The sequence below is a fragment of the Mastigoproctus giganteus genome, chromosome 4 (assembly GCF_048544385.1).
Source record: "Mastigoproctus giganteus isolate SK-2022 chromosome 4, ASM4854438v1, whole genome shotgun sequence".
Taxonomy (NCBI): domain Eukaryota; kingdom Metazoa; phylum Arthropoda; class Arachnida; order Uropygi; family Thelyphonidae; genus Mastigoproctus; species Mastigoproctus giganteus.
The window spans coordinates 244,288,954-244,492,337 of NC_143578.1; the positions used below are offsets into that span (position 1 = coordinate 244,288,954).

Genomic DNA, 203,384 nt, shown 5'->3' on the forward strand with positions numbered 1-203,384 from the left:
TGCCTCGTTCAGTATGAAAACTGCACAGGCTGTTCGACAGTAATCTGAAGCCAGAATGGGGAAAAAGTGTGATCTGTTAGACATTGAAAAAGGTGTTATCATAGGTGCACGTGTGGCTGACGTCACAATTTCAGAAACGAAGGACGTAACTGGTTTCTCAAAAGTATTTATCTCAAAGGTTTTTAATGGCTTGAAAGCAAGCGGTGCTTTCATATCTCAAAAGTGTAAATGTGGCAGAAAAACAATATTTCAAGAGCAAAGCCATCGCATTGTACGAAGGAGTATTCCGAGAAATAGGACATCCAGTGTTCAACAAATAACATTGGAATTCAACTAAGCCCACTGCTCTATTTCAACCTGTATCATGGGCAGGGAATTGAAGAAATTGGGTATTGGTAGCCGCTGCCTATTGGGAAGCCACTTGTTTCGGAAAAAGACAGAAAAATCGGCTTGCATTGGTGCCGAGAACGCCGTGATTAGCCAGTGGAACAATCGAAGAAAGTAATATGGTCAGATGATTCACGATGTTTAGCACTGATAATAAGCAGACAGTGTGGTGAGAACCTCACGAAGTGATGGACCCTTATGATATTAGGGTCCCCTCTAAACGACTACATCTACCCATTTATTTATTTTGTCTGTAAATTGCGTGTGTTCTCTGGTCGATTTGGCTGTTTTGCTGAACGAAAAAAAACCCCATTTCTGGGAGAAAAAAACTTTGCTCTCTACGCCTGAGATTGACTAATTCAGCCACAGAGTGAAAAAAACCCACTAAAGTTCCTCGCGTCATCGACGGGATTCGAACCCGGGCCTTTTCCACCCGGTGTGGGGAGGACGGTACCGATACCACTGTGCTACAAGCGCAGACACAGGTGGTATAGGGCCTTCGTGGGTAGCACCGTTGGTAGAATCGCCGTCCTCCCCACATCGGGTGGAAAAGACCTGAGTTCGAGTCCCTCCGATGATGGGAGGAATTTTTATGGGCCTTTTTCACAATGTGGCTGAGTTAATCGGTGTTAGGCGAGGGCAGCATGGTTTTTTTTCTCTCGGAAACTCGGGTTTTTCATTCAGCAAATGACCACAGAACACACGCAATTTACAAACAGTATATACGGAGCGATATGGCCTTAGTGGCTGATGCTCCTAAAACCCTACTACAACCACACCATCATGATGGTGTGTGGTTTCCTTTTGTAAAATAAAGAGATAATAATATGGGGAATGTTTTGTTGTAATAGATTGGGTCCTATACAGGTGGAAGGTCGAATGTCACCCGGGAACTATCTGAATTTTGTATAAGGTCTACTGCATCCTGAAATGTTGCACTATTACCCCGAAGGTAATGGCCACTTTATGGATGACAGTGCATTGTGCCGGAATCGTGCAAGAATTTCTGAACGATGCTGACAGGAGCAAATTGGCTACATAGCAAGATGGGTTTACTGGCTATTATTATTCAATATCAATAGTCTTTTTTTGTAATATTTTTTCAATATAATTATAAACAATATTTTCAGTCACTGTACGCTATTCTCCAACTGTGTTTTGGAACACAAAAAAATTTTTTTTTTTATTATCCTATGACTGCCATGGACTTTTTGAAATCAGTAATGCTCTGGGTGATACTTTTCGTAAGATTTTTCGTCTAGATGTCTGCTTGTACTAGATGTCTTTCTCTGATTTTTTCAGTTGTTCCAAAACATCCCAAAGGTGGGCAGATGGATATAGATCTGGCTGAAAATTGCATGTTCAGCACATCTCGTGGCATTGTAGTGACCATATGGCCTTTTCACTGCCATAATTGCTCAGTCATTCTTAGGAAGAGTCATATAAATGCCTATGTAATTACGATAAAACGTTTCTTTGTGAAGCATATATAAAAAGTTATTTTAAATAATGTATATATTGTCATTTAGAAGTCATGTTAAACGACGTGGAGATCAATTTGTGTGACATAATTGACTGCAATGTCTTCGAAGATTTTCTTTCGATCTGTGTCATGATTTTTTGATACTCTTTAGATTAGGTGTAACCAACTGTTGGTGTTGTAATGTTTTAGGAGCACCAGCGACCAAGACCATATTGTCTGTAAATTGTGTGTTCTGTGGTCAATTTTCTGTTTGCTGAAAGAAAAACTAGAATTTTATCCGGAAGAAAAACCCAATCTACTTTCGCTTGAGACTAACTAACTCAGGTACTTTGTGAAAAAGGCCCATAAAAATTCCTCGCGTTAGTGATGGGATTTAAACCAGATCTTTTCTGCTCGGCGTGCGGAAGATTTTTATTATATCAACTGTGCTACCCCGAGGTCGTGTCACTAATGCGTTAAGCGCCAAAGCAACTAAACTATGAAGTGTTAGTATATTTTGCGTCTGAAGTGTTAGTATCATTGCGTGTATTCTTTGGTCGGTTTGTTGTTTGTTGGAGGAAAAACCCAAGTTTCTGGAGAAAAAAGTATGTTACTCTTGCCTGAGACCGGCGAACTCAGTCACGTTGTGAAAAAAGCCCGTTAAAGTTCCTCGCTTCATTGCCAGGATTCGAACTTAGTTCTTTTCCACCCGGTGAAGGGAGGACGGTGATGATAGTCACCTACTACTGTGAGGGTGAAACTTTTTAGAACAGATGGAGTCTTTGTGTTTACGAAGTGCATGTTTATTTTCGGAGAGTCAGTGGGTATCCTGAAGACGCGAATGCCCACTTGAATTGGCAGTCTGGTTGAGATCTTCAGTTTCTTCAGATTTCACTCTTTGATTTTTCTGATTGTTGAACACTACTATTTCACGATAACAGTTCATGCAGTTCTAAGTTGCTACTCTAGTTTGCATTGCTGTGCACATTATAGAAGTAGAGATAACATCTAAACTGGTTTCCGAGAAGCTGCTCCGTGTATTTGTCTTCATAAAAGGGGGGGGGGGGTGGCAGACGTTTTCGAGTGCTGCTTCAAGTGGTCCTATTAATTAAGCCGACATTTGAGTGCTGGAATGACACCTGGTGTTGCTCTCATGGTGTTAGTGGCTTGTTTGACTCCGTTATAAATGGAAGTATGAAAAAAAGTTGATAGTTGGAATGCGGGCCATTCACTTCGATTTCTAATTGTTGCTCAGCCCATTTCAATCATTGGGATCTTCCAAACGCCATTCTCTATAATTTGTAGGGCTGTAGTCTTTTCATTCGAATCATACTTAAAAAAGGTTGATAAGAGCGCGAATCATCATTTCCTTTCTAAATTACTCTTAACTAGAATTTTGTTCCAATTGAAAAACTTAATTCATTGAGTTAAAGTTCAACATTTGAGTCCAGTTCACCCAAACTGGATGCCAAATTCACCCAATTCACCCAAACTCGCTCTTACCAAAAAGAGTGGCGATAAAAATCCACGGAGGCCCAGCGTTTGGTAAATCTGAGCAGCTCGCAATAAATTAATCGCTCTTAATTAATTGCAAGTAATATAGATATTAATGTTTGTGTGAATAGTGCTGTCACTAACGTCCATGCTATGAATGAATTCTTTTTCACAGAAAGTAAAGTATTTACACTCCATGATCACTGAATTTATGTCCACCCCCATCCATAATGTGCTGTGCCGCATAGCACGCAGTATAAAAAGCCCAACAGCTTCGTACGCTAGAGCAGTGGTAATTTGCGTTTGGTCATCAAGTCAAAGTGATAAAGTAGCTGTTATGGGATGTAGTAATATCACTGGGTTTCAGAAAAGCATGATTGTGGGAGCTCGTGCGTTGGGTGCTTCCATGTCGGAAACGGCTTGCCTTGTCGGTTGCTCATGGCCCACTGTGGTTAAGGTATACAAAAATAGTGTTGAATGGTCAAACTACCTCTCGCCGACAGAACTCAAGGTGGATGTTCATAGTGAAGCGAAGGGTGCAGCGATTTGTAACGGCTCAACGGCAGGTCACTTTGCGCCAGTTGACATCGTAATATAATATGGTGAATGCACAAACAATATCCCAAATGACGATGCGCCGCACATACAGGCGTATCGAAAGGGTTCCACAGCGGACCCTAAAACCATGCTGCCCTTGCCTGAGACCAAGTAACTCAGCCACGTTGTGGAAAAGGCCCATAAAAACAGGACTCTAACTCGGGTATTTTCCACCTGGTGTGGGAAGCAAGACACCCTGTCCTCACTGCTGATCATCGTCGACGGCGAATGCTGTGGTGACAACATGTTGGCTAGATGCTGGATGGATGAGTCTAAATATCTGGTGTAACACGTCGACGACTCCTTCGTGTGTGGCACAAGCAACACGAGTCCATGGACCATAGTGCATCGTGTCCACTATCCAGGCAGGTGGCGTATGGACCAAACTTTCACTGCTGAGGCATACCGGTAGCTCGTAGGAGACCATGTCCTTCCTGCCATGTTGCATTTTTTCTCAGACAGAAACGGTATCTTCCAAGATGATAAAGCACCGTCTCATCTGGCCCTCACTGTGCACAATTTGTTCGAGGGGCGCAGCGAAGATATCACCCATCTTGATTGGCTTTCAAATTCTTCTGGCCTCGATCCAATTGAACACCTGTGGGATAGTTTTGGAACGGGAAGTGAGGCATATGGACACACAACCGTCATCTGTTCCAACACTGAGGAAAGCCTTGCAGACAGTGGCCTGGCTGCAGATCCCTACGGACGTTGTTATAGAGTTTTAGGAGCATTAGCGACTAGGACCATGTTGCTCCGTGTGTATTATCTGTAAATTGTGTGTTGTGGTCGATTTTCTGTTTGATGCACGAAAAAGCCGAAGTTTCTGGGAGAAAACCATTCTGCCCTCGCCTGAGACCAACTCAGCCACGTTGTGGAAAAGGCCCATAAAAACAGGACTCGAACTCGGGTATTTTCCACCTGGTGTGGGAAGGAAGACGATCCTACCAACTGTGCTAGCCACGAGCACCCCTACGGACGTCTTCAGACATCTAGTGGGTCAATACCTAGGCAAATAATAGCGACTGTTGTCCGTGCGAACGGTGTTCCAACACGGTATTAGGTAAGTGATCATTATTCAGTGATCACTGAGTGTATGTTGGAATTATATTGGAATTATATACTGTCTTTTGCTTATGTGTCCTCGCGAGTAGCACAGTTGGTAGAATCGCCGTCTTCCCCACACTGTGTGGAAAAGACCTGAGTTTGAGTCCGGTCGATGATGAGAGGAATTTTTACGGGCCTTTTTCACAACGTGGCTGAGTTAGTCTGTCTCAGGCGAGGGCAGCATGGTTTTTTCTCCCAGAAATTCCGGTTTTTCGTCATGCAAACAGAAAATCGACCACGGAACATAATTTACAGACAGTATACGGAGCAAAATGATCCTAGTCGCTGATGCTCCTAAAACTCTACAACAACTAAAATTTCATGTATATTTACATAAGAGAGAGAATGTGTATCAGATTCAGTCTTGCAATTTTAATGATGAGAACTAATTACTCCTTGACATTGAATGGTGTTCAGAAAAACAACCTTAAGGAGACAGAGCTGTCTGTCTCTTAAGAGAGTGATTAATCAACCTCTTAGGACAACGACTTGCACTGGGTTAATGTTCTAGTCGGTATGGCTAAACGTCTGGGAATTGTGGGTAACAATATACAATGTTTTCCATACGTATTTTAACTTACGTACTATAGTTATCAAAATGAAAATTGCTTTTGATGATTATATTCCCCCAATGTAATAATTGGCCTGCTATAACTTTATCCCAAACATTTGGGAGTCGGATACCATCTGCAGTATGGTTTGGCGATGGAGTGATCTACTCGCAACTGTACAATGTTTTGTGTTGTTCCAACTATTTCGATATTGCTGTCTTTAATTTACCTGTGATCCCAACATAATCAAAAAGTCAAGTTAGGCCCTGGCTGTTAGCTAGTACAATGGTCACCGTATGATAAGTTATTGGTTCTAAACGTATGGAGACGGGAGGAATTTTTCACCTCATGACTGAGTTCGTCGTCCTTGGGTGAAGATTGTATTCTTTTGGACCAAAAATATTCCTACATTCGTGGAGCTAAAAGTGTCGGAACAAAGCTCCATGAAAAATCTTGGATTCGTAGAGCTAAAAGGTCTGACTGGGATTTTTCATCCAACAAAGTAAACTGATGAACATACGCAATAACTTTTCAATATGCTAGTTCCTCTGACTTTAAAATTCAAAAATGGCTTTAAAATTCAGACATTATTTCTGTAATTCAGAGGGGGGGGGGGAAAGATACGAACGTTGTCTCAGCACGATTGGTGTAGAGATAAGTATTGATGCATTCTGCACAAATGACGTTTCCAAGAAAAGGTTGAAAGATGACATCAAGGTATCCATATAGAATACTTCTATTAAGCAATCGAAATCACACGCCCACCTGGGACTAATCTGGACTGAAAATCTCACCTTTCAAAATCATTTTGGTCCTCCAAAGCCTTTGCTACATTGTAGAATATTAGACAAGCGCTGATGAATGTAACAAACACGAAACTGGTGGCCAGTTTGTACAAAGATGCCTTATCCCGTTTTTTGGTTGTGCATCGTCATATGGTCGTTCACTCCCCAGCTGCACATTAGAAAAAAACCCTCCATACAGTATTAGATCTGGGATTAATAGAATCATTAACAGTCCCTCTAACACCTGGAAATCAGCTTTATTAACTAAAGTAACTATAATCAGAGGTAAAGGGAAGGGTTTTTGCTTTCGTAAAGGCGACTACGATGATCTGAGACAGTATTTAAATTCTATGCAGTGGGACCAACTGATGATGTTATCAACAGCAAATTCAAAATGAGAAGCATTCAAAGAATTAATCTTGGAAGCTACTAGGCTTTACATACCAACTGGGAAGTATTGTTCAAAGTTTAGGCCTAAATGGATGGCAGATGAACTAATGAGACATATGGCAGAGAAGAAAAATGCATGGGATACATATAAATTAATGGGTGACATGGAAGCTTATGATAGATATAAGCTGGTCTGTAACCAAGTCACAAAGGAGATTAAGCAGTCAAAGGCAGATTATGAGAAATCCTTGGCAAAGGATGCAAAGAAAAACAACAAAGTTCTTTACCTATGTAAACTCTAGAAGGAAAGGGATGAATCAGATTGGTCCACTGGATATCGATGGTTCAACTGTTGATGATCCTGCTCAGGTGGCTAACAAACTAAATGAGTATTTTGTATCTACATTCACCCATGAGGAGTTATTCAGGGAGGGGAATGCCAGAGGTGAGTTAAACTCTGGCAGTGAGCTAGATGATTTTGTAATAACTGAGAGGAAAGTGGAGGAGAAATTGTTGAAGATAAACATAAAAAAGGGACTCGGGGTGGATGGTATCTATCCAGTTATATTAAAGGAGGCAGCAAAGGAAGTAAGCAAACCCTTAGCCACAATTATGAGAGCTTCTTTGCACTCAGGGGAGGTACCCATGGACTGGAGATGTACAAATGTGACCCCAATTCACAAAGGAGGATCAAAGGCTGACACAAGTAATTATAGACCTGTGAGTTAACTTCTGTTCCAGAAAAATTAATGGAGGCACTGGTTAAAGAAGCACTGCAGGATCATCTAGACAAGACTTCAGTTATAGCTCGGACACAGCATGGTTTTGTTAAGGGAAAGTCTTGCCTGACCAATTTGATTGGATACTATGATGTGGTCACAAAGGAACTGGATGCAGGGAATAACTTTGATATCATATATTTGGATTTTAGAAAGGCTTTTGATACTGTTACATATGGAAGACTTCTGAACAAATTGGAGCAGTGTGGCATTTGAGGCAAATTGCTGCTATGGATAAAGGGATGGTTGAGGGGGAGAAGACAGAGTGGTAATCAATGGACACTGCTCATCGTGGACTGATGTTATTAGTGGAGTCCCTCAGGGCTCAGTGTTGGGTCCATTATTGTTTTCTGTATTTATAAATGATATTGATGATGGTATATCGGGCTTAATGTCCAAGTTTGCAGACGATACAAAGGTTGGCAGGGTTGTCAAGGACACTACTGACACTATGCTGCTGCAACAGGATCTGGAAAGGTTGAGCAGATGGGCTGAGAGGTGGCAAATGAAGTTTAACATTGATAAATGTAAAGTACTATATATGGGAAGCAGTAACCCCAGAGTGACGTATCAACTCTGTGGTATTACACTGACAGTGGTAGAGAACGAAAAGGACCTGGGGGTAATTGTGCAGGCAGATATGAAGTTTTCTGAGCAGTGCAGACGGTCTGCAAGAGCTCATAGGGTTTTGTCAATGATATATAGGAATTTTTCTACAGGGATAAGGAGGTGATTATTCCCTTGTATAAGGCAATGGTCAGGCCACACCTTGAGTACTGTATACAGGTCTGGAGGGTTCATTTTAAGAAGGATGTAGAACTGTTGGAACGAGTACAGAGAAGGGCAACAAGATTAGTGAATGGAACAAAGGGTTGCTCTTACGAAGAAAGGCTGTAATTTTGCAAATTACAGTGTCTTGAGCCTAGGCACCAGCGAGGTGATCTGATAGAGGTGTACAAAGCCTTGAATGGTTTGAGCATGCTCAATGCTGATGGGATTCTTCCTCTTGCTCAGAATAATTATTTGAGAGGGTATAAATTCAGATTGAGGAAAGACATGTAGGATAGATGTGCGGAAGTTTGCCTATAGCTAACTGGTAGTTGGTTGGTGAAACAGACTTCCATCCTTTGTTGTGGAAGTTGATAGCCTAAATAAACTTGAGGCTGAGCTGGACAGGTATTTGGAACGAATGGAGGGTGAAATGAGAGCGGTTTTTTTTGGCTGATGCTGCGTAAGCTTGCTTTCTTGCGTCATACGCGTCTTCTAACGCCAATACTAATTTTCATTAGCATTAATGAAGGCCACAAAAATCCTTTCCTTCTTGGGCGGATTCAGATCTAGGGCGGATCAAATTCTTGGGCGGATTCAGATCTAGCCCCTTTCCAACCAGTGTGCTACCCGCGAGAGTAGTTTAACGTGTTTAAACGACAAATCGACCTTTAAAACGCACAGAATTTCAGGTATAACGCAGTATATATCGTTCCTCGAATTGACTGGTTAAAAATTAATCTATCAGTCAACCCACTGAAGTGGCCCTGCTGCTTCGTAACCTTACTGGATTTATTAGTTTCGAAGATAATTGCCATAGAGTTTATGGCAACTGATAGCCTAGCGTTTATCACCTGAGCCGTCGATTGATAGCTATGAATGGACGGCTAAGTTGATAATCAGAAAGGATTAGCAGGTATGCTGCCCTTCTCACTATCTTCCATCCGTGACTTCATTAGCAGCTGTGGCTTTGATTCATTCTTGAGGTAGTCTTATGTCTCCATTAGCGAGGGCCGGCGCACGTTTAAATCATAGAAACTCCTCGAAGCCAAAGATTTAAAAGTTTTGTGGATTCTGTTTCCTTACAAACTTGGCGTTGTTTCATCTTACGGCCATTCGCTGAGGGAGCTCAAGGTGTGCTGTATTCCTGTTTGCCATCTATAATTCACTGCAAGTACAATCGATAGGTAGCTGACTCGTGCTCCGATGATGGTCCGGGTATTGATCAGCTGGGAAAGTACACTCGAAGTTAGTCTGTGCTATATTAACCATCAGCATTGCTCTGTCGCCCACCTATTTTATGGCTGGATAACGACCCTTTTCGTTCGCCTTGCTTTATGCAATCGCTGGCATACCGTCAGATTTATGCGGATTGTTTCGCAATAGGTACACACTGTCCGGGGTTTACAATACACGCGAGTAGGGTTCTGATAAATGTAGGTAACGTTTCAACACAAGTCTCATCGGATTCGAAATTTTATTAAATATGAAGGGTCCAAACAATCTTCAATATGGCCTTTCGCATCGATTTTTACTCAGTTTTCGAAGCAACTCTTTGAAAAATGCTGATGTTATCACTGTAGCCAGGTAGATGGCACAAAATTTACAAAATTATTTCTATTGTATAAATATTTCAAATATTTGAAATGTAAATATGAATAAACGTCATGGAAAGTTATACATAATAAACATTGCTACAATGTAATGTAGTATATTGTGTACCGTAGTACAGGGTGTCTATAAATTATTCACCTGATTATGAAACTCGATTAAAACTTTATTGTAATGGGTATTGTAAAACAGTTTGCTGGACTTAAAAACCAACTCAAAGAATTTATCACACAACTGCAATTCAGAAAGGCAGCGACTTCCATCTCTTGAGAAATGGAAGTCACTGTTTGTTCAATCCGATCTTTTAACTCTGTGACGTTGTTAACTTTTGCATACATCTTGTATTTACGTAGCCCCATACAAAGAAATTCATAAGTGTGATATCTGGAGAATGAGGAGGCCATGGAACTGGACTATCCCAGCAGATCCATCGGTTAGGAAATTATTTATTCAGGAAATTGCGCAGATGCAAGCTGTGGTTGTGCCCCATCTTGCCAAATGTGATTCAACACATTTGGCTGAATATTTGCATCTGCGGTGCAGCATGCAATTCGAGCGTAATAAGCTACGTAATTTGCGGAGTTCAGTGTTTTCGTGGAAGAAAACTGGCCCAATCATCCGTTGAAGGACAGTGCTCACCACGCGTTTACCTTGGGACTATCACACTCGTTTTCAAGAACTGATTTGGACTTTCGGATCTCCATTTGCGATGATTGTGTCTGCTAACTTTACCAGACAGGTGAAATGTCGCTTCATCACTCAAAACGACATTTTTCAGAAAGTTCTCATCTTCGTCTATACGGTTGAGAATGTGAACGGCGAATTTCTCTTGTGGTTTGTCGTGAGGCTTAATTTCCTGAACGATTTGCAATTTGTAAGCAAAAATTTTTCAATCTTTTTGGAATCACGCTGTGAAACGCTTGCGATATTTGCAGCAGAAGACTTGATAGATTTTGTAGGACTTCGGGTAAACACTTCCCGAATTTCTGAGACTCTGCAGATACACTAAGCTTACCTGCTCCTTTCTGGTGCAGCACACTGCCGGTTTCTTGACATTGTTTCATCCATTGATGATTTTGTAGGTGGATCTTTCTGGAATTCCAGTTGAAAACGTCTCTTTACAGGGATCAAGGCTTCCAACCGCACGAGAAAAAACTCGGTTTCTTTGATAACTTCAGAAAACCATTTTAAGGTACAATAAAATTTTAATCAAGCTTCATAGTCAGGTGAAGATTCATATTTCATATATGCCATATATTGTAGTATTCGTATATCGGTCGCGGGTTCGAATCCCGCCTCGGGCTTGGATCACAGTACTGCAAAAACCTTGGGAGGTGCATTATGGCCACAGAAGCTGATGCGCCAACAACTAAATAAAAACAAACAACCAAACATTCGTATATCACTTGAACTTGACAAATAGAAGTTCAAGTGACTTCGAAGCATAGGAATTCTGAATTTATTTATATAATTAAAAATTAGTTTTGATTTGTATGCTAAATGTCATTAAACTTCAAGACATGAAATAATTTAAAGGACAATTTCCAAGGAGCTAATCAGTCATTTTAAAGGTGTTCTCAATTTTTTTTGAATTAAAGTTGCCAAATAAGTCTAAATCTATTAGCAGAAGCACTCAAAAAAAAATTAACTATCTCGATAATAAAGAAACAACATATCCTAATGCTCTAAATTTTTTTTTTTCATTATATATCCTTTGAGTTGAATGCATGTTTTCCTTTTGAGGGTGAAGATGAAATACCCGGGAAAAAAAAAAAAAAAATGAAGTCTTTGTTGTGGTCTCTGAGTCATTTACTAATAAGCCATTTACAACTTCCTTCAGATCACTTTAAAGCAGATGCCGATGCAGTGTTTCTTCAGATTTCTAAATGATCGCTTTGGGTCAGGTTTGGACTGTAGGGAAATGGTTTAACGCGTGGCAAAAACTCTCAGTGCAGCAGTTGCGTTATGGTACTTGTATACGGGTTCATTTTCATGAAGAAGCCGGACTCGTTAGTTCCCCCTCTTCTCTTTTCCTTTATGGCTCCTCCTAAAATATCGAGAACATCAGCGAAGGCATCTCTAGTGATTGTTTTCTTATGTGGCGCGTAGTCTATCAAAAGAATTCGCTCCTTATTCTAAAAAATGGTGGCTACGGTTCTTCCGGTGAAGGGGTCAGTCGTAATTTTTTTGGGCAGGGATGACTGCTGGTGTTTCCATTGTATAGACTTCTGTTTTGTTTCTGGATTCTAGTGATGAATCCCCGTTTCATCATTAGTTATATTCTTAAAAGAATCCTTGTGGATCTGGCAAAGTTTCCTCACAAATCTGAGCTTCAGGGGCGTAGCTACCGTACAGCAAAAGTAGGCAAAGACTAGAGGCCCTAGTGAATTAGGGGCCCCACTTCACCAGGGCCCATAAACAGATGCAAGTAGTGGCTACGTTAGGACCTATAGATAGACGCAACATGTAATGAAAATATTTTTCTCACTGAGCTTTTCAACAATGTGATACATCTAGAACAAGGAAGGAATTCTTATATCTTATTGCCAAAACAACAAACCCAGGAGGCGGCAGTCTTTATTTTGCTTTTACAAATGCAACTTTGTATAGTGATCAGACACCCGTTCGGTTACTGTATGTGTATGCGTCATATCGTATGGTGTTCGGGATTCCCCAACTTGACAGGGGGGATAATCCCCACGTATACGAACATTTAGCCATATACGATGGTCAAAAGTTGTTAGTTGATTAATTTCGATTCAAGTTTGTTCAAGTCATTATCAAAACAGCAGTTGACATGCAAAAATGTATTTGTTTATTATTGCTATTGGTATTTAAAATATAAAGTTTAAATTAATAAAATTTTTAGTAAAAAAATGGATGAAAAGAAAAAGGGAAAGAGTGGAGCCCAAAAAAGAACAATGAAGAAAGCAAAAGAACAAGCAGTCAGTAAATTATCTAAATTAGATCTTTTCTTTACAAAACACAGTACCGAATTATGTCCAGAAGAAGGTAAAAGAAAAGATCAGCATTGAATCGGAAATTGTAGAAAAAAATGCTGCTGGTTGATGTAAATATATCTGCGGATCATTTAAATCAAGCAGGGTCATCAAACGAAAACAATCAAGAATCACAGAAATTAGTGTTGAACGCACTGCACTGTTTATTCCCTCAAGCGACTTGGAGAATACGTGGACATCATTTCCGATGAAACAAAAAGAAACATGAGTTTGTCACCTCAGAGACCTAAAGGACCATTTCCAAGGGATCCTGAACAACAAAATAGAAGTTTTAGTGACACTTACTACTATTCTACTTCAGCGTATGGTCCAGTTCCTCGTTTGTGGCTGTGCTACTCACGAATTTTAGATGCTGCATATTGCCAACCATTCCGGTTGTTTTCAAATATTAAAAGTCAGTGGCGTTCCGGACTACGAGATTGGAAAAATCTATCTTTTCGGATAAAAACTCGGTGTTTCTCAACGTCATATCGAAGCATGCGCTATACATGAAATGTGGCAAAAGAACGCAACGACTGATAAAGACCTTGAGGAACAAGTAAAATACAGATCCTCATTTTGGAAAACGGAACTAGACTTTTTGTCGCTTGCGTTCCGTTGCGCGACACAAAACGCATGCATAAAAGAAGGCTAAGTGTTATTGTACGACACGTTCACATAATTTGTGACGAAAATGAAAAATCCAAAGATTTTGAAATTCGTGACACGTTTTTAGTATTCTATGATATGAATGATCATTCGGCAGAAATAATGACGGATAATATAATGAAAATATTACACAAACTAAATATTCCCATTGAAAAATGTTATGGTCAGGGATAATGCCATGAGTGGGGTATATAATGGTGTACAGTCACGCATTAAAAGAATCCAATCAAATGCAGAGTACATTCACTGTGCAAGTCACAATTTAAATTTAGTTATTAATGATAGCGTAAATTGTTGTAATAAAGTTTCATCATTTTTCGACATTCTTCAAAATTTGTATAATTTTTTTAGAAATAGTACAAAAAGATGGGATCTTCTTTCTAAATTTACTGGGGGTCTGAAGTTACATTAAAAAAAAACTCGACTCTATTCGTAAATCCCCAAATTTGAAGACAAACGACAACGTAGAACCAAATTATAATACAAATTAAAAATCGTTTCAAAAGTATGAAGTTAGTAAAAAATTATTTTGCAATACTACAACCGAAAAAAATAGTTAGTAAAATGCTGATATATTAAGTGAGTGCGAAAATCTCATAAAAAAAAGTATTCATCTGTACTATCTCTCCCCAACTGCTGATTCAATATTGTAATTTAATCACACTCATTAAACAAGATTTACCAGCAGACATGTCTATCAGATAATTTTTGTATTTGTTAATTTGAAAATATAGTGCCCTAGAAAGTGGCTTTTCAGAAATTTTTACTATATTTATGTTATTTTTTACCCTGCCCGTGTCAGCTGCCTCTGAAGAAAGATAATTTGTAAATTACGAATAATAAAAAAAAAATTAAAAGAAATGCTATGCAATCTTGCAACGTTGGCTATTGAGCATAAATATGCCAGTAAAATGGATTTAAAAGATATTATTAATGATTTCGCAAATGCGCGAAAAGTAGGGATTCACATCTGGTGAGTATGGGCTTGGCACACCCAGGGTCCTGAGCTGGATATCACCATTCTTCTCTTTCTTGGCGATTCCCTTCTACTTTTGACTCTCTCTCTCTCTCTCTCTCTCTCTCAGGGTAACTCGGGAATTTTTTTTTGGCTGGTGCAGCATAACCCTCAGGCTTCCTTGCACAATATAGCTAATAATAAGTAACATTTTAACTTTTTTCGTAAATTTATTAGTTATAGTATAATTTTTTATGTTTGTCAAAATTGTATTTAATAAGTAGTATCATATTGTAATACAGTATTAATTTTTATGTTTTTTATGTTTGTCAAAATTGTATTTAATAAGTAGTATCATATTGTAATATTAATTTTTATGTTTTTGATGTTTGTAAAATTATAAAGAAATCGTAAATAAAATATTTATGTTATTAAAATGATTCAACATTTTATTTTATATTATACCTAAATAAAATTTATTTCAATAAAAATAAGGGGCCCAAAATGATTTCTTGCCTAAGGGCCCAAAAACGTTGCTGCGCCGCCGCTGAGCTCTGCACTTTTTCGGAAGAGGCGAGATCATTCGCAACCAACGAGAGCTGACCTTTGACATTGCCAAGTATTAATGGAAGATAGTCGGTATTGACCCGCTGAAATTACATTTTGTGGCAATCATTGACACTTTTATATGTGGCCTACATAACTATGTCTTCAATTTTTTTTGAGCGTTTCTTGAATTGTCATTTTCATTAGTCTGCCCGAGTAGGGGTATCATCTTCTATGGATTCTTTACCCCATTTAAATTGCTTAACCTAGTTGTTCTTGTTGTTGTAATAAGGTTTTAGGATCCTCAGCGACTTAGGCCATATTGCCTCGTATATACTGTCTGTAAATTGAGTGTGCTCTGTGGTCGATTTTCTGTTTGCTGCGCGAAAAACCCAGGTTTCCAGGAGAAAAAACATGCTACCCTCGCCTGAGACAGACTAACTCAGCCACGTTGTGAAATGGGCCCATAAAAATTCCTCATATCATCGACAGGACTTGAATTCTGGTCTTTTACACCCGGTGTTGGGAGGAAGGTGATTCTACCAACTGTGCTACCCAAGAGAGCTGCTTAAACTAAAAATTTATCAAGAGGGGGCACATCACTATATACAGCTTTCGTGCTCTCATGAATAAAATTTGATCCATTCTCTTCTTTTGGCAAAAGTTTGATGGCCTGATGCTACCATTTCCTGACTCGTTTTCCTTTGTGCTTCGCTGTATTGGGCTGGACCTGTGCAAATACAGATAATTACGAGAGTATGGCAAATATTACCTTTTTTTTAAAATACAAAATGTGGCAATAAAAATCCCGGACAGAGTCTGTACAATACACACTGATCATGTGTTTCGACAAACAGGGTGTGATGAGAGAGAGAGAGAATAAAGAAAAACGGAACCCCGAACTGAACATCACCTCTTTAGATGCCTTCTCTGACTCTTTTTCAGAAACTTTTAGAACGGTATAATTAGTGGATTCAGTGATTATTTTGAATAAAAATAAAACCATTTTTGAGCTCCTTCACTTTGTGTTCTTTTTATTACACCAGTCTGGGAACTTTATTGCCACATCGTATATCAAATATGTTTATAGATAGATAACGTATTGAACGTAGTCGTATTTAATTACCTCGTGACCTGATTTAAAAATTTTGTAATAAAAAAAAATCATTTCCAATTTAGCTAGACTTATTATGCGAAACTAGTGATTTATAGTAAACGATATGAAAGGACTGTTAAAAAATTAAACTTCCCTGAAGCATCACTGACCAGTACGACGCCTTGCGCACAGTTTTGATAAAATGCCTTATTACTTTTGCTGTGAACTCAGAGCCTGGCATCATTAGAGTATAGGAAAAATTTGGTCAGACCAAAAAAAAAAAAAAAACCAAACTTATTTTTAGGCCACCCGAATAATTAAATTCTTCTGCCGTGCTGTGTGTCATATGTCTGTTAATTGCGTGTGTTCTATGGTTGATTTGTCTGTTTTTTGCTGGACGAAAAACTCCAGATTCTGGGGGAATAACCTTGCTATCTACGCCTGAGACTGACTAACTCAGGTACGGAGTGAAAAAAGCCCATTAAAAGTTCCTCGCGTCATCGACGGGATTCTAACCCAGAGCCTTTTCCACCGGGTGTGGGGAGGACGGTGACGATACCACTGTGCTACCGCAGACGGATTGGTCGGACCACATCACAGCTGTTCAGTCACCAATAGTCCAGTTTTTATGCTTTTTAGTGTATATTGGCAGTGTTTTTTTATGCGCAACTTTTAACGCTGGTCTTTTTCTGGAGATCCTTTTTCGTATATCCATGATATACTTTTTTTTTCCTTTTTTTTTTTTTTTTTGTTTTTTCAGGAATTTAGGCGCATCAGCAACTAAGACCATGTTGCGCTGTATTTTTATCTGCAAATTGCGTGTTCTGTTTGCTGGACGAAAAACTCGAGTTTCTGGAAGTAAAAAATCATACTACCATTGCTTGAGACCGACTAAAACAACCGAGTTGTGAAAAAAAGGCCCGTAAAAATTCCTCACGTTCGTTATCGATGGGATTCGAAATCAGGCCTTTTCGACACGGTGGGGGGGGGGGGTACGGCGATTCTAACAATGTGCTACCCACAAAGCTCCATGTTAATTCTTTTCGCAGTATTCTCTTAGAAATGAGCTGTTGAGGTTCTTGGTGAACTTTTACAACACTTGTTGTCTTTGAAGTCATTTTTTGTTTATTAGAGAAACGTTTACTAGATGTGATATTCTTTGCTGATCACAATTCCTTATCACAGACTTTCGATCACAATTCATCCCGCTGATTATTTTTCCTTTTCGACGCATCCTATTCCTTAAAAACTCATATTTCTAAAATGAGAATTTTTTTGCATCCCTTCATGGTCATCGTGCACCCACAGGGCAATGGACTCTTTCAGCAGGACAATGCGCCTCTCCACAGAGCCATGATGATGCTCTTAGAACATGGCTCTAAGAGCATTCCGCAGATTTTACCACCATGAAATGGCTTCCCCATTCACCAGACATGAACCCTGTGGAGCATCTTTGGGATGCTGTGGAAATGTCCGTTCCAGCTTTGGATCCTCTACCCAGGAATGCGACGGAATTACAGACAGCGGTGCAGCAAGCATGGATGGAAATACCTATGGAACGCTTTCGTGAACTCAGAAGCGGCTCCAGGTCTATCATCGCCGTGTGTGAAATTTTTTGGTGCGCCCTCTCCAACTTGAAATTTGCAGAAAATCAGTGAATTTTCGGGGATTTTTGCGCCTCTTAAATTTTGGCACCTTGTTCGGGGGAACCGCTCTATTGTGCCTTAAGCCGGCCTTGTGTGAACTAGTGGACTCAATGCCTCGCTGTATGACTGCCATTATCCGGGCAAAAGGTGGGCCTATCTATTACTAGGTAGGTATCTCATGATTTCTGTCAACTCTGTATTATATGCCCCAAACACCACATGTGACATTAATTTTTGTCCAGGTCTCTATGTTCATTTGTTTTCAGTAACGGCGGTTATTGTAAACAAAGTTGCCCGATTTTTTTTAGCTATTTTTACCCATTGCTTTTTATGAAGCTTTGATTTTTGACTTTCAAAATTGTACACTGATGTGCAAAACTTAAGGACCAGCCAGGTTTTCACCTGTAGCTTCTAGAGTGGCCTGGATAAGGAACCTCGTGAGGTACAGAAATGATGATGGAAACAACAACAACGGAAACAAAACGGTACAGAGGGACTTTATTCAAAAATGGCAACATAGCACTGGCTGCCATGATACAGATGCATCACTGCCAAAGATGAAACAAAGGGAAGAGGTGGTACTCAGTAGGAGATATAGCCACCCCTAATGTCGATGCAGGCTTTGCACCACCTGTCCATACTTAGAACAATGTTGTTGGTAAGTACTTGAGGTAACATCGTCCACTCCTCTGTCAGCGCCATCTTCAGATGGTGAACATTTTCTGGTGGGAGTGGACGTGCCTCTAGGCATCTCCACAGAACGTTCCATATGTAGTCGATGGGATTTAGATCGGTGGAACGGGCACGATAATCCATACGAACAATGTCCTCACTTTCCGAAAGCATATCGACAGCTACAGTGCGATGAAGTATGGCGTTATCATCCATAAACACGAACTCGGGGCCAATGGTACCTCGGAACAGACGCACATGGGGAAGGATTACCTCAGTACAGTAGCGTGCACCGGTTACATACCGTCTCCCAGTATCTGGAGTTGTGTACGTCCATTCAAGATAACGCCTCCCCAGACGAGAGCACCTCGAACGCCATATCGATCCCTTTCAGTGATGTTTGCGGGGTTGATACTGTGTGCCAACCTCTCACCAGATTTGCTGACGTCCAGAATTGCTGCTGAGACTGAATCTACTCTCATCAGTAAAGAGTACCTTATCCCATTGCGCTGCTGTCCAGTCCTTGTGTTCGATGCACCACTGTAAACGGTGTCTGTAATGGGTAGGTGTTAAAGGGACACAGCGTACTGGCCGTCGGGCAAACAGTCCACCTTTGTGGAGTTGCCTGGCCACTGTAAACCGCGATATCCTCCGTCATGTGCAGCTGGTTTGCAATGGATCCGGCTGTGTGGTGTCGTAGCTCTTTGTGTGTAGGAGTATATAGCGGTCATCATTGGGAGTTGTTTTTCATGGACGACCACCACTGGTTCTTCGAACAGCTGTACCTGTTGTTCTAAAGGCCGACCACGCACGTGAGACAATGCTGTGGGCGATACCGAACTCTGCAGCCACACTGCTCGTACTTCGACCTTCCTCGAGCTTCCCAATTATTCTACCTCATCAAAGTCATCCAGACGTTGTCTAATGGCTATTTCGTTGTCTGTAGCACAGTATGTAGCACAGTAATTTGCACATAACTGCTGCTTTTATCTGTTTATGTGAGTCCTCTCATCACGATTCAAATTTTTGCATGTGCAGCAGCTTTCTGCTGAACGGTCCAGTTATGCAAATCGCCACAGGCTGTTTCGTTTGATTTTGTGGTTGTAACCTTTAGAGGCGCCTCCGTAGCCAGGTGGGAAGGAGCAGCAGTGCGTAGCACACGCTTCTTGATTAGACCGGGGTTCGAGCCCGTCACCACCAAATACGGAGGATGCAGAAAGGTCAGGAAAATGACCACCGCATATTCCCGGAGCAATATGGCCTTAGTTGCTAATGCTCCTAAAAAAAACAAACCAAGCAAGCGACCAAGTAACCTTTAGAAATAGTGTTGGTCCTTAAGTTTTGCACACCAGTGTATATTTGATTATAACGTATTTTATCATCCTTCCTCGTTGATTTTAACACTGAATATTGGTGCTTCCGGCCTCCATAGCCGAGTGGTCAAGAGCGGGAGTGAAATAGCACACGCTCTTTGAGTAGACCGGGGTTCAAGCACCTGATGCCGACCGGGCTAGCCAGGTGGGTAAAGTGCCTGCCTGGCAACCCAAAGGTCGCGGGTTCGAATCCCGTCTCGGGCTTGGATCAAAGTACTGCAAAAACCTTGGGAGGTGCATTATGGCCACAGAAGCCGATGCGCCAACAACTACAAAAAAAAAAAAAAAAAAAAAAAGCACGTGATGCTAAATACGGTCGATCAACCCGCACTGGACCAGCGTGGCAGATTATGTGCATTTTCCCTCAGCATGGATGTTGAGGAGGCTTCCGTCTTGCAGTGGGTTGATTAATGGCTGCAGTTTACCTTTTTTATTGGTGCTTCAGTACTCAAAAGGTGGCGCGAGTGCTTCAAATACAATCTCGGGTTATTTGCATAATTAATCTAAACTGCGACTTATATGAAACGTTTATTGATTGTTGCTACTTGTTTTTATATGTAACAAGCTAATTATAAATTATCTCAGGTTTTTTTCCTTTTTTATGGATCTTGATTTTAACATGTCCTGAGTAAAGATTAATATGCGTTGTGACAGCACAAGCAACGATATTAAAAAAACAGTAATTGCGCACACCTTTCGTCTTAATAAGTGAAAAGTAATGAAGGAAATGGCGTGTAGCGGCACAACTGTTAATCTCAAGTGGAAAACTGCAGTCATTAATTAAGTGAAGATATCGCCCAGAGAAGACCTCTCACTCCCTAGTGTACATTAACCGAAGGCTTTGGTGGAAACCACATTCGGGTGCTTTCTTCGTTTCATCACCGACACTGTTATTTACCATAACAAAGAAATCTGTTAAATGCACCGCAATGGCTTTATCATCCTCCCAGGAAATTCTTACATGTGTAAAGAAATGAAACGCCTGCCCGGGCCATTGTACTTACCTAAGTATACAGGCATTCATTTTATCGGACACGAAAGTATATCATTTAGAGTGCTTGGAAGCTTCCCTAAACTGTGCACGTAATTTGCCCGAGTGATTCGGAACGGATGCGCCAAACGATATTAGGTGGCACGTGTGGATGCCATTATTGTTAGGGGCCTCACCCGCAAATTAATTAAACTTTGAAACATTAAGGTTATGAAGTCTTGGCAGACAATCGTTGTTTTTGTGATATCAGAAGGGAGATATATTTGGATCGCAAAAACTTGCAGCTGTTGTTCGTTTGTTTATTTTTGAAAAAGCAACTACATTATGAAGCATCAGTATTCTGGCGAGGTTCCTTGTTTTGCTGTATGAAAAACCCCGCTTTTTCGGAGGGTGGAACTGCGCACAGAGTAGTAACATATCTTACTTCTCTGTGGAACTTCACAACCCTCGTTAAAGACAGACGGCGGTGTGGGTGGGGGAAAAAAAAGCCACAATTTCCTCATTCTTGACAGAATTCGAACCCAGGCCTTTCGTGGTGCGTGGCATTGGCACAATGTGCGAAATTTAAGGAGGGGGGACGCCTAAAGTCACATGAGAACAGAAAAACAAAACCAGTCTTAATCAACAAGAAACAAGTGAGCAGCTTAGAAAAATAATTTCTTCTTTAGAATTAATTTTTTTCAAAGCAAAGCACATAAGTATTTTTTTCAAAGCGTTATATTTAAACACCACAAGCCAGATTGCTTTGTAGGGGCTTAAATCTCTAGATGCTGCAGTTTGCAGAACTAAAGCTTTTCTTGGTAAGACCAAGAAAAGTTCCCATCAGTTTCATTGCTCTGCTCCTGTTTCAGCAGATTTAGATTCATATTTAGACAGTAACCAGAAAGTCATCTCCATCAGTAATTTATGTGAAGAATTTAAGCCACTTTGAAGGCAGTTATTCCTCCCAAAAATCTTGATTTCATTTGCTCTTATAACTTAATGTCATCATTGGCATATCTTTTCATAGCACTGAGAATGCTCATAATGTTGCCAGTATCAGTGGCCAGCACTGAAGGGAGCTTTTTCAAGGATGAAATTAATCAAAACATACCTCTGTTCTGAATGACACAAGATGGGTTTGAGTTTGTAACATTTCCAATTGAACATGCAGGTGTCAAGGATTTAGACCTAGATGAAATGACCCTAATATTTGTATCTGTTAAGGACTTGGATTCAGAGACTGTAGGGAACCAAGAAAGATGCTAAATACTATAAAAAAAAACACAACCTTTTTATACTTGGATACAGCCCCAAAAGGCAGAAGAATTTACATTCTCGTTTTAATTGTTTCTGGCAGTCTATCTACTAGCACTGATATTATCAATGTGCTTCATGTTTTGAAAAAGCTTATGAATGTGATCTCACAGTGTCCATATTTACATTCGTACTTGTTTCCCCAGGACCACAGCCAACGCTTGTTTTAAAAATAAGGTAAAAGATATTTGGAGGAGAAACTGCAACTTGATTATAAAGGCAAATATGGTTATGTCTCTAAGACTAGAAAAAGAAATGCTAATTACTCCTGAAGATCTGGTGTTGTAAGTTTCTTGCTTTTCTTTAATTCTGTTTTCATTATGAAAGTGCTGGCATTTGTACTTTAGTGGGTGTGTGGGTGCAGCCCCTTTGAATGAGAAGTGTGCATTTGCACTGCTGAGGGAGAGTGTTGCTTTGTATTTTTTTTTTATTTTATGATTTTATTTTATTTCAACTACACCATCTTAGTGTTTGGATAGCAGAATTGCACCTCGACAGGTATAACTCTAATTTTAGTATTAATTTGTTTAATTTTTTTTGTGGTAACTAGTGTTTTTCTAAATTGTCTTGGAGACATAACTGCATTTATCTCTATAATAAAGTTACTTTTGATACAAACATAACCCCCAGGGGCTGACATCTGGTGAGTATGCGCATGGCACACCCAGGGTCCTTAGCTGGATATCATCATTTTTCTCTTCTTGGTGATTCCTTTCTACTTCTGACATTCGCTCTCTCTCTTTTTTTTATCTCTCTCTCTTAGGGTAACTCAGAATTTTTTTTTTTTTTTTTTTTTTTTGGCTGGTGCAGCAAAAGCCTCAAGTCTTCCTTGCACCATATGGCTAATTATAATAATAATAATAACAACACAGTTCATTAATCCATTTTGTTTTCTTTTGTTCCTCTCTCCATTTTCTTTGATTTGTATCTCTTATTCTGCCATTTAAGGTGGTAGATGACTTTCATCAACCGGTGAAATTCCACCACTTTGCTTATTGGAGGCTTGAAGTGGTGAAACCCATGTTTAGTCTCTAGAGCAAAGTTTCCGGCACCCCCCCCCCCCCCCCATACTTCTCCTTCAACCCATGCACGGTACTAAGTACTATAGGTTTTGATACCTTTTGTGTTTGGGATTTTCATTTAGTTTGCATTAATTATTTGATTATAATTAATTTTGTTTGTTATGATTTAATTTAATATTAATTTATTTGCATTTGGTTTAACCCTATCAGTTGGCTGGATTGATGTACCCGTTTACACTTTGTTTGTCATATTTGCTTATTTATCCGACCTCGGGTTATTTGCATATAGAGGGGGGTATAGGCCAAAACATACAGTACTTTATGATTTTGCATTCAGTTTGTTATTTTTACTATTAGTATTGGCAACATAATGTAAGTGCAAGGAAACAAAGCTTATTCAGCACAGGCTGGGGACACACACACACACACACACACACTTCATTTTCCCCTAATAATTTGTACAAATTGCCTTTAATTTTATTGAAACTACCCCACCTCTATAAACACTAGGTAAAAGTTGATTCTGGTGGTAGATTACTCTCATTTGAAAGTAGTAATGCAAATCTCTGCACATCTATTTTTCCAGTTTCTGGAAACTACAATTTACAGAACCTCAGCTCTTCTTGGTAAGAATATACTTAATGCCCCAAATTAATCTTGTTGCTCTTCTCTGCACCCTTTCCAACAAATTTGTGTCATTTCCTGAAATGAGGGTTCCAAACCTGTATGTAATATTCCAGAATTTAGCCATTCCATTACCTTACGGACACAGATAATCACCTCATTGCTCCTGCTGGCAAAATTCCTATATATCATTGATAAATCTTCATGGGCAGCAGTGCAAATAGGCTTTTCACATAGTGTATTTACATTGCTCAGAGAATTTCATGTCAGACTGTACAACTACCCTAGGTCTTTTTTGTTCTTTGAGTTGGTGATAAGGCAGAATCTGGTGAGTGGGCTTGGAAAACTCAGGGTCCTGAGCTGGATGTCATCATTCTTCTCTTTCTTGGTGATTCCTTTCTACTTCTCTCTCTCTCTCAGGGTAACTCGGGGAATATTTTTTGGCTGGTGCACCATATGCCTAATAATAATAATAGTAACTTACCACTAAAATGGTGAATTATTCTGGTTTTACTGCTACCCAGATGCCTTGCAATTATCAATGTTAAACATTAATTGCCTGTTTCTAGCCCATTTGCTTATTCTGTCTAGACCCTCTTGAAATACTGTCATTAACCATCTTTGTATCATCAACAAACATAAGCATCACACTTGAAATATCTACATCATATCATTAATATATATTAAAAACAAGGGATCTAACTAGTGGTGGGATTCAAATATTTTAACAACCGGTTCGCTGCCCTAATCACTGTTCTAAGTATAAAAAACTATATACCGAAAGGTAGTTTATTATTTCATGCAGTTAATACTTAAATAAGAACAATAAAAGAGGTCCACAAAACAAGATTATGTTATAAGAAAGAGTTTTAAAATATTAATGAAAAAATATTAAATAATACCTGACAAAAACAATAAAACTGTTATTTAAGATATTTCCATATTGCTTCTTGATTGGTGTCCTCACTTGCAATTTTCTTTGCTTTTATCCGAGCATCATCGGCTGAATGATTTATCCTTAACCATCTTTTCACTGTAGGAGTAGGATCCCATTCCTTTAGAGGTAGGCCGATTAGACTAATAGTCATTGTGTTTGATATATTAGAAACAGTTAGGTGACTTCTCTTCTCTGAACATTATGTTCATCTTTGAAAAACTCCTTTCTGCTGAACTTAACAGCAATTTTTCTGACAATATTTTTAGCTCTTTGAACACTTTTAGGAATTGCATAATTCTTGGAATTTTTTAAAACTTTTTCCACGAAATCTCGATAATCATTAATATCAATTTGGTAATTAAAAATGTCATTAAATACGAGCAATTGTTCTTCAGCTGCTTTCCATGGAACTAGTACTTCTTCAATATTCCAGTAATCTGGCTCCAAAAAATTGAGAAATTGTAATTTTTCCTATCTTGAAATTGACTACAACTTTCTTTTAAATGTTCACAATCCATTAGTCTTTTTTTTCAAATTCGTTACAATGTTTTCTAAATGTCTTTCTCAAGGAAGCCCGACAAATTGATGATTTTCTACAAATTTTATATTTTTGAAGGTTTCTGAAGTAATTAATTCGTCAACTTTTTTTTTTTTGTATGGATCCTTTTCCTTTCCAAGCATTTGAAATGCTTTAATAGATCTTATCACGAGTTTTTCAACCTTTATTATGTCTATATTTCTTGCTTGCGCTGCATTTGAAACAAGAGAAATTTCGTTTAAAATATCAATCATCAATGCCAAATCAGTTATAAAATATATATTTTCAAGACAGGCAGCCATATCTAAGTACTTTTTATTTGAATAAAAATAGTGATGTAGCACTGGATAAGCGTGCCACACAGCTAGGGTTGACCTTAAACTACAGGCAGCCCATCTTGGTCCCAAAACTCTACCAATCTTTATAATTTCAATTCCAAGTTGTTTGGATATTTTGGAAAGTTCAATTTGGTTCTTATTGGATTGACGAAAAATAGTATATATCTTATCAATAAATATTTTAAAATGATTTACTTGCTTTATTTTCTTTATCAAATCATCTAAAACAAGATGGAGGCAATGATTTAAACAGTGCCATATTATTATGTTTAGAAACTCTTTTGCAATCCTAGTGCTTACTCCAGATTTTCTCCCAAGCATAATGCTGGCACCATTGGAGCAAAATCCTATTAAATTTTTTTCTAGGTAGTTCTTAGTAAGCTCAACATTATTTAAACTTTGCATAACTGAAGAACATATTGTCTCTGCATCTTGTTTTTCCAATTCAACTAGTTCAACAAAAATTGTTGGTGATGTAACTGAATCCTCAACTTTTAAGAAAAGTATAATAACTGGTTTGCAGGATATCATTGAAGCTTCATCAATAATCAAACATTTTCATATTATTTTCAATAATTTTATTAAATATTTCTTTTTTAATTTCCTTTGCAACAAAATCAACTACTTTCACAGCAGTTTTATGAGAATGTAATCCTATTCCCATATCTAATCCATTTTTAATTTGCACTTCTATCTCATCTTCCATGTCTGAAAACGGTTTACATCTTTTTGACAGTCTGTAAACTGTATTAAATACTCTACAAGTAGCACTTAAATATTTTTCATTCATCATATCTATTACTTTTGTTATTGAATCCTGCTCACATTGTTTTAAGTTCTCTTTACAAATGTTATGAGCTTTTGATGGAAAATGTTGGTTCATTTTTTTCCTTAGAGAAGCTTGTTGTACCTCTTTATTTTTCCCCGATGCCTCAATCTGAACACATTTCCATTCTTTTGACACACGAACACTTTTCTCTTTTATAAAGTCATTTTGCACAATACTCGCAACCTAACTTTTTGTTAAAAATTACCAGTCCATCATATTTTTCTTTAAAATTGTTATATTGTTGCACTCTCCAGCATTCAGGAATATTATTTTCAATTTTGGAGTTATCGTTTTTTATTTCAATAATTGACGTGCTGCTTTCTACAAGTTGGAGTGGTTGTGCTTGTGACTGTTTTGTACCATCCAAGGCCAATTCTGATACAACAAATTCTGATTTTGGTTTCTTATTGAAAAAATCTGTCAAACTCTGTTGCCTTTTCATCCTTTTAAGGACTACTGCAAAAAAATTAAATGTTTTATTTTAATATATTATAGAGCAGGAGTGAATATGTGCCTATATATTTGAATATCTTTACTGGTTCTGTCCACATGTGGTCATATCATAAACCTTTATAAACAGAGCACTGTGCTTATACCATTGATAAACATCAGTCAGAACATACATTTTCTTCATTTTATCGATACTAAACAAAATTTCTTGCTGAATTAATAAATGGCATAGACTATGCAGATTAAATATGATAGAATAATGTGTACGACAAACCTGTTTGTCACGGGAAAGTTGTGATAAAAACGTCTTAATTACCACGTGCACATTGGCATAAGGATTCCAACATGGAAGAACATTCTTCCACGGCTTCCGAAATGGGCGATAAGGTAACCCTTGAAATCTGTATTTCTATTGGTTCGTTGTGTTCTAGCTTCCTATTGTTTTTATTGATCGGGGAACACCAACGCACTCATATCTTGTGTGAATTTAGGGCGTAACACAAAGCTGAAACAAATGGCAGTGTGTCACCCCCCTGGTTGTTATATGTTTGTTTACTTAAGTAACAAACGCTAGGGAATAAAAGTATTCATCAAAGGTAGAATGAGTTTTATGAAATGAATAAATAAATATTACAAGCATAGTTCCGTGTAATTTTTTTCACCTGTGGACAGAATGAACGTTACTACGGGCACTTGGAATACGCTGTTGCGCAGATGAACGTTAAAAAAGAGTAAGGAATGTAAATTTGTGATTTCCACATTGGGTGGCTGCCCAGGCGCCCACCTTAGAGAGAACCCTGATCACAAGTGCCATTTTAACAACCAGTTCGCCAAACTCAACAAAAAATTGGGTATCGGTTCTGCTGAACCGGTGCGAACCGGCTGAATCCCACCACTGGATCTAACACCAGCTCCTGTGGAATCATCCCATTCATCACATAATCTATGAACTGCATTGGAACATCGATAACCACTTTGTCTGTGTCATTTAATTATTCCTTTATTCATATTAGTATTAGTAGTAGAAAAAAAGAAAGTAGTAGAAAGCTCCAGGTCGTGATGGTATTTCTCCAATTGTTCTTGAAACCTGTGCTGCTGAACTTACTCCTGTTCTGTGTCACCTTTTTTCACTTTCTTATTCCAAAGGTTTTCCCCTCCTGCTTGGAAATTTGCTCATATCCAGCCCATTCCTAAAAAGGGATAATGAATCCCTCCCATCCAATTATTGTCTCATTGCACTTCTGCTCTTTCTAAAGTAATGGAGAAATCAATTAACTGCCAACTCTTAAACTGTCTAGAAAACCTTCCATCTGATTAATGATCGCCAGTATGGATGTCATCACTGTCTATTCGCTAGTGATATTCTGGTGTATGTTACTCATCTATGGACAAATTCAATGGAAAACTTTGGTGAAACTCAAAGCAGTTGCTCTTGACATTTTAAAGACTTTTGATCATGTTTGGCATAAAGGTCTTCTAAATAAGCTTCCATCTTATGGTTTTCCAACTGTTTTTTGTAATTGGGTATCCAGTTTTCTCTCTGACTGCTCATTGCAAGTGATGGTAGATAGCTCTCAGTCTTCTAACTTCTCCACTAATGCTGGTGTTCTCTAAGGTTCAGTTTTTTCTCACATTCTTTTGTCTTGTATATTAATGAACTTCTTCCACTGACTGGAAATCCTATCCATAGTTTTGCTGATGATAGCACATTGCATTCCACCTGCCAATTTGAGAAAACTTGCCCTGCACAAACAGCTTCAACTTCTTGAATATCTACTACTAATTCCATAAATGCTGATCTCTAGGTAATTCCCCAGTGGGGAAAAGATAACTTAGTTTATTTCAATCCTTCTAAACTCAGTTCTGTCTCGCAAAAAGGATTCCTATGCTTATTTTCAATGACACTCTGAATTCCAGGCAAGATCATATATCTCTACTGGAGATTACCGTGACTTCTGATCTCTCTTGGCATAAACACATTACAAATATTGCTTCCTCTGCATCTAAAAAACTGGGTTTTCTCTTTTTCTCTCTGCATTACTTTTCTTTCAAACAGCTGTTCACTCTGTACAAATCACAAATCTGACTTACCATGGAATATTGTTTCCACATATAGGGCGGTTCCTCCAAAACCTCTCTCAGGCTTCTAGATTCCATTCAAAAGAGGGCAGTTAGATTAATTAATGACTCATTGTTAAGTCTCTGCATAGACTTTCTGTTTCTGCTGCATGCCTTTTGTATAGATACTTCCATGGGTACTGTTCTTCTGAATTGGCTTCTAGAATTCCTGCTCTCTCTTCTAAAGTAGTCAGAACTCATGCCGCAACCAGTCAACATCCTTTTACTGTCCAACTTCAGACTCACAGAACCAACTTTTCTTCTTCCTCATTTATTCATTCAATTTCCATTTTATGGAAAAAACTTCCTTCATGTGTATTTCGTGAAAATTACAATCTACAGAAATTGAAGTCTAATGTCAACAAGTATCTTCTTTCATCATCTCAGCCTTCAGCCCATGTACAGTACTAAGTACTATAGGTTCTAATATCTTTTGTGTTTGAGGTGTTCAAAGTAAAAAGTAAAAGTAAAGTGCAGCCATTATCAACCCACTGCAGGATGGAAGCCTCCTCAACAATTCATGCTGAGGGAAGTAACTTTACCCTAAATGCCACATTGCTCCAATTTATACAAGTCATATGTGGTACAGTATAAAAGGCCTTATTGACATGTAATTATAGTAAATTCTTATTATCAGACACTCTCGGGGATTGAGTTGCGTCGATTTTTAAAATTTTCAAGATTTTGGAGAGATACCTAGTGATGGAGCAGCTTTGGAGAATCACATTTCAATGATTATTAACACTAACAACTGAACATATCTGCATCTGTAAATGTTTATATTGAGTAAAAAATAATACCGGTAGTGTAAACAATAGTCCAGTTTGTTGAATTGTGAACAAAAGATAGTCACAGAAATTGCTGTTAGAATATCAGTGGATGTGCTTCTGAGAAAAAAAGACTTTCACAATGGAGAATAAGGAAAAAGTTAACTATTCTTAAGGAATAGTATTTTCTTTGTGTTTGGATTGTATAGGGACATCCATTGACACTTGACTGGATAGGTCAGTGACAGAAATATGATCCTTTTTGGAGTTTGTGTGTTCCTTGTCTTTTTTAATTTCATTTCTATTATGAAAGTTGCAATCACACTTTGGTAGATGTGAGGGTGAGTTGTTTTGTCTCTTTCTCATTTTATTTCATTAGTGTATCTTGGTACTCAGGTAGCAGAGTTGCACTCTGCTATGCATAACTCTAATTGTAGTATTATTTTTCTGCATCTTTCTAAAATAGTCTAGGAGAAACTTCATTGTCTCCAGTAGTAAAACGTCGTCTGAATAAAGGCACACATGTACTGTTTTTCTTGCTACAGGATGTTGTACATAAGGTGATTCCTTTCGCCTCACAGGTGGTATTTGTGCATATGTCTGTTCCAATATTCCCTGTCAGAGTCTTGGTAATTTGGAATCTCCTCTTTTCGATCTTCTCTGGCTTAAAATCTCTCTACCTCATTGTGTCAAATTCATCTGTTCTTTCTACCATTCACACAACTCCATTAATCGATTGGAGCTCTTTGACTTCCTCTCTTTGCAACTTGACTTTCTCCAGTCCAAGTTTCCTAACAGTGAAGTAATATTCCTTGGTGATTTTAATGTTCATAACTCCACCTGGCTCTCGTTTTCTAGTCACACCGACCCATCTGGTCGAGATGCAGAGGCTTTTGCAATTACTAATGACCTTGCACAGATTGTTCATTTACCTACAAGAATACCGGACAATCCTAACCATACAGCCAACATGCTCGATCTTTTTCTCACAAACAACCCTTCTAAGTACACAGTCGAAGTGAGAGATCCTTTAGGCACCTCAGATCACAACTTGGTGATTGTCTCTTCTCCAATGGAGCCTTTATCTCATGGCTATTCCCAACCTCGTATTGTTTGGCATCATAAGAATGCAAAATGGGATGACCTGCGAGATATCTTTTCTTCTTTTCCTTGGTTTTATTACTGTTTGAAAACTTCTGATGTTAACGTTTGCTTAGATCGTGTCAGTGAAATTATTCTTGTAGGAATGGAATCCTTTATCCCATACTCCACTTTAAAATCCCGTCCTTTATCTAACCCTTGGTTTTCCAATAAATGTGCTAAGGCTGTTCAAGAGAAGAATGTTGCATATTGTAATTGGCTTGTTTCTAATTTTTCAGTTTCATTTTCTGCCTATACCAAAGCTCGCAACAATTGTAAAGCAGTTATTAATTAGTACAAACTAGAGTTTAAACAGGCTAAGAGTAGAAAACTTGCTTCTTGCCAAAGCTATTGGCTGTAACTTTTACCCTTCTCTGCTCCCACCTGTGTCCAAACCAGATGGTTCTGTTGTCACTTCAGCCAAGGATAAAGCTGACCTGCTAGCATCCCATTTTTCTCCCAACTATGTCCAAACCAGATGGTTCTGTTGTCATTTCAGCCAAGGATAAAGCTGACTTGCTAGCATACCATTTTTCTTCCAGCTCACGTATTAATGATCTTGGTAAAACACCTCCTACCATTCCCAACACGCTCCATTCAATGCCTCCTGTGGTCTTCCGTCAAAACGATGTCAGAAGGATTTTGATGAATCTTGATGCTAAGAAAGTTCCAGGTCCCAATGGTATTTTCTCCACTTGTTCTCAAAACTTGTGCTCCTGAACTTACTCCTGTTCTTTGCCACCTTTTTTCACTCTCTTATTCCAAAGGTGTTTTTCCTTCTGCTTGGAAATTTGCTCATATCCAGCCAGTTCCTAAAAAGGGCGACAAATCCCTCCCATCCAATTATCGTCCCATTGCAATTACTTCTACTCTTTCTAAAGTAATGGAGAAATCAATTAACCGCCAACTCTTAAACTACCTAGAAACTTTCCGTCTGATCAATGATTGCCAGTATGGATTCCATCAGTGTTGATCCACTGGTGATATTCTGGCCTGTGTTACCCGTTTATGGACTAATTGAATGGAAAAGTTTGGTGAAACACAAGCAGTTGCTCTTGACATCACAAAGGCTTTCGATCGTGTTTGGAATAAAGGTCTTCTGAACAAGCTTCCATCGTATGGTTTGCCAACTTTTTTTTGTAATTGATAATTTGATAATTTATTTATCTCTATTTTGTGTTACAATTGTTGGGAGATAACAGCAAGAAGGGAGGGAGAACACATAAGCCAGAGGCTTTTTAGGGGGTGTTCCCTTTGAAAAAGATAACAATAAAAACAGATACATCAGGAATCGGACATGTTTCTACATTCCATTACAGAGACTACGTAAACCAACCACACATGTCGCGTGGTTAACAATAGTACTTATAATTACATTGTAAGTACTTTTACAATAACAAGTATGAAAGAAAAAAAATATGAAATAATTGCGTAGAGTGTTACAAGCTTTTTGACAGCTATTCCTTCAACTTGTTTACACAATTTCCAAACTGGTATGCATTGTGGAAAGTTCAGGAGTTGAGTGGAAGGTGATTTAGATCAGACATCCCTGGTGATGTGTTCAGTCAGGAGCTTCTTGAACTTGTTTAGTGAAATGGCATTTTTGATGTTTTCAGGAAGATTATTCCAGGTTTTTGCGCCTCTGTATTTTATATTTTTCTGGCCTATGGCTTTTCTGAAAAGCGGAACCTTCAGGTTCGCTTCATTTCTTAAATTATATCTTATTCCTTCTTCTTCTTCTTCTATTGTTATAAAAAAGGATCTGAAGAGAGGAGGAAAGTTCGGTGTTTTCAAAGCATTGTAGACAAAGACCGCCTCAGCTTTTTGTATCTGTTGGTAGATGCTTAAGAGTTTCGCTTCCTTATATCTCGAAGTCACCGATGCATTCCAGGGAAGGCCCAAAATTGAACGAACACATCGATTGACAATTGAATTGATTCTCGTAAGGTTATATCGACTGGTTGTACCCCATGAGATGATTCCATATGTGAAGTGAGGCTGTATTAAGGAAAGGAATAATAGTCTGAGAAGGGAAGGAGGTACCCAGGCAGAGGCTCAGGCGAGTATTCCTGCTAGTGATGAAGTTTTCTTTCGTAAGGTGATCATTTGTTTATCCCAACTCAGCTTGTCATCTAGCCAGATTCCTAGAAACTTGGTATCATTCACCCTTTCCAGTTGTTTTCTTTTGTATGTTATTTCGAAATCAATATTTAATGGTTTATTTTTCGTCCTAAACACCATATATTTGGATTTTTCTGGGTATTAGCTGATTCTTTTGAAGCCAACTGTGCATTTCAGAGAGCAGGGCAGAGATCTTGCATTGAAGTTGGTTAGGGTCTTTATCAGTGCTTAGAATGGAAATGTCATCGGCATACGCTACTAGGTGGGAAGATGGAAGATGAGAGAGAAATTCATTAATGTAAAGAACAAATAGGATAGGTCTGAGAAGTGAGCCTTGAGGTACTCCCCTGGAGAAATAAGAAATGTCTGAAAAAGACTCTTTTGTTTTAACGACAAATGGCCTATCAGTAAGGTAGTCTTCATGGAGAAGGTTAATTTTTCCTCTCAAGCCAAGATTGTTGAGCTTGTTGAGTAGGATATTATGATTTATGCAGTCAAAAGCTTTTGATAGGTCTAGAAACAGTGCTATTGCATAGTGACCCTTTTCAAGATAGTCCGTGATCCTGGAGCAGAAGTCAACAATTGCCAGGTCAGTGGATCTTTTTGAACGATAAGTGTACGTTGTTGATGGATAAGCTGATTGACTTCCAGGAAGCCCATGAGTCTGCCGTGAAGAATTTTTTCGAATAATTTTGCAAAAACTGAGAGTAGAGCTATTGGACGAAAATTGTTGATAGAGTTACAATTTTTCCCTTTAGGAACAGGAACAATGACTGCTTTTTTTAATTGAGACGGGAATTTACCAGATTGAACGGAAAGATTGTAAATATACTTCAGTGGTGTTAGAATTGAGTTAAGGACCTTTTTCAGCAGAGCAGGAGATATTTCATCAAAGCCAGGGGCTCCCTTTTCTTTTAATTGATGTCCTGCTTCTAACATCTCTTTATCTGAGAGCAGAGCGAGGAAAAAGGAGCTCCTCATTGAGTGCTTGACAGATTCTCTCGTTGCATTATCTCTAGAGTCAACTTTGTCTTTAAAAAGGTTATTCACGCTTGAGATAAAGTGATTACGGAATGCTGCGGCTTTTTCCTGGTCATCTGAAATGAGTACCTCGTTCTCAACTACATCTCCAACGTAGCTCTTTGATTTCGTTTTTCTTCCAGGTAGTAGCTTGTCCAAGACTGTCCACTTTTCCTTGCTTGTAATGATGCCTTTAAGTTGGGAACTATAATATTTCCTTTTCTCCGACCTAATACTGTCGGTGACTTTGTTTCTGTACGTTGTGTATTTGTTTGACATAAATGGGCATAATTTCCATCTTGGCCTAGTGGTCTTTTTATTCCCTGGGATCCTAACCTAACTTTTTTTTTTTTTTTTTTTTTGGCTGATGCTGAATAAGCTTGCTTTCTTGCATCATATGCCTCTACTAATGCTAATACAACAACTTATTCTGACGTAACTTCTGATACTCAGTAGGAGGTGCTCATGGTGTCTGATTTCTCCAATATTTTTTTTGGATGATAATTTGGCAGATTATATGCATTCGTAGTCATTTATGTGTATACACTGGTGTTCAAAGAAACTGCATCACCTCTTAAAATTGTAATTGTCATCCTAATAATGTAAGTATATGGCAATATTTCTTACAGATTGCATCAGATAAGATTGACACGTGTATGTGATGACGTAATGTTGCATCAGCTGTTACTTTCAGCTATATAAGCATGCTCTGCAAGAGTTGCAGTCATTCCTTGCTTGTGTCAGGATGGCGAGTTACGTGCAGTTGACGCCACGAAGAAAGAGTGCTATTGTTGCTTTACGTAAGGAAGGATGTTCTTCCTGTTATATTATTATTATTAGCCATATAGTGCAAGGAAGCACGAGGCTTATGCTGCATCAGCCAAAAATAATTCCCAAGTTACCTTGAGAGAGAGAGAGAGAGAGAGAGAGAGAGAGAGAGAGAGAGAGAGAGAGAGAGAGAAAAGAATCACCAAGAAAGAGAATGATCATATCCAGCTTAGGCACACACCCAGGATGATATATTGGTTGTACCAAGCCCATACTCACCAAAGGTGAGTCATTGTTATTTTTTGGTTATTAGGAGCATTATCAACTAAGGCCATATTGCTCTGGGGATATGCAGTGGTCATTCCTTGACCTTTCCACAACCTCCGTATTTGGTGGTCGCGGGCTTGAGCCCCGGTCTAATCAAGAAGCGTGTGCTATGCACTGCTGCTCCTACCCACGGAGGCGCCCCAAATGTGAGTCTCTGGTGCTTATAGAGTGTCTTGTAATCAGTCGACGCTGTGTAGATTTCTTTCCAAACTCAAGAATACTGGTTCTGCTGATAGGAAAAAAGGAACCAGATGCAAACGAGTCTCTATGCCAAAACAGGACTGCGTTTTGAAGCGCTCATGCCTTAAAAACCATAAAGCTTCTTCGTCTGAGCTGAAAAGAGAATGGGAAGAACATACAGGAGTGGTAGCAAGTGCAGTAACAGTCAGAAGACGCCTCTTCAAAAATGGACTTGTCGTCCTAAGAAGCCCCTCCTCACACAAAAAATGAAAAAGGCTCGATTAATTTGGTGTAAGGAGCATGTTAAATGGAGCCCCGAGCACTGGGAGTTAGTGATTTTCTCAGATGAGAAGAAATTTAACCTGCATGGTTCTAATGGAAGACAAATGATTCACGTAAATGGTGAAGAATACCATCCAGACTGTATGGTGCTACAGTGAAATTCCCTACCAGCCAAATGATATGGGGATGCATTTTGTATTGCAGAGTAAGTCACCTGCAGTTTATAAAAGGTTCCGTAAATGCTAATGAATACCTGGTTATATTGGAAGGCAAATTGCTTCCAACCATTAGAGACCATTGCATCTGCATTTTTCAGGATGACTCTACTCCTTGTCATCGGGCGGGGAAAAAGTGCAAGTAGGCACTTCTGTAGTTACTTTAGCTTCATTTCTGCATTATATGTTGGACAGCAATGTGTTTACATTTGTTACAGGTGAAAAAATGATTGGAAGAAGGGTCCATTACAACTGTTAGCTGGCCAGGAAACAGCCCAGACCTGAATCCTATAGGGAACTGTTGGCATTGTGTGGAATCTACAGTTGCCAGAAAGAAACCAAAGACCCTTTGCGAACGTCATAATTCATGTTTGGAACCACGAACTATCAGTTGATTATCTTCTGAAATTGATCTTGTCAGTGTCTCAACGGTGTGCTGCTGTCATCAGGGCCAGAGGCAGTTGAATTAAATATTAGTTTGCACCTGACGAACTTTTCATTTTGTTTCCATTTAAAATGATAAACTGAAACAAATTGTGGGCTTCTTATAACATTTTAGTCATAATTGTCGTGTTTACCAAAACTGTTATATGTCGTGTTTACCAAAACTGTCAAATGCTCAGTTTGGAATATTTTGAGAGCACCTGTCAAATATTACTTAGCTTTACCTTAACTATTAATAAATATCTTTTGTTTATATTTCTATTTGCGATGCTAGTCACTCTTTCTTGGTGATTTCCTTCTACTTTTCTCTATCTCTCTCAGGGTAACTAGGGAATTTTTTTTTTTGCTGGTGCAGCATAAGCCTCAGGCTTCCTTGCACCATATAGCTAATAATAATAATAATTTAACATACCATCACGAAAAAGGGTTAGAAATGTGAAATTCCTAGGTGATGCACTTTCTTTGAACACCAGTGTATATGCTATATTACTGAAAAAATAAAAAAATAAAAAAAAATAATGCAAATACAAGGAGTCCTGCAGTTATAAACTTAATTTTTTGCTACCTTTTTTTTTTTTTTTTTTTTTGTAAGGTACATTCACACATGCATAATGTGTCTGCTTCACCATGTCAGTGATTTGGCGGTATGGTAAATACTAAAAAAAAAAAGAAAAGTTCTTGGTTCACACTTATGAAAGGAATGCTTTTTTGCAGAGCTCATTTTTTTTATCAATTTACTAAAAATATAAATCATGAATCATTGCTATTTTCTTACTATATTAATTAGAGCAGAAACATGAAATGGATGTTATCTTTAAAATCCAGGAGGAAATAATAATGTAAATGTTGCTTTTGTTTATTTTGTTAACTTGCAGAAGATATGTGAAATATGTGTTGCATTTAAATTTTTATTAAAAATCCAGGAAGGAAATAAGTAAAACATTTCAAAACGTTGAGTGAATATTACGTTGTGAGATATGTGAAGTATTATTTATTTATTTATTATTTTTTGACTAATTAGTAATTAATTGGTAACAAGATATTTACTTTTCACTTCCATTAATCATAAAAAAAAAAGAAAAACATTCAGTTCATTTAAGAAATATAAAATCAAATATGCCTATATGTAATGCACTGCATATGTTATCTGACTTGTTTTAATTGCTTTTATTGAAGAATAAGTGCAATTTTATTAAATTGCACTTATTCTCATTACAGAAAATGCAGTTTTTTTTTTATGCATGATATTTTTAGGTAAACCTGAAGATTGTGCATTTGCTTTGAATTGTGATTTGAATTTGTGTTGAATTCTAGATATTCAGAATGCCTAATGTAATGAGTGGTCAGATCCATCCATGCGACCACAAAATACAGAACCATTCTTGTATTCTATACCTTATAAACTCCTATGTGGCTATCCCAGAGTATAAGTAGAATTTTTTTTTTTTTTTTTTTTTTTGATAATGTATTCTGATTTTCAATACTGAGAATCTTGTCATATTTTAATCATGGTGTTGATGTCAAATAATTTTATAACAACTGTAAAATTTAGTCAAGCCTTACACTGCATTATAATTTCAGCTCTGCATTCCTTGTTGTATTCTGCACAGAACTGAATTTGACATCTTTCTTTTTTCAGAGCAACATGGATCCTAGCCATTATTATGATGATCTTCCTACTGCATCTCATGTTCTGCGTGCTGACTACCACTACTTAATGGCTGAAATGAGTGGGTCCTTTTATTTTTCTGCCTTTCTTGTAAGCAAGATGATTTATCATTTTTAATTAATATGTATGTGATATGATTTTTATTATGTTTCCTTTTTTCAGAAGCCCAAAATTTTGATGTTATCAGATTTGGTACTTACAGGACAGCTTGTAAGCTAAGGTTCATCCAGAAGAAGACTAGCTGTAAGTATCAAGTCTTTAAATTATTCTAAATGTCTTGAGAAAAATTTCTTAACTTTTTCAGAATGTGAAATATTGTTTATAAAATTCTGATATACTGCTTATAATGTCTGTCCATTGTTTCCTGAAATAAAAATTTTGTAAACACTTAAGTTGTTATTAGTGTAGCCATCTGTACATGTTAATGTGGGTCTATACTGGCATGTTGGGTTACCAGATAGGGAATACCACCTTTGCCTTTTGCATCTCCATTGATGATATATCCTCTCAAACTTCAACTCCTCTGTTATTGCTATCTCCATGTAATTCTTGAATTACGTGTAATTTGTAGGATTGAAATGTGTCTTTTTTAACAGTCTAGTTTCAGGCCCATAATTAATTTCTGTTATTTGAGACTTCTCAGACATACCGGGTGGTTATAAAATAAGTTTTCCTATTCAGGAGACCCTAGTGTCAAAATGGTTAGAGATAGCACTGTGAAAATTGGTGGGTATGTCATTTAGGGTATGGGGAAGTGATTTGTAGAAGAAGAAAAAAAGAGTTCAAATTTCCGCAACCAGGGGAGAAATTGCCACTGTAAACATGAGATGGAATACTTGACTAAGGAATAGATTTTAATATCAGAACTTAAATCTACAGATATTGTTCTATGTGCTTTCCTTCACTTGAGATGACATTCTGAAAACGGAGGACTGCGTGCGACACAGTTTCCCGTAGCATCTTATTGGGGATGTTGGCTACATGCTGTTTAATGCTTGCTTTCAAATCAACAAGTGTCTTTATGCCACCACGGTTTGTTTGTTTGCTATTTGGTTTTTAGGAGCATTAGCAACTAAGGCCATATTTCTCCGGAATATGCGGTGGTTATTCCCTGACCTTTCCGCATCCTTGGTATTTGGTGGTGATGGGCTCGAACCCCGGTCTAATCGAGAAGCGTGTGCTACGCACTGCTGCTCCTTCCCACCTGGCTACGGAGGCATCTGCCACAACGGTAAACTCTCCCCATAGCCAGAAATCACAGGGATTGAGACGGGGGCTGGCCAGAACTGCTGAAAGTCTCTAGAAATGATCTGATCATTTCCGTATGTTGAACGGAGCAGTTCTTTCACTTGTTGACCAATGTGGGGAGAGGCACCATCTTGCATGAACACTACAGTCTCCAAGCATTGCCTTTCTTGCAGAGCAGGAATAATGTGATCTCTTAGAAGAGCGCAGTACCATGCACTAGTTACTGAGCCATGAGATGTAGACTCTTCAAAGAAAAATGGTCTGATTATAAACTCTGCTGTGAATCCACACCATACTGTAATGTATGGACTTTGTAATGGTCTTAGATGGACGAGAAGTTCCCCATATTTGCAGTTTTGTGCATTTAGAGCCCCACGAAGAGTGAAATGTGCCTCATCAGACCACAAGATCATTCGACCCCATGTATTGTCAAGTTCCATATGAGCTAGAAATCGTAGAGCAAAGTCTATCCATTGTTGCTGATCACAAGACTTCTTGCACTACATGAATCTTGTATGGGAACCAGCGTAAAATTATTTGAAGCACTTTACATACAACAGACCAAGGAAGGTTCAAATTTCTTGACACACCTCTGGCTGGCACTACCGACTGGTAGTGTTTCACATTCTGACCATTGCAACCGCCACTTCATCCACTACCTCCATTCCAGGATGTGGTCGTCTCCTGCCTGGAATTACACCTAGTAATGCTGCATTAGCGTTACTATTATCCTGGTAGAACAGTTTTACTAAAAGAGCATGTTCCTTTTTTGTAAGAGCCATTATGGTTATTGACGGTGGTGTTGGCCTTTCTGCTTTTATCTAACAGGATGTCATTTGCGTAAGCAGCATGTCTTGAAGTAAATGACAACTTTTACAAATGTGCAGTGCCGTTTCCCCCTGGTGGTGGAAATTTAAACTAATTTTTTTTCTTCTACAAATCGCTTCCCCATACCCTAAAATACCTACCAATTTTAACAGCGGTAACTTGAATCGTTTTGATACTAGGATCTCCCGAATAGGGAACCTTATTTGATAACCACCTGGTACATGTACAAAACAACCCCAGGGGCTCACATCTGGTGAGTATGCGCTTGGCACACCCAGGGTCCTAAGCTGGATATCATCATTCTTTTCTTTCTTGGTGATTCCCTTCTAATTCTGACTCTCTCTCTCAGAGTAATTCAGGTATTTGTTTTTTTTGGCTGGTGCAGCATAAGCCTCAGGCTTATTTGCACCATATAGCTAATAATAATAATAACAACCCACTCACACCTCTAGATAACATCTGATTCATAATACTTCCTTAAAATATGAATTCCCAACTCTTTTGGTTGGTTTGGCTTCTGGGGATAGAGACAGAGGTAAAAATGGAAATTACAAAATGAAATTTTCATTAATAAAATATCTTATTTTTAATTCTCTGTCACTTATACCTGAAATGGAACAAATAGTAGTAGTAGTAGTAGTGGCATGTGATGCAAGAAAGCAAGTGTATGAGCTTATGCAGCATCAGTCAAAAAAAAAAAAAAAAAAATCACACCATTCCCTCCAAATGCCTCTCCAGTTCCTCCTTAAATTTATTCAACCTATCAACCTCCACAACGACAGATGGAAGTTTGTTCCAGCAATTAACCACCCGCTGGCTAAAGGCAAATTTCTGCACATCTATTCTACTTCTGTCCTTTCTTAATTTGAATTATGCCCCCTTAGGTTCATAATCTGAACAAGTGGAAGGATTGCATCAGAATTCAGCCTGCTCAACCCATTCAAGGCCTTATACACCTCAATCAGATTACCGTGCAGGTGCCTAGTCTCCAGCCACTGCAATTTGCAGAACTTAAGCCTCTCTTGGTAAGAGGATCCCATTATTCCCCTCACCAATCTTGTTGCCCTTCTCTGTACACACTCAAGCCAATCTACATCCTTCCTAAAATGAAGCCTCCAGATCTGCACACAGTACTCAAGGCGTGGCCTGACCATTGCCTTATACAGAGGGACAATCACCTCCTTCTCCCTGCTAGCAAAATTCCTATATATCATTGACAAAACCCCATGACCTGCCCTGGCAGCCTGTCTACATTGCTCAGAAAACTTCATATCTGACTGCACAATTACTCCCAGGTCTTTTTCATTTTCTACCACCAAAGTGTAGTACCACACAGTTGGTACTTTTCTGTAGGATTACTTCTACCCATATGCAGTACTTTGCATTTGTCAAGATTAAACTTCAGTTGCCACTTCTTAGCCCATCTGCCCAAATTATCTGGATCCTGTTGCAGTAGCACACTGCCATTACTGTCATTAACAACCCTGCCAACCTTTGTATCATCTGCAAACTTCGACACTAAGCCTGATATACCTTTATCAATAAATATAAATATACAAAACAACAATGGACCCAACACCGAACCCTGTGGGACTCCACTAATAACATTAGTCCACGAAGAGCAGCACCCATTGATTACCACCCTCTGTCTTCTCCCACTTAACCATCCTTTTATCCATTGTAGCAACTTACCCTTAATACCATTCTGCTCCAATTTGTACAATAGTCTTCCATGCGCAACAGTGTCAAAAGCTTTCCTGAAATCCAAGTATATGATATCAAAATTATTTTTTTGCATCCAGTTCCTTTGTAACCACATCATAATATCCTATCAAATTTGTTAGACAAGACTTTCCCTTAACAAACCCATGCTGTGTCTGAATTTTTGCTGCAGTCTTGTCTAGATGATCCTGCAATGCATCTTTAACCAGTGACTGTATTTTTTTACCCGGAACAGAAGTTAACTAACTGGTCTGTAATTACTCGTGTCACCCTTTGATCCCCCTTTGTGAATTGGGGATACATTTTCACATCTCCAGTCCTTGGGAACCTTCTCTGAGTCCAAGGATGCTCTCATAATTATGGCTAAGTGTTTTCTTAGTTGCTTTGCCGCCTCCTTTAATATAACTGGATAGATCCCATCCACCCCAGGTGCTTTTCTTATGTTTAACTTCAACAATTTCTCCTCCACTCTGCTCTCAGTTATTACAAAATCATTAAGTATCCTGCTACAATTTGATAACCTTCTGCCATTTTCAAACCTTAATAATTCCTCATGTGTGAATGTAGATGCAAAATACTCATTCAGTTTGTTTGCTATCTGAGCAGTAGTAGTAGTAGTGGCACGTGATGCGAGAAAGCAAGTGTATGAGCTAATGCAGCATCAGCCAAAAAAAAAAAAAAAAAATCGCACCATTCCCTCCAAATGCCTTTTCAGTTCCTCCTTAAATTTATTCAACCTATCAACTTCCACAACGAAAGATGGAAGTTTGTTCCAGCAATTAACCACCTGCTGGCTAAAGGCAAATTTCCGCACATCTATTCTACATCTGTCTTTTCTTAATTTGAATTTATGCCCCCTTAGGTTCGTAATCTGAATAAGTGGAAGGATCCCAGCAGAATTCAGCGTGCTCAACCCATTCCAGGCCTTAAACACCTCAATCAGATCACCGTGCAGGTGCCTAGTCTCCAGCCACTGCAATTTGCAGCAGTTAAGCCTCTCTTGGTAAGAGGATCCCTTGATTTCCCCTCATCAATCTTGTTGCCCTTCTCTGTACACACTCAAGAAAATCTACATCCTTCCTAAAATGAGGTGTCCAGACCTGTACGCAGTACTCAAGGCGTGGCCTGACCATTACCTTATACAGAGGGACAATCACCTCCTTTTCCCTGCTAGCGAAATTCCTATATATCATTGACAAAACCCCATGACCTGCCCTGGCCGCCTGTCTGCATTGCTCAGAAAACTTCATATCTGACTGCACAATTACTCCCAGGTCTTTTTCATTTTCTACCACCTTAAGTGTAGTACTACACAGTTGGTACGTTTCTCTGGGGTTACTTCTACCCATATGCAGTACTTTGCATTTGTCAAGGTTAAACTTCAGTCCAAGCAGGATCATCAACAGTCGAACCATTGATGTCAAGTGGACCAATCAGATTCATCCCCTTCCTTTTAGAGTTTATATAAGTAAAGAAATCCTTGCTGTTTTTCTTAGCATCTTTTTCCAAGGATTTCTCGTAATCTGCCTTCATCTACCTAACCTCCTTTGTGACCTGATTACAGACTAGCTTATATCTGCCATAGGCTTCTGAGTCGTTTGATAATTTATATGCATCCCATGCATTTTTCTTCTCTGTTATGAGTCTCATTTGAACAATATACACTTGCACAGCAAGTGTATATTGTTCAATACACTTGCACAACATATGTGAGAAACATTTTTACTGAATTGAAGATAATGTTCTTTAATTATGATTTGCTAAACTCAGTTACAAAATAACAAACAAAAATAAATGAGAGAAACTAATAATAATAATCCCATAAGGAGAAAAATTCATAATAATAATAAATATTGTTTTTATCATATTTCTTATAATTTTCAAACTCGCTCATCCCCCAATTGAGGCACAAAAGCACATGAAAAGCTGTGATTTTTTGAGCTGTTTGTGTTTAGCTAAGGAAACCAAAGCTCTCTGTCAATATTAGACATCTCTCACAAGCATCTTGCAGATGCCATGTAAGTATGACAGTTGAATACAATGAATGTATGAGTAAATGCTGTTACTTACCTGATGTCTGTTAAATGGCAAACAAAAATTGATTTCTTATAATTTATGTGTTTAAACAAAAACAGAAAATACTATATAATTATTTAGAGAATATTGGTAGGTATATGGGAGGATATACACTGAAAGGACAGAATTCTTGGGATACCTGGTTCCTGGGCAATGCGGCACTGTAACCCCTCTTGCTATTGGAATAACTGACTGTTTGGCAGGTATATAGGTACACTGCATTCACATAAATGGCAATTCGATGTCATTATGGATAAACGTCGTGAGTTAACTGACTTTGAAAGAGGGATGATAGTGGGTGCCCAATGCATGGGTCACTATCACGGAGGTGGCACAGAAATTGCACTATCCGTGTTTGACAGTATCATGAGTGATCGGGAATACGCCATTTCCGGAATAACATCTCATTATGGACAGTTCTGTGGGCAGAGAAAGGTGGCGGATGAACGTGGCTGTCTGCCTCACATTGTTTCAGCCAAATGGAGACTGACAGTGGCACAAATTGCTGCTGGCCAACTTCAATGAGAGAGGTGCCAGAAATGTCTCTACCAAGAACATCAGGTGATCATTAGCTGCAATAGGTTATGGGAGCTGCTGACCTACCAGAGTCTCAATTCTAATTAGCATTAGTAGAGGCATATGATGCAAGAAAGCAAGCTTATGCAGCATTAGCCAAAAAAAAACTGCTCCCATTTCACCCCTACGTTCGTTTCAAATACACCTGTCCAGCTCAGCCTTAAATTTATTTAGGCTATCAATTTCCACAACAAAGGATGGAAGTCTGTTCCACCAACCAACTACCCGCTGGCTAAAGGCAAACTTCCGCACATCTATCCTACATCTGTCTTTCCTCAAATTAAATTTATGCCCTCTCAGGTGATTATACAGAGCAAGAGGAAGAATCCCATCAGCATTGAGCATGCTCAAACCATTCGAGGCTTTATACACCTCAATCAGATCACCTCGCAGGTGCCTAGTCTCCAGACACTGTAATTTGCAAAACTTAAGCCTTTCTTTGTAAGAGAAACACTTTGTTCCATTCACTAATCTTGTTGCCCTTCTCTGTATTCGTTCCAACAGCTCTACATCCTTCTTAAAATGAGGCCTCCGGACCTGTATACAGTACTCAAGGTGTGGCCTGACCATTGCCTTATAAAAGGGGATATCACCTCCTTATCCCTGCTAGAAAAATTCCTGTATATCATTGACAAGACACCATGAGCTACTCTTTCAGACTATCTGCACTGCTCAGAAAACTTCATATCTGCCTGCACAATTACTCCCAGGTCCTTTTTGTTCTCTACCACTGTCAGTGTAGTACCACAGAGTTGATATGTTACTCTGGGGTTACTGCTTCCCATATGTAGTACTTTACATTTGTCAATATTAAACTTCATTTGCCACCTCTCAACCCATCTGCTCAACTTTTCTAGATCCTGTTGCAGCGGCGTACTGTCATTAGTGTCCTGCCAACCTTTGTATCGTCTGCAAACTTGGCCATTAAGCTTGATATACCATCATCAGTATCATTTATAAATACAGAAAACAACAATGGACCCAACACTGAACCCTGAGGGACTCCACTAATAACATTAGTCCACGATGAGCAGTGTCCATTGATTACCACTCTCTGTCTTCTCCCACTTAACCATCCCTTTATACATAGCAGCAATTTTACTCCAATGCCACACTACTCCAATTTGTTCAGCAGTCTTCCATGTGCAACAGTATCAAAAGCCTTTCTAAGATCCAAATATATGATATCAAAGTTATTTCCTGCATCCAGTTCCTTTGTGATCACATCATAGTATCCAATCAAATCGGTCGGGCAAGACTTTCCCTTAAATTTTTACACTAGTTTTCCTCTAGCTATTAGAAAAGAAAACCTTTCTCTGTGGCAATCCTTTCTAAGAAGCAATCAAAAAGGAATACCAAGAAATATTATACGGAAAAAAATTAACTGGGGAGACATTGCTCTTGAGAATAACAAAAGAGTGAAAATCATGAAATGGATTGATAAAAGACCAGTAATATTGCTAACAACATGGAAAACTCATCATTGTAAAATTATTGAGACAGGAAAGAACAATAGAAAGGGAGAAAAAATCAAGAAACCCGATGTTATTATCAGCTACAATCAAGCAAAGAAGGGAGTGGATATATCTGATCAAATATCATCATATTATAGTAGCCTGCATAAAACTGTAAAATGGTATAAAAAAAGCTGCAATGGAGATCATCTTTGGTACCATGCTAGTCAATGCATGGGTGGTACAGAGTAAATTTGGGACTAATAATCATCTATCCATCCTTCAATTCCGAGAAAGTATAATATACAGTTTATTGAATAGCGAGACTACTATAAAAGTAACAAAGGCACCTGGCAGAATTTATACTTTTTGTAAAATGAGAGGTCAAGCAAGGAAAGTTAGGAAACGTTGCAGGAGTGTTACAAGAAAATTTCTGAAAAGAAAGAAGGAAAGAAAGAAGCAGACCGGAAGGCAAAAAAAGTTAAAACATTTTGTCAAGATTGTGAAAATCAACCCGCTTTGTGTCTAGAATGCTTCAACATAATTCACTTTAAACAAAAATAATTATATTTGAAATAAAAACTGTCAACTATTGGTTCCTTTTTCTATTCCAACTACTATGATTTTATATACCCCACAAAAACCTCAATAAATAAAAAGTATTGATTCTGTACTGATACCTGGTAGATAAATATATATGGAGGACTGGTGAATCCAATAAAATTTAGAGAATATTGGTAGGTATAGCATTAGCATTAGTAGAGGCATTTGATGCAAGAAAGCAAGCTTATGCAGCATCAGCCAAAAAAAAAAAAAAAAAACCCCACTTCCACTTCACCCCTCTGTTCGTTCAAAATACCTGTCCAGCTGAGCCTTAAACTTATTTAGGCTATCAACCTCCACCACAAGGGATGGAAGTCTGTTCCACCAACCAACCACCCGCTGGCTAAAGGCAAATTTCCGCACGTCTATCCTACATCTGTCTTTCCTCAGTTTGAATTTATGCCCTCTCAGGTGATTTTTCTGAGCTAGAGGAAGAATCCCATCAGCATTGAGCATGCTTAAACCATTCAAGGCTTTATACACCTCTATCAGATCACCTCGGATATGGGAGGATATACACTGAAAGGACAGAATTCATGGGATACCTGGTTCCTGGGCAATGCGTTAGTCACTTCCATCTTATTTTTTATAAAACTGAATGTAAGACTCGTAGCACGAGACACCCGTGGGTCGCAACGTCTGATGATAATTGGCTGCAGCGATCCACCAGTGGATCGCTTTGCCTAGTGGACATTAGAGCAGCGATCCAACTTTGGGTCGTCCCAGCATGAATGGGTTAAATAAAATGAGAAATAGAAATAATGAACATATTTATTGCAAAAAATGCACACATACAGTTATATTTAATATTATATAATTAAATTTTTATAGTTTACAAACTTTACATATGCAGATAAAAATAAGAAAATTAGAAAAGATAATTGTTACAAATAAATAGTAATAAGCAAAAAAATTTAATGAGTTGATGAGTTTGCTTATTTTGACGCAATAAATCCAGTCTTGGCTGAATATTGGATAGTGTGGGTCTCGTGGCAATTTCCATGTCATTTCGTCAAGAACAGTATTTCATTTTGATTACAACTAATGTTGAAAATAGTTAACTAAGATAAATCATTAGTTTATCTTAGTTAATTATAATGAATGATTATTGAAATTGTGTTTGTGTAATCATTCTTTCTGATGTTTATTTTTGTAATAAACTAAACAAAAATAGAGTGAAAGGTTGTAGTGTATAATAATTTAATAAATATTTAATTTACTCACATTTATCAATGTTTGCTGCAACCCCCAGAATCTTTTTCCCAACTCCCGGAGAGGTTGCAACTCACAGTTTTAGAACTGCTGATCTAAATGATGATCATTTATCTGACACTTTTTGTTAGTTCTTTAATTATTGTGTAGTAAATAGTAGTTTTTAAAAATTGAAATGTGTAGTGTTTGATACTAAATTATTGTATTTGGTATCACCTAATTGTTTTTTTCATTTTTTATATCAAGTAATAATAATAGTTTATTATTTTTACTTTGCATCAGGTATTATCTATAGATTCCAGCCAAAATTTCAGTTTGTGCCGATGGTTTATGAGTATTAATCTGTACTAAGCATTGACAAAAATTTTTAGTATATAGCTGATTAAAACACTAAGGTTTCTGCCTGTATTGAAGCTGGCAGGGTGTCACCACCCCTGATGATGACGAACATGGTGGTTTGGAATCCAACAAGCTCCCCAATTTCTTTTTCATTTCTGAAAAAAAAAATTGGGTTTTTTTGAATTCTATTTGCAGTATTCCATTGCTTCACCTTTTCCTAATGAATTGTAATACTTATTAAATGCATTTTTAATATTTCTTATGAAAAATTCAGACATTTAAAAATGTTATGTTTTTTACATTTATTTTTAACACAGCAAAATTTACATTAATTGTATTAAAAAAATAATATTATAAAGTATAAAAGTGGAATTGTTAGTCACTTCCATCTTATTTTTTATAAAATTATTAGGTGCAAGAAAATTCAAACAATGGATGTGCCTGTATTATTATTATGTTTTGTCAAATAAATAAATAATTATAACTGAGATAAATCATTTTATGACTGATGTACTATATAATAATGATAATTGAGAAATTAAACCACTTTATGTGATAATTAAGCATAAAACAAAGAGCACATCTGTAGTAGTAGCAGCAAATATTCAATGAGAAATATTTGATTATGCCGAAATTGAAAAATAGCAGCAGTAAGTGGAAGACAAATATAGTAACATTATTGAGCATCTCATCAGTCAGCACATTTTACTTAATAAGCCTGCAAAAATAGCATAAGCATAACACCAATAACTTCCAAAACTACTGAAGTAAAATTTCAGAGTATGCCATACGTTGAAGTGGATGGTGTGCTCTCTGAAATGTTTCTGTGTGCCCTAGTTGTAGTCTGCCATTATGTGAGGGATTGTGAGCTGTCTGTTTTCCCTAGGCATGTTGCCAAGTGGCATTCACCTTGACTGTCAACCAGTGATCTCTCTGGGTAGTTTGTCTTGCTTTAGACCATTTCCACATCACATTCATTACCAGTTGCCCTTGAACAGCTGATAATGCCTGCAGTTGCTGAGAATGCTAGCTTCAGTTCTGGCTTCTGTCTTCCTAGTGCTGCAAATCATTTGTCATTCAAACTCCATCAGGCCCTTCCTTTCTCCAGGCATGGCTTTGTACTGATGTACTGGCAGGCATTACCTGTTCCGTCACTCTGCATGTTGCAGTGACTGGTTGGGTAAGGTTTCCTGTGGAATGTGGGCATGTGTGGACAGACAGGTGTGGTCATAATGTTTTGGCTTGAGTGTATGAAATATGTTACAATCTTTGCATTAATTTTAAAAGCGCTTTATATTTTTCTTGGAAGATAGCATACAATAATTTTTATGTTAAATATTTTATAGTTTTTAATAATAATAATAGCAACAACAATAATGCAATAAAATATAGTACAGTTTTATTCATTAAAGCAAAACAATGATTAAGCACTGTTAAGGAAAATTATGGTATAAAAAATTACAAGATACAATATGTTCAGAGAACAAAATAATACAAACTCCCAAAAGGAAAAAATATACAGATGGTGGGGTGGGGGATACAAATAATTAGTTCCACCATTACGAGGGAAATAACAAAAATAAAATAAAAATAAAAAAGAAATGACAAATAAATACAAATCCATAAATTGATAAATTACATCTTATACCAGTGGTTTCTTGTTTTGAAATCAAATCAAAGTCTAATATATTATTATTATTGTTGCTCTTACATTATTTCTCCCTGATTGGGGGATTCCACTCTGTGACGGGTACTGCTACGAAGTACACAGGGTGGTTGTAATGTCTGGTGTTACTGTTGGTCGAGGAAATCTCTGACTATCCTACAGGTGTTCAGGATTGCAACTTTCTGGAGTTCCTTGTAGGTGTTCTCTGGGAGACCTATTGCTGCTATGTAGAGTCTTTGGTACAATACCGGTGGTTGACATGAAGATCGGGATGGTTGATACTTCTTGCATATGCCACATCTCCTTGACCTCGTCTCAGGTTAATGTACTTCCTAATTTTTTCCTCATGGGTTTTCTGGACATTGCTAGTGTTGGGCACCGCTATGTCAATCAGGTAGGTAGCCTTTTCCATCTTGTCCACAAGGGTTATGTCCGATCTGTTGTGCGGAATGGTCTTATTCATTATTATGGCACGGTCCCAGTACAGCTTGTGGGTTTGGGTCTCTAGTACTGCCTGGGGTTCGTACTTGTAGTATGGTACACTTTCTTTGGCCTCCGTAGCCGAGTGGGCAGGAGCGGGAGTGCAGTAGCACATGCTCTTTGAGTAGATCGGGGTTCAAGCCCCTGACTGTTGAATACGGTCGATCTGCCAACCCGCACTGGACCAGTGTGGCAGATTACGGTCCATTTCCCTCCGCATGAATTATTGAGGAGGCTTCCATCCTGCAGTGGACTGATAATGGCTGCACTTTACTTTTTTTTTTTTTTTTTTTTTTACTTTGGTCAACTGGTATTTCTTTGCTAGCTTCTGATGTATTATCCTGGCTACCTGGTCATGTCTATGAGTGTACTCAGTCTGGGTGATCACCTTACACCCCGCAGTGATGTGTTGGATCGTTTCTGGCACCAGGTGGCATCGTCGACATGTGTCATCTTTCATTCTGGGCTTCTTTGCGATGTATTTTATATAGTTTTTGGTGTCGATTACCTGGTCTTTGATGACCAGCATGAATCCTTCAGTCTCGGAGAAGAGCATCCTGCTCGTGAGCCATGCATTGGAAGCAATGTTATTGATGTGATCTTGGGGGGGGGGGGGTCATTATAGTGTCTGCCATGGAGTGTCTTTGTCCATCTTTCTAACTTCCATCTGGGCGGGAGAGGGGGGGGTTCCTCGCTTAGGTTGAGTGGGGTATACCACATCTATCTTCCTTATGGCGTGGTGCTGTGTTGTTCTCGAAGTAATCCTTCAGGTTAACTATCACTGTTTTCTGTTAAGTTTATCAGGCCCCTTCCTCCCTCTTTCCGAGCTATTGTTAGTCTCTCCACTGCTGATTTCGGGTGGTGTTGGCAGCTCTTGGTCATCATTGCCCTTGTCTTTCGCATGATACCTTCTAGCTTGGTGTTAGTCCAATCTATGACCCCAAAGAAGTATGTTAGTACTGGAGCTGCATAGGTGTTTATGGCTTTAACTGTGTTCCCTCCGTTCAGTTTTGCTTTCAGTAGGCTTCTGAGTCTCTGATGATATTTTTTGGTCAGGCACTTCTTGATTTCCTTGTGCTCTACCTGCTGAGCCTGCATCATACCTAGGTATTTGTAGGTCTCTCCTTCTGTCATAACTTCGATCTCTTTAACAGTCAGCAGCTGGTAGTTTCAGCCAACTAATTTTCCCTGGTGCAGTGTGTGGGTCTTGCATTTTTCTAGACCAAATTCCATCCTAATGTCTTTGCCGAATTTTTCGGTTAGCCGGAGTAGTTGCTGGAGTTGATTCTCGGTTGCTGCGTAGATTTCATCCATGAAATCATCCTTGATGTCATCCATGTACATCAGGTGGGTGAGGGTGTATAGGTTCTTTCTTCCTTCTTTACTTGCTGCCATTAAGCATGGTGGATATTACAGATTGAGTGCTAGACAGAACCACAGTGGGCTCAGAGCATCTCCCTGAAAGATTCCTCTTCTAATGGGGATTGGCCTGGTTGTGATATTCTCGACCTTAATGGTGGGTCTCCATTTCGCCATTGTTGCTCCTAGGAAGTTTGTCACTATCGGATTGACCTTGTAGGTCTTCAGGGTCTCTATTAGCCAGCTATGATGGATGGAGTCGAAGGCCTTACGGTAATCAATGTAGGCCATGTATAGGTTGCAGTGCTTCTTGTAGGTTTCCACCATAACTGCGGCATCTATGGTTAATTGCTCCTTTCATCCTTTGCTCCTCCGCTTGCATGCTTTCTGCTGTTCAGACATTATGTTCTGACTCTCTAAGTGGTCTGATATCTTCTTGGTTATGCAGCTGTTCAGGATCTTGTACATCGTTGGGAGGCAGGTGATTGGCCTGTATTTTGCCGGGTTTCTTGTATCTTCGTCTTTAGGCTTCAGATATGTGATTCCTTCAGCGAGAAACTTTGGGATTGTCTCTGGGTGTGTTATCATTCGAGTGAACTGCTCTGCTAGGTGCTTGTGTGTGCAGGTGAGCTTGTTATACCAGTAGTTGTGGATGTTATCAATTCCTGGGGTTCACCAATTGTGGGTGTTTCTGATTTTACTTCTTCTCGAATCTCCCACTCTCTCATCTATTGTATGTCCTTGGTTTTCTTCTGTTCTACTTCTATCCAGGGTGCTCTGCTGTTATGTCTTATTTCACTGCCCCAGATATTTCCCCAGAACTCCTCGATCATCTTCTTCTCAGGTGGTCTATTTCCTGCTTTCTCATCTTCACTCAGTTTCCTGTAGAAGGCTCTTTGATCCTCATCAAAGATTCGGTTGTTTATTTTCCTCTGGGAGCTCTCTTTGTATCGGTGTGGTCTCTTGCCGAGTGTGAGGTGGTTCTGCTTCAGTGTATCCAAGTATTCTCCTATTCTCTGATTTCTGGTCTTATGTTTGCTGTGGATGCTGTATCTCTTAAGGATGCTCTTCACCATTCCAATATCTCCTGGCACATAATAGCCTTAGATGCGAATGCACCAATAAAATCATAATCTAATCACCTTTCCAATCAATTTCTTACTTCTATTACCCTTGGTACTGGGTCAACTAGCCTATCTTGACTCTTAATTCTTCTATCTTCTGCTGAAGTCCTTTTTCTCAAGCTGGTGGTTCCTTCTGTTTTCAGTTCTTCTGCTGCTGATCTCTCGTTTCTTTTTCATTAATCTTAGTAGCTGCTGTGGCAGCACAGTATATGGCTGTGTGGATAGCTTCCAGCGTTGCACCATTATTGCCAAAGTAATGTGCCTTTATTTGCCGATTGAGGTGGTCTGTTACTCTCCACAGGATTTTATTTGGCATCTGCTTAGGTATCACATGGGCTCTTGTTGGTTCCATTTCTTCGAATTCTGTTAGGGCCTTCCACTCGTCTTCTATTCTGGATATCATGACTTTGTCTCTTTCAACTTCAGCTACTCTGGGTTGTATTTTTTCCATGGTATGCTGTTCCTCCTCTGGTTCCATAATGACCATATTCTTTGTGCTTTGTAGTTGATTGCTGACATCCTGCTTGAATTTTTCCAAGATGGCAGGAGCTATTAGGTTCTTTGTGATGATGGTTCTTCTTTGGTCTGCTAATCGCTGTTCAGTGACCTGTATATCCGGGTATCGTTCCAACCTGTACATTGTCATATCGGTGTCTAGCCTGGTTATTTCATAGTATGCTCGCATGATGTATATATTCATTTCAATGCTCCACTTCATGCGCTGGCATTTTCTTCCTTCCTGTGGTCACTAGCACAGTTGCGCAGGAAGCACTTCCGGTAGGTGGGGCTGGATGGTCTTGCCCTTCTCTTGTGGTATCCTTACAGGGGACAGTGCCACTGTCTTGCTCTGGAGACTGTCCAACTTTTCGACCCAACCCCTCTGCCTAAGGAATGAACGCGAGTGACTTTATCCTGCGCCACACTCGATCCAATATGAATAATATTTCTCTGCGACATCATCAATCTATGGAGGTGGACTTGTTTAGCTTCGGCTTATGTCTAGTGGTTTATTTTATTTTTTTTAGTTCTCGCGAGTGACACCAGGTGGCACCACTATCTCCCTGAGCCGCCACTCTGACATCAGGGAAGGTAAGTCCAATGGGGTGACTTTCGTGATGTTTTTTTTTAATCATTTAATATTATTATTATATCGGTCTCCCACCGTAATAGGGCCGCGTTCACTTCCACCAATGTTGGATTCGAGCCCGGGTCCATCAGGCTGGTAGTCCAGTGTCTTAACCACTGGGCCGTCATGCCCCCTTTATTATTATTATTATTCTCCTCCTCCTCCCTGATTGGGGCTTTGACCTCGTGACGGGTATTGCTACCAAGTAGTACACAGGGTGGTTGTTGTTATGTCTGATGTTACTGTTGGTCGAGGAACTCTCTAACAATCCTACAGGTGTTCAGGATTGCGTCTTTCTGGAATTCCCTGTAGGTGTTGACTGGGAGACCTATTGCTGCTAGGCTGTTATGTAGGGTCTTTGGCACCATACCTGTGGTTGACACGATGATCGGGATGGTTGTTACTTGTTGCATATGCCACATCTCTTTAATCTCCTGTCTTAGGTTCATGTACTTCCTGATTTTTTCCCCATGGGTTTTCTGCAGGTTGCCAGTGTTGGGTACCACTATGTCAATCACATAGGTAGCCTTTTCCTTCTTGTCCACAAGGGTTATGTCCGGTCTGTTGTGCGGGATTATCCTATCCGTTATTAAGGCGAGTTCCGAGTACAGCTTATGGGTTGGGGTCTCTAGTACTGCCTGGGGTTTGTACTTGTAGTACGGTACACTTTCTTTGACCAACTGGTATTTCCTTGCTAGCTTCTTATGTATTATCCCGGCTACCTGGTCGTGTCTATGAGTGTACTCAGTCTGGGAGATCACCTTGCATCCTACGGTGATGTGTTGGATCTTTTCTGAGGCCAGGTGGTATCGATGACATGTGTCATCTAACACTCCGGGCTCCTTGGCAATGTATTTTCTATAGTTCCTGGTGTTGATTACCTGGTCTTGGATGGCGAGCATGAATTCCTCAGTCTCGGAGAAGATCGTCCCGCTCGTGAGCCATGCATTGGAAGCAATATTATCGATGTGATCTTGGGGGTGGTCATTGTAGTGTCTGCCCTGGAGTATCTTCTCTGCCTATCTTTCTAGCTTTGTTTGTACCTCCTGGTTGTGGGGGGGACTCCTCCCTTAAGTTGAGTGGAGTATTCGCTTGTCTATCTTCCTTATGGCCTGGTGGAGTGCTGCTGTGTGTTTCTGGAAGTAATCCTTCAGGTTAACTATCATGGGTTGCTCAGTGAGGTTAACTATCGCTGTCTTCTGTCGCTCAATTAGGTCTATCAGGCCCCTTCCTACTCCTTCCTGGGCAGTTGGCAGTCTCTCCACGGCAGATCTCTGGTGGTCTTGGCAGCTCTTGGTGGGGATTGTCCTTGTCTTTCTCGTGATATCCTCCAGCTCGGTGTTAGTCCAATCTATCACCCCAAAGGAGTATGTTGGCACTGCTACTGCATAGGTGTTTATGGCTTTAACTGTGTTCCCTCCATTCACCTTTGCTTTCAGCAGGCTTCTGAGTCTCTGAACTTATTTTTCGGTTAGGCAGGCCTTAATTTCCTTGTGTTGTAACTGCTGAGCCTGCATCATCCCCAAGTATTTGTAAGCCTCTCCCTATGCCATGGCTTCGATCTCTTTACCACTCTGCAGCTGGTAGTTTCAGTTGACTAATTTTCCCTGACACAATCAGTGGGTCTTGCATTTGTCTGGACCAAATTCCATCCTAATATCATTGCGGAATTCTTCGGTGATCTGGAGTAGTTGCTGAAGGTGCTTCTCGGTTCCCGCGTAGAGCTTGATGTCATCCATATATCAGGCTGCCGTAGCCTATTGGTCAGGTGCATGGGTGTATAAGTACATGTGCCTTTAGTGACCGGGGTTCAAGCCCGTGACTGCTGAATACGGTGCTGTTTCTTGTATTCTGTCTATCTTGTGAACTCCTCTGACTGTTTGGTCGTCCCGGAGTATAAATATTAAATTAAATTTAATTTAATTTAATTAATATACATGAGGTGGGTGAGGGTGTACAGGTTCTTCCTTCCTTCTTTGAGGTTATATCTGTACTTGCTACAGTTGAGCATGGTAGATAGTGGGTTAAGTGCTAGACAGAACCACAACAATCTCAGGGCATCTCCCTGAAAGATTCCTCTCCTGATGTGGATTGGCCTGGTTGTGATGTTTTCGACCTTAATGGTGGTACTCCACTTCGCCATCATTTCTCCTCAGAAGTTTGTCACTATTGGATTGACTTTGTAGATTTTCAGCACCTCTATTAGCCAGCTATGAGGCATGGAGTCGAAGGCCTTGCGGTAATCGTTGTAGGCTGTGCACATGTTGCACCGCTTCTTGTATGCTTGCCCTATAACTGCAGCATCTATGGTTAATTGCTCCTTGCATCCTTTGCTCATCTGCTTGCATATTTTCTGCTGTTCGGCCATTATGTTCTGGCTCTCCAAGTGGTCTGATATCTTCCTGGTTATGCAGCTGGTCAGGATCTTGTACATTGATGGGAGGCAAGTGATTGGCCTCTATTTCGCTGGGTTTTTTGTATCTTCGTTTTTAGGCTTCAGAAATGTGATTCCTTGAGTTAGAAATTTCAGGATTGTCTCTGGGTTCCTTATCATTCTGATGAACTGCTCTGCCAGGAGCTTGTGTGTGCAAGTGAGCTTCTTGTACCAGTAGTTGTGGATGTTATCTATTCCTGGAGTTCACCAGTTGTGAGCGTTCTTGATCGTCTGTTTTACTTCATCCCAAATCTCCCTCTCATTTCTTGTAAGTCCTTGGTTTTCTTGCGTTCTACTTCTATACAGGTGGCTCGGCTGTTATGCGTTACTTCCCTGCTCCATACGTTTCCCCAGAAATCCTCGATTGTCTTCTTCTCAGGTGGTCCGTTCTTTTGTTTCCCGTCTTCTCCGAGATTCCTGTAGAAGCCTCTTTGGTCCTCATCAAAGATTCGGTTGTTTATTTTCCTCTGGTAGCTCTCTTTGTATCTGCATAGTCTCTTGCTGAGTGCAAGGAGATTCTGCTTCAATGTGTCCAAGTAGTCTCCTATTCTCTTATTTTTTTTATCTCATGTTTGCTGTGGACGCAGTCTCTCTTGAGGATGCTATTCACTTTTCCAATTAATTTCTTACTCCTATTGCCCCGTTGGTACTGGGTCAATTGGCCTATCTTGACTCTTAATTCTTCTATCTTCTGCTGAAGTCTTCTTTCCCAAGCTGGTGGTTCCTTCTGTTTTTGGTTCTGCTGCTGCTGGTCTCTCGCTTCTCTTCCATTAATCCTTGTGGCTGCTATCACAGCACAATACACGGCTGTGTGGATGGCCTCCAGTGTTGCACCATTGCTGTTGAGGTAATGTGGTATTAAGTGCCGATTCAGGTGGTCTGTGTCTCTCCACAAGGTTCTATTCGGTCTCCACAAGGTTCTATTTGGTATCACGTGAGTCTTTGTGGGGTCCATTCCTTCGAATTCTTTTAGGGCCTTCTTCCACTTGTCCTCTATTCTGGATATCACAACCTTGTCTGTTTCTACTTCAGCTGCTACGGGTTGTATTTCCTCTTGCTCTTCTTCCTCTGGTTCGGTGGTGGTATGTTCTTCCTCCTCTGGTTCCTTATTCTTTATCCTTTGTAGTTGATCGCTCATGTCCTGCTTGATTTTTTCCAAGATTGCAGGGGCTATTAGGTTCTTCATGACGATGGTCCTTCTCTGATTCGGTATTAGCTGTTCAGTGACCCGAATATCTGGGAATCATTCTAGCCACTTGGTATGTAGTCTCGCCCTGTAAGTTGTCATATCGGTCTCCAGCTTCATTATTTCGTAGTATACTTGAATGATGTACGTATTCATTTCGATGCTTCACTTCATGCATTGGCATTTTCTCCCTTCCTGGGTGGTCACTAGCACAGTTGCGCAGGAAGCACTTCCAGTTGGTGGGGCTGGATGGTCTTGCCCTTTTCTTGTGGTAGCCATACGGGGGACAGCGGCATTCGCTCCACTGTCTTTGTCGGGAGACCATCTGATTTTTCGAACCGACCCATCTACCTAAGGCCTGAACGTGAGTGACTTTATCCTGCGCCACACTCGATGCAGTATGATTAATATTTCTCTGTGACATGATCCATTATTGGAGCTGGACCTGTTTAGCTTCGGCTTATGTCCAGTGGTAGTTCTCGCACGTGACTATGTTCTTTCACGATATTTATTTATTTTATTAATTTGTATTACTATTAATTTATTTATTATTATTATTCTAATTTATTACTATTATTATACCGGCCTCCCATTGTGATGGAGCCGCTTTCACTTCCGCCAAGGTGGTACCCGAACCCGGGTCCATCAGGCTGGTAGTCCAGTGTTGTAACCACTGGGCCATTGTGCCCTATTATTATTAGTAGTAGTAGCAGTAGCAGCAGCTCTGTGGTGGAAGGAAGCCTGAGGCTTATGCTGCACCAGCCCAAAAAACATTCCCGAATTACCCTGAATGATGATATCCAGCTCAGGACCCTGGGTGTGCCAGGCCCATACTTACCAGATGTGAGCCCCTGGGATTATTAATTATATATGAAGAATGTCTATAGTTAAATTATTCAAATATTGTGGATGATTTACTTTATGATTTTTTCTACTCTTAAGTTATAATTGATTGTATTTCCGTTAATCACATGAAAAATCTTTTTGAGGATTTTAGAAATTAAATGTAGGTTTTTGTACTAAGAATGCAGTTTTGTTTCTTAGAAATTTGTTTCTATTTGTTCCCATTAGCCCAGATATCCTTTTCAATTATCAGTTTCAAAATTCATTATAGTAGTTTATCAATTGGAATTAAGCCTTACTTACTTACTCCACATAAGTAAGCACGGTCCTTGTAAAACCTTGGCCTCCTCAATGGTTTTCTTCCAGGTCTCTTTCCCTGGCCATTGTTCTCTATTGTCCCACCCTAAGTTCTCGTAGGTCATTCCCTGTCATCCATCCACCTCCTTCTTGGTCTTCCTCTCAGTCTTCTCCCCCCATCCCGTTGCCCTTCCATTGCTTTACTTGGCCATCTGTTTTCCTCCATTTGTATCACGTGGCTTGCCCATCTAAGTCTTGAGCTCTTTATCACTCCTACTACACCTGGTCGTCGACTTACGACCGGCCGCACTTATGACCACAAAAAAAAATAATAATAATAAATTAATTAATCGATGACGGGAGGCCTGAAGACAGCACCAGGTACATACACCCGGTCACTCTCTGTCACATACACCCAGTCGCTTTCAAGTATCTGTTGCGTGTGGTGTATTAATTAAAATTCTACTGAAATACGCATAAAATGTTTAGTAAAAGGAAAATGACTTCGTCTACATATACGCCAGCTAAAAAGTCAAGGAAAACTATTGATTTAGAGTGTAAAATGAAAATTATCCAGCAGTATGAAGGCGGAAAGAAAGTGAATACGATAGCATGTGACTTGAAGTTATCACATTCCACGGTATTGACGATACTTAAGGACAAAGAAAGAATTCGGGAAGCTGTGAAAGGTTCTGCACTTATTAAGTCTACAATTTTAACCAAACAACGACAGGGACCCATCCATGAAATGGAGAAATTGTTGTTTATGTGGATGGAAGATTTAATACAAAAAAATACACCCATGAGCCTTCACACAGGTAAAATCACGCGCCGGAGACGATTACACAGAAGATTTTCAGGCTAGTACTGGGTGGTTTAAGCATTTTTAAAAAAAGATTTTCTTTGCGTAATGTCTCTATAAATAAACATTTCCTACCTCAACCCAAGAACATGGCCCTGACGATGCACAACCCAGCACAAGCAAAGATTGAAAATTGATTTTGTAAATTTCATTTGTATTAATTTTTACATTAATTTTAGTTTGTATTTTTGTGTTTACAGTACATTATGTACAATATAATTATAGATTGTAGTTTTGTTTTTTTTATAAACAGTATGAATAATAAACCAATTAAAATGTAGAGAACGTTTGAATTTAACCTCAGAGAGAGAGAGAGAGAGAGAGAGAGAGAGAGAGAGAGAGAGAGAGAGAGAGAGAGAGAGAGAGAGCCTAGGCGTAGAAACGAAGGTATATTCAGTATCGCTAAGTAAAAGATAAAAACATTACTGTATTTAAAATGAAAAATAAAAGATTATAAAAATAAATCATAAAGATGATAAAAAGATTAGAAAGGTTAAAAAATACTGTTAATAAATATATGGCCGACATACGACCAGATCGACTTACGACCTGTCAGTCAGAACGGAAGTCGGTCGTAAGTCGACGACCAACTGTATATCCGGTTCTCCATACAGTTCTTTTAGCTCTTGGTTTGTCCTTATTTTCCACCTTCCCTGACTTTTACAGGACCAAAGATTTTCCTTAATATCTTCCTTTCCTACACATTTAAAGATTTTTTTTGTCCTTCTTTTAAAGCAAGTCCTTCTTTTTGTCCTTTGTAAGTTTCATTAGCATAAGTCATGATAGGTTGTACCACTGTTTAGTATAACACTAATTTTGTTCTTCTAGAGAGCAGTTTTGATTGAAAGTGTTTCTGCAGGGAAAATAGCATCTATTACCACCATTAAGAGGAGCTTGAATTTTTGGGGTATTATTACTATCATGTTGAATCATCATAACTTGCAGATATTTGAAGGATTCTGATCTATTGAAACTATGCTTTGCTGTTTGCCAAATCTGTTCAGTACTGTGTCTCTCGCTCCCACTTGTAATCATAAACTTTATTTTATTTTCATTTACCTTCAACCAACCCTTTCTGTTTCTTTCTCCAACTCTTCAAAAGCTGTTCTCAGAATATATGGCTTTCTTGCAGTCATCACTACATCATCTGCATAGGCTAAGTGCTGGTATAGTCTGTTATATATGATCCCATTGGTGGTGGTGGCAGCTGATACTTTCCTCATAACCCTCTCCAATACCAAGTTAAAAAGGACTGGGGACAAAGGGTCCCCTTGTCGCAATTAAGCCTTGATAAATATATATTTATTACATAATTAATTGCAGAGTCAACTTAGACAAAGTAAATTTCAACCTCTGTGGTAGACTTTTGTCTTTGATGTAATAAAAAGAATAATTCTGTTGGATTGGAAAAGTGCCAATGTAGCTCTAATTCATAAAGGCAATTCTGAGGATGCAGTGGGAAATTACTGACCGGTCAGTCTAACTTCAGTAGTAGTAGTAGGAAAAATCATGCAGGCATGATCAAGGGTGGAATTCAAGATCATTTAGATATAAATGGAAATCTGAAAGATACACAGCATGGTTTTGTAAAGGGAAAATCATGTTTAACAAATCTGGTTAACTGTTTTGATGGGGTCACTCATGAGCTGGGTTTAGGGAATAATTTTGACATTTATTTACATTTTAGCAGAGCATTTGACTCAGTCCCACGTGAGCAGTTACTTTATAAGCTGTAATAGGTTGGAATCACAGAGAAAATCCATCCTTAGATAGACAGCAGGATGGCTTCAGGGAAGGAGGCAGAGGGTTGTGATAAATGGTTATTCCTCAGATTGGATTAATGTTACTGCTAGTTTGGGGAGGACAAGGGTGTTTATCTGATAATATTGGTCAAAGTAACGCTTGCACATACCTCAAGAGTTCTTGTTTGTTACTGCAACAGATCATATTAGCAAGATGTTTTGAGGGCAGAAACGTTTCAAATGAGCAGGTAACCAATGACAGGGAATCAAGCTTAAATAACTTCAAGGGGTGTGTCAGGATAGTTAACTATACAAGAATACTGTCTTAATATACAAGAACACTGTCTTAATTGTTTATACAGTAATGTCAAAAGTGTTGTCAGTAAAATGAGTGAATTCGAACTGCTGGTTAGGACAAGTAATGCTGACATAATGGGGCTTATGAAAATGTGGTGCCACCCAGAAATAGGGGATGACGAGTTTCAATGCGGTATGTACAATGTATTTAGGAAGGCTAGGACAGATAGAAGGGGTGGTGAAGTCATGCTTCTTATCAAAAGCAGCCCGAGCACAACGAGAGCTTTCCCAGATTCAGATGTTTAGTATTGTGTGAGATAGTTGGAAGCAAAGGTATAATGAGAGAGGGAGTAATCTACAGGCCAGTGTGAAGATTACGATGAGAGCTGCTACATGCAAATGGAATGGACAAGTAAGCAGTAATGTCTTATTTTGAGTGATTTTAATTTGACTCTAATTGATTGGATCAAATGGGAAGGAAATTTCACATGGGGACAAAAATTTTTAAATTAACTAGGCGATTGTAAATTTGTATCAAAGAAAAATTGTCAGAGAAAGTACTAGGGAAAAGAATATTCTAGACCTCATCATCACCCATGAACCAGATTACATAGGGCTGATAGCACAGGAACCAGCAGCAGGAAGTAGTAGTAGTAGTAGTGGCATGTGATGCAAGAAAGAAAGTGTATGAGCTTATGCAGCATCAGCCAAAAAAAAAAAAAAAAAATCACACCATTCCCTCCAAATGCCTGTCCAGTTCCTCCTTAAATTTATTCAACCTATCAACTTCCACAACGACAGATGGAAGTTTGTTCCAGCAATTAACCACCCGCTGGCTAAAGGCAAATTTCCGCACATCTATTCTACATCTGTCTTTTCTTAATTTGAATTTATGCCCCCTTAGGTTCATAATCTGAACAAGTGGAAGGATCCCATCAGAATCCGACGTGCTCAACCCATTCAAGGCCTTATACACCTCAATCAGATCACTGCGCAGGTGCCTAGTCTCCAGCCACTGCAATTTGCAGAACTTAAGAGGATCCCTTCATTCCCCTTACCAATCTTGTTGCCCTTCTCTGTACACGCGCAAATAAATCTACATCCTTCCTAAAATGAGGCCTCCAGACCTGTACGCAGTACTCAAGGCCACGCCTTGAGTACTGCATACAGAGGGATAATCACCTCCTTTTCCCTGCTAGCAAAATTCCTATATATCATTAACAAAACCCCATGACCTGTCCTGGCAGCCTGTCTGCATTGTTCGGAAAACTTCATATCTGCCTGCACAATTACTCCCAGATCTTTTTCATTTTCTACCACCTTAAGTGTAGTACCACACAGTTGGTATGTTTCTCTGGGGTTACTTCTACCCATATGCAGTACTTTGCATTTGTCAAGGTTAAACTTCAGTTGCCACTTCTTAGCCCATCTGCCCAAATTATCTAGATCCTGTTGCAGTAGCACACTGCCATTACTGTCATTAACAACCCTGCCAACCTTTGTATCATCTGCAAACTTCAACATTAAGCCTGATATACCTTCATCAATATCATTGATAAATATACAAAACAACAGTGGACCCAGCACCGAACCCTGTGGGACTCCACTAATAATATTAGTCCACGAAGAGCAGCACCCATTGATTACCACCCTCTGTCTTTTCCCACTTAACCATCCTTTTATCCATTGTGGCAACTTGCCCTTAATACCATTCTGCCCCAATTTGTACAATAGTCTTTCATGTGTAACAGTGTCAAAATCTTTCCTGAAATCCAAATAGATGATATTAAAATTATTTTTTGCATCCAGTTCCTTTGTAACCACATCATAATATCCTATCAAATTTGTTAGACAAGACTTTCCCTTAACAAACCCATGCTGTGTCTGAATTATTGCTGCAGTCTTGTCTAGATGATCCTGCAATGCATCTTTAACCAGTGACTCCATTATTTTACCCGGAACAGAAGTTAAACTAACTGGTCTGTAATTACTCATGTCACCCTTCGAACCCCCTTTGTGAATTGGAGATACATTTGCACATCTCCAGTCCGTGGGAACCTCCCCTGGGTCCAAGGATGCTCATAATTATGGCTAAGGGTTTGCTTAGTTGCTTTGCCGCCTCCTTTAATATAACTGGATAGATCCCATCCACCCCAGGTGCTTTTCTTATGTTAAACTTCAACAATTTCTCCTCCACTTTGCTCTCAGTTATTACAAAATCATTAAGTATCCTGCTATAATTTGATAACCTTCTGCCATTTTCAAACCTTAATAATTCCTCATGTGGGAATGTAGATGCAAATACTCATTCAGTTTGTTTGCTATCTGAGCAGGATCATCAATAGTCGAACCATCGATGTCAAGTGTACCAATCAGATTCATCCCCTTCCTTTTAGAGTTTATATAAGTAAAGAAATCCTTGCTCGTTTTTCTTAGCATCTTTTGTGAAGGATTTCTCATAATCTGCGTTCGCCTGCCTAACCTCCTTTGTGACCTGATTACAGACTAGCTTATATCTGCCATAGGCTTCTGAGTCGCTTGATAATTTATATGCATCCCATGCAATTTTCTTCCCTGTTACGAGTCTCATTAGTTCATTAGATAACCATTTAGGCCTAAACCTTGAACAATATTTCTTAATAGGTATGAAACTTTTGTAGCATCCACGATTAATTCCTTTTATGTTTCTCACTTAGAATTTACTGTTGGTAACAGAAGTGATCACAGACTTCTACAGTGGACAATGAGGAGATAGATAGCAGTAGTTTTTAAAGGCAAAGGAAGAGATTATAATTTCAGTAAAGGAAATTACGACGGCTTAAGGTGCTACATGGCCTCTGTTAACTGGGTAGATATCTCACAGAGAGCGAATACAATTGAATTATGGCATACCTTTAAAACATTAATCCCAAAGCCATATATATATATATATAGCATTATATATAAAAATATATATATATTAAAATTTTATATATTATATATATATTAAAAAAATATTCCAAGTTGGACGAATAATGAAGTTGCCAGATTACTCAAGGAGAAAAAGACGGCATGGAAAAGTTACAGAGCAATAATAAGTACTGAAGTCTGTAACAGCCACAAATTGATCTGTAATAATGCCACAGAAAAGTGCAGGCAGATATGAAGTTCTCTGAGCAGTGCAGACGAGCTGCAAGAGTAGCTCATGGTGTCTTGTCAATGATATACAGGAATTTTTCTAGCAGGGATAAGGAGGTGATTATTCCCTTGTATAAGGCAATGGTTAGGCCACATCTTGAGTACTGTATACAGGTCTGGAGGCCTCATTTCAAGAAGGATGTAGAGCTGCTGGAACAGGTACAGAGAAGGGCAACAAGATTAGTGAATGGAACAAAGGGTTGCTCTTACGAAGAAAGGCTTAAGTTTTGCAAATTACAGAGTCTGGAGACTAGGCGCCGGCGAGGTGATCTGATAGAGGTGTATAAGGCTTTGAATGGTTTGAGCATGCTCAATGCCAATGGGATTCTTCATCTTGCTCAGAATAATCACCTCAGAGGGCATAAAATCAAATTGAGGAAGGACGGATGTCGGATAGATGTGCGGAAATTTGCCTTTGGCCAGCGGGTGGTTGGTTGGTGGAACCGACTTCCATCACTTGTTGTTGAAGTTGATAGCCTAAACAAATTTAAAGCTCAACTGGACAGGTATTTCGAACGAACGGAGGGGTGAAATGGAAGTGGTGTGTGTGTTTTTTTTTTTTTTTGGCTGATGCTGAATAAGCTTGCTTTCTTGCATCATATGCCTCTGCTAATGCTAATGCTAAAAGGTTAGGCTGGCAAAGGCAGATTATGAGAAATCATTGGCAAAGAGAGCGATGAGTGGGGATAAGGAATTCTTCGCATAGGTAATGGTCTCTTATGTAATGGATGTGGGATAGTATTAGATACCTCAGCTGTGCCGACCGGGCTAGCTGGGTGGGTAAAGTGCCTGCCTGTCAACCCAAATGTCACGGGTTTGAATCCCACCTCAGGCTTGGATATCACGATGGTGCTGCACTATCCGGTTGGATCTCATGGCGATGATACACGAAGAAAGCAGGAAAAAACTGGTTCCTTCGTGTATTGCTCACACCACACAATAAAAAAAAACAAAAAAAACCCAGCTGTTGTTGCAGATGAACTCAAGTTACTTTGCATTGGTATTTACAGAAGAAAAACCCTTTATATCAATGAGAAATTATGGGAGTGAAGTTGAAAAATATTTAATTAATGATATTGAAATTTCACATGATTATTTAATGAAAAAACTTTCAAGCCTACAGGTGAGTAAGGCTCCTAGGGTTGAATGTATATATCCTATATTTTTAAGGGGGCAAGTGAGTGTACTGATCCATAGAAGCTAATTATGAGTGCATCACTGGACTCAGGAGAGATTCCGTTGGATTGGAAAAGTGCCAGTATATCTCCAATACATTAGTTTATTCCAATAAATTATCTACTAAAGTAGATAGCTTTATCAAGCTATCTACTATAGCTTGATAAAGTTCAAAGTGGAATTGGATGGTCACTTTTTTGGCTGTGGGAAATTGAGAGATTGTGCGTGTGTGTGTTTTATTTTTATTAATTTTTTGGAAGACACACGAGAAAGTCTGCTTCCTTTGATCATTCAGCCATATTAGTACTAACATTAGTCAATGTTAAAATCCAAGAAATTTAAAAATATCTGACACACAGGATTGATGTGAGACAAAGGATCTTTTCAACCCTGCTTTTGCAAAATGAATCAAACAAATTCCACAGTGTGGACTATCAGGCAGGGGCCTGATATTGCAGTAGCTCACATTACAGCCCATTTCTGTGTAATTTGTTGTGCCTCTCCACTTATAAATATATTGTGGGCTTCAGTATTAGCAAAGCATTAACAAATTCCCCAGGGGCTCACATCTGGTGAGAATGGGCTTGGCACACCCCAGGGTCCTGAGCTCGATATCATCAATCTTCTCTTTCTTGGTGATTCCCTTCTATTTAGTTACCACCAATTACGGAGGATGCGGAAAGATCAGGGAATGACCACCGCATATCCCGGAGCAATATGGCCTTAGTTGCTAATGCTCCTAAAAACCAAATAACTAACTAACTAACCCTTCTATTTCTTACTCTTGTTCTCTCTCTCTCTGAGGGTAATTCAATTTTTTTTTTTTTTTTTTTTTTTTTGGCTGGTGCAGCAAAAGCCTCAGGCTTCCTTGCACCATGTGGCTAATGATAATAAAATAATAATAATAAGGCATATGATGCCAGAAAGAAAGCTAATACAGCATCAGCCAAAAAAAAAGCGAAACCCTTCTCATTTCACCCATCCACTTGCTCCAAATATTTGTCTAGTTCAGCCTTGAATCTATTTAAGCTATCAACTTCTACAACAACATGAAAGTCTGTTGTGCAAACTTCTGCACATCTATCCTACAACTGTCTTTCCTCAATTTGAACCTATGCCCTCTCATGCAATTATTCTGAGCAAGAGGAAGAACCCCATCAACATTGAGCATGCTCAAACCATTCAAGGCCTCATTAGCATTAGTTGAGGCATACGATGCAAGACAACAAGTTTATACAGCATCAGCCAATTAAAAAAAAAAAAAAAAAAAACACCCCTTCCCATTTCACCCATCCGGTCACTCCAAATGTTTGTCTAGTTCAGCCTTAAATTTAAGCTAACAAGTTTCACAACAGCAGATGGAAGTCTGTTCCAGCAATCAGCTACCCGCTGGCTAAAGGCAAACTTCTGCACATCTATTCTACAAATGTAATTTTTCAATTTGAATCTATTCCCCCCCTCAGGTTCTTAATCTGAGCAAGCAGAAGTATCCCATCAGCATTGAGCCTGCTCAACCCATTCAAGGCCTTATACACCTCGATCAGATCACCTTGCAAGTGCCTAGTCTCCAGGTGCTGCAACTTGTAGAACTTAAGCTTTTCTTTGTAAGCACACCTCTTTGTTCCTCTGACCAATTTTGTTGCCCTTCATTGTACTCATTCTAGCAACTCTATATCCTTCCCAAAATGAGGCCTCCAAACCTGTACAGTACTCAAGGTGTGGCCTGATCATTGCCCTATACAAAGGCATAATCACCTTGTCTCTGCTAGGAAAATTCCTATATATCACGACAAAACTCCATGACCTGCTCATGCAGCCCATCTGCACTGCTCATAGAACTTCATATCTCACTGCACAATTACCCCCAAGTCTTTTTCATTCTCCACCTCCCTGAGTGTAGTACCACACAGTTGGTACGTTTCTCTTGGGTCCCGGCTACCCATGTGCAGTATTTTGCATTTGTGAATGTTAAAATTCAATTGCCACTTCTCAGCCCATCTTCCTAACTTTTCTAGATTCTGTTGCATTAGCATACTGTCTTTACTGTCATTAACAACCGTGCCAACCTTTGTATCATCTGCATACGTGGATGTTAAGCCTGATATACTTTCATCGATATCATTGATAAATACACAAAACAACAATGGGCCCAGCACTGAACCCTGGGGGATTCTGCTAGTAACATTAGTCCGTGTAGAGTAGTGTCCATTTATTACCACTCTCTGCTGTCTCCCACCCAACCATCCTTTTATCCATTTCAGTAATTTGACCTTAATGCTACACCGTTCTAATTTGTATAGCAGTCTTCCATGTGCAACAGTATCAAAAGCTTTCCTGAAATCCAAAAATATGATATCAAAATTATTTTTTGCATCCAGTTCCTTTGTGATCACATCGTAGTATCCAATCCATTTGGTAAGACAAGACTTCCCCTTAAACCCATGCTGTGTCTGAGCTATTACTGCTGTCTTGTATAAGTGATCCTGCATCACATCCTTAACCAGTGACTCCATTAGTTTCCCCGGAACAGAAGTTAAACTAACATCATCATCATCATCATCATCAGCCATTTTCAATCCACTGCAGGATGAAGGCCTCTCCAGCAACTTTCCAGTTCCTTCTGTTTTGAGCACTGGCCATCCATTTACTACTCAAAAACTCATGAATTTCATCTATCCATCTCCGCCTTTGTCTTCCAGGTTTTCTTCTAGCTCCTCTTGGGTACCATTCTGTTATTTTCTTAGTCCATCTGTCATCATGTCTTCGAGCTATATGTCCTGCCCAAGACCATTTTAGTTCTTTAGTTTTGATAAGAATGTCCTTTACTTGAGTTTGCTGCCTAATTCACGTGTTTCTCTTCTTATCTAACAGTCTGATTCCCAATATAATTCGTTCCATTCTTCGCTGTGTAGTTCTTAGCTTCTCTTCCATTCTTTTGGTGAGTGCCCAAGTTTCACTTCCGTAAGTCATGGTGGGGAGTATACATTGATTCATTATTTTACGTTTCAGACAAACTGGGATATTGCTCTTCAGTATGTGACTATATTTCCTGAATGCTATCCATCCAAAATTTATTCTTCTCTTGACTTCCAGCCATTTATCATTATTACAGCTAATAACTTGTCCCAGATAAGTATATGACTCCACCTTTTCAATTACTGCTCCTTCAATCATTATTTCCCTTTCCGTGGCATACTTGTTCATCATTACTTTTGTTTTAGCCATATTCATCTTTAGTCCAAAATCCTTACTAACTGTGCATAACTGATTAAGATTTTCCTCTAATTCTTTGGGATCGTGGCTTATGACCACAATGTCATCTGCAAATCGTAAATGGTTTAGGTACTCTCCGTTCACATTGACTCCTTTCTGCGACCAGTCTAATCTTCTGAAAGCTTCCTCAAGGGCAGCAGTAAACAGCTTCGGAGATATTGTGTCTCCTTGTCGAACTCCTTTCTCGATTTTAAATTTCCTACTGTCTTTGTCTAGTCTAATAAAGGATGTAGCACTCTCATATATTTTCTTCAAAATCATAATATATGGAGTATCTATGCCTTGTCTTTCCAGTGCCCGAAACATTGCCTTATGCTGTATGGAGTCAAATGCCTTTTCATAATCCACAAATGCCAGGCATAATGGCGTTTTATATTCATTTGCTTTCTCCATTAGCTGTGATATTACGTGAAGGTGATCCATAGTTGAGAATCCTGTCCTAAAGCCAGCTTGCTCTTTCGGTTGATTCTCATCAAGTATTCTTTCTAATCTGTTAGTAATGACCCTTGTGAACAACTTGTAGATATGGGATAACAAGCTAATTGGTCTATAATTTCCAATTTCTGATTTATCTCCTTTCTTATGCAGCAAAACTATGATTGCATTATTCCACTGCTTAGGCATCACACCTTTTCTAATGCACTTTGTGAAGAGCCTTGCCAGTTTTTGTGTTATGTCTCTTCCTCCCAATTTTAACAATTCTACAGTAACTTCATCTTCCCCCGGGGCTTTCCGATTCTTCATTTTCTTCAATGCATGTTCTACCTCATCGGGAAGAATATCGGGTATGTCGTATGTGTTGCTACTTTGCAATCCATCTTCCCCACTGCTGGTATCATTCCCTCGCTCCTTGTATAATTCTCTATAGTAGTCTTCTGCTATTTGAATTATGCCTTCTCTGCTGTTTATAAGTACACCATTGCTATTCTTCAGTTTCAGTATCATTTGTCTTCCTGTATTACTGCTCATGGCTGCTGATTTAAATCCTTTGTTTTCCCTTAATGCTTGTTCTACTTTCCTTGTGTTAAATCTTCTTATGTCCTCTCTGAGTCTCTTTCTAATGGCTTTGCATAACTCAGTATACTCAATTTTCTCCCTGTCAGTGTTTTTCTTGCTCTGCATTTGTCGTCTTTGGTTCATCATGACAAGTGTTTCTTGACTAATTTTTTCTTCTTTGGATTTCTGTTTCCCTATAGGTTTCTTGGGCTTTATCACTTTCAGAAAGTTGTAATATTCTTCGTCGATATCTTGGTCCTGAGCAGTCTGCAAAAGCTCAAACTTGTTCTTAAGTTCCAGTACATACTGCTTTTTCTCCTCCTCTGTTATTTCAAAGACTTTTGTATTATTTACTCGAGTCAGTTTTTTCCTTTCCTTTCCTACATCTATATCAAGTGTACATCTTACCATTCTGTGATCACTTCCAACATTTACCTTATTCAGGACGGTAACATCATTCACAATATATCTTCTGTTAGTGAGGATGAAGTCGATTTCATTAGTTGTTAATCCATTTGGACTCTTCCATGTCCACTTTCTGTTCACCCTTTTCTTGAAAAAAGTGTTCATTACTGACATTCCTTGAGATTCTGCAAATTCCACAAGTCTTTCACCTCTTTTATTTCTTTCACCAATTCCAAAATTTCCTATAGTTCCTCTTTCTGCACTGTTTTGCCTTTTTCCAACCTTAGCATTGAAGTCCCCCATAATAATAGTGTAGTGGGTTTTCTGCTCATCTAGAAGACTCTCAATTTCAGTGTACATTTCTTTAACCTCTTCATCATCATGGCTCGATGTTGGTGCATAAATCATTATAATCTTTAGCTTGTACCTCTTAGAAATCTTGAGTATTAGTCTTGACACCCTTGGTGATGTACTTTTGAATTCCAAAATGTTGTTTTTAAAATCTTTATGGACCAGAAACCCAACTCCACCTTCACTCCTTTCACTGTTTCCATTGGTGTACAGCAGATTTCCACTTGATAAACTTATAAGTGATTCATTTCTTCTTCTTGTTTCAGCCAAACCGATGATATTCCAATTCACATTTTCTAATTCCTTTTCCAGCTCTAATATCCTGTCTTCACCGATGAGTGATCGTACGTTATAACAGGCCAAGTTCAATTTCCGTGCATGCCAGCCTGGTCGTACCCAGAGATTCTTAGCACCCTCTGCTTCCACTCTGATCCTCTCGCTGCCGTAAGAGGGAGAGTGAAAGCTGCTGGGGACTGAGGGCCATTTGTATTGTTGTGCTCTCATTGCTGGAGGGTTTGGTCTTTTCCTCTTCATGCTGACCAGGCGTCTTGAAGAGAACCACTCTACACGTTCGTTGCCACCTAAGTGACGTAACAGGGCTTACCATCGAGAAGGTGTGCATGAGTGGATTTTAGGGAGGCAGGCCAACCGGACTTCTCCTAAATCTTCTGTAATAGAGAGATATTGGATCCATCAGTGTTTTAGGCTGAGTGTCTGATAACACACAGGATACCTGTTCCCCTCTAAACTAACAGGTCTGTAATTATTTTTGTCACCCTTTGAACCCCCTTTGTGAATTGAGGATACATTTGCACATCTCCAGTCCATGGGAACCTCCCCTGACTCTAAGGATGCTCTCATAATTATGGCTAATGGTTTACTTACTTCCCTTGTTGCCTCCTTCTTTATAACTGGATAGATTCCATCTGCTCCACTTGCCTTTTTTATGTTTAACTTCAACAATTTCTCCTGCACTTTGGTTTCAGTTATTACAAAATCAGATAGCTCCCTGTTAGAGTTTGATAAACCTCTGGCATTCCCCTTCTTGAATAACTCCTTATGTGTGAATGTAGATGCAAAATACTCATTCAGTTTATCAGCTACCTGAGCAGGATCATCAATAGTCGAGCCATATATGTTAAGTAGACCAATCTGATTCATCCCCTTCTTTCTAGAGTTTACATAAGTAAAGAACTCTTTGCCTTTTTTCTTTGCGTCCTTTGCCAAAGATTTCTTGTAGTCTGCCTTCACCTGCCTAATCTCCTTTGTGACTTGAATATAGACTAGCTTATATCTGTCATAGGCTTATGTGTTACCTGATAATTTATATGCTTTTCATTCATTTTTCTTCTTTGCTATGAGCCTCATTAATTCATCTGGCATCCATTTAGGCCTGAACCTTGAATTGTATTTCTTAGTTGGTATGAAAAGCCTAGTAGCCTACAAGATTAAATCTCTGAAGGCGTCCCAATTAGAATTCACTGTTCGTAACATCATCACTTGATCCTACTGTATAGAATTTAAAAACTGTCTGAGACCACTGTAGTCTCCTTTATGAAAACAAAAACCCTTCCCTTTACCATTGATGTTAGTTACATCTTTAAGTAAATCCCACATCAGTATACTGTGATCACTGTCACCTAGTGGTTCCTTTATCTGCAAATTCTTAATGCATGAATAATCACTGCCAATAATCAGATCAAGGATATTACTCGCTCTGGTTGCCTCTCGAACATGTTGCTGTAGAAAACATTCATCCCATAAACCCACAAAAGTCTTGCTAGTGTGTGAGTGACCAACCCACAAGTTCTAGTCAATATCTGATTTAATTTACTGGTCCATTCTATTTTTCTGATTTACAAGCCATTCTGATTTACTGATCCATTCTGTTTTTCTGCACAACTGTTCATTGTTCTCATCAGAGTCTTTAGGACTATAATACATTTCTACTCATTTTCCTTTTCTCAGTGTTTATGTCACACCAAACAGACCGAACATTGCTTCAACAACACTTCCTTAGATTTTGTGTTTCTTAACTAACAGCATAACCCCTCCTCCCTTCCTATCCTGTGTGTCCTTTCTGTACATATTTTACTCCCCAAATTCCAATTCTGCACTTCTTATATCTGTGTGACACCAAGTCTCTGATATCTCAACAACAATAATAATAATAATATACACCTCAATCAGATCATCTCGCAGGTGCCTATTCTCCAGACACTGCAATTTGCAGAACTTAAGCCTTTCTTGGTAAGGGCAACCCTTTGTTCCACTCACCAATCTTGTTGCCCTTCTCTGTACTCATTCCAGCAGCTCTACATCCTTCTTAAAATGAGGCTTCCAGACCTGTATACAGTACTCAAGGTGTGGCCTGACCATTGTCTTATTCAAGGAGATAATCACTTCCTTATCCATGCTAGAAAAATTGCATTCTTGTATATTGTTGACAAGACACCATGAGCTACTCTTGCAGACTGTCTGCACTGTTCAGAAAACTTCATATCTGACTGCAGAATTACCCCCAAGTCTTTTTTGTTCTCTAACACAGTCAGTGTAGTACCACACAATTGATATGTTTCTCTGGGGTTACTGCTACCCATATGCAGTATTTTGCATTTGTCAATGTTAAACTTCAGTTGCCACCTCTCAGCCCATCTGCTCAACTTTACTTGATCCTGTTGGTGTAGCATACTTTCTTTACTCCCACTAACAACCCTGCCAATTTTCGTATTGTCTGCAAACTTAGACATTAATCCTGATATACCATCATCAATATTATTAATAAATACAAAAAACAACAATGGAGCCAACAGTGAGCCCTGTTGATTACCCCTGTCTGTCTTCTCCCACCAAACCATCCCTTTATTCATAGCAGCAATTTGCCACCAATGCCACACTGCTCCAATTTGTGCAGCAGTCTTCCATGTGCAACAGTATCAAAAGCCTTTCTAAGATCCAAATATATAATATGAAAGTTATTCCCTTCATCCAGTTCTTTTGTGACTGCATCATAGTATCCAATCAAATTGGTCAGGCAAGACTTTCCCTTAACAAAACCATGCTGTGTCTGAGCTATAACTGAAGTCTTGTCTAGATGATCCTGCAGTGCTTCTTTAGCCAGTGCCTCCATTAATTTCCCTGGAATAGAAGTTAAACTAACAGGTCTGTAATTACTTGTGTTGCTCATTGATCCTGGATTGTGAATTAGGGTCACATTTGCACATCTCCAGTACATGGGTACCTCCCCTGGTACAAGGAAGCTCTCATAATTATGGCTAAGGGTTTGCTTACTTTTTCTGCCTCCTTTAATATAACTGGATAGATCCCATCCACCCCAGGTGCTTTTCTTATGTTTATCTTCAACAATTTCTCCTCCACTTTGCTCTCAGTTATTAGAAAATCATCTAGCTCACTGCCAGACTTTAATACACCTCTGGAATTCCCCTCCCTGAATAACTCCTCTTGTGTGAATGTAGATGCAAAATACTCATTTTATTTGTTAGCTACCTGAGCAGGACCATCAACAGTTGAACCATCGATATCAAGTGGACCAATTGGGTTCATTCCCTTCCTTCTAGAGTTTATATAAATAAAGAAGTCTTTGCTGTTTTTCTTTGCATCATTTGCCAAAGATCTCTCGTAATCTGCCTTTGCCTGCCTAACCTCATTTGTGACTTGGTTACAGACTAGCCTATATCTATCATGGGCTTCTGTGTCACCTGTTAATTTATATGTATACCATGGATTTTTCTTCTCTGCCCCATGTCTCATTAGTTCCTCTGACATCCATTTAGGATGTCAGAACCTTAAACAATATTTCTTGTTTTACCTTGAACAATGTTTCTTAGTTTGTATGAAAAGCCTAGTAGCTTCCAAGATTTCCTAGTAGCCTTCCAAAATTCTTTGAATGCTTACCATTTTGAATTTGCTGTTGGTAACACATCAGTTGGTCCCACCATATCGAATTTAAAGATTGTCTTAGTCGATTGTAGTCACCTTTACGAAAGCAAAAACCTTCCCTTTACCCCTGATGGTAGTTTCCTATTTGATTAAATCCCACTTCAGCACCTAGTGATCTTGTGATCATGCCACCTAGGGGTTCCTTTATCTGCAGATTCTTAATGCATGAAGAATCAGATCAAGGGTGATGATCACATTACTGATGATCAGATCAACTCCCCCTAGTTGCCTCCCGAACATACTGCTGTAGAAAACAATCTTCCAATAAATCCACAAGGTGTGTGTGTGTGTGTGTGTGTGTGTGTGTGTGTGTGTGTGTGTGTGTGTGTGTGTGTGTGTGTGTGTGTGTGTGTGTGTGTGTGTGTGTGTGTGAGTGAGTGAGTGAGTGAGTGAGTGAGTGAGTGACCAACCCACAAATTCCAGTCAATATCTAGGAAATTAAAATCTCCCATCATAAGGTAATCCGATTGATTGACTGGCCCACTCTATTTCTCTGTACAGTTGTTTATTATACTCGTCAGAGTCATTAGGCCTATAACACACACCTACCCTCAATTTTTGCCTTCCCAGTGCTTATGTCACACGAAACTGACTTGACATTGCTCTGTCCACCCATGTTTACTGACTGTACTTCCTTGGATTTAATGTGTTTGTTAACTAATAGCATAGCGCCTCCTCCATTCCTACCTGTCTATCCTTCCTGTACATATTGTACTCCCCAAATTCCATTTCTGCATTGCTTATATCTGTATGACACCATGTCTCTGATATCCCAACAATATCTGCCTTTGATGTATTGATAGACACCTCAAATTCATCAAATTTATTTACTATACTCCTAGCATTGGTGTACACACAAGTATACATGCTCCTGTTCCTATTCTTAGGTACCCTAACACAGCCCTTGTATTTATTATTCTGCAGTGACTCCCAGCAGTCTCTGAAATCCACCGCACCTTGTTTTCCAGGCTGCTGCCCATTCTAATAGAAGCAGTGGAAGAATCACTTTCACCTTTGCCAGAGGCTACTGTTAATCTATTAGTCAGTGTATCCCTCCGAAGCTAACAGTTTTCTGTGTATCCCCCGCAAGCTAGCAGTTTTCCGACCCATCTAACACTGCCTCAATAGTATCAGCAAATATTCTTGCACCCTTTCTATTTAAGTGTATCCCATCCCTGTAGAAGCAGTCTCTCCTGTTAACAAGCACAGACAGGCTGAGAAAAATTCTACCCCTTGAGCCTTGCACAATCTTTCCATGGCTGAATTGATTGATAAGGCTCTCATCATATACTCCCTCCTATCATGTCTGGGCAGAATTGCAGACACTTTCAAATTCAACCCTAACTCACGGCTTTTTTTCAACATCATTGGCTTAACAAGGTAGTGGACTACAACATTCACTACATCGAAGTGATGCTCACCAACTTAGTGGCATCCTCCCCTCCACCTCTTCCATGGAAGCAATTCATCATAATCCAAAACTTACAGATATGTACGTAATTAATCACAGAATTAATTTTATTAATTATAATTAATTGCAATATTAATTGCAGAATTAATAAAATTCTGATAATGGGTGCATCCAGTCACCCTATGTCAGAATTTTAGTGAAGTTCTCAGTAATTGCATGGCCAGAATGCACAAACTCATATCCTGCTACAAGCTCCACTCAGCATACTTTGTATCTGTAACCAGCCCAAAATAGATTCTAAAAAGCTGTGTTTGATAAAAAGTACAGGGAAAGGTCTTCAGTGAATTTGTGCTTGTATTAATTAAAAGCTTCTTGGCTAATACCTTCTAAAGGTATTAGCCAAGAACCTTTAACCTCCCACCTAGTGGAGAGCAATCAGAATCGGAAACCAGGCTCTCCAGACAGAAGCTAGGAATCTGGTATTATTTTAAACAGACACGGTGAATTTTATTTGAAGGGATAGATCATTACCCAAGATTGTTTTCCAATGGTTTTTAAACATTTACTAAGACTGTAGATTTAGTAATAATTTTTATTTTCTTTCTTTAATCTTACTGCAATTTTATATTTGTTGTAAAGCTGTACTTTAATATTGTAAGACTATGGTTTTATGACCAAAGAAAATAACACATAATTGTAATACTGTTTAAGATTAATAATAATATTTTTTACATATTCTGAATAGTAAATTTGGTGGATATATGGAACATTATCGAGGCATTTAGGGAAAATGGACTGAATACATTGGAACCTAGAATGGAAGTAAATGTGTCTAGGTTGGAATCCTTGGTATCATCTATTTATTATCAACTTAACAAAAGACTTCCTTCATCTCAACAGATAGATATTGACCATTGTACTGCTCTTCTTGTCAATTGGCTGCTGGCTACCTATGACTTGTAAGTACTGCTGAAGTTCAAAAAAATACATATTTTTGTCTTTGTTTATTTATATTTAGGCTTGATATTTTATACAACTAAAATTATTAATTAATTTTCTATAAAAACTAAATTCCTATATCATTGTTAGACAAAACAATAAAACATGCCTTAAATTCATGCTAAGCAGCTTTCTACAGACCATAATTAAACTTAACACGTCCGAGAACATCTGAGGTTCTAGTGTAATGGTTTAGAAGGACATTGCTCAGTTCATTTTCACCACTTTCTTCACAGATTGCCACTTTATGTCTGTCAGTGTTTTTGGCTTACTGCTAGGACAGCTCATGGGGTAGTACTATCAGTGATATACAATAATTTTGTCAGCAGGGAGGTGATTGTCCCATTGTGCAGGGCAATGTTTGGGCTGCACCTTGAGTTCCATACAGGTCTGGAAACTTCATCTTAGGAAGGATACCAATCTATTTGGAGTGGATGCAGAAAAGAGCAACAAGGATTAGTCAGGGACACAAAAAGTGCTTTTACCAAGGAAGACTTCAGTTCTGTAAATTGCCATACCCAAAAAATAAGCATTTGCAAAGAGACCTCATTAAAGTGTTTAAGGCTTGAAATGGATTGAGGTGAATTCATCTTGACACGTAGCAAATCTTGATCACAGAAAAAGTCACACCACAGTTCCAGAAAAACTCGCTAAAAGTTACTAAAATTGGCACACCAAATTTGAGACATCTTCAGTTCGCACCATTGTGAGCCTTGATGAAGAAAAACATTTTTTTCTTCATTAAGACTCATTAAGCTGGCTGAGTTCTCCACAAACCAGTGTCTCATAGCCTCACAAGGAGAGTAGCTTAAGTGTACAACTAAAAAAAAAAAAAAAAAAATCACTTTTCTTATTCTTCCATAAAACCACACAAAGAACAGGTTTACTACATAGTAAATTGCCAGTTATTCTCCACTTTAGAAGATCCCATGGCATTTTGCTGTTTAGAACTGATCTCAGTCTGGAAGTCTCATCCTGCTTTGACAGAAGGGAGACAGATTCTTTAGGAGATCCATTCTTGAAGGAATTACAGGTAAATTTAATTTACCAAAAATCATTTGAATATCCAAAACTAGAGTTCCTGAATGGCCCAAAGATTCAAAGGTGCTGTAGAATACCAAATACCTATAAGTCAAAAGTGACTTTTGAAAAGACCTTAAGGTCTGTTCCTTAAGACCAAAAGGCCTTAAGGAACATGACTCTCATTAATGCAAAAATGAAATTTAAAATTTAATTTTGAAAAACAATACAAAAGGAGTTTCACAGAAAAACATTGTAAATAGCTGGAATGGAACAGATAAATAAGCCAAACTAAACATCACATACTTTAATTTACTGGAATTAATTCGAAGGCTGAAATAATATAAATAGCATTTAATCATATCTTTAAATGAGATCTTCATGGGTGATATATATTACCTCTTCATATATATATTGTGATTTATAATTAAACCACAATAAATATCAAGAGGTGTTGAAGTATTTAGAAATATTTATCATGGTGTGTAAAGTGTTTGAATAGTTTATTTCTTGAACAATATAAGTACTTCATCAAATCAAGTATAAACTACTATGTACTCGTTCCAGCAGCTCTACATCCTTCCTAAAAACGAAACCTCCAAACAGGGTATGCAGTACTGAAGGTGTGGCTTGACCATTGCCTTATACAATGGGATAATCGCCTCCTTGTCCTTTCTAGCAAAATTCCTGTACATATCTTTGACAAAACATCATGAACTATGATGGCAGCCTGTCTGGATTGCTCAGAGAACTACATATCTGACTGCACAATTGTTTTCATTGGCATTTCTTAACCCATCTGCCTAACGTTTTAGATCCTGTTGCAGCAGCATACTGTCATTCATATCATTAACCACTACACCCATCTGCAAACTTGAACATTAAGCCTGATATGCCTTCATCAATGTCATTAATGAATATAGAAAACAACAAGGACCCAACACCCTGGTGACTCCACAAAGAACAGTGTCCATTGATTACAACTCTGTCTTCTCCCACTCAACCATCCCTTTATGCCTAGCAGCAAGTTGCCCTTAATGCCATACTGCTCCAATTTGCAGCAGTTTATGTTCAACAGTTTCAAAAGCTTTCCTGAAATCCAAGCTGTATGATATCGAAATTATATTTTACATCCAGTTCCTTTGTGGCCATATTGTAGTATCCAGTCAAATTGGTTAGACAAGATTTCCCTTAGCCAAACCCATGCTGTGTATGAAGTATAATTGCAGTCCTGTCAAGATAATCATGCATTACTTCTTTTAGTAGTGATTCCATTATTTTCCCTAGAAAAGAAGTTAAACTAACAGGTCTGTAATTACTGGCACCCTTTGATCTCTCTTTGTGAATTTGGGGTTATATTTTTTCATGGATGCTGTCATAATTATGGCTAAGGGTTTGCTTACTTCCTATGCTGCCTCTGTTAACATAATTGGATAGATCCCATCCATCAGAGGTGCCTTTCTTATGTTTAAGTTCAACAGTTTCTCTTCCATTTTACTCCTAGTTATTATAAAATCATTTTAGCGCTCTGTTAGAGTTTGATAAACTTCTGGAATCCCTTTCCCTAAAGAATTCCTCATATTTGAATGTAAATGCAAAATACTCATTCAGTTTGTCAGCAACCTGAGCAGGATCATCAACTGTTGTATCATTGATATCATGAACCAATTTGATTCATCCCTTTCCTTCTAGTCTTTAAAGAAGTCTTTGCTGTTTTTCTTTTCATCCCTCTCCAAACATTTCTTGTAATCATCCTTCCCTTGCCTAACTTCCTTTGTGACTTGGATTACAGACTAGTTTATACCTACCATATGCTTTTGTGTCACCTGATAATTTATATGCATCTTATGTATTTTTCTTCTCTGACACAAGTCTCATCAGTTCATCTGACATTCACTTAACCTAAATCTTGAAGAGTATTTTTTAGTTGGTATGAAAAGCTTAGCTTCTTTGATTATTTCCCCTGAATTTCAACCATTTAGAATTTACTGATGGTAACATCATCAGTTGGTCCTACTGTATAGAATTTAAAAACTGTGTGAGACTACTGTAGTCAACTTTATGAACAAAACAACCCTTCCCTTTAATCTTGATGGTAGACTAAATATAAAAATAGCAAAATGCTTCAAGTGCAGTACTCGCCTTGAATATAATCTGCAATAGTTTTATGAAAAGACTGATGGCTAAATATAAGGTGGAATGGTTAAGTTAATGCATTAAGGTGGGATGAGATTTAATTTAACAGAATTTTAAAATAAGCGCAAGGAAGCAGAAGTGCACTACTCCATCCCTGGTTGTCATAAAGTAGAAAATAGTTAATCTGGAAAATAAAAAAATTGATATTGCCAATAGTCGTGACGACAGACTTTCGTTAAGTTATAACACCTTCAGTTGGCGGTGTTAAATGAGAAGTAACGCGTGCTGTATTTTAAGGAATTTTCTATACTCTCGTGATGCTCTTTTGGACATGTGGGAATCTCTCTCACATTTGAGATTCCCACGTGTCCCAAAGAGCATCACGAGAGTATAGAAAATTCCTTAAAATACAGCACGCGTTACTTCTCATTTAACACCGCCAACTGAAGGTGTTATAACTTAACGAAAGTCTGTCGTCACGACTATTGGCAATATCAATTTTTTTATTTTCCAGATTAACTATTTTCTACTTTATGACAACCAGGGATGGAGTAGTGCACTTCTGCTTCCTTGCGCTTATTTTAAAATTCTGTTAAATTAAATCTCATCCCACCTTAATGCATTAACTTAACCATTCCACCTTATATTTAGCCATCAGTCTTTTCATAAAACTATTGCAGATTATATTCAAGGTGAGTACCGCACTTTAAGCATTTCGCTATTTTTATATTTAGTCTATTATCACGGTACTATAAGAATTCTATAACTTTATTCTTGATGGTAATTAAATCTTTAAGTAAAAATACCAAATCAATACACTGTGATCACTGCTACCTAGTGGTTCTTTTATTTGCAGATTCTTAATGCATTAATAATCACTGCTAATAATCAGATCAAGAGTATTACTCCCTCTGGTTGCCTCTCGAACATGCTGCTGTAGAAAACAGTCATCCAATAAATCCACAAAGGTCTTGCTAGTCTGAGTGACCAATCTACAAGTTCCAATCAGTATCTGGAAAGTAAAATCCTCCATTATAAGACATTATGATATATTGGCTCACTGTATTTCTCTGTTATTATTCTCGTCAGAGTCATTAGGCCTATAACAAATCTCCTACTTTGATTACTTACTCTTACTTTCCCAGTGTTTATGTAACTCCAAACTGATTCAACATTGCACTTGTCACTCATGTGACCAGTGCAGTGTTGAGTGCAATGTAAGAATTTACTGATAAAGGAACCATTAGGTGGCAGTGATCGCAGTGTACTGATATGGGATTTACTTAAAGATTTAACTACCATCAGGGGAAAGGGAAGGGTTTTTGCTTTCATAAAGGCTACAGTGGTCTCAGATTTTTTAAATTTCATACAGTGGGACCAACTGATGATGTTATCAACAGCAAATTCTAAATGGGAAGCATTTAAGGAATTAATCTTGGAAGCTACTAGGCTTTTCATACCAACTAAGAAATACTGTTTGAGGTTTAGGCCTAAATGGATATCAGATGAATTAATGTGGCTTGTGACAGATAAGAAAAATGCAAGGGATGCATATAAATCATCAGGCGACACAGAAGCGTATGATAGATATAAGCTAGTCTGTAATCAAGCCACAAAGGAGGTTAGGCAAGTGAAGGTAGATTATGAGAAATCTTTGGCAAAGGATGCAAAGAAAAACAGCAAGGACTTCTTTACTTATATAAACTCCTAAAGGAAAGGGACGAATCAGTTTGGTCAGCTTGATATTGATGGTTTGACTGTAAATGATCCTGCTCAGATAGCTGACAAACTGAATGAGTATTTTGCATTTATATTCACACATGAGGAATTCTATAGGGAAGTGGAGGACAGAAGCTTATTATACTCTAACAGGGAGCTAAATGATTTTGTAATAACTAAGAGCAAATTGGAGGAGAAATTGTTGAATTTAAACACAAGAAAAGCACCTGCGGTAAATGTGATCTATCCAGTTATATTTACTGTAGTTATGGTCATCTTCTTCATCTTTTAAAAGGAAGTAGAAATTTTTAACAATTAAATCAAAGATTGAGATTTTAAATAGACTTTTAAATGGAGAAAATGGGTCTTTGTTAGCAAGATTTTACGAAGTTGAAAAGTCAACCACAACAGAAATTAAAAACAACAAGGAAAAAATTTTAAAGTTCACATTGAAACTTGATTCAGATGATGGTGCAAAAAAAAAAAAAAAAAAAAAAAAAAAGAAAAACTATGAGAACAGCTAATAACCCATCCCTCGAATATACTGTTTGTCACTTTTGTAGTTGGGTTCTGTTAGCATAAGTGACTAAGGCCATATTGCTCTGTGTATATTGTCTGTAAATTGTGGGTTCTGTGGTTGATTTTCTGTTTTCTGGATTAAAAACCCGAGAAACACTGACTAACTTGGCCATGTTAGAAAAAGGCCCATAAAAATACCTCCCATCATTCACATGACTTGAACTCAGGTCTTTTACACCCGGGGTGGGGAGATGACGGCGATTCTACCCACGAGGGCTAGGTATGAGCAACAGACTAAATGCTGTGCAACTGAACTACTCTTGCTGAAAAGAGTGAGCGATCTGGCAGCAAAGAAACAAAGTTCAAAAATGGTGCAGAAAAAAATAAATTATTTTTGTTAAAGGCCTACACATATGTGTTATTGTGGCTAAAAGTTCCATTTGTTTTATGCCTATGAATAAATACATGTAAGTACAACTTTGTTTTTATTTCTAAACTCACTAAACCTTTTTTTGTAGTCTTCAGAACGGTATTTTTGGTAAGCTCGAAATTCTGAACAAATCAGAAGTCTGAATTCCCCCCAGTCCCAATTAGTTCAGATTATTGATGCTCTTACTGTACCTAATACTAACAACTCATTAATAAATATGGAAACAGTTTCAGAGTTACAACAATGTTACAATAGTCAAATTAAAGTCACTTCTATTAAAACACTGTGTGCTTGATTACACATCGCCACTAACCACCCTAAAAAACTATGCAAAACTTCAGTAGCTACAGGGGGAGTAAAATATCTCAAAATACCTTATAAATTGTCAAACAGTTTCTTTTTTACATTTGTCATTGACAACAATTGATTGAGGGAAATATAATCTTGTGCAATATTTAAATTAACTTAAGAGCCCATATAATATTTAAATCAATTTAAATAAAATCCAATTAAATTATCACAAATTGTTGTAATTGATAGTTACACATTTATGAAGCAGTTACTAACCTTAACTGTACAGTATGAAATATTCTTATTGTATTTGTTTATTTATTTTTTTAGAGATGATGTGGGAAAGATTAGAGTTTTCTCTGTAAAGATTGCCCTGGCCACCATCTGTTCTGGAAAGCTGACAGATAAACTACGTTGTGAGTTGCTGCAGTTTGTTTAGTTGTAAGAAGTAAATATCTTGTCATGCATTACATTAGTACGTGTAGCAATAATGCATTTTAAGAATCGTACTAATTATTTGATATAGTTCTGGAAAAAATTGATGTTAATTAAATTTTAATAGATTCTTTTATAAGCAAGGAAAATTATAGACACACACATATAGTGTATAGCAGACATGATCAAACCATGCCTCGCTAGACACATGTGGCTGGCTCTTTGGCACTTGAATTGCAGATCCCAGGGAAATATAGACTGAGAAAATTCATTTCTCCAAAGAATACCTTGATTAACAAGAAATTTTGAAGTGCTGTATTGTTGGGATATCAGAGACGTGGTGCCACATTGATTTAAGCAGTGCAGAAATGGAATTTGGAGAGTATAATATGTAAAGAACAGATAGACAGGACAGGAAGGTAGGAGGGGTTATGCTGTTAGTTAAGAAACACATAAAATTTAAGGAAGTGCATCCAATTGACAGTGCTGGACAATTAGCATTAGTAGAGCAGTGATGCAAGAAAGCAAGCTTATGCAGCATCAGCCAAAAAAAAACAAAACAAAACACAATCCTCCCATTTCACTCCTTCATTCATTCCAAATGCCTCTCCAGCTCAGCCCTAAATTTATTTAGGCTATCAACTTCCACAACAAAAGATGGAAGCCTGTTCCACCAATCAACTACCTGCTGGGTAAAGGCAAATTTCCACACATCTGTTCTATAACTGTCTTTCCTCAATGCAGTGTTCAGTCAGCGTGGTGTGAAATAAGCACTGGAAAAGGGAAAACTAGAATAGGTGTGTGCTATAGGTCTAATGAGTATAATGAGCAATTGTGCAGAGAAATAGTGAGCCAGTAAATGAGAATGTCTTATAATGGGGGATTTTAACTTTCCAGATATTGATTGGAACTTGTGGGTTGATCACTCACACACTGGCAAGACTTTTGTGGATTTATTGGATGACTGCTTTCTACAGCAACACGTTCGAGAGGCAACCAGAGGTGATAATACTCTTGATCTGATTATCAACAGTGATTCTTCATGCATTAAGAATTTGCAAATAAAGGAACCACTAGGTGGCATTTATCACAGTGTACTGATGTGGGATTTACTTAAAGTTGTAACTACCATCAGGGGTAAGGGGAAGGGTTTTTGCTCTCGTAAAGGTGACTACAGTGGTCTCAGAGGTTTTCTAAATTCTACTCAGTGGGATTAGCTGACGATGTTACCAATGGTGAATTCTAAATGGGAAGCCTTCAGGGACTTAATTATGGAGGGTACTAGGCTTTTCATACCAACTAAGAAATACTGTTTAAGGTTTAGGCCTAAATGGGTATCAGATGAATTAATGAGGCTCATGGCAGAGAAGAAAAAAACCATGGGATGCATATAAATTATCAGGTGACAGAAGCCTATGGAAGATATAAGCTAGTTTGTAATCAAGTCACAAAGGAGGTTAAGCAGGCAAAGGCAGATTATGAGAAATATTTGGCAAAGGATGCAAAGAAAAACAGCAAAGACTTCTTTACTTACATAAACTCCAAAAGGAAGGGGATGAATCAGATTGGTCCACTTAACATTGATTGTTTGATTTTTAATGATCATTCTCAGGTAGCTGATAAACTGAATGAATATTTTGCATCTACATTCAAAAATGACGAGTTATTCAAGGAAAGGAATTCCAGAGGTTTATCAAAAAACTAACAGGGAACTAAGTGATTTTGTGATAACTGAGAGAAACGTGGAGGAGAAATTGAAATTAAACATAAGGAAGGCACCTGGGGTGGATGGGATCTATCCAGTTATATTAAAGGAGGCAGCAGAGGAAATAAATAAACCGTTAGCCATAATTTTGAAAGCTTCCTTGGACTCAGGGGAGGTTCCCAACGGACTGGAGATGTGCAAATATATCCCCAATTCACAAAGAGGGATCAAAGGGTGACACTGGTAATTACAGACCTGTTAGTCTAACTTCTGTTCCAGGGAAAATAATGGAGTCACTGGTTAAGGAAGTGATGCAGGGTCATCTAGACAAGACTGCAGTTATAATTCAGACACAGCATGGGTTTGTTAATGAGAAGTCTTGTCTGACAAATATGATTGGTCATATATTGGCCATATCCAAAGGAATTGAATTCAAAGAATAATTTTAATATCATATACTTGGAATTTAGGAAAGCTTTTGATACTCTGGCACATAGAAGGCTGCTGTACAAATTGGAGCAGTATGGCATTAAGGGCAAGTTGGAACAATAGATAAAAGGATGGTTGAGTGGGAAAAGACAGTGAGTAGTTGTTAATGGACACTGCTCTTCATGGACTAATGTTATTATTGGAGTGCCCCAGGGACCAGTGTTGGCCCATTGTTGTTTTCGGTATTTATCAGTGATATTATCTGGTCCTTGAGGTTGTCACAGACATTCTCTCAGATATGCCAGACAAGCTGTACTTGCTACCTGGGAGTCTTAAACTCTGATGGAACTGATATTCAGGTGACATTCAAGTAAAGTGGACCCAATTTCAGCGAAGTCCGGACAGTCTCCGACAGCCAAATCCTTTGCTTGCACCTTCATGATGGTGAGACTGTTAGTAATCCATGGTATAACCTCCATGCACAAGCACACTGTGGTTGACCACACACATGCAGCACGCACGCACAAATGAAGAGGCTTTTAGTCCATGTTAATGTTAAAAGTCGACATGGTGAATTCTGACTTCTGAAACTACTAATTGGATTATTGCTAGTAATGTGGAGAAACAGTATTGTGGTAGTATTGAAATAATTTTGTTTCAGTGGTATATATTAGGGTAGGAACAGCGTCTTAATTAACTCTAGCTGGCTTTTCTTTTTTTTCTTCCCCTTCTTTCTTTCATGGAATTGTGGCTAAATATCATGTATTTTATTGCTTAATTCCTTCTGGATTATGAAATGTGCATACCAAAATTTATTTATGTAGCTGCATCATTTTCATGTTGTCAATTTGGTCAGAAACAGAGGAATTATGGCATTCAAACTTAGTTCAAAATGCCCGAAAAGCACACATTTGTGATAATTCTGAAAATTGCTATATTATGCTAATAAACACGTGTAGAAAATCCTGGGATGAACAATTGACGAGTTAAAATCACCATGATAAAATGGCAAGTTTTCATTCTGTCATTGTATTACTTCATATATATAGTAATTAAGAATTTGTTATTAAGTTTTTTTCTACTTTAATGGTCATACACATATCATTATATGTATAATTTTGTTTTAATATTCAAGATCTGTAAGAGAGGAGTGGACTATGAGGGCTATTTGATCTGAGCCTCAATCGGGTTTTTCCTCGCCAACTTAGTGCATTAACACAGAAAAAAGGCTGGATAAGCATTATTGTTAAAAAAAAAAAATTTTTTTTTTAGCCAGGGATCTCAAAAGCATGAAATGACTAGGCACATTTTGGACACTGAAAGTGCCTGATAGTATTGTCTTAATTATGTACATTAAAGTTGCATATATTCCTTAAGTTGCATATACTATTTTTTATTAGTTTATTGATTATTTTTGTAAATTTATTTGTTTTATATAATGTCTTGTAATTTGAATTAGATTTTGTTACTCTTCTGTTAAAAATTTCTAGATTTGTTAGAAATGCTTAAATGATAAGGAAGATAACAAATATTTAGTTTGTTGCTAAAATTTATCTTATGCACTTTTTTATATGTATGTTTTATATCCCTCCAACTCCCACCCCCAAATTTAGGGAGAATTTTCTCTTACTCCTGCTTAGAAAAGATTACAAAAAATTAATTTCTGTGGTGATCAAGATTTCCTGGCAAAAATAATGCACAAACTTTAATTTCATAAATTCTTTGCACATTACCGAAGGTGGTTTTGAAGTCTGTTCTGCAGATGGATTCAAAAGTTGAGATTTTAGAAATATATTAAATCAAATTTGCAAAATATAATCTTCAGTTCATTCACAATGAATTTTCAGAATTCATTTTTTGAATTATTATATGTAAGGAGATTTTTTTTATCATTTATCATTCTATTTTATTCATTTAAAGAACATAAAATATTGTTTAAAATAAAAATTAACATATGAACAGTTAGACATATTAAACAACATGTTCACTGTACCCCTCCACATTTTATCAATAATGTGTCACAGTAAGAGTGTGAAATTACAAAGAAGTTGTGAGGAAATGTGTTCCACTCTTTCCTCTGACGCAGAACAGATTTCATCTTTGATAAAATTGAAGCACAGGAATGGTTTGTGGATGTTTTTGATAACTTGAGAGGTGAAAATCATGTGGGCTTAAAAAGGTGACATTGAAGGCCATGCCAGTCCTTTGCCACACCCTTCAGGGTGGTAGTTAGAAACTGCATGATTGTCAAAAATTTCATGCTGGACTCCAGGACAATTCTCGAAAATATTCACTATTGCTAACTAAATATCCAGACCATTCTTTATGGAGTAATGATGTTGTTGGTAGAAAAAAATTTGAAGCTTGAGCTGTAAAGAAAAGAAATAGTATGATAAATAAAAAATCATCCTGTATATATAGTATACAACACTGTATACTTTGCATTTTTTTTATTTCTTTTTTTTTTAAAATGCTGGCTAGTATTATAAAAAATCTTACATTATAATAATACAAATTGTAATTTATATTTTAGCATTTTCTCACTACATTTGACCTTATTTCCTTGTAGAAACTTTATCCAATTCAATTTTTATTTCAGATATTTTTTCTTTGATATCTGATACTAATGGTCATCTAGTCCATGGCAAATTTGCTGATTTTTTGAAAGAAGTTTTAGCTCTTCCCTGCTCTGTGTATGAATCACCTTCCTTTTATTACACAGACAGCCTTCCAAGAACAATATTTGATGGGGTATGTATATTTTGAACCTGTTTTATTGTTATATTAAAAACTGAAATGTTAGAGGGTTATCGAAAAATTACCATTGACTGTTATGGGTCAGTTTAATTTTTATGTAAAATTGTACAAAGAATTGGAAGAGGTATTGGTCACATGCACATTATTTTTGCCTTATTATCTTTATGCCATTGGCAAAAAAAAAAAAGAGTTTGTGTGTGTGTGTGTGTGTGTGTGTGTATATATATATATATATATAGGTGGAGAGTATAAAGGTAGATAGATAGATAGTGTAAAGTGCTAACATAACTGAAATTGTAATTGCGGAGAACAAAGCAGTGAAAGATGATAATAATAAGTAATTAGGAATACTAATGCCGTGTGTCCTGTGGTTTCAGCGCCTTCATTGGGGACCAGCTGTCTTGGTCAGCTTAATTTTAATGTAAAATTGTATAAAGAATTGGAAGAGGTATTGGTCACATGCACATTATTTTTGCCTTATTGTGTGTATATATATATATATATATATGTGGAGAGTATAAAGGTAGGTAGATAGTGTTAAAGTGCTAACATAACTGAAATTTTAATTGCGGAGAACAAATGTAAAAAAAGCAGTGAAAGATGATAATAATAAGTAATTAGGAATACTAATGCTGTGTGTCCTGTGATTTCAGCGCCTTCATTGGGGGACCAGCTGTCAAAATCAAAGGAAACAATGGTAAGAAGTACAGCCTCCGTTTCTGACACGAAATATACGCAGCACATGGTACACATAGGAGTTCAGTATTGAAGGTCGGGGTTAAATTTTTTTTTTTTTTTTTTAATTTAAGTGGTGTGGCATGTATATTTCATGGCTGACCCGATGGAGGCAGAATGCAAAGATTAATAAGAAGTAGGATACTTACTGAGGTCAAGTAGGTATATATAATTATAGAGAAGGTCTGTACTGCAGCGAAAGGTAAAATTAAGTGGTATGCCATACCGCTTAAATAAAAAAAAATAATAATAATAACAATAACCCTGATGTTCAATACTGAACTCCCACGTGCTGCATATATATTTTATGTCAGAAACAGAGGCTGTACTTTTTGCCATTGTTTCCTTTGGTTTCGGCAGCTGACCCCGATGAAGGCACTGAAATCACACATGACATTAAGTATTTCTATTTACTTATTATTATCTTTCTCTGCTTTGTTCTCCCCAATTACAATTTCAGTTATGTTAGCACTTTAACACTACCTACCTTTATACTTTCTACCTATGTATCCATTAATGTCATTGGGTTCATTCTGCTTAAATTTAGCAGCATCCTAGGTCCATTTAATTAATTAGTTAATTAATTAAATAATAAATATTTTATACCATTAAATTCTTAAAAAAGTTTATATATATATATATATATATATATATATATATATATATACAGGGTGATTTACTACCAGTGCGACAAACTTGCAGGAGGTGTAGGGGGCACAAAGACGAATTGGAATCACATAGCATTGCAGGGTCCGAAATGCCTTCGTCATGCGGTAGAGGACATTGGACGGGAGGTCGCGTGAACAGCGATCCCGCTGGAAGTCAGCATTTGTGAATCTGTTCCCGAGGCAGTAGGATGGACGAGTATTCAAACGTTGAACTGGCCGACATGCACCTCGCGTATGGAACTGCGGACTGTAACAGGCGCGCCGCTCTGCGCTTGTACCAGGAACGTTTCCCGCACAGACGTGCTCCTCATCATACGATTTTCGCACGTGTTCACAGAAGGTTACGTGAGACTGGTTGTTTCACGAGAGGTACCATGAATTGAGAGCGAACGACGAGGACGCCAGACAATGAGGAGAATGTCCAACGTCTTGCAGAAGGCAATCTGAGTAAGAGTACTCGAGCGATAGGCTAACGATTGGGTATTTCCCAATCCACTGTATGGAGGATACCGTCAACAAACCAAATGAGTTCATACCATCTGCAACACATCCAATCATTGGAGCCTGCGGATTATCCACTCCGGAGGACTTTTGCTACTTGGTTTCTTCAACAGAGTGCTGCAGACAGCGCATTTGCTGCGCCTGTATTGTTCACGGATGAGGCAAGTTTCACAAGAGAGGGAATCTTCAATCAACATTATGCCCATTTGTGGGCTTTGGAGAACCCCCCATGGTACGCGAACACATTCTTGGGCCGGCATTGTTGGAGACCACCTCATTGGACCATACCCTCTGCCCCCTCGTCTGGACTGTAGGGCATACTTGATCTTTCTACAGAAAGTCCTGCCCGAACTTATTGAAGAAGCACATGATCCTCAGATGTTGTGCCGCTCAATGTGGTTCCAGCATGATGGGGCTCCCCCACATTACACCAGTGACATCCCCCAACACCTAAACGTTACATTTGGACAGCATTGGATAGGTCGTGGTGGTCCGGTTCACTGGCCTGCTAGATCGCTGGACCTATCATGCCTGGACTTCTTCTGCTGGGGTCAAATGAAGACATTGGTGTACGAGACCCCCGTTGATTCGGTTGAAGACCTCGTCGCTCGCATCTCTGTAGCTACTGGGGAGATTCGAGACACGCCAGGAATCTTCCAGAACGTTAGGGATTCCATGGGGCAGCGCTGTGAAGCCTGTGTGACTGCTTCTGGTCGAACTTTCGAACACCTTCTGTAGCATGGCTTTTTGCCAATGTAAAACTTGTCATCAAAGTGATTTCTGTTACACAAATGAGTTGCTGTTTCTTTTCTTTTTCTTTGTTTACGCGACCTCCTGCATGACGAAGGCATTTCGGATCCTGCAATGCTATGTGATTCTGATTCGTCTTTGTGCCCCCTACACCTCCTGCAAGTTTGTCGCACTGGTAGTGAATCACCCTGTGTATATATATAAATGGGTTTTCAATGTAACTCTTTAAAAGAAAAGTTTAGAGTCACATGGAAAAGAGGTAAACAGTGGATGAAATGGTTTCGGTGAAAGCAAGATTAATAAATTAGGTATTACAGATGCACCTAAAAGTGCAAAGCAGCATTAAAGGATGCACGAGTATATGTAATTTATATTAAATTAAATTAAGTGTAAATGGATGTGAAAGTTACACAAGGTGCCAGTAACTATAAAGGTGAGGAAAGTAGAAAGAGAAGAGTAGTAGGTGAGTGAAAGGTGGAAGAATGTTCATGTCCTAGAGTAATATGATGAATTAAGTAAATTATGGGCTGAATTGCCAAGCCAATATAAAGTGGGAGAACTGTAAAGTAAAATTAGTACAAAAAATATTAATAAAATGCAAATGAAATTAAAATGAAAATGGCTGTCAACTGATATTGGGGGGAAACAATTTTAGTAAAAGGTCTAATATAGGTAATGCAAAAATTGCTTGATCTGATGTCAGAAGAATGGCAAATGTGCAGAATCTGATGTCAGTTGAAGCAAATATTGATACATGATCAGGTAATTTCATCAGGGTGATGAAATTGATGAAATTACCTGATCATGTATCAATATTTGCTTCAGCTGACATCAGATTCTGCAAATTTGCCTTACCTATATTTGACCATTATCCAATATGTCCCCCCCCCCCCACATCTGATGACAGCTGTACCATTTTTTTAATTTTGTTTTGTTTTATTTTATTTTTTTATTATTTATATTATTTATATTACTATTTTTATTTTGATTTATTTGTATTTTACTGTACTAATTAATTTTACTTTACAGTTCACCCATCTTTCATTGGCTATGTAATTCAGCCCATAATTTTCTTAATTCATCATATCTTTTAGGAATTAACATAATCAGAGGCTGTGTAACATATCAACAATATTTCTTTATTGCTTTTTTTTCCCCCCAGTCTTTATTTTTCTTCATAATCTATTAATTTTAATGTTTATATATATATATATATATATATATTATAAGATGCAATTATAAGAGAATATATGGAAATCAAAATATAAATATTAATATAGATAATGAAGAGACAGGCTTGATAGTTTCTTCAAGATTTTTAAAAATTTCTGAGAAATTTTATTCTAGCTTGGATATCACATTTTTTTTACATTTGACACAGTACAAATTATGAATGTGTTCTGTCTCAAAAGCTTGTTATGTCAAATGTTCTGAATTTCCTATGGAAGTATTTTGCATAGAAACAATGTTATAAGTAGTGATTAGTTGTGAAAAATAGCAGAAATCCAACCTTTTGTAAATAAACAAAAAAAAAATATATATATAAAAAAAATAAAATAAATAAAAGCATTTTAGTGATCTAGAAAAGGATCCCAAATCCCAACAAAGGATCCTCCCCCCATCCAATCCAGCTAAGGTGAACCCCTCCTTGCTGTCCTTTTCCCCAACATTACTGTTATGGATAAAGGGATGGTTGAGAGGTAGAATGCAGAGAGACTGGTTATTAATGACAACTGCTCTTTGTGGACTAATATTATTAGTAGAGTGCCTCAGGGTTCGGTGCTGGTCCTTCATTTTCAATACTTATTAATGATATTAAATGAGGCGCATTGAGCTCACTGTCTAAGTTTGCTGATGATACAAAGGTTGGCAGAGTGTTTAATTGCAGGAATTGGTATACCACTGCAAATAGAAATTAGACAGATGGGCTGTGAAGTGTCATTTGAGGTTTAACATTAATAAATGTACTGCATGGTATTGCATATGGGCAGCAGTAATCCAAGAATAGCATGCCAATTTTTCAGTGCCACACACTCAAGGTGGTGAAGAATGAAAGAGACCTAGGGGTAATTATAGCCTGACATTTAAATTCTCTGGGCAATGCAGATCGGCTGCTAGGACATCTCACAGGGTTCAGTTAGGAAAAGATAGAATTTCAAGTTTTTAGCATTGGTAAAGGCACATGATGCAAAAAAGCAAGCTTATATAGCATCAGCCAAAAAAAACAAAAAACCTCATTTCACCCATCCACTCACTCCAAATGTTTGTCAAGTTCTGCCTTGAATCTATTTAAGCTATCAACTTCTACAACAACAGATGGAAGCTTGTTCCAGCAATCAACCATCCGCTGGCTAAAGGCAAATTTCCGCACATCTATCCTACAACTGTCTTTCCTTAATTTGAATTTATGCCCTCTCAGGCAATTATTCTGAGCAAGAGGGAGAATCCCATTAGCATTGAGCATGCTCAAACCATTCACGGCTTTATACACCTCAATCAGATCACCTTGCAGGTACCTAGTCTTCAGACACTGTAATTGGCAAAACTTAAGCCTTTCTTGGTAAGAGCACCCCTTTGTTCCTCTCGCCAATCTTGTAGCCCTTTTCTGTACTCATTCCAGCAGCTCTACATCCTTCCTATAATGTGGTCTCCAGACCTAAAGGTATGGCCTGATCATTGCCTTATACAAGGGAATAATCACCTCATTATCCCTGCTAGATCAGAATCCTGTTCCTTATTAATAATGCTGTTAAACATTTAATACTGCTAAATGTTCACCATTGCTAGTTTTGTTAGAAGCAAAACTTGGAGTAATTAAAATAAAAGAGCTGTTACATGACAACTCCTTTAAAATATCAGCATTAAGAAGAATAATGAGGATAAAACTGATAGAATAATTCTACAGTTGAGTAACTAATACAGAGCCAATAAAAATAACACAACATGGAAAAAAAAAATATGAAACACCATAGTTATTAACCCTACAGGAAAAATCTGTGGCAGAAGAGCTAGATGATTGGTGTAGAAGATTAGATAGGATTAAACTAAGAACAGATCATTCACGGAAGCCAGCAGGTGGTTGATTGCTGGAACAAACTTCCATCTGTCATTGTAGAAATTGATAGTTTAAATAGGTTCAAGACAAAACTAGACAAACATTTGGAATGAGTGGATGGGTGAAATGAGAAGGGGTGTTTTTTTTTTTTTTTTTTGCTGATGCTGTATATAAGCTTGGTTTCTTGCATCATATGCCTTAACTAATGCTAATGCTAAAGTAGAGAAAAAACTTGAGGCGCCCAGCTAGTGAGAAGAATATTATTTGTTTGATTGTTTTAGTTTTCTTGATTGTGTTATTTTCAGATCAAAGAGCTTAAATGATTTTGACAATGGGTCTGTTAAAAAAAAAAAAAAAAAAAAAGTTTCCATTAGTATTTTATTATTTATGCTTTGTATAATTTTTTCTTATATTTTAATAGTAATAATTATTATTTAAATAATAATTAAATTATTATGTTATACAGCATTCAAGGATAACTGTGAATGACTTTCTGGATATTCTCATGTCAGATCCTGGTCCTCAATGTCTAGTATGGTTTCCTCTTCTCCATCGCTTAGCTAACACAGAAAATGGTAAAAAAAAAAAAACTTCTTAACGGAATCTAAACAGTAACTGTAATTTTGTGTGTGTGTGTGTGTGTGTGTGTGTGTGTATGTATAATCACAGTAAAGTTAAATAAATGCAGTATATTTTCATATCTTAGAATACTAACTTAATAAACTGTTATGCAGAGGCTTTAAAAATCCTGTACACTTATCTTTACTGCCTTTTATCTTCGGTATCAGAGTTTTTACTTGTTGTGCAGACTAAAGAATGTGAATTGTTTTGCCTAATAAAACAGAAGATTCTATAGGACTGCTTTCTTTTTCTTTAAACAGGAACTACAATTTAAGTGTTCTCTTCTTTTAGCAGTAAGAAAACTTAAATACCATTATCATCCAAAGATATGGCAAGTTGCCTTGGAGGCAACTGCATATAATGTGGTGACACTAACAAGTAATACAAAAAGTGGTGAGATGAAATAGATTTCATAAGTGAAACGTGGCTTTGGTCAAGTGATGATTACTTACTAATGGACAAGACAGCACGGTGCAGGTGAAAGATGCTGCCCAGATGCTAGCAGTTCAGGTGGGTCACTTTTCTTAATCAAGAAACAATATATGTAAATAAAAAAAGTGGCACACTTGGAGTTTAATCTCAGCTGAATAGTCTAGGCCCTGTGCTGTAGCAAAATAAAAGAACAGTGTTTAAGGAAGCAGTGAAGGTAACAAAGGATAGACAATGTAGAGCATGTTTTGTTGTATTTTTTATTCTTTGAGGATATCTTTGGCTGTAAGTCAAGCTAATGCTATACTTTAAATATGATAGATATCATATCCAACCAAAGTATAGCCTGTGGTTCAAGGGATAAATTGGAACATTTAAGAAAGCACAGAAGATAACAAAGAATAGACTATGTAGAGCATGTTTGCTCTATATTTTTTATTCTTATATGCTTGAAGCTGTCAGACTCTGACAGCTTCAAAATAAATTATATTTACATAAATATGCAATATAATATTAACAACTGATAGAAAATGGTAAATATTTTTACTTCTGATCAACACTCAGATTCACTTTGCAAGTGAAGTCCCCATGGGTTTGCCTGAATCTTTTATCTTTGGGATCTATCTGAATAGTCTTTTATATAAATCTTGGTTTTCACTTAGAATATGCAGATGATCTTAAACTTTTTTCCTTGTTCTCTAATATTAATCAACAGTTAAATTTGCAATTTAATCTTTCATCAATTAAGTGCTGGTCATGTGCAAGTGAATGATCAGAAATTTTCTTCTTTCATTTATGTTGACAACTGAAAACAGTTTATGATTATGACTTTCAGTCCTAACTGTTTGCAAAGAAAAATAAGATTTAAGCATCATTTTTATGACTAGTTGCATACGTTACTTCATATTAACAGCATTGTCTGTGGAGAATATCAGGTATCAGGTTTTTTTTAAAGCACTTTGCTAATTTATGAAAGTTCCTTGGGTCATATGTTCATATATGTTAACTGCTCTTTGTCTTACTAATATATTTATTTTAGAATATTCTGTACCTATTTGGTGTCTCCATATTACTACTATTATAATGACATTCTGGAATTGGTCCAGATTCTGGTGTCTCATGAACCTGGTTTTTCTTGATGGTTTCATTACATTTAATCACTATATAATAAATATGCAATCATTCTGAACATGATTAGACTCAGGAACAGACTGTATTTGCAGTTGTGGTCCTCAATTTTGTCATGTTTGATTATATCTCTTTTCATATTCCTGGCAGGAAGCTTTAAGATGACGAGAGCTTTTCATTTGGTTTATTGATGATCAGTTCAGTGAATTATATTTGCTAATGGCCCAAGTTAAGAATAAATACTCTTCAATTACATCATATGTTTTTAGAAAATCTCCTAATATATTTTTATTGTTAAAGATTTCGAAGTATTCCCTTAGTTTTTAACATTTTTGTTTGCTTTTTTTCCAGTACTGCATCCTGTTCAATGTGATGGTTGCAACAGGGAATCATTTCTAGGTTTTCGTTATAAATGTCAGCGGTGTTATAACTATCAGCTTTGCCAAGACTGTTTCTGGAGAGGTCGGACTTCTGGAAACCACTCTAATCAACATGAAATGAAAGAATATACAAATTATGTACGTATGCCTTTTTACGAACTACAAAAGATATTTGATGGTCAAACTGCAGTATAGTATTAAAATATTTTTGAGACAGTTTGCCTACTGAAATAAAATGTAGGTTTGAGAAGTGGGGCAAACTGGAGAGGTTATCATCTCAGGCAACACTTTTTAGGGCAGCATTAGCTATTTTCATTTTTGATACATATAAAAATGATAAACCTATCATAAATCTGCTAACATAAAAAAATTATATATTTTTCTAAATAATTTGCTGAATATTTGAATAGTTTAAATTAATAAGCAACTTTCTTGCCTACAATATCCATAAGATTTGCTAAGAGCTTTTTGAATTAATTTCAGAGTATTTTTAAACAGCTGGATGTCTGGATTATATAATTTTTATATATCAGATCTCCAGTCTTATAAATTATTTGTGGATAACATTATAATTGTACAAAATATTATTTTAAGATTGTGTGTTTTTTTTATATGTTCACATTCCTTTGATCTAACACTCATTGTTGACATTGCAGGAAAAAAATGGACAGTTTTAATAATTTTATATATTTTAACTCTAATTTATCTAATTGGATAAATTTTAAGCCTTAAATAATTCTTTAGAAAAGAATTATTTTAGGTTTAAAGTTCCAAGGAAAGATTAACAGATTCAAAAATTTTATACAGTGGTGGACAAAAAACTGCATCACCTTAAAAAAAAAGTAACATTTGTAGTGAATTGTACAAGATATTGTTTGAGTACAGTCATTTTGTTTGTTGCAAAGCAAAGGTGTTGAGTCAGATAATGCTTCTATTGCAACAGACAGTAATTGCAAGGTATTGCATCTTCTGTTTCTATAAATACGGCATTGGAAGGGTATACACACTTATTAGTATCCTGTTTTGCGGAGGTGTAAGCATGACTCCATATGTTCAGTTGACACCAAGAAAAAAAGTGTAGCTGTTGCTCTGTCTCAGGAAGGGCTTTCTACGCATTCTATCGCTGATAAAATAAGCTGCCATCAGTCAACAGTATCCCCAGGTACTGAAATTAAAACGTGAAACCGGTGATGTGAAGAGAAGACCTGGATCAGGCCCAAAGAGAGTAACTACGCCTTCCCAAGATTGATATTTGAAATGGCTATGCCTTCGTAATTGCCATGCTAGTGCTCCTGATATAAAACTGGACTTTGAGATGGCCTCTAGTGTTGAAACAAGTGCACAAACTATCCAAAGACAGCTTTTGGAATGTGGTCTGCATATCTATCGGCCCAAGAAGAAGCCTTTGTTGATCCACCAAATGAGGAAGAAGTGACTTGCTTGGGCTAAAACGCACTTTTCATGGACAAAAGAGCAATGAGACACAGTCATCTTTTCTGATGAATTGAAATTCAATCTGCATGGCTCAGATGGTAAGCGATATGTCAGAAGACGAAAATCGGAGGCATACCATCCTAGCTGCATAACACCAACTGTAAAGTTCCCTGCCGATCAGTTGGTCTGGGGATGCATAACAGGCAAAGGGATAGGGCGAATTAAGTTTATTAACAGAATGGTGAATGCAGAAACCTACACTGCTATCTTGGAGGAGTGCTTGAAACCTGTTTATCACCACACAGACGTTCAAAACTGCATTTTTCAACAGGACTTGGCACCTTGCCACACAGCAAAATTGATAAGTTTTATGCTATTTAGATTTAATGATGACTTTGTCTTCTTGTCTCACAAGGCTTTAAACATACTTACACCAATGTTTTCCCCTTGTTTTTCTCCCTTAAAGTGCAGTCATACCTAAGAAATGCTGGCATTACAGTGTTGGACTGGCCCGGCAACAATTCAGATCTGAGCCCTATTGAAAATTACTGGTACATAATGTCATCTAAAATTGCTCAGAAGAAGCCAACAAGTAAGATTCAGCTGCAGGAGAGCATTGTAAGGGTGTGGTACCATGAAATTGTGCAACCATATATCAAGAAGTTGATTAACTCAGTGCCAGATCATTGCAAGACTAATTGTAGTTCTAGAAGGAACAGCAAAATATTGAGGACTTATTTTGCTGATTTACAGTACATAATACTATTATGTTAACTTGTCATTTCAGTTTGTACACATAAATGCAATAAAATGTATGTTTGGCTGTCATGATTGCCATTTGCATGATTTCTCATATTTCTATTAATTATGAATTTTACCCTTTGGGAAGATATTTATTGCAATTAGGTATATCAGGTGGAGTCTTTATTTGATTTCATTCACAGAGATATATATCCCACCTAACAAATGCATTTTGAATATTTCTGCAATCCACAATGCAGCGCAAAACACATTATTTGCAAAATTCACAAGTGATGCAGTTTTTTTTTGTCTGCCATTGCATATCAAACCGTTGAAAAAGCACCATATAAAATTTGTTGCCTTTTCTTTGTGAATTTCTTGTAATTACTTTCATTTGTTGTATTTATTAGTTGATTATTTTTCATTGATTTTAAAGTTTGTTATATGCATGTGTAATCTCTTGTTTAGAAATCACCAAGTAAACAGCTAGGCCACTCACTCAGGAAGTCATTTCGTTGTGTACCTGAAAAGCCATTAAGTCATATTCCTAGGTTTCCTGATGAACCAGAAAAAACACTCAATCTTTCCCACATTGTGTAGGTGTGCTTTTTGTTGTTTGCAATAAATTTTTTAAAATTAATTTTTAATGAAGTTATATTTCTAATTTATTTTATAATTCTATGGTATTTTAGTATAGTAAATCCTTTATTTAATGGATTTTAGAAATAATGGATGGCATACACTGAACTAGGCTTTTATCTGCAACCCAGTGACATAACTGCCTCAGTCAGCTGGTATTTACAGTCAACTAAAGTATTTTAATTAACAATAAAAATAAATTTAATTCATGCCTAATGATGAAGCTGCTTTTGTTTCCATTTATCAATAGAGTATAAGACAATCAGATAGAAAAACTGAAAATGTATGAAGCATTTTTGTTCACTTTTTATGATCATTGAAGTAACTTGTTGAAATGCTGTACCTAAGTCATGTTTACAGTTCCTGCTGTTATGAAGAAACTGAAAAGCTAGTTTATATATCCCTTTACAAGATTCACATTGTAGAGAGTACAAGGTAGCCAGAATTTTCCTCTCCATCACCTTCCATTGGCCAGCTTGTCAGATATCAGTAGGGAATCATCTAACCTTTCAGCAATGGTACTTGAGAGCGCTTTAGAATTTGAATAAGCTTTATTCAGTTTCCACTGCCACTATATGAAATGACAAAATTTCAAGTTCTTCTACTCCACACAACTGGTAAGTGTAGTAAACTACAGTATTACATTTAATGTTTTTATTTCATAGTACAGCACGTTTTTATAATAATATTAAATAAACTTTGGTGACTAGATATATGTACTGTATATATATGTTTTTGAGTTTAATGAATTTAGCCTACATGGATTTATTTGAATGGATTTAGCCTACATGAATATATGGTGACAAGCACTACTGTATAGTAGCACTTGTCACCTGATTAGAAGGGGTTGGTTTGAGTCTTGCTGATATTGTGAGGTTTGGACCAATTCCAGCCTAAGCCCTGTGACTGACATTTTTTTAAAAAATTTTTTCATGCAGTTCATATTTTCTCTTACGGTTCTGTTCTTGTTTACTTATATAGTTAAACACAGATCACTTTGTTAATCAACTAGTTTTACTAGTTGTTAACATATAGCATAACAGCTCTATTATTTTATAATTTTGATTAATTAATGTCTAAAAAAAAAACTATTCCATTTTACATTGAGGCATTTAAGCAGTTAGAGGAGTTTTAGATTAGCAAACTATTGTATTTTATCATAGTGCATAATGTTACAATTTGTAAAATACTGAATTCCCAGATTGGTTTGCCTGTTGGTGGGAAAACTGTGCGAGCAAATAAGCTTGTCACTTGGCAGCTTACTTGCTGTAAGTGACAAGCACCATGGATTTGACCAGTTGAGAGATATGCTGAAAGTATAATTTTTCATCTGTCAAAGGATAGGTGGTAGGCTAATATTTTCATTGGTATTGTTTATTAGATAAAAGATGCTAAATCCAAGCTGTCCATGTACTCATAAAAAGCAAAAAAGTATTCAATGTATTTTTGTTTTCTTATATAGGCCACCTTCACCACTTCCTAGCCATAATGGATTTCTTGAACCTTACGACGTCTATTCTGTTGATAGTTTTGTTGCTAGTAAAAGGTAAATAGGTAAACCTTGATTAACAAACACCAAAAATTATTAGAATTATTTTAATTTTTGATGTGTTCTTAATGCACTATATTAAACTGATTCTGCATGTGGAATGTGCTTGCTTCAACTTGCTAATAATTATTTTATTTTGAAAATTTCTGACTCTTTTCATTCAGTTTCTGCCTTTGAGAATATGTAATCCCTCCAGTGATAGCAGCCAGTCACTGGAGTCAGTGATAGCTGTCAAGACTTGGGCTTATGCTTACATTAAAAAGATGTCATTATTCACAGGATGACCTCTGTGGCTAATACTTTTTTAAGTAAATGGCATTGCCGAAAAGCTAATTTGTTACTTGTTTATTGTCTGAACTGTCCTCAGAGGTGGAAAATAAATGCAGAGATGTGCGATTTTCAAATTATTTCAATGTCTGCATTGAATGTAACCCTATGACCTTTATTATTGAATTATTATACAGGGTCTTTCAATTAACAGGTGCTGGGGTCTCTCTTTCTCTTGTTTATTTTAGGTTTAGGCCATTGTCAGGCTTTTTTTTTGCAGAAAATTTTGAATTTGATGCTTAAGTATTTGTCTAATTTATTTTTCTCAGCATGAAAGTTGTTCTCCATCCTCAGTTTAGTCTAAAAATGTCATAGGTATATATCTGAAACAAACTGATTTTACTTGTTGGGGGGGGGGGGACAGTGGTAGGCTAACAAGATTCGACACATAGTTACTCTCGTAGACAGTTGTTTTGCAGAACTAAATGCACATTCTGAAGAGGGAACATCATATACAACCATTGTTGCATATTTTTTTATTCAATTAAAATTTGTTTGTGTTTGTTTCAGAAGTACTATATTTCAGTCTAAAAATATCACTAGTGATATTTTTAGACTGAAACTGAGGACTAGAAACACTCTCCCATTGATTCAAAAGCAGTTGATTAGGGAAAATTTAAATTTAGAAATTATAAAACCTAAATGTCCAATATAAAACCTATTTAGTCCAATTATAATATCAAATTCAAAAATTTCAGCCCAAACATTATGAATAGCCTTTGACTGTTGCAAAATATGTACAATTACAAGAATTTTGCTATAGCATCCTAAAACAGCATGTTTCTTAATGTTACCCAAACTGATGCTATGATTTGATATGATTGAATGGTTCATCGATAATCAAACTTTGGTGGATACTGTGATGCCAGGAAATTGTTAGGGGAACTTTGGAGTGCTTATGTTTCTCTGTTGTGATCTCCACAATTACAATACATAATTAGATATTAAAAGGAAAAAATATTAAGTATGAATAGTAATAATTTAGAATTTATGAATAAAGTATGATGTAATATGCTATAATTTCAAACTGAGAATGAATATATTCAGTTTTGAAATAATAGCATATCATTGACCTTAATCATGCCTGTAGTGCAAGCAGCAGCCACATGAAATTTTCTTGAGCATAATTAGTTGGACGAGGAGGCATTATATGATTATTCATCTTATAGGGACAAACTGCAGTAAATCACACTACTTGACCACTTGTGAAAAATTAATCTGTTTTATTGAAAATGTTGCAGTCTAATTGACTACGCTGGGTTGAAACACCTAAGCAGTTTGGCATGTTTAAATAGCCAGTTCTCTACAGTTAGGTTTCAAAAATACAGTAAGGGCTAATTCCCAGTATTGATGGATTTATGAGATTCTACTGTGTGTTGTGTGAATATATAAAAATTAAGATAGAAGTAAATAATATGGGCAAACAACTGCAAAATGGAAATAATATAGTATTGTAGTATAGAAATTGTGAAATAATATTATTTAGAAGTAAAAGTGCAAAAGACAAAATATTTTAAAACCTAAAGGGACAAATTTAGAAGCCACTGACATGACTGCTAAAAATCTGAGAGTGAAAGAGTGAAATATCACAAAATGTCATCAATGATACTGTACTTTTAAAATATGGGAATCCAAAGCAGTGGGAACAGAAATTGTAAAAACTAATAGATTATACTGTACAAAAAAAATTAAAAAAAAAATTAATGGTGCCCAACATGATTAAAAGATCAAAAGTAAAGAATTTAGTTAGATGTATAGAGATGTTGGGATGACAAAACATTGAATTAAACCGAGATCTATTAGGTAAAATATTATAATAACAATCCAAAAGTACAAAAATAGAAAGAAGAGAATATACAATGTAAAAAATATTTAAATTAATAATGCTCAGCATGGCTAAAAGACCAAAAGTAAGGAATTTAGTTGGTCACAGAGATATTGGGGCGTTAAAGCATCAAAGTAAGCCATGGTTTAAAAAAAAAAAGTGAAATATCATAATAATCCAACAGTAATTCAAAAAAGAGAAATGTCAGTCATGAATGTAATCTCCTTAAAAAGGAATGCAAGAAACACACTGATAAACAATATTTTGATAGCGAGGCAACTAAGAATCTAAGTAACTTGTCTGAATGGCTGCAACTTTGATACTGCTAAAATACTAAAAAAAAAGGGAAAGATATCAAAACAAAAACCTAACCAAGAACTCACCACAACTGCCAGAGTGCAAACTGTAAGTGCACATAGATTTATATATCTTGTATATGAATACTACTGTGTACTAAGAACTGAAAAGCAATTCTGTAAACGTAAGGGGTATGGCAGTAGCAAAGATATTTCAAAGCAACTTTTCAAATGCTATCATACATACACTGAGTGATCACTGAATTATGACCACCCCTATGGAAAATGAATACGACCTGTTGACCACGTGAGGTATGGGAGTGCGGAGTTGGTTGACCTACGTAGCGTAGATAAGGTGTCACTGGTTCAGTAGGTAGCAAAATTCTGAGCATGATGGGTAAAAGAAAGGATTTATCGGACTTTGATAAAGGACAAATTGTGGGTGCTCGACGAGCTGGTGCCTTGATTTCCCAAACGGCTGAACTGGTGTGGTGTTCGAGAGCTGCCATAGTTAAAGTGTACCAGGACTGACATCAAAATGGTCAAACAACGACCCGATAGCAAAACTGCAAAGGTCAGGAAAAGGTTGATGTTAGAGGTGAGCGACAGGTCCGACAACTCATAAAGGTGAACAGGCACAGCACTGTTGAAGAGTTTACTACCTAATACAACATGGGCCAACCCAGAACAATATCTGGCATGAATGCATTGCACGCTCGCACTGGTATGGGCTATACCGGCAGATGACCCCTACAGCATACTCTCCTAACCGAGGTTCATCGGCGTAAAAGACTTGCTTGGTGCAAAGAGCATGCAACTTGGATGTTAGAAGACTGGAAGAAGGTGTGCTGGTCGGATGAGTCATGTTATTTACTCCACACCATGGATGGTCGTGTACGGATTTGGGCTCTTGATTGATCATGCATGGTATCAAAAGTGCAGATCGGTGGAGGCGGTAGTATAGTGTGGGGCATGTTTCACTGGCAGGAAATTGGACTCCTGGGGCATGTGGAACAACGTTGTTATGGGCCTATATGAGAGTTTGAAGGATAGGGTGGATGCCCTCGAAAGATCTAAATTGAGGGGCCCATCAAGCTCTCAGCTGCCCACATCAACGCCAGAGCTTGCACTTGGTCATCACGCAACACAGCAGCAACCCCCAAAGCAGAATGCGCTGGTCCCACAGGAACTAGTAGTTGTTGGTGACTCTATTGTCAGGGAAATGGGAAATATGCTTTGTAAAAAGGATAGGTGGAACAGGTCCAGGGTATGTCTGCCAGGGGCAAAGGTTGATGACGTTGTAGAGCGGATCTCATCTTTTAAGGGCACAAAAGGTGATATAGTTGTACATGTTGGCACTAATGATATTAGGAGTAGGAGACCGGCAGAATTACTTAACAAGTACAGGTCACTGTTGAACAAAAGCCGAGAATTAGGGTTGAATTTGAAAGTGTCTGCAATTCTGCCCAGACACGATAGAAGGGAGTATATGATGAGAGTCTTGTCAATCAATTCGGCCCTGGAAAGAATGTGCAAGGCTCAAGGGGTAGAATTTTTTTCAGCCTGGACTGTACTTGTTAACAGGAGAGACTGCTTCTATAGGGATGGGATACACTTAAATAGAAAGGGTGAAAGAATATTTGCTGATGCTAGCGAGGCAGTGTTAGGTGGGTTGGAAAACTGATAGCTTGGGGGGATACAAGGACTAATAGTTTAACAGTAGCCGTAGGCAGAGGTGAAGGTGACTCTTGCACAACTTCTATTAGAATAAGTAGCGACCTGGGGTGTTGGGGGTTTCAGGGACGGATGACAGTCATCCTGAAATAGGTGGGTATATGGGATGTGTTAGGATAACTAGGAATAGGAGTAGGAGCATGTATACCAATGCTATAAGTATAGTAAATAAATTTGATGAATTTGAAGTGCTGGTCAAGATATCAAAGGTGGATATTGTTGGGATAGCAGAAACGTGGTGTCACACAGATATAAGGAATGCTGAACTGGAATTTGGGGAGTACAATGTGTACAGAAAGGATAGACAGGATAGAAAGGGAGGAAGTGTTATGCTGTTAATTAAGAAAAACATAAAATCAAAAGAAGTGCATCCAGTTGATATAGATGAACAGTGCACTGTTGAGTCAGTTTGGTCTGACATAAGCACTGCGAAAGCAAAAATAAGAGTAGGAGTGTGTTATAGGCTTAATGACTCGAATGAATACAATGAACAATTGTACAGAGAAATAGAGTGGGCTAGTAAATCAGAATGTCTTATAATGGGGAATTTTAACTTCCCAGATATTGACTGGAACTTGTGGGTTGGTCACTCGCACACTAGTCAGACTTTTGTGGATTTATTGGATGATTGTTTTCTGCAGCAGCATGTTCGAGAGGCAACCAGAGAAAGTAATACTCTTGATCTGGTTATCAGCAGCGATCATTCGTGTATTAAGAATTTGCAGATAAAGGAACCACTAGGTGGCAGTGATCACAGTGTACTGATGTGGGATTTACTTAAAGATTTAATTACCATCAGGGGTAAAGGAAAGGATTTTTGCTTCTGTAAAGGTGAGTACAGTGGTCTCCGACAGTTTTTAAATTCTGTACAGTGGGATCAACTGACGATGTTACCAACAGTAAATTCTAAGTGGGAAGCATTCAAGGAATTAATTGTGGATGCTACTAAAAGTTTCATACCTAATTAAGAAATATTGTTCAGGGTTTAGGCCTAAATGGTTATCTAATGAACTAATGAGACTCGTAACAGAGAAGAAAAGCCGACCGGGCTAGCCGGGTGGGTAAAGTGCCTGCCTGGCAACCCAAAGGTCGCGGGTTCGATTTCCGCCTCGGGCTTGGATCAAAGTAGTGCAAAGACCTGGGGAGGTGCATTATGGCCACAGAAGCCTATGCGCCAACAACTACCAAAAAAAAAAAAAAAAAAAAAACAGAGAAGAAAAATGCATGGGATGCATATAAATTATCAAGCGACTCAGAAGCCTATGGCAGATATAAGCTAGTCTGTAATCAGGTCACAAAGGAGATTAGGCAGGCGAAGGCAGATTACGAGAAATCCTTGGCAAAAGATGCTAAGAAAAACAGCAAGGATCTCTTTACTTATATAAACTCTAAAAGGAAGGGGATGAATATGATTGGTCCACTTGACATCGATGGTTCGACTGTTGATGATCCTGCTCAGATAGCAAACAAACTGAATGAGTATTTTGCATCTACATTCACACGTGAGGAATTATTACAGTTTGAAAATGGAAGAAGGTTATCATGTAGCAGTGTGCTTAATGATTTTGTAATAACTGAGAGCAAAGTGGAGGAGAAATTGTTGAAGTTAAACATAAGGAAGGCACCTGGGGTGGATGGGATCTATCCAGTTATTTTAAAGGAGGCGGCAAAGCAACTAAGCAAACCCTTAGCCATAATTATGAGAGCATCCTTGGACTCAGGGGAGCTTCCCACGGACTGGAGATGTGCAAATGTATCCCCAATTCACAAAGGGGGATCGAAGGGTGACACGAGTAATTACAGACCAGTTAGTTTAACTTCTGTTCCGGGTAAAATAATGGAGTCACTGGTTAAAGATGAATTGCAGGATCATCTAGACAAGACTGCAGCAAAAATTCAGACACAGCATGCGTTTGTTAAGGGGAAGTCTTGTCTGACAAATTTGATAGGATATTATGATGTGGTTACAAAGGAACTGGATGCAAAAAAATAATTTTGATATCATATATTTGGATTTCAGGAAAGCTTTTGATGCTGTTGCGCATGGAAGACTATTGTACAAATTGGAGCAGAATGGTATTAAGGGTAAGTTGCTGCATTCGATAAAAGGATGGTTAAGTGGGAGAAGACAGAGGGTGGTAATCAATGGGTGCTGCTCTTCGTGGACTAATGTTATTAGTGGAGTCTCACAGGGTTCGGTGTTAGCTCCACTGTTTTGTATATTGATCAATGATATTGATGAAGGTATATCAGGCTTAATGTCGAAGTTTGCAGATGATACAAAGGTTGGCAGGGTTGTTAATGACAGTAATGGCAGTGTGCTACTGCAACAGGATCTAGATAATTTGGGCAGATGGGCTAAGAAGTGGCAACTGAAATTTAACCTTGACAAATGCAAAGTACTGCATATGGGTAGAAGTAACCCCAGAGAAACGTACCAACTGTGTGATACTGCACTTAAGGTGGTAGAAAATGAAAAAGACCTGGGAGTAATTGTGCAGTCAGATATGAAGTTTTCTGAGCAATGCAGACATGATGCCAGGGCAGGTCATGGGGTTTTGTCAATGATATATAGGAATTTTGCTAGCAGGGAGAAGGAGGTGATTGTCCCTCTGTATAAGGCAATGGTCAGGCCACACCTTGAGTACTGCGTGCGGGTCTGGAGGCCTCATTTTAGGAAGTGTGTAGATTTATTTGAGCGTGTACAGAGAAGGGCAACAAGATTGGTGAGGGGAATGAAGGGATCCTCTTACCAAGAGAGGCTTAACTTCTGCAAATTGCAGTGGCTGGAGACTAGGCACCTACACGGTGATCTGATTGAGGTATATAAGGCCTTGAATGGGTTGAGCACACTGAATTCTGATGGGATCCTTCCACTTGTTCAGATTACGAACCTAAGGGGGCATAAATTCAAATTAAGAAAAGACAGATGTAGAATAGATGTGCGGAAATTTGCCTTTAGTCAGCGGGTGGTTAATTGCTGGAACAAACTTCCATCTGTCGTTGTGGAAGTTGACAGGTTAAATAAATTTAAGGAGGAACTGGACAGGCATTTGGAGGGAATGGTGTGATATTTTTTATTTATTTATTTTTTTTTTGGCTGATGCTGCATAAGCTCATACACTTGCTTTCTTGCATCACATGCCACTACTACTATTACTATTATTACTATTACGTATCAGTGTTCTCCGCTATCTTCAACTACTTGCTGATCATGTACACTCTGCTATGTTACTTTTTCTTGAATGGTGATGGTGTCTTCCAAGATGACAATGTGCCAAGCCATCGGGCACTTGTTGTGCAGGAATGGTTTGAGGAACACAGTTCTAACTTCCAGCATATCGATTGGCCTCCGAACTCCCCCATTATCAATCCCATAGAGCACTTGTGGGACACTATGGAAAGGTATACCCGGCATCTGGATACCCCAATCACCTCCATACCTGCATTGCTGACCACATTACACACAGCTTGGTTGGCCATACCTCCTGAACGCTTCTGACATCTTGTTGAATCAATGCCACATTGGATAGCTGCTGTGCTGAGGGCAAAAGGAGGACCTACGAAGTATTAGGTAGGTGGTTATAATTCAGTGATCACTCAGTGTATATCTCAAAAAAGAAGGATAATTAAGTTAGACACAGTCAACTTGGCGACAAAAATTATTTTGAAAAGGAAATTATATACATGTTTTCATTTAGGTTATTATAAATTTGTTAAGTCAAATATATTAGCATAATATGTTTTTTATTAAGAACACACACATGTTTATTAGAAGAGAATTTATTGCATAGTTAAGTATACATCTTTGAATTTTTTTAACAATCCTAAAACTTTAATAAGAGCACCGGCCAATCCAGAATCTTTTTTTTTTTTTTTGGAGCATTAGCAACTAAGGCCATATTGCCGCAGGGATATGCGGTGGTTATTCCCTGACCTTTACGCATCCTCCGTATTTGGTGGTCACGGGCTCGAACCCTGGTCTAATCAAGAAACGTGTGCTACGCACTGCCGCTCCTGCCCACCTGGCTACGGAGGCACCTCCAGAATCTTGTGAGACAACAATTATATCTGAATAGTATTCCTGTTATGAGTGCAGTCCAACAAATTTTGAGCATTTTCTTCTAGCAGATTCAGGAAGAGACCAGTCCAACCTGCAGTGCATCCTGGTATTTCGTAGGGAATATCACTCAACATGGAGTGAACTATGAAGGAATTATTTATGGATGGCACTTTTTTGCTTTATCCTCTTTTTTTTTTCTAAAATTTTCATACTAGCTAGAAAAGATGGAGGTGCAGTTTTTCCTATATTGTTTTGTTTTCTGCCAGATAAGAGCTGAAATATATATAAAATTATTTAATATGATATGTAAACTATGGCCTCAACTGAATCCAGAGAGCATAAATGTGGATTACAAACTTGCAGTCCATCAAGATATCTGTGCAGTGTTTCTAAAAGTAAACATTAACAGTTGCTTATTTCACTTAATTAAAAATCTTCAGAAACACTTGCCATCATGCCATCTTTTAGGAAGATACAATACGGATGTTAATTTTGCATTACATTCAAAAATGATCACGTCTATTGCATTTGTTTCCCCTAGAAGGCATTATTCATGCAATTAACAGTGTAGAAAATTATATACCAGAAGAGTTAGAACCAATTTTAGAATGGTTTTACCAATATGTATATAGGACGTCCCAGAAACAATGGTACCAGAGCTGCAACAACATTTCCCTGTAATATTTGGCCCATATACCAACAAACATTAAGCGAAAGTGATAGAATAAACAATTTTTCTGGAGCTTGCCATTGCAAACTACAGTTAGCTTTTTTGTAGTAGTATTGCTCACCCTACTTTGTTGACTTTTATAGATGAATTAAGGAAAATTCAAATAACTTACAATATAGATTTCGAAAGAATTATTGCCGGACATAATTCATGGATATGAACACACTATCAAGAAGCTGACCGCATCACATTTTAAATAAGATCATTTACTGAAATTGGCAAAATATAATAGAATATCTTTGTGGTATATCCTACAACTACAATATGGATTAAAAAAGTAAAGGATCTGAAGTTTTTTAATTTATTTTCCAGGATTATATAAAAAATGAAAGATGTATACTTAACTATGCAATAAATTCTTTTCTAATAAACATGTATGTTCTTAATAAATAACATATTGCACTAATATATTTGACAACAAATTTCCATTAATAAATTTATATAACCCTAAATGAAAATGTATATAATTTTCTTTTCAAAATAATAATGTCGCCGAGTTGTCATGTACCCAATTAAGTGAACAGCATATGTAGATATGTGTTATTTAACATGTAATAACATGGCATCTTGGCTGTTAAGTACAGCAGACTCTTGATTTACCAGGATCGGTTTAACCAGGAAGCAGATTAACTGGGACACTTCAAGACTCCAAATTAAAAACAAAACAAACCAGAAATCATAAAATTCAAGTAATAACAAGAATAGGTATAAAAAGATTACTTGTAAGTCGTAAATAAGCAACAAGAAGTGCTGTTATAAAGTTGTCATTGGGGAGATTATTATCTTGCAGTCCCCACTGTTTTCGCACCTGACGCTAAAAAAAAAAAAACTAATAAAAAAAAACAAACAAAACAAATGTTTAGTTTGTTTTAGTGTGTCGCTTCAGTTGTGTTCTGTTGCTCCGCAAAGAGAATTTTATTTCGTTATTTATGTCAGGGATAATGAAAAAATTTTTTTTTTTTTTGTTTAGAAATTATAAAAAATGATGGGTAAATGTAAATGAGTTGCACTTTCAATTAAGCAAAAACCCTGGAATACCCTAGAACAGTGTTTCTCAAAGGGTGTGCCGCGTCACATTAGTGTGCCGCAAAATTTTCCAAGTGTGCCGCGAAATCTAGAAATTTCTTCTTCTATGACTACGTAGGTGTGCCGCGAAATTTTTCTTCTTTGGAAAATGTGCCACGAGAGTAAAAAGATTGAGAAACACTGCCCTAGAAGTATATCATCATTACTAGAAACATTTTAACTCTGGAAAAACTACCAATGGAGGGACTAGATGCGCCGAAAGTTGGAAATGTGATCACTCGCCCTTGGATGATATGACCGAGAATAAATAGGGAAGAATCAAGTCTCAAGTGCTAATTGACTCAGTTGGACTCTCTGGGGAGATTCTTCTCAGCAAATACTGTTAAGTTATTTAATAATTTAAACATAGATCCAGAGAAACTATGTGCGCACAAAATGTATAGGACAAAAATCTTTCATAATGTGTACCGGCAGGTATAAATATAATAAGAACACTAATTTAATAATTTATATAATAATATTTAGCTTTTATCAATTATTTAGTAATTAATTAAAACTACTTAGTAATTAATTTATTAACCACATGCTCTGTGTGTTTTTCATCTCCAAATTTTGTAAATAAGTTCATGTAAATATGCTTGTAAATACTGAAATAATTAAGTTCATGTAAATATGCTTGTAAATACTGAAATAATTAAGTTCATGTAAATATGCTTGTAAATACTGAAATAATTAAGTTCATGTAAATATGCTTGTAAATACTGAAATAATATAACCACACCCTCTAGCTACATGCTGTTAATGGGTGTCTCAAAAGAGAAATAAACAGATAATAATAAAAAACTTGAAATTATTCAAAAGTTTGAAAACAGTACATCTGTTAAATCTTTAATGAAACATTATAATATTGGTGACCAAACCATATGCAAAATTGTAAATAATAAAGGGAAGCATTGTATTGGATGTGCGAGTAGTGTATGGTAAGTTTTTTTTTTATTTATCGCCATATTTTTTATGTAGGTTGCTGAACATTTTTGGATACAGTAAGACCCCAACTTACATAACTTCGAACTTACTTTAATTTTTTTCACTGAATTTTTTTTCTTTTTCAGGATTGTAAAATTTAAAACAGTAAAATAATAATAATAAGCATTCAATAAAGATGATCATGGCATGCACAAATTACACAAGCGAGATATGGAATAACAAGCTTAAAAAAGGAATGAAGGAATTTTAAGATTTTTTAAATTTATTTAGGTTTTTTTTATATGATTAAAGATTTCAGTGAAAGGGACACACATTTCACCATAATAATATAAAATCCCACCAAATTCCAGTTATTGGTATTATTGCAAATGCAATACGATCAAGTTTACTAGCTGTTTATAATGAATTGCACTAACAGTAAAGCCCAATAACCTGGAAAGTGCAAATTGTTTTTATTGTTTTATTGTAGCGACTTCCAGAAATGTGTTTTAGTAAAAATGTGAGCTCGTGTGGGGTGATAATAGCGAGTTTTTGCCTTAAAGAAAATTTTCTTGACAAAAATTTCATTTTGACTGTTATTATCGTGCCAACTAAGAGAATAAGTGTCAGCGGTACTAGTAAATCTATCAAAAAAAAAGGAAAGCGATTGATTCGGATCAGAAAATTAAAATAAGGATGTTTGAAAATGGTCAAACATTAACAAGTATCATGCAGAAATCAGATTTGTCAGTATGAACAGTGAACACAATGATAAAGGACAAAGACAGAATACGAGAAGCGGTGAATGGATCGGCACCAATGAAGTCAACTGTGATAACCAAGGCTACAAAATACATATCAGTTTTTACTATATAATTTCTTCCTTTTATGTTTTATTTTCTTATGTGCCACTCCAACTACTTCACCGCTGTCCCCAGATAAAGTTTTTAATCGAACTAATTAAAAATATGTAACTATTTTTCTATATAAAAAATATAACTAACTAATTGAAAAATATATAACTATTTTTCTTCATTCTTCTGAAGATATTATGTGGTTTTTGTAATTTTGGCACATCAGGGATATAGCAGCAATATTTTAAGTCATTCCCGAGTTACTTAAAACTTGACTTATGTTGTTGTTGTTGTTTGGTTTTTAGGAGCATTAGCAACTAAGGCCATATTGCTCCGGGAATATGCGGTGGTCATTCCCTGACCTTTCCGCATCCTCCGTATTTGGTGGTGACGGGCTCGAACCCCGGTCTAATCAAGAAGCGTGTGCTACGCACTGCTGCTCCTTCCCACCTGGCTACGGAGGCGCCTTTGACTTATGTAAGAAGTCCTGGAACGTATGTTGGGGACTTACTGTATTTTTGGATTAACTGTATTTTTACTGTATTTTTGGATTTTTTTTTTTTTTTTTTTTTTTTTTTACCATCTATCCTGGAAAATTGAGAGTATTGTATTTATATTTTTCTTTTCAGTTTACCTTCATATGTACTTAGTTATTCTTATTTTGTGAGATGTATATATATTTAATTGATTTATGTTAATATTTAATGTTATTACATTTATATTGTATTGCTTATTTGTTGTAAGTAATATTTTCTCAATTGTGCATGGTATGCAATAAAACAAACAAGGGCTATCTCTGCTGTCTGCATAGTTTTGTTTAGATTACTATGCTTACACTTATTAGGAATGCAGGCATATGCCATTCAAAATGTAGTTAGACCATTTAGTATGGATTCATTATAGTGACAGTAATGTTCATGTGGAATCATCAGCATGAAGATTGAATAGCATCCCTCAGTTTCTAGATAGAGTAAACGGACACTGAGCCCCTGATTTGTATTTTAGCATTTGCCAATCCAATGCCCTATTGGGTTGAGATGAGGTTGTATTGTAGGTGGAGAAAGTGGAAGGGATCACTGTCTGATTTTTGGAATTCTGTGTACTGATTTAGTACACAGAATTCCAAATGACAGCTTATGAGGTTTCATCAATGATATACAGGAATTTTTCCAAGGAAGTGATTATATGGGTTAATCCCATTGTAAGACAATGGTTAGGCCACATATCAAGCACTGCATACAGATCTAGAAGCCTCATTTTAAGAAGGTGTGGATCTCTTGGAAGGAACAGGTGCAGGGAAGATCAACAAGATTAGTCAAGGACACAATGGGATACTCTTACCACAAAAGACTTCAGTTTTGCAAATTGCAGAGCTTGAAAAATAGATGCCTGTGAAGTGATCTGATTGAGATGTCTAAGGCTTTTAAATGAATTGCACAAGCTCAATGTTGATGGAATCCTTCCTCTTGCTCAGAATACACAAATGAGAGAGCATAAATTTAAATTGAGGAAGGTGCCCTGCGGGATAGATGTGTGGAAGTTTGCCTTCAGCTAGCATGTGGGTGATTGTTGGAACAAACTTCCATCTGTTGTTGTGGAAATGGATAGTTTGAATAAATTCAAGAATTAGGCAAATTACGACAGATGAGGTGAGTATTTTTTTATTTTTTGGCAGATGCTATAAAAAGCTTGCTTTCTTGCATCATTTGCTGCTACTAATTGCAACTAATAATAATGTCCCTCTCTAACTCAGTTACAAATGATATGTCAATATTAGTATTGGCAAAATGAAGGAAGCATTATTTTTCTAATTTAGTTTATTTAGTTACCTTATATTTAACTTTCAACTATGAGAGTCATTCTGTGGGCATTTCAATTAGAATTGAAATGCCCACAGAATGACTCTCATAATTGAGAAAGGTATTCCTACTGTTTCAAAGATTATATCGTAGCTGAAGCTGTCACAAATAAATTTTATTTTACTTTATTTTATTTTATTTACTTTATATTTTACTTTATTTTATTTATATATAGTCCATTACAACAGAGTGTCAGGTTTGACTCCTATCCTGGCGAGGATGAGCATAGGCTTATTTCTCGATTCACAGCTCAGCTACTAGATTCTGGACCACCTGTAAGTAGGCGTTTAAGAGAAGTGATTTTATTTTCACATTATTTATTAAATAAAACTTGTATCATTGCAATAACTGTCAAAAAGCCATAACTGGAAATTCATATTCAACTTAAAAATAATTTCTTTAGAATTGTCAGCAAAATAGAAAAAAAAAAAAAAAAACCAGCTAAGGACAAAATAATTATTTTGTTTTATTAAGAGGATAACAAATTACTTTTATGACTGTGTTCACTAAACAAATGGAATTTTGTGATACCTATGATATCTTGCATTCCAATTAAAAGAGAAGTGAATAGTTATCTAACAATCAAATTAATCCTTAGCATATAGATACTATTCAAAGTGATCAAAATATTAGCACTCTGTGATGTAACATGCCTCTATCATTATAATATAGGAGTTGAGGGCAAACTTCCATGTGAAGGTAACATGATATACTAAGAATGCCACAGCATGGACTTGCTATTTGTGAATAAGAAATAATTTATTTAATAGTGCTTGCTGCTTTTTGATACAGGTGAATAATACTAAGCAAATAAACATCAGTAAAAATCTTAAATAAAATATCTATATAATATTGGTGTGTAGATACACCATAGACAACTCTTAAGAAACTACAAAGTAGTTGTTGTAGGCATCATTTGCTCTTTCTCATATTGTGCTCTGCCTTCACGACGAGTTGCCGGCCGGCGCCTCCGTAGCCAGGTGGGAAGGAGCAGCAGTGCGTAGCACATGCTTCTTGATTAGACCGGGGTTCAAGCCTGTCACCACCAAATACGGAGGATGCGGAAAGATCAGGGAATGACCACCGCATATCCCGGAGCAATATGGCCTTAGTTGCTAATGCTCCTAAAATCCAAATAACAAACATAACAAACACGATGAGTTGCCATGATATTGCACTACCTCGAATAGGTAACGCTTCACTAATAGAGAAGGCTATTGTTACTTATTCTCAGTGAGTACCACCACCCAGACATGTTTCAGGGCTATTGGCCTATCATCAGTGGGTGGGCAGGTACCCTGGTATTGCAGACATGACGACCCAGTTGTGAAGATAATCACACAATATGAGAGATGCCAAAAGGTGTATATGACAATATTTAAAATAACTAAATGCATAAGGCATAATACATTAACAGTTTAATATCTATATAATATTGGTGTGTAGATACACCATAGACAACTCTTAAGAAACTGCAAAGTAGTTGTTGTAGGCATCATTTTCTCTTTCTCATATTGTGCTCTGCCTTCACGACGAGTTGCCATGATATTGCACTACCTCGAATAAGTAACATTTCACTAATAGAGTCTGCAATACAAGTCTGCAATACCAGGGTACCTGCCCACCCACTGATGATAGGCCAATAGCCTTGAAACATGTCTGGGTTGTGGTACTCACTGAGAATAAGTAACAATAGCCTTCTCTATTAGTGAAGCGTTACCTATTCGAGGTAGTGCAATATCATGGCAACTCGTCGTAAGGCAGAGCACAATATGAGAAAGAACAAATGATGCCTACAACAACTACTTTGTAGTTTCTTAAGAGTTGTCTATGGTGTATCTACACACCGATATTATATAGATATTAAACTCTTAATGTATTATGCCTTGTGCATTTAGTTATTTTAAATAAAATATAAAAAATAAGTAAGAGAGGGGGGGGGGAGATTATTGTATGTTTCAGTCAAAGTGTTACATCTTTCAACAGCAGATTTTAGGGGATTTTACTCTGGAAAAACTGCACAGGATGTGTAACCTCTACACAGTACCTTCATGACAGCTATAAAGGTAGAGGAAGATAGTGAATGGTCTGAGTCAAATATCTGTGGGAGCTGTACACTCATGATCCAAAACATTATGACCACCCATTTCTCCATGAGTGGATGCATTCCACATCACCTAAGGGTGATGTCACTGACCTATGCAGCATATGTTGTAACAGCATGGGTAGTGCCTGTCAGTTCATCAGAACAAAGCCTGTGCAATGGAGAAAGGGAACCACCTGAGTTTGAATGGGGAATGATTTCTGTTACTACGAAGTCAAAGGACTGCTGTAGTGAAGGTGTGGTGGGAATGGTCTGAAGAGGGACATGGGACACGCAACCACCCAACCTGCCAGGATAGGGAGACCACCACTGGTTAATAGTGGAGGTGAATAGCTGTTGGGGCACATACTGTCTGGGACAACAGATGGTTCATGATCTCTCAATTAATGGCAGACTACAACCAGGGCACACAGAGAAACTTTTATGAGCATGCTGCGATCCAGTAGATGCTCTTCCGTATAGGCCTACGGAGTAGGGAACCTGTTCATCTGCCCTTGCTGTCTGACCATGATGTGGAAAACCACCGGTGGCACCTTTCACAAAACACTATGCTACTATGCTGTCTGACCACCATTGACACCTCCACCTTCAGTGAGAATGGGAGCACCATTCCTGGATATTGGATGACTGGAAAAGAGTTGCCTGGTCTGATGATTCAGTGTTCCAACTCCATGCCAGTGGACAAGTGTGTTTTGATGGTGAGCAAGTGAAAAGCTGCAAACAGGCTACATGGTCAGACAAAACAGGCCAGCAGTGGTGATATTGTGGTTTGGGGGATGTTTTCATGGACATCACTAGGTTCCGTCATCCCCATTGAACACACCATTGCCAGATCCTACCTCGGAATTGTTTTTTACCAAGTTTTGTTCTATATGACTGTGTATATAGATGGCACTGGATTCTTTCAACAAGACAGTTTCCCATGTCACAAGGTCTGCTTTGTGCAGGAATGGTTCGAGGATCATGTCCAAGCATTTTGTGTGCTCCTCTGGCCATTGAATTACCCCAACATTAGTCTCATTGAACAGTTGATGCAGTCACAAAAGAACTGGATGCAGGGAATAACTTTGATATTATATACTTGGATCTTAGAAAGGCTTTTGATACTGTTGCACATGGAAGACTGCTGCACAAATTGGAGCAGTGTGGCATTAGAGGCAAATTGCTGCTATGGATAAAGGGGTGGTTGAGGGGGAGAAGACAGAGAGTGGTAATCAATGGACACTGCTCATCATGGACTAATGTTATTAGTGGAGTCCCTCAGGGTTCAGTGTTGGGTCCATTATTGTTTTCTGTATTTATAAATGATATTGATGATGGTATATCAAGCTTAATGTCCAAGTTTGCAGACGATATGAAGATTGGCAGGGTTGTTGACAGGAAGTTGACAGGTTAAATAAATTTAAGGAGGAACTGGACAGGCATTTGGAGGGAATGGTGTGATTTTTTTTTTTTTTTTTTTTTTGGCTGATGCTGCATAAGCCCATACACTTGCTTTCTTTCATCACATGCCACTACTACTACTATGCTGCTGCAACAGGATCTGGAAAGGTTGAGCAGATGGGCTGAGAAGTGGCAAATGAAGTTTAACATTGACAAATGTAAAGTACTACATATGGGAAACAGCAACCCCAGAGCAACGTATCAACTCTGTTGTACTACACTGACAGTGGTAGAGAATAAAAGGGACCTGGGGGTGGTTGTGCAGGCAGATATGAAGTTCTCTGAGCAGTGCAGACGGGCTCAGAGAACTTCATATCTGCCTGCCTATTGTCAATGATATATAGGAATTTTTCTGGCAGGGATAAGGAGGTGATTATTCCCTTGTATAAGGCAATGGTCAGGCCACACGTAGAGTACTGTATACAGGTCTGGAGGCCTCATTTCAAGAAGGATGTAGAGCTGCTGGAACGAGTACAGAGAAGGGCAACAAGATTAGGGAACGGAATGAAGGGTTGTTCTTACGAAGAAAGGCTTAAGTTTTGCAAATTACAGTGTCTGGAGACTAGGCACCAGCGAGGTGATCTGATAGAGGTGTATAAAGCCTTGAATGGTTTGAGCATGCTCAATGCTGATGGGATCCTTCCTCTTGCTCAGAATAATCACCTGAGAGGGCATAAATTCAAATTGAGGAAAGACAGATGTAGGATAGATGTGCGGAAATTTGCCTTTAGCCAGCGGGTGGGTGGTTGGTGGAACAGACTTCCATCCCTTGTCGTGGAAGTTGATAGCCTAACTAAGTTTAAGGCTCAGCTGGACAGGTATTTCGAATGAACAGAGGGGTGAAGTGGAAGTGGTTTTTTTTTTTTTTTTTTGGCTTATGCTGCTAAGCTTGCTTTCTTGCATCAAATGCCTCTACTAATGCTAATGCTAGTTGTGGAATGGAGTGGAATGCAGCATTCACCAGTCCATGCTTTACTCTGTTGCCAAATTCTGGGACCTTCCTTCTCTTCAGCTGGTCCAGGTACTTGAGGACACCTGCAGTTTTGTGGAATTGATGCTATGTCAGATGCATATGGTTATCACGGCGAAAAATGGTGCCAACATGCTATTTGGTAGATCATGTTTTGGCTATTCTCAACAGTAACTTATGTATATTCTTCCTGTATTTTTACAGACTATGATGCTATCATGGCCTTGAGTGGAAGCTGCTTAAAGCTGATTGGCTCTGGCTTGTCTTTTTTTTTTTTTTTTTTTTTTGAATATGTAGTGTGATCTATGTAGGAAGACTAGGGATTGAATGGATAGTGCTTAGTTTAGTTGGCTGGCTGTAAGCTGTCTCCATGGAAAGGCTGCGTTGAATTCCTTGCCCACTCAAAGCTATTGGTTTGAGTGGACCAGGGTCATGAGTGAAGGTCCTGTAGCGTTCATTATGAGGTGCCTTATTGTTTCTGATATTTTTAATGATTGTGACAAAGTTACAGTCAGTCAGGGGCTTCAAGAGCAAGTATAGGCCCTGGAGTAAACAGCCTTTCAAAGCTAGCTTGCTTTTTTTTGGTTATAGCAAGTTTATGTTAAAGTTTGCTGATGATACAAAGATTGGAAGAGTGATAAAGAATAGTAACCAAGGTGTGCTATTTCAACAAAATAAAAATAAATTATTTAGTTAGTATGAAGAATGGCATTAAAAATACAATATTAATAAATGCAAGGTTTTATATTTCAATGATAGTAATCCCAGATTATCTTATAATTTGGGAGGCAACATATTAAGGTAGTTAGGAATAATTGTACAATTTTATGTGATATTCTTTTAACAGGCTGGCTTCCTGGAAAACACGTGCTGTACAGGAAGTTTGATAGTAGGGATGAGGAGGTAATTGTTCAACTATATAAAGAATTGGTTAGATCACACCTTGTGTACTGTACAGGTTTGGAGACCTCATTTCAAATGTGGATATTTTCTTTTATGTGTCACCTTAATACAAACCTTATTAGTATTAGTAGAGGCAAATGATGCAGGAAAGCAAACTTATACTGCATCAGCCCCCCCCCCCCAAAAATCCTTCCCATTTCACCCATCCATTCGATCCAGTTCTGCGCATCTATCCTACAAATGTCTTTTCTCAATTTGAATTTATATCCCCACAGGCGATTTAATCTGGGCAAGAGGAAGAATCCCATCAGCATTGAGTTGCTCAAACCAATCAAGGCCTTATAAACCTCAATCAGATAAACTCGCAGGTGCCTAGTCTCCAGACACTGTAATTTGGTTAACTTAAGCCTTTCTTTATAAGAGCAACCCTTTGTTCTATTCAACAATCTCGTTGCCCTTCTCTGTACTCATTCTGGCAGCTTTACATCCTTCCTAAAATAAGGCCTCCAGATCTGTATACAGTACTCAAGGTGTGGCCTGACCATTGTCTTATACAAGGGGATAATGACCTCCTTATCCTGGCTAGAAAAATTCCTGCATATCATTGATAAGATACCATGAGCTACTCTTGCAGACCGTCTGCACTGCTCAGAAAACTTCATATCTGACTGCACAATGCACTTATATGCATTACATGCAATAAATTATAGAAGCTATTATATAGAAATGTAATCCAGTACTCCAGAACATTTAAAAATAAAGGAATGAAAGAGAAAATAATGATGAGGAAGCCATGGCCTGTAGGTGTGTGGTCTTCCAGACTTTGGTGTGGCTTGTGAGGCAATTTCACTAATTGAAAATCACAAATATTGAACTTAGAAAAAAATTTCTAAATAATTTAACTAACAAAATTGTTATCAATCTGTGACTCTTGATAAACTGCCTTTCCTTTTGATAAACCATCTTTTGGGGACTTTGGAAGATGATGCAGTTTTATGTAAGGAATGTTTTAATAAAATAAAATAGGGACCAGTTAAATTATTATATTATGGACCAGTTAAATTATTATATTATGGACCAGTTAAATGAATCATATATCCTATATCAGTGGTGTGCAACCATTTTTGGAATGAAGGCCAATTCAAGGGGAAAAATTGTTTGCAGGTTGCATTATAAGGGATATCTAAATTTTTTTTTAAATTTACGATTAATGATCTTGAACTTGAGCATTGCTGTCAAACTAGGCAGGTACCCATATTGAGGCAGTAACTACTGTATTAAAAGGTAAAGTGCAGCCATTATCAACCCACTGCAGGATGGAAGCCTCCTCAACAATTCATGCTGAGGGAAATGGACCATAATCTGCCATGCTGGTCCAGTGCGGGTTGGCAGATCGACCATATTCAGCAGTCAGGGGCTTGAACCCCGGTCTACTCAAAGAGCTGGTGCTACTGCACTCCCGCTCCTGACCACTCAGCTACGGAGGCCTTATTATATATAAAATAAGATTCATGAAAATGTTGAAAGTGCTTACGTTTATGTCACTGTTATGTTTTTATCTTGAAACTAAACTATAACCACAAAAAATTAATACCTGATAGTGTTATTTTTATGATGAAACTTTTGTTTGAAATATACACTGATGAGCCAAAACATTATGACCACCTACCTAATATGACAAGGCATGGATGCTACAATATTTCTAAATATGTCTTGTGGTATCTGGTACCAACGCGTAACCAGCAGATCCTTTAACTCCTGTAAGATCCGTGGTTGAGATGCTGCAGATCAGAGTTGCTGTTCCAACACAAACCACAGATGCTCAATGGGAATTTGAAGGCCAAGACAATATCTGGAAGTCTTCATGTTCCGCGAACCAATCTCGAACAACCTGGACAGTGTTGCATGGTGCATTATCCTGCTGAAAGACTGCACCGCCAGAGGGGACGACTATTGCCATGAAAGGGTGTCAGCAATGATGGTTAGGTAAAATGTAAAGTGTGTTTAGGGTCTAATGGCACCAGGGGTTTCCCCCATCTCCATGTAGTTTACATTGTCATGTGTTACAGTATACTGTAAGGGCCAGAGTTTTAAAAGTGTATGGATATTGTTGGGTGTAGTGTCGTACTGTTGTTCATCTGGCCATTTAGCCGTTGGACCCCATACACATGGATGACCGGATCCAGGGTATCACAGCAGAACATTGCCCAAAGCACGACACCGCCACCAGCTTGTTTTTGTCCTACGGTGCATCCAAGCGCCATCACTTTCCCAGGTAAACAACACACATGTACCCGGCAGTTCACATGGTGCAACAGGAAACATGATTCATCGGACCAGATGACCTTCTTCCAATCATTCAAGATCCAGTTTTGATGCTCGTGTGCCCATTGTAGGCACTGTTGCCAGTGAACCGTGGTTAGCGTGGGCACTCGGAATGGCCTGCGGCTATGCAGCCCCATTTTTAGTAGGGTTTGATGTACTGTGTGTTGTGGCACATTACTCCCGGCACCAGCATTTCAATTACTGGCGAGTTGTGCCACAGTCGTCCTTCTGTTGCCACATACCATCCAGGAGAGCCTTCGCTCACCTCAAGCATGGTTGTCCAACACCTCACTGGCATTTGTGGGTTTTCCCTCCTTGGATCACTTTCGGTAGGTACTAACCATGGCTGACTGTGAGCATCCCACCAGCCGTGCCGTTTTGGATATGTTCTGACCCAGTCGTCTGGCCATTACAATTTGGTCTTTGTCAAACCCGCTTAAGTCTGCTGCCTTTCCCATCTGAAGAACAAGAGTAACACTGATTAATGGAGTTCAGTATTAGGTGTTTTTTATACCATGTCCCAATCCGTGCTTGCAGTGTAGTTCACCTGCAGTTGCTTCGATGTGCATAACAGCTTGCTGTTCATAATGTTTTGGCTCATTGGTGTATTTCCATATTAAAAATATCTGTATACAACATAGGCGCACTATAGTCCCAGAAGCTTATGCGCCATTAAACCTCCATCACACACACACATGGTAATACAACATAAAATTGTTTATTTTTATAGGAATATAATTTATTTGTCAACTTTCAATATTTTTTATTTCTTGTTCCTAAAATTAGATCACAGGCCACATTGTAAAACTAGGTGGGCCTATAATCACCTCAGAGGGCATAAATTCAAATTGAGGAAGGACGGATGTCGGATAGATGTGCGGAAATTTGCCTTTGGCCAGCGGGTGGTTGGTTGGTGGAACCGACTTCCATCACTTGTTGTTGAAGTTGATAGCCTAAACAAATTTAAAGCTCAACTGGACAGGTATTTCGAACGAACGGAGGGGTGAAATGGGAGAGGTTTTTTTTTTTTTGGCTGATGCTGAATAAGCTTGCTTTCTTGCATCATATGCTAATGCTAGTGTGGCTCATTGGCTGTGTTTTGCTCATCACATAATTAAAAAATATAGTATTTTCATAGAACCAACAAAAATTACTAAGCTGTCCTTGTTCTGTTCTATAGAACAACTTTCCCTCACATGTATTTCTAGAAAATTTCAATCTACAGAAATTTTAGTCTAATGTCAACAAGTATCTTCTGTCTTCTCAGCCCTTGATCCATGCATAGTATTAAGTATTATAGGTTGTAATACCTTTCATGTTTGGGTTTTTCATTAAAAAAAAAAACAAAACTATAATTTTAATTATTATGAAAAAGATAAAGGTGCTAGATCCTCATATACATAATGACAAATTATAGTACAAATTTCAATTTCTGCTCTTCTCTTGGATTTAAGAGGATGAATTTGAATAAATTTGCCTTTATGTGCCGCAGCCTTTGAGATATCATTAAGATCTCAATGCAGCATTCTAGCAAAAAAAGATTGCATGCCCTTATTGTAGCCTCCGTAGCCAGGTGGGCAGGAGCAGCAGTGCATAGCACATGCTTCTTGATTAGACCGGGGTTCGAGCCCGTGACCACCAAATATGGAGGATGCGGAAAGTTCAGGGAATGACCACCGCATATTCCCAGAGCAATATGGCCTTAGTTGCTAAGGCTCCTAAAAAAAAACAAATAAATAGCTCTTATTGTAGAAGTATGTATAATCTTTCCTATGCTGTTATGAGGCATTGTAACTACTACTTATAATTGTTAAATTAAAAACTAAATACAGTTTACAATGTATTAAATGCTAGATTAAAGAGAATTACTTTTGCTTCAGCATGTGTTTATATCATAAAAAATGACATTTGATACAGAATGAAACAGTAATAGTGAGATGTAAGTTGTGTTACTGCTGGTTTACTTAAGGTATTTCTATAGTTTACTCTTCTTGAGGTAAAGATCTAGTGGGCAACTGAGCAACAAACTACAGTATACTGAGGAAAGTGGGAATGGAAATTTCAGTTTCAAAACTGCTGCTACTGAGGACATGGCATAATTGAGCACAATAAGACTATAGCTGAGGTATATCTTGGCTACTGTCTTATGCATTTTTTGGCTACAATCTTGTGTTCAATAATATAATGTTTGATGTTTCTAATCATATCTGTAGAAGAAAAATAAAAATATGTAAAAATATTTATAATAAAGTTGGATTATCTTATTCTAAGAAATGTGACAGTAACTTTAACAGAAATACTGCAATAAAAGCTGATTGCAAAAGAAACATGTAATTTGCATGATGTTTAGTGTTTCCTTCTAGATAATTACATAATGGAGGAATGTAATAAAAAAAATTTCCATGTGTTACTCTTTATAACTATACAAATATTCCAGCTTAAAATCAAAGAAGAAAGTAATACAAAGAAATTTCTTTTGCAGATGAGGAGCCCTTCAGAAATTAGTTTATCAACAGATACATACAAGCAAAGAGAATTAATAGCAAAATTAGAGGCAAAAAATAGGTGAGGGAACAGTTTTTTTTCTTTCTCTCTTTGTATTATTTTATTTTTAGTGTTAACTAATTTACTAGAGTTTAGGACTAAGAGTTGTTAATGTTACTTATCTAGGGAATAATGCAGGGGTGGCCAAACACCTGCCACTTGTGGCAAGTGTTTCCTCTCAATTGGAAAAATATATAATGTTAAAAAATTATAGAACTGATTTTAAAAATGAAAATCAACAGTACAGGTTAAATTCCACTTTTATTGTCAGGAATTACGTTTCAATGTGAAGTGAAGAGTTATAGTTCTTATTTAGTGCCTCTTTAAGTGTTAGTTTGTGCAGGTAGGTGGAATACTAATGAGCTCCTCATTTCAATATGGACAGTTTGTCCATTAACCTATTATAAATTTTTTATATAAACAAAATTGTTTTCAGTTTTTTTAATATTTCAAGTGTTTAGCCGTAAAATTCTCTTATATAGCAGAAATTATTCAAATAAGTTGGCAGTAGATACAGGTTATGGGGATATATTTTTTTTGTTAGTTGTTGGTGCATCGGCTTCTGTGGCCATAATGCACCTCCCAAGGTTTTTGCACTACTCTGATCCAAGCCCGAGGCAGGATTCGAACCCGCTATCTTTGGGTTGCCAGGCAGGCACTTTACCCACCCGGCTAGCCCAGTCGGCATATATGGGGGTGTGATTGTTCCTTCCGAGGCCAACAAACTTAATGTTTTTGTATGGGATTTTTTTTAACCTCTTATAGAAAAGTGGTAACTGAATTTTTAAATTGATGTCTACAGTGATCTTTTCCTTTCTTTTTTTTTTTTTTCCCTTTACTTTTTCAAATTCAGTTTATCTTGGGTAGCTCCTTAGGTTGCATGTGACACATTTCCAACATAATATATGGCACTTGCAGGAAGGAAAAGGTTGGCCACTACAGAAATAATACAACATTTAACTTCTTCTTCTGGCATTATAACCCAGGGCGGGTCTTAGCCTTCTCAACGATGTTCCACCAATAAGCCCTCCCAGAAGTCAAATTTCTCCAACTTCTTATTCCCATGGTCTTTAAGTCCTCTTTGACATCATCCATCCATCTTTTCCACATTTTTCCTCTTGCCCTCCTACCAATAGGTTTCCATTTCATTATCTTTTTAGTTCTACTGTTATCCATTCTCATAACATGTCCCCAGGCAAGTCTCTGGCTGTTCACAAATGTGACGATGTCCGCACACTGAATAAGATTGTCAAGTTCATGGTTAATTCTGATCCTCCTGGATCCATCAATGTCTTGTATGGGCCCAAAGACTTTTCACAAAATTCTATGCTCGAACACTCTCAACAACCGCTCAGCTTTACTCTTTAATGTCCAATCTTCATATGTTACAACTGGTCTAACGAGACTTTTGTATATTCTTAATTTTAAATATCTGTTCAATACTCTGGACTTCATTAGTTTTTCATGTGCATAGAAGTATCTGTTTCCACTCAGGATACAGGACTTAATTTTATTAATAATAGCGTTGGACTGGTTTATCTGCGAACCTAGATAGGCGAAATTTTGAACATGCAAACGAGAAGCTGTTGGTTCTTAAATTTTCTGTGTTATCTGCCATTCTCTGCACGTCCATATATTTTGTTTTCACTTCATTTATCCTGTCTTCTTCTTTGTGCTTCACTATCCAGCCTGGCCACTGTTTCCTCCAGTGCTCCTTTAGTCCTACTGATAATAGCAACATCATCAGCACCCGCACTGTCTTTGTCTCCAGTCACTTCTAATTTTCTGACAAACCCCTCTAAAACCAAGTTAAATAACACAGTATAGAGTGCATCGCCCTATCTAACACCAGCATTAATGTCAAAGGGAGTAGTCAACTCATTGTCAATTCTCACCACTGTTTTAGAGCCAGCCAGGGTTGCTTTTATGAGCCTAACAATCTTTGCAGGCATGCCCAGGAGAAGGAGATGATTTATCATTTCCTCTCTGTTGAGTGAATGGAAAGCTTGCTTGAAATCTACATATAGGTTAAATAAGTGTATATTATACTCTAATGCTTTTTCCTGTATCTGCCTCAAAAGGAAAATCTGGTCAGTTGTTGAGCGATTGGGTCTGAAACTACAATGATATTCTCCAACCATTTTCTCTGAATATGGTGCCAGTCTGTTATAAATAACTCCTGACAAAACCTTGTAAGTAACACTCAATAATGTAATAGCTATATAGTTAGAGCAAAGCAGTTCATCACCCTTCTTTTGAATCGGCTGTGTGATAACAAGTGTCCATTCATCCTGGATTTTTTCCTCAGACCATATTGATAGTATCAGTTTATGTATTCTTCTCCATAGTGCCACTCCACTGTTCTTGAGCAACTGTGCAGTTATTCCATCAGCTCCTGGTGCTTTAAAGTTCTTTAAGCACTTAACTTTTCGAATTTATTCGAAACTAGGGTCTTCAATGTATGGTTCTATTGTATAGTACAATAGCTGTTTTGTTTCAGCCTTACCTCCTGTCAAAATGCTCTTAAAATACTTTTTCCACTGTTTCAGAACCTCCTTTCTCTCAGTCAGCAAGTTCCCTTCACTATCCCTATATGCAGTAACTTTTGATCGGAATTCCTGTGTAATTTCTCTAACCTTCTTATGAAACTTTCTACTTTCAACAAAATGGTGGAACATTACAACAAGAAGGAATTCTTGTTGTAATGTTCCACCATTTTGTCGGCCATCCTTCTCAAAGCTGCTCTCTTTTTCTTTCTACACATCCTAGCTGCGGAAATCTGTTTTTGCCCTTTAGTATTCACTATTTGCTCTGCTATTCCACTGTAAACATTTCACCCTGACTTGTCTCTTCAATTCTACTGCTATTTGACACTCGTCATCATACCATTCCTCATTTCTCGGCCTTGAGGTCTCACCCAAGGTTATGTGTGTTGCACCCAGAATTGCAGCCTTTATGCACGTCCACTCATCTTCAATCTTACCACTTTTTTTTCCCTGTTCCTGCAGTCTTCGGGCCAACTTTGCCTGGTACTTTGTTTCAACAAATGTGTCTTTCAATTTCTCTACATTCCACCGCTTAGTTTTCTCAGCCTTTCCTCTTGCTACTAGAGCTATTTTATACTTCAGTCTGGCTCCCACCAGAAAATGATCAGAATTGGAGCTGGTGCCCCGAAAAGAACAGACATTTTCAATTGCAGTAGACCACCTCTATACAACATTTAACTACAGAACAAAAAGAGACCTTTAGATATTGTACAGCTGATATCAAAAGTTGTTAATCTTTTGATATTAGCTGGGCTAAAGGACTTTTCAGTAGTGTAGAGGACTACAATTCAAGCAATGAAATCAGATCGTAAGATTTTCTTATAGCTATAGGATAGCCTTAAAGAACAGAAAATAAGATTAGTTATTTGCCTGATTGCTGACTTACATTTTTTTTGTCATTCTGGCAATTTCAAGATGTGTAACAACATTGAAGTCTGAACAGGTAACATTTTATTTACCTGAACTCCCCCAGTGTTATATGAGTTTGTGTGTTCATTTCTATATTAAGAATCTAAGCAACCTTGTTAAGTTGTATATAAGTTTATTTTCTATAAAATTTGCCCCTATAGGATTGAAATTTTCAGTCTGCCAAAAAGGAGTGCAGCAAATTATTACCTGCCAATTTCCATAAATTGGCCAAAATTTTCTTTAAAAGAATCTCAGCTGTTATTGATTTCCTGACTAAATATCCATTTTCTTGAAAGTATTCGTGTGTGAATGAATACTTTTGAGAGTACTATGTTTATGTGCACATATATATAAACTCTCAGAAGTACCGTATTTCCCCATGTATAAGATGCACCTTTTTTCGAAAAATTTGGGGTCTAAAAACTGGGTGCGTCTTATACAGTGGTTGTAGATTTTTTTTACTTGCATTTCCCGCTTTTTCGCGTTTGTTGTCTTTGCGCTCATTGTTTCGCACTTGTTACCAGTATATTAGGTTACATTTTGCCACTTTCTGCCCAGAAATGGCTCAGAAAAGATTTTCGTATGGTGTTGAATTCAAGTTAAAAGTGATCCAGTTTGCAAAAGTGAATGGAAATCATGCTGCTGAATGTAAATTTGGTCCTCCAACTGAGAAAACAATCCGAGACTGGCTACGGGAAGAAGAAACCCTACTGAAAATGCCACGGCAGAAGAAGGCCATGAGAGACAAGTCAGCAAAATGGCCTGATTTAGAGAGGGAATTGAAGATATGGATTGAGGAGCAAAGGGCAATTGGAATTCCTGTTTCCACAAAGATGGTTCAGCATGAGGCAAGAAGAATTGCTGATGAAAAAGAAGTTACTGGTTTCAAAGGAGGACACAATTGGTGCTTCAGGTTCATGAAATGGAATGGACTAAGCATGCGTACATGCACCAGACTTGCCCAAAAGATGCTTGAAAGCTATGAGCAGAAGGTCCTTGAATTTCATCGTTTTGTCATTCAATGTCGGAAGACACATCAGTTTGAGTTGGGACAGATTGCAAATATGGATGAAGTCACCCTTCAATTTGATGTCCCAAGTAACAGAACTGTTGATAAGAAGAGGGTGAAAATTGTAACTGTGAAGACAAGTGGCCATGAAAAGAGCCATTATACAGTTGTTCTAGCTTGTTGTGCCGACGGAACCAAGCTGCCGCCTATGCTGATTTTCGAATGCAAAACAATGCCAAAAGAAGACCTCAAGGAGTGATTGTCCACGTTCATGACAAGGGTTGGATGGATCAGGATGGGATGAAGATCTGGTTTGAGAAAGTTTGGAGCAGGAGACCAGGTGGGCTCTTACGCAAATCTACCCTATTGGTGCTTGATCAGTTCAGGGCACACATAACAAAAAACACGAAGATTGCTGCAGAGCAAAAAAAAAAACTTGCCGTCATACTTGGAGGCTTGACATCCCAGCTCCAACCACTTAATGTCAGCATTAACAAACCCTTCAAAGCTGCCATGAGAGACGAATGGAACCAATGGATGAAGTCTTCTGGGGACAATTTGACACCAGCAGGAAGAGTGAAGAAACCAACTATATGAGAAGTTTGTACCTGGGTGAAAAGATCCTGGGATAATATCAAGATTGAGATTGTTGTCAAGTCATTTAAGAAGTGTGGCATTTCAAATGCCATAGATGGAACTGAGGACGAGGCAATATATGAAGACAGTGATTCGTCATCAGACACAGATGAGGACAAGCTAATGGATGGGAGTTTTGACAGTGATGAGTTGTATGAATTTTATGATGAATAAAACTTGAGTTCAATAACTTTATGTAATACATTTTTTTTCAAATTTCAGGCCCCAAAATTAAGGTGTGTCTTATACATGGGGAAATATGGTATATATTTTTTATAGAGAGGCATATTAGAATTACCAATTCAACATTTTCTCATGACAGTATTAGTTATAGTAGAGGACTTCAACTTTTGCTCCAAAATTCAGCTAAAACATGTTTTGTATTAGTTTGAATTTGAGTATATATCTCACTTTTTCTTGCTAATATGATCTATTTGTTGATTTTATGGAAATGAGGCTTCCATAAGAATAACAAATACATCTTTGTATTATTGTTAGTGATTTCATTATTGAGAAGAAATTTGTTTCGTAGAGAGATAATGAGGGAAATTCTACATCTACGAAAGCAACAGGAACAGGAGGATGCAGCGCTGAGGTCAGAACAGAATCCTACACTTTTGGCAGAATTGAGAGCATTGAGACAGAGGAAAGAAGAATTGGAAGCTCATTTATCGAGTCTCCAGGAAAGTCGTAGAGAGTTGATGCTGCAGCTGGAAGCTCTTATGAAAATGCTAAAGGTAAATTGTTATTTTCTTTTTGTATTTCTAAGTTATCTTGTATATGAAATTAAATATTGATGATGCAGTTATTATATACATTTCTCTCTCTCACACACACACACATACACACACTGCAAGATAAAAGTTCGCATGTTACAGTATGTTTAATTTTCTTTTGTTGAGCTGAAAAATTCAAAATCAGGTTTTGAGAAGCTCAACTCCTCCATGGAGGATTTGAGCTTCCAGTAAACTTTGTTTGGATATTCAGTAATGTTCTCCAGTATACAGCTGTTATTCCTGTTACCATTAGAGTTAAATCTATTGAGTGTTGGCCAACTTGAAACAAAAAAATGAAAAAAAATAAAAAAAATACCCATTTAATATTGAATGGCTTTCTTCTTTAGCAAAATCTAGTATCCCATACTTTTGTTGTTACTATTGCTATTGGTAAACTAGTGGAATCTTATAGCTGCTATTGCTTTTAGTGAAATAGCAAAGCACTCTGTTATTAAGAGAATCAGCATAGTTCAATTATAAAAACAATCTTAGATTTAAGATTTGTAGAGCCTTAATAGCTAATTTTTTTATTTTTTCTGTTTTTAGTAAAATTCATGGAGGGGTGAATATGTGGCAAATGGAGAATGCATTTGCCACGTATTCCATGTTGCTCATCCATCAGCCATTTGTTTGACCACATCACCTGACCTCTCATTTGCCTTTTATCTTAATGCTATGTATTACACTGGAAAATTGCAAAAACACTTTGTAAAGAAGCAGGAGATGCAAGAATTGTGTGCACATTGGCTTGGAGTTAGTTTCTTTTTTTTTAATTAAGAAAAAGTTATGTACAGTATATTTATTCAAGAAAAGATGAGATTTTATCAATTCTCCGGTTAATTTTTTTTCATTTTTGACCATGTCCTAAGGGGACATGGTCAAAAATGTAAGAGTAAGATATAATAACATAAAGAATTTAAAAAAAAAATTAACTTGGTTCCAAATGCAGGGATCAGCAGCCCTTGGGCTGCTGATCCCTGCATTTGGTGATTGCTGATCCCTAACTTATTTCCAAATGCAGGGATCAGCAGCCCTTGGGCTGCTGATCCCTGCATTTGGAAATAAGTTAGCCAAAATTAGAGGCTCTGAGAATTAATGAAATTAGCTAGTTTTGCTCTTTCTTCAATAATAGTTTTTTTTTTTTTAAAAGGAAATTATGGATAACTTTTTTAAAAAATTATTTTTAATTATAGCACTGTATTAGATAATATCAAAAATTATCTTTAAAAACAAGTCTTATTATCCAAAAAAATAAAAAATTTATTTCTCAACTGTGTTAAGGAAATTTTTCTGACATCTCTATGGAAATTCACCGTTATTTTATTTAGTCTTAAGTTTTTACTCAAAATAGAAAAGAGCCTTAAACAACTTTGTATATTATATTTCTCCAATAAAAAAATAATAACTGATGATGCAAATGGGGGCTTTTTTCCCATACTTGAGGAATATAGAAATTTTTCAATTAATTCGCATAAAATTCACTAGTTTTTCTTTGTTGGTTGATGAAGTATGCCCAGCATGCCTACTTGAAGGTTAAAATGCCAATATGCCTACTGGATTTTGTAAGTAATACCACTTGGCTCTCTGGTGGTGAAAGTTGTAACTGCCTTCTTTTTTTTTTTTTGCTCATTACACATTAATATGTATATGAAAACCATACTTTTTTGATGGCACTTAATTTTTTTAGTTATTAGTTTTTAAATTGGTCAAAAACTTTTTAATGCCCTGCATATTAACCTTTTGGGAATGTTCAGAGAAGTGGCATGGCAGAGATTGGCTATGTTTTAATGCAGGAAAATGTGAGGACTTACCATTGGGGAATAGCAACACCAAAAATAATTCATGCAGTTACTGGAGGAATATCTTATATATTTGACAAGGCTGAATTAATAAAAGTAAATGAAGAAAGATTTTCGGTGCCAAAAAGAATCCATGGTGTCCTGTCAATGATTTATCAAACATTTGCTTATAGAGATGGGGATTACATATCAGACAACTGCATCTGTCATGCAGTTGTCTAAATGTTAGGTGGGTCAGAAAACTGCTAGCTTGGGGGGATTTACAGACTAATAGATTAATGGTAGACACAGGCAGATGTGAAACTGATTCTTGCATTGCTTCTATTGGAATGAGCAGCAGCCTGCAAAGTGAGGTACTGAAGATTTCAAGGGCCGCTGGGAGTCATCATGGAACAAGTTAATACATGGGTTGTGTTAGGATAACTAAGAGTAAGAATAGGTGTATGTATACTTGCATGTACACCAATGCTAGGACTATAGTAAATAAATTTGATGAATTTGAAGTGCTAGTCAAGACATCAAAAGTGGATATTGTTGGGATATCAGAGACTTTGTGCCACAGATATAAGCAGTGCAGAATTGGAATTTGGGGGGTATAATGTATACAGAAAAGATAGACACAATAGGAAGTGAGGAAGGATTATGCTGTTAGTTAAGAAACACATAAAATTTAAGGAAGTGCATTCAATTGACATTGATGGACAATGCAATGTTGAATCATTGTGGTGTGACAAACACTGGGAAATAAAAAAATGAGAGTAGGTGTGTGTTATAGGCCTAATGAATTTGGTGAATATAATGAGCAGTTGTGCAGAGAAATAGTGGGCCAGTAAATCAGAATGTCTTATAATGGGGGGATTTTAACTTTCTAGATATTGACTGGAACTTGTGGCTTGGTCACCCACACACTAGGTGGTAGATGACTTTCATCAACCGGTGAAATACCACCACTTTGCTTATTGGAGGCTTGAAGTGGTGAAACCCATGTTTAGTCTCTAGAGCAAAGTTTCCGGCATCCCCCTCCCCCCCATACTTCTCCTTCAACCCATGCACGGTACTATGTACTATAGGTTTTGATACCTTTCGTGTTTGGGGTTTTCATAAAAAAAAAAAAAAAAAAAAAACTAGTAAGACTTTTGTGGATTTATTGGATGACATGTTTTCTTCAGCAACATGTTCGAGAGGCAACCAGAGGTAGTAATACTCTTGATCTGATTATCAGCAGTGATTCTTCATGCGTTAAGAATCTGCAGTAAAGGACCACTAGGTAGCAGTAATCACAGTGTACTGATGTGGGATTTACTTAATGATGTAACTACCATCAAGGGTAAGGGGAAAGGTTTTTGCTTTTGTAAAGGCGACTACAGCAGTCTCAGAGAGTTTTTAAATTCTATTCAGTGGGATCAACTGATGATCTTACCAACAGTGAATTCTAAATTAGAAGCCTTCAGGGACTTAACCTTGCAGGCTACTAGGCTTTTCTAATACTGTTTAAGGTTTAGAATACTGTTTAAGGTTTAGGCCTAAATGGATATCAGACAGTGGCGTTAGCTACTATGTAGGCAGGCAAGGCAATTACCTCCAGGCCCGGACCCTTTAGGGGACCAGCGTCTTTGGCTGTCTCCTGTTTTTGCAATTTTCATTAATTAAGTAGGGGCCCGAACATGTTCTTTGCCTCTGGGCCCGAAAAGGGGTAGCTATGCTACTGATATCAGATGAATTAATGCGGCTTGTGGCAGATAAGAAAAATGTATGGGATGCATATAAATTATCAGGTGACACAGAAGCCTATGGCAGATATAAGCTAGTCTGTAATCAAGTCCTTAGGCAGGCAGACGCCTCCGTAGCCAGGTGGGAAGGAGCAGCAGTGTGTAGCTCACGCTTCTTGATTAGACCGGGGTTCGAGCCCGTCACCACCAAATACAGAGGATGCAGAAAGGTCAGGGAATGACCACCGCATATCCCGGAGCAATATGGCCTTAGTTGCTAATGCTCCTAAAAACCAAATAACAAATAACAAAACCTTAGGCTGGCAAAGGCATTTATGAGAAAGCTTTGGCAAAGGATGAAAAGAAAAACAGCAGAGAGTTCTTTACTTATGTAAACTCTAGAAGGAAAGGGATGAATCAGATTGGCCCACATAACATAGATGGTTTGACTATTGATGATTATGCTCAGGTAGCTGATAAATGCCATAAGTTTATCAAACTCTAACAGGGAGCTAAGTGTTTGTGAAACTGAGAGCAAAGTGAAGGAGAAATTGTTGAAGTTAAACATAAAAAAGGCACCTGGGGCAGATGGAATCTATCCAGTTATAATGAAAGGGGCAGCAGGGGAAGTAAGCAAACCCTTAGCCATAATTAAGAGAGCATCCTTAGAGTCAGGGGGCTCCCCATGGACTGGAGATGTGCAAATGTACATCTCCAGTTAACAAAGGGGGTTCAAAGAGTGGCACAAATAATTATAGACCTGTTAGTTTAACTTCTGTTCCGGAAAAAATAATGGAGTCACTGGTTAAAGAGGTGATACAGGATCACCTAGACAAGACAGCAGCAATAGTTCAGACACAGCATGGTTTTGTTAAGGGGAAGTCTTGTCTGACCAATTAGATTGGATACTGTGATGTGGTCACAAAGGAACAGAATGCTAAAAATAATTTTGATATCATATACTTGGATTTCAGGAAAGCTTTTGATACTGTTGCACATGGGAAGACTGTTGTACAAATTGGAGCCACATGGCATTAAGGGCAAGTTACTGCAATGGATAATGGGATGGTTGAGTGGGAGATGGCAGTGAGTGGTAATAAATGAACACTGCTCTACGTGGACTAATGTTATTAGCGGAGTCCCCCAGGGTTTGATGCTGGGCCCATTGTTGTTTTATGTATTTATCAATGATATCTATGAAGGTATATCAGGCTTAATGTCCAAATTTGCAGATGATACAAAGGTTGGCAGGGTTGTTAATGACACTAAAGACAGTATGCTACTGCAACAAGATCTAGAAAATTTAAGCAGATGGGCTGAGAAGTGGCAACTGAAGTTTAACATTGACAAATGCAAAGTACTGCATATTGGGTAGCAGTAACTCAAGAGAAACGAATCAACTCTGTGGTACTACATTCAGGGAGGTGGAGAATGAAAAAGACCTGGGGGTAATTGTGCAGTCAGGTATGAAGTTCAATGAGCAGTGCAGATGGGCTGCTAGAGCAGATCATGGAATTTTCCTAGCAGAGACAAGGTGATTATCCCTTTGTATAGGGCAATGGTCAGGCCACACCTTGAGTACTGTACAGGCCTCATTTTGGGAAGGATGTAGAGTTGCTAGAATGAGTACAATGAAGGGCAACAAGATTGGCGAGAGGAACAAAGGGGTGTGCTTATGAAGAAAGGCTTAAGTTCTGCAAGTTGCAGCATCTGGAGACTAGGCACGTGAGAGGTGGTCTGATTGAGGTGTATAAGGCCTTGAATGATTTGAGCAGGCTCAATGCTGACGGGATACTTCCGCTTGCTCAGACTAGGAACCTGAGGGGGCAGGGATTCAAATTGAGGAAAGACAGTTGTAGAATGAATGTGCTCAAGTTTGCCTTTAGCCAACATTTAGTTGATTGCTGGAACAGACTTCCATCTGTTGTTGTGCAAGTTGATGGCGTAAATAAATTTAAGGCTGAACTATACAAATATTTGGAGTGACCGGATGGGTTAAATGGGAAAGGTTTTTTTTTTGGCTGATGCTGTTTAATCTTGTTTTCTTGCATCATATGACTCAACTAATGCTAACTCAGCTGATGTTGAAGATGAATTCAATAGATATTTTGCATTAGTCTTTACTGATGAATGGCTCTTCATGCTGAGAAGAGGCTGTGTGAGTGAGGCCGAGCCACACGAAATTAGTGATTTTGTAACTAGATATGACCATTTATTATAAAATATTTTGAGCATAAAGGAAGTAAGGCTCGCAGAGTTGATAGCATATACCCAATAATTTTGAAGGAAGACATCATTGGAGCATATTGAACCATTGAGGTTAATTATGAGGGCATCTTTGGACTTGGGTGGGGGATTCATTTGGATTGGCGAATTGCCGATGTATCATCAATACATAAAGGCAGTTCTAGGAGTGAAGTTGGTAACACAGACTGGTTAGTCTGCCGTCAGTGGTTCGGTAAATCTTAGAGGCAATGATTAAGAGTGCAATCCAGGGACACTGACAGATAGATATAGCATTCTGAAGGATACAACATGGTTTTGTTAAGGGAAAATCATGTTTAACTAACTTAGTAGGCTATTTTGGGAAGGACAAGCTGGATGTAGATAACAATTTTGACATAGTTTATTTGGATTTTAGCAAAGCTTTAGACTTGGTCCCTCATGAGAGATTACTGTTATAAGCTGGAACTGGTTGGGATTGCTGGATTTTAGCAAAGCTTTAGACTTGGTCCCTCATGAGAGATTACTGTTATAAGCTGGAACTGGTTGGGATTGCTGGATTTTAGCAAAGCTTTAGACTTGGTCCCTCATGAGAGATTACTGTTATAAGCTGGAACTGGTTGGGATTGCTGGGTAGCTGCAAGGCAGAAGGTTGTGATGAATGGATATTCTTCATATTGCTGTAATGTGAGGTCCCCAAAGTATTGGTTTTTGGACCACTGTTGTTTCTCATTTTCATAAATGACATTGACAAAGGATAGAAGGTGTGATGTCAAAGTTTGTGGACAGTGTAAAAATTGGCAGAGTCATTAGTGATCAGTGCCAAGCAGTACTCCTTCACGATGACTTGAATAGACTTCAAAGATGGTCAGAGAAGTGGCAGCTATGTTTTAATGCAGAAAAATGCAAGGTTTTGCACTTGAGGAATAGCAACTCCAAAATAAATTATACATTTGGTGAGTTTGAATTAAAAACAGTGGAGGAAGAAAGGGATCTGGGAGTTTGATTTGGACAGATATGAAGTTTTCTGATTATTCAAAGTGTAAACATGCAGCCAGGAAAGTCCACGGTGTCCTATCAATTTATTGAATGTTATCCTGTAGTGATAGGAAGGTCATAATCCCACTGTATAAGGCAATTGTAAAACCACATTTGAAATACTGTGTTAAAGTATGGAGGCCTCATCTGAAAAAGCTTCTTGAAGGGGTCCAAAGACGTGCAACTCGAATGGGGAGATCAGCAAAAGGATGACCGTACAAAGAAAGACTCTTGATTATGTGGGCTACAGAGCTTGGCAACTGTGTGGTTCAGAGGGGACCTGATTGAGGTTTTTAAGTGTCTGAGAGGGGTTAGTAAATGAATGAAGGGGGAATTTTTGCTGTTGTAGAGAATTCCAGAACTGAAGGTCATAAATTCAAAATACAGGGTTTGGGGTTTAGATTAAATTGTAGGAAGTTTTCTTTTAGTCAGTGAGTCATTGATTGTTGGAACAAGTTGCCCTCACAGGTGGTTGAGGCTGACAGTTTGAATAAATTCAAAGGTCAACTGATGACGATTCTCTTCTATTTCTCTCTCTCTCTCTCTCAGGGTAACTCGGGAAATTTTTTTTTGGCTGGTGCATCGTAAGCCTCAGGCTTACTTGCACCATATAGGTAATAATAATAATACTAGTATATAAGAGGGGAAGCATATAATTTGTATTTTCTTATCTAATTTTTTTTCTTTTCTTCTTTTTTTTTTTTTTTTTTTTTGCCAGTGTAGCAAAAGCTTGTGGTTTCCTTGCAATATATGGCAAATATTGTTACTATACATATTTTTTTCACTTCAAATACCCTCCTTTACAGATTAATATGTATGTGAAAAAACACATTTTTTCTATGGTGATTAATTATTTAACTATTAGTTTTTACAAATGGTCAAAGCCTTTGTAATATCCTGTGTATTAACTAAGCTGGGAAAGGTTCATATAAGGGTCTAAAACTGTAGACTGTCTTTAGTATGTTACCAAACATGCAATAGCTGTAATAACATATTTTACTTGTCTGTAAATGACACCACATGCACAATATTAATGTCATGATGCACCAATTTAAATTGATGTTTGAAGTAACTATTATCCCCCCCCACCTTCCAAGTCTCACATGCAAAAGTTAATGCTAACTGGTTTTCACAAAGTTATAATATTACTTCTTAATTGTAGCTGCCATTTTTATCATTGCTTCAGCTGTGGTAAACATGTCCTTCATTTTTCCCTCTTCCTTTTTCCTCTAGTTATATAGTATTGTTATTTTAAAAAATCCTAGAATAACCTTGCCTTGAGTCAAAATTTGTTCTTCAGCATATCTGCATTAGTATTGTGGCACCTCTGTAGCCAGGTGAGCAGGAGCAGCAGCGTGTAGCACACACTTCTTGAATAGACATGGGTTGAGTCCGTGACCACCAAATATGGAGGATGCGGAAAGATCAGGGAATGACCATCGCATGTCCCCGGAGCAATATGGCCTTAGTTGTTAATGCTCCTAAAAACCAAATAACAACAACAACAGCATTAGTATTGGCAAAATGATGCAAAAAAAAAAAAAAAGAAGAAGAAGAAGAAAAATACAGTCGAACTTGGTTATAACAAGCATGGAAATAACGAGATCACGGCTGTAACAAGCAAAAAGCCATAATACATTTAATTTACACGTATTCCTATACAATCGCTCACTGTTATAACAAATGTACTACACGGATAAACCATATAAATTTTGGTAATTATGCAAACATTCTTAATTGCTTGGGTAATCAAAAAAACTCAATTCTTGGAATAGACGAAAATGAAAAGGGTACTTAGCTTTATGACCACCTGCATCGGATTAGTGGGCGGTTTATGACCTTGTCCTTCCGGGGACAGGGGCTATACAATAGTTCATTGGCATTCCACTTGTTGCATTACCGTATTTACAGATTGTCTTGTATTCACTGAACCATAAATTTATTTTGGGACTTTTAAGAATTTTGGAAATGGGAGTTATAAGAACTTTGTATGCATTTTGGGACTTTTTAGAATGTTGTATGCATTTCGGGAATTTTTAGAACGTTGTATGCATTGCAGGATGTCTAAGAACTTTGTATGCAGATCACTTTATCATCCTTAAAGTAAAATCAGTTAGAAATGAAACCTTCCTTCGGGAACATGTCTACTAACAAAAGAAAGTGTCTCTCGATTCCTGAAAAAGTGAAAATTATTTGTGAGTTAATGTGGTGCAAAAAATGTTGAAGTGCACAAAAAGTTTTCTTTGTCCTCTTCAAGTGTATTGACATTGTGGAAGAATAAAGATGTTTACATATAGGCACTGGAAAAGAACATAACCAAAAAAAAAAAAAAAAAAAAAAATTAGAAAGTGCGAGTTTACAGATGTCAATGAAGCATTACTTCAATGGTTCACCACACAAAGAAGTGCTGGATTTTCAATACAGAGTCCGATCTTGAAGGCTCAAGTGGAAAAATTTGCTAAAACAACTTGGACGCGAGGATTTTGTATGTAACAACAGTTGGCTAGATCGATTTAAAAACTGACATAACATTGTTTATGCAAACATTAGTGGAGAATCTTGATCTGTAGATCCAATAATGGCAGATGAATGGATTGACCATGTTTAGGCAGAAATCAGGATGCACAAATATGACAGGAACTGATAAAAAAAAAAATTGTTTGTTATCGGAAAATCATTAAAACCTCAGTGTTTCAAAAATGTAAGGAAGCATCCTGTGGATTACTCTACAAATAAGAAAGCTTGGATGATTTCAGATATTTTTTGGCAATATTTAGTTTGGAATAAGGAGCTATTCAAAAATAAGAAAAATATTTTGTTGTTAGTTGATAACTGTCCTGCACATCCCCAGATTCAAAATTTGTCCAACATTAAGCTAGTGTTTTGGCCTCCCAGTGCGACATCAATTTTACAACCAATGGACATAGGTGTAATAAACCAGCCACTAATCCGATGCAGGTGGTCAAAAAGTAAGTACCCTTTTCATTTTCGTCTATTCCAAGAATTGAGTTTTTTCGATTACTCAAGCAATTAAGAATGTTTGCATAATTATTATAATTTGTACGGTATATCCATGTAGTACACTCGTTATAACAGCGAGCGATTGTATGGGAATACGTGTAAATTAAAATCATTATGGCTTTTTGTTTGTTACAGCCATGATCTTGTTATTTCCATGCTTGTTATAACCAAGTTCGACTGTATTTTTCTTCTTCTTCATCTTCTTTTTTTTTTTTTTTTTTGGCTGATACTGTGTATGCTTTGCTTCTTTGCATCATTTTGCCAATACTAATGCAGATATGCTGAACAAATTTTGACTCAAAGCAAGGCTATTCTAGGATTTTTCAAAATGACAATGCTATATAACTAGAGGGAAAAATGGACATGTTTACTACAGCTGACAAGCAATGATAAAATGGCAGCTACAATTAAGAAGCTTATCTAACCCTTAAATGCTCATCTAACCCAGTCTCTGCACTTAAAGTACTTTATTGCAATGTCTGGAAACTAATCATCTGCTTAGTTTCTGGACAGTGCATTTTGAGGAATTGCAATATTTTTTTTTTTTCTTTCCTGACATTTAATTTAAGAATAAAATTTAAGAATATTCTCTTGTGATCTCATCTAACCTTGTTATCCTTCTCTGCACTCTTTCCAGTAGGCCTATGTACCTCCTAAAATGAGATTTCCAAACTAGGATACAGTAATCTAGATGTGACCCAACTATTTCTTTATACAATGGGATAATCATCCTTTGTCCCTGCTGGAAAAGTTTCTATATATTATTGATAGAACCCTGTGAGCTGCTCTAGCAGCCTAGCTCCACTGCTCAGAGAACTTATCAGATCATAAAATTACTCCTAGGTCTTTCTAATTGACTTGGGTTTCATGTTATCCAAATATATATATATATATATAAAATATTAAGGATAATAGAAAATGATAGAAAAAGTAAATCAATCAAATAATAATACTTTGAGGGACTTAAGAAAACGCAAAAAAAATTTTATCGCTTTTTAACCACAATTTAGATGACTTCAACTGGGGCCAACCACCCAGACTGAAGGCAAAAAGCGACAAGAGGTTCTCTGTTTCTGTAATGATCAATATATGCTAAGTAATTTAAATCTAAACCAATATAGGCCAAATATAAATCAAATGTAGTAAATAGAAAGTTAAGAAATTTTAGAAATATTAGAATCAAAAGTAAGAAAATATAAATGTAATCATATATTAAAATAAGATTAAATATATAATACACACTACATATTTACCGTATCTAGGACATAATAGTCGTCAAAATAATGTGGTGCCCCCATGTGATGGATACGGTAAAAATAAATATAAATAAATAATTAATCAATTAGCTAATCAAATAGCCAATCAGATTTAAGTTAACGCAAAGATAAACATGCAGATAGTAAGAATAGATAGATATTAGGGCAATCTGAGGACATAGGAGAAACTATTTCTTATCTATACCACTATTTTTTGCGTTTGTGGAGTTCAGGTTCTATTATTCCTACTCCTTTAGTTTTTCTTCTTACTATCTGCATGTTTCTCTTTGCGTTAACTTAAATCTGATTGGCTATTTGATTAGCTAATTGATTAATTATTTATTTATATTTATTCTTACTGTATCCATCGCATAGGGGGGCACCACATATTATTTTGACGACTATTACGTTATGTCCTAGATATGGTAAATATGTAGTGTGTATTATATATTTAATGTATTCTCTGTCGGGTCAAAGATGATTAATATATGCTTACATTTATATTTTACTTATATTTTCTTACTTTTGATTCTAATATTTCTAAAATTTCTTAACTTTCTATTTACTACATTTGATTTATTTACTTTTCTATCATTTTCTATTATCCTTAATATTTATATATATTATGGGTGTATTGCATGATTGCTTGCAACTCATTGACCCATAAATATTAGTTACAGTTGCTGTCATTAGCATTAGCATTAGCATTAGTAGAGGCATTTGATGCAAGAAAGCAAGCTTATGCAGCATCAGCCAAAAAAAAAAAAAAAAAAAAAAAAAAAGTAACATAAATAAATAAAAATAACCACTTCCACTTCACCCCTCTGTTCGTTCGAAATACCTGTCCAGCTGAGCCTTAAACTTATTTAGGCTATCAACTTCCACGACAAGGGATGGAAGTCTGTTCCACCCACCAACCACCCGCTGGCTAAAGGCAAATTTCCGCACATCTATCCTACATCTGTCTTTCCTCAATTTGAATTTATGCCCTCTCAGGTGATTTTTCTGAGCTAGAGGAAGAATCCCATCAGCATTGAGCATGCTCAAACCATTCAAGGCTTTGTACACCTCTATCAGATCACCCCGCTGGTGCCTAGTTTCCAGACACTGTAATTTGCAAAACTTAAGCCTTTCTTCGTAAGAGAACCCCTTTGTCCCATTCACCAATCTAGTTGCCCTTCTCTGTACTCGTTCCAGCAGCTCTACATCCTTCCTGAAATGAGGCCTCCAGGCCTGTATACAGTACTCTAGGTGTGGCCTGACCATTGCCTTATACAAGGGAATAATCACCTCCTTATCCCTGCTAGAAAAATTTCTATATATCATTGACAATACACCATGAGCTACTCTTGCAGCTCGTCTGCACTGCTCAGAGAACTTCATATCTGCCTGCACCACCACCCCCAGGTCCCTTTCATTCTCTACCACTGTCAGTGTAGTACCACAGAGTTGATACGTTGCTCTGGGGTTGCTGTTTCCCATATGTAGTACTTTACATTTGTCAATGTTAAACTTCATTTGCCACCTCGAAGCCCATCTGCTCAACCTTTCCAAATCCTGTTGCAGCAGCATAGTGTCAGTAGTGTCCTTGACAACCCTGCCAACCTTTGTATCGTCTGCAAACTTGGACATTAAGCCTGATATACCATCATCAATATCATTTATAAATACAGAAAACAATAAAGGCCCCAATACTGAACCCTGAGGGACTCCACTAATAACATTAGTCCACGATGAGCAGTGTCCATTGATTACCACTCTCTGTCTTCTCCCCCTCAACCACCCCTTTATCCATAGCAGCAACTTGCCTCCAATGCCACACTGCTCCAATTTGTGCAGCAGTCTTCCATGTGCAACAGTATCAAAAGCCTTTCTAAGATCCAAGTATATAATATCAAAGTTATTCCCTGCATCCAGTTCTTTTGTGACTGCATCATAGTATCCAATCAAATTGGTCAGGCAAGACTTCCCCTTAACAAAACCATGCTGTGTCCTAGCTATAACTGAAGTCTTGTCTAGATGATCCTGCAGTGCTTCTTTCACCAGTGCCTCCATTAATTTTCCGGGAACAGAAGTTAAACTCACAGGTCTATAATTACTTGTGTCAGCCTTTGATCCCCCTTTGTGAATTGGGGTCACATTTGCACATCTCCAGTCAATGGGTACCTCCCCTGAGTCCAAGGAAGCTCTCATAATTATGGCTAAGGGTTTGCTTACCTCCTTTGCTGCCTCCTTTAATATAACTGGATAGATCCCATCCACCCCAGGTGCCTTTCTTGTGTTTATCTTCAACAATTTCTCCTCCACTTTGCTCTCAGTTATTACAAGATTCTCTAGCTTACTGCTAGAGTTGAATACACCTCTGGCATTCCCCTCGCTGAATAACTCCTCATGTGTGAATGTCGATGCAAAATATTCATTTAGTTTGTTAGCTACCCGAGCAGGGTCATCAACAGTTGACCCATCGATCTCAAGTGGACCAATCTGATTCATCCCCTTCCTTCTAGAGTTTACATAAGTAAAGAACTCTTTGCTGTTTTTCTTCGCATCCCTTGCCAAGGATCTCTCGTAATCTGCCTTCGCCTGCCTAACCTCCTTTGTAACTTGGTTACAGATCAACTTGTATCTATCATAGGCATCCGTGTCACGTGTTAATTTGTATGTATCCCATGCATTTTTCTTCTCTGCCATATGCCTCATTAGTTCATCTGACAACCATTTAGGCCTAAACCTTGAACAATATTTCTTAGTTGGTATGTAAAGCCTAGTAGCTTCCACGATAAGTTCTTTGAATGCTTCCCATTTTGAATTTGCTGTTGGCAATATCATCAGTTGATCCCACTGTATAGAATTTAAATACTGTCTCAGTCCATTGTAGTCGCCTTTACGAAAGCAATACCCCTTCCCTTTACCCCTAATGGTAGTTACCTCTTTGAGTAACTCCCACTTCAGCACACTGTGATCACTGCCACCAAGTGGTTCATTTATCTGCAGATTCTGAATGCATGAAGAATCACTACTGATAATCAAATCAAGAGTATTACTCCCTCTAGTTGCCTCCCGAACATGCTGATGTAGAAAACAATCATCCAATAAATCCACAAAAGCCTTGCTACTGTGTGAGTGACCAGCCCCCAAATTCCAGTCAATATCTGGGAAATTAAAATCCCCCATTATAAGACTCTCTGATTTACTGGCCCACTCTATTTCTCCGAACAGTTTCTTATTATACTCATCAGAGTCATTAGGCCTATAGCACACTCCTACTCTCAATTTTGATCTCCCAATGCTTATGTCACACCAAACTGACTCGACACTGCACTGTCCAGCGATGTCGACTGGCTTCACTTCCTTGGATTTTATGTGTTTCTTAATTAATAGCATAACCCCTCCTCCCTTCCTATCCTGTCTATCCTTTCTGTACACATTGTACTCCCCAAATTCCAGTTCTGCATTTCTTATATCTGTGTGACACCACGTCTCTGAAATCCCCACAATATCTGCCTTTGATGTTTTGAGCAATACCTCAAATTCATCAAATTTATTTACTAAACTCCTAGCATTGGTGTACACACAAGTATACATGCACCTGTTCTTTTTCTTAGCTACCCTAACACAACCCATGTGTTTACTTGTACCCCAATGATTCCCAGCAGTCTCTGAAATATCCTGCATCTTATTTTCCAGGCTGCGGCTCATTCCAATAGAAGCAGTGCAAGAATCACTTTCACCTCTGCCAGTGGCTACTGTTAATCTATTAGTCCTTGTATCCCCCCAATCTAGCAGTTTTCCGACCCACCTAACATTGCCTCGATAGCATCAGCAAACATTCTTGCACCCTTTCTATTTAAGTGTATCCCATCCCTGTAGAAGCAGTCTCTCCTGTTAACAAGTACAGACCAGGCTGAAAAAAATTCTACCCCTTGAGCCCTGCACAATCTTTCCAGGGCCGAATTGATTGACAGGGCTCTCATCATATACTCCCTCCTATCGTGTCTGGGCAGAATTGCAGACACTTTCAATTTCAACCCTAATTCACGGCTTTTTTTCATCAGTGACCTGTACTTGTCAAGTAATTCCGCCGGTCTCCTACTCTTAATGTCATTAGTGCCAACGTGTACAACTATATCACCTTTTGTGCCCTTAAAAGATGATATCCGCTCTACAACGTCATCAACTTTTGCCCCTGGCAGACATACCCTGGTCCTATTCCACCTATCCTTTTTACAAAGCATGTTTCCCGTTTCCCTGACAATAGAGTCACCAACAACTACTAGTTCCTTTGGGACCAGCGCATTCTGCCTTGGGGGTTGCCGCTGTGTTCCGCGATGACCAAGTGCAAGCTCTGGCATTGGTGTGGGCAGCTGAGAGCTTGATGGGCCCCTCACTTGTAATCCTTCGAGGGCATCCACCCTATCCTTCAAGCTCTCATATAGGCCCATAACAACGCTGAGTTGTCGCCTTATCTCCTTACACTCCTTGCATCGCACACACACAAAGACATCCCCCATGGCAGTATCATGTCCCATACTTGACTGCTCCGCAAACATCAAGCAAATAGTGCATCTTACAAGGCTGTGATTCAGAGGACAACTGCCCCCCTCAGTTCTCCCCTGGGCCACAGCATTCCCATTAGCTTGAGCCCTTTGCTTTGCTGCTCTGGTTTGAGTCATGATTTAGATTTACTTTCAATAAAATTTCAATTTCTGTACAAAATTAAATCCTAAACTTGTATCCAAACACAGTTATAACGCTATATTTATGTTTCAGTAACGAGTGTTATCTACGGAATATTTACGTTTCAGTAACGAGTGTTATCTACGAAATATTTACGTTTCAGTAACGAGTGTTATCTGCGAAATCCCTTTATATAACTTTCGTATCAAGTTATGTATTAATTATTTGTTTTTACTAATTATTTATGTTACGTAACCTAAGTGGTTATATGTATAATTAATTATGTTAAATAAAATTAATTATATTACGTTTGTAATCTAAGTCGTTATATGTATTTATTTAAACGTACAATTTAACTGCTAACGAAGTTCAACTAACGCTATCTAGTACGGTATATCGTATCACAAAGGCGGGAAAATTACGAACGGTTAGCGGAGTTGAAACAGGTGGAAACCTTTACCGATACTTTTATGCAATTACAAGGCCGAGTAAAGAATAAATACACCAAATTAATCAGAAAATCACAAAATAATGTTATACTACTAAATTTAAATCAAAAGTTTTAGAAAAACAATAATTTCAAATCAATAATTAACAAAAATCCACTTAGCGGCTTTGAAAACGACCGTCTCTAGTAGCCTCGTCAGCAACCACATTATAGCTATTACATCATTATAGCTATTAACTTTTCTTTTTTATCACTAATATAAATATATATATATATATATATATATATATAAATCTCATCATCTGGAATTTACAGAATTTTATACATCTGGGCTGCTTAATGCTTTAAATAGGTTGAATAAGCTAAATGCTAGTGATATCCTTAATCTTTCTCAGATGGTGCACACACAGACACAAAGGAATATAAATTTAAATTAGAAAAGGATGGTTGCAAGGATAGTGAATATGTGAATATATGTGATATATGCGAATATTTTTATTTTTTTTTTCATTCAGGGTCTCTGAATGAAAAAAAAATTCACTCTCTGAATGGGGGGGGGTGGAAATTACCTAGTCAGTAATTGATTGTTGGAATAAATTTCCACTTAGTGTTGTGGATGTGGATAGTTTGAAGAATTTTAAAGCTAGATTGGATAAATTATTAGAAAGGACGGACAAACAAAGTGGGTAAAAAAGTCTCTCAGTTTCTCATAAACTAAGACATGAGATTGGCTAGCAGGGAAAGGATTGAGGAAAGTAGAATAAAATGTTGCCCCAATTTTTACTGAACTTTGTATATTCATTATTGATAATTTCAGGTGATTAATATTTTAGTATTTTATGACAATCTTATTACTGACTAGGAGATTCTGTTATATTTTGGGTGCTTCCTGGTATTTTGATTTTTTAACTGACTTATGTCTAATTGTGATGATAATTAATTATTTATTTCATAGATATTATTTACAGATATTTATTCTTAGATATTATAGTATGAACCAGAGCTTGTAATGCTCAATACGTTTTATGTTGATATCAATCTTTGTAAAAGAATAAGAGACGTTTACCTCAATATGATACATAGAACATTTCTGTATGATACTCTCCAGAAATTAAAACGTTGGTTGTTTTAATTTCTGGAGAGTATCATACGGAAGTGTTCTATGTATCATATTGAGGTACAAATTCTTAGATATTATTTAAAGATATTTATTTATTTATTAGATATTATTTACAAATTTTTATTTATTTCATATTATTTACTGATATTTATTTATTTCATGCATTGATCATTTAGATTTTGTCATTACAGCTGGATCAGCATGGTATTAAAAACTTTATTATAAATACTCACTCTATTAACTTGATTATTCTGCAGAATTAGTGAATGGAGTCCATTGTTTCATGCTTTGAATTTGTTCGAAATTGTAGAATCATCAAGGTTCACCTCGATCTACACCAAATAGTTCACCTCATTCAGGCACATGCAAATCTCCTCCACTGTCAACTTTATATCCACTGTCTTCTTCCTTCAGTGCTCCTACAACTCCTGGAAGTGGAGCTCCAACGTCAGATAGCCTTATGGGAATGGGAGGTGATGTCCGTTTAGCATTTGGTCAGTCAGGAAGCACTCGAAGTCTCCAAAACGATTTACTTGTAGCTGCAGATTCTGTAACAAATGCTATGTCATCCCTAGTAAAAGAATTAAATTCTGGTAGGTTTAAAATCTTAAATACTTGTGGTTATATTGTATCTGTCTCATTTTATTTCTTCTAAATGTTTAAAGAAAAATGATTCCATTTAATGTATTTTTAATAAGATAGTACACAATGCTGTATGTAAAGTGAACACAGGCACATGCCCCCCCCCCCACACACACTCATGTTATTTCCAATAAATATCATTAATTAATTATTAATTTAGGTAATGAGTTTAGTTTCCATTGCATAGCTCTGTCATCACCCCATCTCTTCTATCATATAGTGAGTCATGTCTGTTGAGGTTATAATAGGCATCATGGTGAGATCCAGTATTCCTTAACATTTTAGGGAATAGCTTTAAAATGGTTTTCACAGGTTATGCTAGCTAGATAATTTACTGGATCAAATTCATTGGTAATGCTTTAGGAATCATCCATATCAGCTAGTCTGTGTGTGTGTGTACACTGCCAAAGCCAATGTCAAGGAGTTGGGTATAGGGGGAAATGGACATCATGAGATTAAAATGTGAGACCACATATGAAGTAAATTAAGAAGTTTTTGTGAGGTTTAGACATTTTTGCAGATAAGTTTATTCTGTTTGGCTATTTGCGATGCACTGATGTAGATGAGTTAAAAGCTGGGAACATGCTATATGAATTAATGAAATTTTTGGATATGGTATATACACAGCAAGAATATACCCAACTCCTCTCCCATCTCTAGTAATCACTTGGAACTCTTTGACCACCATTCTTTGGAACTTGACTTTCTTAACAGTAAGATAAGTTTTTTTTTTAATGGTTTTTAACATAAATTTCAGTAAATTTAAACTCTGATTTTGCTTCAGTTTTCTAGTTACAGAGACCAGCTGGTTGAGGTGGTGACTTTTGTGATTGCTACTGACTTTATGCAACTAGTTCATTTACCTACCAGAAAAATCCTAAATATACACCCAACATTTTTGATCTTTTCCCCACCAACAACCCTTTAAAGTCGCAATTAATGTTAGTGGTCCTCTGTATGTATCTCAGATCACAGCTTGGTGATGGTTTTTTCTCTGTTGGAGCCTCTCTCCTATGGGTATCCTCAGCTTTGTTGTTAGTTGACATCACAGGAATTTGAAAGATGATCTCTATTACTTCCATTCCTCTTTTCCTTAGATGGATTGCTGTTCCTAATCCATCTGATCCTAATATTTGTTTATATTGTATCAGTGAATTTATTCTTGTAGGCATAAAATTCTTTATTTCCTCATTCTGCCTGAAAATCTTGTCCTTTATCTAAGCCTTAGTTTACAAATAAATGTTCTAAGGCTGTTTAAGATAAGAACATGGCATATTGCATCTGGCTTGTATCTAAATCTCCTGCTTCATTTTCTGCCTCACAACAGTTATAAAAAAGTTATTAATCAATCCAAATTCAATTTTAATCAGGTTAAGATTGAAAATTTGCTTAGTGTCCAAATATACTTGAACCCTCTGGTTTCCATTGATCCTCTTGAATGTGACTTCTGTCCACCCATATTCCACCAGAGATCAAGACTTAAATAAACGAGTGCCAACTTATTAGTATATCTTACTTAGATACTTAGTATCTTCAGAAGAGCTGACTTATTAGTATCTTAATAAATCGGCTCTTCTTCTAACTCTTTCATTAATGATTTTGGTAGGTCACCTGCTATACCAAACATTCCTTTCAGTGCCTCCTATGTTCTTCTGACAGATATTAGAAGGATTCTGAACAACCTTGATAGCAGGACGTCTCCTAGTTCTGATGGCATTTCTCCACTTGACCTAGAATTTGCTTTTGTGTTGTGTTGCCTTTTTACACTTTTTTTCTTCTTCTCTTAGCTTACCAGTTTTTCCTTCTACATAGAAATTTTTTCATATCCACCTAATTCCCAAAAAAGGGAGATATATCCATCTCTTACAGTTATCATCCCATTACATTTCCTCTATTTCCAGAGTAATAGAGAAATTCACCAACCACCAACATTAGTTTACCATGTTGGTGGTTAGTGTATGTTTTTTTTCAGTATGTTTTCACAAAACATACTGAAGAAAATGTTTGTGAAAACCTTCCATCCAATCATTAATTGCTAATATTAGTGGAATATTTTTGTCCAGGTATGGAAGCTGCACCTAAAAAAGGACACCCAAACTTCTTGAAAGGGTCCAAAGGCAAGCAAGGCTCCTGGTGAGATCGGCAAAAGGTGTCCATATGAAGAAAGACTGAATATGTGGGCAGCAGAACTTGGTAACTAGATACCTTAAAGGAGAATTTATTGAGGTGTACAAAGCTCTGGGATGACCAGGCTAGCCGGGTGGTTAAAGTGCCTGCCTGGCAACCCAAAGGTCGCGGGTTCGAATCCTGCCTTGGGCTTGGATCAGAGTAGAAAATGCAGAAACCTTGGGAGGTGCAATATGGCCACAGAAGCTGATGCACCAACAACTAAAAAAAAAAGAAAAAAAAAGAAAAAAAAAAAAAAGCAGCTCTGGAAGGTGAAAGTAAAATGAACAATGGAGAATTTTCACTGTTATAATGATTCCAGAATTAGGGGCCATGACAATTCCAAGGCTTTTGACACAGTTGGCATAAACATCTAAACAGGCCTCTATCTTTTGGTTTGCCTTCTGTTTTTCACAACTGGGTGGCCAGTTTTCTTTCCAGCCACTTACTGCAGGTATAGATAATTGGCTCAAACTTCTCAAAAAAATTGGTCTTCCTCAAAGATGCAGTTCTTTTTTTCCTACTCTTTTCCTTTTGTGTAATGACTCTTCCACTGACTGGAAATGCTATCCAGTCAAAATGATATAGTTTTGCCTGATGATAGTGCATCACATTCCACCTTCCCGATTGAGAAACCTTGCTCTACACAAATGGCTTCAGCTTCTCAAATATCCACCACCAATTCCTTAAATGCTGATTGCTAAGTAATGCTTCAATTGGGGGGGGGGTATAAAATGTAGTTAACTGCAGTCCTGAAATTTAATTCTGTGTTATTTCTCACTCAGAGTTCTCATATTTGATACATTGAGATTTCTTGGCAAGAAATGTTTATTGGGAGATTACTCTTAACTCCTAAACTCTCTTGGAATAAGCATACTGCACGTATTGCTTCCTTTGCATAAAAAAACTAAGTTTTCTTTTTTGCTCTTGATGATACTTTTTTCTCCAAATGGCTACTGACTCTGTACAAATCTCAAATTTGCCTACTAGATTATTCTCATATCTGGGAAAGTGCCCTGTTTTGGATAGAGTCCTAGACTTTATCCAAAACACGGCAGTCATGTTAATTAATGATCCTTTTCTTACAAATTCTGTTTCCAAGGAATGGTTGGCATAAACATTTTATAAACAGGCCTCACTTTTTTGTTTTGTTCTTAGACTAACCTTCCTTTGCATGTATTTTCATAAAATTATAATTTCAACTATATTTTTCAACTATACACAGTATTAAAGTACTATACGTTCTTATACATTTTGTATATAGGCTTATCATAAAAAAAAATAAATAAAAAAGCACTTGTAAAGACACTTTTACAGGTATTTTTACAAATAGCAAATAATGTGAAAAATGATTTTGCCTTAAGTTACTGCATTACAAGTAGTGCAATGATTACAGAAGTGTAAGCTTGCCCAACCTAGTAGTATCCCATAACTAATAACAAAATTGATTACAGCAGTGTTTTTGAATACAGTATGGTAAACTGTCAATGAGCCAAAGTTGGAGAAATTCACATACATACATTACATTGGCATTCTTCACAACAGCCATGAATCAACCGAAATATTTCAGTTGTGAAGGATGATGGTTTAACATTCACATGTGAAGTTTTCCAATCTTGCCTATTGACAGTTCGCCATAGTGAATTCAGAAACATCCAGTCAGAGACTGGAGAAATTCAAAGAGGCCTTTTCAATTGGGGATGTAGTTTACCAATCTCAGGGAGAGGAAGGAGGCTTTTCTTTCCCCCTATGAATTCTTTTGGATTTTTCAACCTGCAGAACATGCCATAGTGCATATGGTCTTAGATGATAACGTGCTATATAGATACACTACTACTAATAATAATAATATCATTCAAAAACATTGCTGGTAAAAAAAAAAAAAAGGTTATATTAGTATTTGATAGTACCAGGTTTACATGTTCACCTTAATTTACATGTAATACATTGCACTACTTTCAGGAACACAATAAGCTAAATAAAAATTATATTTAAATTTTTAATTTGCATAAAAGTGAAGGTTTATTTGACATGTAGTGTCAAATAAACTGTCAAATATTATTATAGAGGCGCCTCCGTAGCCAGGTGGGAAGGAGCAGCAGTGCGTAGCACACGCTTCTTGATTAGACCGGGGTTCGAGCCCATCACCACCAAATACGGATAATGCAGAAAGGTCAGGGAATGACCATCGCATATCCTGGAGCAATATGGCCTTAGTTGCTAATGCTCCTAAAAACCAAATAACAAACAAACAAACAAAACCCCCTCAGGTGTGTAATCTGAGGAAGAATCCCATCAGCATTGAACTTGCTCAAACCATTCAAGGCTGTATACACCTCAATCAGATCACCTCACAGGTGCCTATTCTCCAGACACTGCAATTTGCAGAACTTAAGCCTTTCTTGGTAAGAGCAACCATGAAAGGCTTAAGTTCCACTCACCAAACTTGTTGCCCTTCTCTGTACTCATTCCAGCAGCTCTATATCTTTCCTAAAATGAGGCCTCCAGAACTGTATGCAGTACTCAAGATGTGGCCTGACCATTCTATTATACAAGAGGATAATCACCTCTTTATCCCTGCTAGCAAAATTCCTGTATATCATTGACAAGAACTCATGAGCTACTCTTGCAGCCCATCTACACTACTCAGAAAATGTCATATCTGACTGCACAATTACCTCCAGGTCCCTCTCATTCTCCACCACCCTGATTGTAGTACCACACTTGGTATGTTACTCTGTAGTTACTGCTACCCATATGCAAATACTTTGTATTTGTCAATGTTAAAATTCAGTTGTCACATTCAGTTAACTGTCATTAACAACCCTACCAATCTCCATATCATCTGCAAACATGGACATTAAGCCTGATATACCTTCATCAGTATCACCAATAAATACAGAAAACAATGGGTCCAACACCAAACCCTGGGGACTCCACTAATAACACTAGTCCACAAAGAGCACTGATAGTTAAAACATACAAAAAGTTGCAAAGATTTTTAACTAGTTTTTTCTTTCTGCTTTGCATTCAACCTTAATTTTTCACTGTCAAAATTTTATATGCTGTTATTGTGCAATCATGGTATAAGAAAGCAAACTAGTTTGGATTACGGAAAATCTTGTCAAATCGGAAAATGAGGGAAACACCCATCCAGCGAAATTTACAAGGAGACAACTTATTCCCATGATTAACAAGTCTATAACTCCCTACCCACACCTTCCCAGTTCGAATTAATTGGAATACATGACTAATGTTGTTAATTTATTAATAAATAATTTAGCATTGTTTTTATAAAATATATTTTGGGGTTATGTATACAGTCTAAAATCTTTGCAAGGTTTCAAAGAGCTGTTTAATCTTATATTGTCTAAAGTTTTCTTTCTGTTTGTTGTTTTTTATCATTATAAACTTTGATTATTCTTTATAAAATATTTAATAATAAATAAATAATAAAATATATTTTTTATAAAAAGTACCTTTGTTTTTCAGGTTCAGAAGATGAAGGCGGCATTAACAGAAAGCATTTAAGTTATAGCAGAGGTATGCAATTTATTTAGTCTCATGGTCACCTATTTCTTGGCCATGGTAAAATCAATGTTTGTTTTAAATGTAGATAAAAACAGATATAATTCACAAGGTTTAAAAATGTGTAGTTAGAGAGAGAGAGAGAGAGAGAGAGAGAGAGAGAGAGAGAGAGAAGAATAGAATCTAGGAGTGAATAAATTGAGCCACAGTACTTTAACTCTTATTGATATAGGAAACCAGTGTATCAGAGATGCAATTAAATTTTTGGCACATAATCTAATAAGTATCTGAGTTGCAGAACACATTAAGAATGCTTATTAGTATAACTAAAGAGAACATTGTTGGCTTCCACCAGAACAATTTAGATTGCATGATTGAGTTGTAATGTCAATTCCCAATATTGACATGGGCCAGTAGGATCAAGATATGAGACCATTATGTGGGTTCCACATACCTGATATAAAAATAATAATTAATTAAAAACAATTGTACAATTATGTAATATTTTTTCATGACAGTCATGCTTGACCAGAAAAATTACACCCATAAGAAATAAATAATAATGGACTGTATACCCTCGGATATAACCACCATTCTCCCACACTGTGTGCGATAGGATTCAAACACAGAATGGTCTGGGTTTGAATCCCATCAACAATGTGAGGTGCTTTCATTTGCTTATTTCATGATTTAGTTTGTCTCAGGTGAGAGTTGCGTGGTGTTATTGCCCGGAAAACAAGTTTTTCATCCAGAAGATTGACAACGTTACAATTTGCTGATGATAGCACATTGCAATGTGCTATCATCAGCAAAACTATGGATAGGATTTCTGGTCAATGGAAGAAGATCATTAATATACAAGAGGAAAAGAGGGGGAGAAAGAACTGAACTTTTGGCAACATCCAGTGCATCGTGGCAGCACTCCATTTGCTTTTATCACTGCGGTGTCTTGATGGAAGCACTCACCATGTTCGTCACTGACGGCATCACAGTTTGGCAGGAAGAAATCCAGATGTGAGTGCAAGAAATGCATCTTCAATGACATGTTGCACCCCAGTTTTTCATAAGAAGTAATGAGATCTTCCACAAGCTGCCTGTAGTTGCCAGCTTTAACATTTCCTAGAAAACCAGTCGAAACATTTCAAAAGGCTTCCCATGTGATTTCTTACTATCACTAAGGACACATGTGAACTGTTTGTCTTTGAAAATTTGCCTTATTTGTGGACCAATGAAAACGCCTGCCTTAATCTGCTCTGTACTCAGTATTGGGGATTTCTCTTGCAAGTATGTGAATGCAGGATTGTTCGCTTCCAAAGCTTTCACAAAATTTTTCATGGGCCCCAGTTTGATGTGGAGTGGTGGGAGCAAAACTTTATTTGGATCTACCAGAGGTTCAAATGCTATGTTCTTCATTCCAAGTGTTAATGATTTTCGTTGAGGCCAACTCCTCTTCTCATCGTGCATATCCTTGGCACAACTATCCCACTTCAAGAGAAAGCAACAATACTTAATGTAACCCTGTTGTAGTGTCCTAATAAAATGCTGATTACCTTTAAATTACCACATATCTGCCACTCATACTTCTGATAGTGTATGCCTAAGAGGATGTTCTCCATGTTTGCATTTTTTTTTTTTTTGTGGGCAGCATATGCAAGAGTTATTGAAGGCAGCATATTTCCATTGTGTAATAACACAGCTTTAAGGCTAACCTTAGAAGAGTTTATAAATAGTTGCCATTCTATGGGAATGTGCCTCATGTTTATTGCTACCATTAGACTATCAACAGCCTTACAACCAGTAAGTTCACCTTCTGTTTGGCAGAATTTATCATAGTCTTTATTTCGAGTACAAAATGTTATCACTTTCACAGAATGATCTAGAATATTCCACTGTTGTAGCCTCGAGGCCAAAAGCTCTGCCTTATTCTTTGGCAGTTTGAGATCTTATGTGGTTCAGAAGGATAAAGGTTTACACAGAATGGTGGATCCCTTGATGTACATGGCTGCTGTACTTCATGTATGTCAAGTTGATGTTCATTAGTATCTTCTTCAGAGTGTACAGAAAATCGGTTGGGTGGTTATTGAATAGGTAGTACTTTGCTGGGAGGCATGGGACAAATTTCAGATGGTATATTTGGGTACTTCACTCTCCACTTTTTCTTCGTTGTCATCCCTTTTCTAATAGGAGGCACCATACAGAAGTAACAGTCTGTAATGTGATTTGTTATGGCTCCCTATTGTGGGCACTGTGAAAGGCATAAAACATCCCTTTTGACTCACCCATGCATTAAGTTTTGATGAATAGGTAGAGCAGCATATGTGTGGAGCCTAGTTCTTGTTCTGGTTGCCTACTTTACATCCAAAGTACAAGAAGTAGGCTTTTTTTATGTACTCAAGTTAAGGGATGCTTTTTAGCATTAGCATTTCAAGAAAGCATTAGCTTTCTTGAACTAACATGATTTCTCCACATATGTAGCAGAAGCTATCCAGACTAGTCATACAATTAGGCCATATTAATCTTACAATTATGTAATATTTTTTCATGACAGTCATGCTTGACCAGAAAAATTACACCCATAAGAAATGACACAATTACTGCGCAAAAGTAGAAATCTCAAAGAGAACAAATCACCCAGTACCTAGCCATATTCAAGGATTACTGCAACAGAGTTGAAGACTCATTTGAGGTGACAACTTGTCACGTGATGCAAAGTGAGGCAACAGTTGCTGATCATATGATATTGATATTAGATAACTCTCTAATATGAGATCCCAAATGTAATTTGAAAACAAGAACCAATTGATAAATTTTAATGATTTTCATGTTCAGCAGCATAAAATTAGTCAAGATTGGGTATTTTTGTATTTGTAACACTTTACGTGTTGACCAGTGTAATCATTTTAGCAGGATGTTTCGAGTATATAATGAGACTATACAATGTTTATTTTCCAAATTAATACTGCATAGAACACTCACTGAATGTGGTCCAGAGTGTGACTAGGGCTAAACAAGAACATCCAATCACAAATTTAGGCTTCTGCAACTTATTGGCGGGAATAAGAATAGGAATAAGAAATAGAAATATTATTCCTATTTCTTATTCCTATTTCTTATAGCCAAGTGGGCAGGAGCAGCAGTGCGTAGCACATGCTTCTTGATCAGACCGGGGTTCAAGCCCGTGACCACCAAATATGGAGGATGCGGAAAGGTCAGGAAATGACCACCGCATATCCCCGGAGCAATATGGTCTTAGTTGCTAATGCTCCTAAAAACCAAATAACAACAGCAACTTATTGGTAGATCATAAAGTAATTTGGCATGAATTATGCTTTCCTGCCCTCTGTCTTTATCCCCACATATTCACACGCGCATACACACTCTGCATGTCAGCATATTCCTTTGAGCATGTACAGTGACTGACTTTTTTGTTTTTAATATCACATTGACAGGAATCATATACAAGGTTCATTTCAAAAGTAATATCCATGGCTTTCTAGCAAAACTATATATAATAATGATTTATATAAAATCATTTTATATATATGCTCCATAGTACATTACATAGGAACATGCCTTTTATACATAATCATTGTTACACTCAACCATGTTACACTATCTCAGAACATCAGCTAGTATTGTTTTGCAGTAAAATTCTTGCCCTGTGTCCTTCATCACAGCCTTCACATCCACAAATTTTGTGCTATGAATGGCATCTATCTTCATTTATACATCTGTCATAATGAAGTTTGTTCACTTTTTCAGTTTTGTTTCTTGTTGAAATTAATTGAAATCGAGGAATTGAAAAGGCGAATTTTTTTATTGTTTCAGTCCATCTCTGATGAGTGTGGGTGGTTGACATGGAGAAAATAAGTCATACAGGTTGTCATGTTCATCTTCTGCAAATGTTATTTGCTTGACTGAGCAACAAGCTGTGCTGTGATGTGATCGATGGCATTGTTCCCCATACGCCCTCTGGTCTCTTAAACTCTAGAGAAGGAACTTTGGTGTGTGAGAAAAAAAAACTGGTGGAAACTGTTTCTCACATACCAAGAATTTAATAACAGCATGCTGCTTTTGATGGGCCTCATGGAGGCAGTTTTGTCTGGCAACTGCTACAGCACATCACTCATGGGAAAGATAATGTCACTAACACATAAGAGGCAGAAGGATGTGACAGTACACCATACAAGTAGCACTTCTATAGAATAAATATTGTATAGCTTTGTGAGAACAATTATGGGGCATTATTTTTTGAGGGACTCTTACTTATCCAACATATAGGGTTTGGAAGTTCATCTGTACAGGTTTGGTAATAGTTTTACATCAGGCATCTCCATTACTTAAGAAAAGTTTAAATAAGTGCATGATATATTTTGTTTTGAATTCCTATTTCTTATTGTTTCAGACTTTGAAACTGAAGATAACGAGAGTGCTGTTGAAAGCTTGGAGGGTGGTGGCACTCTTTGGAGGGAAGAAAGACGTCGTGTGCAAGAGAATCAATTTTTGGCAGAAATACATGCTCGAAATATGATTAATTTTCCTCCTTCCCCTGCTGCTCCAGTAGCAGGAACTCCTGAAGATGAGGCACATGATATTTATGAGTGTGATCCCCGGGTAAGTATGCTGCAAATGCAATAGAATTTGAATGCTGTTAAGCTGGTAGAGTGATCATGGAGGTAGTATAGAATATAAAATCAAGGATTTGAATTTTAATTTTCATTTTAATATATATATATATATTAAGGATAATAGAAAAAGTAAATCAATCAAATAATAATACTATCAGGGACTTAAGAAAATACAAAAAAAAAAAAAAAAAAAATTATTGCTTTTTACCGACAATCTAGATGACTTCAACTGGGGCCAACCACCCAGACTGAAGGCAAAAAATGACAAGCAGTTCTCTGTTTCTGTAATGATCAATATATGCTAAGTAATTTAAATCTAAACCAAATATAAACCAATATAGGCCAAATATAAATCAAATGTAAATAAAAAGTTAAGAAATTTTAGAAATATTAGAATCAAATGTAAGAAATATAAGTAAAATATAATACACACTACATATTTACTGTATCTTGGACATAATGTAATAGTCGTCAAAATAATATGTGGTACCCCCTATGTGATGGATACATTAAAAATAAATAATTAAATTTAAGTTAACGCAAAGAGAAACATGTAGATAGTAAGAAGAAAAACTAAAGGAGTAGGAATAATAGAACCTGAACTCCACAAAGGCGAAAAATAGTGGTATAGATAAGAAATAGTTTCTCCTACGTCCTCAGATTGCCCTAATAATTTCGGAGAAATAAAAATAAAGAGTGTAGGGCAGTTTAAAGACAGTCACAACTTATATCTTGTAATGTCTTTAAACTGTCCTATACTCTTTATTTTTATTTCTCCGAAATTATTAGGGCAATCCGAGGACGAGGAGAAACTATTTCTTATCTATACCACTATTTTTCGCCTTTGTGGAGTTCAGGTTCTATTATTCCTACTCCTTTAGTTTTTCTTCTTACTATCTGCATGTTTCTCTTTGCGTTAACTTAAATTTAATTATTTATTTATTTTTACCATATCCATCACATAGCGGGCACCACATTATTTTGACGACTATTACAATATGTTCTAGATACGGTAAATATGTAGTGTGTATTATACAGGGTGATTCACTACCAGTGCGACAAACTTGCAGGAGGTGTAGGGGGCACAAAGACGAATCGGAATCACATAGCATTGCAGGTTCTGAAATGCCTTCGTCATGCGGGAGGTCGCGTGAACAAAGAAGCAAAGAAACAGAACAGAAACAGAAATCATTTTAATGACAAGTTTTACATTGGCAAAAAGCCATGCTACAGAAGGTGTTCGAAAGTTTGACCAGAAGCAGTCACACAGGCTTCACAGCCCCGCCGCATGGAATCCCTAACGTTCTGGAAGATTCCTGGAGTGTCTCGAATCTCCCTGGCGGCTACAGAGATGCGAGCAACGAGGTCTTCAACTGAATCAACAGGGGTCTTGTACACACACCAATATCTTCGTTTGACCCCAGCAGAAGTCGTCCAGGCATGATAGGTCCTGCGATCTAGCAGGCCAATGAACCGGACCACCATGACCTATCCAATGCTGTCCAAATGTAACATTTAGGTGTTGGCGGACGTCATTGGTGTAATGTGGGGGAGTCCCATCATGCTGGAACCACATTGAGCGGAGCAATGACTGAGGAACATGTGCTTCTTCAATAAGTTCGGGCAGGACTTGCTGTAGAAAGATCAGGTATGCCCTACCGTCCAGATGAGGGGCAGAAGGTACAGTCCAATGAGGTGGTCTCCAACAATGCCCGCCCAAACATTGACAGAGAAACGGCATTGAGTTGCACGTGTTTGCGTACCATGGGGGTTCTCATTCCTGTTCCAAAGCCCACAAATGGGAGTTATGTTGATTGAAGGTTCCCTTTCTTGTGAAACTTGCCTCATCCATGAACAATATGGACACAGCAAATGCACTGTCTGCCGCACTCTGTTGAAGAAACCAAGTAGCAAAAGTCGTCCGGAGTGGATAATCCGCAGGCTCCAATGATTGGATACGTTGCAGATGGTATGAACTCATTTGGTTTGTTGGCAATATCTTCCATACAGTGGATTGGGAAATACCCAATTGTTGGCCTATCGCTCGAGTACTCGTACTCAGATTGCCTTCTGCAAGACGTAGGACATTCTCCTCATTGTCTGGCATCCTCGTCGTTCGCTCTCGATTCATGGTACCTCTCGTGAAACAACCAGTCGCACGTAACCTTCTGTGCACACGTGCGAAAATCGTATGATGAGGAGCACGCCCGTGTGGGAAACGTTCCTGGTACAAGCGCAGAGTGGCATGCACGTTACAGTCCGCAGCTCCATACGCGAGGTGCATGTCGGCCAGTTCAACGTTTGAATACTCATCCATCCTACTGTCTCGGGAACCGGTTCGCAAATGCTGACTTCCAGCGGGATCGCTGTTCACGCGACCTCCCGTTCAACGTCCTCTACTGCATGACGAAGGCATTTCGGACCCTGCAATGCTATGTGATTCCGATTCGTCTTTGTGCCCCCTACACCTGCAAGTTTGTCGCACTGGTAGCGAATCACCCTGTATATTTAATCTTATTTTAATCATTAAATTACGTTCTCTGTCGGGTCAACAAGGATTAATATATGCTTACATTTATATTTTACTTATATTTCTTACGTTTGATTCTAATATTCCTAGAATTTCTTAACTTTTTATTTACATTTGATTTATATTTGGCCTATATTGGTTTATATTTGGTTTAGATTTAAATTACTTAGCATATATTGATCATTACAGAAACAGAGAACCGATTGTCGTTTTTTGCCTTCAGTCTGGGTGGTTGGCTCCAGTGGAAGTCATCTAGATTGTTGGTAAAAAGCGATAATGTATATATATATATATATATATATATATATATATATATTTTTTTTTTTTTTTTTTGCGTTTTCTTAAATCCCTGATAGTATTATTATTTGATTGATTTACTTTTTCTATTATCTATTTTATAGACATTATGGGTGTATTGCATGATTTCTTGAAACTGCATTGACCCATAAATATTAGTTACAGTTACTGTCGTTTTAACTTTCTTTTTTATCACATATATATATAGTGAAGAATAATTATATTAAGAAGCTAATTAATCATGGGGTGGAATGTGCCTGTACTAAAAAGAAGATAACATAGCTTATGGATCAGGGAAACTGCATTAGCACTCTTTAGAGGAAAGAAAGACTTTGTGTGCAAGAGAATCAATTTTTGGCAGAAATACGTGCTCAAAATATTAACTTTCCTCCTTCCCCTGCTGCTCCAGTAGCAGGAACTCCTGAAGATGAGGCACATGATATTTATGAGTGTGATCCCCAGGTAAGTATGCTGCAAATACAAATTCTTTTGTATTTGCAGCATGCTTACCCTGGGTACTTCACCCTTTGTACATACAATATAATTTATACATTTGTATGTATATATATATATATATATTTTTTTTTTTTTTTTTTTTAAGAGAAGAGGTACATTCATGAGTGTAGTTATGAAGAGAGAATCTTTACAATTGTTCTGACAAGGTGAATAGCTTGCCTTGTCAGTGAGTCTCCTGAGTGCTGGAATGAGAGATTTGTTGTTGTTATTTGGTTTTTAGGAGCATTAGCAACTAAGGCCATATTGCGGTGGTCAATTCCCTGACCTTTCTGCATCCTCCGTATTTGGTGGTCACTGGCTCAAACCATGGTCTAATCAAGAAGTGTATGCTACGCACTGCTGCTCCTGCCCACCTGGCTACGGAGGTGCCGAGAGATTGGTATGACACATCAGATCGTTATATGCACAAATATATGGTAGTCTGTGATTACATTGGGGATTTGTTCCTATGAATTGCAACATATATCAAGATAGCATTAAATTGGATACATTTTTTACATATGCACATTCCTCTGGTTAAATTTTTGGATACTTTAATTTTGATGGAACTGTTCATTAAAAACAAAAATTTAACCTATTAATATTAAACAGGAAAGCAATCAAATTATACATATGTATTATGCTATGAATAATAATGTATATGTAAACATTTATTATTCACAGTTGTATCAGTCATACTAAATTATTCACATTTTAAAAAAAGCCACAGATAGAAATATAAAATTATATATCTTATCAAAAGCAGTCTGAGCGTGATGAAAGCTTTCCCGGATTCAGTTAATTTCGCATGCTAGTATGGTGTTGTGATAGTTGGAAGCAAAGGTATAATGAGTGGGAGTAATTTACAGCCCAGATGATTGTGAAGATTACGATGAGTCTCTCTACATGCAAATGGAATGGTCAAGTTAGTGTGAATGTCTTATTATGGATGATTTTAATTTGCCTCTAATTTATTGGAGCAAATGGAAAGGAAACTCCATTTGGAGGACAAACTTTTTAAAACAACTAGATGATTTTTATTTGTACCAACATTTCAGAGAAAGTACTAGGTAAAAGAATATTCTAGACCTCATCATCACTCATGAACCAGATGACACAATAGGGTTGACAGTACAGGAACCAGTAGCAGAAAGTGATCACAGAATTCTATGGTAGATGATGAAGAGAGAGGTAGCAGTAGTTAAAGGCAAAGGAATGGGCTATAATTCCAGAAAAGGAAATTATGATGCCTTAAGGTCTACATGGCCTCTATTAACTGGATAGATATCGTACAGAGAGTAAATACAATTGGATTATAGTATACCTTTAAATTATTAATCACAGAAGCCTTGAATGCATATATACCATTAAAAAAAAAATACTCCATGAGGAGGATTCCAAGTTGGATGAATAATGAAGTTTCCAGATTACTTGAGCAGAAAAAGATGGCATGTAAAAGTTACAGAGCATATAAAAAGTACTGAAGCCTATAACAGCTACAAATTGATCTTTAATAGTGCCACAGAAAGGGTTAGGCTGGCATAGGCAGACTGTGAGAAATTGCTGGCAAAGAGTGGCTATAAGGAATTCTTCACATGTATAAATGCAAAGAAGAGAAGGACAAACTAGATTGGACCCTTATTTGATGGATGTGGGATAGTATTAGATACCTCAGCTGAAGTTTCAGATGAACTCAACAGTTACTTTGCATCAATATTTACAGAAAAAAAACCTTTTATGTCAAAGAGAAATTATGGGAGTCGAAAAATATCTAATTAATGATATTGAAATTTCACGATTATTTAATGGAAAGACTTTAAAGCCTACAGGCCACTAAGGCTCCTGGGATATATCTGGCATATATCTTAAGGGGGCTGCAAATGAGAGTTTTGAAGCTAATTATGAGCGCATCACTGGACTTGGGAGTGATTCTGTTGGATTGGAAAAGTGCCAACGCATCTCCAATACATAAGGGCAGTTCTAAGAGTGAAGTGGGAAATTATCAACTGGTCAGTCTAACTTCAGTATTAGGGAAAATCAAGGAGGCAATGATCAAGGGTGGAATTCAGGATCATTTAGGTAGATATGGAATTCTGAAGGATACCCAGCGTCTTTTTGTAAAGGAAAAATCATGTTTAACAAATCTGGTTAGCTATTTTGACAGGGTCACTCATGAGCTGGATTTAAGTAATAATTTCAACATTGTTTATTTGGATTTCAGCAAGCCTTTGACTCAGTCCCATATGAGCAGTTACTGTATAAGCTGGAACAGGTTGGAAACAGCAAAAATCCTTAGATGGATAACAGAATGGCTTCAGGGCAGGAGGCAGAAGGTTGTGATAAATGGTCATTCCTCAGATTGGGTTGATGTAAGAAGTGGGGTTCCCCAAGGATCAGTATTAGGACCAGTGCTCCATATAAGTAATGATCACTGCCAAGCAGAGCTTCTTCAGAGTGACCTAGATTGACTTCAGGGATGGTCAGAAAAATGGCAGCTATGCTTTAATCCAGGAAAGTGTAAGGTATTGCACCTGGGGAACAGTAATCCCAAAATAACTTATACACTTGGTGGAGTTGAACCAAACTCAGTAGTGGAGGAAGGGGCTTTGGTGTTATGATACTGTGAGACATGAGCTTCTCCAAGCATTGCAGACAGGTTGCAAGGAAGGCCTATGGTGTCCTATTGATGATTTATTGAACATTTGCTAGTAGAGATAAGGATGCCATAATCCCATTATATAGGGACCACACTTGGAATACTGTGTTCAGTATGGAGACCACACCTAAAGAAAGACATTGAGCTTTTTGAAAGGGCCCAAAGCCCTTTCAAAAAGCTCAATGGGTAACTTGCCTGGTGAGATCGGCAAAAGGGTATCCATATTAGCATTAGCATTAGTAGAGGCATTTGATGCAAGAAAGCAAGCTTATGCAGCATCAGCCAAAAAAAAAAAAAAAAAAAAAAAAGTAACATAAATAAATAAAAATAACCACTTCCACTTCACCCCTCTGTTCGTTCGAAATACCTGTCCAGCTGAGCCTTAAACTTATTTAGGCTATCAACTTCCACGACAAGGGATGGAAGTCTGTTCCACCCACCAACCACCCGCTGGCTAAAGGCAAATTTCCGCACATCTATCCTACATCTGTCTTTCCTCAATTTGAATTTATGCCCTCTCAGGTGATTTTTCTGAGCTAGAGGAAGAATCCCATCAGCATTGAGCATGCTCAAACCATTCAAGGCTTTGTACACCTCTATCAGATCACCCCGCTGGTGCCTAGTTTCCAGACACTGTAATTTGCAAAACTTAAGCCTTTCTTCGTAAGAGAACCCCTTTGTCCCATTCACCAATCTAGTTGCCCTTCTCTGTACTCGTTCCAGCAGCTCTACATCCTTCCTGAAATGAGGCCTCCAGGCCTGTATACAGTACTCTAGGTGTGGCCTGACCATTGCCTTATACAAGGGAATAATCACCTCCTTATCCCTGCTAGAAAAATTCCTATATATCATTGACAATACACCATGAGCTACTCTTGCAGCTCGTCTGCACTGCTCAGAGAACTTCATATCTGCCTGCACCACCACCCCCAGGTCCCTTTCATTCTCTACCACTGTCAGTGTAGTACCACAGAGTTGATACGTTGCTCTGGGGTTGCTGTTTCCCATATGTAGTACTTTACATTTGTCAATGTTAAACTTCATTTGCCACCTCGAAGCCCATCTGCTCAACCTTTCCAAATCCTGTTGCAGCAGCATAGTGTCAGTAGTGTCCTTGACAACCCTGCCAACCTTCGTATCGTCTGCAAACTTGGACATTAAGCCTGATATACCATCATCAATATCATTTACAAATACAGAAAACAATTGAGGAAAGACTTCAAATGCATGGGTTGTAGAGCTTGGAAACTAAGCTCTACACTAATAACATTAGTCCACGGAAAGCAGTGTTTATTGATTACAACTCTGTCTTCTCCCACTCAACCATCCCTTTATCCATAGCAACAATTTGCCCCAATGCCACACTGCTCCAATTTGTACAGCAGTCTTACTTAAACTCCTTCTTGGCAGTTCAGTGGTATGCTGTTTGCAAAGGTTTGGATTTGATTCCTGGCACAAGATTAAAGTACTTTACTACTGTTGATGATATTACTACTGTGGATGTCAGATGAACTAATGAGGCATATGGCAGAGAAGAAAAATGCATGGGATACTTACAAATTAACACATGACACAGAAGCCTATGATAGATACAAGTTGATATGCAACCAAGTTACAAAGGAGGTTAGGCAGGCAAAGGCAGATTACGAGAAATCCTTGGCAAGGGATGCAAAGAAAAACAGCAAAGAGTTCTTTACTTATGTTAACTCTTGAAGGAAGGGGATGAATCAGATTGGTCCACTTGATATTGATGGGTCAACTGTTGATGATCCTGCTCAGGTAGCTAACAAACTAAATGAATATTTTGCATCGACATTCACACATGAGGAGTTATTCAGCAAGGGGAATGCCAGAGGTGTATTCAACTCTAGCAGTAAGCTAGAGAATCTTGAAATAACTGGGAGTAAAGTGGAGGAGAAACTGTTGAAGATAAATACAAGAAAGGCACCTGGGGTGGATGGGATCTATCCAGTTATATTAAAGGAAGCAGCAAAGGAAGTAAGCAAACCCTTAGCCATAATTATGAGAGCTTCCTTGGACTCAGGGGAGGTACCCATAGACTGGAAATGTGCAAATGTGACCCCAATTCACAAAGGAGGATCAAAGGCTGACACAAGTAATTATAGACCTGTGAGCTTAACTTCTGTTCCAGGAAAATTAATGGAGGCACTGGTTAAAGAAGCACTGCAGGATCATTTAGACAAGACTTCAGTTATAGCTCAGACACAGCATGGTTTTGTTAAGGGGAAGTCTTGCCTGACCAACTTGATTGGATATTATGATGCAGTCACAAAAGAACTGGATGCAGGGAATAACTTTGACATTATATACTTGGATCTTAGAAAGGCTTTTGATACTGTTGCACATGGAAGACTGCTACACAAATTGGAGCAGTGTGACATTGGAGGCAAATTGCTGCTATGGATAAAGGGGTGGTTGAGGGGGAGAAGACAGAGAGTGGTAATCAATGGACACTGCTCATCGTGGACTAATGTTATTAGTGGAGTCCCTCAGGGTTCAGTGTTGGGTCCATTGTTGTTTTCTGTATTTATAAATGATATTGATGATGGTATATCAAGCTTAATGTCCAAGTTTGCAGATGATACAAAGGTTGGCAGGGTTGTCAAGGACACTACTGACACTATGCTGCTGCAACAGGATCTGGAAAGGTTGAGCAGATGGGCTGAGAGGTGGCAAATGAAGTTTAACATTGACAAATGTAAAGTACTACACATGGGAAACAGCAACCCAGAGCAACGTATCAACTCTGTGGTACTACACTGACAGTGGTAGAGAATGAAAGGGACTTGGGGGTGGTTGTGCAGGCAGATATGAAGTTCTCTGAGCAGTGCAGACGGGCTGCAAGAGTAGCTCATGGAGTATTGTCAATGATATACAGGAATTTTTCCAGCAGGGATAAGGAGGTGATTATTCCATTGTATAAGGCAATGGTCAGGCCACACCTAGAGTACTGTATACAGGTCTGGAGGCCTCATTTCAAGAAGGATGTAGAGCTGCTGGAACGAGTACAGAGAAGGGCAACAAGATTAGTGAATGGAACAAAGGGGTGCTCTTATGAAGAAAGGCTTAAGTTTTGCAAATTACAGTGTCTGGAGACTAGGCACCAGCGAGGTGATCTGATAGAGGTGTATAAAGCCTTGAATGGTTTAAGCATGCTCAATGCTGATGGGATTCTTCCTCTAGCTCAGAAAAATCACCTGAGAGGACATAAATTCAAATTGAGGAAAGACAGATGTAGGATAGACGCGAGGAAATTTGCCTTTAGCCAGTGGGTGGTTGGTTGGTGGAACAGACTTCCATCCCTTGTGGTGGAGGTTGATAGCCTAAATAAGTTTAAGGCTCAGCTGGACAGGTATTTGGAACGAACAGAGGGGTGAGGTGTAAGTGGGTTTTTTTTTTTTTTTTTTTTTGGCTGATGCTGCATAAGCTTGTTTTCTTGCATCAAATGTCCCTACTAATGCTAATGCTAATATTATAATCTTCCAAATGGCTTTGCAAGTTGGGACCAAATCAGTAGGTCTTGGGTGGTGGTGGTGTGTGGGTGGAAAGGGGTGGCTGTTACTCAAACAGATTTGATTTTTATTCTAAAAAATATAAAAATTGAGTATAGAATGCAAGCAGTTTATATGCATGATATTGTTACCTTATGGCCTTTGTTTCTCCTTACAGAGTAAACTACAATTTTAATTTTACAAGTGAGTTTTATTTTTCTATTCACTTTTAAATCCTTGTCTTTCAGTTTTACCTTATCATTTGTGATACTTACTTTAACTTTTGATAGACCTAGAATGGTAGCCATATTTTCATTCTAATTTGTATCTGTTGAAGAAAGCACTTTGCTTGCATTTGTAATCAAGAATTTCTCCTGCTCACTCTGTCATGGGTATCGTTAAATACTGAAATCATTAATGTATAATCTGAGGGCAAAGGACATTCTCCCCCCACAGACTATAGTAACCTAGCTACTCTTCACTGTAGTGGCTTCTTAGGCTGATGTTAGTTGCTTATATGAAAGACACCTTTTGCAATATCATTATTTGGAAAACATTATGTATCTGGATATTTTTTTATCTTGAAGAAAGAGCTTATAGAAAGGGGATTTACACAAAGAAGATCCATGATTAAATAAACTGGAAAAGTGTCATTATTTATTTATTTTTTTGTGTGTCTGTTCTTCATTTGGGTGAAGAACTAATCAGAGTTATGACAGAGTATAATTTTCTGATTTCTCCCTACAGAGTAAACTACAGTTTTTAATTTCACAAGTGATGTGTTATTTTTCTATTCACTTTTAAATCCCTGTCTTTCAGTTTTACCTTATCATTTGTGAGCATATTTTTTAGATATTCCAGTAGTCCTACTTGTTATTTTAAAAACTGTCTCAATTTGAAATTTTCTAATTTTCCAGTACTAAAGAAAATTGGGCAGATGAAAGTCCAGTGTTCTTCTTTAAGCTAGTTTTCTGGTTCTTAGTTACTTTCCCAAAATAGTTTAAGACTCATTACTTTTAAAAGCTATCTTTGGATCAATGCTGAATCTAGATCTATCTCAAAAAGGAGGAATGGATTTATAAACCTTTAGCATGGGTTAAAAAATACTGCTTTTTCAAGTATTTTTATATGAACTAGTAAGCCAATATAATGAAATTGCATTGCAAACAGATATTATGTAATTAAAGGTAATTTTTTTGAGATTATTAATAATCCAGGCCTATATCTTAATCAAAAATAAAATAAAACTTAGTTTTCCTGAACTTTAGTACAGTTTTTACTAGGTAGACCCGTTAGTTAATCATGATATTCAATGAGTAATTTTCTTTGAGTTATTTACTTCTAGAACTAACTTCAGTTATTGATAGAATTTACTCCATGATAAAATAAAATTATTTATTAACTAGTATAGTATTACAAAACCTTTGCCATACCTTGATCAGATGCAACTACTAATATTGTTATTGCCAGCAATATACACAACATGATTGGAAAGGAGAAACACTAAGAGATTTTAATATATAGACGTTGCTGGAGGACTTGGAGGGGGAGGATTTCCTCTCTCCCTACTAGAGGATGAATGCAAATCAAAGCACTTAGTGGTTTAAGTGATATTATACCTTTATTCAGGTAATATGATATCTTTAACATATATACCACCACCTTTTACCATATCAGTGATAATTTAACCAAAATTATGACTGAAAGGTGGTAGTGATATGAATGTATTGAATGATTACATGGAATGCAAACTCTCTAGATACATTTAAGATGCACTACACTGTTTCTGCACAGATACTTATTTTAATGTTTTAAAAATTTTTTAGCCAATTAATTAATTAATTCTATTTATTTATTAATAAGTTAATTTATTAATGCTATATTCTGCTAAGCTAACTGTATGCAGAATTTAACAATATTACAAAGGGATACACTGTGCATAAAAGAAGGAAGAGCAAACCTGAATACAAAATCAAACACCTTAGCATTAACATTAGTTGAGGCATATGCAAGGAAGCAAGCTTATACAGCATCAGCCGGCGCCTCCGTAGCCAGGTGGGAAGGGGCAGCAGCGCGTAGCACACGCTTCTTGATTAGACCGGGGTTCGAGCCCGTCACCACCAAATACGGAGGATGCGGAAAGGTTAAGGAATGACCACCGCATATCCTGGAGCAATATGGCCTTAGTTGCTAATGCTCCTAAAAACACAACTCTACTACTACAGCATCAGCCAAAAAAAAAAAGACTCCTTCCCATTTCACCCATTCGGTCACTAAATGCTTGTCTAGTTCAGCCTTAAATTTATTTAATCAATTAACTTCCACAACAGATGGAAGTCTGTTCCAACAATCAACTACCCACTGGCTAAAGGCAAATTTCCAGACATCTATTCTACAACTGTCTTTCCTCAATTTGAATCTATGCCCCCTGAGGTTCTTAATCTTAGCAAGCAGAATTATCCCATCAGCATTGAGCTTGTTCAAACCATTCAAGGCCTTATACACCTCGATCTGATCACCTCGCAGGTGCCTAGATTTCAGATGCTGCAACTTGCAGAACATAAGCCTTTCTTCGTACTTTGTTCCTATCACCAATCTTGTTGCCCTTCTCTGTACTTGTTCTAGCAACCCTACATCATTCCTAAAATGAGGCCTCCAGACCTATATACAATACTCAAGGTGTGGCCTGACCATTGGCTTCTACAATGGAATAATCACCTCCTTGTCTCTGCTAGCAAAATTTCTATATATCATTGACAAAACTCCATGACCTGCTCTGGCAGCTTGTCTGCACTGGTCAGAGAACTTCATATCTGACTACACAATTACCCCCAGGTCTTTTTCATTCTCCACTTCCCTGAGTGTAGTACCACACAATTGGTACGTTTCTCTTGGGTTACTGCTACTCATATGCAGAACTTTGTACTTGTCAATGTTAAACTTCAGTTGACACTTCTCAGCCCATCTGCCTAAATTTTCTAGATCCTGTTGCAGTAGCATACTGTCTTTAGTGTTATTAACAACCCTGCCAACCTTTGTATCATCTGCAAATTTGGACATTAAGCCTGATATACCTTCATAGATATCATTGATAAATACACAAAACAACAATGGGCCCAGCACCGAACCCTGGGGGTCCGCTAATAATAGGCCACGTAGAGCAGTGTCCATTTATTACCACTTAACCATCCCTTTATCCATTGCAGTAACCTGCCCTTAATGCCATACGGCTCCAATTTGTACAGCAGTTTGTATGTGCAACAGTATCAAAAGCTTTCCTGAAATCCAAGTATATGATATCAAAATTATTTTTTGCATCCAGTTCCTTTGTGACCACATCGTAGTATCCAATCTAATTGGTCAGACAAGACTTCTCCTTAATAAACCCATGCTGTATCTGAACTATTACTGCTGTCATGTCTAGGTGGTCCTGTATCACCTCTTTAACCAGTGACTCCATTATTTTCCCCGGAATAGAAGTTAACTAACAGGTCTGTAATTATTTGTCACCCTTTGATGAACCCCCTTTGTGAATTGGGGATACATTTGCACATCTCTAGCCCATGGGAACCTCCCCTGACTCTAAGGATGCTCTCATAATTATGGCTAAGGGTTTGCTTACTTCCCTTGCTGCCTCCTCCTTTATAACTGGATAGATTCCATCTGACCCAGGTGCCTTTTTTATGTTTAACTTCAACAATTTCTCCTCCACTTTGCTCTCAGTTTCACAAAATCACTTATCTCCCTGTTAGATTTTGATAAACTTCTGGCATTCCTCTCCTTGAATAACTCCTTATATGTGAATGTAGATGCAAAATACTCATTCACTTAATCAGTTACTATATGTTGACTAGATCAACATATTAAGGTGTCCTTTCTTTTTTGTATTTGAACAGACAATCGAAGCTGATGTCACAGAGCAAATGTGACATCAGCTTCAGTAATCTGTCTTTTTCAGTTTGCTTACGACGTTCATTGTTACAGTTTTATTCAGCAGTATAAACTTGTACAGTTTTTACAGTGCAAATTAGAATCAGTTAATATCAAAATTCAGTGTTTCACATTATAAACTGTAACCAACCTGTGCAATATCATTTTCAGATAATATAAATATTTATGCATAAATTTGTTTTCTTAATTTTTAAGGTTTTGTGATATTTTAATTGAACAAATATTTTATGACTGTAAGTTTAATTTGTCTCCTGCCTGTTCAATTATGATTTATTTTTTCTAAGTTGAATATTAATTTTTTTATAAGTATGGAAACTGCACATTAATGATTTGTTTTACTTTTGATTTTGTTGGCTGCAGTGCTGCAGCTTTATATACCTGAGTTATAACAAAAAAATGCATGACAATTTATTTTTAATTTGCAGTTATTGTTTGGTTGGTTATGTGTTTTGGTTGAAAGACCCACTTCTTTTGGCTTCTTACAGATAATTTCTGTTGGCTACAGTTGAAGAAATTGGGAGAGACCCTTTCTAACAACTGCTGCCTCGTTCACACTTCCTTTTCAGGCCCTTGACGTGTTTCAGCGTCATACTTCCTTCACCACAGATGATGAAAGTTACGTTCGTACTGATGATGATGATGATGGGGGCAATACAGACTGGGAAGAAAATATGAAACGCTGGGTGAATCGATGATATGTACACGTTGCTAAACTCGGTGTCCTCGCTGTTCTTTGAGAACTGAATCCAGTGCATCAGCTCAGTGTCATAGAATTTGTGTACATGTGTGTGTGCATTTATGTTTCAATGGCATTTATTCAGTAAAGACATTGTAAATAAATTGATTTGGATTGAATCTTCATGCCAGTTCTAAATTCCAGTGTTTATAGCTTTTTGTTTATGTATAGTAACAAATAGATATAAACAAATGCTTAATGGAGTAAAGCAGATTATGCTAAAAAAAAAAGTATACAAAGTACAATATTTAGAAGTGTACAGATGTGAAATTCATATTTGCCTATATGTGTGTGCAATAAAGATGCATTTTTGTGTGCCTAATCCATCTGTAATGGGTTAGACATACACAAGTTTTATTTCATAGTTATAATAAACAAATGTAACAAATCTTGTCAAAATTGGGTGTAGATTTTGCTTTGACGAACTTTCCATTCTTATGCAGATATCCCACGTGAAGTTTCCACTTGTTTTACTTATGTGTTATGCTTTATTATCTAACAGGATTTCTGCTGTGTTTGAAACTGTTTGCCATATTAGAAACTTAGATGATCAGCTAATAATTATTTTATGTTTTACTTATTCTGCATTTCCACTATAGGTTCCTCATGTGTTGCTGTATAGTTGACATATTGTAAATTTATGATTACTTGTGTATGGTTTGATGCTTCACTGTTCAAATAATGCTATCCCTAAATAGTTTTAATTGTATAATCATAATGAACCTTCTGTATATATGTATATCATGAAATCTATGGTATTTGTTGAGCAAACTTACGGTTGATGGAGTACAGAAGCATATATACTCCTTGGTTTTTTTGTTTTTTAATGAAACAAATTCAAAGATATTCATCTCCTTCTAGTTAGAAATTTCTGTCTACTTAATAAATGCTTCCATTTTTGCTTAAACTACATGTTGGATAGCATATTTACAAAACATCATTAATAAGCCTTATGACCAGTACTGCCACATGACTAATTTTTATAAGTGACTTTTACAATGAAATAATCACCTTCAAATATAGTTACTTTTTTTAAGCTAGCAAGAATTTGGTACTGAACCGTTTTTTGCTGAAATTGGGCCACTAGTGGTACCTAAATGACTAGGAAATGGCTCATACTTGTGTACACATTCAGTTTGATAATGGAACTTAGAAAAAATTTTGAGCATCATCTACATGCATATATACAGTTATAAAATTATTATCAGATTTTCTATCTTTCTATTTCTAAAGATAACTAACCATGGAGCTATCCATTTATTGATATAATTATTTGAATAAGGTTGACTTTTACTCTCACTGTTCTTTATTTATAGATAGAATTAATGGTATATTGGGATGAACTTTGTAAATGGAATAAATTGAATCTTGCACCTTTAGTTACTCTAATCTTTTTACATGTCTAGTTTGAAATAGATTGAATATGAAGTGAAGGATAATAATAACTTAATTTATTTAAAAATTTTGATATTATTACATTAAGAAAAGAATGTATCAGAAATTGCTGATATGTATGAATTTTCATTACATGATCAATTAAAAAATATTTATTAAGCAATTAAAAACACAATCAGTAGAAAAAATTATTATTAAAGGATATGGACATACTACGTGAAAAATATGAAAATTTGGATTGCACATACTTATGTATTATAGAAAAGATGTGGGCATATAAATTAGAAAAATAATGAAGTCACCATTTGTCATATGTACTGTTGAATTTGCATTTATTTGTGCATTACGGTTGTTTATCTTAAAATAATTTGAATTTAATAATAATATTCCTTTATTTGCAAATATGATTAATTTGTAATATATATATATATATATTTGTAATATATAAGTATATGTTAAGAATATTTGCACCCTCAGACAGCTGAGGCAGGAGAGGTTTACAAGGATCAAAAACCTCCAGCTAAAAATTGTTACATTGCAGTTTTTGAATTTACACTCTAAAATGTTTATCTTAAGCATAGAAAAGTAAGGTGATCAATATTTAATTATTATTAATTTATAAATTAATAATACAATTAGTAATCAGTTTATTAATTAATTATTAATAATGATTTTGGACTAAGAGGTCTAAGTTTTAATATTAGGCTAGTAGACCTTAAAAGCTTTGCAGGCTATATATATATATATATTTTTTTTTTTTTTTCCACAAACATATATATGCTTCCATAAGCAGTCTTCAGTGCAAAGTGCTTCTGATTGTTGATGCACTATAATAAACTTAACTTCTGTAAATTTTTATTCAGTTTTTTTTTTTTTTTTTTGGAAAATTAGTATTATGTTGATGCTGGCAAGTTCGTAGTTGAAAATGATGATCATGAGATCATTTTCCACTATGAACCTGTTCATGAAATTATTTAATATTAACTTTATTGACTGGTATTCTTATTTAATAAATATTTAATTTTATTTTCTGCTGGTCTCAGTATATTATATTAATGTGTAAATTATCAAAAGAAACTGAATTTTAGCTGTCATTGTGAGGGGCTCCTTTTTTTCCCATGTGAAATATTTGAAACTGGGTCTTACAGCCATTGTGTGGAAAATGTCAGTAAATTCTAGATGTTGAACACCATGGTTTTCATTGCAGCTGGAACTGATATACAGTTACATATTTGCACAGGATGGTTAGGCAATAGGATAAATGCTGGCAACAAGAAGAAACAATTATATGAAAATGCCCTGCTTTGTTTTAATTATTAAAAAAACCCCAGTTTTTTTATGGAATCAAAAATGGCATTCTGTTAATTATGATATGCTAAACTCAATAACAAAATATTGAACAAAAATAAATAAGAAGGAACCAATAATAATAATGTATTTATCGTTTTTTTTTTTTTTTTTTTTTTAGAATCTTCAAGTTCACCCATCCCTGAATTGAAATACAAATGCTTGCATGATCTCTAGCAGATACATTATGAACATCTGTGTTTCTTACTAGAGTTTTACAGATACTACATAGAAATGACAGTTGAATTGAAAGATGCTTTTGCTCTCCTGGCATCTGTTAAATATCAAACAAGAATTACATTTTTTCATAATTCATAGCATCAAAATGAAAACAGAAAATACTGCATAATCATGTAGAGAATATTGGTTGGGAGAGGTACATAAAAGGATTTTGTATTATAATTTAAAAAAAAAAAAAACAGTAAAATTGTAAAAAGTGTCATTTGTCAGATGCCATGTTCGCAACGTTGAGGTTAATGAATCTGAGAAGCAAAACTCCATCTAGTAAAATTATGTGGAAAACTGATTGATTGATATTCAGCCATGATTTGATAAACAGGTGAGCATAACCAGTAAAAGCAACTCAGTCTAATGAGTTACTTTTACTTTTTAAAATCCAGAAATGGAGATGCCAAAGCATTTGCTGGCATCACATAGTACACTTTTACTCTTCATCCTTAGTATAAGGATCAGACTGTAGCATATATTTCCACACAAAGATTTAATGGCCATTTTAAAATGACATGAGAAAAATTTGAGAATGGATATGGGTAATATGCAGAAAATGGAAATTGTTGGAAGGGTGAGACAAGGTCTTCTTGCTATCATTTCTCAGTATATATTTAGAAGAAACAGTAAGAAAAGTGATGGAATGAAAAGAGAGACAGAGAAGCAGAATGTAAAGGTAGGGGTTTAAAGACACACACACACACACACACACACACACAGTGAGATTTGCAGATGATATGATATGATACTGATATAAGAGACAAAAGAGGATTACAAAGTTTATTGAGAAGATTTAAGGAAAGTTGTGAAGAATATAGGTAAATTTTGATAAGACTAAAGTTATGATTGATGGGAAGGGATGAAAAGAAAAGAATTATTAAAATGGATGGTAAGAGGATATTACAAATAGATAAATACACTTATCTTGGTAGTTTGCTAAAAAAGTGATGGGACAAATAATCAGAAACAATAACTATAACTGCAATGGGAATAGCATTTGAGAAGAGGAAACTGTTTCCAGGAAGAATGAATATTGAGTTATTAAAAGAGTTAGTTAAATGTGCTGAATGGAATGTCATGCTTTATGAGACTGAGACATGGGAATTAAGGATGTTTGAGGAGAGTGCATTGAACACTCCTCAACACATAAAGTTGACAGAGAATTAAAGAAAGAATCAATTTATTAATGAGAATTAAGGAGAGTGTGTTGAACCATTTAAGTTAATTATGAGGGCATCATTGGACTCAGTAGAGATTCCTCTGGATTGGAGAAGTGTCAACCTATCATCAGTACATAAAGATGGTTCAAATCGGTAAATACAGATCGCTTAGTTTAACTTCGATGGTAGGGGAGAATCTTAGAGGCAATGATTAAGAGTGCATTCCAGGAACATTTATATAGAAATGGCATTCTGAAGGACACAAAATATGGTTTTGTAAATGGAAAAAATAGATAATTTAACTAAACTGGTAAACTATTTTGACACAGTTACTCATGAGCTGGATTTTAATATTTGGATTTTAGCAAGCCATTTGACTCGGGCTTTCATGAGAGGTTACTGTATAAGCTGAAACATGTTGGGATTACTGGAAAGATTCTAAGATGGATCGCTGCAAGGCAGAGGGTTGTGATTAATGGATATTCTTCAGATTGGTGCAACATCAGGAGTGCAGTCCCTCAAAGATCGGTTCTTGGACCACTGTTGTTTCTCATTTTCATAAATGACTGACAAAAGGATAGAAGATGTGATATCAAAATTTGCAGATGACGTGAAGATTAGCAGAGTCATTAATGATCAGTGCCAAGCAGTGCTCCTTCAGGATGACTTGAACAGACTTCAGAGAAGTGGCATTTATGTTTTAATGCTGCTAAATGCAGTCTTACATTTGGGGAATAGGAACTCCAAAATAAATTATACACTTGGCGGGTTTGAATTAAACAGAGGAAGAAAGGGATCTAGGAGTTATGATTTCGGCAGATATGAAGTCTTCTGAGTAGTGTAAACAGGCAGCCAGGAAAGCCCATGGTGACCTATTGATGATTTACTGAATACTATCCTGTAGAGATAGGGAGGTCATAATCTCACTGTATAAGGCAGTTGTAAGACCACATTTGGAATACTGTGTTAAAGTATGGAGGCCTTATCTGAAAAAGGACATTGAGCTTCTTCAAGGGTCCAAAGATTTGCAACTCGAATGGGGCGATCAGCAAAAGGATGGCCGTACAAGGAATGACTCATGATTATGTGGGCTACAGAGTTTGGCAACCAGGTGCTTCAGAGGTGACCTGATTGAGGTTTTTAAGTGTCTGAGAGGGGTTAGTAAATAAATGGTGGAATTTTTGCTGTTATAGAGAATTCCAGAACTGAAAGTCATAAATTCAAAATACAGGGTTTGAGGTTTAGATTAGATTGTCGAAAATTTTCTTTTAGCCAGTGAGTCATTGATTGCTGGAACAAGTTGTCCTTGCAGGTAGTTGAGGTTGACAGTTTGAAGAAATTCAGTGGTCAACTAGATAGTTACTAATGTGAGGAGGGATGCATATAATTTGTATTTTATCTGCTTTTTTTTTTTTTTTTTTTCAATGCAGCAAAAGCTGTGTGTGATACTATTACTATTTTTGTTAATGCCAATATAAACATCTTATCAAATTACTTACCAAAGTAATTCAATTCTTAATTCCAGATTCAAACCCCAACCAAATATAAACAAACAGTTAATGAACTTACAAAAAATACGTAACAATCCAAAAATTATAGTCCAGAAAGCTCACAAAGGTGATTCCATAGTAATTATAAACAAAAGCACATATACAGAAAAAATGGAATCTATACTCTCTGATTCAGATACATACAAACTGGATATGTTTCCTAAACCTCACTATATACAGAAGCGATACAAAACTAGGAACAAGAATTTTCAGAAAAAATACTCACACGGGCAAATACTTACACTTTGAATCACATCACCCCCTCAACACAAAAAAAGCAGTCCTTTATAATCAAATTTACAATGCTATAAAATACAGTTCCACACATTATGACCTTAATAATGAACTACAATATCTTACAAGTAAATTCATATCTAGGAAATATCCTATTCAATTAATCAAACAAACTATTATCACAGTCCAAAATAATATCAACAACCCACCCAAACGCATGTCCAATAATAATCCACGTATTATCCTCCCTTACCATAGTAATTTTGCCAACCAATTCTGCCGTTTATTCAAAAGTACTGATATCACCCTTACATTCTCATCTTACAATAAACTAGGTTCATTATTCAACTCATATAAAGATACACAAAATTACCACATTAGTGACATGAATAATATCATCTACTTAATAAAATGTCAAGATAACTGTAACGCTTGCTACATTGGTAGCACCACCACAAAATACGGTTCTACCAAAATATCAAACACATGTGCGTACTACCACTACAATAGCTTTAGGACGGGACAGTCCAATACCGAATTAGCAACACATGTTCAATCCCACAACCATACCCCCTTAGTAGATTCAGCCATTCCTATTATAAAATTAAAATCCAGTTTTAAAATTTTCCAATATGAAGCCCTAGTTATAGAATGGTTTTGCTGCCATTCCACTCTTCAAGTATTAAATTCCAAACTACCCTATAACATAGCACCGGTCTGGAATCTCATGCACCTGAGATTCCCACGTGTATCCAGGAGCATCACGGGAACCTAGTCTTCTTAAATATGTGCGTTTATTCGCATTCTACCATTGCCAACTGGAGACGTGCGAACGAAAGCCACTTGTTATGGCTATTGGCCTTCTGTTTCCAAACGTATAACTAAAATCGTTTCAAATTTCAACATTGACAACCAAGGACGAAGACTTGCACTTCTACTTCCTTGCGCACATTTTAATTCTGTTTTTAAATCCTAACTTATTCATGCTAACTTAAATTTAAAAGTTTCATCCAATTTATTCCAACATCAATGCAGATTATAAAAAGGTGAGTATCATAATAAATTAAATTAAGCTATGCTATTATATTGTGTCAGTTATAAATGGTACTTTAAGAGATCTACAATTTTTGAATTGTCAATATAAATGTCTTAAAATGGCAAAATGTTCCTCCTCTCCCACACTGCTGATGATATTACAGAAATCTTAGACCTCACTTAGGACAAACTTTTAATTTTTGGGACAATTCTGTTTCCAAATGCAATGGTATAAGGAACTCCCAGCACCTTTACTTGTTTAAGCATATTTCAGATACTAAAGATCATTGATTGAAATTTTCATTTTGAATACTAATTAAATGTTTGCATTAGAAAAGACTGTGACCTCTATTTTTTTGAAACAAACTTACTTTCTTACTAGAAATTTGCACATGTGGATGCTGTTTTGACCCCCTAGTAATTTTTAATCTGTTCATTTTAAAATCCAGCTGCAGCTTGTGCCTTTCTAGAAAAACTTTTCCTGTGATTTCTCTATTAAAATTTTGAGAATCTTGGACAGGATAAAAATAACTTGCAGGCATTGGGTTTTGTGTGATTGCCATCAGGTTAAAAGGAAATTACATAGCTATTATGGCAAAGGATTATCTAATTTTGGCTTCTAATCTATGGCACAATTATTAATTTTTCTTTTTAAAAATTATAAAATTATTTAAAAAATAAAATTAAATATAATTGAATATTTAGACGTTATAATATGTCTTAAAGTACTGTTTTATTGGACTAAATTCAAAAATAGCATATTAAAACAATATAAAATATAATAAAATCACTAAAATATAGAGGGTGCAAAGCTAAATGCTTCTATATGAACTTGTACAACTGTGTATTATACTTGATAAATTCCTATCAGAAAAAACTATTGAGGTTAAAAGAGATACTCTTAGGATAGATGAGGTGCATTCTTTTAATGGTAAATGATCCGTAATTTACCATTAAAAAAGTACTCCATGAGGAGGGTTCCAAGTTGGATGAATAGTGAAGTTGCCATATTACTTGAGCAGAAAAAGGTGGCATGGAAAGGTTACAGAGCAATAAAAAGTACTGAAGCCTATAACAGCTACAAGATGATCTGTAAAAGAGCCACAGAAAAGATTCAACAGGAAAAGGCAGTTTATGAGAAAGCACTAGCAAACAGAGCAAAGAGGGGGGATAAGGAATTCTTCACATATATAAACCAAGAAGAGCAGAACAAACCAGATCGGACCTTTATATAAGGGAAAGGGGATAGTATTAAATACACCAGCTGCTGTTGCATTGCAGATGAACTCAACAGTTATTTTGCAGATGAACTTAACAGTTATTTTGCTCCCACAATGGGAAATTGTGGGAGCGAAGTTAAAAAATATGTAATTAATGATATTGAAATTTCGCAAGATTATTTAATGAAAAAACTTTCGAGCCTACAGGCCAGTAAGGCTCCTGGAGTCGATGGAATATACCCTATAATCTTAAGGGAGGCAGCAAGTGAGTGCATTGAACCATTGAGGCTAATTATGCGAGCATCACTAGACTCTGGGGAGATTCCCTTGGATTGGAAAAGTGCCAATGTATCTCCCATACATAAGGGTGGCTCTAAGAGTGAAGTGGGAAATTATTGACCTGTCAGTCTGACTTCAGTGGTAGGGAAAATCATGGAGGCAATGATCAAGGGTGGAATTCAGGATCATTTGGATCGAACTGAAATTCTCAAGGATACTCAGCGTGGTTTTGTAAAGGGAAAATCATGTTTAACAAGTCTGGTTCGCTATTTTGAAAGGGTCACTCACGAGCTGGATTTAGGGAATAATTTCGACATTGTTTATTTATAATTTCAGCAAAGATTTTGACTCAGTCCCACATAAGCGGTTGCTTTATAAGCTGGAACAGGTTGGAATCACTGAGAAAATCTTTAGATGGATAGCAGGATGGCTTCAGGGGGTTGTGATAAATGGCTATTCCTCAGATTGGGTTGATGTAAGAAGTGGGTTTTCCCAAGGATCAGTATTAGGACCACTTTTGTTTTTAATTTTCATAAACGACATCGATGAAGGGATAGAGTGCGAGATGTCTAAATTTGCAGTTGATGTTAAAATTGGTAGATTAGTTAATGATCACTGTCAAGCTGAACTTCTTCAGAGACCTAGATAGACTTCAGGAATGGTCAGAAAAATGGCAGCTATGCTTTAATCCAACAAAGTGTAAGGTATTACACCTGGGAAACAGTAATCCCAAAATAACTTATTCACTTGGTGGAGTTCAATTAAACCCAGTACTGGAGGAAAGGGACTTGGATGTTACGATACGGTCGGATATGAAATTCTCTGAGCATTGTAAACAGGTTGCAAGTAAGGCCCATGGTGTCCTATCGATGATCTATCGAACTTTTGTAAGTAGAGATAGGGACGTGATAATCCCATTATATAATTTTGTTAGACCACACTTGGAATACTGTGTTCAAGAATGGAGACCGCACCTAAAGAAAGACATCGAGCTTCTTGAAAGTGTGCAAAGACGGGTAACCTGCCTGGTGAGATCGGCAAAAGGGTGAAAGAAGAAAGACGGAAGAAAGACTTCGAATATGTGGGTTGCAGAGTTTGGAAACTAGACAGCTTAGAGGAGATTTGAGGTGTTTAAGGCTCTGAGAGGCATCAGTAAAATGAATGAGGACGAAATTTTCAAGATTATAAATGATGCTAACTAGGGGACATAAATTCAAGTTACGGGGGGAAATGTTTAGATTGGACTGCATGAAGTTTTATTTTAGCCAGCGAGTTATAAATTACTGGAATAAGTTGCCTACATGGGTGGTAGAGGCTGACAGTTTGGGGAAATTCAAAGGTCATCTGGATAGTACCTTCAGATCAGGGAAGCGCATAGGATGATAGGGTTAATTACCTTTTCTTTTATTAATTATTATTATTTATTTATTTATTATTATATTTTTTTATTATTATTATTATTTTATCATTGTTTTATTCAGTTTTTTTTTTTTTTTTTATCTTTGGCTGGTGCAGAATAAGCCATAGGCTTTCTTGCACCAGCCAACGGGTAACTTGCCTGGTGAGAGATCGGCAAAAGGGCGTCCTTATGAAGAAAGACTTCGAATATGTGGGTTGCAGAGTTTGGAAACTAGACAGCTTAGAGGAGATTTGAGGTGTTTAAGGCTCTGAGAGGCATCAGTAAAATGAATGAGGACGGTGCAGAATAAGCCATAGGCTTTCTTGCACCATGCGGCCATTACTAATACTAATTTCTAGGTGGTAAATGATTTTCATCGACTGGTGCAGCACCACCACTTTGCTTATTGGAGACGTGAAGTGGTGGGCGCCTCTGTAGCCAGGTGGGCAGGAGCAGCAGTGCGTAGCACACGCTTCTTGATTAGACCGAGGTTTGAGCCCGTGACCACCAAATAAGGAGGATGCGGAAAGGTCAGGGAATGACCACCGCATATCCACAGAGCAATATGGCCTTAGTTGCTAATGCTCCTAAAAAAAAAAAAAAACACTTGAAGTGGTGAAAGTTTCTACTAGTAGTACTACTAATATAATATAACATTAATAATATAATACTTCATTTCCCTCAGCATGATTTGTTGAGGAGGCTTCCATCCTGCAGTGGGTTGATAATGGCTGCACTTTACTTTTTACTTCAATATAATAGTAATATAATATTAATACTAATACTAACACTAGGTGTAGATGACTTTCATCATCTGGTGCAATACCACCACTTTGCTTGTTTGGAGTGGTGAAATCCATATTTTTCCAGAGCAAAGTTTCTGGCATCCTGCTCTTCCTCCATCTCCTAAAATCTATGCACAGTACTAAGTACTGTAGGTTTTGATACCTTTTGTGTTTGAGGTTTTCACTAGACTTGGGTAATTCCTTTGGAATGGAATGCAAATATCTTGTCCATTAATAAGAGGGATGTCAAGTTGGATCAGTGAGTTTGACTCCTTAAGATAATGGAATCGGAATTGATAAGAACAAAGTTCTAAAGGGATCACAGCATGGCTTCATAAAAGGAAAGCCTTGCATGACAATTATTATTATTAGACATATGGTGCAAGGAAGCTTGAGGCTTATGCTGCACCAGCCAAAAAAAAATTTCTGAACTACCCCGAGAGAGAGAGAGAGAGAGAGAGAGAGAGAGAGAGAGAGAGAGATAATAGGGAATCACCAAGGAAGAGAAGTATGATGATATCCAGCTCAGGACCCTGGGTGTGCCAAGCCCATGCTCACCAGATGTGAGCCCCTGGGGTTAATGACAATCTGGTTAATTACTATAATGATGTCATAATGCATTGGATGCTAGAAACAATTTCGATATTGTATATCTAAATTTTAGTAAAGGTTTTAATTTTTTTTAATTTGGTTCCCCATGAGGGCTATTTTACTTAATTGGAAACTTCTAGGATTAGTGGGAGGACCCTGAAGTGGATCAGGGGCTGGCTGTAAAGAGATAGGGGATAGTAATAAATGTGTATTCTTCAGAATAGACTGAAGTAGTGAGCACAATCACTCAGGGTTCAGTATTGAGGTCCCCTCCCTCTTGTTTCTGATTTTCCTCAATGATAATGATGAGGGTATATGGGGAAAGCTGTCAAAGTTTGCTGATATTTAAAAGTAGGTAGAATATTAACAGTTAGGAGCACACTATGCTGCTTTAGAATGACAGATCAGTTACATGCATGGTCTCAAAGATGGAAATTGAAGTGTAATTTTGCTATAGGGTGATGCTTTTGGGAAAAAGAAATCTGTGGTGATATAAAGACTAGAGGATACGGATTAAAGGTCATTCAGGATGACAAAGATTTAAGGGTTACATACAGCAGATATGATGTTTGCCTTGCAGTACAAGCATGAAGGCCAAGGTCATACTATCAGTGAGTGATCCTTAGCCAGCAGGAGAAGAATGTCATTATTCCTCTTTATGGAACAGTGGTAAGACCTCATACAGAAAATTTTGTGCATCTGGAAGCCACACCTAAAAAAGACATGGAACTTCTAGAGAGCATCCAAAGGTCAACTAGATTGGTTGGGAATGCTAAGGGTTATTCTTATGAGGAATGTCTGAGATATGGTTGAAGAGCCTGGAGACTAGACAACTAGACTTCATGACCTAGTAGAAATGTTTAAGGCCCTCAATACATTTGGTTGGTTGGTGTCGTGTCCATTTGAAGTCAAATTGAACCATGCGCTGATATCACTGCTTTAGCTAAGTCCACAATCTTTTCGTTGTAGAGTTCTCCCTGAAAAGGGGATTCGTCCATGCTTTGCAAAGTCGCCTGAATTGCAGGACAGCTGAAGATGTGTTCCGGAGTAAGCTGTTCGTTCGGACAGTTTCTGCAAAGTTTGTAAGTTCTGGTACCATCCGCACTAATTTTCATACCTGCCATGTGTCGAGCTCTCAGTCTGGCAATGGTCTTAGTGATGTTCCTATTTGCATTAATCTCGCAGACTTGGTGATCAGTTTCTATATGTTTCTGTCTGAGTCTGTATCTGGCGATGGCATTAGCATCGTCTAGAGTTATGGTTTTTGAGGTGTTGTGATTTAAGTTTCTTGCTTCTTTTGCCAGTTTATCGGCCGCCTCATTTCCTTCTATACCCACATGCGCGGGCATCCACTGTAGTGTGCAGCTCTTTCCCAATTGATGAACTGTCTCCAGGTGTCGGTGAATGTCCTGTGTGAGTCCTGTTCGTCCATGTTTTATTGCCAGCAGGGCCGCTCTTGAGTCGCAGAAGATTACAAGCCCTCTGGCTCTGTCTATGTCTCTTAGTGAAATATAACTATTTAGGGCCTCAAGGATTGCCCTTAGCTCACATGTAAAGTTAGAGGCGATGCTGCCTGCACCTATGCTTTGTTGCATTTTTGTAGTATTTGTCAGGGTGATGTGTATGCCTGCTCCGCCCTTGAGGATAGTCTCGTCAGAGGATCCATCGGTATACATCTGTACTAGGTCACGTCTCGAATAAGTCTCAATTGTTTTGATTCCTATAGCTTTGACAATGGTCTCGATTTCTTTTTTTGTACAGTGTTCCACGAGATCCAAATTTATTGTGGTATTTTGGGGGATGCAAGATGGTAAGGTAGGCTCTTGAAGTATGTCATATTTTGTGAGTTCAAGATCAAGACTTTCTCTGATTTCCTTATCGTATTTCATGGTAGATGACCTTTTGAGACCTGCAGTTCCAATTTATAAAGGTCCTACGGGAGATATGATCAATGTCTCTGCTGTTAGCCTTATTAGTGAATTTAATTGTGTGATATCTTCTTCTTTGATTGAGTGTCTGAAGGCCGCATTCCCGCTCTGCTTTGGTGTTGTTTGTAGACGAAACAGCCCCGATGATTATTTTGGCTGCTCTTGCTTGGATCCTGTCCAGTTTTCCAAGTGCAGACTCAGAAGCATGTGCCCATATTGGTGCTGCATATTCCAAATTAGCCCTGATAAGTGTGGTATAAGTTGTTTTGAGTGTTTTCAGATTTGCTCCCCAGTTCGTACCACATAAGCTTTTTAAGATGTTTAACTTCTTCAGTGCTCTATTGGAGCTGTTTTCAATGTGTTTGGTGAAACGTAGTTCTGTGTCGAGGGTTATACCCAGATATTTTGGGTTATCCTTTTTTGAAGTGGGCACGCCGTCTATAGCGATAGCTGGGTTAAAGTTCTTTCTGCGGCTTCTGTCTGTGGTAAAAACAGTGTGGTTAGTTTTATGGGGATTTATCTGTAATTTCAGTTCTCTTGCCCAGTCCACAATTCCTTTTAGTGATCTGTTTATGGATATTTCTGATTTTGCCATGTCTCTACTGGTATGCCATATTGCTATGTCATCTGCATAGCATGCAATCTTGGTGTCTTCGTCTATATGTTGATGGACGTTATTGGTGTATAGCAGGAAGAGCAGGGGACTGAGAACAGAGCCTTGCGGGACTCCCTGCCATGTTCTTCTGTCCCTGGAGTAGGCTCCATTATATCTTACTCTGATCTTTCTGTCTCTTAGAAAGTCTGCAATCCATATTAGGGCGTTGCCCTTTATACCATGTTTGTGTGCTATTTCAATTAATTTCTTTCTCCAGACTGTGTCAAAGGCCAATGTCATGTCGAGGAAGACAGCAATAGTCTTTTTTGAGGGGTTTTCTTGCAAGCCGTCTATGATTGACTGACATAGATAAAAGAGTTGGTCTTCTGTGGCATGTTGTTTCTTGTACGCTGTTTGGTAGAAATTTAATATTTTTGTTTTTGTGAGTTCATTCATGATTCTAGAATGTATTATACGTTCCGTGATTTTGCAGAGAATAGTAGTGAGTGCAATGGGTCTGTAATGTTTACACTCGGTGGGCGATTTCCCCGGCTTAAGTAGGGGGACAATGATTGAGGTTTTCCATGTCTTGGGGAGTTTTCCCTTTTGCCAAGTTATATTTATTATTTCCAGTAAGCATTTTGTAGTGGTTTCTCCAAAGCGCTTGACCATCTCCCCAAAAATTAGATCACTGCCTGGAGATTTTCTTGCATCAATATTCCTGATCGCTGTCTTAAGTTCTTGGCAAGTTATGGCCTGAGTAAAGATATCATCATTTTTGTATCCTCTTGCTTCTGTCAGAAGTCTTCTAACTCTTCTATTCAATTTCTTGTCTTCCCTATTGAAGGATAATTTACTGATGTTGGAGTAGTGTGTTGCTAGCATATTTGCTGCCGCTTTGTTTGTATCTGCATCAGAACCAGAAGAGTTAATGATGTTTGAATTCTGATCTGTTGTACTAGAAGAGCATTTATTTAGGGCTCCGACGACTTTCCAATACTTTGCATCTTTCCTTGGGTCTAAGCTGTTGCAAAATTCTGCCCATTTTTTACTCTTACCCTTTGCTATCTCTTCCTCTACCTTTCTTGTAGCTTCAGCAAGCCTGTTTCTGTTTAGGCTTGTGTTGTTAGCATTAGCATTAGTAGAGGCATTTGATGCAAGAAAGCAAGCTTATGCAGCATCAGCCAAAAAAAAAAAAAAAAACCACTTCACTTCACCCCTCTGTTCGTTCAAAATACCTGTCCAGCTGAGCCTTAAACTTATTTAGGCTATCAACCTCCACCACAAGGGATGGCAGTCTGTTCCACCAACCAACCACCCGCTGGCTAAAGGCAAATTTCCGCACGTCTATCCTACATCTGTCTTTCCTCAATTTGAATTTATGCCCTCTCAGGTGATTTTTCTGAGCTAGAGGAAGAATCCCATCAGCATTGAGCATGCTTAATTGTTGGTCTTTACTAGTTCATTTAAATGGTCCCTTTCTTTAATCAAAGAATCAATGTTGAGATCTTTCCAATAAGGGACCCACTGTTTTTTCCTTTTACCTCTGGGTATGAACCTCTTGGCCGCAATTGTGATGTTCTTTGTAAAGTTTGAAGCCTTTTCTTCAAGACAATCAGTTCGAGGCTCATTTAAGCATAGTTTGTCCAGTAACTGTGTAAAGCCTGTCCAATCTGCTTTTCTGAAGTTCCATGATCTCTTTTTCTGGTCAACTTCCTCCACTTGAAATTTAAGTGTGGTTATAATAGGGCGATGATCACTCATGGCACTGTTTAAGATTCTCCAGCTGCAACGGCTTGAGATGTGATAGCTGACTGCTGTGAGATCAAGGGCGGATTCCGTGCCAGTAGTTCTTGATAAGTAGGTATTTTGCTTGTTGTTTAATATGATCAGACCTAGATCAATTAGGATATCTTCTACCTGCTGTCCCTTTTCATCCAGGACAGGTGATCCCCAAGTGGGACTTTTTGCATTAAAGTCTCCTACCATAATAACAGAGTCTATTGGGATGTTGCTAATTTCATTGAATGAATTGGGGCTGATGGAGGAGTTATCAGGATGATACACATTGACCAAGATGAAGGAGCGCTCTGGAGAGATGATCTCCAGTGCCTGGACTTCTGTGTTGCCAGTATCTTGCCCTGCGGTGATAACTTTATACTTGACAGCAGAGTCTTTAATTAGGAACGCTAATCCACCTCCACGTTTATTCTCTCTATTCTTTCGAATCGTAGTGTAACCTTTAATGTTGAGCTGTATTTTGTCGTTCAGCCATGTCTCCTGAAGACAGGCAATGTGAACATCATTTTCAAGTAAAAGACTCTGTAATTCGTCTCTTTTCCTCTGTGTTCCATTAATATTTAGCTGTAGGATATTGATTGTCCTCGTAGCACATTTCCCATCAAGTTCCCGGAGCTTGATGCGTCGGCTACCCCGTACGCGGTAGCATGGTTTAAATCTGTGGATTAACTTCTCATGGAAAAAGGGTTGCCATTGCCGTAGAGAGGTTGGACTTCTACCTGTTGGTCCGCGGAAGGTATTTGATTTCCCTTCTACCACCCAATGGGAGGCATTCCCCGATCCGCCACCTGGGGACGCGCCCTCTAGGGGTTACAGGCTCCCCCTCAATACATTTGCTGCCATCTATATTTGAGAGAGCGTATTCAGTGTGGTATAACTTTCAGAATGTAATAACATTTCGAAAATTTGTAAATAATAGTCAAAAAGTGAAAGTCCGGAATTCATAGCTAAAAGTGAACAGTTGCTTTTGGACTAAGCTGTAAATCAGAAAAAAACTCAAAAATTTATGGATAGTTTATTCTATGTACATAAACTAACCTCAACACAAGCAAAAAAAGAACAAATAAAAATGTGTACCAGGCTAAAAACAAAATCATTGATGCTAATAGCCCAGAGTTCAATTGTTGTGTTAACAGAATCAAATAGTTCATTTTGTGTTCCTTTACTTTTCTGCCACTTGTATACTGACACTTAACAATTGACCCCTATATCTGTTATGGCAGAGCATATGGGGCTGTTGAGCGCTCATATATGTGTCAGATGTAGTGAACATGTTAAAGTAATAAGCAGAATGAATAAAAGAGTTCTTTTCATGCTGGCTGGTGAAAGAACAATAAGGAGACAAATATAAAATTTTGGGAAGCAATAGAAGTGTGGCTCTCATGTTCTCCTTTGGCACTGCGTTATTGATCATTGAAATATGTTATCTCCCAAGGTAGTTGAAGTAGAGTTTTTGACAAGGTTCAAGGTGGAATTGGATTGTTAATTTTTAGACATGGGCAAATTGCAGTTGACTAAATTTTTTTTTTTTGTTGGCTAATTCAGAATAAGCATGTTTATGAGTCAGGCCAAAATGAGTCATCATTTTGACCTGACTCATAATAATAAAGCCTGCAGAAAATCAATGTAGGCCATATTAGGTTATGGTCTGTTCGAGAAAAAAAAAGAGGAACACTGATATAGAAGTGTTTAGCTTTGAAAGCTAATCTGTATTTTTATTTTTATACTGTTTTAATATTCATCTATATTTTTAGTGTTTTTATATATTTATCTTTATTTTATAAATAAACTAATTTCAATTATGCTTTGATTATCAGTTGAGTCAAGGTTTTATTATAGTAGTCTTTGCTAACCGGGCTAGACAGGTGGGTAAAGTGCCTGCCTGGCAACCCAAAGGTCATGGGTTCGAATCCCGCCTCGGGCTTGGATCAAAGTACTACAAAAACCTTGGGAGGTGCATTATGGCCACAGAAGCCAATGCACCAACAACTACCCAAAAAAAAAAAAAAAAAAATATAGTAGTCTTTCTTTTTATTGCTATTTTATTTAAATTTTTTATCTGCATCCTGAGTGTTTCAGTCTTTGTGCATTTGTTTGTAGAACAACATTGAGCTAACTCAGTGGTTTTTGACCTTTTTTTTAATAACGGTACCCTTAAGTAATTTATTTTATTTTGTGGCACCCCTACTCAATTTTCTGCGTGTAGATCCGATTCTCTCTCTCTTTATATGTATATCTATATCTAATATTTAAAAAAATATGTTATATGATAGTTATTATAATATAATTATAAACAGAATTACAATTCATAATACAATATATACTTATATATAATTTTATTCTTTATAAAGAGATACCAAATAAACATGAATTATAGATCACCACAAAGTTAAGATACCATACCATACAATGGTATGGTATCTTAACCATTAAGATAAGATACCATATAATGGATGCACCTTTTTATAATGAAATAAACATATAAATTTAAAAAATATATAAGTTTAAGTAACTTAAACTCAAATTACGTGGCACCCCTGGAATATTGTTGCGGCACCACAGTTGAAAACCACTGGGCTAACTCATTGCAAGGCATGATGAAATGGAAGATCAATGCTATTTTGAAAAGAACTTTTTCTATAACAAGATTCTGTAGGAAATAGACCGAAGTCCTACTGTTTATCTGTTTATTAGAGAAAGAGACACACACACCCCTCTCTTCATCATATGCAAATGTTTTGTATTGTATTATTTCATAGTTATTTTAATAATGCTACAAAATAGCTAATCACTTTTCGTTAAAGATTTTGGGCAATTTTTACAGTCTATTTATTGGTAATATTTGTTGAGTTATCCACGTGAAAAAAAATTGATATATTTCATTTTTTTAAAATTTTTTTACAATTTTTTATGAATATTGCATTTTAAAGTGCATCAGGTTTGTAAACCAGGAATGTGGTAGATAATTTTATTATGAATAATTTGTTGTCCACCGCTGGTGGTGCAGATTTTTGTAAGGGGTTTTTACTTATTTAGCATTAACAAATTTTATTTCATCTTTTTGATTATTGGTTTTTGCTGAAATTTATATAGCAAGTCTTATATATTTCTGGAAGTTGTGAAATTGGGAGGTTTAACATAATTGTAATTTACACTTGCAATTTTTTTCAACATTAAAACAGTCAAACAACACGGCTGGAATTTTCAAAATGATAACTAGCCACAAATATGGCTAGATAAATGATAATTACCCACAAATATGGCCTTTAGAAATTGTTTTAAATTTGCAAAAATTCTTTTTACATGATGCTTGAATGATAATGGATTAAAAAAAAAAGGGCAAAAAATATAATTTTAAAATTTTTATTAAAGAGAAGCAGTTTTTAATAAAAAAAATTATGCAAATATTGCCAAAATTGTATTTTAAAACAAATTTTCGTTCCTAGTGAACCAATATGTTTTACAATGCAAATTGTGATTTAGTATCATCTCTTGTCATGATAAACTCCATCTTTCAGTGAATTTTGCATTGTAACCAAGTTAAGACAGTCATGGCTACATTAACAGCTTGGATGAGATACAATACTTGTGATGTTGCATGGCTGTTGTTAACATGTTTCAAACAGATGCGTGTGTGTGTATATATATATACAGTTGTGCTCCCATATCTGCTGATTCAGTTACCGCGGTTAACCACGGAAAAAAAAAACTAAAAAACTTGCACATACTACTCGCGTGTCCAATATGATGCTTCCCTTATTTTTTACAATGTCAATTTTAAATCGAATAGTTTCCCTTTATTTTTACAATGTTGCACATGGTTTGGTCACCAACATTATAATGGTTCTTTTGAGATTTAACGGATGCACTGTTTTCAAACTTTTGAATAATTTCAAGTTTTTGTTTAATTTGAAAGCACAACTCTTGTGTTTGCCTATCATTTTTGTGATTTCCACACACAAAAAAAAAAAATATATAGTTACTATTAAAAAAAAAATTCCGACATCCCTGACATAAATAATGAAACAAAATTTGTCCTTTTTCGGTGTCACAGACGTGACGCACTAAATCATTTTTTTGTTTTGTTTTGAGCAGTAGGTGCGAAGACAGTGGGGGGGTTGAAGATAATATGTACATTAATCTCCCAATTACGACTTATAATGCCTATTCTTTTTGCTTATATCCGTTTATACCTATTCTAGTTATTACTTGAATTTTATGATTTCTGGTTGATTTTTTTTTTTTTTTTAATTTGGAGTCTTGAAGTGTCCCGTTTAATCCAATCCCGGTAAATTGAGTCTGCTGTACTTTTTTATTACCGTATTTAATGTTGGTAATGTCTTACTGTGTGTTTAATTTATCAATTAAACTTTATTATATGTATGTATGTAGAAGAAAATCTTTGTACAAGAAAGTATATATGGGGTCAGCAGGTGTTTGCTTATATCCGCAGTTTCAGCCATCCAGGTCTTGGCACATATCCCCCACAGATACAGGGGTCTTAATGTATATATGAATGAAAATTTTAAGGAAATTAATATCCTGATATGTAATTTGTTGTAAATTATTAGCCAGAAGTTAATGATGTTATAATATGGCAGTATTTCATTTTTTACTATAAAATATTTGGCAGTGTTTTGTGACCACTTTCTGTGCAGATCTGTGAAATTGATATAATTTAATAATCAATTATAAAATTTAATTGATATAATATAATAAGTGCAGATCAGATGTGAAACTGATCTGCACTTACAAATTTGAAGTAATTGCACATTATTTATTATAAAGTAATCAGAAAGTTTTGTTATTTAAAGAATTCTTGATGATAGTAATTGTAGTAGCTAACTCCTCCATTTCTCCTCGCATAACCTTAGTTCGTATTTTTGTTTTGAGACTTTGTTTGTGTTATTAAGTTACTATGGAAGATTGTGGTCCATTCTCACCCCACCAGAATAATGTTTAAAGCCTCTAAAAATATAACCGTCCATAATTTTAAAAATATGACTGATTATCTAGGTGAATCACAGTTTTTTTCTTCTAATGTTTGAAATCTTTTATTGATGTGTCATAATTATCCAAGTATGAGTACAGTTTTAAATGACAAGCACCCGAACCATTATTAAAAAGCATTTATTAAATAAATTTAAATGTATGTTTTGTTATTTTTTAAAAGCCTTTCTTTAATTATGCTGTATTGTAATTTTTACATCAGTTACTTTTTTTTATTATTATTAATACCATCACTTGAAAATTATAAAAAAATGAAAGAAAATATATAGTTGGAGGAGGATGTTATATGGTGATTTTTCATGGAATCTAGAATCTTTAATACCATGTGGATATTAAAATAGTTTAACTGTTAAACTAAATCACTATACATTAAGGTAACTTTGCTGAGGAACCTATCCTCAGACCATAAATAGGCTGTTGCCAGCCTCCTGCTTTCTGAATATCTCAATTCTGACTGCATGGAGTCTGGGCATGTTGATTGGCTCAGGTCTTGAGCTTCCTCCAACCTGCCATCGTGCTTTTTGCATAAAATTTGTGGTTGTTTTGTTTTGAGTTGAAGACACTACCTGTTTCTTTTGTGGAAAGCTACATTACTCTTCTCTCCTCTTGTTATCCATCCATGACAGTATAGTGGTTATGCCACTTGTCACTAACTTGAAGAGGCCTACAGACTGAAGGAATTTCAAAAGGCTTCTTCGGTCAGTCAGCTGATATAAGCAGAGATTTAGGTTTATTCCTACAAGTTATTCCAAGTTTTGCAAACTTGGAAAATTCACAGGAATAAACTGGTATTATGTTGTTCACAGGAATTGTGAGTTGTGCAGACTTGCAGGTTGCACAACACACAAATTTACCCATGAATACACATTTGTAAAGATACAATAGTGCAAAATGGCCTAAGTTGCAATTACATATAAAAACCAATTACAGTCTCCTTCCATTACCCAGTCTGGTATTACTGTTGTGTTTGCCAATTTGCATGGCCAGTTTGTTTGTAGTTTTGTGGCACAAAAGCTGCTTTGGCTATATTGCGCCCACATGGCCAGTCTTCAACCTGATTGACTGAGGTAGTGCTTGACACACTGGCAATTAATTCAGTAGACTGTCTTGAATCTCTTGTCATGCTGGTGGAATTCTTGTAAATTCCACTGAGGGAAAAAGATTAGACATTTTTTATGAGGACATTGAGAAATGGGAAGTCATTGTTTTTTTCCATTTCAAAGGTGTAGCAAATGCCATGATGAATGTTAAATGTATCCAAGGTGTGGCCCAAATCTGGAATGTCTGGGGAGATATCCTGGCCTTCAAAATCTCTGTTTTTGACTGCTGACAAAGAAAATTAGAGCATTGTTGACCCTGACGGTGATTTTCATTTAATCTATCCCTTTCTGTTTGTAAGGAAAAGTGTGAAAAATAACGATATAGAAAACTTTTTCCATTCTCCAACTTTTTTGGAGATTGGAAGAAGTTTTCTATAGTGTTATTAAAAATACACTTAAGGTTGGTAGAGTGCTGTTTATGTTGGAGGATTACCACTAGCAGTACTTAACAATAAAACACTGTTAGTTGAGTACTGTTAGTTGGCAAGGATCTCTGACTTCAGAATGGTACATAAAAACCTTTACAAGAATGGGGGGATATCAATAGACTCTGCATGCTTAGTCCCTTCCCCCTTTCAGAGATTAAAACTCCCCTTAAAATTGGAAGGATGCCTGATTGGTTATAATGCCAGTGAAGTCAAAGATGTTCTCCTTAGTAAGTTGCATAGATTATTGTGCTGAGTTTACCAAGAGTGGGGAAGTGTGGACATAGAATTAAACACTTATAATTCTGGACATAAGTGTAAAGTGTGTTAGTTGTTTTTTTGGCACCAGGGGTTCCCCCCCATCTCTGCATTGTGTAATCTGTTTGTATGACACAGAACTCTGTGGAGGCCAGAGATTTAAAAAGTGTGTGGCGAGTGGTTTGTTCTGTAGTGTTATTCTGGACATGTAATTGAAAACACTTAACTCCACACTCCAAGAGTATGGAGTTAAGTGTTTTCAATTATAAAATAAAATGTTGAGTGGAAACAGAAAGACAACTCACACTGAAATGCATTAATCCTGTTTTCCTATGTTCCAAACACAAACTTCCTTCCATAACATTATAGTATATGTTATGTTATGTTATGGATTACCATGTTGTTAGTACTAAAAATTAAATAAGAGATCTAATATGACATGGGCTTACTTTTTTATGCAGGTTTAACTAAGTTGAAAGAACCTGTGGAAATAGAGGTTTAATATTGAATAGCCAAAACTTACAATAATGGAATTAAAATAAATTTGTGAATCAGTTTATTTCTGTAAAATTTTATTTGCACTCCTATACATTTTTAAGTCATCAGTGCCCTGGGGAATAACAAAATAATTAAAAAGACTTGTACGAGTATGCTGCCATCTAGTCCTAGAACCCAGGTGTGTGTGACTGACTGATGTTCATTGCACAGTGGCTGTAGTGCACCTGTTGTCCATGTCTGTACTGGTGTTCTGCCTAGGAAAAATCCCAGGCAGAATATCAGTTCCTTTCCCAAGATGTGCACAACCTTTTTAACTGGTTTTTATTTCCAAGGCTGCCAGTGAAATTTGAAGTGTATGGAAATGTAAATATTCTATAAATTTATTTTAATCCCAGTTATTCAGTAATTCAAAATTAAACTTATTTTTCTTCACATAGTGTTTTCTTTCCACTAAACAAGAGGTGCTTATTTGCAGAAACATGTATGAGAAAAATTACATTGTTGCTGCAGTTTAAAATGCTCATTATATCAAAAATTTTATATTCACACATATATCATTTGTTATTTACATGAAATTTCCTATATTTAATGTTCTTAAACTGAGGTTGCATTAATAATGCACATTACAAATAGACTTTCATTATAGGCTGTACTTGTAATAATTGAGTTCTGCTGTATAAGCAATTATATTTTAGTCATATTTCAGGTCGGTATCATATGGAGACAATTGGGTGCTTTATGAAATAAGCAGTATAAATCTTGAAGTATAAAAAAAAAATAGAGAGAAAGTTTATTTAAGTATGCAGTGAAACAATTTTAATTTGTAAATAAGTTTTTAATATTTATATATTGTTAGTATGCTATTCCAAAGCAAGACCATAAGTGTGGAGGTGAAATATTTTAAAGTATATTTGGAGCTAAAATATTTATATTAAATAATCCTGAAATAGAGTTGCAACTGTCTGTTTATTTTTTTTTTGTTTTAAAAACCTGTCATATTTTCATTAAAAAAATGCAAATACAATAATGAGAAAAATAATCATAACATAAAAACATGTATGGTGATAATTTTTTTATACAAAATTATGCAAAGCATGTTTTTCAGTATCGTCAGATGCTTGTGCCAATTTTGTGATGGCATTATCGGGTTTTAAGTTCAGAATATCAAATATGAATGCTTTTTTTTCCCTGCTGATAATAAATACAAAAAATAAAAAAGCAGCAATCCTTTTTATAAATAATTGTTTTTAAAAGTACATCATTTAATAATTTTCTGTGAAGTAGCCAAGTTTTAAGATACAGTTAATGATAAGTACAAGGTATTTGGGTGAGTAATCCCAGAATAACAACTACTTGGGTGGCAACAAACTCCAGGCAGTTGAGAATAAAAAAGACTTTGGGATATTTGTAAATTCCAAACGTGAGGTTTTTGAGCAGTATAGACAGGTTGCTAGGACAGCTCAGTTAGTGATATACAGGCCTTTTTCTAGCAGGGACAAAGAAGTGATTATCCTGTTGTATAAGGAAATGTTTAGGCCACACCTTGAATGCTGCATGCACGTTTCAAAACCTCATATTTTAGGAAGATGTAGATCTATGCAGAGAAGAGCAAGTTTAATCAGGTAGATAAAAGGGTACTCTTATGAAGAAAGACTCCAGTTCTGTAAATTGCAGCATATGGAAATTAGGCACTTGCAAGAAGATCTGATTGAAGTGTAAAGATTTGAATGAGTTGAGTAAACTGAATGCTGATGGCATCCTCACTTCTCCTTGGCTGCACACAAGAGAACATAAATTTAAATTGGAAAAGGATGGTTGCAGGTTACATGTCTGGAATGCCTTTGGCCAGAGAGTAATTGACTGTCAGAATAAATTTCCACTGGGCAGACTGAATAAGTTTAAAGAAAGGGCAACCGAAGTGGGTATTTTTTTTATGGCTGATGCTGTATAATCTTTTTTCCTTGCATAATTTTGCCAATAATAATACTAATGTGTCAAGGAAGGTCAAAAGTGCCATAAAAAGTTGCTTCCAGTTTTTACAAATAACAATCATAGTTCAGCACCAACTCAGCTCAGAAGCATGGAAGGAAAGTGTGCAACTTTTACCTAAACTTGGCGATGGTTTGAAAGATGCCATATTCATCTCATTGGGATTTGTTCGTGTGTAGAAAGCCGGGAAGTTTTTTTCACATGAACTGGAAGGATATTGATTGCAACCACCATATATCACCCAAAAATGTTATTCTGTGTATTGAAAATCGCATTATTATATTATTTTATTTATAAATAACTGAATGCATTAATAAATTAAAATTTAAATAAATGAATATAAATTAATATAAAAATGAATAAAATTTAAAAACATCAATAAAAGTGGTGTAAACATATTACTATGAAATAATAAATAGAATAATCGTATATATCCAAATCACTATCATAAATAAAATTAAAATTTTAATTTTAAAAAGATAGGAATTCAACTAATAATATCAAAATACTCTGCATGAATATTGTAATAATGTACACCACAACCTCTTTCAGCATATATTTAGCAAAATCAAAAATGTACCCTCACCCTTTAATCAACAGGTTTGCTTGCATGGAGTTCTTTAGTTGATGTATCATTCAAAGGGTCACTCCTCAGCTACATTCCAATTTTTTCTTTTTAATTTTTTATGTAGAATGAAACTAGATATTAGAGTTAAAAACCAGTTGAGAAAGGAAATGCATTATAAGTTAATCTCTTATTGGGATAATGTGCGCATGCATGTGATATTTGTTGTGCAAAGTACAATTAATACTAGATATAAATTAGCAATTACATTTAAAAGAAGTTGTTAAATGCAGGTATAGCAGCTTTCCTTAAATCAAATGAAGTACAAAAAAGATGTCATCCATCTTAAAATGTTTAAGGTTAGCTGCTGTATTTTCCACTCATGAAATTTCTATTTTATTATCTCCCTTAACAGTCAACAATTTTGTTAAGAATTGACAGTGTTATAGTTTGTAATCCAAGTTATACCAACTTCAGAAATAATGTTTATATAAATGTCGTGGCCCTGTCAATCAAACAATTGACAAAAAAAAAAAGCAGTAGAATATGAAAGCTAGCTACTAAGGGGCTTCAGTCTTTCAGAGAAAAAATTCTCTAATGCTGTTTTATATTTCCATGCTTCAGAAAATCTGCAGGCATCAAAGCACCATCATCTAAACCTTTCTGTATGGACACAGATTGTTTTCACTTATACTGTACATCTTTTGTAAATTTTTATGTAAATATCACTATGGAAAGTTTTTCTATATTGATATAAAAAGTTTCAACAACATAGCAAAGATGCTGAATGAAGCATGAAAAATCCAAATTTGCATCATTATTTTACGTTGATAGTGCCTAAAGTGTAAATAGTAAAAGCAACATACAAAGGAGGTAGGCTTGTATGTCGACTACAGCAATAAGAGTTTTTATTTTGCCTATTGTGTTTCATGTTAAAATGATTAAGAATGGTATGAACTACTGAGAAGGAGAGATGTAATGGTGGGTATAGTGTGACTGCATATTTGTAAAGCAGATTATTTCATTCATTTCAGCAGAATGATTAAAGTGCTTTTTGTATCACAGAATGTTAGTAGCATAGACAAATTTCTGTTTTTAGGTTATCAGTATCTAAAGGAGATGTTATTTAGCAGTTTCTAGCTAACCTTAACTGAACTTAAATCTTTAAATTTGGGTCCTTAAAGTGCTAGTAAATTAACCCATAGGTGACTGATGTTAGAGATACCCCAGTTGGTTTAGAGCATTTTTTACCACAAGCTAAAATGGAGTGGAAATCTAAGGATTCACCTATGTGAAAACCATTATCCTGGAAGCACACATACTGGGATAAAAATTACCCAATTATTCTTGAAAACAGTATAACTTTGAAACAGGCACATGTAGGTTCCTTCTCTACTGCTCAGTGCCTTTCAAGAAAACATTTTCTTCTATAATGTACTGAGGGGGGTTCCTGAGTTGCCCCGAGAACTTCTGTGTAAACATGTTTTGTTTAGTGCCTGGGTAAAATTTATCCCATGTGTGTATTAATATTTCCAGTATTTTATAATTAAAGTTAAGTAGAGGAGAAATATATTGAAACTGGGGCGAAGGTGAAGAAAGCCAACACGAAAACGGCGAGAAACGTTGGGTAACTTACGCAGAAAATTAGTTTCACGATATGGCACTCTAGTGCTGCTTGCTCAGTAAACAGACAGTAGGTGTTATCAGTCTGGAGCAAAGTCGAGAATGATATATTGATTGACAGGTAGGCGTGCAGCTATTATTTCAAGGAACATGATGAGTTACCAAAGTCTGTCATATGGGAACTGATAAAAAAAATTAAATTTCTGGAGACTGGATGAGTAACAGCACTAACAAACCATGTAGTGGCTATATCATTGGCTCAGTTTTCTTTACCAAATCAATCAATGCCAAGCAAAAAGAAATGCACAGACCAACTGGATGACATGAAGGGCATTTCCAACAAGGCAGTGCAGCTGCATAAACATCTGTGGTGGCACTTCACACAGTGAAATCTGTGGTTGAAGATCACACGATCTCTTAAGGACTGATTTAGTGGTCAGTCCAAGTTCACTCAGTTAAGAAACTAAAGGACACCATGCTGACATTCTCCAGAGGATCTTCTCTGCATTACTGAAAACAGATTTGAGTGCTTTTAGCATAGGATGGGAGGGAAGCACTCCCAATGTCTTTTTATAATACATTTGTGACTTTATAAAACAGGTGTCTCTCTCCCTCTTTTTTTTTTTTTTTAATGAAGCCCCCAAACAGGAATGGCAATACAATGTATAGTACTTAGTACCGTGCAAGGATTGAAGGCTGAAAAAGTAGAGGCACTACACTGGTACTGACAAGCTAGATGAAGGAAAGTTGTTCCAGAGAATAGAAGTAATGGGATAAATAAAAACATGTTTTCATTTATCCCTTCCAATTCTGTTCTCTGGAACAAAGGAAAAGTTGATCCTGTGAGTTTTTATAGATGCCAATTCCAAAGAACAGTGTCCATGGAAGTATCTATAGAAGGGCAAGCAGCAGAAACTGAGTCTATGAAACAGCAAGATACTGTAAAAGATGGGTCATTAGTTAACTCGATTGCCCTCTTTTGAATGGGATATAAAAGCCTGAGAGAGGTTTTGGTGCACCACCCCAGTTGTGGGAAAAATACTCCTTGGTAGGGCAGATTTCAGAGTTGCACAGAGAGATTAAAAAAAGTTATGCTAATAGCAAAAAGAATTTTTTTTCTTTTTGATGCAGAGGAAGCAATATTTTTGATGATATACTCAGATATACATCTTTGTCTATCATCTTCGATGATATTCAGATACTCAAAGATGATAGACTATTTGTGAGAAATAAGACAGGACTCAGTTTTAGAGGGGTTAACTAAGTTTTCTTTTCCCCATTGCAGAATTACCGGTAGATCAGCATTTAAGGAATTGGTGACAGACATTTGTGATGTTGAAGCTGCTTGTGCAAGACAAGGTTTCTTAAACTAGAAGGTGAAATGCAGTGTGCATCAGCAAACTATAGGATTTCCAGTCTGTGGAAGGTCATTAATATACAAGAGGAAAAGTATGGGAGAAAATTATATGTGCAATTGTACAGGTTCCGCATACGGAGAAGTGTCAATATTTTAAACATTAACACTTACTAGCACTGACTGAAATTATGCATGATCTAGGCACACAAGCAGTGGAAATAACTATTTTTGAAGAGTGGAATCTAATTTAATGCAGGTTTATATAGTAAAGTTCAAATTGGGATAGCTAGAAACAACTGCATTAAAAATATTTTCTAATAAGAAAATAAGAATATTATGTTAGATTGTCAAGTAAGAGAATTTTAAACTTTTTCTATTGGATTTTTATGGCATATAATGGAAAAAAAATTGGCCAAATAAATATTTATTTTTACCTTATTGGAGTTAATATCTAATAGCATTTGTTATAAAATTTTCATGTTTTTGGTATCCACCACCCAAATGTGAAAAGTCATTATTGAGATTAATTATGAAAGCAGCAAAAGGTGATATCTTGTGATTCTTAAATGCAAATTCTCTTGCACTATTACCACTTGTTATGTCAACCGTCACTGCACTGCTACTAACAATCTTGTTAAAATGTAGTTTGTAATTGCTACTCACATTTCACAAACTCACCTCTCACTGCATTTGTATATTAAATTTTGATTGCTTCAGTAGAATCCTTTGTAAGCAACACTTTCACACCTTTAGTGCATTTTTACATGGCCACCATTTATTGATATGAAAATGAAGTTCTTTTTTGTGTATAAGTGAGTTTAATAAACTTATAGTTATATACCTTTATTAATTTCTTGCTTATCACTTTTGCAATTAAAAATTCACTTTTAAGACAAATTTTGCTTAATGGATTTTAAATGCTTCTACATATTGAGTATACCAAAGGTACCATACATACATAATACTTTTTTTTTCAGATATGTCAAGCATTTTATAGAAGAACACATTCTAGGGCAACATTATTTATGATACAGCCACTGACCTGACTTCTTTTATTGTTGATAAATGTCAACAGAAATACATTTTAATTTTTTTATATATTTTAAACCTCTCGGTACTCATGAGATTATTATTATTTTAGCTTTATGCTCTTTTCAATTGGTTTCCCTAAAAAAAAAAAAAAAAAAAAAAAAAAAATTCCTTGCTCTTACTGAAAAAAACCTTAGGAGGGCTGCTGCTGAAAGTAAGCCAGTTGGTAAAATATAAATAAAATAAATAAATTTTCTGTTTATACTCCGGGACGACCAAACGGTCAGAGGAGTTCACAAGACAGACAGAATACAAGAAACAGCACCGTATTCAGTAGTCACATATTGTTCCCATTTCTGCCATTGATTATTCCCTGAAGAGGGGAACATAAAATAAATTTACTGTTTATGTTCTAGGGCCATTTAATGCCTTTCAGTTATCTGGAATAGCC

The 203,384-nt window shown here is 37.1% G+C and overlaps 1 protein-coding gene across 1 annotated transcript; it reads left to right on the plus strand.

The window, feature by feature from the left end:
- The first annotated feature begins 21,408 nt into the window (after positions 1–21,408).
- On the plus strand, positions 21,409–173,589 carry LOC150087585 (dystrobrevin beta-like). Its single transcript, XM_090372149.1, has 17 exons — positions 21,409–21,513; positions 37,934–38,024; positions 38,126–38,206; positions 76,932–77,145; positions 83,631–83,716; positions 88,469–88,620; positions 94,802–94,910; positions 96,865–97,031; positions 99,537–99,664; positions 101,170–101,253; positions 115,112–115,211; positions 125,164–125,246; positions 130,858–131,062; positions 148,703–148,985; positions 154,693–154,743; positions 159,134–159,342; positions 173,364–173,589. The coding sequence occupies exons 2-17, from the start codon at positions 37,940–37,942 to the stop codon at positions 173,490–173,492; spliced, it is 2,166 nt and encodes a 721-aa protein (XP_090228275.1). The 5' UTR covers positions 21,409–21,513; positions 37,934–37,939; the 3' UTR covers positions 173,493–173,589.
- The last annotated feature ends 29,795 nt before the right edge of the window (positions 173,590–203,384 follow it).

Coding starts and splice junctions, on each gene's coding strand:
- LOC150087585 (XM_090372149.1), top strand. CDS start 37,940: ATGGATCCTAGCCATTATTATGATGATCTTCCTACTGCATCTCATGTT. Junction 38,207..76,931: donor CATCCAGAAGAAGACTAGCT/GTAAGTATCAAG, acceptor TATTCTGAATAG/TAAATTTGGTGGATATATGG. Junction 83,717..88,468: donor GCTGACAGATAAACTACGTT/GTGAGTTGCTGC, acceptor TTTTTATTTCAG/ATATTTTTTCTTTGATATCT.